Here is a 288,358-nt window from a genome sequence, read left to right on the forward strand (position 1 = left end):
AGATGCACCTTTGGGTTGAAGGACTCCCAGAGATTTGTGCCCTCAAACACAGGAATTCTGATAACTTCTATTTCACACGATTTCCTCCCCCAAAAGAAATGTGGTGCAGTTACAATAGCATACTGCATTCTGAGCTATCTTTCAAAGAGGAGAGAGCTTCCATGTTGACAAGGTGTTAATGACAACCGAATCCTCTGCTTACTGTTTTGTACATGTGAACATTGGAAGGGCTTCCACAGAGCAGCTTTTGGCTGTGTACATTTCAAACCTTATTTCTCCTCACACCGTGTGCATATTTCTGGTGTCAGTTCCCATAGGTCACATTCATACTGCCATTGGCCCTCTGGGCCTGCAGCTTCAGGCTCTGGTGCTGGGCGAGTCAGCACAGTGGGGACCAGGATTCCTAGGAGCTGCCTACACTAGGTGGCTGTCAGTAGCCTAGAACTTGCAAACAGCTGAGAGCTACATAAACATTTCCACTAACCTCAATCAGATATATCCCCAACTCAAGTTCTCTTTAGTTGAATCTCCCCAATAAGGAGACCCTCCAGTGCTGACCAACATGGGAGCTGGGTGGGAGGAAGAGTGAGAGGAAGGTGATGAAGGGAAAAATCAGAGCAGAAAGAGACAGTGGTCTTGACCAATTGCAGTGAAAATATCTCACTCTTGCCAATTTTACAAAAAAAATATGGCTATGAGAACAAATTGCTAGGCCCCCTCCCAGAGTTTGGAATGTACTCACACAGGTGAGGGTCCCAAAGTTTAATTTCATTAGCATCATGGAGCTCTGCCTCTGGTACAAAGAGATGGTTTTCTACAATAAGACCACCGCAGAAGGCTTGCCGGTCAAGATGGTGGACTTGCATAGGCTACTGGCTCCCCACCTCCAAACCAACCCCAGAGAGAGAGAAGCATGGATTAGAGGATCTAGCAAAAATAACAAGCTCTGCTTTTTCCTGCTTCCCAAGATGGTTTGGAATAATCATGGCCTGTCCATTTGCCACAGGAATTAGCAGCAACAATTCAGGCCATTGCACCAGTATCAGGGCAGGACAAAAGTCAGGACGGGAAGGGGAAGGAGGTGCAGGAAAACTGTGGAGGCTTCCAGGGTGCCCCTGGGCATCCACTCCTCCACCCCCTTCAGTCTCCATGGGGAGACTGTCTTCTTTCCATGTTGCTTATTTAAGACTAGAGGAGAGGAAAGGAGTTGCATGGTGGAATGGCGCACCCACGAGTGGTCAACCAGCGGTTCTGTGGTGACCGTGACTCTCTGCCTGGGGGCTCATCCTCCCCACTCCTTAGCTTCCCAGGAGGTGCCCAGACTAGGACCTGGCTTTCAATCCTAATTGGTGTTCCTAAACAGGGTGGCCAATACCCCAGGGGAACATGAGCTTAGGCTCTCCAGGAGCACAATATCGTTGTCAACCAAAACCTCTGGAATACGAGAATTTAGTTACGAAAGCTTCATTGCTCATACAGCGCGCAACAGGGCAGACGTAGCCTACAGCAGCAAACCGAAAGTATGCTCTGCAAGAACAAAGAAAGGGGGCTGGTTTTGGTAGCAAAAGTTCCCGCCCAGGTTCCGGGAAGTCAGGTCTGCTTATGCAAATGAGGGATGCAAGTCTGCTTAGTCCTGATTGGTTGGTGCGGATGACAGTTTTATTGGTTACGTCCAGGCGGCTGTTGGGGACTTTTGTAAAATCAGGAAGGTTGGCAGAGTCAAAAGCTTAAGAGTGCATTCTGTGGTTACTCCGAGAACAGAGGACGTGACTGCGTCCCAGTCCTGTCATGGCCGCATGACTCCATTTTGATTTTAGGTCCCGGTTAGCCACAGAGCGTCCATCATGTTCTCAGGATCTTTTTTATTTCATTTTATTCCACATCATAAAAGAAACACCAAAAAGTGGAACAACATATACCGTCCAAAGCAGAACTATTAGAACCGATGAACTGTTTAAAATATTATTTATACTTATTTTAATAGAAAAGGAAACTGTTGGCAAATTGAAAAGAAATGTCATTAGTTTAAAAGACTAATTAAAATTATTAAGTATGAAAGCTTTTCTAGTTGAAGTAAAGAATGCAGTAGATTTGGCGGAAGTGTTTGGTATCAGACAGGGGGCAGTGGCGGAGCCATGAGGAGTTGTCCACAAACATGGAAAGCAGCAGCTGCTGGCAGCCACGGGGCAGTGGGCCCACTGCTATGGTAAAACCTTCTGAATCTTCAACAGAAGCCAGAATTTTTTTTTTTTTAATGTGCATTCTCCACAATTTTAAATATTGTCTCAATGAAAAAATAATACTGGGCAAACCAAACAAAGCCTGTCTCTAGACGCGTCTCTGTCTGTGGACTCCTGGTTTGCAGGGTCTCAGGCTTACAGCTGTGAAATTCTGACCGACCTAGTTGACTCATAATGTGTGAGCTGCTGATGGTGCATGATACTTCTTTTTCACATTGAGGATCAATTATAGCATGAATTAAACTGAAGGTGGTATCAGCTACACACCTAACATACAACAGACTACCATTGCGTGATGCCTAATTGTGACTGGTGCTTCACATACGTTATTTCATCGAATGCCTACGGCAACCCAGGAAGAGAGAATTATTATCTCCATGTTACTGTGAGCTGAGACTTAGGCTGCCTCAGAGCTGGAGCCGCCCAGTGGCCTGGAGGACTGGTGGGGGCTATTTCCTGAAAGCCCCAGTTTGCACCAGGATCAGTGCTCATAAACTTCTTAGTTGTTAGACCCTAAAGATCCTACTAAGTAGGTGGTTGCTCCTTCACGTCCTTGTGTGTAACTTCTTTGCATTGCAGCGCAGCAGGTGCCAGCCCAGCCAGACCAAGGGTCCTGGGGGAGAAGAGGACATCTTGGCGTTCTAAATCAAACTGAAGATTTTCTGCTACCTTCTGGTCAATTCCTGCCCGGCACCATGTGAAGCAGAAATGAGACAAGTGGCTTCCTTTGCACTGAGTTCCCACAGTGCTCAGAGAAAAGAGATGCTTGAAGAATTGTCTGAGGCAGGTGTGCAAGCATGAGTCAGAGATGAAGCGGCATTGCGAACAGCAGCCTGATGTTCTGACAGTGCGTCCCCTGGCCACGGCCACAGGGCTCCCTTGCTCCCAGGTTTCGGTGGTTTTCTTTCTAAAGAGATCCTGCATATCTACTTCTTATTTATTTATTTTTAATTTTTAAAGATTTTTAAATTTTTCCTTCTTCTCCCCAAAGCCCTCCAGTACATAGTTGTATATTTTAGTTGTGGCTCCTTCTAGTTGTACCATGTGGGACGCCACCTCAGCATGGCTCAATGAGTGATGCTAGGTCTGTGCCCAGGATCTGAACTGGTGAAAGCCTGGGCTGCCGAAGTGGAGCACTTGAACTTAACAACTCAGCCACAGGGCTGGCCCCTACATCTACTTTTTAAAAATATGCTTTGTAAATGATGAACTCGAGCAGTGATACAAAGAAAGGACCCAATAAACATTTAAATTAAACTTACTTCTTTTTAGGCTATCTGGTAACATTTAGGGAATACTTATGTACTTTAAAAAATAGAGTTACCCTCAGCCTGTGCATGCTGCTCTTTCACTTTATCATTGCTTAAATATCCAGATCTGAATGCACTGATGTGGTCCATGCACTTGTCATCGTTAAGGGCTGTGGAGTATTTCGTATCACTGCAGAAATTGCTTAGCCATTTCCCCTATTGTGTGTGTCTGGCTTGTTTCCAGTTTTATACTGTGTTAAATTGCAGCTGCTGCGTATGTATTTATACATATTAGGTTTTTTCCTTTGGAATTATTTTCTTGTGGCAGATTCCCAGAAGTGGAATGACTGGGTCAAACAGTTCTGTAGCTCCTGTTACATATTGTCCAATTTTTCTCAAGAAAGAGAAGAACCACTCTAAAGAGCCACCAGCAGTGTATGACTGCACTTATTTCCTTAAAGTCTTGCCAGCATTGTGCTTTATTCTTAAAAAAAAAAAATTGTGCTAGTTTAATAGATGGGAGATTGTGTTAAGCGACATTTCTGTCATGGCGGGGGGTTTGAAATCCATCAGCTTGGTATGGAGCCAGATGTCCACAGGTCTGTGCAGGGTCCCAGCATGAAGGAATGCAGCAAGCCACACCAAGGGGAGAATGAGGGGGTCAACCAAGTGGCAGCCCTGCCAGGCACAGTTGTTGTTTCTCTTCCACATAAGTGACGGGAAGGAGTCTGGTACCACACGTGTGTGGCACACAGCTGGTGCTCCATGAATGCAGACTCCGCGTATTCTGTCCCTGAGGGTAGACTCCAAGAATTCTTTATGTTAGTCCAGACCTGCGAAATCTCCCTTAAGAGACCCTCCTTACTCCCCTTTCCAGAAGATGGCTGGGGTTAGTGTGACAAGTTTGGTTTTCGTGAAAGCGTGCATTGTGGAGTCCTGTTGGTCGTGGACGGCTACTCTGGCAAACCACACAGGACTGGGAGCTCTGCTCTGTCCCTGCTTCTCCCCAACTGCAAAAGGAGAAATTCCACCCTATCTGCGTGCTGAGGCTGAGGCCCTACGACATCCAACAACATCTCCCCTCCAGCAAACGATAACTTTCCTCCCGACCTAGAGCCGGTCCAGCTGACTGAGCTGGACTAATCCACATGACACTCCTTTGGGTGGCCCCCCACAGGAGGCTGCTTCAGTTCTGGGGCACATTCTTGACTGTGGACATTCTCAGGGTCAGCCCAAGATGATCCCAACTGGAGAGCCATCGATACCCTAGGGGGTTTCTTGACTCCCAGGCTCCAGACCTGCTGTTTCCTCTGCCTGGATATCTGCCTGCATCTCATTGCACTTGCTAATACCTATCAGTTAGACATCATCTTTTCTAAGAAGCTCTTTCCTGACCTCCCGTTCTGAGTTAGGAGCTGTTCTTCTGTGTTCCCATGGCATCTTGCGCTTTCTTCTTCCTTACTCTTGTCACACTGGACCATGGTGACCAGAACTGTGTTTGACCCATCTCTGTATCTGCCCACAGATGATTCTCATCATGCCACTCCAACCTCCACCCCACAATCCCTTTCCAAAGTCTAAAATCCCTAGTGTGACATGACTCATTCATTCAACAAGCATTTACTACATGCAGAGCTTGCCTCGGACAGGCTCTGGAGGTACAGAGGTGAAAAGGCAGATGGACTCTGCCCGCAGGGAGCTCACCTTCTAGTAAGGAGAGAAGGACAATGAACATCAACAAATACGTATGAATCCGGAGTGGCTGGGGGAGGCGGGGCGTGAGGAGCAATTGAGCTGGGTCGGGTGTGTGTTCACTTGGAGTCCATGAACTCCAAGAGAGGGGTTCTTGGAAATGGGAAAAATGACATTTTCTACTAACATCTAACTGAAATTTAGCATTTCCTTTAATTATAAAGGTGAGCAACAAACCATGGTAGTCTAGTTGTAGCAGTAGTTGGACACCAATGGAACCACAGATATTTTCATGTGATATTGCCGTTGGCGCAGACATGCTGGACTCATTACACTTACCACCATTCGGAAACTATGGTACGTGTGGTCCCTCTGCTGGGTCTTCCTGTTTAATGTGTTAATAAAAAAGCACATCATTGTTATTTAAAAAAATATTTTGATTACTGTATTTCAGTGTAATTGGCTTCCTTTGTCAGCCTGTGTATTTTACCTTTTTATTTTGTTTTATGCATTTAAAATATTATTCTGAAAAGGAATCCATAGGCCTCATGCAACTACACAAAGGGTCAGTGGCTCAAAGATTTGGAAGCCCTGAGCCCAGCTCTCCCCTGGTGGCTGCCACCGGCCTCCTCAACCTGGGAATCAGGGGTGACCGCCAGCCTCTCTGGGCTTCACACATTCTGGTCCTTCTGCCTGGGCTGCCTCTTCCTCCCCTCTACCTGTTGGCTCCCACTGTGCTTTGCGTGGACCTGAAACATCATCGGCTCTGGGAAACCTCCTAACTGTGCAGCCCCAGCATACGGGACCCTTACCATTCACCTCTTTCTCTCTCTCTCATTCCCTTGCTCCACACTTACCACACGGCATTTAATCACTTCTTTGCTTGTCCTTCTCCCTGGATGGTCTGTGAGCTACCTGACAGTGAGGACCCCTCTTCTCCATCTCTGATCCCCTGTACCTCACATGCCTCACATGCTTATTATAGACACTCAACATGGGGATACTGGTGCAGGAAGGAATGGGTAGATGGGTGGATGGATGGGCAGATGGATGGGTAGATGAATGGATGATGGATGGATGAGTGGATAAAAATATTCAGGGCAGATGCAAAGCAGTTCACATTTACAATTTCTTTAGTCAACTTTTCTCCTCTTAGAAGGGAAGTTTTCCTTCCAGCTAAGGCTGACGGAAATCTTTGTGCCAATAATATCTAGAGCCCTTCTCCCAAAGCAGGATCCCAAGAAAACTTGGCAAGAAACGTTGACTCTGGATCCAGCCTCCCAGCCTCAGGCACAGGTCAAGCAGGTGGGCTGGCGACCACAGAAACCACAGTCCATCACTGGGGTATCTCATCCTTTTAATCTGAAGGCAAGTGAGACAGTCACACAAAACTGCCACGGATGGCACAGCGTGAGAGAGGAGTGGCCCTGTGAGAGAACCATTCACTCATGTCTGAGGAGAAAGAACAAGTTTCCTGGGCAGGCCAGCTCAGCCAACCCTGCCTGCCAAGCCTTTTCCGATGGCACAAACCCCAGTTTGAAAAGAATCCAGTTGTATAAAGACCTTGGAAAAGGGCATCTGTTTTGGCCAGTGTACAATAACATATAACCCGGCCACAGAAGAAATGCACGTTCCCATCAGTCTCTGCAGGTGGCTTTGAAAGACAAAACACAAGATAAAAACAGTAACTCATTTCCCTAGAGCCATCTTTGTGCCGTGAGATTTCCGTCATCGTCCCCACTCCTCACGGGCACCTCGGCAATGTTGGTGGATTGTTATGATGATCACTGTTTTTCAGATTAGCAGACTGGAGCTCAGAGGAGGGAAGTAAATTGTCTCAGGTCACACAGGTGTAAGAAGCAGATTAAAATTTGAACCCAGGTCTTTCCGATTCCAGAGTCCAAACTCTTCAATTTCCTTTAAATAAATCTTTGATTTATAGAAAAGTCTCTTGGGGGGAAAATCCACACCATAATTCTGAAATATAACCATTTTGGGGAGTGTTAGGTGGTGATTTTCAAAGGCCTTTTATATTGACTGGGTCGAAATAGTGTCTCCTTTGGGAACTGGCCAGGCCAGCTTTATTCTGCTGGGCTCCACACCCGGTGGAGTTGTGGCTGCTTTTGGTAGCAGCCTCTGAGGCAGAGCAGGTGTGTTAACAAATAACAAGGAGTTTATGAAAGAAAGGCCACGACAAGAAATATCCCTAGCATTCAAGGATTTCCTTTGCAAGGGGATTTATGAGAGAAATCTCTTTCAGTACCCCCTAGCACACTGTTTTCGGGAAACCGGAATGGAGCAACCTGTCGAGAGAACAAAGAGCCTTGTGTTTGGGGAGCCCTGTGTGGCTGGCAGCAGCAACGAGCTCTGATGGGAAGGCCCAGGTGCGGCCCCGCCCCCAGACCCTCGCTCCAGCCCAGACTCCGCCCTCTTGGGCTGGGCAGGATGTGCGTGGCTTTGGGTTGGAAGTACGTGTCCTCCAGCTCTCCTGGCGGGCTCTGGAGTCTCTGAGACACAGCCCGCTGCTAAGATGGGTCTCCAGGAAGGCTCACTGTTCTGGAAAGTTCTATAAGCATGTGACCTGAGTTCCTCCACTTTGCTCCATGCTCCTTGAGATTTGGGGGGTCAGGCACGATTGAAGCAGAGCTCTCCCTGCCCCAGCTGCCCAAGGCCCTCCTGAGCTGAGAAGGGCCTTCCTCCACCGCCGTCTCAGGGGCCGCCTGCCTTGTGGGGGCGATTTGCCGCCTTTCTCTTGCTCAGGTCTGAGTGTGGTAACCCTGCCAGGCTGGGGGGTCACAGTTTCCAGAAGCCCAGGACCAGACATGGATGCTTGTAGGTACTTAACTCATTTGATTGCTTTTCCATAGGGGGGTCTAGGTAGGCACTGAATATGTATTTCCAGCCAAAATTTATTGGACTCCAAGCACCACGAAGACACGGACCACAACTCCTTTTGTTCACCCCATCCACCCAGGGCCCTGGGGCTAGCAGTAGATGATCATTAAACAGCTGTTGAATGAGTGACCGATAACTCTTTCAGTTTTCTATAGTCTGTCTTTTGTTTAAAGAGAAGGAACAGAATTGACAGGCCTACTTGTCTTCCCAATTCTAGGGAGCGGCACTTCCATTGCATTCTATGTAAATTGAGCCCCCCACCCCACCCCTAGTTGTGCAACACGGTGGTGCAGATCTAACAGCCCCAGGCAAACTTGACACAGGCAGCGATGCAAATTCACATTTTATGTTTCCTTCCCAGAAATTCCTCAGTTTCCCAACTCCTGGCCGGGGCTGCCATGTTCCCAGAGTCCATAGGCTGATGTTTACTTCAAAGTCATTCTGGAACACAGGACCAGACCCACTCTGTTCATGACGTCCAGAGCTCCCTAAGGTTGGGGGACGCCGATCATGTGGAGCCCCAAACGTTGGTGAGCGAACCCAGGAACTTGTCAGCAGGAGTCCACACCCAGGTTTCCAGAAAGCCAGCCACACAATCCGAAAGGTCGTAAGTAGCTCTCAGAGGCACTGCTCTTAGTGATGGCAGCCCCAACAATCCTATAAATCTGTTTAGAAGCCTGAGGAGTCCTGTGTGTTGTGTCTATGGGGGTGGGGTGGGGGTGGGGGTTTCAGTGAGCCTCTGCTTTTCTTGTCTTTCATCTTCTCTGTGAGTAATCTTGTCCCAGCCCAGGGCTTCAACTACTGTTCTCTGATCTTTCTCGACACACCATCTCCAGCCACAGCTTCTCCCCCAGCACAAGACCCAGAAAGCTACAGGGATGTACCACAGACAGCTTGAACACAACACATCCAAGATGGAGCTCAGTTCCATCTGCCTCCACCCTCCCACCTGTCCCCTCCTGCTGCTCCTCAGGTGCCCATCTGGGTCAAGGATGTCACAGCCTGTATATTAGTATCGACATCTCTTCCTCTCCATCTTTCGGGTCACTGGTTCTAGAGGTTCTACCTTCGCTATTTCTTCCTCGCTCTCCATTTTCAATGGCTTTGCTTTCACTACCGAAGAGCCTTCTAACTGGTCTCTCTCCCTCCAGCTCATTCTCACTCAAACCTGATATAATGTCAATCTCTCGCTTCAAATCATTCTTAGCTCCTGCTTCCTTGCACGAAGGGGTGCACATTCCTTCACAGGAAATACAAGGTCAGGCCTGCCCTACAGAGGAGTCTCCTCTGTGCTTCTCTGACCACCTCTCAGCAGCGTTAGGCAAGCTGGTCCCGCCGCCAGGCTGGAAACATTCTCCTTTCCCGGCGGCTGCACCTCCACGTCTGATTTTCCGCCAGTGCTTCTCTCTCAGTCACCTTTGCTGGCTCATCCTCCTCTTGCTGGTGGTGCATCACCTCTTCTGACTCCTAGAGACGCCGCATGTAGTGGAGCTGAACCTTGCTCTGCTCTCCTTAGGAGTTTCATGGCCAATTTTTTTTTCAAAAGTGGGTGGCGAGGTCCTCCTTCCTAGTCTGTCTAGTCTAGAAACTCCACTGAAACTTGTCTGTCCACCACGGGTGACCCTGCCGGTGTTTGAAATACTGGTGGCACAGCTTTCAGCATGACAGCAACATGCAGCCGCCACTGTATGACAACTAACAGACCGGTAGTGTGGTTCCCTGACCAGGAAAGGAACCCGGGTTGTGGCTGTGAGAGCAAAGAATCTTAACCACTGGACCACGAGGGCTGGCTCATCTCCTCTACCCCTCTCCAAGATGTTGGCGCTCCTCAGAGCTTCCTTGTGAGTTCTCGTCTCCCCTCATAATCCCTTAGTGCTTGTGCTTGTCACTTGTCCATGCCTTTAAATACCATCTGAAGGCTCACGACTCCTAATTTAGTTTCCAGCTCAGGTCTCTGAGCACCAGATGCACTTATCCCACCATCTACTCAGCATCCCTATGCGATGACTACTAGGATCTCAAATGTAACGCATCCCAAGAGGTCTCTTGGTTCTTCTCTCCCTTCTCTTTTCAGTCTTTCCCATTTCAGCACGTTACCATCAGTCACCCAGAGGATAATGCAAATCCTGAGTGTCACTGTCTGTTCCTCGTCCCCCACAGCCACCAGCAGGTCCCGCCCACTCAACCTTCAGAGAATGCACCCAGAATTCTCCCATTTTTCGCCATCTCCACTAATCCCTGCTCAGACTGAGCAACATCATCTCCACTGCAAGAACCCCTGCCCTACCTATGCCTTCTAATAGCCAAAGAAATTGTTTAGAAATGCACAATGGATCATGTCAGTTCTCCAGGCTGCAGCAAAGGGAAACAATTACAGTGAAACAAACCCAACCACAACCTCCACAATCTCTGGGCCTCCCTGGGCTCCCCTGGGCCCCACTTCACCTTGCTCACAGGTCTCCTGCCACACTGCCTTTGCTTGGCTCCTGAAACACGTCAGGCATGTTCCCATCAGGCTTTGCGCTCACCTTCCCTCTGCCTAGAATGGCCCCTCCACGTCTCTGTTTGGTTGACTTTCTCATCTGTTAGTTCTTGGCTCCCATGTTATTTTCACGTTATCTTATCAGAATCTGCCATAATTCTGTTCCTTCCCTTTCACTGGCTTATTCTCTCCCTGTCCAAAGGGCAAGGACTGTATGTTTCTGGGTCACCTCTCTAACCCCAGGGCCCAGCACAGCGCCTCTCACACAGTAGCTGCTCAATGAAGATCTGTCGAATAACTGTGACCCCAGCCTATTTTTCCAGTGTCACCTCCTGTCAACCCCCTGTCCAGCTCATCCTCCCTCTGGCTGCTTGCCAGGCTTCACAGGGGCCACGGCGGTCCCAGATTGGGCACCACCTATGGCCCTGCCTTTGCTCCTGTCCCCTCTACCTGGAGTCATGCTCTCCCACCTCGCTTCTGCCCCTCCCCCAGCTCCTTGCCCAGTTTCCAGTGTGTGGCAGGTGCTCGGTGAATGTCGGCATGGAATCTGTTCTCTCTTCTGGAGAGAAGACAAATCAAATACTCTGATGGCCGGGGCACCAGCTGGGGCTGTGCATTCCTGCCAGCACCCAGCAGCATGGTAGAGGGGACAGAGCCCCGGAATCTGAGCCTGGGGGCCAGGTCTTAGCTTTGACCCTGGTCCTAACTAGGTGCATCCGTTCTTCAGGCCTCAGCTCCCGATGAAATGAAGGCGCTGTGATGTCCGAGGTGGCGGCTGCCTCTGGGGTCCCATGAGTCTCTAGACACTCGTCTCCTCAAGAGGACACAGCAAGGCTGTCGCTGGTTTGCAATGATTTCCCCATCTGTTAACTGGAAATTAGCCGCAAGGGTTGTGAGCTTAGATTAATATCTAGAAAGGATTTACAAAGAAAAGAACGCAGTTAATCCTGAGAGAGAGGGCTTTTCGTTTCTTTTTGTGGAGAGGGTGGAGACTGTGTCTCTGTGTCTAGTCCCGTGGTCCTCCCTGGAAAGCCCCTTTGCTGGTGCAGTTGCGAACTTTTCAGCCACAGAACCAGCGTAAGCCTCCTCCGCCTCAGCCTGCGCCTGCCCGGCGCCCTCAGCACCTGACTCTGGTCGGAGGAAGAGGCCCTGTGCTCAGTGAAGGCCGAGGGTCAGCAGGTGAAGCTTCTGGACAGAATGGAGAGGCGATTGTGACAATGGCCGAAGATCGCTTTTACAGCATAAAGTGATCAAGGGCTGGACTTTGGTGTTTGACGGGCTCAGGTATAATTCTCTGCTCTATGGAGGGCAAGCTAATTGGCTGATTTAAACCTCAGATGCCTTATCTGTTAAATGGAGGTAATAATGGTACCTACATCATGGGGTTCTTGAGAGGATAAGAGAAGATAACACAGATAAAGCCCTGATCCTAATGCCTAGCAAACAGTAAGTGCTCAATAAATACTGGTTATCATTATTACACTTTATTCTGTCTCTTGGTCCCATCACCACTGCACAAAAGGATGTCCCCTTCACTATCCAGACCTGAGATCTCACATTATTTTTTTAGCGTTAGTCCTTTTAAAGCTTGGAATACAATCTCAGCTAAGGCCTCAGAAGACACAAACATCAGATAAGTAATCTTTCAGAAACACTCCACCCACACACACCCAGCTATGAAAAGAGCTTTCAGACCCGCTGCTGGAAATCCACACAGTCCTCCGCGCCAGCACATGCAAGGAGGGATCAAGTTCACATTGTCTGGGGCTCCCCCACTTCCTCTCTTAAATGCCATCGCCTGAGCCTGAGCAAGGCCACCCTGGAGTCACTCAGAAACCAGAGTGATTATGTGTGGGCGATGCCTCTTGGGGTGCATATTCAGACACCCCCTCTCTGGGCTGGGAGATGGAGGACAGCAACATTGACAGCAAGATCCAAGATGCTCTGCTGGGCTGGACCCCTCCCCCCTCCTGCTTCAGTCCGTTCTCCCCCAGAAGGTCCCGAACAACACGTCAGGCCCACGGGAATAACTTTCTGATGCTGACTCCCCAAAGATCCTCTGATGCAGGAAATTTAGGATGGTGGATGCTGCAAGTATAAACACCCAGGTGCCATTTGTTAAGTTCGCAGAGCAGTGTTAGTTTATACTTGTTGATCTATTTTTCCTTATAGTCTCTTGAGCATCCCCCCCCAAGCTTTTTTTTTTTTCACTCCATGGGCAAGGATGGATCTTTTTCTTTTTGCTTCTCCCCAAAACCCTTTGAGGAAAGTCCCAGGGGCACTCAACTAATAGACTGCCTGGCAATTATAAAATCAAACCAATTCATTCAAGTAATTGAGAAGTGCTATGAATTTAAAAATTATATATATATATTGTGTATATATATATATATATATACACATATATATATATTTTTTTTAACTACCGATGTCCTAAATGTTTGGAGGCCTGAGAGGCACACAGGTGTTTGGGTGACTGGAACAGAATGGCATAAGGGACTACATCCATATTTTGGAGAAGTCACCTTGAGCAAAAGAGCGAAAATCAAGAGGTAGATGGAGTAGGAAGGGGCTGGCGAAACCCGGACCACTGTCCTCCGGCCTTCTCCACGGGCTGGGCTGCTGCAGTGGGGGTGGGATCAACCAAGGATTCTGACGGGTCAGCCCTGAGCTCCCTGCTACAAAGCCAAGGGGCCGCGTTTTCAAATGGTGAGCTTCAGCATGTCTGAGAATTCCTGCAGGAGCTCGTTAACTTGCAGGATGCTGCCCCCCAGCTCCCTTGAGAGACTCTGATTTGTAATATCTGGGCTGGTGACGTGCTGGAGCTGTCTCACGCTGACCCCAGAGAGCCAAGTGTTCATTTTTCAGGAATTTTGGGAGTTAGTTGTTAAACATAGCCATCACTAAAAATGGAATTACAGAAACTTACAATCAAATTATATTGAAAACAAAACTATTTATCAATACTCAAAACTTATCACTTCCTAATTATTTTAATTCATTTTATTATTATCTATGCTCTTGAGATTGTGTAAATCTATTGTATCCATACAGTAAAAATGCTATGTAAGGTGGGCTACACACATGTCTTCCTAACTCCACATTCAGTAACTTCACATTACTAACCTGAAATTGGTCATGGCAGGAGTATTTACACCATGGAAATTGGCAAAGGCTGTAAACCAGGGCTCCCACAACCCGACAGCCACTGTCAAACATTTTCTGGCACACCATGGGTGTGGAACCCAAAAGAAAAGCTGGAATAGGGGTCAGCCCAGTGGCGCAACAGTTAAGTGCGCACATTCCGCTTCAGTGGCTCAGGGTGCATGGGTTTGGATCCTGGGTGTGGACCTACACACCACTTGTCAAGCCATGCTGTGGCAGGCATCCCACATACAAAGTAGAGGAAGATGGGCACAGATATTAGCTCAGGGCCAGTCTTCCTTGACAAAAAAAAAGAGGAAGATGGTGGCAGATGTTAGCACAGGGCTAATCTTCCTCAAAAAAAAAAAAAAACGAAAAGCTGGAATAAGCCCCTCACGTGGTTCTGAATCAGACGCTCTTCTTGGAACAAGACTGCTAAGTGTAGACTCAGGGGACCTAGCCCCAGGCTACTTCTGGGCTCTAGGAAAAGAATCTAGGCACCTGTGTCTGAAGTTCTAGAAATGACCTTGTGACTGTGGGCAAGTTACTTGCCTCTGTGCTTTAGTGCTGTCTTCTCAAAATGGGGCTGCTGCCAGTGCCCACCCCACTGGGTGACCGTGAGGATTCAATGAGATGATATGTGTGCCAGTCCTCAGACCAGAGCCTGGTAAGTAGAAGGCATTTGATAATCGTTACCTGTTATTATGATCTGACAAAAGAAAAAAGCTTAGTCCAGCAGGGTATCTTTTATCTTTTATAACATTTACGTTTTCTTCTGATGAGAATCCTACCTAGTTTGTCGAAAATTTAGAAGATATAAATAATGAAAACAAGGAAAAGAAAAAGTATCCATCTCTGGCATCCTGTAAGATTTTGGTGTACTGGCAGCCTTCCTGTCTTTTCCCAAAACCTAGAATACGTCAGTCTTGACACCCTTCTGGCCTAGGACACTCTTGTCTGCTAACACATGATGCTTTGTCAATATTTCCTATCCCGCTATAGGTGGTTGATTGAGTTCACTTCTTTTCAAGTTCATTGGTCCTGCTCAGACACACAGCCCCATCATCATCAGGACAGCCCCGTCATCATCATCACGAAAGGTAACCGGCAAATGGGCACAGCACTTCCAGGATGGTATTCTATGTTGACATGCACTACCATTTCAAAGCCTCCACCTTATCCATTTACTAGACAAATATTTGTTGGACATGTAAGAGATTCAAGGCTTTGTGCTATGGGGGTTGTGAAGGCAACAGAGTGTCTTGTCCTGATTAGTGAGTTCATAGTATTTTTTTTATCCCCAAAGCCCCAGTACATAGTTGTACATCCTAGTTGTAGGTCATTCTAGTTCTTCTATGTGGGATGCCACCACAGCATGGCTTGATGAGTGGTGTGTAGGTCCGTTCCAGAATCCGAACTGGCAAACCTTGGGCTGCCCAAGCGGAGCACGTGAACTTAACCACTTGGCCAAGGGGCCGGTTCCCGAGAATTACCCCTTTTTAAACATCTTTGGGATGGAGAGCTCACTATCTCACAGAGCAGCCTATTCTCTTCCATTTTAAAGCAAAGTTTTGGGGGCTGGCCTGGTGGCGTAGCAGTTAAGTTTGTGCTCTCCACTTTGGCAGCCTGAGGCTTGCCGGTTCGGATCCCGGGTGCGGACCTATACACCGCCTATCAAGCTATGCTGTGGCAGGCGTCCCACATAAAATACAGGAAGATGGGCATGGATGTTAGCCCAGGGCTGAGATTCCTCAGCAAAAGGAGGAGGATTGGCGGCAGATGTTAGCTCAGGGTTTTCTCTTCTTCTTCAAAAAAGTTTCAATGCAATATTCAGAATCATCTCCCTGTAATTGTTAATGATTGCAACTGTAGGGGAGGAAGACATTTCCTTTACCCACTCTGGGTTCTTCTGGCCGGAGAATGAAATAAATTCACATGAGACAGAATAACAGGAGAAAATTAAACAAAGCTTTATAACATGTATACATGGGAGAGGCTCAGGCAAACTGAGCAACTCCCCAAAATGGCTGAAGCCACCACGTTAAATATCATCTTCAGCTAAAGACAAAGGAGGATGTTGGGGGTGGGGGGGGGTCAGTTACGGGAGATTACCAGACAAGTACAGTAAACAAGGGTCAGGTTATTATGCAGATTTAAGTCCTTGCCTTCTGCATTGATAAGAGTTCCTAGAGATAAGGTCATCCCCCCTTCTTCCTGCACAGAGAGGGAGACACATTTACAGATGGAGATTTCCTTTACAATGTAAATGTTTCTTAACAAAGGGTAAGTAAACTCTGCTTTTCAGAGTTTCTCTCCTGTCTGCAGTTTTTTAAAAAGTAACCAGCCCAAAATAATCTTCATGCCAAAGAGACATATCTTGGGGCGGCCAATTCCAGTTCCCACACTCCAGAGCACTTTCATCATCCTGCCTGCCTCCTGGTCAGCAAGCTGTAGCTCACCATTAGCCCATCTCCTAGTGATGAGGCCCTGGACCCGCATTCTTTGTGCAAACTGGAACTTCTTATTTTTGTACAGTGAGGACAGCAATATATCCTAAGGGATTCTGAGAATTTGTAAAAGTTAACAAAGAGTTCGTTTTCTTTTTTGCCATAAAATAATGGAAAATGCTGAAGAAAGCACCATTCATCTAACCTGACTCTTGTGCTTACTTTGGATACATCCGGATTGGGTTCTGTCTCTCCAATCTCCTGTTGAGCGACATCATAAAAGATCTCTGATCCTGGACTAGACTCAAAGGCTGAAATGTGATGGGCAGGGGTTCTGTTTCACCAGGTTGGTGTAGACAATGACAACAAAATGGAGTAACATACGTCAAGGCTTCTAAAACGGAGTTGGGAGGCCATTAGAGTGGTGGGGCTTATGCACATCTTTACCCAGATGGAATGTACCCTTTGAACTGCTGTCATCCTGACCTTCTTTCAAGAAATATGCTTACTCCCGTAGATAAGAACTTTCTGCCTTGGAGATGGCCTCAACAACTGATCACGCACAGCCAAGAATTAACAGTTGTTGCAGGCACCAATCACAGATCTTACAAAGCAACCTATATAATTTCTCTTTTTGCCTCTATAAACTCCTGTCTCCTTTGTCTTCCTTGGAGCACATTTGAGTTTCTACTCAAATCTGTGTATCCTGAAGTACAATTCTTGAGACCTCAAATAAATGCTTTGCTTCTCTTGCAGTTTACGCCTCTTATTCATGACGTTACATGGTGTCAGAGACATGGGATTCAGAGCGACTGACCTCTGATTCTGGGGTTACTGCGTGGACAAGAGCAAGGTAACTGCAAAGAGTGTTATGTGCATTATTGTCTCCTCCTGGTGGCTCCAGCTCCCAGTGGTAAGACCTCCTGGGCTGGAACCTTCCATTCTTTGGTTGAGGTTCAAACTCTTTATTCGGGTGTCCTTTGATACCAGTTCTGGCCATCCTGTCCTTTCGTTGTTGGCTTTGTTAAGGAACATCTATTTGTCTTCACTCCTTTGTTGGGCCTTTGTTTCTTTGGTGAGCACTTAGGAACGGGAAGTCCATCTTCTAAGGGGACCACTGAAGGGCAGCCCCCACTCTGGGCCTCCTGGTGGTTTTGTGTAAAGAATACGGACCTTCTACATGTAGATTTTTGTCCTGCCAGATTCGCATTACTTGGGATGATTTGAGGTCTCACTGGCCTAAATGGGGCCCCTTTGAAATTCCTAAATTGGTTTGCTTGTGTGCTCAATTGGAAAAAGTTATCAAACTAAACGAATCGAATGGGAAGCTTATTTTAATTGGTGTCTTGAGGCCTCTAAATGAAACAACGAAAAAGTTGCTTTCCTGCAAGCTGTTAATTCTTAACTCAGGCCAAGTCAGACCTCTCTCAAAGGCTTGCAAAGTAGGAAAGTCAGCCAACACTCCTTTCGCTACTGTCACTGTCTCTGCTCTTCCTTCACCCACATTCAATTCCTAAGACTGAAGGAATGTTTTAAATTACAATTACCCCAAAACTCCTATGACAAATTAAAAAACTTGCATTTTTCTCTCTGTCCTTTGAAGTTGTAAACTTTACCAGGTCTTTGAATGTAAACACCTAAGGAGATAACAGCCAACAATTGCCTAACTGGCTAACTCAATCAGGAAAGCCTGAAGTTTGAAAAAAACCCAAAAACAACCTCCAAAATACAACAAAAAATAAACTTTTAAACAGGTAACTTTAACTTTTTCCATTGGCCAGAAGCAAAAAATTTGGAGCCAACCATTCTTTCCCAAGTAGTGAGCTTTGTATTACTCTATCTGATTCGTGGCTGAAATTTGTAAAATAAAAGCTATAAAATCTCTGTGTCTGTTCACATATCTTTTTATGGTATATACGTGTGATAGTTTTCCACCTCTGGATGGTATTACCAAAATTCATTTCTAAAGAACTCTATTTAATTAACTTGAAGTAAGCGCTTATATAAATTATTTCTAAATATAATAAAAACTAACCCAAATGTTTTTCAAGTTCAAGTGATCTGAGATCATGTTTGATAAAAGATAATTTAAATTTGCTGGTTTAATCGAAACAGGCACATCTTCAGAGTTATCAATAGAGAATGTACTGAAAATATACAACTTTTTCTACCTGGGTTTATTGGTCTGCTGTTTCTGTTGCAAAATTTATCAGGAGGCAGAATGACTTGGATGATGGTTAACTATTTAATGTCTAATCCAAACATAACTTAAAAACGTGTTTAAATAATTGTAAAATAAGATAAAAGTTTATACTAAGTTAAACTAAATAATAGATATTCAGTGAATTTCTAAATCATTTCCAGATAGGATGGTATACTGGGACACTGCTAAACATAAGTTTGTCTAGTTTTGGCTTTCTACTTTTTTTTACAGAGAGACAAACAATATTTGGGTTATCAATAGATATGCTTTACGCCACAGTGAAAAGTTTGCTGTAAAGAGAAATATGCTTCTAGAAGTTATGAAATGTGTTTATGGATTTGCTAATCTACTACAGGATGCTACTTTATGAGAGAGTTGATGATTGCCTGCTTCCTAGTTTTCACTGGACAGCAAAGATTACAAACAGTTAAAAAAAGGAAAGTTGGAAGAAGAGCTGAGGATACCAAATGAACCAAAGAGAAAACATCAGAACACTTAGAGTAATAAGTGTAAATTAACTCTATGCGAACAGGTGCCTTGACGCTAAGAGTCCATGCAAAGCAGCAGGAGCCCATATGAAAGATGAGAAGCAATGGAATTCTCATGAGAGCATCTCCTACTATGGAAGGATTTACTGTAACTCCTTATTTTTCTTTTTTTTTGAGGAAGATTAGCCCTGAGCTAACATCTGCTGCCAATCCTCCTCTTTTTGCTGAGGAAGACTGGCCCTGAGCTAACATCCATGCCCATCTTACTCTACTTTATATGTGGGACGCCTGCCACAGCATGGCTTGCCAAGCGGTGCCATGTCTGCACCTGGGATCCGAACCGGTGAACCCTGGGCCTCCAAAGTGGAACGTGCGAACTTAACCACTGTGCCACTGGACCGGCCCCTGTAACTCCTTATTTTTCAAACTATGGTCACAGACCATTGATAAATTATGATTAACATTTATTTAAATAGAAAACGTACGTGGTATCTACACTTATCAAAATGTAAATGGATAATACATATCTTTAATGTTATCTAAAATACATATAAATTTATTATAAATTTATATACAAATAAAAGAAAAATTTCATAACATGCAAGATAGAATGAATATATGGCATATACTAAAAATAGAAAATACATGTCAGTTTATTAAATTTTTATTTCAGTTACATATATGGTTTTATATATGTAGGTATATGCTGGACCATAATATACACTATATTTCTTGCTGTGGAATGATCCAACATGTTTGAAAGCCACTCCTCTTACATCACAGTAAACTGAGCAACAGAAAGGTCCATGCAGCCAGATGGAGAGGCCAATACAAGAGCACCCACCCTTTCTGTCCTGCACACAGACAGTGCCAACTCCTCCAGGCCAGGCTGTAATCACTCTCTGACAGGCTCGCACTTTGTTGCCTAGTCTTTTCAGATTTACAACCAGGCAACAACCTTTATTTAAAAGACCTTCCCCCATTCCTTATTACTCGCAAGGCTGAGAATTCTGGTGGTGGCTTCCCAGATATTTATAGCTCTGCCATTAGTTTCGAAGTTGTTCTATCTTTCAAAATTTTATTCTGCCTACTTAACTTAGATCAACTCTCTTCAGCATTAATGTGGGGATCTTGTTCTGCCTGTCCTGTCACTCCTGGTCTAGCAGAGCCATGTCAGGATGAACCTGTAGACACCAATGAATCTCACACTGTAATTTCCTAAGAGTGTACAGTTTATTTTAACTATATTACATAACTATATTACATAGAAGAGTTTATATTCATTTAATGTAATGCATAGGCAATTATGCTAACCTCCAAGAGTAAAATCTGTAATTATTCTGTAACAACTGCCTTGCATCATTTCTCTTTTAGATAAACTTTGTAAGTTTTTAAAATTGAGAAGACAACTGTATATGAAAAGTAGATAAGGAAAATAGGATATATGTTTTCAGTAAGAGAAGGTATGAAGAATGAAGATGCATTTTTGTTAAAGTAAAACAAGAAGGTAATTTTGCCCTAAAATAAAATGATTGTTCCAAAATAAGAAACAAAGAGATAGGACAAAATCTAAAAAGATATAGAAAGTTGTAGAAGGTTTGTGAAAAAGGAATCTTTAAAAAAGAAATTTTGGCGGCTGGCCCTGTGGCTGAGTGGTTAAGTTCGCATGCTCCACTTTGGCGGCCTGGGGTTTCACTGGTTTGGATCCTGGGTGTGGACATGGCACCGCTTGTCGGGCCACGTTGAGGTGACGTCCCACATGCCACAACTAGAGGGACCCACAACTAGAATATACAGCTGTGTACTGGGGGGATTTGGGGAGAAAAAGCAGAAAAAAAAAAAGAAGATTGGCAACAGTTGTTAGCTCAGGTGCCAATCTTTAAAAAAAAAAAGAAATTTTGATGTGTGGTCAAGCTAGCTAAGATCAAAATGAATTTATTTAAAAATAAATTCTAATATCAAAAGTATACTGGCACAAAATTAGAATTTGGTTTTTCTATTAAAGGACAAAGGCTTCTCAGATTATTGGTCTGCTCTTAATAAGAAATTATAAACAAAGTTCCTTTACCTTTAATGTAATCTGCCTAGGAAACAAAGATTCTGTATTTTGTCTTTATCAAGTCTTTGATTACTCAGAAAAGCTAATGCCCTCACGATGGCAAAGAAACTGTTAGAACAATGTATTTCCCAGTTGGGATATACCGTCCACAGTTGCCTGTGAGCAAGGCACCCACTTCACTGCGCAGACACACAAACCTTACCAAAAACCTTTCACCTTCTTCAAATTGTCACTGTTCCTATCATCCTCAATCATCAGGCACAGTTCAGAACACTAATGGAAAAACTGGACTGAAGTAGAAGAAATATTAAATTACATGAGACTATGTGAGCTGAGAAAGATGGTGTAACTTTTTGCTTTTCCAGATTTAAAGAAATCCTTTAAGCTGTCAACAATTAGGTAAGATATACCTTTGTGAACAAAGATGAAACATTTACTTTTTCTCCCTACCTGATTCCTCCAGAATTCAGAAACTCTCAGTGAGTATTCTTTTTTTTTTTTTTTTTTTGCTGGGAAAGATTTGCTCTGAGCTAACATCTGTTGCCAATCTTCTCTCTCTTTTCTTTTTCCCCTTCCCAAAACCCTAATACATAGTTGTATATTCTAGTTGTAGGTCCTTCTAGTTCTTTTATGTGAGCCACCACCACAGCATGGCTACTGACAGACAAGTGGTATGGTTACACGCCCAGGAACTCAACCTGGGCCGCCAAAGCAGAGGGTGCTGAACTCTAACCACTAGGCCATCAGGGCTGGCTCTCAGTGAGTATTCTGATTTTCACTTGTATAAATAATCAGGCCAAGTTTTTAATATAAATAAATTAGTTTTACTGTGATTATTTTAGGTAAAAGAAATTAGGGTAATTGTGGAGAGAAAAATTATGTTTACACCTTTGTAGACATTTGATTCTAGTCCTGTTATTGTCTTTGAGGTTTTGTTATATACTGTAGACAGAACTCCCCTGGGCTAAAGTTTTGCCTTTGGTCCTGCTGACTGTTCACAGTTCCCTCTTTGGAAAACAGAAACTAACTCCAGACGAGATAATCACCAGCACATCAGTGTCTATTGGTACACAACCTTCTGCTGACCCCTTGTTGTCTTGTGCTAATGTGACCAGCTGTTGTAAGGTTATAATGTCTTAGCCTCAGCCTATCATCGACAGGTTAAAGAAGTTTTCCCAGGTTCCAGTTTAAAGGATCTTGTTGGTCACGGTCTAGAGCCCAGTGACTATATTCTGGAAGCATCAAGAGACGAGGACAGCCCTCAAATCCCATTGGAAAGGACCTTTCCAAGTGCTCCTGACCACTGACACTACTATGGAACTAGAAGGCGTTGCATATTAGATGCCCCTTTTGGGTACACCTTTGTGTGTGATTACTACGGGGAACCATGGGCTTATGAATGTCTAGACAGCTGGTGTATGGCAGGACAATGCCTTTTAGGATACCATATATCATTTAAAGTTCTTGTTAAAAAAAAAAAACCCGGGGCCGGCTCCATGGCCGAGTGGTTAAGTTCGTGCGCTCTGCTATGGCGGCCCAGGGTTCGGATCCTGGGTGCGGACATGGCACCGCTCATTAGGCCACGTTGAGGCGGCGTCCCACATCCCACAGCTAGAGGGACCTGCAACTAGGATATACAACTATGTACAGGGGGGTTTGGGGAGATAAAGCAGGAAAAAAAAAAAAAGAAGATTGGCAACAGTTGTTAGCTCAGGTGCCAATCTTTAAAAAAACAAAACAAAACAACTGCAATTTCATAGGTCTAGGGGAAAGCTGGCAACCCCTTTTTACACCTCAACTACTCTCCATTGATTACCAGTCCCAAAGACTTTGTTCCTTGGATTAATGTTGTCCATGATGACCTGTTGATAAAAATTTTATCCCTAACCATAGCCACCCTGGCAAAATCCACCACTCAAGCCTTGCTCAATAACAATGATCCCTGGATTCCATAGCAAGGGTTATATTAGATAATCAACAGGCACTCAATTATCTCCTTACAGAACAGGGCGGCATCTGTGCCACAGCCTACACCTGCTGCTGTACCTGGATCAACTCCCCTGGTGAAGTTGCATCAGAACTTGGAAAAATTATAAAAGCAGCATAGCATCTCTCTAGTCCAATGTCTTTTAATGACACCCTCTGGTTCCCTGTCTTCCTTCAGGTACGGGTGCTTGGAGCAGATCAGAACTTTAAATATTGTTTATGATTACTGGAATTTTGCTATGTGTACTTACATTTAAACTTATACTACTACTCACTTAGATCTGCTCCAAGTAATACTAATGATTATTGTCCTGGTTTGCATGATCTTTGTCACCTTAAGCGACTAATGGTTTGCATTTCTTGATGCTGTTTGTCTGTCTCTACCTCCAGAATAACGATTGCTCAGTGACTTGAGATGATCAACCAATCTTGCAACTCTGAACAAAGGACTTGATACTGTTTCCAGATAGACACTATGCCTATTGATGTGGGCTTGGCGAGCTGAGGAATCAAAAGAAAGATTTCTTGGACTCTCAAGGTCTGGTAGTAGTGCTCCTTTATTCAGAGAATAGCGTGGAGTATCACGGGGACGGAACTCACGGGCAGTGAAGAGCTACACTGGGTTGAGGGCAGGGCTAAATTTATAAGGCGTAGGTATGTGAGTTACTTCTTTACAAGACAAAGGAAAGATTATGTAAAAAAGTCGTTAAAATGGTATCAGTGCAGGTGGGGTCTGGTTATCAGATGGTCGTATAACTTTGGATATGAATCAGGTCAGGACGTCCTATACTTCCTGGAGGAGGACGATGTCGATCGGTATGTAAGGCAGGATGCCCTAGGGCAGCCTTGATCCTCATCACCTCAGACTCATTTCCTGACCACCTCCTTATTGCTCAGATGTGGCCAAAGCCATTGACTGCGTTACTCCTACTGATGATTGAGTACCTTGCTGTCCCCCTACATGGGACATGACTTCCCAGGAATGAGCCATCCTGGTGACGAGGGATATATATATGTCAATAAAACACTGATCCATGATGCTTTCTGCCAAAAGATCTTGACCAAAAGGGGAAAATGCTGCTGATGATAACAAAATGGAGTAACATATGTCAAGGCTTCTAAAATGGAGCTGGGAGGCCATTAGGGAAGTGGGGCTTATGTGTATCTCTACCCAGACAGAATGTAACCTTTGAACTGTGCTTCACTGCCATCATCTTGACCTTCCAAGAAACATGCTTACTCCCATAGATAAGAACTTTCTGCCTTAGAGATGGCCTTAGCAACCGATCATATAAAGCCAAGAAGTAACAGTTGTTGCTGGCATCAATCACAAATCTTACAAAACCACCTGTATAATTTATTTCTTTTCGCCTCTATAAAATCCTGTCTCCTTTGTCTTCTTTGGAGCACATCTGAGCTTCTACTCAATCTCCATTTTCCAAATTGCAATTCTTGAGACTCCAAATAATCTTTTTGCTTCTCTTGCAGTCGATGCCTCTTACCAGTCGACACTCGACTCTTCCAGGTCAGTGGCTCCACTTTAGGAACCTGCCTGTTCTATCTCATGCAGGCCTGTCAGACCCTGCCTTTTTGCCGTGGGTGCTGGACACCCAGGGGCCCTGTGGAGAGGAGCTGGACCATGCAGAACCTGGGGAGGAGCCCGGGGACTCTGGAGCAGGTGGCCTCTTGTCCTGGCCTGTGAGGGCCTGGATTCCCTGACGGATCATGCTCTCAACGCGTGGCCCAAATGAAAAAAAAAGCAAACAAGATCCAATCTCAGAGATCAGCTCCACTGTGGCTATTGTTTTCAAACCAGGGCCTTTTGTCTGGAAATGGCAGGAGTCTTCATGCTAGGTGCTGCTTTGTCTATGGCTTACACAACAGCAGACAGCTCAGCTCTGGACCAAAACACACCTCCCAGATACAAAGAAATCAAGCTGTACCCTAAGTCCTTAACAAGGATGGAGAAGATCTTAGCGTGAAACGGAGAGCTCCTGCGAAGCTCCCTTCCTCACTTACTACCTCTGGGCCTGGCCTCTGTCGTTCTCCTTTTAATTAACCCAGCAAACCAGCCTCTACCTTTCAAAGGAATCTGACGGAAACGTCTTTGCCAAGTCCCAGCCAAGTCCCTGTGACACTCAAGAACGTGGGCCAGGCTCTTGTGTAGGTTAAGGAAGTCCGAGAAGAATAAAGATTATAGGGAAACAGTCTACCTTTCTTTACAGGGTCTTGTTTTGCATCTCTGAAATCTCAGATTCAGGTATTACAATGAAGTCCTGTTGTAGAAAGAGCTGGCCTTTTATCACCACTTAAAATCTAATTAATCCATATTGAAGCACAAAGATTTCTGTTGTATTTTAGGGTGAGGGGTCATAGAGCCCTCTTTGTTCATCTTTAGACTTATAATCATCAAGCATTGGGGATATAATTTTACCAAGCAAATTGGAAGGTAACAGATCAAATCCTTATCAGAAAGCCTAACTCATAGTTTTAAGAGTTCTTCGTCCTTTACATGAAACATTATATTCAAGAAGAACAAAAACGCATTTCAGAGTGCCCAAAGAGTTAATGACCAAAGCTTATATTCCAGGCCGCATAGAACCAAGATCGTCACACTACTGTCAACCACAAAAGACAGCTGTCCTATAGGGGCGGCAGAAGTCCTCAGATTTGTTGCAATGGCTTTAGTCTTCAGAGTAGTGATGCAATTCGTTGGACTTTCATTATCTTTGCTGGGATGGGTTTTATCCATTATTACAACTTATTTGCCATACTGGAAAAACCTCAACCTGGACTTAAATGAAATGGAAAACTGGACCATGGGGCTCTGGCAAACGTGCATCATCCAGGAGGAAGTAGGGATGCAGTGCAAGGACTTTGATTCCTTCCTGGCTTTGCCTGCCGAACTCAGGGGCTCCAGGATTCTCATGTTCCTGTCAAACGGGCTGGGGCTCCTGGGCCTGCTGGTCTCGGGGTTTGGCCTGGACTGCTTGAGAATTGGAGAGAGACAGCCAGCTTGCAAGAAGCGACTGCTGATCCTGGGAGGACTTCTGTTCTGGACGGCGGGCATCACGACCGTCGTGCCGGTCTCCTGGGTGGCTCACCTGATCGTCCGGGAGTTCTGGGATGAGACTATCCCAGAGATTGTGCCCAGGTGGGAGTTTGGGGAAGCCCTCTTTCTCGGGTGGTTTGCTGGATTCTCTCTCCTCCTAGGAGGGTGTCTGCTCCACTGTGCAGCCTGCTCGACCCCAGCTCCTCCAGCCTCGGGCCACTATGCAGTGGCAAAAATGCATAGTCCATACCTGGAAAATGGAACTGCAGATCCTAAAGTGTAAGACTTGGACAAGACCAGAGAGCCGCATCTTTCTACATCAACTGCGATGTAGGCTCTACATGAAAATGGGGTCTTTGTTATGTAACTAAATCTGTGCTGGTCACATTTTCTCACCGAACCACTACTTTTCTATCCAAGATCACCCCCCCTTCCCCTCCAAATCTGGAGAAGAGGCAAATCTTGTACCTAAAAGAAACTTACTACGGTAAGCATTACATAGGTATGAGCAAAAATAATCCATTGATCTGGCTATTTAAATCAAAATGTGGTGATGGTTATCCAATATAGTTGGTACTAAGCTTTAATGTGTTAATTCTGTATCAGAATCTTTTTTTGTTTTTGTTGGTACCGGGACATGATAATGAGTTTGTTTCCTAAAGAAAAAAATGAACAATCTGAAATCTTTTAAGCATTCTACACTAGCAAAACCACATGTTAAGCCTATCCCAGAGTGTTATTGCCACAACAATGACTTTGGTTTTCTTTGAACAGAGGTGGTTTGTGTTCAGAAAATTACTAGGCACCCTATGTGACAGGATTTTATGAGGCTGAAAGTTTTTGGTACATCAAGATACTCTCAGATTAAAAATACTGGCCAATTTCCTCTTGTCTCTTCCTTCAAAAGCTTCATATTTAAAAAAGATAATTCCAAAAGTATTCTGCCTGGTATCCAGGTTCTGCAGTTCATGTGCCCCAAGAGAAATTCTCCCTTGTTCAATTAAAAATTATAAGCATGGGGATATATACTTTAGTGATGAACCAACAGAGAGGCTGGTTCTCACCCACAAAAGCCTATTGCCTAACTTTCCCACAGCACAGGAGGCATATCTAAGCAAAGAAAAAGTAAGTGTTTATGCATATGCATGAATTTGACAGAAAGGCACTAGGTAAACAGACTTGATGTTAGCTCAATATTGCTTCATGTGACGTGGTATACATAGCCTAAGAGGGATTAAGAAAAACAGGCCTGAGTTAAGGTCTAGAGAGATTTCTGCGAAGACCAATTTATTTGGTTTTATTTATTAAGTAACACTTTTCTTGAATGTATTTTTTAAAAAATGGTAACACTCAGTAGTACCAAAACATATGTATTGACATGTGAGAACTTTAACAGATGAAAATTTGACAGGTGCAATTAGTAAGACACAAAGCAGTAGGAGTGGAGCCAAAACTGTCAATTAAACATTTTGCATTTAGGCTTCTCAATTCTTTCACTCCTTAGGAAGGTTGGGAACAACATGAAAGCCATTTATACGTTAACAATGAAAGGAGGATTATTACGACTTAATGTTATTTCAGGGACAAACTGCTTCCTATAAAATTGCGCCCACAGGACACGAACATGATCTTGGCCACACCTTGGCGTTACTGGTTTGCAGCATTATTTCCCTGGCAAGAATCCTCCTATATACACAATGAAAAAATATTTCTGAGCTCCGCCGGTGATAAGACACTGTCACACTTCTTTTCACAGCAACCGAAAGGCAGGAGTTAGTTTGGCTAAAGCTCGCAGGACTTGACAATGGCTGTAGTAGTTAGAACCGTGGCACAATTAGCTGGACTTTCACTATCTTTGCTGGGATGGGTTTTATCCTGTCTTACAAACTACCTGCCACAATGGAAAAACCTCAACCTGGACTTAAATGAAATGGAAAACTGGACCATGGGGCTCTGGCAAACGTGCGTCATCCAGGAGGAAGTGGGGATGCAGTGCAAGGACTTTGATTCCTTCCTGGCTTTGCCTGCCGAACTCAGGGGCTCCAGGATTCTCATGTTCCTGTCAAACGGGCTGGGGCTCCTGGGCCTGCTGGTCTCGGGGTTTGGCCTGGACTGCTTGAGAATTGGAGAGAGACAGCCAGCTTGCAAGAAGCGACTGCTGATCCTGGGAGGACTTCTGTTCTGGACGGCGGGCATCACGACCGTCGTGCCGGTCTCCTGGGTGGCCCACCTGATCGTCCGGGAGTTCTGGGATGAGACTATCCCAGAGATTGTGCCCAGGTGGGAGTTTGGGGAAGCCCTCTTTCTCGGGTGGTTTGCTGGATTCTCTCTCCTCCTAGGAGGGTGTCTGCTCCACTGTGCAGCCTGCTCGACCCCAGCTCCTCCAGCCTCGGGCCACTATGCAGTGGCAGAAATGCAATATCCCCATCAACACCTGGAGATGAAAAATGCCCACCTGGAAATCTAAGCCAGCGGGATCAGAGGTGTCCACTCCTCAGGTGTCAACTCTGGATGTGGTAGGATTTCTTGCTACAAAGTCACCCATTCACTATGCTTTTCATTTCCTAAAATGTGTTTTTTCCTGTGGCCATTAGCTTCTTAAGCTATAATTTCTTTCTAAGATGGTAAGCCACTTTTCTACTCTGAGACCAAAGCCAATCAAGACTTAATAGTAATCATACTCATTACTGCGGATGAGTTTCCTCAGTTGTAAAAAAGATCCAGTGATTGTACAGAACTGGTAAATAAAACATTATATTAGTACTTACACATCTTTGAAGGTGTTATTCATAGAGATGAATCATTTTGGCAATTGGAAATGTTACTGCTAATCATTTACTTCTTCCAACTGTTCAAGATCGCCTATTACATGAAACCAAAGTCTTGCAGCATATTTATGTAAAATGCATGTCATCTGATTGTACTAAAAAAATTTGCTGGCTCTTTGAAAGCTTGAGAAGTGAGAGACATGGACACATCATCTTATTTCTAATTGGAGACTTCAGTGCCTCCATGGAACCTTTTCCAAAAGTCAGCCACATTCACCCACACCGCCTTTACTATGTCAGAGGCAGAGGAGGGCAATCCTGTGTTCTGGAAGATTCATGAAAAATCTACCATGCAGATGTGCTTTGGCTTCTGGGTCCTGTGCTCTCCAGCAGACGGCCAACGCCCCCTCCACCCCTGGCGGCCCCTGGCTCTGGGGAGCAGATGCAGGGGGCGCTGCGGGTCAGGACCTGGGTGTGTGGGAGAGAACCTGTGGGGACCTCTGCCCAGGGCCGCTGAGCACGCTGCTGGTCTGGGCAGTGGGATGACAGAACTCATATCCTGGAGCCTTTTGTTTTACTCGCACAACGACAATACTCCATCTTTTTTTTATCAGCAGTGCATAGCGTTCAACCAAGAACTATTCACAATAAACTGCGGGCTTGGGGAATTCTTCATGAAAGATTTTATATTTGCTCAGTACATGGTTCACATAAACTCTTGTGTTTGCGCCAATCAGGGGAATTGACTGAACAATAAATGACACTGAGGTAAAGTATTAGGCAATATGTGTCTTTGTTTAAAAAAAAAAAACCCACTGAATATTTTTCCACCCACAAACACATGAAAAGTGCAGAAACCAAAGTTAATCTATGTGATGTATTTGCATACTTTTACAAACAAGACAAATTAAAACAGAAACATATTCAGAATTTAACCTGATTAAATATTTAGTTCAGTCCTGAGCTTTTGATATTTAATACAATATAGATAAAGTAATAGCAAAAAAAAATTTTAAATTTATTTGATTTGCATGCTACAGAGATTCAGCTAAATGTTGTTCTTTTGGCTAGCAATATTCTTTTTGTACCTGTAACACTTAGATTCTGATATACAAAATTGTAATAACATACTGATAACTCAAACTTGAGAACTAAATATTACATTCTTTTTACCCTGTGCAGAATAAATTCTACCTTTAAAAAATAGTATTTATAATATTAAAATTCGTATTGTCCATATGGTTTTGTGATCAAGTTATTAAAATGTTTTGTCACTGTGAATCATTTGGGTTAGTACAAATATGACAGGATTGTTAAAAGCTGCCTATAAATACATAACACTATTGCTGATTTTTAAAGTGTGGAAAAGGATTACATTAAAATATGCTTGACTCTCATGTTAGAAATGAGCAAATTTTATAAAATAAAACCAAAAGCATCTTGGTCACAACTGCTGACTACCAGCCTGAGACAGATTTTATTCTTTTATACTTGTCTGAAACTTTCTGTATTACAAAAAGTTAACAGCTAATCTGATGAAGATTTATAAAGCTGTAAATATTCCAATATAGCCTCTTCTATGTCAAACATTTAAAATGGCCAGAACCGAACTATATATTAAACAGAACATAAATAAGACCGTAAATAAATAAATGAAGAAAATAAAATCGTACGGTACAACTACACATAATTCCATAAACATTTTCATGGTCAAACTAAGAAGCTGAAAACAGCTGACCTTCATTGAACTCCACATTAAATAAACTCCTTTCACATTTGACCTTGACCAGGATGAATGGTACTCCTCCTCTAGTTTGCCTTAGTCCTCTGATAGAATGAACTGGGCCGTCCTGAAGCACTGCGCTCAGTCACTTCATGAGGCTGGGTTTGTTCATAGTGTCACGTCCAGTTACAGCTTCAAAGACATTGGTATATAAGTGGTGGGACACTTAGGAAAAAATAATTAAGGTTCTAGGCTCAGAAATTGCTTAATGTGAATTTTGATTCTGATAAAAGGAACTTTCCAAAATATAATTACTTGGAAGAAAATAAAAATTCTTGCTAATGACGGTTCTAGCTTAGTCTTAGAACTCATGGGTGGGTGTGGGGGGTGTGTGTGTGTGTGTGTGTGTGTGTGTGTTTTTAAGGGGCCACTTCCTTTAAGATGATATTTGCATTTCTAAAAAAAAAGATTTAGTTTGCTATATAAGATGGCCAAACAAAAACGGCCTCTTTCAGTAAAACAGACTGAGTAATAAGTATGATTTAAATCGCATAAGTACTTCTTATTTTAGAAGCCTTTATGCTGGCAGAGCTACACTGGGGACCTGTTTCTTTAAGAAGTGCCTGGGCCGGGTAAGCTAAAATTCTACTGGAGGACACTTGAGTCTGTTTATGTCTCTAAACTTGTTCATCTAGAATGGTGTTTTTTAAACCAATGACTTAGCCTATACTTGAAACTAATAATCTCCCCAGGCATACTCCTTTCTTTGCCTCCCAATTCCTTACCATAAATTATAGCTGGGATCCCCCAAACATGAGAGCTGCAAAGTAATTTCCAGTAAATGTCAGAAATCTGTTTAATAAAGTATCTTTTAAAATTTTTGGCAACTTTGATTCAATCAAGATAGCCTTTCCTTTGTTCCTGGTTTCACCAAATAAGTGCTGATGCAAATCCCTCTGCATCTCCAGGAGTTTGTCCTCAGAGGCAGCCACCACATTCTTCTAGTTGGCACCATCCTCACACCTAGGACGAAACGGTATTGGTGCCACCCAGAAACTCACATGTGAACACCTGTGCAAAGTCAAGCTGAGTTAGAAGCAGCAGCTGCTCATCTGATGAGTGTTTTAGTGTATTTCAGGGTAACTGGCTTTCTCCTCGCATCTCCCTCCCCTCAGTGTCATAAATGACAAGAACTTCAGTGAGGCCAGGAGTACTGCTCCTTCGCATTCTTATATTCTTGCGCTCAGCATTTTGTTTCTGTTTTCTTTAGACAAATAGAAAAGGACAAAAAGGAAACTGTTTGACGGAAGCAAAGCGTTCCCACACAGGTGACAGAAATGAGCGCCGCACCTGTTTCAGGTGGGCCGGGAGCTCTGTACTGAAGCTCATGCTTCATGTTGAACTTCACACTGCACGAGCTGCTCTCGAGCACAAAACAGCACAGGGCGCCACTGCCATCTGCACAGTGTGCTCATGAGAACACACAGGAAAAGCGAGCACCACCTCCCGCTAAATCGAGCTTGCTCTCAACACTCGGTTCAATGGGATACACACTGGGGACCGCCTCTAGTCCATCTTCACTAAATAAAGCCCACTGGCCATACACACAGACTGTACAACACTTGCGTACAAGATTACCCCATTTTGGTTATCTGATTTTTTTTGTCTTTTTTAAACATATAAGAATTACATTCAAGGTGCTTTACAAATTGACATGTTGAAAATCTGATGTGAAAGAAAAGCTCTTTAAGAGTTGACATGTATATTACAAAAAAAAAAACACCAAAACCCCTAAAAACAAAACAAATGTTCAGTCTTTCGCCCTCCCTAAGAAATGAACGAGTGAAAAAATAATTTCTTCAGCAATGTAAATGTAATCATACGTCATCAGCCGGCAGGGACGGGATGCTGATCTTGGCCCTGGTGAAGTAGGCAATCTTCTCCCTAGAGTCAGGGGTGAGAAATAAACCCGCTGAAATACGATGGAGAAAGTACCTGTGACCGTAAAGACAGTCCCAAGAACGCCAGCGAAGCCTGTATGAGCCTGGCTCGGAGACCTTTTCCTTGGGTAGAACCCCGTGACACTAAAGGTCGCCTTCGCCTCTTTACTGTGGACAGACAGAACGGTAGCTCTGGCTGACGGGAACCCGCCTACAGGCCAAGGCAGTTAGTTCCCTTCCAGGATGCCCAATGGAAGGCAGTTTCAAACCACCGGGGGCCCGTTCGGGTGGGTTCTAAACCAGGCGGTAGAGGAGTCAAGAGGGCCAAGATCCCGCAAAACTTCTCAGGATAGTTTCTCACAGAAACTGTCTCACAGAAAAGTACACGGTACTGGGAAATTCTTTGAAATCAACACCACGCTAAGGTAAGGGTGACTGGACAGGTGATACCATGGCTCCAGTGAAGGGAAAGGAGGAACCTGTCATAAAGGTTAGTCCATCCTGCATCCTGAGGCGGGGATAAGGACACACGACCTGAAAGGGGGAGGCTCAGAAAGAAAGGGGCAGAATGGCTCTCAGAGGTAGGAGAGTGTTAAAAAAAATACGGTTTTAGGGTTATATGGCTACCAAAGGCAGGGTCGACATGTGTGTTTTTCTACGAAACCTTCATGTGGTTCAGTGTCCCGTCAGCACACATCTACTGAGGCGTGTTACCCACGCGGCGCACGTCGGTAGCCACAAGGGAGGATGCAGCATGGGCTCTGCTCTGAGAAACGGACAGTCTAGGTGAGGAGAAGTGTGGGGTAAGAAGCCAGAATGGAGGTGGAAGTGCTCCAAAGACCAAGGGAAGGAGAGAGAAGAAAAGGAAGTGTGAAAAAACTGTGGAAATTGGAATGAGTTATTTTTTGTGGTACAGCATCCTTTCGATTGGTTCAATTGCATAAAAGATAAAGATAGGAATTAGAAAAGGCAAGTGAGCATGGTCATGATGTCCTTGAAGGCCATAAGGCAGAGCTGAAAACTGGGGACCCGTGCCTGAACACTTCCTGGCAGTGAGTTTCTTTGGCTCCCATGGTGTTTTTGAAATACCTGAATTAGCTGCCAGTGTCTACATTTGAGATATTTCACATAAAATTCCTGATTTCCAACTTCCCTTGACAAATCAGAAGACCAGGAGACACCGGGCTGCTGATTCCAGGGGACACAAGCAGCCAGGGTGGACTCGCGCTGCGCTTCAGGCCGAGTACCCCCGGCCCCACCCCTCCCCGCTGCCTCACCCCCGAGGCCAGGGTCAGCGACCAAGGGCCTCCACACTTCCAGGACAGTCTGTCTTATACTGGTCCATCTCATTCAGTTTTACCACCTGCCTGGTCATATAAATGGGTTTGTATGTTAAGGCAAATCTTTATTTTGGGTTTTAGCAACTGCTGCGGGTTGTATGATTCCCACGCTGGAGAGCTGCTTGCTCTCAAAGAGACCACAGCATCGAAGGCGTGAAAAGATTCCTCTCCCCACACTGGAGTTCTGAAAACCCAAGGAGCAGCATTCTCCAACAGTTCCAAGAGTGATTCTGCAGCGGAAGGGAGGCAGGAAAAACTCGACTCTTTACTATAAACTGTCACATTAAAGAGTCGGAGGCCCAGGATGCCTTGGCGTCCCTTCCCTCCACTCTGGACTCATTCAGTACAGCGCTGCCCTCCCACTTCTTCCTCGGGCCACACCCTCTGCACCAGGGCCCATGACTGCTCCACCACGCAGCCCGCCATCCCCACACATCTCAACACTCTCCTCGGCTTCTCCTTCAGGCTAAAAACTGCCTACAGACTCCTCTACATACCACACACCCACACCCACACCCACCCCCATCCAAATACAAACCAAAACAAATGAAAAAACCAAGCAGAAAAACCTTTTCTGTGGCCCTACTCTCGTGTGACTAGAACCGTCCCTGGATGGTCGCCAATGCCTCCTGATCGCCCAGTCCAGAGGATATTTTTCATTCCTCTTCTTTCCTGGGTGTCCGGGTGCTTCTCCCTCCAGCTCCAGGATGCGCTCTCCTGGGTCTCCCTTACCCCTCCGGCCGCTCCCCAACACCTTTCTTGCTGTGAGCCCCTCAGTGGTCAGCGCCCACCGGGCCTCCTCTCCTGGTCATCTTTCCTGGGATGTCTGGCCCATTTCTGTTGATGGAACCAACACATGAAGGATGAAGACTTCCGTTTTTATCTCCCATCTGACCTCTAACCCTGGCTTTAGATTTTCCTTCTCCTTGTCTTCCGGCCACAGTTACCTGGGCTGTCCTACTGGAATTGTTAACCTGTTCTGGCCAAAAGCAGACCTCACCACAAACCCGCTCCTCTCTCCAGCGCCCGTCTCCATGCTGGCACCTCGCGCCGGCACTCCGCACTCCGCAGCTCCCACTGTCCCTCCGCCGACCCCTCCCATCACTCTATCACTTCATCGGCTCCCCCTCTCCAGTTTCTGCCCTGGCCCATCCTCCACAAGGCTTCTAATGTTGGCCCCACATAAAACGTATCTCCATCACTTGTTTTTGTGTTGGCTCCCTCACCATCTGAAACCACCGTCGAGAACCTTCAGCAGAGCAGGCCCGGCCTTGTGTGGTCTGAGCCCAGCTCACCTGCCAGCAGCTCTACCACATGCACGGAGCTCAGTGCTGACCGCTAAGGCTCTGCACCTCTGTCCGCTGGTCGCTCCTGCCTCGATGTCCTTCCCAAATCTACCGTCCCCAGCACCTGAAAACTCGCACCCATGCTTCCACCAAGGGTGCAAACGCTGCCTCTCTCACCACCTTCCCTGGCTAGCTTCTGCAGACCCGACGCCTGCCCTGCCGGGTCAAGGTCCCTCCTGCCTGCCCTCACAGGAGCCCTGACACCTTCAGTGGGCTGTCTCCACGTGGCAGGGTGATGTCTGCTCACCTGCCAGATCCCCGGGATGGAGCCTCTGGGAGAGAGGAGCACGTGCTCATGGGGGCCCAAGAGACGTCTGTCACACGAGTGGCTAACAAAACCTCGGAGATATGTGACTTTTCTGTAGGTCATCGAGCCTTAGTGAGATGTACTAATGCCGCTCAGAGCTGGGGGCCCCGGCTTCTTGGGGAGCCAGACTTGACGGGGCCAGGATGTGCCAGCGGGGTGTGCACCTCAGGAAGGAATGCATGGAGGCTCCTACGCTCAAACTGGGAGGAGGGATGCGATGCCTCACATCCTGATGTTAACTCCCAGCGCACTCCGCGGTGGACTCCTGCATAAGTCAGAGCACGTGAGCACACCCCGAGAGAGTCCCGGGGCGGGGCCCGTTACCTGAAGGACTGCACTTGCCGAGGCACCTTCCGGCTCTGTTCCCGGAGGCGGCACACGTCCTTGGAGACTTGCCTCATCAGTTTCTCCGCGTTCAAACCGTGCTTCTGCTCTTCTTTTGACTGCTCAGCCTGGCAAAGGGAACAAAAGCACAAAAATCCCACAAAACATTAATCACAAATTCCTCAAGACATGCTACACAGCTCCAAAGACCGTGGGCTAGAGACAGGAGGGCAACTGATGAAGTGGGCATCTTGTGTCACCATCAGGGACGACACACACATGCTGTATTTGTGCTGCTGTGGGGTGGTCATTGCTTCAGGGCCAAGTTTGTTCTACTGCATTTAAAAAATCTTATTACAGAGGCCAGCCCAGTGGTGCAACGGTTAAGTGCGCACATTCCGCTTTGGCGGCCCAGGGTTCGCCGGTTCAGATCCCAGGTGCGGACATGGCACTGCTTGGTAAGCCATGTTGTGGTAGGCGTCCCACATATAAAGTAGAGGAAGATGGGCACGGATGCTAGCTCAGGGCCAGGCTTCCTCAGCAAAAAAAGAGGAGGATTGGCAGCAGATGTTACCTCAGGGCTAATCCTCCTCCTCAAAAAAAAAAAAAATCTTATTACATAGAGAGTATGTGATCATTTTATCACATCTAGAAAACCTAAGAACCCTCAAAAAAGAAATTAAAAGCTACTTTTAGCACTGCGTCCAAGAAATATCTACTGTTCACATTTGGGCGAATACACTTTCAACCTCTTATTCATCTTTTCAACCGTTTTTTTTCTATCTGTCTTAGCCATTTAAAAATGTTTACTGAAGTAGAATTTTCATACCAAAAAGTGCACGTAAGAGTACAGCTCAAAGAACTTGCACAAACTGAGCACACCCATGTACCCAGTCCAGATGAAGAAACAGGACATCCCTAGTCCTGAGCCTCCTTAGCTGGTTCCAGGAACCACCGCCAAGCGTTACCAGCATTCTGACTTCCACCTTAGGGAGAAGGTAACTGTTGCCTGTTTTGTCCTTAATATAAACGGAAGAGTACAGGAGGGACTCTTAGGGTCTGACTTCTTTCACTCAGCTGTACATTTATGAGAATCACACACGCTACTGCATGCAGTTGTACTTGGTTTTACTCACTGCTGTATAACATTCCATGGTGGGACTGGACCACAATCTTTTATCTGTGCTATTGTTGATGGATATTTGGGTACCTTGCATCAACTTTTTTTTTTTTTTTTTGAGGAAGACTGGCCCTGAGCTAACACCTGTGCCCATCTTCCTCTACTTTATATGTGGGACGCCTGTCACAGCATGGCTTGCCAAGCAGTGCGTAGGTCCACACCTGGGATCCAAACCGAAGAAACTTGGGGTGCCAAAGCGGAACGTGTGCACTTAACCACTGTGAACTGGGCTGGTCCTGCATGAACATATTTTAAAAATAAAAATGGAATAATACATACTGTATTAAAGGTTCCTTTTTCATTTCATTCATTCATTAATCCAATCATCAAATGTTTGTCGATTGCCTTCTAAAGAAAGGTGGGTCAGTTTGTGGTGAAAAGCACAAACTCTGGAACCTTGCTGCCTGGGTTCAAATTCCACCTCTGACACTTACTAGCTGTGTGAATCTGGGCAAGTTGCTTGATCTCCCTGTGCCTTAGTTTCTTCATTTGTACACTGAGAATAAGTACTTATTTACATTTACTTACATTTAAAGGGTTGTGAAGTTTCAATGAGATAATACACCTACAGTATCGAGAGCAGTACCCCACACAGCATTAAATGGACTATTCCAGTGTTCAGCTATTGCTGCTGTTTACACTACATGCCAGGCACTGTACCAGGAGCTGGGGAGACAGTCGTGAACAGGACAGAGGAGGTCCAGGGGGAGAGAGAAACAACAGCAAAGACTAGAAATTGTTTAATAATTATTGAAAGTTAACACCATATTGTAAATATTTTCCTAGGTTAACAAATCTTCTTCCTCACCATTAACTTTTTTAAAAAATAGACTTTATTTTTAAGAGTAGTTTTAGGTTCACAGCAAACTGAGTAAAAGGTACAGAGATTTCCCATACGCCCCCTATCCTCACCCCGCACAGACTCCCCCAGTATCAACGTCACTCGCTGGAGTGGCACGTTTGTTACAAGTGATGAACCTACACGTCATCATCGCCCCAAGCCCACGGTTTACATTAGGCTTCATTCTTGGCGTTGGACCGTCTACGAGTTTGCACACACGCATACTGACATGCGCCACTATTCGAGTGCCCCGTAGAACCGTGTCACTGCCCTACAGTCCTCCGGGCTCCGCCTCTGTGGGGAGGGTGGGTTGGTTAGGGTCTCACAAAACCCCTCCAGGTTGGACTCCGGAGGGCAGGCCTTGTGAAGAACAGGGTGCTCTGGCTTATTTCGAACTGGTTACTTTCCTGCTCTCCTTGTGGGAGGCGCCAGGAGAGTTCTCGTCTGACATTCACTAAGAGGACCTGGCGGACCTCCAGGGAGCGGAACTCTCGAGTGTGGGGCTCACCAAGACTGCCGGGAGTTTCTCACCCTCCGACTTGTCCACACTGAGCGTCTAGTAATTCATCACTACTGCGTAGGTTTTCCTATCTGGGTGCCAGCCCCCAGAGTTTCAGCTCACGGGTTTCTGCTCTGCTGAGCTGTGACCCTCTGTCCCGTCTGGCTCTCCAGGCGTCGGGGCAACACTCTGCCCTGTGACCTCGCTTCCCCGGCAGGGCTACGAAGCATCGTTGATTTTTCAGTCTGTTCAGCTTTTTACTTGTTAGGGTGGAGTGACAACTGCCAAGCTCCTTACACACCAGAACAGGAACCGGAAGTCCGTAACTTTTTAATGATTTCATAACATTCTACTTAATAGTGGTAGCATAATTATTTAATTAACTCTCCAGAGTCACAAAGTTAAATTATTTCCATGCTGCAACGTTCATTCACGTGGGATTTAGCACTTAAAAATCTGGGGGAATGAACATGTGGTTAATTAGATTTGGAGGGGATAAAAGCAGGCTTGCGCCGTGTGCTGTAAAGCTCTCCACGATAGGTCTATGCCTGCACACACACAACTCTGCATTGCCATCACCCCACCACCAGAGAAAACAATAATCAAAATTTTAATTTGTACTTAGAGTTTAAAAACACGTAATCCTGTAAAATACTGAAGGCTTCCTTGAAGAGTTCCTTCCAAATCAATGTTTATTTATTAACAGCTATGACACAAAAGGACAATTCCTTAGCTACATAAACCAGCTGTGAAGTGGGAAATGAGGCTTAAGTACGAATGTGCTTATTATGTGACTTACGGCGAGAATGTCACTGTGGGGTGAAGGGGCCTGTGACTCTGTCCCCACCGCCACCCTCCTCGAACGTGCTGACTCCCACTTCAGTAAAGCTGAGAGGCCCCTTGGCTGTGAACGGTTCATCCCGGGGTCTGAGTGTTTACACGGGCCCGTGAGCTTCAGGAGGGCAGGGCTGCGTCTGTTTAACACGATTCACAGAGGTTCAAGCGGTGTTTCAAACCAGTGGTTTGTTTTTGACAAATGTCTAAAGTTGCTTGCAGTGTTGCCTTATAAAGTGAATTATATTAAATCAAACGGCTGGAGACTTAAGAATACATTACACATGTGCTTCATGAAGGGAAGCAGTGTCATCTAAAAGCAGTCTTGTCAATGCGTACTTAAAAATATGAGTTATCCCCATCTGACAGAAATAAAAAGCTAACTTAATTTACTTAGTATTTTGGGCATGGTGAGATCTTATAAATATGTGAGCTGGCTTTCAGCATTTGTGTGGAAAGCTGCTTTAAGAAAAGGAATTCTGAGCAAGAGTTCTGGTGCCGATACAGAGGAACTTTCCTCCTAACTCTCACTGGGGGTGCTGGGGACCCTGCGCCGAGTCGGCGGTGCACCGGCCCTGACATCCGCTTCTCTTTGATCCCTGCATCTCAGGGCCTTTCCGCCACATCTCCTGAGGAGCAGCCATTTGCACAAGGAGACCTGTGGATGGCACAGGAGCGAGAGGTGCTTTTTAAGGCCCCCTCACCCTGCCTTACTTTCTGGAGTGGCTCCAGGGCAGGGACTCGTCTGTGCCCCCTACGGCCCCCAGAGCCACAATCCCCAGGGCCTCCGCTGGCCCGCACACAGCAGGGGCTCAGCAAACACCGGATGAATGAAGGAAGGAATGAGTAGGTCTGTGGGAAAATCAGGTTTTTAGATGACAATCTTTTTAAAATTAATGTGCTTCAGTAACCCTCAAAAGGTTTAGAACTACCCAGGGTTTTTTCCAGTGATTACAACAAAGTAACCAACATTACAACAATGAGTATCAACAAAGTCTCTCCAGAAAGCCATAAAACAAAGACTGACAGAGTTAAACGCAAGCACACATCAGAACTTCTATAATCTGAAAGGCATTCACAAGACAAATGATAGAATGGACGAAATCCTTTGTAACTCAATAACAGGTAGGTGTACAAAGAGGACTCTCAGAGAGAAACACAAACGGTGCAACAGGACAAAGGGCCTGGGCGTGAGCAGACAACCCACAGAACAAACACAAATGGCAAAGAAACATGGGGGCCAGCTCTCATCCAAGGACACCACTCTCTCTACCCGACTGTGGATGTGTCAAAGGGCTGCGAGTCCTCGGAGAGGAGGTGTGTGTCCCAATGCACAGGTTCCCACAGAGGGGAGAGAATCGAGCCAGGCTTCTGGTCCCCCACGAGGGGTTACGTGTTGGGGGAGGGAACACTATTAATTTGAGTCAGAGGCTGGGAGACTCAGCTCATTTGGGAGGACCCCCCCAACAGCATTGTTAGCCTCTCTCCCTGTGGCCTCCCAAGTGGTGTGCTACGATAACAGAATATAAAATGTGGCCCTGCTTAGTGGTGGCCACTGGTCATGGCAGTGGCAGCTGAAGCTGTAATGGAAATAGTTCGGGAAATTTAGAATATTGGTGTTTGCAGCTGTTTACAGCTTACAGCAAAGTCTTAAGAGAGAGAGATCAACTCAGGCCGGAACTAAGCAGTCGGCACAAAGAGATGGAAGAAAAAACAGCTTTGCTAAGGCTGGCAGCCTGCAGCCTGCAATCTAGTTGATGGACAATCCCATAATTGGGATCCTTCTGGACTTGAAAAAGCCAACTACTTCTGTTCTTAAGCAGTTAAAACTTTACAAGGAGATAAGACTGGTGCTGGCAAAAAGGGAATTAAGGATCTTGTCTTCCCAGACGCACCCACTGTTTCAGGGACCTTCAAGGCCAGAAGTCAAAGAACCAGGTCTTCAGGCTTAAAGGTATGACAGAGACAAGATCTTTGACCGCAGTTCACAGCCAAACTGCTAAGACAGCAAGGCCACCACTGGGTATTCATGCTTCAGAAACACGACTGAAACCAGAAAGGTGCCCAAAGATGGACAGAAATGTTCATTTCCACATCGTCTATAACTGAAAATTGTCATTAGTAGAATAATGAAATAATTATATCTATACAGTGATGCCTTAAAAATAATGAATTACAGCAACATTTACTAACATGGAAGGCTGTTCATTGTGTATTACTAGAATTAAGCGGGGAAAAGAACAGGCTTCAGAACAATATGTCTTTATGACCCAGTGTTGGTCTAACTCTTCCAAAAAACTCACACACACATGGCACGAAAAAGAGCTGGAAGGACACATACCAGACTGTCAACAGTGGTCCCCCCTGGGGAATGGGACGCCGACGGGCACTTCTGCTTTTTACTTTATACATTTTTCTGCATTATTTGGATTTTTTAAAATAAGTATGTGTTAATTTTCCAACTTAAAAAAATCTTTTTAAATTTTAAAAAACTCTTAAAGCAGAAGTACACTAAACTCGCTTTAAATTTGGAAATAAAAATGCTGTGACACTTTTAGGAAAGACGACAGTTTACAAAAATTATTTATTCAGCAAGTACTTACGAAGAATCAATTATACTCATACCACTTTACGGAAAGTTAAACATCCTACAGCAGGGCGTGCCTAGTACTTTGCCAATGATAATCGACTGCAGGAGCTTCTGACTCTTTTCAGCCCAAAGGACCCCTTTCCAGTTATTTTCACTGCTCCCCTTTCCTCTCCCTGTCTTGAAAGATTTTGTTAGAAAAGTGGCCCGTGTTTGTGAGGTAACAATTCTCTCTTGATTATTTTGTAATTGATGAGATAGTTCAGCTGTCACTCAGAACGCATGAATTTATGTAATTCAAGTTCAAAAGGGGACAAATGTGAGATTTCAGTTATTTGGTGAAGTCTTATCTTCAGTGAATGGATGGGCATTCACTAAGTCCGAGGTGAGGAACCACTGACGTAGTCAACACCAAGGAATGCCTTCTCCCACGACCGGGTACAGCCAAGGAGCAAACGAGGAATCACACCAAAGTACTGCTGCTGTGCTAACTCTCGCCGACTCAGAACACGAGTAAATCTACCTGCAAATGGCCACCTGCTTGCTGACTTCACAACGGAAAGATCAAGAAAAGCGAGAGAGGGAAAGCACACACTGGGTACACCTTGGTAAGAAACTCTGACTCAGTTTCCCCAAGAAAATGTATGGCATCAGAGCAGAAATGCGACAGGCCCTGGGATTCTGTCCTGCCTCCTGCTGCGTTCCGTGAATGGAACTGGGAGGTCTGTTTTATCCGCTGTAGAGCACGGTCAAGTAGCCTAATGGCTGCTGCTATTTTCAAATACCAGCATTTTTGTGCTAACTGCAAAACTACTTTGAAACTTGGCTTTGTTTTGTGCAAAATATGACCATGGAGCACATAAAAATATTTCTTTCCCTGCTGAATAAGAACATACTTCACTGAAGGATACGCTGGTCTCTGTGTTTATATATTTATGTCTGTATCTATATTTATATCTTTCTCCAAAAGTCTGGGTGACAACGACAGCATAAAATTTTTGTCAGCTGTTAATAATCAACAGCAGCCCACTTTGCAGGCAGTTAAATCTCAATGCTGAATATTTCATTGAAATCATTAACATTTATTTTGTTGAGTGAGGTGTACTGATAATCTTTGACACATAATTTTCTTAGCAGATTCTAACTTTTAAAGATGTTAACATCTGTATCATTTTAAGCTTTTAAAAAGTCTACCATCAGGGCTGGCCCGGTGGCGTAGTAGTTGTTTGAGCACTCTGCTTTGGGAGCCCAGGGTTTGCTGGTTCAGATGCCGGGTGCAGACCTACATACCGCTCCTCAAGCCATGCTGTGGTAGGCATCCCACATATAAAATAGAGGAAGATGGGCATGGATGTTAGCTCAGGGCCAGTCTTCCTCAGCAAAAAGAGGAGGACTGGTGGTGGATGTTAGCTCAGGGCTAATCTTCCCCTCAAAAAAGAAAAAAATGTCTAGCATCACAGAACTTTGGCATTTTGACAGGGAAACACTCTGAGGAAGAAAAAGAAACTTCTGCCTTGTAAGCAACATGAGGCTCCTTTGGAAAAATACCCAATCCTTCCTGGGCACGCCTCTCCCCTTCTCACCCAACAAGTCATGATAAGCTGCCTGGCTCATGAGGATCGGAAGCCACTTTCATGCCCCAGATTCCAGAAGAGTGTGATTAACCTTCAGTTTACGCAGTGGAGCCTGACCTGCAGAAAGTCCAGCGATTTACTCACAGTCACATTAAGAAGCCTAATGGAGGAAGGAACACAATCCAGTCTTAATTCACAGTCCCAAGTTTCTTGCTCTGCTTCCTAAGAGAACTGCACACTGGATGAGGACACCAACTCTGATTCAGTTTTTATTCTGAGGTACCAAACAGCCTTTCAACCACAAAGGAGGAAGGTTATGGCCAGCGACGCTGAGACCTGACAGCTTTCTCTGACAAGGGAGGCAAATCCAGGATCTGCTGCTGGCCTCAATTAACTGCTTTTCTGGGAGCCATATTTTCCATGGCAATTGGCAGGCTCTTTGCTCATTGTTAGGTATTTTATGACGAAAGCTCACAAATCCCCACGACTATGGAGAGACGGTAGAGATGAAGGGGCAGCGCGTGATGTGTGTGCTGCTGTGTCTGCGTGTATATTAAGAAGTGGGTGTGGAAATGAAGAGCCAGTGGAGAGATATGTCCACGGTTGTTTCTAACTTCTGTTAATAATGAAGGCTGCACAGTCAAAACAGTCTATATTTCACAGAGCTGGTTCTTACAGACTTCAGGGCTGAGAAGAAAAGTATGTAACTCAAATAGTCTGTATTACAGAGTTGGTAAAAACATAACAGCATCCATACTCAGGGGAATCAGACTGTTCCTAAAATGGTACACACGCAGGTCGTCTTGTGAGCTCTTTCTTCACTGGTGCCCGTTGCAACAACTTCGCCGAGGCAGGAGCACAGACAGAGCACCAGAGGGTTAGCACGGTTCCTACGGTTCAGTCAAAGACCTGCTCTTCGGACCTGCATCAGACTGAGCTATGGGCACCCTGACACGGAAGAGCAGCAAGGAACCACGTCTCACGTGGACTTCAGAACCATCAAAGTGCCACATGCGCCCTGAAGGTTTGGTTCTTTTAGGCTGTGCAGCCTTCAAGGTCCACACATTTCTCTAAAGCTTCACTTATGTTGAAAGCATATTAGATTTATCTCAAATAGAGCACAGAATTTTGCAACTAGAAGGCATCCTGATGGCCATCCAATCCAATCCTCTTAGCTTACAGAGAAGGATACAGAATCCTACTCGAGCATGGAAAAAACAAAAGCCACAGATATGCACACTTTTTATGACATTTTATAAGGCTGATTTGTGGTTATTTATTTATTTTGTTGAGAAAGAGGGTGGCGCTGTGAAGGACAGGAATGGGGAAGGGTATTGAGAAAGCAAAACTATCAGGGAGGATCGGCTCTGATCCCTGGTCGCTCATGGTCTCCTGGCCTTGCTGTCACAGTTACTCTCTTCCTTGTCACTTAGACCCTAAACAAGGACCTCCAACATGCACTAGTGACTGTTTCCCCGGGTGTCATCAGGCTAGCTAGAGAGTTATGGCCTGTGTTGTGTACAAAAATATAGCACTTTGTATATTTAAGATTCAACACTTCTAGAAAAAGAGTTTTATACTGAACTGCTAACAGCATCTTCATATGATGTTCACAGTAACAATCTAGGAAAACAACAGCAGTGGTACAGAGAAAGCAGAATAGAAATTAAGACAACGATTTCAGCTCTCCCTGGCCCCTAGTTATTCAGACACATCTTCACGTTTAGTCACGCTGGAATTCTCTGGATGAGAAGTGGAAAATGTACATTCTCATTCTGAATCAGATACTTCTAACAGGTCAGCTCAGATGCTCTTGACCTTTCCTGCTGCCCTGTGGTCACCAGCTCCCTCTGGGCTCTGGCAGCCTTCACAAAGGCAGAGCTAGTGTCTCCCTTCATGCTCCCTCTCTGAGCCTCCAGTGCTGCCTTGGGTTTTCCTGCTGAAGCCAAAATGTGCCATCAGATTGCTTGGCACCCACACAAGCACACTGGTAGAACAATTCTTTCATTTCTCTTCTCTCTGAGGGACGACTAGAGATGCAGTTTGTATGGCTTCCAGGGGGCCGGACCTACGGGCACAAGAAGGCCACACAGTGGCCACCTCCTGCCTCGCCTCCCCTCTGCTCTCCGGGCTGCACCCCCTTCATGAAGCAGTGGACCAGGAGCGTTTATCTCAGGCTCTGCACCAGTACAGAGAAACCTCCGTGAGCTCTTCTTTCCCCTCAGTTTCTGGTGTGCAAACTGATTATGAAACCAGGTAAGTGCTGGTTCATCAGATAACACAGATCAGAAATCCTCTGTTAAGATATAATCAGGGGGCTGGCGCCGTGGCTGAGTGGTTAAGTTCACGTGCTCCGCTTTGGTCACCCAGGGTTTCGCTGGTTCGGATCCTGGGCATGGACATGGCACTGCTCATCAGGCCATGCTGAGGCGGCGTCCCACACAGCACAACCAGAAGCACTCACAACCAGAATATACAACTGTGTACTGGGGGGCTTTGGGGAGAAGAAGAAAAAAAAAAAAACAAAAAAAACCGACTGGCAACACTTGTTAGCTCAGGTCCCAATCTTTTTAAAAAAAAGCTATAATTATGTTTCTAAGGAAAATCATCACTCATGATTTTCATGTACGGATGATTACAATCAGCAGCAGAAGTTTAGGAGGCTGGAATCACGCATAAGCAGGTGTCACTTAACGACTGAGCAACTGCAAGTTAACATAAAAATAAAGCACTATTTCACAAAAAAGAATTCTGAAGTGCCACTCTTCTTAAGACACTTTGCAAAGCTGGAATAAAATCTGTTTACATCCTGTACTGGGCAAGACTCACGAGATGCCAGCCCTCAAATCTTTGCATTCTTGATGCAAACTGGAAAAGCCCACGGGCTCCGAAGCGGTCCTCCTGGGCAGTCCTGAGCCCAGGTGCTCAGAGTGGGCGTGGCTCCGGCGGGGAGAGCGGGCCTGCTCTGGGAGCAGAGAGCGGCCCTGTGCAGAAGCGGGCTGAGGGGCGTGGGCTTTCAGGAAGCAGCTCCCCAACGGCAGCAGCACTTGCAGGGAGACCTGGCTCTGAGGCAGTCCCAGGAAGGCACCACCCATATTGCAGCCGGCACCCACTCTTCAGAGGATGACTTGTCATAGGGATAATCAAAGTGCCAATAATTAGGAGATGAAAGGGGAAAATACTGCTCGTGTCACACAAATGGCTGCTGAATGACAGAGATGACCGTTTTCAAAGAGGTCACTTAGCAGGGAATTTAGTTCAACTTCACACGTGTCTGCACACTCTGCCTGACGTTCCTGTGATTACCTCTGTCACCAAGAACCATACGGCAGGTATGAAACCAATGGACAAGGGGTCCTCGCAGCCTGGATGTGTGATAGGCCCCTTTCTCCCTGTCACTGCCATTATTTTCCTAGATCAAGACTGTGAACATCCCATGGGATGCAGGGAACAGGACAGCGTAAGACTCCTGTTTCAGAACAGTCTGTGAGAAGAGTTGAGGCTCACATAAAAACTGTGTCTTATACAAGTCCCTAGGAAATACTGACTGATTTGATCTGATGATATTCCTAGACCCTGGGGATCCTGGATCTTGGTCCCAGAGCCACCAAGGCATAGCCTGGACCATGGGAGCCCACACCATGGCCATGCCTATCCCCACAAGGGGGCAAGGCACAGGCTCTGAGGTGTCCAAGTGCTCCTGGGGCCACCAGCAGTGCCCACCACTCAGTTTCTCGTGACTATTTATATGCTGTATTTATCTATTCACCAGTAAGTCAAGGGGAAATCCTTTACTCTAGTGGCAGGTAGCAGGCAAGCAAAACTCAAAAGAGGATAAAATCGGGCCTGGGAAGCAAGATCAGCAGCTTTACCGAGGCAGAGGAGACTTCCGCCCAGGCTGGCTGGGACATCTACCACAAGGCACTGGAATACAGAAGCAGCAAAATGTGGCCTCGTCACCTTCGGGAGTGTTTACATACTAGGCTGAAGGCATCCCAGGAGAGGGAGGGTTTGCATTAAGAGGCTGTTCTTTTTTATAGAGAACACTTCTGCTCAAGCTTCCCAAGAAATCCCTCCCAGAATTTCCTATAGCTGAAAACACACACATTCCTGACTGGTTCATTACAGGACAAATCATTAAAATAAACAGGTACACATCAAACATCAACTCTTGTTTGAGGGCAGGTTTTCAGAGACCGAGCAACGCGTAGAAGTCGGCCCTGACGATCTCCGTGGTTGTTGGGTTCTACCCTCCTTCCAGTTTCCATCTACTTGTACCAAGGATTTCTTTAATGTAGAAGGAAAAGAAGACACCCTAAAAACCTGCAAACCTCGAATTGTCCATCAACATCAGCAAAAATCTTAGCAGCATTCTATAATGAAAGATTTCTTTCAAGACCTCTTAGGACAACGGCATACTTACGACTCTTTTCCCTTTGAAAGGATGCCTTAATCTTGTTTCTTTCAATCAGCATTAGACATACTGCTTGGATTTTGCCTCAGCTCCTCTTGCTGTATTTTGGGGGAAATGTCTATCCCTGGGGACTTGGAAGGAGCCACCCACTCTAGCTGATGGCACACACACGTCACGACCTCACATGCCTCCCAAAGAGCTCCTCCTTAGAGACCTTCAGTGGCTCCCCATCGCTTAGGCATTTGAGGGTCTCACCAATTCTGCCCCAAGCCACTTTTTCTCCAGCTAGGTATGGAGAACACGTGCTAAAGATACATGAATCAAAACAGGAAAAGATACACCCCATATTGTTTACTATGAGTTTTCAATTTTTATTTTTGACATTTAAGTCCTTAATCTATCCAGAGCTGATTTTTGTATGTAAGGGAGGAGTCCAAAGTCATCTTTTCCATATGGATAATCTTTTTCCAGCTTCACTGATCCAACAGTCCCTCCTTTAGCCACTGGCTGCCAGGCTACCTCTATCACAGAGCAACGCCCTACACACACGTGCTCCCTATTTCAGGCCATTGATCTGTCTCTTGGGTCCTCCACCAATTCCATGCTATCTATGTACCTTAGCTGCTTAGCAAAACCTGATTCCTTGTAGGGAAAGTCTCCCTCCTTTCTTTCCTTCTCCAGAAGTATCTGGGCTATTCTTTGTCCTTTGTTCTTCCATTAATTGAATCAGTTTCCATGAAGAACCATGTAGACATTCTGAGGGGAATTACATCGAATCCGCGGTACATTTTAGGGAGAATCGACCATCTCGACAATATTCATTCTTCCTCTATAGTGGTGATTCGTTTCTGTAAAGTTTTATTAGAAAGCAGTCACACCATTTATTTACATCTTGTCTGTGGCTGTGCTTGTGCCACACGGTAGAGTTGAACGGTAGTGACTGAGACCCTATGGCCCACAAAGCCTAAAAATTTTCTATCAGGTCCTTTATGGGAAAAGTTTGCTGACCTCTGCTCTACACAAATGTGATATATTTCTCCACGAGTTTAGGTGTTTTTACATTTCTCCTCAAAAGGTTTTGTAATTTTTCCTATACTGTACTGCACATTTTTGTTAATTTTATTTCTTGATACTTGATATTGATACTGTTGTAAATAACATCTTAATAATTAAATTTTCTAGTTGTTTCTGGTTGGCATATAGCAATGCAAAAGACTTTACATGTTATTCTTCTATTTACCCATCTTGCTAACCTCTCTTATTATTAGTAATAATTTGCAGGGGTTTTTTTATGTATGCAATCATGTTATCTGCAAATGATGACAGTTTTATTTCCTCCTTTCCAATCTCTCTGCTTCCACTTTTTTCTCGTCCTCCATTGGTGAGAATTCCTAACACAATGTTGAACAGACAGTGCGGAATGGCTTGCGTCTGATCTTAAAGGGAATGGCTCCAATGTCTGTCTATTTAGGACCACATCTGCTTTCGGTTAAGGAGGTTCTGATCTCTTCCTAACTCACTAAGAGTTTTAAGCATGAATGAGTATTGATTTTTATCAATATTTTCCTGCTTTTACTGAGTTGATCACATGGTTTTTCTCCTTAATCTATTAAAGGGACTAATTCTATTAATAGATTTTTATAATATTAAAAAAATCCTTGCATAATTCAACATGGTCAAAATGTAATATTTTTTAAACATATTGGATTCTATTTACTAATATTTTAGTTGGAATTTTTGCATCTATATTCATAACTGAAACTGGCCTGTGATTTTCCTTTTTCATAATATGTCTGTCTATTTGGTGTTGGTCACATAGAATGAGTCGTGGAGTGAGCTCCCTTTTTCCAGTGCCTGGAAGAGTTTGTATAAAATTGAGATACTCTGTTGTGTGAAAGTTTGGTGGAACTTGCTTATAAAACATCTAGACCTTGGGGGCCGGCGCCATGGCCGAGCGGTTAAGTTTGCACACTCTGCTTTGGTGGCCCAGGGTTTCACCAGTTTGGATCCTGGGCGCAGACCTAGCACTGCTCATCAGGCCGTGCTGAGGTGGCGTCCCACAAGCACAACCAGAAGGACCCGCAACTAGAATATACAACTAGGTACTGGGGGGCTTTGTAGAGAAGAAGGAAAAAAAAAAAAAGATTGGCAACAGATGTTAGCTCAGGTGCCAATCTTAAAAAAAAATCTAGACCTTAATGTTTTCTATGTGGATAGACTTTTAAATCACTGCTTTCATTTCTTTAAGAGGTATTTTTAACCTTTTTTCCCCTCTTTCATCAGTTCTAATATATTTTCCTAGATATTTGTCTAAATTATGGGCATATATTTTTGACAGTATTCAATTATCCTTTAAATTTCAAATTTATCTGTACTCCTATCTCACTTTACTTTTATAATTTTCTTTATTTGTATCTTCTCTTCACTGATCTTGTCAGAGCTCTATTTTGTTTGTTTTTTCCAAAGAACCAACTTGTTGCTTTATTGAGCTTTTCTCTACACAATGGAGATTAGACAGCAGCCAAAGCAAACTACAGTAATAAGCAGCTTATGGATGAATCTTAGTAATATGATATTAAGTGAAAAAGTCCCAAAGTTTTTATAATTATTGACACCTAGGAACCCAGAATTTCCTATCAGAACAAACTAGAAACAACAAAACCCCCAAAGATACAAAGTTCTGCTTATACCTCTAGTTGTAAAACTCCACTCCAGCTTTGAAAGGCTTTGACCCACAGGGTTAAAAGACTGATGCTTCTCCATGATATTAGAGTTGGTTAATGTCAAGCAAGAGTTTGAAATTACTGCTAACGCTGAATTGAAAGATTCAAGAGTATGAAAATGATGATGATCATTATTCAGGTTACAGACATAAAAGCAGGTCATTTCAGTGTTTAACTTGATCTCTCATTTTGCAGAAGGTCAGCTGTGCTGCGGCCCTGCTATCGCGCAGGGCCCTTCACGGTCTGGAGCTCTCCTGGACCTTTACTGCTGCAGGCTCCCGTGCCTGCTGAGGCTCTCACCCCCTTGAGACGAAGTTCCACAACCTGCTTTCGAGACCAGTTTAAGTGTCACTTCCTCCACAAAGCCTCTCCTCATCTCACCAGGGAATGATTTCTCTTGAGGAGCTGGTGTATCTGCGTGCATCTCCTTTACTAAATCATAAGCTCTCTGGGAGCACAACAATGTCTCATTATCCCTGTATTCACTGTAGTGTCAGACATAAGGCCTACCACTCAACTGCCCACTGCACAGACATTTACTGAGGACCTGCTGTGTGCCAAGGTTTCTTTCTATCAGGTGGGACATAATACAGATATGTAATATGTTTTGCTGCTTAAATTTTCTTTAAAAATTGCTGGTAGAAGTTTGATCCCTGAAATTCATCCGTTAAGTTCTGAGTTCCATCTAGGATTAGCAGTGCTGGGGAGCTAAACGACTCCAGGTTTCCTTGCAGTACCATGTACCATATGACCAGAGTAACTCTGGGCCACAGAAAGAAGTTTATATTATGGACAAGATTTTTCTATTAATTTAAGGAACTGTGTAATTGACTTCACATTTCCATCCAAAAGGGCTGAAAGAAAATAACGTTTTGGCATTTGTAATATTTCAGCTATGTGGAAAATTCTATTTGGATATTACATATGGATGTGAACATATACTCCTGCACCAAAATATAAATCCTAATCTTGAGAGAATCAATTGATTTCATAAATATGCAGGCTCTTGGAAATTTTGGTCATATTTAGGTGGTGGAACAAGAGAAATATTCCCTTACAAATATCCTATTTTTTTTTTAAAGATTTTATTTTTTTCCTTTTTCTCCCCAAAGCCCCCGGGTACATAGTTGTATATTCTTCGTTGTGGGTCCTTCTAGTTGTGGCATGTGGGACGCTGCCTCAGCTTGGTTTGATGAGCAGTGCCATGTCTGCGCCCAGGATTCGAACTGATGAAACACTGGGCCACCTGCAGCGGAGCACGCGAACTTAACCACTCGGTCACGGGGCCAGCCCCACAAATATCCTATTTTTTAATCAGTGATTTTATCCTATTTTGCATAGTTGTTTGTATGGCAAAAGGCAAAGGAGAATGCCAATATGTGAAATGTGATCTTCCTTGAAGGTAGAAAAGAATGTGAAAATTTAGGGGCATTAAAATTAGCAATACATTTCCAATGGATGTGGTTAATGAATCTCAAAGAGCTACCTGTAGAAACAAAATTTATGACTTATGTTCAAAGTGATACTGTATTTATTTGCCAAGTCTCATGTTGAGACAAAGAAAAATGCTGAGCATCAATGAAGACGACCACGTCCCCCAGCTGCCATATCCCCTTGCTGGCAGGAGGCCGGCGGCTGCCAGAGCTGCAGCTGTGGGCTGGGGTGGATGCTGGGGGGACCTCTTTTCTGCACCTTGGTGGGTGGCAGCACCACTTTTTTTGGCAATATCCTAGGTAAAGAAAAGGCCTCTAACAAGGGAAAAAAACGTTCTAAGTGCTGGGAAAATGATTTGAAGACTTTAGCAAAACTGAGGTGTAAGTGGGGTATCTTCTACATGGCAGGCTTTAAAAAGATTAACCCTCTGTCAGCCCCTCAAAGAGAATGGACACACTGAAAACCTGACTTGAGCTTTCCCATCCACATTAATCTTAACCGTCTAAAGATATCTGTTTTTAAGCAAGTTACTAAAACCGTGTTATTCCTTTACCTGCTTCTCAGCTTCCTTCAGGAGCTTCTGGAACCTCTCATCTTCCAGCACACCCGGTGGAAGGTCAGTCTCTCCCTGAGCTTTCAGCTCCTCCAGCTTCTGCCTCAAGCCCCTCAGGGCCTGCAGCTCATCATTGAGGCGACTCTGCCGGGTTAGAGATGCCTGAAGATCCAGTTCTAAGTCTAGAGATGTACGGACTGGGCATTCTTGGGCTGTTCTCCGAAGGACTGGTTGGCAAACCGCCTGGATGGTTAGAAAACAAAACAAGACACTCATTAAATTGGTTGTCATCATTCTGCTTTTCCTCCTTCCTGGCAAACGAGAGGATGGCATTTCCTTGCTCCCTTGAAGGAGGACATAACCAGCCAAGTTACTTGCTTTGGCCAATGAAAGGTGAGTGGGAGTGATGTGTATCACTTCCAGGCAGGCGCCTCTCAAAGCCAGTGTGAGATGTGTACACTTCTGTCCCCTGCTAGAGGGTCAGCAAAGACCCAGAGACGGAGGCCCATCAGCTTGGGTCCTGAGTGAGGACAAGCAGCAGAGCGTCCGGTCAACCTGCAGAGGCCAAGCAGCTAAGCCAGAAGTAAAACTATATTGTTACCATAGCATACCTGGCTTAGCCTGACCACTTTACTATACAGAGCCCGGTCTCTGCGAGAAACAAACACGCTACCAGGTCCATCTCCTCGGCTTCGGGACATGTAACTGTACCCTCACAGCTTACACCTTTTGCTATCATTTCTCTAAGTGCCAGCCAAAAAGTAGTTAGTCAGTGGGGATAAAATTTCACTCCCTCCTCTAATCAACATGCTTAAATTCCAACTCCCTCCTCAATTTCCCATTGTCTAGTATCTACCTTCACCCCTGAACCAGTGGGGTTCTTCCTGGGGCCAATCATATCCATTTATCAAGAAATAATTATTGAACATGTATGAATAAATATCTGTTTGGGGTTTGTAGGCTAAATGCTAAGAAGAGGAGACAGACTTTCCGACCTTGAGGACCTGGATTAGAGGACGCTATGAGACAGTAAGCAACTGAGAACTGTGGAGGAGTACCCTCTGCAGCCCAGGAGGCCAGGGAGGGGAGGGATCGCTCAGGGCTGAGACGCGCTTGAGGAAGGAATCCGGAGAAGCCGGGGGAGATTGCACAAGCAGCGGGGAACAAGGACGGCATTTCTTGCCTAGATGGTTGGCCATGGGAATGGAAAATAAGAGATTACTAATAAAAACTGGTAGGGTTTGATATAAGAGAGAAGGGACTCAAACTTGACAAGTGTTCTAGCTTGAAGATCTGAAACAATTGTGGTGCCCATGAGAGGTGGAAGGGAGAGGGCCTGTCTGTCCCTCTTCTTATTTCAAAGCCTTGGCCAAAGTCTGAATAGCCTCACTGTCTCCTATTCCTCTCCATCCTTGTCCACCACATATCACTGCAACACTCTCTAACATTCTGTAACATTCTTATTGTTAGCTTCTCTTCATTCGCCTCTGCTTTCTCTAACAAACTTACTACACTGCAGAATCATTTAGAAACACACTTTCTTTGACTGCATTACTCATTCTTCACAATCAGAAATCCTTCCTAGCTGTCATGCAATGAAGCCTCTCTAGGAACCCCAGTGGCTTGCAAGTAAATGTTTAACATCTGGCTCATTGATTTGTAGGGATCGCCAATTTCTTTGGTGTAAATACTCCCACCGTAACTGCTTTCAAGCTGTCAATGTGACGTCACTGACTTGGAAGAGGTGTGCATGACCGGCTCTCATGAGCCAGCATGAGGCGGCTCTCGCACTCCCGTGCCCACAGGTACCCTCGAACCACATGCCTCATATGCCCGGGACATTGATTTTCCAGCCAGGTAAACCTTTCACTGATCTTCGCAGATGCTTCTGTTCACTTCATCTCCACATCTTTTTCATGCTGTAACTCCTAAATCAGCATACCGTTCCCCATTCACTTCGACCAAGCCGTATCTGTCTACTTTAAAGATCATCTAACAATCACCTCCTACACAATGGTTCAGAAGTAACCTATGTGGTTCAAATAGTTTTAATAACTAAGTTTATCAGCAACCCAACTGTTTTTCAGCTGCACTCAATTCATAAACAATTCTGGTTAAAATTTCTCTGAAGAGTGCTACCATCCGCTAAAAGCGTGTGCTGCTCAAAAATGCCGGTGACTGACAAAGGAGTTGAGAAACATTTTCATTCAAGATGATGAAAGTTTAAGTGCTTTTACAGCATAAAGTTTGCTAATCTGAAAGATCTACACCTGAAAATTTCCTGAAAATGCCAATACTAAACAAATGCAAGCATATTTGCCTTGAGAAAAGAGAAATACGCTTGTCACTTTTAAGTAACTAGGACGTTAAGCCGGGGGACTCAGAAGTTGCCTAGTGACACCCTCAGCACTTCTCGCAAGTGGCATTACACCAGAGTCCTTGGTGGAGCTAACGATTCATCTTTCTTTCCCGTCTTCACTCCAATCTTCCCATGCACGGGGCCTGAGTGTGATCACTGCTCATCCTCTGATTGTGCTTGCCTGTCCCCATGTCATTTCGTGCCACCTACCGACAGCACCTGGTATCCATCCCCCACAAAGCTGCCACTTTCTTTTGAGATTTTATCCAGATGTCAAGGCCGCAGATCTCCCCAGCGAGGCCCTGCAGACTCTCCTACCAGATGAGCCCGCTCCCCCATCACCAGCGACATGCTGACAGCCCCGCGCGCTCCTCGAAGGCCTCCTCCAGATGGGAACTCCTGCAGACGGTGCCACCGCGCCTACAGAGCTGAGCACACACTGCTTCGCACTGACTAAACGGCACATTTTAAGCTGAAATAACACAGTTTAGTAAATTACTACTAAACCAATAACTTCCCATTAGCATTCAGCTGTTGGTAAGTACACAGGAATCTCTGAACTACCTGAAGAGTCCACCTTTTAATTTACTTAAATATTCTCTCAGATTTATCCTTTAAAGCTCATCCAGGGACCTGGGGCCTCCGGAAAAACCTGACTTGAGCTTTCCCATCCACATTAATCTTAACCGTCTAAAGATATCTGTTTTTAAGCAAGTTACTAAAACCGTGTTATTCCTTTACCAGCTGTCTGCCCCTCGGAAAAGGTACCGGGTGTTATGTTCTTCCCACAACTGCTTAAGAGCCGCACACGGTGTGGAGACACAGCAGCCAGGAGTAGAAACGTGCTCAACCCATTCAGCAAGCCCCTTCTCCATTGATGCCGCAAACTAAACTTCCTGCCTTAATCATCACAGGATCCAGCCACGATGAATGAACGCTCTCAAGCACATCTCTCTCCATCTCTATAACTGACCTTTGTGATCACAGCGGTTTCACTCAACAGCCCAAGAGCGCGGAGCAACGACACTCAACAGTTCTGGTATTTACGTTTTGCAGTTCATGATTCTGGAGAGGTCCAGGACAGCGGGATCTTGTTGAGGGAATACGTACCCTTTTGACCCGCAAACTGCGCCGTTCAGTAGAGTTTCTCACAAACAGTGATTTTTTAGCCAGGGTTGAACTGTCACTGTCACTTCGATTTAACTGGCAACAAAGGATAAAAAAAAAAGGAGAATCACTACATAAGGGAGTGCTGGCAGAAGTTTAGAATTGATAAAGCAGGTAGTGGTAATATGAGTTTATTTCTTTAAGAAAATTTCCTCTAAACAAGCTTTTCCCTGTTCTAAGCTTTTCTTAGATAAATTAATTTTCTTTAAAAATGTCAACAGTTGTCTTGTGGTGGCAGTTATCACAAATCATGTGTTCAGATAATTGTACATACTTTGAAATAAAATTATCCTTCGTACTTTTAGCTAACAAGCAATATTCATTTTTTAAAGACAGTTTTGCAGCGTGTACAGAGCTCGGGATCAGAGCGTGGGCACAGCTCGCACAACCCATCACACTCTTGGACAGAGAGGCCGCCCTGACTCCTCACCTGCTTCAGGACTTTGCTGGAATGTCACCTTCTTTGTGAAGCCTACTCTGAGCCCTTCTTAATCTGTGACCCTCGTCCCCACCACGCCCAGCGCCCCATGACTTGCTCTATTGTTTTCCATAGCAGTGGTCTCCATCCAAGACACTTCATAACCTATTCATCACTTGTACTATTTACTGTTTGGCTCGACCCACAAGGGTATAAACCTGCAGGGTAGAGCTCGGGGTCTCTAGTTCATGGACGAATCCCAAGTCTCTAGAAACATGAGGTGCTTAATAAAAATGTTTGTTGAATTAAATGAAAAATTTAGAATTTCAGAAGTATTTTCTAACTCATTTTAGAATATTAAATCTATTTTACTATAAGTCATAAATACTTCCACAGGTAGAATTTGGTAAATTGATGCAAATCCCACAATATTCTCCACAGAACTATGAATCTGAATCAGTGTCTAGAGGCATTATTAAAAGATGATTTTTGTTCTAAAACCCAATTCATAATTTTTAGTTCAGCAAGACTAACATGGTTTGAAGCATGCATGATATACGGCAGAAATATACAAAATATTATAAATCTCAAGTTACTTTAAGCTTCCAAGTATAGACCGAAGTCTAAATATACTTAGCAGCCAGGTCCTTAATCTCACTTACTTGCCAAATAAATGGCATTAAAGGCAATGAGACATTAAATTTGGGAAAAGAAAAAAAAATTCCCAAACCCAAGCTAAAAGAACCACAAACTGTGATATTTTTGTATATTTTATGAAATCATTCCTAGCCAGTAAGTAGTCCTGGTAGTGAGAAGTGGAAGGTCCCAGCAAACAGTCTACTGTCATTGAGCGCCCCTCACTGGCAGGGGCGCAGGGCCGCGGCCCGCAGTGCGTGGGAGGTCTCCGGCGGAGGAGCACCCCCGACAGTGCAGCACTGGGCCCCTACCCTGCAGATGTACTGGCTCCGCTCTCCGGGGGAGAAGGTCTGCGAGCGCACGATCACGCTGCTCCTCACGAAGGGGCGCTGTCGAGCGCTCAGCCCGCCACGGTCCTTGGGGCGCACTGTCCTGCTGGCATTCCCTGCCTCGTCGGTATTCGTCTCTTTATCAACCTACGGGAAAAGTCAGTAATCTGTCAGGAGTGGACAGATGTGGATGCATTTACGCTCTTTCCTCTAAGTATGGAAGAAATATCTAATCTTACAACAGAGACCCATCTAGCACCAAGGCTACTTCTGGGAGAAAGGCTTTGTGCCACTCCTGATGGAAACCCGGGGAGATGGCTTTCTGCAGAGTTCTTAAGAAGTTCCCCTCCGTGGGCAGGATAATGGCTGCCCCACAGGGTTACCCATAAATGGAGGTGCCATCGCTGACAGATTAGACCTGAAAAATGAAGGTGTACACTTAGAGTGCAGATGTGGTTCTATAAAGAATCGTGTTTGGGAATGCTTCAGCACTAAACATTATTCAACTTTCTGATAAGTGTTTTTCAGAATAAATGATAAAAGTAATTAAATATAAGAACATGGAAATATACTACAAAGTTACAGGTTTATAGAGAACACGCGGTTAGACATACATGGTCTATAACAAGTGCTGTGAGGCTGAGTTTGGATTTTTACTGGCTCTTTAGAAACGTAATGAAAAAGAAGCCTTAAGTAAAAACAGAAGTTTCTCAAAATACAAACTCCATAGGCAGAGGCAGGTGTCCACGGTTGATCTTACAGGTATAACCTGATTCCAGACCAGCCTCGTGCTGGTGTGCTCCCTTATAGAAGGGAAGTCTTCAGTCAGGGCATAATATTATTTTTCTCAGGAATAAAGAATTGGAATTTCCTAAACTCTTTACCAACATCCCAAGTTCACCAGTATCCTCAAGGCTTGAAAATGACTTTCCCCCTCTGCAGATGGCAGTCTCAGTATGCCTCTCACTGAACTAGCAGTGTTACCTGCTTAATACCTTGGCTGGCACCTGTGCCCGAACCGAGTCCTCTGCCACCTTCCCAGAGGGGTTTCAATTGGAACGCCGTGTGACCAAAACGAACTTCAAATGTTTACTTCATGGGTGAAATTGAAATAAACTGACAATGTTTATGAAATTTAATACAATTAAGCAGTCATCCTGGTGTTATCCAGGAGATTCTGAAACGCTATTAATAATGGTCACAGAGCATTTCACAGAGATCTAAATAGCGCTATTACCTTTCTTTATAAACTTTAGGTGGAGAATGAATATTTTGAGTCCATTAAAAATTTTAAAGCACTTACAATTCTTCTTAGAGTCTGGTCCCACAAATGCCCGTCGTGATGAGCTCTGGCACAGAATCCTAAGGAATCCTCCCGAGCAGACAGTCAGCCGGCACGGCGCCCATGAGAGGGCTGTTTGAGCAGAGCTCAGTGAGGGCACTCACCAGGGTGGGGGTTCCTGTGGGGGGCTGGCTTCCAAGGTCTTTGGCACAGCTGTTCTCGTCCCTGCTCATGTCTTCATTCATCTCAGGCACACTCGGGCATGAACGCGAGTCCTCTGCACAGCTACTGCCCTCCGGCAATTTGACTTCAGCCTCTTCTTCAGCCCCAATTTCATCTGAGGCCTCTCTGAGCATTGCTAACCTAAAGTGAAGCGAAACACACACACTTCAGGTCAAGCAGGCGCGTTCTGCAAACAGTACAGCCCAGGCATGTTCACCGCTCTCTGGGCAAGGAACAGACTCACACATGACAAGTCAAGCCACTTCTTTAGCTGCAACTTTTACTAAAATGATTATGAAAAATAAAATTATCATCTTACTTGCTAGCAATCTACAGCAAAATCACCATAATTTGTCATTAAAAAGTTAAATTCATGAAATTTGACTTAATTCCCAGATATTAAAATAGAAATACTCTGAAAATCTCATATAAAGTTTAACTCCACCATTTAAAAATATTGACACTCAGTATAATGTAACTTGGTATTGGTTGTTCATTTATTGTAAAAGTAATCATCCAACAGAATGGGGTGACTCTCTGCTAAGAGTGAGTAAAAATATAAGCATTAGAAACATCCACTATCAATTGTGCCCACGGTCCAGCAGGGGTAGAACCCAGTGTAAACGGAATTTTACTACTGAAGTAACGGAAGACTCAATGGCATATGATCTTGTCTTTAACAAGTCAAGGCACAGGCTTGGGTGGCATTACAGGCGAGGGTCCAGAACATAAACACGGTTTGTATTCTGTATAAACTGTATTGAACAAGGATGGTTTAGAACATCTCATGCTTTGTGAGTTTCATGTTCTTTTTTTTTTCTTTTTCGAGGAAGATTAGCCCTGAGCTAACATCTACTGCCAATCCTCCTCTTTTTTGTTGCTGAGAAAGACTGGTCCTGACCTAACATCCGTGCCCATCTTCCTCTACTCTATATGTGGGATGCCTGCCACAACATGGCTTGACACGTGGTGCACAGGTCCGCACCCAGGATCCGAACTGGTGAACCCCGGGCTGCCGAAGCAGAGCGTGCGAACTTAACTGCTGTGCCACTGAGCAGGCCCCTGAGTTTCATGTTCTTAGAATGGAAACATTTTCTCCACTGATAACTAAAAGTGGAGTTTTACCAAGATTGGTGACATACTGACAAACTGACACAGACTAGTTATTAAATGTCTCGTCGTGAAATGAACACAGGGGGAACTAGCAATGAATACTGTAAATTATAAATTTACCTTATGTAGTGAGTGCATTTTTTTAATGTGTATGAAACAAATTGTACTTTACATACACAAGGAAGGCTGAGTATTTAAAGATATCATGATGAACCTTATAATCACACTCATGTTTATATATATTTTTTTCAGTACTCTGATTTTTATTCACTATAAAGGGCTTTTGATGAGGACAAAGTATATTGGTACCTTTTTACATCACTGTAGTTGCTGTTCCTTCCCAATGTCCAAGATTGTGTTATTTATGATATATCCTGTCACTCCAAGTTTGTAAAAATTTTAGATACACCCATAGACACACGTGCATGCTATATATGTATGCACTTATATGTGTTAACAGTAGTTCAAACATAACAGTATATGCAACTATATAAAGCTGATCTAAATGATTTTACATATATATTTTTAAAAACTGACACATTCACTGAAATTTGTTTTTAGAGAACATAGTGCAAACCAGGACAGTTCTTTACATATACGTGAATCTAGACAAAAGCTATAAAAACCATTTTTCTCTCTTTTTTTAAAGGACAGGGTATGGATAATGGGGAGGGAAGAGAAAAAGAGGGTGAAAGTGCTAACAAATAGAGAAATGACTACTCAGATGTTTTCTAAATATCTGCTTTGACTTACAGAGCCTAAATGGTACTTCTGGTAATTTAAAGGAAAAGAGTGTCAGTTCTAAAACTTATCTATGACTCTACAATAAACTACTATTCCTTTCCAAATAGATTAGACTTAAAATTTTAAAAAGCTCAGGAAACAGTGTCAAAACTACTGAAGCAAGAACGAAAAGTCTCACTCCTGTGTTAACTTGGCCGGCCAGCTCACCGTTATCTCCTTCAACTCTCTAATGACCAGAGCGTCCTTCCTCCAGGGGCAACTCCCTGCAGCCGCACTGCTTTCCATTAATTCCAGAATAAGATATGAACTCATAAAGGCTTCCCTGAAAGAGTCTTATGAGAGACTAAACACATCCTCTTGGAGTTCCCAGCAGCAAAAGGAAATAACTGTTTACCAATCTCCATCGGGACCCCTCTGCTCCTCGTCCTGCCCGGGTTCTTCTTCTTGCGCTAATTCTTGTTCCACAGCCAACAGCTCGGCTGACGTTCTTGCAAGTAAGGCTGACACTGCGTCCTGGAGGATATAAAACATACGGCAATCTACATCATATACTTTGAGAAATGATTTAAAACTCATCAGACGGGGACTTATGCTTCCACTTGTGAAAGAGAAGGTGGTACTAGATCCAATTCTCCTGCTGAGATCAAACACAAAAGCGGAATAAACTAAAACAAAAAGCAAACACACTCACTCCAGCCGCTTTAAAGCACTGAAGGACAAAAAGGCGATCAGACCTAGAGGGCCAAGATCCTGATGAGAAGGGACATGCACAGAGATGTGGCCATCACTGCCACGTGTCTCCCTCGGGGGGTGGGGGTGGGGTGGGGTGGGGCGTGTCAATTCTAGGGATGAGGCAGACAAGCTAACCAGACTGAATGCCCAGAACCATAGCAGTGTTGGTAAGACGCAAAGATGAAAACTGAGCTGAGGACTACACCAAGGCAGTCAGCGTGCGAGGGTGCAGACAAAATGAACTGTAAAGTGAGCCCAATATTCTGCGCAATATTCCTGTCGAGGCATTTGCCATTCTTAAGCTGAATATGTACAGAGCAAGAAGCTGAAAAACAAAGCAAAAACCAGCTGGTCAGAGGCTAAAACAAAACCGTAAGCAGATACTCCAGCTGCCTCATGGTCCTAGGGAGAGAAAAATTGGAATTCAGGTCCCACAAGTGATCCAGGCAATCTGCGCTACTGGCACCTGCCTTCCAGAAGAACATTAAGTCCTCTCTGGAGGAAGCTACCAGCCAGAACCTCTTCATACGTCACACCCAGCATCCCCTGGAAACGGGACCCAGTGAATGAAAGCCAGAAAAACAACAGAGCAAAGAGACAGATCCACAGGTGATCCAATATATGGCAGTGATTTAGAGAAGGAATTTAAAATTTTAAATTAACATGTTCAAGAAAATGGATGAAATGATGGAGAACATCACTAGACTAAACACAAAGGAAAACACCTTAGCACATCAGAGTGAAATTGCCAAAAATCACAGAAAAAGTAGAAATTTTACAAGCAGTCAAAGAAAATAAAGATGCAATGCCTTTTAAAGATCAACAATTACTATCCTCCAACAGCTCAACAGAACCAATGGAAACCAGTGGAAACCAATGGAAATAACTGGCTACCTAAAATTCTGAATATGCAGGAAAGAAAAAAAAAAGTCCTTCACAAATGAAGTTAAAATAAAGATACTAAAAGAAATACTAAAGGGAATTCTTTGGGCAGAAGGAAAATGATGCAAATGGAAGCACAAAAATGCAGAAATGAAAAGAATACATCAGAAAGGGTAAAGATGTGGGGAAATCTAAATGAATATTGATTGTTAATAAAATAATAATAATCATGTCTTGTGGGATTTAAAATATAGGTAACAAATATTATAGGACCAATAATTGCACAGAAGGAGGAAAGGGAATAAATGGAGTTAAAGTCTTTGAAAATCCTTGCACTGTCTGGGAAAAAGTAAAAGCACCAATTTAACATAGTTTCTAATAAGTCAAAGATGCATGCTGTAATCATCAGGGAAATGGCAAAAAATAAAAGACTGCATTCCTAGTGATCTAAAGAAGGGAAAATGAAACTGAAAAAATACTTGATTAATCCAAAAGAAGGAAAGAAAGGAACAAAGATAGCACTAAAAGAAAACAAATCGTAAGGTGATAGGTTCAAACCCAAATATACCACTAATAGTATTAAATGTAAATGAACTAAATATTTCAATCAAAAGATGAAGATTTTAAGATTGGATAATAAATCAAACCCAACCATGTAGTGCTTACAAGTGGAAAACTTTAAATACAAGGACTCAGGCTGAAAGTGATAGGATGGAAAAATTTAAACCATGCAACACTAACCAAAAAAAGACTGACATAGCTTTAATAATACCAGATAAAATAGATTTTAAAAACAGGTGGTATTATTAGAGATAAAGAGGAATATTTTATAATGATAAAAGGGTCAGTTGAACAGAAAGATACAATATAATGCTAAATTTACATTCACCTAATAACACACACAAAATACATAAAGCAAGGACTAATAGAATTAAAAGGAGAAAGGGACATCTATGATCACAAGTTGGAGATTTCATATACCTCTCAAACCGATAAAATAAGCAAACTGAAAAATCAGTAAATGTGGAAGATCTGAAAAACAAAATTAACAAACTTGACGTGCAGAAAATACATTCTTCAAGAGCACATGGAACTTTTACTAAAACTGACGATACGCTAAGACATAAAGCAAGTCTCAATTATTCTGTATGATTGAATACTATGTACTCTATTCTCTGAAAACAGTGAAATAAAACTAGAAATCAATAACAAGAAGATAACTAGAAAACCTCACTGTTTGGGAATTAAGTAAACATATTTCTAAAAAACCCCATGTATTAAACAAGAAATTACAATGGAAATTATAAAATATGTTTAATTCAATGATATTTTGATAATGTCACATTATCAAACTCGTGAAAATCAGTAAAAGCCATGCTCAAAGAGAATTTTTTAGCCTTAAATGCATATATTGGAAAAGAAGGTTACAAAGCAGTTATCTAAGTATCTATCTCAAGAAGTAGAAAAAGAAGAGCAAATTAAGCCCAAAGAAAGTAGAAGCAAGGAAATAATACAGAGCAGAATTAATAAAATAGAAAACACATGAAGGACAGAGAAAAATCAACAAGGCCAAGTTTTTCTTTGCATAAAATAAAGAATTTGACAAATTCTGGCAAGAATGAGGGGAAAAAAAGGAAGAAAAGGCATAAATAACCAACATCAGGAATGAAAATGAGTAAATAGTAAAGTCCCTGCATCTATGAAAAGATAATAAGAAGACATCGTGAAAAACTTTGTCAAAATTTTGATAATTTAATATAAAATGGACAAATCCTGTGAAAAATACAACATACTACAACCAATGTAAGTATAGAAAAGTCGGAATAGTCCTAAAACTAATAAAGAAATTGAATCTGTAATTAAAAAATAAGCCACCAGCCTTTTTCAACTGGAATTCCATGAGAATTAAGCCCTAATGCCCTCAGGCATTCATTATTTTAAAACAAAACAAAACAAAACATCTAGAAGGGTATAAGTTATGCACCCTCCTTGAGAGAAGTAAGAAAATAGTCATTGAAAACACTTTTTGTAGGGCTTACTTCTCTCACAGAAACCTGGCTGAGAAAGGCTGCTTCTCACAGAGAAAGGATGGAAGGGTGAATTCTCCCAAATATTGAAGGAAGATAACATTTATCTTACAAAAACTTCTGCAGAGAGTAAGAAAAGAAGGAATATTGGGGCTGGCCCCGTGGCCGAGTGGTTGGGTTCACGCGCTCTGCTGCAGGCGGCCCAGTGTTTCGTTGGTTCGAATCCTGGGCGCGGACATGGCACTGCTCATCAGACCACGCTGAGGCAGCGTCCCACATGCCACAACTAGAAGGACCCACAACGAAGAATATACAACTATGTATGGGGGGCTTTGGGGAGAAAAAGGAAAAAATAAAATCTTTAAAAAAAAAAAAAAAAAGAAGGAATATTTTCCAACTTGTATAATGAAGCCAGGAAAACCTTTACATCAAAAAATGACAAAGATCTTACAAGAAAAGAAAATTAAAGACTAATCTCTCTCATGAACGTAAATGAAAAAAACCCCAAACATAAAATCAAGAAATCAAGAAATCAAATCCAGCAACATATAGAAGAACACACATAAAATACACCATAATGAAGTCTATTTTATTCCAGGAATCCAATGGTGGTTTAACATTCAAAAGTCAATCAATGTATAATCCATCACATTAAGAGAATAAAAGAGAACAATCATGTAATCGTAAGAGACACAGTAAAAATGTTTGATAAAATTCAATATCCATGCATAATAAAAACTCAAACTAGAAAGAGAAGGAAACCTCCTTAATCTGGTAGCAATTATCTATGAATAGCCTCAGAAAAATCATTCTAAATGATGAACTATTGAAAAGCCTTCACTCTGAAAAACTATAGTATTGTCTACAGAGGTAGACCACTAAGCCAATGGAAGAGAATAGTAAATTCAGGAACAGACCCACATATGTAGAGGTCATCTGACTTAGGACAAAGGTGACACTGCAGTGCAGTTGCGAAAGAAAATCTTCAGCAGATGCCAGGTCAACCAGCTATCATATGGACAGAAAGGAATCTTAACTCCTACCACATACCTTTCACAACAATTAATTTCAGATGGATCAATTTCAGGTCATATCTAAATATGAGAGGTAAAACAAGAAAGCTTTTATAAAACAATACACGAAAACATCTTCATGACCTTCAGGTAGGCAAATAGTTCTTCAATAGGAAAGAAAAAGCATTAAACATAAAGGGAAAAATCGATAAATAAGACTACATTAAGAAAACGAAAGAGTAAGCTATAAAATGGGAAAAGATATTTGCAATAAATATATTTGACAAAACACTCAAATGTAAAATTAAGAACTCTGCCAACCTATAAAAAAAAAGAACCTAATAGAAAAATGGGCAAAAGCTTGAACACATATTTCACAAAAGATGACATCCATTTAGCCATTAAACATTATAATCCAGGGAAATGCAAAAAAAAACCACAAGAGAGTGCTATTTATCTACCAAAATAGCTAAAATGAAAGAAGATAAATAGTATTTTTACCAAACGACATGCACAAGAATGCTAATAGCACTACCCATAATAGCTTCTGAAGTAGAATCAACTCAAATGTCCATCCATAGCAAAATGGATAAACTGTGATATAATTACACAATGACATATCACAAAATGAGCATGAATGAACTACAATTACACAAAAAACATAGATGACTCTCACAATCATAAGGTTAAGTACAAGATGCCAGACATAAAAGAATATATACTGAACACTTCCATTATATAAAGTTCAAAGACAGGCAAAACTAATATATAGAGAGGAAGTGAGAATAGAGATTACCTTTAGGGCTCTGGTAATGACTATGATGAGGCACAGGGAGGAGTCTGGGGTGGTGCTAATGTACTATACCTTGATCTGGCTGGTAACTGCACAGATGTGTTCGCTTTGTGAAAATTCATCAGAAAATTCACATAAGATTTGTGCACTTTGTTATAAATCTCTCCATCACTCCTCTCCACAAAGGAAGTCAGAGAGTGAGATTAGAATAAGATAAAAAGTGTAACAAAAATGTATACACAACCACACTATAAAGCAACTAGACCTAACAAACACCTGTACAACACTCTACCCAACAACAGCAGAACACACGTTGTTCTCAAGTGCACATGGAAGATTCTCCAGGATAGACCGTATACCAGGCCATAAAACAAGCCTCAATACATTTAAAAGGACTGAAATCATGCAAAATATGTTCTTCGACCACACTGTAATGACATTAGAAATCAGTACCATAAGGAAATAAGAAATTAATGTATATGCGGAAATTAACACATTCCTAAGTAACCGAGTCAAACAAGAATTCACAAGGAAAATTACTAAATATTTTGAGATGAATAAAAATTAAAACACAGAATACCAAAATTTATGAGATGATGCAAGAGCAGTGCTCAGAGGGAAATTTATAGCTATAAGCACTTACATTAAAAAAGAGGAAACATCTCAAATAAATAACCTAAACCTTAAGAAAATGGAAAAAGAGCAAAATAAACCTAAAGTGATCAGAGGGAAAGAAGTAGTAAAGACTAGAGTAGAAATTCATGAAATACAGAAAAGAGAAATATTAGAGAAAATCAATGAAACCAAAAGTTGGTTCTTCGAAAAGATCAAGAGTTGACAAACTTTTAGCAAGTATGACCAAGAAAAATAGAGAGAAAGCTCAAACTACTAAAATCAGGAATGAAAGAGGAGACATCACTATCAACTTTACAGATATAAAATGGATTATAAGGGAATATTAAGAACAATTGTATGCTAATAAATTAGATAACCTAGATGAAATGGGCAAATTCCTAGAAAGACACAAACTCCTGAAACTGACACAAGAAGGAAATTCTGAGTAGACTTATAACAATTAAAGAGATTGAATTAGTAAACAAAAAACTTTCTACAAAGCAAAGTCCAGGCTCAGAAGGCTTCAGTGGTGAATTCTACCAAACATTTAAAGAAGAGTTCATATCAAATCTTCTCAAATTCTTCCAAAAGATCTAAGAGAAGGAAATACGTCCTAACTCCTTCCATGAGGCCAGAAGTGCTCAGATATCAAAACCAGACAAAGATATCACAAGAAAACTACGAATATAGACAAAAAAGTCCTCAAAAAAATACTAGAAAACTGAATCTAATAGCACATAAAACAGATTATACACCATGACCAGGTGGGATTTATCCTAGGAATGCAAGGTTGGTTTAACATCTGAAAATCAACAAACCACGTGAGAATAAAGGACAAAGACCACATGATCATCTCAACAGATGCTGAAAAGCATTTGTCAAATCCAACAGCCTTTAATGATATAAACACTTAACAACCTAGAAAAAGAGACTTTCTCAACCCGATAAAGGGCATCTACAAAAAACCCACAGCAAAAATCATACTTCATGGTGAAAGATGAAAGCTTCCTTGCTAAGATCAAGTACAAGACAAGGATGTCTGCTCACATCTGTTCTTTCAATATTGTATTGGAAGTTCTAGTCAGGGCAAATAGACAAGAAAAATAAATAGAAGGTGATTGGAAAGGAAGAAGTAAAATGAACCTTATTTGCAGAAGATATAAACTTATATGTAGAAAATCCTAAAGAATTCACTAAAAAACTATTAGAGCTATTAAATGAGTTAAGCAAGGTTTCAAGATACAAGATAGTAAAAAATCAATTGTGCAATGAATAATCTAAAAATGCAATTAAGAAAATAGTTCTATTTACAATAGCATCAAAAAGAATAAAATTAACAAAAGAAGTGCAAACTTGGACTCTGAAAACTACAAAGCATTGTTAAATGAAATGAAGGCAGATCTAAATAAATGAAAAGATATTTCGTATTCATGGATCAGACGACTTAAAACTGTTAAGATGACAACATGACCCAAATTGACCTACAGACTCAGTGCAATCTCTATCAAAATCCCAGCTGTCTTTTTTTGTAGAAATTGACAAACTGATACTAAAATTCACATGGAAATGCAAGGGATCCTGAACAGCCCGAACTATCTTGAAAAAGAAAAACAAAGTTAGATGACACACATGTTCTGATTTCAAAATAATTACAAAGCTACAGTAATCAAGGCAATGTGAGCTTGGCATAAGCACAGATAGAGAGATTAATGGAACAGAATTTAGAGTCCAGAAATATAAACATTCACATGTATGCTCAATTGATTTTTGGCAAAAGTGCCATAATAAGTCAAGGCAGAAAGAATAGTTTTTTCAATAAATGGTGTTGGGACAATTGCATACCCAGAAACAAAAGAATGTAATTGGACCCATTCCTCACATCACATATAAAAAACAATTCAATTGGATCAGAGACCTACAAATAAGACGGAACTTTAAAACTCTCAGAAGAAAACACTGGAGCAAACTTTTGTGATGTTAGGTTGGGCAAGGCCTTCTTAGATATGACACCAACAGCACAAGCAATAAAAGAAACAAATTGGCAACTGGACTTTTATCAAAATTTAAAACTTTTCTACTGCAGATGAAACCCTTAAGAAGTAAAAAGACAACCAACAAAATGAGAGAAAATATCTTCAAATCATTTATGGGATAAGAGACTTGTATCAAGAATATATGAGGACCTCTTAAAACGCAACGACAAAAAAAGATAAATCGCCCATTTAAAAAATAGACAAACGATCTGAACAGACAGTTCTCAAAAAAAATAGGTACACTAACTAATGGTCAATAAGTCCATGAAAGTATGCTCAAGATCGTTAGTCATTAGGAAAATGTGAATCAAAACCATAAGGAGATACTACTTCATACCCACTAGCAGGGCTGGAATCAAAAAGAAAGATTAATAACATGTGACAAGGGGGTGAGGAAGCTGGAACCTTCCTATACAGCTAGTGAGAACGTAAAATGGTGCAGCCACTGTGCAAAACATAGAGCTACTACATGACTCGGTAATTCCACTCCTAGGTAAATACCCAAGAGAAATAAAAACATACGTCCACACAAACTCTTGTATACAAATGTTCACAGCAGTATTGCTAATAGTGAAAAAGCAGAAACAGTCCAAATGCCCATCAGCTGACGAACAGATAAACAAAATGCTGTGTACCTATGCAACGGAATATTATTTGGGAATATAAAGGAATGAGGTACTAATACATGCTACAACACGGATGTACCTTGAAACATTATGCTAAGTGAAAGAAGCTAGTCTCAAAAGAACAAATATTGTATTATTCCATTTACATCAACTGTCCATAATAAGAAAAGTTATAGAGACAGAAAGACGATTAGAGGTTGCCTTGGGCGAACGGGCTGAGGGAGAACCAGGAGTTACTAAGGGGTGTCGGCCTTCTTGGGATGATGACAATGTTCTAGTACTGGACCGTGGTGACGGTTGCACAACTTTGTGAATGTACTAAAACCATTGAATTGTTTACTTCTAATGGGTAAAATGTATGCTTTAAATAGATTAATTGTATGGTATGTAAATTATATTGCATTAAGCTGTTTAAAAAAACCTTATACACAGTGTGACCATTATAAAAGCATTCTTAAAGGCAGAAACCATATTTCATCATCTCGTATGCTTTACTTAGTGTCTTCCACAAACCTGCACACGGAACACAAGCTCTACCAACACGCTCGTTTCCCTTTCCCCACCCACCATAACGTCCACGATACTTTCTTGCACATAGTAGATGAACAACAAAGCACTGTTGCTGAATTATGTGACTTTTGCTTAGTAAACCCTTTCCTCATAGATCATCCGAAATAAATGAACTCCGTAACGATACCCACAAATGCCAAATCAGAGAAGGACGGCCTCACAAGACGCCCCTTGGTAAATTTTTTGGAAGTATTGAAGCATGACTGCTGGTTAGAACAAACTTTTTAATAGAAAATATTTACAGATATCAATGCTACAAATGGAAAGTTTGCAAAAAACAAGAAATCCAAACGTATAATCTGACAGTGGAATCAAAAATGTGAACACCGTATATGAAGCGTAAATTTAAATCAAAAGGCTTTCCACGGTCACTTAAAACAGTGAAGCCTCCACATCAGTTTACTTTTATGGAAGGAAGTACGGGCAGAAACGAGCGATTCTCTTACAAACTGTACTTGAAGCAAAGCTTCAATTATTCTTTTTTTTTGGTTAGAAAGCCAGGAAAAAAGGGTAAGCTGTGAAAGAAAAAATAAGGATAGTGAAAGCGAATATTCCATACTATTTTATTAAATTGTAATGAATTTTATTCTCTAATTTTGACTCACCAAGTCTATAGAATCTACTAATGGCTGGCTTGGTTGAAATACAGAATCCTCATTTTCTTCTTCATTCTTTTTGCAAGGCATTTGCTTAGAAGGAAGCAAGTTATACCACAGAGTGAAAATCTCATTGGAAAATGGTAAATCTGCCAGGCTGATCTGAGTTCCAGCCTACAGGAAAAGAAAGGAAAAAAAAGAGAGAGAGAGAAGATAAAATGTTTAAATTCATATTTGCTCCCTCTGATACAATTAAGATTATTGGGTAAGCTTGTTTTAGGGAAAAAAAATACAATACTCATGATATAAAGCATTGGGGGATTTTTTAAAAGCCTGGAGATGTCTTATATTTTCAGGTGTGACTAAATAAGAAATAATCCCAATCTAAAAGCCAACCCTGGGGGCCGGCCCAGTGGTGCAGCGGTTAAGTTTGCACGTTCCACTTCTCAGCAGCCCAGGGTTCGCTGGTTCGGATCCTGGGTGCGGACATGGCACCGCTTGCCATGCTGTGGTAGGCGTCCCACATATAAAGTAGAGGAAGATGGGCATGGATGTTAGCTCAGGGCTAATCTTCCTCAAAAAAAAAAAAAAAAGCCAACCCTGGGGTTATTTTGTGAGATACTATTTTGCCAAAACCTAATGACTAAGCATGAAATTTTTAATAAGTGTGAAATTATTTTTAAATGAAAAGTTTTAAAAAAGAAAAAGAAAAAAAATAAATGACTAAGCATAGACCATAATATATCTTACAATATGCCATGAGTGCTTTATTACTCACAAAACCCACTATCCACTGAAAAATTTAAAAACAAACAAAAAGTCTACTGTGGATCTTAAATGAGAAATCAGATAGCAAAATTTTTCTCTCTGGATAAGTTAAGAGAATGTCAAAAAAAATTAAAGGTTAAAAGCTTTTATATTTCACCAAATCACACGTATCAGCCAGAATCTAAATTAAACTGCACCATTTTTTAAAAGGCTATCAATTAACACATTTATTAACTTTACGGAGCTTGTGACATATATATCTATTATACTAAGCCTTTCCAACAGCCTGACCAGTCTATTATCTTTGCTTCTAACTTTATTTACTGTCAAACAATATTATCAAATATATTTTTTCATATAAAGAAAAGGAAATACTAATAAGAAATCTATCACCTGTTTACATTTCATTCCTCGTGAACCGTGTGTTTCTGTGTTTCCGAGTGGACTGCAGACAAGAGTTAAGTGGAGACCCTGCTGTTTTGGGACATATGGGCACACCTCCACGCGCATGCACCTGAACACCTGTTGACCTCACTGGTACATGACGGTTTTCTGGTTATTACGCACAATGTGTGTTAAACTCACTATTGGTTAGTATGAAGTCTTCTGCTTTAGCGTTTAGACCTCACACTGCTCTAAACACCACTTAGGTCTTCCTAGAAGCTCTAATACCACACTTAGTCTTAGCCAAAAGGCTGAGAAGTGATGAGAAGTTCTAAAACCATGGCTGGGGAAAATGAGCTGAACAAAGGAACTATATACTCAGTGCCTTGCTTGATCTAAGTTTGTAACAGTGACTTATGTGTGGGATGTCTTTGATATCTGGCTCCATCATTCACTAGCTGTGTGGCCCTGATCACATTACTTCTCTAAGCAGTTCTTTATCTGAAAATAGAGGTAATCGTAACCCTTTTCCTAAGATTGTCATGAGGGTTAAAGGAGATAATGTATACAAAGCACCCAGCACAAGACTCGTCCTGGGAATAATAAACATACTCCATAGTGATTATCATAACACAGGCCAAAGTTCTTCTTTAGCCAGAGGGTAGAAAGTAGATTTTACAGAAAATCATAATTTCTAAGCATCTTTTAAAGGTCTGGAATAAGAGAAGGAAAACTAGAAATCACTACTTCAGATAAAAAATGAAACCACCGTTGGATGTGGCCTTGGGCAGATCTGCAGTGGTATGAGGGCTGGCGCAACAGCAACTAGGAAATTAATCTCAGAGCAGCCAGTCCTAAGCGTGGTTTCACATGGCAGCTATGAGGCCCTACCAGGCGCTCCTCCCTCCGGTGCCTGCTGACAGAGCACAGGTCTACTCGCAGCGTCTTCTGCTGCAAGGCAGCTTGGGAAATGGCCACTCTGAACATATCGTTGAATAAGATGGATTCCGTGGCTGGGTGGACTTTTGTTCGAAATAGACAGCTGACATCAGTTGAGGAGGGAAGTAGAGCAACCCTAAAATAGCTGCAAAGAACAAGAGTAAAATGGATTTCAGAGGCACTGCAAGGATACTGGATTCACAGCTATCGTTTGAAATTATCTGCAAAAGAGAGAAACGAGGGGGAAGATGGAGTCCATTATCACCCTTAAGCTTTGCTGCCATGTGGGTCCCTGCTCAGTGCAGAGGCTCTCTTCTTATCCCAGCCATGCCGACTGTGCCCCAGAGCATGCAACGGCCCAGCCTGCCGGTCACCACGTGGCTGCGGCAAAGGTGCACGGCAGGAAAGCAACAGGGAGGAAAGTCCGTGGGCAGCCGGATTTCATGTCCCTCCTGCCCAGGCACAGCCAGTTCCAAAGTCAGCTGTTTCTGAGCCTGGGAAGGCAGGCACATACTAAGCAGATACATGCAGAGAGCTAAAGGGGCTGCGCAGGACCGTTTCTCAGGAACGGAATACATTATTCTACTAGAGAAAAAGAAAAGCTAAGTAGCATATTGCTGAGAAAACTCAAAACAGATGAAATCCACAGTTCAAAAATACCACTGTCCGGCATCTCAGAAGTCTCAGATATGACGAACTCAAGAGTTTACGCTTTGTAAAATTCAGAGGAAGAGTTACCAAAAACAGTAACTTCTAATACTACTTTAAAGTGAATTTTCTGAGCACACATTATACGAGGACTCACAACCCTTGGAAACAGCATGAGGTTATTTCCTTTTAAATCCCAGAAAGAGCACACCCACTAAATGCCCACCTCCCCCTTCCAGGCTTGTCTAATTCATACTCCGAAGGGTGCCTTCCTCCAACTGTGAACACTGTAGGTCCACATGCAGAGCTGAGGAATGTCGTATTACTGCCGTGCTTGATGCCAACGTCAATTACGGAGCTGCAGCACTAAAATCTAGTGGACCTCGGGCCGCTGCTGCTAAGGCTGGAGAGTCAGAAGAAATCTTTTTTCTCCGCCTTCATGGAAAGGCAATAAAAGGAAGTATTTTAGAGAGGTGGAACGGAGAGAAGGAATGTTCTGTTTCTCCAGACTTCAGTTTTACTCTGAAACTGAGTAAACGAACCAGTTACATGACCCTAAAAGGTTTCCCCATGAAAAAAATCAGGTTTTACGTGGTTCAGAGCCCAAGGCAGAGGGGAAGGAGGCAGGGGCTCTTCTCTTATTGCCGTAGGAGGTCTGGGGAGTCAGGAACCTCTCAAGCAAACATCGCGGCTGCTGCCAACCAGTTGAAGCACAAACTCTGCTGGTCGTAATTAATAATCAAAAATAAGTTCCAAGTTAGGGGAGAAAAAGAACTGTTTTAAGGATATTTCATACTAGTTAGTTGCCATTTCTAACAGTGCCATTATGCAGGCCCAGGCTTTTGTGTATGGGCTTAAGAACACGTTGCTATCCATCTCAGGAAGGTTCAGACCAACTGGACAAGCAATTGCGTACCAGCTGCACAGCCAACAGCTGGCTGCCTTCCCCGGTTCAGCCTCCCATTGATCCTGAACTACACAGGCTACCGCCAAACCTCCCACAGGCACTGTTCTTGTGACTTCCTACGAGGTGAGCGAGAGTGACTGAGACAGCGTGTCACAGGAACATTTGGGTAGGACTGTCCTTACGATCTGAGTTTACAGAAAGTGTGTGTTCTCGGGGGCTCTGCAGTTTTCTCCTGGACTTGTGGGTTGGCTCTCACTGCTCAGAGACTCGATCCCTCGTGGACCTGTCTTCACCCTGACAGGCTATACTAACATGAAAAGGCTGCCAATGGCACACGCCAATATCTCAGAGTATTTATCAGTAGGGAGAAATCACAAATAGTATTATCAGCCTGTCTCCCCAAGATACTACTGATGGGTATTCCTAATCTCAGTCCTGGGAAGCAGGCTCTCCGGGGTGATCAAGCCACGCCTCCATTATGCCTTCCTCTTTACCACTCTCGCTAATAACGTGGATTCCCCACACCTTGATTTTGGGAGGCCCTCTGAGCCCACTCCCCTCCCAGCATCCTAGCCCCTCCAGCTTTGATGCTCATCAACACAGACATCCACTAGCTCCATTCTTCTATTGCCTACTGAATAACCTAGCTCTTCTTTTCTTAGATCCAGTTTCTTTTCTCTGACAATTCTTAAAATATTAGGATGTGAACTTAAAAGTAAACCCATAGGGAAAACATCCAGAACTCTTAACATTTACTCTACTAAACATCCTTCTCATTGAGGAACATATTCTATCATTAAGGAAATCCACCTGCCTGGGTATAGGGTCTTGGGAGGGGTCACTCTTACTCACTCTCTCTTATTTCCAGGCCTGTTCTGGCTTATTCAACGTATTAGTAAGTGTAGGGTGGACATAAAAATTCTGGATTCTAAGTCAGAGGTGCTATGTTGAAATCTGGCTTCTTTCTGGCACTCTCTAGCCATGGGCCCTTAAGAGAGTCACTGAAACATTGACTCTGGAAAGTGTGAGTGGTGGTGAAGGTCTCTAGAAATATCTGGCAAGAAACAAACAGTCCCTGAGCCACAGACTGGGTAGCAGTCCTTGGGATTCATGGTTTGATGAAGCGAAATAACTTAAAGTGAAGTAACTTTAAGAAATGACCGGTCATAGGGAAGTGAAAGCTTAATGATAAAAACACGGTACTCTTACATGTAGCATGATATGATGCTTGGCAAAGCTGTACTGATAAATAAAATTTAATTGCTACATTTTCATGTAAAAGATCAGAAAATTCCTCCAAACCAACAGTAGTCACAATTGGGCAACGATGAAAATTTTAGTTAAATTTCAAAAAATCAGGCTCCAACACATGACAATACAGAATTTCTGGTTGAAAAGGGAAATAAAGTCTTGGTTCCTATACTTAATAATGAGATGGTTGAATTAGGATCAAAACCCAGTTTACTTTTCTCACGTTCCCCTTTTCTCCCCATCTCTGTCTTCTGCTGATAGGACATGAGCAGCCCTGCTGTGCCTTTTCCTTCGTATCTCCACTCGGATGAATCGCATGATCACAATGTAAAACGATCCTACGTGGACAATTTTAAGTTTCTCACTGATTTTACTTACACTTTTGAAGTATGAGGTATCAAGAAGGCATGAAGATTTCGGAGTTGTGCTATAATCACCATGAAACTTGACCTTTTCGCATCATATCTGTCAAAAGAGAAGCTGATGGAGTAAGGAGAGAGCACAGGCCACTCGTCGCTGCAGAGAGTGCTGGAACTGCCCCTCCCCACGTGCAGCTCCCTGTACCTGAGTCCGATCTGCACCTGGGCAGTCTCCACAATGGCAACGTCCTCTTCGCTGTACGTAACATCTTCGACCTCACTAGGCCTAGGGACAGGGAAATTGCAGGCGTAGGAAGAGTTTAATACCGGGGAGACGGATCAGCATGGTCACTATTTGCTACTTAACGATGCTGAGTGAACCTGCAGCAACAGCACCCCTCAACCACCAGTGGGGCTGATCCAGCGAGGGCTCACTCTTAGATCCTTTTTCACCTTGTCAAGAGGCATCTGCCTCCAAGCCCTCAGGGGACTTTCTGATGCCTGACTTTCCTGAGCCTCCCTGGGTTTACCACACCCCCAGACACATTCCAGGCTCTCAGAAATAACACGAGAGGCTTCACGCGCCAAACAGGCACTGGCCAGCCTCTCCAACATTCTAAGTTTTAAGTCCTAAAGACGATCAGTCGTCTTTGAGTACACCAACCTGTTTATCGTTTATCATTTCCCTGCTGACGGGATGTTTCAGTACACTGAGATTTTCAGGCACACCACAGCCCTCACCGCAGCAGAGTGGCTAACGGCAGCACGCTCCCAGCCTCCCGCCCACAGGCACGGCTACGAGGAGACGTGGCCTCACGGAGAGGCACCCCTGCTCAATCCTTACTGTTTCACGAAAGCTTCGTAGACCCCGCTGTCTCCAGCCACAGACTCATCAGACACAGCAGCCGACACACAAGCGGTTTTCTCCCCAAGCAGGTGGATTACTCTTCTTTTTGGTAACGATTTTTCCACATCTAGGGAGGTGAAAGTGACAGCGCTAATTAAGATTCCTTATTAGGAAAAGGTAAACATAAAGTACACACCCAGTTAGGTTGTGAGAAATCCAAAATATAATTTCCATCTGAGAACCAACGATCTTACTATTTAAATCAACAAATGTGATGGTTGAAGGCACCATGACTCATAAGACTCCTGGGATGCCAGCTGTCGGTGACTATCTGAGAAAGGATACGGCTTTTCTCTGTCCTGAAATATTCTAAGGGCAGGGATGAGCTGCACACAGTCTCACTGGTCTGCTGCCCCCCTTAGGCAGTCCCTGCAGTTACCACACGCTCGGGCGCCTCCCTGGAGTATTAGAGATTTCTGCTACGGAGAGCTTCCAGTTACTCAGTGTCAGAGAGACTTCCACCTCTGCTGCTCTCCCCTTCTCTCCACAGGCCAAATGCGACATCCCTTCTGCTCCTCCTCCAACAGAAGTTAAAGAAAAAGCGTCTTTGACTTGCAGAATTCCTCACCAGCTACCACTTCACTTTTATCTCTAGTTCATATTCGTACACCAGCTTCCTGCGGTGAGCAAGGAGCATTCATTACAGCCGTGTTCCTCTGTCCTCGGCTGCCAGCCGGTGGACCTGTGGAATCCTTTCATCCTGAGCAGTGCGCAGGGAGCAGCTCTGGTATGCATTTCGCCCCCTTCTGATCCGTGACTTTACATCTTGTTAAGATGTTTAAGTTTTGAGGCTTCCGATTACAGGATTGATTGCTGCATTTTCCCTTTTATTCCTGGCAGTGGGAATGCTTTTTCATTGATGATGAAGAGCCTTCTCTCCGCCCACCCCCCTTTGTGAGGGGTGAAGGTGATGACATGATTTATTGATTACCCCCAGGAATAACCACAGCGGCCTGAAGTTGACTTTGACAATGACAGAGACTGACTGTGGAAGGACTTCGTAGTTATTCCAGCTTGGTTTCTGTCACCCAGCAGGGAATGGGGCTGGAGAGCAAGATGTGTATGAAAGGAACTTGCCTTTACCTGCATAAGGCTCTGGAGCGCTGAGGGAGATGAACGGTGTTCCCACCATGCGCCACCCGCCCCCACGTGACATCAGGTCAGACATCCCCTGAAGAGACCAAGCGTTGGTGACCTGACCTCAAGAGAATTAGCCTTTACAGTTATAAATGTTTTCACACATGAAACTGAACATTATTTGCAAACAAAGCTCTTAGATATATCTTCCCTTTGGGTGACTTTTTAAGAGCAGTTTTCTAATATAATACACATTTAAAAAGTTAAAAGCTATCTCATGGAAGCTTCAGAGGGACTGGTCTCTGGGCAGAGCTTCTCAGCAGACCCCACAGCAGGCCCAGGGGTCAGGAGCAGGTAACGGCCTGGCAGAGGCGCTGCAGGAAGGGACCTCAGTGGCTCAGGACCGCCAGGTGGGGACCGGCCTGGGCGACGTTCCCGCAGATCTCTCCCCCGCTCCAGCACTCGGCCTCATTTACCAGCCCCTCCAAAGTGACTGCATGTGGAGAAGTGGTCACCAGGGAACACTCCAAATACATGAAGAGCAAAAACAGCTTTGAAATGCTCAAGGAATGTAAGACCCTTCAAGTCCAAAGCACAGAAGAATGGCACAAAAGCCACTCCACTTTCTTCTCTCGTTTGTTCTTTCCACCTTGTATAACTTCAGTGGTTTGTGGTAGAAACTGTGTTTAGCAGAGCCTGTGTACTTACTGTCCTTAGGTAATAATAGTTACCGTGACCTGAGTGCTGAGCTCAGGCACGGTCAGTTGCCCTAGACGATTATGGCACTGAGCCTCCCAGGGCCCCACAAGGTGGATATTGTATCATCCCCACTTTGCAGATGAGGAACAACAAGCTCGAGATGGGTAACGTGTTTGCCAGAACACAGCCAGTTAATGGGGCAATCAAAATGGGAGTGCAGGCTTGGCTGGCTCCAGGGGTGGAGCACAGCACACCACATTCCTTCCTGCAGGCGGGGGTGTGGGGAGGGGGTCCCAGCAGGTTTCTGCTTTCTTGGAGCCATTCTGTAAACACCACTCTTGTGCTCACTTTCTTTGCAGATGACTACTGCAGTAACACGTTACTCATAGCTCTGACACCTGCCAGGCAGCAGCACACGAGCCACACAGATGTCTTCTGCACCCGCCTCTGCCTCTGCCTCAGGCCACTGGCAGGCAGGTGGGGCTTCAGTCTTTGGTATTTGAAACCATACAACCAACATGGATTCATCTATCTTTTTAAACATCTGAATTGGCCGATCAATTAATACTTAGAATTCCTAGGACCATAAATACAAAAGAAATATGCTTCTCAAAACAGCAGGAAAATACTCCCAAAGAGGCCTGTCCTGTGTGCTGTGGACTCACAGTAGCCCGTGCAGGTCTGAGCAGGGCTGCAGGCCCGGCACTGGAGCTTGTTTCCCACTTCGTCCTGGCTACCTCTCCACTAGATCATCTTCCTCGCACAAGAACTGTGATCATTTGCCAACAGAGTCCCTTCTGTTCTCTTTAAAGCCACATCTAGTATATTAAAAGCTTCTGCCTTGCAAAGGAAAACAATTACAAAAAGATTAAATTCTCCCTGTTTCTGTCTCTTTGAGCACAAACGCAGGAGTCTGAAGGCAATCCGCTGCCCTCTCTCTCGGGCTGTAACTAGTCCTGTGGCCAGAAGATGGCAGGGTAAGACCAGACATCAGAACCCGGAGGGAGGGTGGGTCTGGCATAAAACCAAAATTGTATTTATATAGAATTCCCTGAGCTACCTAAACACTGAACCCTGGTACTAATTAGCTGCTATGCTAATTGCCTTGGTTTTAATCTGTTTTAGGCCAACTTTTAAAAGAAGGCCCTCTTCTTTGCCTTGCTATTGCAGAAACAGAATCATTTTAGAAGCGTGGAGTGTGTTCACAAAACCCGTCCCTTCCCAGGCAGTTGGCATACACAGAAGGCCTTGGGACAAGGGAACAGAGTCTTAATAACTAAAGCTATTAAATAGGGAAGGTCATTTTTATTTGATAAAGAAAAAATGTCTAGGTATCTCAATAAAAACTCCTCAAATGAAGCCGAAATGAACAAGCATCAGACAGAGAAGGGGGACTAGGAGCATCTGTCTATGTGGAAAAAGTAGCCCTCCAACCACTCTCCTTAAAATAATCAAGAGGAAAACATGACAGCAAAGGTCTGCATTTACCTGCGGGTCCTTCATACAATGGCTCCCTCGCACATTCACTGAGGTCTTTGTCTTCCAAGAGAGACTGGGAAGCTCCGCCTGAATCAGAATCCAACAAGACCTGATTCTCACCAAGGCCAATGTCTGCAAAATGGCTACTCAACTCACAGTCTTCGAAGTCAGCAGTGAACTGATGGAGGGGGGCGTCAGGAGACGACATGGGGAATGTGCCTTCCAAAACCAAGGGAGAGCCAGGAGGGGACAAGGAGGAAAGGGATGACCTTGAGGACAGGGACGTCACAGACTTGGGGGCCTCAGTCAGTGGGGGGGTGTGGCCTGTCGCTGCAGCTGCCGCCCCACAGGGACCACCCTGGCCAGGCTGGCTAGGAGACTTGACCACTTCGTTTTCATGGATGGTGGTGATGGGTCCGGAAGGAATGTAACCACCCTTCTCCTGCAGAAGGAAGTCCAGTTTATACTGATAATCCGCATCTATCTGGTCACCCTGACTCGTGTAATAGAGCTCATTGGAACTGAGGGAATTGAGCGACCCTCTGCTGGAGGTGTTCAGAGACCCTCGACTGGAGGCCAGGGAACCCAGGCTGCTCCCAGAGGACATGGACAGGGTGCTGGCGGAGAGGCTGAGAGAAGAAAAACACATGTTGTAAAAACTGGTATGATACGGAAAACCCAAACACAACCCCTGCTTTGGACCCCAGAGGGTACGAACCCAGTGACCCCAAAGAACATACTCAACAACGGGGAAAAGGAACTTGCTGTTATCCCACACATCCCCATGTTTATTCACCAACACTTTCAACCTGGCTCTCTACATACTCTTGAAGCAGCAAGCCTACTCTTATTAAGAATCATTCCCCTTCTGCAAAAGCTAAAAAAAAGGGGGGGGGGGTACAAATACCTATTGATAAATCTACCTGCATAGATATTCAGAAGCAACTGTGCAATTAAAAAATAGAGAAGGGAGGGGTGTAAACAGCATAAAGTGTTAACACAGTTACTTTGCTTAAAGAATAAAACTTTTTATTTTGAGAGAAAAAAAGGTAAGCTCATAAAGACAGAGGTTACACAAAGACCGGGTGCTCACTCCTCTTTCCTCATCTCTGTGTGTATTTAAGGAGTAAATATGTGGCTATTTTAAGGCAAATCTCCCCACCCTCCCTTTTTAAAAGGACTGATGTGGGGGAACACACCACTTTCCTCAGTATGTAACGAGGGCTAAAACATACCTTCTTCTGACAACATATTTCAGACACAGTCCAAATATGACCCTGGGGTTCACAAAAATAATTTACATAACTTCAAATTTGTAACTTTACCTTTTAAGTTGTGAATGCAAATACGTAGTTAATTTAGTAGTTTCTTCAAGTTTCTGTAGCAGCTCTTTTCTTCGCTCTTCCAATTTCAATCTAGGGAAAAAAAAGAAATGGATACATTTTCATATGATTACAATAAAGAATGAAAACTGAAGGAAAAGAAAAGAAAGATTCTTATTACACAATATTCTGTACCCTGAGGGGAATCCGAATGAACTCAACAGAGGGAAAACAGAACTGCCAGCAAGCAGCCACATGGGCAGAACCATCCACAGCCAGGCTGAACAAAGGGGAGATCCATACCACATCTCCAGCATTACCGAGGGCGTTTTAAATTTTGGTATTCAAAAATTTTCTCAAATGGGTAAAAAACCCTCATGCTCTTATGAGTTAGGGAAAGAGTGAGGACAAAAACAACAAAAAACTAACAAAGATCACAGAATCTTCTAGAGGCCTGTGAATTGGGTTTACATTACGAAAATGTTTGACAGTAATAACAGAGAATTAGAAAAGATTGTCCTAAGTACTGAATTTGGTAAGGACTGTTCCCGAATAATATTTAGTGATAAAAATTCCAATCTCAATTTGATGAGAATTTTAGCGATTAAGAAACAAATTAGTCCATATTGCCAGTGTGAGCTAATTTGGGCTTAACTGTTTAAGCAAGAAAGAGTCATAAAAGTGATTTCCTTTCCTGTCTACAGCACATCTCATCACCTGCACCAGATTATCATGAAATTCATCCACTTCAATTCAACTGCACAAGTGTTTATGAGGTTTCTTAGAAATCTGAGTATTATGGAATTGTGTACCTGAAAAGTCACTTAAAAATAGATCCAGCAGCCAGAGGTTTCTGCAACACAGAGCCTGCATGAGAATCGCTTATGTCATCTCGAGGTCTTTAGACGACATTTAAATGAGCTCGTTTACAGTGGTCAACGGAAGGCGGAAAGAGACCCAGAGAACCACCTGGTCTCTGGTCTTGGATTTGCTGCTCACTCTGTATCCTTAGGCCAGTCCCTTAATCAAGGCTCTCAGCTTTCTCATCTGTAAAATGGTGGTTACGATCCTACGTGTCTGCCTGCTGAGGCTGTTGAAGGGATCAAACGGAGGAATGCACGAGAAAGTGCTCCACAGACATCAAAACGCACCTCCCTTGTTCAAAGCCTCAGCAGGCCCTGCAAGGTGGGGCTACAGAAATTAGCTACTTTCCTTCGGAGGAATAGAAAATGTTCCTAATTTCCAACCCCTTCGAAATGCTGTGTCCTCTAGGCCGTAAGGAAACATGCCCATATTTTATTTATAGGTATCTTTCCTTTGATGTGTCACCAACACAATTTCATTATATGTTAAAATAAAAAAAGGAATTCTTGTCATTTTGTTTGGTACTTCAAAGGGTGATAAATTCTTAATTCGTAGCTTTCAAAGGTGTATTTTGAAAAGGAGCACAGTCCCTATTTTTTTAATCTCTTAAATATAAACAAAAACTCAAAAAGGAAAAAATATTCATACAAAGCAGATTAACTGAATTAGAAGGCACATGAAGGTCTGGAGAAAGCCCAAAAATCAAGTAAAATCCATGTCTTCTGAAACAGGAGAAGCACTTTTGAAGTAAGTTTTCAAACTAAATATTGCACAAATGAAGGCTGTTCTGGTGTGGTGAGGCAGCTTCAGTCTGACATCAGGGCGCTTCGTGCTGGAATGTAAAATCCAGGCCCAGTCACAAGCAGTGGCCCTCTCCCTCCTGCAGCGGGCTGCTCAGGCCCTGCCCTGCCAGCCCTCATGGCCGCTCTGCGCCACTGAGCCTGCCTTTTGCGTTCCTGCTCGCATGTCCAGTCAGATCCGAAGCTCTGCGCCACTGAGCCCGCCTTTTGCGTTCCTGCTCGCATGTCCAGTCAGATCCGAAGCTCCCGGCAGGCACCCATCAGCTCTTCCTCCCTCTTCTACCCAGGCTGTCTGAAGAGCCCGGGCCCGGCCCCAGCATCCCCCTCGGCAGGTGTCTGGGTAACATCTTCATTGAGAGAAGCATAAAGAAGGCACTGGAGGGTCACAGAATCCCTTCTGGCCGGGTGGCTGTCACTGTCCTTGGTCAAGGGTTCCACTCCTGTCTCTGATGGAATCACCAAAGCCTCTCCTCGTGGGGGCTGAAGTCTTCCTCAGATTCCAGGTGTCCTTCGTGGGAAGCGACCTCCTCCGCGTCCTCGGGACCAGGGATTAGGAGAACTTGCTCAGACATCAGCCCCTCGAGAGGGAGCGTCCCTGTCTCTAAGCCCTTCTCAAGCTCTGTCCTTCTAGTCCTCCTGGGCGAGACAGGGTCTGTACAACTGGCCCCGAGAAGACTCCTCCCACCGGTCCTGCTGCCCCGCACCATTCCTTCAGCAGCAGGGTCTTCACACCCTCCTACCTCTGCGGTTGGTGCCCTCAGGAGAGAGGCACTGGCTGTTCTCTCCTGATTCACACCACTCAGAACTTCCCACTTGGGGAAAATTCCATGTCAGCTATGGAACTAAGAAGTCCCTTTCCCACTAAAAAATGACACTCATACCCTCACCCACTTGCTGTAAAAATCTTTTCAGAATCAGTGGAGAAAACATTCATATAATTAAGAAACAAATAAGACATCTTGGCAAGATTAAGACAAAACCCCTAAAATTTGTGAGGAAATAAGGAGCAGTGACAAGCGCTCATCAGCTGCAGACAGGCACAGAGTTGAGGCATTTCAATGAGTGCACTGAAAGCACATGAAAGATGTGTAGGAAGCCTACACTGCACGACTCTCATTTGAGAGCAATTTCTCTTCGCCAATGATCCCTCACAGGGAGCAGCTCTCTTCTCCCGGGCTCTGCGACCACTAGGTGGCGAGCTCAGTCACTGCTGCCGGGCGAGTTGGTGACACGGCGGACAGCGCTGGCAGGCACGTAGCTGCAGAGCTCTAGGATCACACTCAGTGGCTGAAAACTCATGTGAGCGTAGCTCTTCAGAGACCACAATTCAGTAACGACTCAGAATGTTGCCCGAGGCCACTCCTGAAACAATGGGAAACCCACGATATAAACAGAAAACAAGAAAACTTGGGGGAATTCGGCAAGCAGCTTCCTCAATGGTGGCACAGGTAGCAAGAAGAAACTGAGGGATTTGGCGTCGGTGAAGCACAACTGGTTCTGTGATGAAATCCAGTTTCCCAGGGTGAAAGCTGTTTCCCAGAAGCGTCTCCCCACCGCCAGCTTTTACACGAGAAAACGCACGGCTTGCAGAGGCACTGTCTTGCCTTCCACGACCCCCTGTTTCATTCAACAGCACCAATAAGTGGAGCAGAAACACATCCACGTAGTAGGAAGAAAGCGTGAAGGCTGAAGAGTAAGACAAGGTGAGAGAATGCAGGGGAGTAAAGTAAAAGCATTAACAACAAACCCTGAAGCCATATGGGGTTGTGTTTACCAGGGAAACAGAGGACCCAGAGCTCACCCGGCAGCTGGCTCGGCTCCTTGGACATGTGAAATACTGGGCCGTTTTGTGTCCAAGGAAAGCAGGCAGAAAAGCTGAAGTCACTAAAGCAGGAAAGTATAAGCCCCTCAACCTTACACAACAGCCTGATTCTGGGGATTTGCTTCTGCTTCTGGCCACGGACAAGGGAAAGGAAATCAGGGCTCACTTTTTGTAATGCTAATGACTTGACTTCCAAATGACTTGGAAAAGTCAGCATATTGCAAACATAAAACATACACATTTCCCTTCCTGCTAACATCCAGTGTGAGGGATGGGGCCATGCAGGAAGCACAAATCAGAGGGACATGAGACCACTCAGTCCCCAAATGGCCCAAACCCCATGGCCGCCTTCACTCGATAGCTAAGTATTTTACAGCTTGTCCTCCTGCTGAGTTCAAACCCACTGTTTCTGCTGGAATGATGACAGGGATTATGTGCGTGCCTAGAGAAGTATAAAGGCCGCAGTCTAGGCACTGAGGAACAAACGGTATTTTTCATCTTACTTCATTCGTCATTTTTGAAGCTTCTAGCCCTAATAAAAAAGACAAGACATCACGCCTGCAAAACTGATTCAAACAAACAAACGCACGCCTGTTTACTCCATCACAGAACAAATCTAAAGTCTGCTCATGGGCCCTTCCCAGAGTCGCATACCACAAAGCAGAAAGCTGAGATGGACGCAGCCTGGCAGACCCGTGTGATTATATGACATTTATTAAGTGCTACATAATACACAAAATATCACTGGTGTCTTCTTCATGGGCCACACGAAGCTACCCACTTCATCATATTTACTGATCACTGCCAAACTTTTATCCTAGAAATTTAAGATACGCAAACACAGACCCTGAGGACATCAAGGTCATTCCGGAAAACAACGAATGCGGCCTTCTCAGCCCACCTTTTTGCTCCTTTTGGTCTTTGTTGATGGATCCTGCCCTGGCCAGCCTTGCTCACACCTACCTTTAGGCTGAGCTTTCAGGCAGCAGCACCAGGCAAAGATGTGAGCGCAGCAGGGGAAGGAAAGTAGGGCAGGCGGGGCACTGTGAACTACCAAGGATGCTATACGAAGGTCACCTGCAGAGGCCTTCCCGGCTGATCCTTCCCAGGCTCCCTGGAGCTGGGATGGTGAAGCTACGCACCATCTCCATCAACGTTTTAACTCACAGAAGTGACCTCCCCCAGATGGTTAAACTCAGGGTAGGGAAGTCCACGGGCTACAACCAACCAGGAACGTCGAGGCTTTTTCCCTCCCCCTGCCCCCATCACACTTTTCAAAGATTTTGGTATTTTGTAGACACTCAACCTTAAACATTATAGAGGACAAGGAATTAGAAGACAAGAAGCCAAGAAGTTAAAAAAAATAAAAGCAATTGGGTTATGGCTGGGCATTTTAAACTTACTTCTAGGTCACTTGGAATTATACGAATGGAATTTCTGTTCCGTCATCCTGAGACAGGCACAGCCCCTGATACTCGCTGGCCTAAAGGATGGATGTGCCATGGTTCTAAAGGGCTACCTGGCCTATGGCTGAGAGAGGGGTCTGCCCGTACCAGTCAGCAAGGCCTGCACTCAGGGCTCCTATGCAGACGCGTGCATGCCAGACTGACAGACTAACCTTCCCCAGCACAATATTCCAGCTGCTCTGCTTACACAACTGGATATTCAGATTAGATAATCAATTTACACCTTCCCACGGAAAGATCAGGAATTGCTTAAAATATTTTTCTTTACATTTCACCTACGTCAGAGGAGGGTTTCAATTGACAAACAAAAACCCAAGTGAACATTTTGTGACCTGTTAAGATCTCAAAGGGAGCAAGCTGTCTTTTCCTTGTGAAATGGAAAGCAATAAACTTTTGCATTCTTGTGAGTAATAAAACCCTGGATAGGAAGCTTCAGTTGCTGCCACAGCCCAGATAATCCTTCTTATCAGAGCTTGGCAGTTGATAGCTATTGTTATCTGACTCCGTCAAGGATGCACTTCATTCCCGGCTTTAAGTCAACATTCCTTAGTTACTCAGCATCTGTCCCAGCATTTCCACGTTCCTCACACACACAGAGGAGCGGACACTGAGGGACACGAGGAGGGTCAGAGGAAGTCCTCTGTGCTGGTTCTCAGTCCGCTGAGATGCCACTGAGATCTCCACAGACCAGGGGAACTGGCCTCCAGGCACAGCTAAGCCACACCCGCAAGGTTTCACCAGTCGTGTCCCCAGGGCAGGAACGAACCTCTGGGCCAGAGCCCGGCTGGGCGCGCCCCTCACCAACAGCAGCTCCTCCTCCAGCCGCTGCCTCTCGGCTTCCAGGCGTTCCAGCTCATCCTGAGTGCGCTTCTGCGGAGTGACGAACTGAAGCTCCTTCAAAAGCTCCTCCTTCTCATTAATCAGCATCAGCTTCTCCTTCTCAACATCCAGCGCCCCAGGCCAGGCCTCACTGTCCAACTTCGACAATTCAATTTTTAAGTTGGCCATACTAAAATAGAGATAAAAGAGACGTGCACATACTTAGATCTCCCACGAGAGGGAAAACACAAACCGGGCTGGGTGTGGGGTGCACATGCTGACTTTCCCCTGCGAGCCTCCCCGGAGAGGGCTGACCACCTGGAACGAGGCCAAGGAGGAGCAGCAGCGCCACTCTCCCATCTGGGCCTGGCTCTACACTCAGCTGTCACTTGCTTCACTTTCCCCACCTTTATGGTAAGAAGAAGTACCCCCACCTGTCTGAAAAAAGGGTGACGGTCAAAGGACACAGAAGCCGAGACAGCACAGCGCTCTGCGAGCCACAGGCAGGTCAGCGTGATGTGTGACTGCCTGTGTGAGGGGACAGGAGAGGACGGGAGGGGACTTGGAGGGCTGCCCTTTGAAGAAAACCAAGGTGAGCAATGCCTGAAATGTTATCATTACAGATTCTGTTCCCCTGCATAACAACACTGTCCCTTAGTAACATGGCAGTCCCCAGGAGAGGCTGGGCAGCAGCTAGGGCATTAGCCAGTCAGGGAAGGAAGAGGGAGAAAGGAGAGCAGTGGCTGGGCTCACCAGGATTAAAACAGTCAGTCCATCAAGCTCCACCATGGCCCAGGACCAGGGCGTGGGGCTTGGCTTCCTCACCCCCGTTCCCCTTAAGCTGTGCACGGAGAAGTCTCGGCCTTGTCAGGGCCTGGATTGGTGTCTACACCGTTTACTGAGCTCATTGAGCCCGCACTGGGGACATTACTGCATTCGACCTGGTTCTCCTCTGCCTACAGTCATCTGGCTGCAGAGAAGCAGGCAGTGCTGGTGGACCTGCAGCAGCACAGGCAGCTGAAGTGGCCCCTCTAGAGTGACAGCACGTGCTGCAGTCAGGGGGCAGGGATGGGACGAGGGGCAGAAGGCAGCAAAGGGAAAGCTCCCAGGCGTCGTAACTTCACCCGACCCCAGCTTTCACTGCCTCCAGGGCTTCACACCAAACGGTAACGTTAACTCCCAATTCAGCTAGAATGTTCTGACCACTGAATCAAATAACTTGCTCTGTGGCACTGAGAGGACAATCAGAACTGTTCAAGAGGTACACGGCACGTGGCTGTTTTGACCATAAGCACAAGATCAAGGTAAGCTAAGAATACAACTGATGCTGGCACAAGGAATCCATATCCTTATAAAAAAATGTCAGCTGATTCCTTTGGATCTTGTTACAGCACACACAGGAACAGGAAAAAGAGAAAGGGGGGAATTTTTTTTTTCCTTTTGATGGAAGAAGTTGTAGAAGGGAGGAAAAAACATGAACAAAAACATTATCAGGACAAAGATGGAAGTAGTTCCACATTCGTGTGCCGTAAGTTTCTTGTTTTAGTTAAAAATAAAACTGCCGTCTTAAATGGCACTGCGTATACAACGCACTTCTGATTTTCACCTGCCGTCTGCACTTATGATAGATGTAACATCAGCCGTTCTTCAGCTTTAACCACAAAACCATAAACGACTGTCTCAACGTACTGGAAAATTAATCATCAAATTGCTAAATAAGCATGATATTATTAGCTTCATTAAACACAAAAAACAAAGGCTGGAGGAGCAAACAGGTTTCAGAGAAACAAAACCCGCCTCTTTACTTATTCAGAATTGAGCAAGAGAAAGCATCTTCAGCATATGCATAAACCCTTGAGATTTACCTGCTCATCTTTAAAACAAAACCCCAAACGGTAAAAGAACAGCAGTGCAACCAAATGGGAAAGAACCCGCATGTTGGATGTGACTGAGTTAACCAAGTGAACCGGGAGCAGCAAGGTAAGGAAAGAGAGAAAGGCACCTATTACTGGTGTGACCAAGCATTAGGTAGGTGTTCAGTCTTCCTTGGAAAGGGCACACCAATTCTGAGGAACAAAATGTAAAGGTTTCCGGGAACACTGAGGAAGAGAAATACCCTGTGAGCTCCCGATGGACTGAACTGTTAGTAGCCAAAGCAAAGCAAAAGCTCAAGCTGGGGCCAGCCCAGTGGCATAGTGGTTAAGTTCACATGCTCCGCTTCAGCGGCCTGGGGTTCAAGGGTTCGGATCCTGGGCATGGATCTACAAACTGCTCATCAAGCCATGCTCTGGGAGTGTCCCACATACAAAATAGAAGAAGACTGGCACAGATGTTAGCTCAGGGACAATATTCTTCAAGAAAAAAGTGGAAGACTGGCAGCAGATGTTAGCTCAGGGCCAATCTTCTTCACCAAAAAACAAAACAAAAAAACCCCTGCGCTCAAACTGATCCAGGGGAAGTGGTGTCAAGTCCCAAAGAACCTAGGGGCATGGGGCCTGGCTCTCCAAGATTCGTTCTGAGTGACTGCTGTTCTCCTTCAGAGAACCAGACACAAATCCTGGGCTTTTGTTTACAGCAGAACCCAGGAGTTCTGGCTGCTGAAGGGCTGGTGTACTCACAGCCAGAAGGGCCACAAACAGCATCCACTAGCGGCTTCCACGCCCCAGGTGACGAAACCACAAAGCAATCTCCAATCCTTATTGAGGGTAAGGCACTTGGCTGGGCACTGAGAAGCAGCCAATAAAGTATACAAAATTCTTCCTAACCTCAGGCAATTTACAATCTGCTTGGGAAAACTGATAGGCATTCAAATTAGCTGCGCAAAATGCTGTTCAGAGAGACTGAGGGACTTGCTCAAGCTCACACGGTTAATAATTCGTGGAACACAGCTTGGGGTTCTCTCAGTAAATCAAAGAACCAAGCAATATTAGTAAGACGCTACACAGAGGCAAATATTGTATTTAGGCAGACCAAGCAATTACTTTGTTAAAGCCAGATAACCTCTAAGAACTTTGGCCAATTACTTCGAAATTATCATCTCCACCAGTAATCACGGATATGCTTCGAGGCCTATCTGACGGTCTTCCTTATTGGCAGGAAACCGTAGCACTCTAGCAGGCGCTCAGCTGGGCTTTCCACGCTCCTGAGGAGGAGCAGGATAAACTTCTCCGGCCCCCACAGGAGGAGAATAGTTTTTTCCTCAGTGTCTTCTTAAATGATATAAGGAAAATAATGAAATCAAGTGTATCGGTATGACCTTCTCTCTCAAGATAAGCAAAGTGTCCTATATTATGAAAACAAGTCGAGTCTGCCTACCAGACAGGGTAGTGAAGCCTCCTACGCTTTACCCAAGCCGAGCCACAGGTAAGAAGACAGCACAGCGTTTACCAGGAGTCCATGAGGCAAAGGAGAGAAGTAAGACTCCCTCTGCCTTCTCCCTGTACTAAGTCACTGGCACAGACACCCCAGCATCCTCCAGGACATTAGCAGGCGGTCTTCCCTCCAAAGCGAAGGAACACGCTTAAAGCTATTTACCTTAGAGCTGCTCAACTGCTGTCAAGTCCTGTACCTGAGCCACTGCATCGTTTCTACCTGAGAAACCAACCTTCTCACTTTTGGTTGAAAGTCTTGTAGAAGCTCAAAGCTTCTTTCTTTCAGAAGAGAAGCGGACCATTTCATTGCCACACTTCTCATTAATTTTCCTTGTTCTTCAGCTTTGAGGGGAGGGGGAAAGGAAGAGACAGGGAGCAGAGAGGAGACTCTGAAAACCTTACATTCTAAAAAACAGAAGGGTAGCCTTGGTGAGAACTCGTGGGGAGTGCCCAGCAGATGTCACTCTAGGAGCAAAGATTAATTCTGGAAAAGAAAATCCTGTGTGAGCCCGCCGACCACTGGACAAACCGCACCCCTGTTGTTACCTTCTTTTGGCTTCTTCATACTGTAGGCTCAGCCTGACCTTTTCAGCTAAATTTGATCTGCTTCTCATTCCGACCTAGTAAAAAACAAAAGGGAAAAAGTCAATTAACTCTGCTAATGAATGAAGGTAAACTGCTTTTGTTTCTCGAAAGTACAAGTAATTGAAAAGCTGAAGAAGGTGGCACTGAAATTGGGAACACCAGCTCAAACAGGCACTTACTTTCCAGTCTCAGTAGGGGCAACGCATTTCTTCTTAATTCAAGCTTGTCTGCTTTTCAAAGACTTTAACACCATTTTCTCCACACATTAAATTCAAGATAAAAAATATCAGGTAAACGTTTCTGGTTTCTAAGAGTTTATGAGGGGTGTACAGGTCAATAAAATTTATGAACTGGAACTAATTTCCTTGTCTCTATGAGCCAAAGTTTCCATCATTTAGCTTTCAAATGCATAAAATATAAACTAAATAACTTCAAAAAATAATTTTTCAAATAGGTAAGACCTACTGTTGATCTCTACCTGTTTTAACTTTCAAGGCACAGAATTCAAGAAGCATAGGAGAATATGAAAAAAAAACTGGGAACTTACTGGAAAGTAAATAGCTGCTAATGGTCCCAAAACGGGAGAATGTAAAATAGTTAAGAATATTTAAGCCACATTAAATACTTTTGAATGCCAGGTATAAACCATACATTAAACATTTTAATAAACAACTTCAGATTTACAAAAACAAGTTTTTTTGTTAGTTTTTAAAGACATATATTTATGTTTCTGTTTAGCCTTAATGTTTATAGGAAAGGACCTAAATTTCCATGACTCTAAACTTTATGGGAAAAACTTAAATTCTCACGTGTCTCTAGCCTCTCAATAGTGTCTCTGAATAAATACAGCATGAGAATATTTGAACAAAGGTATTCCTATGGACAAATCTTGATATGCTTGGCACCTAGCCAGAAAAGATAAGGCTATGATTTTTAAAACCAATCGTATAAGCATGAAATACTGAATGCACACTGCTGGGATTCAAAGCACCTATCCACCTCCTGTTCCATTTGCCATCCATATTGTAATCGAGGCCCATCAAGGACGGCACTGGGGCCAGCCCTTCCACATGGATAACTTACATCTCCCGAAATGCTTGTTTGTGACCCGGCATCAAGGGTCTGTCTGGAAAGAGATAAATGAGAGTTCACAGGACTGGATCTCAGGTCGGGCTCAGATCTGCCAATGCTCTGATCCAAATGAAACCGCTCCTGCAGCTTAGCAAGACTCTGTTCAGGAAATACAAAGGGCTTCAGAAGGCTGAACGTGTAAGAGGGCAAAACTTCCCCACCGGGGAAAATTAAATGGAAAGAGCTAATCTCAATGGAAAAAACAATTATTTTAGTAGGTCCTTATCACTTTAAATTATTGAAAAAACAAGAGTAGAATATAATTTTGCACATACACACGACTTTTGGAAGTATGTGAGATCATACTAAACAGGGCATCTTACCTTTCCCAAGACAGCCTGGGAATTATTCAGTCTGTGAATAAGGGTATCTTCACATTTAATACATGTAATTCTTATTTTTAAAATTCCATTGAAAAGAAGTCTCTATTTGAAAAAGCACTACTCATTTTATGCAGTAGAAATTATGGAAACACGGAACACCTATAGTGCAATCTCCTTTTGGTTATGGCAAGAAAACTTCCTACTTAGAAGACTTCTACAATTATGCCACTGTACATCTGGATGGGACCCAAGAGATTCTTGGCTCACAACAATGTTAGAGATTAGGAAACCGAAGCCCAGAAGTTGCAGTCCCAGCAGTGAGTCCGAGCCCGTCTGTCCGTCGACTGCATGGCGCTGCCTATGGCGATCCGTGTGGTTTGTAAAGTGAATAATCAAGAGTGAATGTGCCCACTGTCTGCACCCAAGTCTAACAGACTGAATTTACTTTAGAGGGAGGATGTGAGCAGGCTACTATTCAAAAGGAAAAGATCTCATCTAAATTGCTACCCAAAAACCTCCTTAAAAAACACTAATAAAAATGGTAAGAAACTTACTATTATCAACTTTAAGAAGAGTCAGGATTTAATTCTGATGTTTACAATTCTCATGATAAGGAAGTAGAAATATCAAGAGATCTGATATTTGGTTTTTTACCTAACCTTCTTTATTTTCTTTCAAAGGGATATTGATACAAAAATGTATATACAAGAGGGATAAAACTTAAATGGCCACATTAAATAATATATTACAGAAAAGAAAACCATCAGTGACCTTAGGCAAGTATTTGCTACTTTTTCATCTGTGTAATGAAAAGATTAGTATTTTTCAAACCTATCTGTGATGACAATGCACTCAATCAATTTAGCAGGTCAGGACTAGTATGTTCTTTAATGAAATAGAAGAGACTATAAAATGAAATCAGAGTGCGTTACTAGTATTAAGAGCAGGCATATTTCTGTGAAATTTGTTTTGTGCGTTTGTGTGTGTGTATGTATCTACAGGTAAAGACATTTGTGTTTTACTGGGTTTTGATGTAAAATATACTTCTTACTGTGGGTCATGGTCAGAGGTTTGAAAGTCAAGAAGATATCTAATGTCTCTCTCAGCTCTATTGTTCATTTCTGTATCTAATAATTATTTTATATGCTTTTGTAATTGAAAAGGAACCTAATCTTTTAATTTAATCTGGCCTTTGTATAAATCTAAAATTTATAGGAAGTATCAAAGATGATCTAAAATTGGTGAATTATGAAGTTCCAATATAAATTTGTTCAAGTTCTATTAACTTTTTTCAAAGGAACTATTATGCACCTTTCAGGAATTACTGATTTAATCAGCAAGATCATCGTGGAACAAAATCAAAATATATCCAAGTTTTGTATATGTTAAAACCACACACAGTCATGTGCCACATGACGACGTTTCAGTCAAGAAGGGACCACGTATCCGACGGTGGTCCCATAAGATTAGTACCATATAGCCTAGGTGTGGAGTAGGCTGTGCCAGTGAGGTTTCTGTAAGGGCACCCTGTGCTGTTCGCACAGGGACAAAATCACCTAACGACGCCATTAAGTGACATACGACTGTATTCTGGAGCAAGAATGCCTGGGTTTGAACCCAGTCCTGCCACTTACCAGCTGTGTGACTTTAAGTTATTTAACTTTTCTGTATTGTAATTTCCTTGTCTGTAGGTTGAGGATAATAACAGTGCCTATCTTTAGGGTTCTTGGGAGAATTAAATAACTATTCCGATGCAAGGCAGGCAGAAGACTGCCTGGCAGTCAGTACTTATAAATATTTGCTATTATTACTGTTATCTTTTCAATTTGATCTCTTCTTGCAAGTTATTTAAAAATTCCTCCAATGCAAAATTATATGGGTTCAGGAATTTACCTATATTCAACTAGCATTTTGAAAACTGACATGAAATAGCTGAATATTGTACTTAAATGTAGAGGTTCTATTAAGAACGCAAACACCACTACTGGCTCTAACATTTTCCCAAAGACAGACTAAAACCTTACTCGGCTAAGTAAAGAACTTCAAATATCTGAAATACAAAGAATTCTCAGCACTTGTGATAATTATGGGCTGGAGGGAAGAGAGGAGGAGGAAGAGATACACTCTTGAAAAACTGACTGTATCCGCTAAATATAGATATTCAAAATGCAGAATACTGATCACTGAATGGTTGTTTTTTTCTGCACACAAGGCTGCGTCACTGGGAGCTAAGCCCCGTAAGCTGAGGACTGCACAGGTGTAATGAGGGGATCCACTGCCATTAGCAGCTTTCCTCAGGTGACTATACAGATAGCCCCTTGCTGGGTCAACACTCCCCACCCAACCCCTAGCTAGCACCTCCGAATCACCTGGGGTGGGGAAAAGCTTTTCTAAGCTCCTCACATACCCTCCCCACACTCCTCAAGGCATATCCTCTACTTACTGGTGACAGGTGACATACCCTTTATGTACCCGGGGCTGAGGACCACTGGTTTTGATAACCCTGCTGATCTGGCTTCCACATGAAGTTTTCAGTGAGTTGCAGGGTGCGCCAGGATGCTAATCTCCTTATATGGGCTCTGGGATCCACCACCCTGTGTCTTAAAGGCCATCTAAAGCCTGCCTTCAAATAAACATATCAGAACCCTGGAACCAATCTGTTTTCCTCCATGGCAGCCAACTGCCTTAGTGCCTGTAACAGTTTCCTACGGGACCAAATTCTCTATGAATTAGGTGGGTGTGACAAAGGGCCATCCAGACTCTGGTGGAGAACTTTGGCCTCAAGGAGAGTTTCCAGGGCCCCAGAAGGTAGCTGTCTGACTTAACAAAATGCTCCATAACATACGTGCATCAGATCTTGTTTCTCTTTCTCTCCGGAGCTGATGGCCTTTCTGATAGATTTCAGCTCAGTTAGAATGGCTTTGGCTTCACTGAGCTCATAGCCGCTCTGGCCTCCAGACATTTTTTTATCAATTCTGTTAAAAGAAAAAAAAAGAAAAAGAAGAAAAGAAAAGAAATTAAAGAATGACAGTACAAGTTAAAAAAACAAACCAGCAGGAATTGGTTTCTGGGCTGTCTTAGTCCTGATTGTTTTATTACTTGACTCACATGCCAGTATCATCCCTTCAAGCCGTTTCTCCTCCTTTCTCTTCTAATCACTTCTAGCTATGACTTTTCCCATCCCCCACCTCACATCCAGTCTGTTTCTAACCATTTTCAGGCTCAGCCTTTTGTCTTCAGTCTGCCTGGGTGATCCCACTGAACTCAAACCTCATCACATGCTGATCCTGAGCTCCACCCTGAGAAAGGTTAAGGACGCAGGGAGACGATTTAGCAGAAGGACAGAAATGCCAATCAACCAGACAACCACAGAACTACAGGACTCATCCATGCCGCCGAAGTTTACATGCCACGATGTCTGTGCAAACCCAGCACAGGGCCCAGGGCTTGGTAGGCCTTTCATAAATGGTAGTGATTATTACTTATACTAATGCATATCCTACAATATTGGATTGTGTGGTTAGTTTCTTATTTCTTTTTAAATATATGGAAAGTATTTATTCTATTTTTATGACAGTTGTGAGTCAAGATAAAATTGCTTGCCTTGCTGAATGAGTCCAAATCTAGGAACAAGGCAGACGGACAGATATGTTCATTTGTCTACCAACATTGAATAAAGAGCTTCTCTATGAGCTAATTTATTTCCTCTGCAGATCTGCTCACCAAATGTCCTTACAGTTCACATGGTCACCCTATGTCAGAGGATCTCATGTAACCAAATTCTTTGTGTTTGAAGGGCCTAACCAAATTACCTAATTCTTTCTAAAAAATAGTTCAACAATTTCTTCACATCCCTCTGCTGGTTCTTCCTAGCCACCTATGCCCAAGGTTCCTTACGAACGACTGGGGCTTCACTGGAGAACACATGACTCAGCCTCTGCCCGCCAGCCCACAACTCTCACTCTCAGACAGGTTCTTGGTCTCATCCACAGACAAATACACATTCTTGGACAGATTCTTGGTCTAATCCACAGACTCTCTAGAGAAATGGCACCTATTAAATCACAGAAAACTGGCTCTGAGCTCATTTGGTTTAAAACATTTAATAATTTATATTTATTCTAATGTGAAGGGTATAATCTGAAAAAAAGACCAAAACAATGCCATCTTTTTCACTCTTCCAAGCAAAATTTACTCAAACAAGTGCAGTTTGTAGATAACATATTACCCCAAGCACTATTTTACTAAATATTTTATGCTGCTGAACAAGCAATTAAAGCCTTAAAGAATCTAAGAAAATAAATTTCATCATAAGGTCATTCGATAATAAAGTACGACGAATGGAGTCACTGAATTAAACACACACACACCAAGTGTTCAGGGTGGGAAGGGACCCTGGAGATCTACGAGTCACACTTCCTCCAAATGAAGAAACCGAGGCCAATTCAGGGGCTAAATTTGCAGAAACACTCCGCTTGTAGGGCGACTAGCCTCATAGGCCAGGGCTTGGGGCTCTTACGACTATTAGATTTATAATATTTGATAAGAACACTGGAAGTACTTTGAATATGGGTTAATTCCATTTATTTGGGAAGGCATTTGTCAGTGAAATTGTTGGCCCCCTGAAGTATTATATCTACCAACTTAGTTGAGGCAAAAGGCTTATTTTAATTAAAAAAAATAAATTGGTGAGATTTTATGAAATAGCTAGTAATATAGGCATCTCAAACTCTGTCAAAATAAATCGCTGGAGCCCAAGTAATTTCTTCCTATTTGTGTAAAACCTGCAGAATTTAACAGTAAAACAAATGTTTAATTCAGAAATCAACCATAACATTTGAAAATAAAAGCAGGATTACTTCAGGCTGCTAATTTAAACTGCAGAGAGCTTTAAAAATAGACAAAAACTTCTTGGCTATCCAATGCTCAATCACAAGTTAAAAACGACAAGAACGAGCCATCCCGGCGCAGCGTGCGCCACGGAACCCTTTTTGGCCTTTTTTCCCTTTCTTTTGCCTCCTGTCAACCTCTCTACTTTTAAATGTTGCTTTTTTCCTTTTCCTCCGAGTTTCTCCTTTTTCTCCTCCACTTTTCATCTCCCAACTTTTCTCTCATTTGACCCTGACAATAAAATAAAATATTAGCATTACGTGCTGATTTTTAAAGCAAAGTACTGAGCTTTCTGTTCTTAATTTCAGAAATGCCATTTATATTTTTCCCTACAAATTTTTTAAAAAGTTTTGGTTTGTGCCCTATAATTAATTTTTCCCATATCTTAGCCTCTTCTGAAAGAGAAGAGATTATCATTTGCATGCTTTCCCTGGAAAATATGTGCCCCTAGAGCCAAACTTTCACAGACTCTGCATATACTTTTGGCTTGCTGGGTGTTTCATCACCTCCCATTTTCCAATTTTGAGTGAACACTGGAGGTGGCAAAGTAGAAATATGCTCCTTCCTGGTATCCATCTACACATAAGCAACACTCTCGCTTAGGCCAAAGTCAAATTTGGGAACCAGAGACTGAAATGAATAACATAGAGCATAAAACTACATTCATTCATCCAGCATAAACTATTACACCAGGTAAAATGAAGCCTGACTTTAAATTACATTATAATTCCAGATTCAACAAAAATATTCCATTCTATTGTGAATACGTGAAAAGTTGCAAAAGCCTGCAGTGGGATTCTATTTAAATCTTTTCCTGAAATATATTTCCTTTCATAACCCTAAGTAAACGTCCCTTTATAGTATCAGGAATGTGGTTTCTTGAAAAGTATGGTCTCGGGGTTCAATCAATCATTATTCAAGGTTCTACTAGTATGGTGGTTAACATCTGAATGCAAACAGCTTTATTTTGTCTATAGTTAACATCAACAAGAGATGTCTCTGATGGTAGATATCATATCCTCCTGCTCTTGGTTCAAGGGATTAGAATCATTGTAAGAGAAGGCCTAAATTTCCACAACAAATGTCCATTGTTTTCTTGTGGAATGTTATTGACAGATTCTTAAACATGCCTTAGATTCCTATAAAAATTGCTTGCAAGCAAACTGCTTTGAAACAATACAGCATTGTTACATCAATATAACAAAAACAGCAAGTTTGGCTAACCTTTAATCTCGGGTGGTGACATGAGTTATAATTTCACGTGCCTTAAAAATGTTTAACGTATGGCTAAACATTTTGTGGCGCTCTTCAGAGTTTGTTTTCTCCCTCCACTCCTACCAGAAAGCCCTCCTTTATGTTGATATACAATTACTAAATAACACATTTAGGTCATCCCAGGTCTGCCCAGTTTTTAGGCAAGCTCTGCAACCAGATGAACTTCTTAGAACACAGCTGTACTCAAGAACCACCTGGAGATCTCATAAAATCTACCTGGGGTGGAGACCAGAGACAGGTATTTTTTAAAGAGCTCCTCAGAGTATTCTAATAAGCAGTTGAGAACCACCAGGGCGGGAGGAGCATCTGACAGAATATCATGGTCAGGATTACATGAGGGGAATAGGCAAAAAGGAAGAGTGAGTCACAAAACCAAACATCTGAAACCAAAGTCACGTGACTGGTGGTCAGGCATCCTGGCTGGGTATCCCGAGATGGAGCTCATCATCCAACACGCAGAACCATCAGCTCATGTTTGCCTGGCCAGAGAACATACAGGATCTGTAAATGGGGAAACGCCCTGCTGCCTTGGCTTGCTGCTGAGGGAGAGGCAGGGAAGAGCAGGAACCTGCCTGGACATGAAACCCATCAGGGAGATCCCCATAAAGACTGCACACAACGGGTGGCACTGAGCCCTGCATCATGGAGAAGGAAGGTACAAAGCAGCTGCGTGCCTTTCAAGGGATAACGCCTTTGATCCTCTCTGTGGTCATGTGGCTGTGAAACCATCGGCTGCTTCTCTTGCATCAGAGACCCTGTGTTGGGAATTGTGAGAGCTAGAAAGTCTCAGTGTGCCTGTCAGGGCTTACTTAGGCCGGGCATCATCAGCAGTGAGAGCAGCGGCTTCTGGGGGCTGGCAATGCAGCAGGGATTTCCAGGCCCCGCTCCCCTCTGCCATCTACATTTCCATCTCACCTGGCCCAGCCCAGAGCTATGCCAATGGCCCATCAGACTTCAGTACATAACTGGAAAGGGCAGGAGGCACCCGGCAAATGAGGAACTCACCCAGCTCCTCTGCGCACGATCCTGACTTGCTCCCGAGCTCAGCCACGGTCCAGGCACGCCTGGGGCTGACGGAGGGCAGAGAGATGCCTCCACCAGGGCCCAGGGCAGTGGAGCTCAGAGTCTGGCCCCAGAGCAGAACGCGGAGCACGCTCCCTGCACCTACTGCCTTGGCTGCACGCCCCCATCTCAGACAGGCTGCCAGCACCCAGGAGACAAGTCAAGTTTCTCACTTTAGCTTCTTTGGATCTCTAATGATTACTAAAAACTTCAGACATTTTCAAAGTGTATAGATTTTCCCAAGTTTCTTGCTTGTCAGTTGACTGCTTTTTTGTTTTTTGGTGCAGAGCTTTGAGCTTTTTACTTTATGTTTCTTCGAGAAATCTCTTATGTAAAGTACTTTTATTTCCTTCGTCTTAGTTAGGGGGCTTTGAATTATTCTAAAGTCAATTTTAGGATTTTTATACTCACTGTTGCAACGTTTCAAAGCCTTGTTCTTTATAGAGCAATTCTTGCTTCATCTGTGAGAGCTCTCTCTTCAGCTTTTTAACCTTTTGTGAGAAATCAATGTAAATATGAATGTTTGTAAATAATTAGCAACACTGCTTTAAAAGATAATCCATTAGTAAACTATTAAACACATAATCAGTCATTAGTTTAACATTCACTCTACTAGTTTCTCCTTGACAGAAACTCTATGGAAGGTAGATTAATTATTTTTACATTACCAATCATGTACATTATCACTAATATTTACCTTCATCATCTTATTTAGCAATATTCCTCTGAGCTGGACATGACAATTGTCTCCATTTTGTGATAAACAGCCAGTAAGGAGAGAGTCAGAACTTCAAACCAAGGTGGCTCTGACTCTGTCCTCACCCTTCCTTCACTCTGCTCCAGGACCACTGGCCACCCCGTTTCTCAAACATGCCAGGCAGGAGCTGCCTCAGTGCTTCCGCACGTGCTGTTCCCTCTGCCTGGCAGGATTTCCTTCAGATACTCAATAGTTGACTCCTACTCACTCAGGTCTTGGCTCACGCACTGCCTTTTCAAAGAAGACCACTGTAACTGCCCTCTTCCTGCCATCTCTCTATGTATTTTACAGTACTTCTCAAGAGCGGAAGTCCTCTCTGTACCTGTTTCCTGTCTGTCCCCCAGGAGAAAGTAAGCCACGTCCCACCAGCGGTGCCCTGAACTTCTAGAACAGTACCAGGCAAACAGTAGGTGATGAATAAATATGTGTTGTCAAACTGATAAAAAATATTTTTTTCCTGTTGCCAAGTACATTCTTTGGTAATAACAACACTAAAATCTGATAGATCAGAAAAACAGCAGAAGCCTGGTTTAGTCACAAACAAAAGGTCTTCACATGTATCAGAAAGTTACTTCCATATATTAAGTGTTAAGCACATTCTGTTACACCGTATTTCAATGTGCTTTTGAACTTTTATTTCCTATTTATTCTACCAATTCCTCAAATATTTACTGACTCTCCACCATGTGTCAGGTCCTGGGTCTGAAGTGTGAACAAAACAGACACGATCTTTGCCCTTATAGGGTCTTATAGAACAACAGAATAGGTCTTACAGGTTCTCAATAGAACAATGGGGGAGCCATATATTGAGCAAATGATCATCAGATAAAATAAATCTTACCAATTACCACAAGTGATACAAAGGAAAAGTTCAGGATACTTCAAGATATAAAAGGTGAACAGGATCTAATTTAGTCTGAGGGGTTGGGTAAAGCCTTGCTAAGAAAATGATGTTTAAGCTGAGAGGGTTAGTGGGGCTTCACTTGGTAGAACGGAGTCCTCCAAAGGCTGAATTTGCCCAGGGATCTCAGCAACGTGGCAGCGTAAGTGCTCCCTTCATCTCTCCCGCTTTTGAGTTACAACAAAATGGACATTCACTGATCAGTGGAGGATACTCACACTGCACATCAGGATGCCTGAGAGACCTGTGCAGCGATACATCTGAAGGTGGAAGGACTACCCCCAGGGAGGTGGTGGAGATAGGGAGCAGCCCAGGCTTGGACCCAGTGGGGAGATCCTGCCCACAAAGCACAACAGCTGGTGCGATCCAGGAGGAGACAGCAGTGGATCTGCGCACCTGGGTTAGTTGTCAATCACATATCTGACAAGGGATTAACTTCCAAAATATATAAAGAACTCATACAACTCAACAACAAAAACACAAAGAGCCTGATCAAAAAATGGGCAGGGGATATGAACAGATGTTTTTCCAAGGAAGATATACAGATGGCCAAAAGGCATATGAAAAAATGTTCAACATCATTAATCATTAGGGAAATGCAAATCAAAACTACAATGAGCTTTCACCTTTCAACTGTTAGAATGGCTATAACTACCAAGACAAAAACAACATATGTTGGAGAGGATGTGGAGAAAATGGAACCCTTATGCACTGCTGGTGGGAATACAAACGGTGCAGCCACCATGGAAAACCATATGGAGATTTCTCAAAAAATTAAAAATAGAAATACCATATGACCCAGCTATCCCACTGTTGGGTATTCATCCAAAGAACTTGAAATCAACAATTCAAAGACACTTATGCACCCCTATGTTCACTGCAGCATTATTCACAATAGCCAAGATGTGGAAGCAACCCAAGTGCCCATCAACTGATGAATGGATAAAGAAGATGTTGTGTGTGTGTATATATATATATATATATATATATATATACACACACACACACAATGGAATACTACTCGGCCATAAAAAAAGACAAAATTATGTATTATGTATTATGTTAAGCAAAACAAGCCAGACAGAGAAAGACAAACACTGTATGATTTCACTCATATGTGGAAGATAAACAAACACATGGACAAAGAGAACAGATTAGTGGTTACCAGAGGGGAAGGGGGTTTGGGAGTGGGTATAAGGGGTAAAGAGGCAGATATATATGGCAGCTGACAAACAATAATGTACAACTGGAATTTCACAATGTTATAAAATATTATGACCTCAATAAAATAAAATAATTTTTTAAAAAGGCAGAGCTTGCAGACAAACCCTAAACTGTGGGAGGGGAAAACTCAGCAAATCTCTGGATTTAAGAATGCTAGCATTGCTGGATTACAGAGGTGGTGTGCGGCATGAGAAGGGATTGGAAAAGAAGGCCTGATTACATAGAGTCTTGAAGCCATGCTGAGGATTTCTAAAACCTATCCTACGAACAATGAGAATCAAGGAGGGATTTGAAAGCATGCTCTGCTTTATGATTTTAAAACATCACTGTGATGACTCTGTGGTCATTAGACCAGAGGGGCCAAAAGGGGCCATTCCACCAGCACTGTGGGTACGGGTGCAGGCAGCACTATGGAGAGTAGAGCCCAGAGGAAGAATGTATTTTGGGGTAGAATCAACAGGACTTGGTGACGGACTCAAAGTGGAGAATGAAGGAGAAGATGTGCCTAAGACCACCTCCAGGATTTTGGCTTGCCAGTAGGGTGCATGAAGGTGCTTTCCTAAAGAGTGGGACAAGATTTGGGGGAAAGACCAGGGTTTTCTTTCAGATATTTATTTTTCTGATACCCACGAGACTTCAAATGCAATTGGAATACGTGGCCTTGATGTTCAGAAGTGGTGCCTGGACTAGAGACATAAACGGAGTCACTGACATAAAGACGATATTTTAAATGCATAAGAATAAATGAGATCACCTGGAGAGAAGACTGAAAAGAGAAGAGAGTGAGGAACACAGCCTGGGCATCTTCATCATTCAGAAGTCTACCAGAGGAAAACACAAAACACGCCACGAAGTAGTGGTAAGAGTAACTGGAGGAAAAAAAAAAAGAGCATCACGGAATAAAAGAGAGAGAAAGTCAAGAGGGAGACTGGGTACTACAAGGAATAAAATGACAAGGACAGGAGCTGAGTAATACCCATGTTAACACCCATACTTAAGGGCACAATTTGGATATAGTAGATATTCAATAATTTATCTGTTAAGTTTATCTGAATGTTTCACAGTCTGTATCCTAAGGCACTTATATTTTATTAGGGAAAAGGAAATACAAATAACTGTGTTGCAAGGCCTGATTTATAACTACTAACAGAGGTATAAACAATGCTTTTGGAATTCAAAAGAGGAAAGGATTCCTTACGGCTTGGGGATGAGGGCTGACCTCATGGAGGAGGAGATATCTGAACTGGATTTTGAAGGTGCTTTAATATTCATGAGGAGCAATGAGCTCATTCACACTGTGTCATAAAGACATTTCACCTTTAGCATTAGACCGTTATCGCGTCGAGAGAGCCATCAGCAATCAACAGCTCACTCGGCATGTACTTCTACTTCTGGCCGCACCCTCAAGAGCTTTTTACTAAAAAGACTGTAACATTTTTATTTTTAAAAAAACCAGTTAATCCAAAAATCAATAGCAACTCAAATAGCTGGGCCGAAACCTGTCTTTACTTTTGGAAACACAGTTGATAAAAACAATGGTGATATTGGGGCTGACCCGGTGGCGTAGTGGTTAAATTCCTGCACTCTGCTTTGGTGGCCCAGGGTTTGCCGGTTTGGATCCCGGGTGCAGACCTAGCACCACTCATCAAGCCATGTTGTGGCAGCATCCCACATATAACATAGAGGAAGATGGGCACAGATGTTAGCTCAGGGCCTGTCTTTCTCAACAAAAAGAGGAGGATTGGTGGCAGACGTTAGCTCAGGGCTAATTTTCCTCAAAACAAACAAACAAACAATGGTAATATTGAGCCCACTGAGAACAACCGAATTTAAACAATCAGTATATTTCATTGACAGAAAATAGCCTTCTACTTAAAGTCATTTGGACTGTGATGACACACTAATTTAATTTTTCCAAAAATTATCATTTAAAATCTAAGTTAACTTTTGGCAACTCAGATGCTCCTCTGTTTAAGTGATGGGAGTGAGAGTTTACTGTATGTTTGCTGACAATGATGGAGGAAGCTAATCCGTGCTTTCTTTTCCTCCACATTATTTACTTTACCTAAAGTTGGCTCTAAGCTCCTGTTCTTATTTTGGGAAGTCTGCTTAGTGGATGACCTGAATGAGTCTCAGCTCCTGAATATCAATGTTGCATTTTATTTTGTTAACTATGAAAAAGTGTGATTCTACTCCACTGACAAGCGAAAACACATTATTTCCAACCGGACATTACTTCCAATTGCTCTTAGTTTTAAGAGTAAGGTCTTAATTCGTTCAACCACCTTTCTTCTCGGAGAACCATTTGACAAGATTAGCTACTAAAGGATCACTGTTTCTATTCTTCCATTCTCCAACCTAGCCTCAAACGTAGGACACGGGATGTAAAAACAAGTGTCCTTGGACCACAGCTAAACGATGAGCTAATGCTCACCTGCAAATTTAGCACAATGTGGACTCTGCTAGGAGCAATAATGAGAGCTAAAATTCACGAGCACTATATGTATTCCAGGCATTGTGCTAAATATAAATACCTGTTTTCAATCCTTATAACTACTCTATTAGGTAGAGACAGTTTTAATTCTTATTTTGTAGCTGAGGAATCTCAGATCTAAAGAGAATAAGTAATCTGCTGAAGGTTACACCACTACTAAGCAGCAGAAAGCAGTCTAGAACCCAGGAGAATTTTTTTTAACTACAATTATAAAAGTTTTGGCTATTAATGGCATGACAGTACATGTAAGATCAAAGACAAACTAGAATTGTAGCACAATAACCTAAATAAAATCTATGGCTGTTATTCTTCCTTAGAAACTTCACTATTCCTTCATCCCATCCCCAACTGAAGATATGAACAGCCCAGACGCCCTAGAGCCTGGCTACTTTCTGCAGCTGTAGCCAACCATCTAATTTTACAGACCTATTTCTGTGGAATCAAATCTCACAACCCAGAGCACCAAATTGGAGGCAAGAGACCCAGGACTTTTGCACATTTCTTGCTTTCTAAACAGACTACACTAAAGCCACTGACATTTTCAATTGATTTTAAAGTCATTTCTGAAAACCAGGAAGATACTGTGATTAAATGTGATAAGTATGACTGGAAATCACAGAGCCTCCGACCATCTCTCACAATCCTAGTGTGTAATAAGCTTTATTTTAAAAGGGGGAGAAGGAAGGTGACAATGAAGGAAAAGTAAATTCCAGAACCTGTGGACCTTGGAAGGATCACAAGACAGGCAGGTTTCGTAAGTGTGCCCTGAAAGTGAAGCCAGCGACCTTAAAGCTGTAATGAGTGAAATGGCATTTTGCTAATGACCACTTTCCCTTTGCACCATTTTTTCCATTGTCTGGCCGGGAGCCCCTTAAGCAAGCCAACAAAGGGCAACTGTCACCTTGCTCCTTCTGGAAATCTTTCTCTTCACTACCGCCTCCACCTCACTGAAATCCTCACCACCCTCCTCCTCTCTAAAGACATCTTTAAAGAAAATGAGAAATCAGCTCCAGAAAGTCAAAGAATTAATAATGAAAACATTTTTGATTTTACTAAAGAATAGAGGAAAACAGAATCCCAGATGCCATTAGAGCCATGTGTGATGTCTAATAAATGGATTCAGTTATCAGAAACAAGATATTGAATACAATATTGTGTTTAAAAACCCAAAGTTTTGTTTAACAACAATATAAAGGGAATAACAAAACAAAAGCCACTGAGAAAAATTATATGAGACATTTATGAAAGACACTATCTTAAGATACAAATAATAGATACAAATATGGAAGGTCAATGCTACATCTGCACAAGAAGTTAAAATAAACCAATAAGTTGCCACACGACCCAGCAATTCCACTCCTTGGCATTCACCCAAGAAATATGAAAGTTTATGTCCACACTAACATTTGCGCAGGAATGTTCATCATGACACTGTTCAAAATGGCCAAAAAGGGAAAACAACTCAAACATCCACCAACTGGTGAATGGGTAAATGAAATGTACTCTATCTGTACGATGGAATATTATTCAGCAATAAAAAGGAATGAAATGACACATGCTACACATGGATGAATCTTGAAAGCATCATGCGAAGTGAAAGAAGCCAGACACAAAAGATCACATATTGTATGATTCCATTTATACAAATATCCAGAACAGGCAAATCAGAGAGACAGAAAATAAACTGGTGGTTGCTTGGGGCTTGAGGGTGGAGGAGAAGAGTGTGGGAAATGGGCAGTGACTGCTAATGGGTACGGGGCTTCTTTTAGGGGAGACAGAATGGTTCTAAAATTAGATTGTGATGACAGGTATACAACTAAATATAATAAATTACAACTGAATATACTAAAACCCATTGTACTGTACATTTTAAATAGGTGAATTGTACGGTATGTGAATTATTTCTCAATAAAGCTGTTAGATTTAAAAAAACGCAAACCAACAAATGGAAACAGAAAAGGTAGAACATCACCCACACACAAAACCAAATCATCTCCTAACAAAGACAAAACTGAAAACCAGGGTATCTCTATATGCCAATTAAACTGATAAAAAATAAACACACATCACAGAAACTTGGTCACGGCGTCCCATTTCAGATTAACACCCGAAGTCTTCACGGCGGTCACGAGGCCTACAAGCTGCGTCTCCCTTTCCTCGCCGAAGTTAACTCTCACCTTCCCTCCCTCTAACGTGGCCGCATTTGACTTCTCATTGTTCCTTGAAGATTCCAGACCTTCTCCAGCATCAGGACCTTTACCAACTCCTCCCCATCTAGATGACTTCTTCACCATCTCTGTTGAGCCTTTGCTCACTGTCGCCTTGTCAACGAGACCTACTCTGAAGACCCCATTCAAGCTGCAGCGAGACCTACTCTGAAGACCCCATTCAAGCTGCAGCGAGACCTACTCTGAAGACCCCATTCGAACTGCAGCCCCACGCCCTCTTCTACAGCACCTGTTCTTAGCTGCACTGATTTTGGAAACAAAAAAACCCATGATATTATTTTTAAATGTTCCTGTACTAGGTTTACCAATATTTTGTTTAGGATTTTGGCAGCTATGCCTATGAATAAGACTGGCCATTTTTTTCCCCTCATATTATCTTGTCAGAATTTGGTGCCAAGGTTATGCCAGCCTAATCTGCAGGGTGTCTCTGGAATTTCATTTATCGTAAAAGGGCTATTCAGATTTTTTCTTTCATATTGAGTCATTTTTGGTCAATGATATTTTAATAGAAATTTATTCTTTCCATCTTGAAATTCAAAAGTAATAGTATAAATTTGCTTATTTCTCTTATTTCTTAAGCATCTAGAGTTTTACCTCTTTTCATTCCTTACATATTTTTGTTTCTTTTTCCTCTCACTTTTGAGTCACTCCTGACAGTTATCTGTCAATTTTACTATTCTCTCAAAGAACTAAATTTTGCTTTCACTGATGCTCTTTATTACAGCCATGCTCACTATTTCAATAATATCTTCCCTTAACTTTATTTCCCGTCTTCCACTCTCTTCAGATTTACTCTGGTGTTCTTAGGTTGAATTCATTGCTCAGTAATTTTTAAGACTTTCTTATTTTCTAGTACATGCAATTAAGGCTTTAAGTTTTCCTTTAATTCTTTTCTGACACTATTAACTAAACTACAGATTTTTTTAGGATTCTCTACTTTTTCCACTACTGTCTTTCCTCTATTCCAGGATCCAACTCAGGACACCATGTTGTATTTACTTCTGTCTCCTCAAGCTCCTCCAATCTGTGACACGTCCTCAGCCTTTCCTTGTCTTTAAAGATCTATTCGTTCTTGAATAGGTCAGATGTTTTGCAGCGGGTACCGTCGGTTTGCTTGAGGCTTTCTCCTTAATAGACTGAGGTTCTAAATTTGGAAGAAGACCACCACAGAGGTGATGTGTCCTCAACAAATGCTATCCGGGTACATGCTATCAACTTGACTTATCGCTGGTGACAATAAGTCATTAACCTTAATCACTTGGTTATGGTAGTATTTGCCAGATTTCTTCACTGTGAGCTTACTCTTCTTCCCTTTCCATGTTCTATTCATTAGAAGTCCATACTCAAGGAGAGAGGAGTATCAAACATTAGTGGACATGTTAAAGCAATCCGAGTTAAGCGATGCGTATTAGGGGGGGAGATACTTTGAAGCTACACAAACATCCTGTTTCTCAAAGTTTTACTTACTAGTTTTAGCAAAGAATATTCATATATTTTTGACCCATTATTATTTAGAAGTGTATGGTTCTGGATATCCAAATTATGTAGCTTCTAAGTTTTTTAAACTTAGAAGTAAAACATGCACACAGAAAAGGAAAGAATCTTGAGTATACCACCCAATGAATGACCCCACCGTTAAAACACCCATGGAAAGGCCAAAAGTTCAAGAAATAATTCATTATCAGAATCCCAGAGCCATTCTTGTGCCCCTCCAAATTACTGAAGCTTCTCTTCTCCCCAAAGTAACCACTATCCTGACTTCTAACCCAATAAATAGACTTGTCTTTTTTGAACTTTATATAGATGGGATCATACAGTGTGTATTGTCTTACTTCTAGCTTCATCTGCTCAACACTGTGTGGCTGCAGGCAATTGTACTAACTTATTTTCACCGCTATACAATGTTCTAGTGAGTGACTACACATAATGAATTCAGCCATTCTGCGGCTGGTAGACATTTCAAGTTTCAGGCTATTACACTATGAGCATTTTATTCACAGGAGTGAAGCTGCGTGGTAACAGGTGTGCACACGGTCAATTTTATTAGGAAAGGCCAAACAGCTTTCCAAAGCGAATGTGTCACTTTATACTCCCACCAGCAGTAAGGAGTTCCAGCAGCTCCACACCTTGACAATTCTTTGTATTGTTGGTCTTTTTGATTTCAGCTCTTCTAAATGGTGTGAAGCAGTTATTTTTAAATTGAATACTAACAAATTCATTATAGTCACAGAGTGTGGTCTGATCAATACTTTGAAACTTATTGAAACTAACCTAATGGCCCAATATCTGGTTAGTTTTCATAAATGTACTGTGTTTAAAAAGAATTTTTATTCCCCACTTTTTTGGCGCAATGTTGTATATACATTAATTAGATTACATTGGTCAATCATGTTATTCACCTATTCTATACTATTTTTTTTATCTGTTTGACCTATCAATTATTGAATGTTACACTGGAATCTCCCACTGTGATTGTGGACTTGTCATTTTCTACTTGGATTTTCTGCCAATGCTTGCTATATATTTTGGGGCCTGTATTTTAACAGAGGCATTAGAGATTCATGGTCCTCTTTTTTTTTTCTTAGCAAAGCATTTTGCCTTATAATCTACCTTTTCCAAAATTAACAAAGCTATACCAGCTTTATTCAGATTAGAATTTGATTGTTGCATCTTTTTTCCATCCTTTTATTTTTAACTTTTCTATATCTTTATTTTAGGTGTCTCTTATAAGCATCACAAGACCTTTATTTCCAAAACCAGTCTGTCAATCTTTGTCTTTTTACTAGAGCATTTAATCCAATTACACTTAATTCTAATTACTGATACATTTAGACTTAGTTTTACCATCTTATATTAGATGCTTCCTTTGGTGTGCCTTTTTGATTCTCTTCTCTTCTTTCCTGCTTTCTTAAGTATTTCCAGTGGTGAAGAAATAGTGGTGCCATATGTTACTTTCTGATTTTGTCTGAAAATGGTTTTATCTCATCCATATGCATGAAAGATGTTTTGCTGTGTATAAAATTCTGGTTAATGGTTACTCTCTCTTAGAACACTCAAAGTATTACACTATCATTTTCCTTCCATCACAGTTATGGAATAGTCAGCTATTGTCGAATTGTTGATTTTATTACTCTGGTAGCTTTGAATTTTAATCATTACATGATTAATTTATAGAATTTCTCCTTGGTTCTTTTTCTTTTTTTTTTTGAGGAAGATTAGCCCTGAGCTAACTGCTGCCAATCCTCCTCTTTTTGCTGAGGAAGGCTGGCCCTAAGCTAACTTCCATGCCCATCTTCCTCTACTTTATATGTGGGATGCCTACCACAGCATGGCATGCCAAGTGGTGCCATGTCTGCACCCGGGATCTGAACCAGTGAACCCTGGGCCGCCAAAGAGGAACGTGCACACAACTGCTGCACCACTGGGCCGGCCCCTCCTTGGTTCTTTTTCATACATCCTTGATCATTTTCATCGTATCTTCCTTACTCATATTTTCAATTCCTTTTTTATTTCTTGAAACATACTAACCACCCATATTTTGTATTCTCTACCTAAAATCAACATAATTTGAAGCATCTGAAGACCTGATTTTATTGTCTGTTTTTCTGCTAGTTTTTATTGATGAGACCTTGTTTCTAATTAAATTTGTGATTTGGGGCTCTGAGTTCATGCAGGAGTCTTCTTCCAGAGAGGATACGCACCTGCAGGCAACTGGAGGCACAACTATCTGCCACTGCCTAAACCTGTCACAGCTTACACAGTGTTTAGCTTGCACTTTCTCAGACCATCCAGATAAGTGTGAACTCAGGCTACAAACCCATGTAAGGGGCATCAGATGGTGATAAGTTCAAAGATCCAAATTGTTTTTTTCTTTTTCAACATAGCGTTGTTTTTTCCAAATAGGCAAATTTCCTTCCTGCTTTCTAGAAGTGGTGGTGGTGGTGATGGCAGTGGCAGGTATGCTGGGGTGGCTGGGTTGGTTGAGCTTAAGTCTAGTATTCTCTTACTGAGGGTTTAATCTTTTGGGGTCCCACTTTTATGCAGTTGGGCTTTGTCTCCACGAGACCATGAAAGCAAGAATGTGGAAGGTGATGTTCACCCAGCTTGGCCAATTCCCTTGGGCTAAACCCAGCTTTCGTGCTCTGATTATTATCCCGGGTTCCATGTCTAGCTGACAGTCTCCGTGAATGCCTTTCTTGCCAGCTCATTCATGCTTTTACTTTTCTTCATTTATATCATATTCACGTCACCATTTTTAGTTACCCTCAGGAGACGTGCAGTGTGGGCATAGAGTTCACCATTCTGTTAACAGAAAAGCCCCCTAACGTTGGTTTTCTGTGCTTTCTCTTTCCTATTCTTGTGATATCACGACAAGGCTTGATTTGGTTTTCCACACCTGTAAAAATATTGAGCTGCTCTACTGAGTAGCTCTATTTTAGAGCTACTTTATAGTACCCCTGTTTTTTATTTCATTAATTATTGTTCCTATCTTCATTTCTTTCCATTTTCTTTCAGTTTAGTCTGCTCCTTCTCTAATCTTTTTAATATGTTTAGTTATTAATGCTAACATTTCTTTTTCATTTAAGACTATAAAAATTTCTTACTAAAAATTGCTTTAGTTGTAGCTCACAAATTTTTTATGTATTTTTATGACCATTCAATTCTAACTACTTTCTATATTTCCATTTGATTTTTTTAATCCATGAATACTGCTAAATTCTATTTAAAAATTGTTTAAAGTTCCATCTAAGAATTTTGTGATTTTCTTAAGTTTTATCTTTTTGTTACTGATTTCTAACTTAATTAGCAGCATGATCAGACAATGTGCTCAGTTTGACATCAATTCATTGTATTAAATTTTTTTTTTTTGAGGAAGATTAGCCCTGAGCTAACATCTGTGCCCATCCTCCTCCATTTTTTATGTGGGATGCCTGCCACAGCATGGCTTACCAAGCAGTGCCATGTCCGCACCTGGGATCTAAACCAGTGAACCCCGGGCCGCTGAAGCGGAACATGTACACTTAACTGCTGCCCCACCAGGTTGGCCCCCATTGTATTAATTTTTTCAGGGCAGTTTTATGGCTAGCATGTCGTTAATTTTTATAAGTGAGTGCTGGAAAGAAATCTGCATTCACTGTTTGGTGGGCTCCACATATAACGATTAGACTAAGTTTATTAACTTAGTTGTTTGAACTCCCCACCCTAAGACAACATAAGCTCCATAAGAGCAACCCTCTTGTTTTGTTTCAGCTATTCCTCATTGCCTCAAACAGTGCCTGACCTATGCTAAGTACTCCATTTGCTCTCTGCTACAGCAAATGTGTCAAACAGTACCTGGCATGTATGAAGCACTCAATAAATAATTGCTTAATCAATAAAAGACTGAAGACTTGCCATCCTGTCAGTTATTGCACTTGATTTATCAAAATGTCTCACTATGAGCATGGCTTTGTCTGTTACTTCCCATAGTTCTGCCACTCATCGCTTTAAATGTTTTGTCGTTAATTTAAGTAAATAAGTTCATGACTGAACTTTTCACACTTAAATCACTGATCCATCTGGAATTATTATATAAGGGATAAGGTACAGATCCACCTTAATTTCCTGTAAAATGGGCAAAGAGATGTCCCTAAGCATTCACTGAATAATCAATTTTTTCCCTAATGACACAGAATGCCACTTTTATCATATTTTAAATTCAATGAGGCATTTCTGCGTATTTCTGGATATTCAGTTCCACTGATCTTCCTATTTTTGTGTCAATATCACACTTTTATAATTACTGGAGATTTAAGTACTTTAAATATATTAACATAAATACCTATAGGCTATTGCCAACCCAACTGTAATAAACATTCATGCATATAGATTGTGGTCTCTAAATACCATTTCTCACTAAAAAGAATAAGAATTTCTTGGAAAAATGTCTGATTCCAGGTCTAGGGCAAAAAAAGTCAAGAACATCTTTTCAGACCAGGGAGAAAGAAACTATAAGAATACTGGGATCAGAGAATTCAGGAGCCAGTATAAAGAGGCTCCTTTATGCATAAGACAGGACAAGGTGAGTTCAATAAGAATGATAATTGTCAGGACATCGATAATGTTTATATGTGTGAGCACATACTGATACTTAAACAAATTCAACTCTGTTAGTCACCTCTGGCAGATGCAAAGCCACAGCTCATCATTTGAAAACAGGTTTTAAAAAAAGGAAAACAATCCAATATTTATCCATCTTTCCAATATGAGATGAGGGTAAGCAAATAGCAAATAGCAGTGGGGTGGGGGTGGGGTTCTTTAGAGAAGTATCCCAACAAATAAATAAATAAATAGGAATAACACAATTAGACTAAAATCATTTGCAACCCTTAATGAAATAACGAATCTAGACGATGACCATGAATGATTACTACTATAATAAAAGGGAAAAAATGAGATACTGTATACCTGAGATGGTATAATACTATGATGAATCCTAACCCCCCCAAAAAACTACATCTCATAATCTCTACATCTAATTAGCAATTTATAGGAAACAAAGGGGCCAAGAAATTTGTTCAAGTAGACTATGAGGATATGAAATACAAAAATCAGACGAGGACTTCTACAAGTGACCTGGGTTTTTTGAACAGCTTCACATAAAAGAAGAGAGAGTGATTAAAATAGACTTCAGAAATATATCTACCAACTGCAGGGTATAGACCATATTTGGACCCTGATTCAAACAAACCAACAGAAAAACAAATTATGACACAAATGGGAAACATAAACCTTGACTGGATATTTGAATGGTACCAAAGAATTCTAAGTTGACTTTTCAAAAAGTGATAATGGTATATACAGCAGTTATATTTTTGAAAACACTTCTTAGCTTTTAGGAATAGATGCTGAAATATATATAGAAGAAATTATCTACTATCTCAAATTATCAAAATAATTTACTATCTCAAATTATCAAAATAATTCAGTGGACTGGGGAGAGAATGAAAGATAAAATTATTGAGGCATGTGATGGAAATAGGGAGATAATTATACCATTCTCTCCACTCATGTACAGTGTTTAATATTTCCCATAATAAAGTATTTTTTAATCTAAAACAACCCCCCCCAGTTTAACTCCTTTTAAATTTTTCCTATTCCTGTTTAGTCATTTGTCCAGATGATATTCTGCAAAATTTTACCTTGTTTCCCCTCCTCCACTCCCAAATTAGGATTTTGATAATGTGTCCTTCCTTATAATATTTATTCTTTCTATTCAAGAAAAATGTATGACTCTTACCTATTAAAACCTTTTTTTAATATCCCTCAATAATGTTTTATAATTCTCTCTACATTTCTTGATAAAAGTTATTCCTTGGTATGATTTTTGTTTGCTATTATGAATATGATTTTTCACACTATATTTTCTAAGTAGCTATAAGTATGTAAAAAATATTTTGTATGTATAAAAAACACACATTCTATTTATTGCTTCTAATAATTATTCATTTAAATCTTTTCCCCCATGTAGAAAGTGATATTTTAATTATCTTTATTGCTGAATAAATGATTTATAATAAAATTCACCAACTGAAAATAGGAAATATGATGAATTTAGAAAAACATACATAATCACGTAACTACCAGGCAATCACCACATACTTCTTCAGGCCCCTCTGTCATCTATCCCCACCTAGCCCCTAGCAACCACTGTCCCACTTTCTGTCAGATGCACCTTTTCAAGAATTTCATATAGACGGAAGCACACTCTAAGTAGTCTTTTGTGACCGGCTTCTTTCACTTATCAATTGCTTTCAAAATTCATCCATGCTGTGAGTATCAGCAGCTTGCTCCTTTTTATTCCATTTTATGGATCTACCACAATGTACTTATCCATTCACCCACTGATGAACATTTAGGTTTGGGCTAGTAAGAATAACACTCCTGTGAATATTTACACTTAAGTCTGAGTGTGGGTATATACTTTCACTTCTTTTGTGTAAACACCTACAAGCGGGGCTGCTGAGTAACATTTTAGGTTTATGTTTAACCTTGTAAGAAATTGCTACACAGTCTTCCACAGTGGTTGTACTATTTTGCATTCCTGTAGTAATATATGAGAGTTCCATTTGCCAATGACCTCCATTTAAGCACTACTTTATTCCCATAAATTTTTAGAGTATATTTCCATTTTCATTTAGTTCAAAATATTTAAAAATGTTCCTTGTGTGCTTTCTTCTTTCATCAATAAGAAGTAAGCTAATAAAACCCAAGTATTTGGAAATCTTTCCAGATATGTACCGTTTTGACGTCTTGTGTAATCTCACTGTAGTCAGTTTGGTCTCAGTCCCCTTGAATACTGAGAATTCTTCTCACAGCCTAGTGTAAGGTCTCCTTTGTGAACGCTCCACGCACACTTGAAAACAGTATGTGTTTTGCTGTTTTCAGAGGGCGTGCTCTACAAATGTTCATTAGATCAGGTTGGTTGACAGTACTGTTCACATTGCCAACGACGATGCTGATTTTTTGTCAACATATTCCGTCAATTACTAAAAGAGGAGCAGTGATATATCAACTATTATTGTGAATCTGTCTTTCTCCTTTCAGTTCTATTGGTCTCTACTTCAGATATTTGAAGCTCTGTTATTATGTGCACACATCTTTAGGATTTTTATGTCCTTTGATGAACTGACTCATTTATTAGTATAAAATCTCTAGTTAATAATATCCTTGTTCTAAAGTTTACTTTGATCTAAATACAGCAACTGCAACTTTCTTTGCATTTGTGTTATCACATTATATATTTTTCATTAATTTTCAACCGACCTGGATTTTTACACTTAAAATAGGTCTGCTGTAGTCATCATAGAGTTGGGTCTTATTTTAACCATTCTGATAATCTCTGCCCTTTAATTGGAACATTTAGAACATTTACATTTAGTGTAATCATTGATATATTGACAGAGTTGGGTTTAAATCTATCTTTATATTTGTTTTCTAAATTGTCACATATGTTCTTTTATCCTTTCTACCTCTATTCCTGCCTCCTTTTAGATTAACTAAATTTTTTTATGATTCCATTTTATCTCCACTATTGGTAAGACCTCTATATTTTCCTAGTGGTTATTTTAGGGCAGGGATCAGCAAATGACAGCTTGTGGGGCAAACCCACCCTGTAGACTAATTATTTGATGTCTCATGAGTTAAGAATGGTTTTCACGTTTTTTATTATTTTCCCAGAAACAGTGAGGAAAAAGAAAAATCTACGACAGAGTCTGTACATGGCCTGCTATATCAAGTTTTCTGTTGCTGCAAATTACCACAAAATTAGTAGCTTAAAATTAGACTTATTTAATAGCTCACAAGGTCTGGCTGGGTTCTCTGTTCAAGTTTACAAAACTGAAACTGAGGTGTAAGCCAGGCTGAGTTGTCATGTGGAGGCTCCAGGGGAGAGTCCACTCTCAACCACACTCTTGCTGTTGGCAGAATTTAGCTCCCACAGCTCCAGGACTGAGGTTCAGATTCCTCAGTGGCTACAGCAGACATCACTCTTAGTTCCTTTCTATGAGTCCCTTCCTCTTTAATACAGAAATGGTGCTCTGAATGTCCCCTGTGCTTTGAACATCTGACTTCTCCTCTACCACCAGCCAGAGAAAAGGCTCAGTGACTACCTCCAGCCCGCCAGGTTGATCTCCTTATGTTAAAGTCAGCTGTGTCCTATAAAACAACCCAATCACAAGAGTGAAGTTCATGACAGACAGCCTAGAGACTGTGTAGGGTGTGTACAACACGGAAGGTCGGGGAGTGGGGACTCTTGGAGGATATCTTGCAATTCTGATTACCATATCTGCAAAACTGAAAGTATTTACTATTTGGCCCTTTATAGGAAAAGTTGGGCCACTCCTGCCCTAGTATATAAAATATACAGTCTATCTGAAAATGATATTATATTCCTTTATGTATACTCTAAGAGCCTTATGATTGGATCTTTCCATTTTCCCTTGTCCTTTGTGATATACTATATTTTGCTCCTTAATATTTTATAAGCCCCATAACATATTTATTATGTTTACATAAGCAATTATATTTAAAGAAACTTTAAATCATTAAAAAGTCTTCTATTCACATTCTTATTTACTATAGCCTACATTTTTCGTTATTTTATGTAGATTCAAATTTCCATGTAGTATCATTTTCCCTCTGCCTAAAGAATTCCCTTTAACATTAATATATTACAGTTCTGCAAGCAATCAATTCTCACAGCATTTGTCTGCCTGGAAAAATTATTTTGCCTTCACTTAAAAATTTTTGTGGTAAAAAATACATATAATAAAATTTACCATTTAACTATTTTTAAACGTACAATTTAGTGGCATTAAGTGCAACCATCATCACTAGGCATCTTCAGATCTATTTCACCACCCAAAACTGAAACTCTGTACTCAGTGAACAAAATTCCCCATTCTCCTCTCCCCCAACCCCAGTAACAACTATTCAACTTTCCGTCTCTATGAATTTACCTCATCTAGCACCTCACATAAGTGGAATCATACAATATTTGTCCTTTTGAGTTTGGCTTATTTCATTTAGCATAAAGTTTTCAAAATTTATCCATGTTGTAACATGTATCAGAATTTCACTCCTTTTTAAGGCTGAATAATATTCCATTGTATGTATAGACCATATTTTATCCATTCATCTGTTGATGGACATATAGATTGTATAATAACCAATTTTATGTGTCAACTTGGAGGGTGTTTTTGGATGAGATTAACATTTAAATCCGTGAACTCTAAGTATGTAGCCTTACCTCCATAAGGTGGGTGGGCCTCATTAAATAAGCTGAAGGTCTGATTAGAACAAAAAGACCAGCCTCCCCAAGTAAGAGGGAATTCTCTAGGAGATTGCCCTCAGCTTTCATATGCACCATTGCTCTCCTGGGTCTCTGCCTGCCAGCCTTTGCTCAGGAACTGCACCATCAGCCAGCTCACACTGCAGATTTGGACTTCCCAGTCTCCATAATCGTGTGAGTCAACTGTTATAATAAATCTCTTTCTATATATATACACATCCTATTGTTTTTGTTTCCTAAGAGAACCCTGTCTAATACAGGTTGTTTCCACCTTTTGGCTATTGCAAATAATGCTGCTATGGACATTGGTGTACAAGAATCTGTTTGAGTCCCTGCTTTCAATTCTTTTGGGTATACCTAGAGCAGAATTGCTACATCATGGTAATTCTATGTTTAACTTTCTGAGCAACTGCCATACGGTTTTCCACAACGGTTGTACTATTTTACATTCCTACCAGTATTGCACAGGGGTTCCAATTTCTCCACATCCTCACCAACACTTGTCATTTTCCACTTTTTTTTATAACAGCCTTCCTAATGAGTGTAATGGGTGTCTCGCTGTGGTTTTGATTTGCATTTTCCTAATGACTAATGATGTTTACCATCTTTTCATATGCTTATTGGTCACTTGCATATCTTCTTGGAGAAATGTCTATTGCCCATTTTTGAGCTGGTTGTTTATTTTTGCCTTCAATTTTGAAAGATATTTTCACCAGGTATAGAAATCTAGGTTGACATTTTTTTTCTTTTAGTACTCTGAAGATTTCACTCCATTGTCTAGCAGCTTGCATAGTTTCTGATGAGAAGTCTGTTGCAATTACCATCTTTGTTCCACTGTATGTAATGTGTCTAATTTCTATGGCTGCTTTTAAGATTTCCTCTGTATCACTTATTTTCAGTAATTTACTTACGATGTACTTTGATATGATCTTCTTTGTTTTTACTCCCCTTTGGAATACCTTCATCTATGAATTTAAAGTTTTAATTTCTTCAAATGTTCTTTGTGATTTTCTCCTCTTTGTTCTTTTTTTTTGAGGATTCTAATTACAAATACATTAGACCATTCAATATTGTACCACAGGACACTGATGTGCTGTGACATTTTTCTCAGGCTCTTTTTCCTCTACGTAATTCATCTTGGATAGTTTCTATTCCTATGTCTTCAAATTCACTCATCTTTTATTTGGCATCCACGTTATTCTCATATGGTGTATTTTTCATTTCTGACATTGTATTTTTAAATAGTACAAGCTCCATTTTGATCCTTTTTATATCTTTATTTTCTCTCCTCATCAGGTTTTCCTCTACATTCTTGAGCATATGTATGATATGCTTTAACATGTTGGTCTGCTAATTAAATCGTATCTTTATTTCTTCCTTTTGTTGCAGGTCATATTTTCTTGCTTCCTTAAATGCCTGGTAATTTTTAACAGCTTTATTGATGTATAAATGGCATACAATAAAGTGACTATGTTTAAGCCTTATACTTTAATAAATGTTGACATATGTATATACCCATGAAACCACCAACACAATCAAGATAAGGAATATATCTATCATTCCCCTAAAAGCTTCCTTATGCCCCTGGGTAATTCCTTCCTTCCGCCCCTCCCCACTATGCTCATTCCCAACATGCACGGAAGTTTTTGACTAGACGTTGGCCATTGTGAATTTTACATTATTGGTGCTAGATTTCAGTTGTATCCTCTTAAAGAATGGTGGACTTTCTTCTAGCACACAGTTAAATTATTTTAAATTAATTTGTTCCATTCAAGGTTTGCTTTTAATTTTTGTTAGGGTAGGCCCAAAGCAGCCTTTAGTCTTAGACTAATTTGGTCCCACTACTGAGGTTTCTATCTAACGCCCCATGTCTTAAGGTCTCTCCATTCCGGCTGGTGGAAACACAAACCATTCCCAGCCCCATGTGAGCTCCAACAATGGTCCGTCCTACTGCTTTCTTTCCTCAGCCTAGTCCTATCTCATACCATGTTTACTTAGCTGATATTCAAAATTTGAGGAGATCCCATTAGAAATCTCCAGAGCTGGCTCTTGTTCTCTTTCTCTCTCTAGCTCCCTCCTCTCCAGTACTCCCCACAAATTCGAGACACTTCCACTTCACTGAACTTTGTTCTTTAGTCTCTTCAACTCAGGCCTACCACTAGAATATGTGTGAGTCCTTCCCCACACTGCAGACAGGACGATCTCGGGGCTCGCCTCCTCTGCCTCCCCTCATTAGGGAGCACAGTCCTCTAGTGCCTGTTACCCAAAGTCTGAAAACAGCTGTCTTACAGAGTCTGTCCAGTTCTCTAATTGTCTGTTGTTAGAGGGCAATTCCTATAGCAGTTATTCCTCCCCGGGCAAAAACAGAAGTCAACTGGATCTTTTAAAAGATATTCATGTGATTCCAACAGACCGAATTTTAGGCAGAATATCTCCCTGTTGGACCTGTTTCATCAATCTCTCTCTCTCTCTCTCTCTCTCTCTCTCTCAACGCACAAAATCTAAATCTTGGATCCAATTGGCTAATCTCATACAAATCTATTCCACTCTATTTTGAAGGAACTCTGTCAGATTCTGGTTCTTTGATTAAACAGAAGCTGAGAGTACTATGTCTACCACCCTCAACTCTAGATATAAATATGCACATGAAAGTGTTGAAGATCTCAAAATGTATGCAGTATAATAGCTATTTTTTCTCTCACTACTTCATTGTCATGGCCTCAGGAGAGTGATTCTCTCAAAATTTAAGTGAACACATCAGGTCGATGTATTTATCATGCATATGCCAAGGAAAAGTGTCAAAATCTAGGGAAGTGTTGGTTTGAATGTATTCAGTATAATATCTTTATCTCACACAGCTCCACAAAGCTTAAGTCCCATAGCCCTTCAAAAAATGAGAATGAGCTTTATAGAATTTATAATATACGCATATATATGTATAGAACAAATGCAGGATTTATAGAATCATTTAAAAATCATCATTTATGAGTCATTATTTTCCTGTTCCTATCTGCTTAGATTGTTTATTCTCTCATAGGAAATGTTAACTGCATTTAATTTTGCAAAATGCCATGAGCATCATGGATATAAGGGAGTTTATGAATTAAAATGGACAAGTCTGGAAGTCATGGCCAAAGAGATTGATATGGTAGTTTATCCAGGTGAGAAAAAAGTAAATATCTCCTCCCCCACAACAGAGAATCAAGGAAGGACTTCTTTTGAAGTATATATTATTTAGCTGCAGTATGGTACCATTCAAAGCTAGAAAAGAAGACCAAAATCACCAGAGAGGAACAAAACATTATGAAATCAATAAATGTGATTAAGTCCTACAATTTCACTCTACTCAAGGGCTGAGTATGCCTTTTGAAAAAAGCACTACTTTGCTATGAATTTTAATTACTTTAAGTTACTAGCAAGTCATAATAGAGACAACACCAGTTCTTGCATTAAAAAGATTATCTCTCTTATTTTCTCTTTCAATCTTGCTCTCTTTTTCTTTAGTGAATGTGAATCAAATTGTATCATTTTTCATTTCATTCAAAATTCACAAAGACTGTTCTACTATTTTCTAACCCAACACCAACTACAACACAAATTCCTCCCCGAACATCCTAAAAGAATAACCATATCTAACGCACAGCATGGTGTTGCAAATTTGTATCATTCCATCTCCTTCAATATCCTGAAAGTGGCCAAGTCACAGCTGAAAGAAGTAATGAAAGGGATGTAAGCTAAGTTTTAAATGTAGTACAAGAATAAAGACATCTCTCATGTCTAGTCAAGAGATAATCCTTATTTGTAGCAATATACATTCTCAGAAGGCATATTTCTTTCCATCTGAAGCACAATGCTATGATTTTTGGAGATTAGTTAGATCACTGGTTAACGTGGCATAAATTGATGAGCACATTAGTTAACTCTACTCATAATTACAAACAAATCTTAAATTCAACTGCTATCCTTTTAAATCTATGCCCAAGATTACATATACATGAGATTGTAGACGAGTTTTCTAAGTCCATCACCATTCCCCAAAACAATTCAAGGTGAACTTATATTAACAACGTGTGAGTAAATACTTTTGAGAGCAAAAGATAGTACATAGTTATAAACAGCAGTGTCCAGTAACCAGCCATGTGTTTGGAGTGGAATATAAATAATTTAACCAAAGGGGCCTTTGTATTCTTTTTTTACAAAATTAAAAGTTGTTTCAGAGCATATGCTTTGGTGCTCAATAAATTTCTCAAATGCATTTACACCTCCAATGTTTTATTTCAGTTTAATAAACAACAGTAAAAATTTAATCAAAATTCACCAAAAGTTTTCTCCACCAAATTTTCACCAAATCTCACCTATCTGTAATTTGAGGTATAAATTTTTTAAAATATCAGATGAATTTAAGGTTTTGTTTGTATGAGATATTCCATTTTCTACCCCAAGAAGGCTATGGTCTAAGTATCCATTGTGAATAAATGAAGTAATAAATTTTGCAATAAAAATTTTTACGTTCCTCTTCCTAAAAAATAGATTTTCTTAAGCAATTAAACATCATCTTTAAAAGTTATCAGAGTATATTACTAAAAGAGCACTAATTTATTCATTTCACTATTTCAACAACTAGAAATAAGATGCCAAGAAGTACTATTATCCCATTCGACCAAAGAGGAAACTGAAGCGCAATGATCACCAATACCCATGACCATAATACAAAATAATACAAAACACATGTTTTAGACAGATATCCCTAAATGCCTCCTTCCCAAATACTTGACTCACTCGCTCTAATTCAGTAAAACAGAGGGAGCACCCTGCCAATATTGCTGCATCAAAAGAATGAAGCATGAAACCACTGTTTGGCTATACCTGAAAAATTGTCACTGTGACCAAAAACACAGGCAGGTCTTCCGAGACACCAAAGCAACAAAGAGCTAGTTGATTCACGAGTTACTATTTCTGTGGCACTCACCTGTGAAAGGGACTAGTCTACACTAGAATTTCTACAGGGTAGGCAAGCCAGGAAAAGCCAGGTTATCAAAAGCCGTCAGACTCTGCCAAGTTACACACCCCGTCTGAACGGCTGGGGCATCTCAAAGGGTACCCCGCCAAAAAGTGCAAACAGCAGACAGACCGCACCGGCTGCTCCACAGTGTTCAACCACGACACAGCTCAAAACATCCCAACAGCAGCACAGACCACAAGGGCCAATTTGCTAAGGGAATGTTTCTATAAAAAGGCATTTACACCGATAGGAAGTGTCAAACAGGCACCTATTCACTAATGAAAGAGAAGAAGAGAGTGTCCCTTCTGATCTTTCATTACAGTTACGTATGAATGGCTTAAATCCTCTTCTTGAGGGAAGCTCCCTGAGGAGGGCTCCTGTCTGACTCATCTTTGTGGTCTCACAGTGATGAAACATATATATGAAATACAGGGTTCTGATACGAAGGGCACATTAAGGCTGGCATAAAATAAGCTTTATCTAAGGGATTCTGCTGCATTAGGAGACAGGTCTAGGAAATGTGACCACTTGGGATTTCCCTGATTGAGATGGGGCTGCATTTCCTTCTAAACGGTTGCTTGTATGAGATATCCTATAAGTTTTTGTTTTTAAATCCCTTAGTTTGCATCTTTCCTAAAAGGGGATTTAAATGGACAGACTCTAATAGCCTGTTGTGGTTATCCTATTCAGGTGTCTTACAAAGATAAGAACTGTGAAAAATGGTTAAAATCTCAAAGAGCAGTAATAATAAGTGATAACTTCCTCAGAGGCACACAGCACAAGTGAGAGTTGAAGTTTATACCTTAATTTCCCTCTTTTAGATAAGATATCTAGTCTAGTAGGTCACAGAGATGTATAGACACAGTACAGGGTTACAGCAACACGGCGTTTGGCAAACCATCGCATGATATTCTTGAGATATGTAGAGAGAAATATGGACAGGTTGACAGAGTAAAGGGTCTATGATACATCGGAGGGATGTTTATGGCAGAATGACACAGAACACTTCTAGCAAAGACTTCATCAATTAAACTCAGAAATCCAAACTGAAGAGAGGTTTGGCTTTCAGAAAGTGTAGACAATTTTTTTTCATACTCTTCTTCTGAGAACAAATAGAAAAGTTGTGAGGAAAAACCAAACCAAACCAAACACCTAGTTGAAGACTCTGGAGAATTACCAAGGCAGCAAGCACTGGCGTTAAAGATCCAAAAGATAGGGGAAGCCCATAATCTGGATCCAAACTTGGCACTGTTTTCCTTTTGAGACATTTGTATGCTCAATAGAGAAACTGAAAAGTCGGAAGAGCGCAGAGACTGTGAGCCTGGGCTACAGAGCGCTCCTGGCAGCCCCACGGAGCTGAGGGGCTCGGGGAGAGGGCGGGAGCTCGCCCCAATCAAGCAGAGGGCTCCTGGCAGCCCCACGGAGCTGAGGGGCTCGGGGAGAGGGCGGGAGCTCGCCCCAATCAAGCAGAGGCAGCCCTCACAAACATCCCAGGAGTTCAACCGGGATTCTGAAGAGCTTTGCCCCAAGAGAAAGGGTAAACTGGAAATAAAGACAGGATCACCTAAAACCTCAAATTATCTTTAGAATATTTCATACACAACATATGGCTCTTAATAAAAAGTAAGCAGCTGTAAGAAGTCAAATATTGACCAAAAATCAAGAGAACAGACCAGACCAGAGAATCTAACATTTAGAAATTTTAGATATTGTGTTAATCAAGACATGGAATTTAAAAATAACTGTGATTACTTTGTTCAACAAATTATACATCAATGTGCAGAATTTGGGCAAGCAACTAGAAACAATAAATAATAATCAAATAGAAACTTTAGAACTGAAAAACAAACAATGGACTTAAAGTGAAATCAATAGTAAAAGAAAATCCCCAACTGTTTAAAAATTAAGCAATACACTCATACGAAAAATCATAAAGAAGTTAAAAATATTTTGAACTGATTAATAATAAAAATACAAAATTTAAAACCTGTGGGATATAGGCAAAGCCATGTGCAGAACGTAATTTCGAGCTTTAAGGGCAGATATTAGAACGGAAGAAGGCCTGAAACTGCCTGTCGGTGTCTGCTGAAGCTGAGGGTGTGTGTATTTTTTGACACAGCGATTCCTCTTCTAGTTGTACAACCAACAAAAATGTGTACATATATGCACTAAAAGACATGTACAATAGACACGGACATTAAGGCATAATTTCTAATTCTCAGAAATTGGAATAAACTCTAATGTACATCAATAGTAGAAGAGATGAAGAATTTATAGCATGCATAGAAAAGGGGAATGCTTTAGAGTAATAAAAGCAAATGTGGATATATCATGAACGGTTGTCGAACAAAAGAAGCCATCAAATAATACACATGGTAACATTTCAGTTTTCAAAGTTCAAGGCAGGCAAAAAATTAACCTACAGTGCTGATGAGGCAAGTGTTACCGTGAGGGAGAAGGATAATGATGACGAGGGGATGTAATGAGGAGGCTTCTGGGACCAGGGTATAATCTCTTGCATGACCTAGATATGGGTGTATGACTTTGTTTACCTGCTTAGCAGTCTGTAAGATTCCAAAAATCAAGGATAAAAAAGCTCTGACCTTAACAGCAGTTTGGTCAAAAAGATTTAGGGTAAAGATCAGGAAACAACCCATGAGGAAGTGTGAGAACTAGCAAAGCTGGACCTACGAAAGGGATGACTTGGTGACGTGAACTGTGGGCATCTCTAAATATTGGGTTGTCTGGTGAAAGACCAGGTGGCCTCAACTCTGGTAGACGTACTTCAGCATCATAAGGGAAAGGAAGTTATCGAAACTCAAATTTTGATTCAATATACTAACCACAAATAACAAAAGTGCCCGGTAATGGAACATACTCTGTTTTAATCTCAATCATTGAACATGTTCTAACACAAGTAGAGAGACCACCCATCAGGGTAAGCAGAGCAGGTTCCTCCCTGGAATGGAGACGGCCACGAAAGTCCCTCCCACCACCTTCCTACTCTGTGCACATGTTCAACACAGAACCACAAGAAGAAAATCTTACCCTTAATCGTGTGGTGGAGATCTCAGCTTTTAAAATATCGGGATCATATTTAGTACTGGATGAAGATCCTGAGAATACTTTTCAGAGAGAAAAAAGGAAAAAAAGAGTAACTTCTACTAGTTCTCAGCTTAGAATTTACAAACTCTAAAAACAACAAGATTTACACAATTCTGTGGCTAACTACTTTATAATTCCTTTATTTCATTCATCAGACACCTAAACATAAGAAGTTGTCTTCAAACCTTTTTAGTTTTTTAATAACTAAAGAAACAGGAATGTCCTAAAGACCCTGGTGCTTAATTTTCTCCTGGATTTTACACCTATAGAGGACCTCACTGCAGACAGTTTATCAGAGCTTTGCAGTATCCAGAAACTTATAATTTAACTTCTGAGCCCATCATAGCTGCTTCTTTAATCACGGCCAGCTCCAGATTACAAATTTTTGAGATGAGAGAGAGGTAGGTGGCCAACAGAAACTTCATTCTAGCTAATAGTTCCAGTTCCTCTGAGCTAAAAATATTGTACAAGAACAGCAAAAAGGGCCAAAGTATTTGCCTTGATCTGAAAAGGTAAAAATTAACTCATAAATAAATAAAAGGCAATCAGACAGAGGGAGGAGCCAAAACAGAAGGGATACATAGTCCCCAAATGAGGAGACTTCTATCTGGAACGGGGTGGAAGGGTTTTACTGAGAAATCTGCGGTGTGTCCTCACCCTCTCTCAGGGCTCTGAAGGACTCTTTCTCGCCTGGGAAGGAACAGGACTCAAAAGGAAACTCCACAGAAACCCAAGTGGTCTTTTGTTATCTACAATTTGTGCCCCCTTTCTAAAGTCTGAGCAGACACAGGTACTCACAGCTTGTGCGAGAACTTGACTTCTCCTTATAGGCATCATTTAACCGTACATATTCATCTAGGGCCAAAGCCAGCCTCTGCTCCTTCACGTGGTACAGCTCCTTCTGTGTCCTGAGGGCATCCTGGGCCACGGAGAGATAGTCCTTGAGCATTTTCTCCTGTTCCCCCCTCCATTGTTTTCTTGGATCTTCAATCTGTGTGGTTTCTGAAAGTACATTAAGTGGGTTATTTTTTAGAATTTAATTACTTTTTTTGGACTATTTAAGCTTTAAAAAAAGTAGCTAGCATTAATTCTTAGACAGTTTATTAGTATTTGTGAAGTGGCTTCTCCAGAAAGTTGATACAGTTTTGTTTTATTTTACCCTGTTCCTCCTCACCCCCACTCCCTTTCAGGTCCTTGTCAACAATTTATTCTCGCTGTGAATCCATCATACACAATGCTGCCAAAGTGAGCTTCCATGGCTGTGATCAGGGCATTCCTTTCAGGAATTCTTTGGTTCTGTAACACTTCAGAATAAAAGCCAAGCAATTTATGGCAGCACTTAAGGCCCTTACGACGGGAACCTGATCTACTTCGCATGGCACACGCTTCCGTTCACTTACTCCAGGATTCTTGCCGTGCTGCCCTCTAAACCAGCGCTACTCAAAGTCCGGGGCGCAGACCAGCACTGTCCATGAACTCAGTTACATGTCCACACAACAAGTACAGAATCAAGAGTAAACATTCTGAAAGGTTTATAGCAATGTTATACAATTGTTGGACATCTGTTGACTCTAACAATATTGGGACTTGCATTTTATATTTTTTTCCTCATTTTTCCAATAATTCATTTTTATTGTATTTTACAACACTCAGTCAGTCCACAGTGGGTTAGAAATTTAAAAACAGACAAACCCTGGTCCTGGTTTGAGGAGAATATTCTAAGGCCTGGCTCTCGGTTCTGTGCTTCTGCACCCCAGAATCACCTAGAAAGCTCTAAAAACACTCCCAGACCAGTGAGTCTCTGCGCGTGGAAGCCAGGCAGCGGCGAGCCCGAAAGCTCCTCGTGTGGTTCCAGTGAGCAGCGAGACCGAGAACAAGCTCCGCAAACGCTCACTCGCTGCCTTCTCCCTGAAACCACCGAAACCGGCCAATCCCACACTTGCTCACCTTGCCTACCACGCCGTGCACATCCCTCCCCAGGAAACCACAACAAAGTCTCCGGCCCAAGCCTTCTCCTCCCTCCTTCTGCCTCCTGGCTGACCCAGGTGCTTCCCACGTGGCCCTGCGTGGGGTGGCGCTCCCCGTTCTCTTGGGAACTGAGAGTAATGCAACTTCTGACAATGGCACTGACTTCTCTGTGCCGTCACTCAGTCACCTCTATAAACTAAATCCCAGGTACAATCAAAACAGATGGGTCATATGGGCTCCCGCTGTTCCTGACAAATCAGGATAGGAAAATTAATTTATCAGTTTGCTGGAATGTCCAGTGGCATGTACTGTCTTCAAAATGCGTGGCATGTGCAGCTCAATCTTAACGTACCCCAACTCAGTATTTCTGGTTGGCCCCAAGGGCTGCAGTAAGTCAAAACCCAGAGAATGATATGAAGTGATCCGACGTGGACCAAAGTGGCTCTAGAGGCCAGGCTGGTTCTGGAAATGTTTAACCTGGTCTCTGGGGATAATGGAAAACACTAAACTAAAGTGGTTCAGGTTGTGAAGGCTGGGTCCCCTTAGGGCCTAGAGATGCCCTGGGTGATTAACAAAATGGCCTGGGTCAGCCGGACTCACTGCAACCACTGCCTCAGACCCAGAGGCCTCGCGCCACAGTCACTGGTTAATAAAGTTGAGCTTTCTCTAAAGTAGTAAGTATTCTGAACACCAATTTTTAAAGATGTAAATATTTCAATATGCAAAAGAGGCATATCTCATGTAATTGTGGGGAAAGTATTTCGAATACCAATTTTTAAAGATGTAAGTATTTCAATATGCAAAAGAGGCATATCTCACATAACTGTGGGAGAATATACGCTAGAGTCAATGTCTAAAGAAGAGATGTTTAGGGGAACAGTCCTACATGGACAGCCCCTCCAGCCAAGAATCTTCAAGGACGTCATCACCAGAGGGCAGCCGGGCCATCTGGAGAACATGGAGAACGGGCAGAAGTCAGTCAATAAGAGCCTAAATTTCTCAATTTTAAATATTCAGTCTAACTCAGGTCTCTGGTTATCCAAACTCATAATATTTATATTCATTTCCAATATTTACAGATATGAATGCAACCTGACCCAAAGTACAGAAATCATCCTGTAACAAATAGAAATTTATAGTCTTAAAGTTTTCATAACTGTGGATGACCTGCATCAGTCCTCAGCTCCGAGGGTCCAGGCCCCTTGAATATGGACTAGACCTAGTGACTCGCTTCTCGTGAAACCACACAGACTAACCGATGTGATCTCACTTGAAACTAGGTAAAAGGCTGTGAACACCATCTTGCTCTCTCTTTCTCTCTCTCCCTGGCTCTTCTTGGCTTTTTTGCTCTAATGAAGCCAACTGCCATGTTGTAAGCCATCCTATGGAGAGCCCATGAGGCAAGGAATGAGGGGGCCGCTGGCCAGCAGCCAACAAGGAACAGAATCCTGCCAACAACCACATGAGTGAGCTTGGAAGCAGATCCTTCTCCAGTCATGCCTGGAGATGACGCAGCCTGGCTAACATCTTGAGGACAGCCTGTGAGACCCTGAGCCAGAGGATCCAGCTAAGCCTGGCCTGGATTCATGACCCACAGAAACCAGGAGATAATAAACGTATTTTAAGCCACTAAGTTTTGGGGTAATTTGTTATAGTGAGATATATAACTAATAAACTAAGCAAATACAGAGATAATATAAATTGAAAATGCATATGGAAAACTTGAAATGTTGATAAGTTATAATAGTTATAGCAAGATACGTATTCCCAGTTCTCTCTCAATATCTTTGGAGGTTTTATCTACTCATATTTCCCTACGTACTGGGGAACTGGCACTTTCATAAAATACCTGTCAACAGTTAAATCGCCACAAAACACTGAAAATAACACTGACTGACACTTCAATGAATAAAGTACAATAATAATAATATTAATAAAGTGTCAGCATCTGCTTTGGACAGATCAGCAGAAGCACTCCAACAGACCGGTTTAAATACTGTTCGCTACAAGAGCTTGCACAGGAAACATTTACATTTCTGAAATACTGCACAATTCAAATATAAACTACAAAAAGGGGTTCCCAAAGGCCCCTCAGAAGAAGCCTTCATAAAGTAGGATTGTGCTTCATCTCCATCAGTTATATTTGCTGAATAGATTTGTGAAGAATATTTATTAAATGTAAATACTCACAAAAAGTACATTACACAAATGTGATATTTTTTTATTAAGACCTGGTAACCTTGGGAGATCGCAGTATTATAATGCAATATAATTTGCATGTCGTCTACTATATGAAAGAAGTGATACATTACATACTGTTAAAACATCACATACCTCAAGGGAATTCACATTCCATCAGTTTGATAGAGGTGGAACTTTACAGATACAGAACACATTGTAACTTCTAAGAGTTTATCGTGGAAGATAACAGACTCTTCAAAGGAACATTATTTCTGTCTATCATGCATAGTTTTATGCTTTCTGCTGTGCTCAGGAAAAATGGATGAAATGAATATGAGTAACTTTGCTTAGCCTCCTTTTTAGAAACTATCTGCTACGTTTATTTATTATCTGTTTGTTACTTTACAGACAACTATTGACCATCTAATACATGCAATAGGGAAACAAGATGTTCAGGCACCATCCCTCCTTCCACGGAACTTACAGAACAGAGAAGAAACTATGACACACGAATTTTAAACAACAACAACTATTTACAAAGTAGAAAGTGACAGAAGCCTTGAGAGGAGAATGGTCAAGTGCCGTGGCAGTTGAGAGACAGAGGGGTTTCCTCCGGCTGAAAAAGTAAGGTCCCATGGAACACACAGTGATCAAATGGGGCTCTGGAAGTTTCCAGACAAGAGGCCCTTCGGGACCCAGCCTCTGTTCACTTTCCAGCCATCTTCCCCCACCCCCACTCACGCCAGCCTTCACTGCATGAATTTCTTTCCTTCCTTTATGCTATCAGGCCCTGCTTTCTTTTCTGTGGACCCTCTCGACTTTTGGCTTTATTGTGGTCCTCCTTATTCCAGGAAGCTACTCCTTCTCCCAACCCCCTAACCCTACCCACTCCCCTTGTTCCCCAGGCCTGGTTAACTCAGTCATTCTTCAGGTATCAGCTTAAAGCATCTTCTCTAAGTAGCCACAGCTACACCCTTCAGAATGAACAGGGTGCTTCTCTGCGTTCTCCTGGTGTGATGGTGCGTCTTTCCACGTTCGATTATGCTTTCTCTTTTCTTCCCCAGTACTTGGCGAGGGACTAGCCTCTGCTTTCTTGAACATCAGATGAAGAAATATGAAACTCATTTTGTAAGCAATGGTGTGCCACAGAACGGTTCTAAGCAAGGGCAGGAAAGGACCTTAGCTATATTTGAGGAGGATCACCTGACAGAAATGTGAGGTTCTACTATCAAAAGAGTTGACATCATTGTGCAGAAATTTTCTTTGATGGAAGATTATACATTAAGTGAAAAAAGCAGTTTCTAAAACCATGTGTATGATATAATCCTACTTGAGGTATAAAATATATTGAAAACTGTGTGTGTCTATATTAATATGAAAAAGTCTGGAAGGACACACACTAAAAGGCTCAGAATACTTAGTTATCCCTGGGTTGTGTGAATACAGATAATCTTTTTCTTCCTTTTATTTACCTACATTTTCTACTTTTCTCCTATGCACGTCTATTATTTTTCTAAAATAAATTTTTTTTAAAAAAAGGGAAAGGAACAAAAGGCACAAGGTAATGAGGGTCTGAATTAGGAAAATGGCAGTGGAAAAGGGGCTAAAGGAGCAAATTTGAGATTACATTATAGAGAAAAAAATCAGCAAAAATTGACAAGATGATTCTGAGTTTTTCAATTTAGTAACCATGAGAACCTTAATGTTTTGAAAAATAATAAAGTCAAAGGGAAAACTGAAGAATCCCATTTTGTGCTTATTTGAAGTTTTGATGGCAAAAATAGGTAGCAGTGTCCTATAGCTGGAAATGTTTGACAAAATATTAGGACAATCAGAGTCAGAAACATAGACAGAAGAGTCATTCACATAGTAACAATAAAGGAAAATACCGTGGAGATAAAGGACAGCATGTGGGGTGAGGTCACATCTTTGGGGAATGACAAGCTATAGGGACTTGAGGAATGACTCAAATGAGGAGAGACAGAAGAACAGTCTAAAGAAAGGAAGATAACAGGGTCAAGAAGAAAGGCACAGTCATCTACACCAGCTCTACATCTAGGCGGAGGAAAAGGATACCACAATTGTTAGGCCCACTAACAATTAGCATCACTACCACCATCATATGTTTACTCGAATATTTTAAGTATTTTAAGATTTTTCTTTATGAAATATCTTAATAGATTAACCTCCTAGGAAAATATAAAGAATGAAATAAGACAGAAGTGAAACAGAAGGGTTCCAAAATTTACTTCCTTTGTTCTACAGGAAACAACTCCATATAAAATATCATATATACTTGAGGAATTTTCATCAAACCTGAACACACGTGTTGCTTCAAAGCTAATACAGAGGACCCGTTCACGGCAACGTGGAGTAAGCACACACCATCCAGTCTCTCCCACCAAGTGCAACTAAAAACCAAGGACGGCACACGTGAACAGTCAAAGGAAGGCTCTGACAAGTAAGCAGGAGCAAGGCGGACTGTGGAAGCAGTCAGAACTCACGGAACAACCACGGCGCTGAGTTCCACTGTTTCATCCCCCTCTATCTCCTGCATTTCCCACATCCTACGCAACTGCAAATGCGCGCAGACACGAAGGCTCCAAGACAAAACCTACTTTCCTGTTAGAGGACTGGCAGGGAGAGGGGGTGCCACCAGACTAAGCTCTTTGGAGTCTCCAGGGCCATCCCGGAACACCCCAGGGACAAACCTGCAGCCCCACGCAGGCAATGGTGGCCGCGGCCCCTCACAGGCTCACTTTCTGCAGACACACTCAGTCATGGGAAGCATCCAGTCATGAGGCGAGGCCTCAGCTGATTAGCCACAATACCAGAAAAAGAGGCTCCAGGGGAGCCAGAAAGTATGGGGAAAGATGAAGAGGCGGTTGAGGGAGTGCCTATTTTTAAATTGGTTTGTTTGTCTTTTTAACGTTGATTTTCAGGAGTTTTTTTATATGTTCTGGATATGGATTCTTTGTCAGATGTATGTACTATGAACACATCCATGATCTTGGATGTATCACTAGTATATTCCTTAAAACATGTTGAGTGAAAGATTCCATGCACAAAATCAAATACATCCCATTTATATAGAACAGGCAAAACTAAGTTGCGATGATGGAAATCAGAACAATTTGCAGCAGTGGGGAAGGGGTCCCCAGGAAGGAGCAGGAAAGAACTTACCGGAGGATGAGAATATTCTGTATCTTGATTGGAGTGGTAGTTACAAAGGATTACACATTTGTCAAAATTCACTGAAATATACACTTAAAATTGGCACATTTTCTTTCTTTCTTTTTCTTTTTTTGGGGTGAGGAAGATTGGCCCTGAGCCAACATCATTGCCAATCCTCCTCTTTTTGCTTGAGGAAGACTGTCCCTGAGCTAACATCTGTGACAGTCTTCCTCTATTTTGTATGTGGGATGCTGCCACAGCCTGGCTTGATGAGTGGTGTGTAGGTCTGTGCCCAGCATCCAAACCCATGAACCCCATGCCACTGAAGCGGAGCACGTGAACTTAACCATTATGCCACCAGGCTGCACCTGTGCATTCTTATATATAAATGAGACTTGTTACTAAAAGAAAGAAAAAAATTAAGGTATAACTCTGACCCTACTGCAAAGTGATTCACTTCTTGTTGTCGTGATAATACCAAAACTTTATCAACAGTACTTCATAACTAATTTCTAACTAGTTACAAACATCTCCCACCATGTGCACCTCAACTTCACACACACACCCACTAAAAGGAGAAGTTTAGTATAAAACACTTAAGGCCTAAAATAACTATCACTGTCAAGGTCAAATCTTTTACTTCTAGACATTTAATAGTGTTACAGAGAAATAGCATTAACACCAAACATTCTTTATTTCATTTTTTATTAAAATAAAGAGAAAATAATGCTGAAACTATACAATGTCAGGACACAACATACGCGTGGACCAGCTGTTATGAGAAGATAATGCCATTTGCTCCCTAAGCTACTTCACAGGAATGTCTTTAAGATTAATGAGATAATGGACCAGATCGTTCTTAGTGGGAAAACTACTGGCTGTGGGTAATTTGGGCACTTCAGGGCGCGGTAAATCCGTCGGGCCATGGGATCCACTACCGCACCAAAGCAAAACGGGAGGCTTACAAACGTGTATTCTGATAACCAAGTTTCAAATATTCACAAGGGTGCTTTCTGAAGCATAATTTATACTTGAAATGCACTTTAATTTCTTCAAAAACAAAACAAAGCTTTTAATCTGTGAGTTAAACAAAGGAGCTCTTCCTTCCTTCTAACATTTAAGAGTTTATCATTATACTAGGCACCCAAGGATCAAAAAATAAAGACACAGTCACTGTCCATTAGAAGCTCAGTCTAGTGAGGAAAATATCGGGCCCCAGAAGGATGTGGCCACTGGCCAAAAGGGAGGGCGTAGGGGCTAGGCAGAGTGCTGGGAGCTGGAACCAGCAAATGCAAAGAAAAGCAGAAAGCTGAGGAAGCACAGGGCACAGCTAGAGTCCTGCGGGGCCAGGAGAGAGCAGGAGATGAAAATGGAGGCAGACTGGAAGGAGCCTTACAGTAAGGAATCAAATACATGTATCTGGAACTGTGGACAAGACTTAGGAGACAAATTTGGCAGCCATCAGCTTCAAGAAAGCAACTGAAGTCATCACCCAAGGAGCTCTGCAGGGTGCAAACAGAAGACTGTTACAGAAATCCTGATACCAGGAACAGGGGAAGAAGGGACAGGGAAAAGAAAAGCAGGCAGGAGCAGCCAGGTACATAAAAACACTCCAACTGAGGGTGTCATGAAATGCAGAGCAGTAAAGAGCAAGCGGGAATAACCACGGTGAGAAGGGATGTGTGAGGTGAAGGAACAGAAGACTACGGTGTTGTTTGGATTTGCTCATTTGTGGGGTCTCAGGTGACCTCAGCAAGAGCAGTCTCTGTGAAACGACCGAGAACAGTGGAGGAAGTGAAGTTCATCCAGATTACGGATTTCAGTAAGTTTCGCAGTAACGGGAAAAAGAGAGGACCATAGCTAGGAAGGGATTTGGACTGAAAGACGGTTCTGAGTATGAGTGAAAGAGAGAGACTTTCTTTGGGTAGTTTTGGTTCGCTTTCATTTTGAGTTTCCAGTGTTTAAACACTAAAGACAAAAGAACCACTAGAAATAGAAACGGTGGGAGAAATTTTTAAAACTAGGAAATAACTTTTTAAGATACCAAACAGGAGCAAAGGATGGGATATACAAGTTATTTAAGAGGATGTCAGAGGTGGGGGGTCCCAGAATCCCTCCTCTGCTGAGATGGAGGAGGACGTCCTGACGGTGGGTTTGGAAACCTGCGAGTCCATGCAGCGGGTGAGGAGTTGAGGGGATTAATTTTCTCTCATTTTGGTGCCATGAGAGCTTATTTCTGTTGAACCATGATAGGCATGTTTGTTTCTGGTTCTCCAAATATTATTTAAGGAAAAAAAAGCTCAACTTCTACCCATATACAATAAGTATAAAAGTGAGATTTAAATCGTGATACATTTCAGATATTCCACTGAATTGTTTATTTACAATGACATAAGAATGAGTTATAGTTGTTTAACATAAACTTAATCTTACCAAAATTAGTCCCTTCCACCATAACAGTTAAGCATTTATCACTCACTGATAAGCAATAAAACCTAGTACAGTCATCTGCCACAAAATGACATTTCATCATCGACAGACCGCATATACGTTGGTGGTCCCAAGAGATTAGTACCATAGAGCCTAGGTGTGTGGTAGCTGTACCATCCAGGTTTGTGTAAGTACATTCTATGATGTTCGGACAATGACAAAAATCACTTAACAACACATTTCTCAGAACACATCCCTGTTGTTGTTAGTCCCTGGGAAAACGGAGTTCAATAAAGAAATTCACTTTGTAAAATGTTTGCTTTTTTTCTATGACTCTAGATTTGGGGGAATCACTTTTCTGATGTTTGCTTTCACCAAAAAGGAACACTTACTGTTGATGTGATCGATGTAGTAGACGCCAATCTGAGGGTCAAACCCTGCCTCCCAGCCCCACGGTAGCTCATCCCCAACACAGTCAGCAAACGACAAGGGCTTCGTCAACCTGTAAGAAACCAGAACAAACGCACAGGTGATTCTTCCCACCAAACCACACAGGTCAAAATGCAGCACCCTAACTACGAGCTTGCATTTCCTTCTCGCTCTGGGTTGTTTCTGAAGTTGGCACTACTGTGTTTGAACTCTTAAAGAGAAAAAAACAACAAGGATAAAATACAGAGATGAATATCCAAAAAAGCAGAAATAAGTGATAATACCCTTTTGAAAGTTCACAATTTAAGACTGGGAGATAAGTCCATACAATAAATAAATTGGCCGTCTTAAATCAGGGAGAAATCCAAGCTGAGAGTAAGGAGGCCTGGGGTCCAGCTCAAGCTCTACAGCTAAACAGTGATCCCAATGAAAAGAGCAGTGTGTCCCAGGGTTTGAATCCCGGCATCACGGGAATCACCAGATCAGCACCTCTGAGACAGCATACATACGTCAGATACACTAACTTCAGATTTGGATGCTCTTATATTAACTAACTAAGGACTCGATGGTGAGGTCCACTCGAGAGGAGGGACAAACATATCTTATTGTTATAAGTATCTTGTACGTAACAGTCACTCAACAGAATTTTTAATGGAACCAAACACATAAAGTATTTATAAATCAATGTGATCTCACCTTTTGAAACTGCCTTATACTTTCCCTTTAAGCTTTAAAACTAATAGGGAAACTACAGTTTCCTGAGCAGAGCACATGTTTCAGACTTAATTACGGGTCGACTCGCTCTCACTGCCTTAACTGTTGCTTCCGAGATCTTCCTTGGCTGTTGGAGCTGCCATGAGCAGGCTAAAACTACAGATCAGCGTGTGCCCTCTCATAGGGCGGCCCACATCAGCTGACAGAGCTCATTCAATGCACTGGCACCACCAGAACAGTTCCCACCTGTGAAATCACCTGGACTCTCTTTTATCCGTGCTAATGAATATCAACCCTCTCACAGCTCAACTGAAATACGGGTCGTTTCCAGAATCACATCATTCATCAGGATAACAGACTGCGTCATCCATCCTTCAGAAGGCTGGGAGGGCACTAGGAAAAGAAAAGGAAGGAAAGCCTTCCTCCCCAGGCCAAGCCTGCAAGAGCGCTCCTCCAAGGACACAGAATACCCATGGGTGAAAGGAAGAAGGCTCTCCTTTTCTCCCAACCTTCCCGTAGCACGAAATCTGCTTCTGGAGATGGCTGTGGGGATGGCGGCCATCAAAACCAGTTCAGCTACAGAAGTAACAATGAGAACAACCGGCTCTGCCGCCGACTCACTGTGAGACCACCTTACTGGGCGTCTCTCTCTAGCTCAGTGTGTAACAAGGGAGTAACTTAAAACAGCGTCTAGGACATGGGAAGTAACCAACCAATGTTAGTGATTATTAGTACAAGCACAACACGTGAATTCTCTCGTAGTCTCCAGGAAGCGGGTCAGGTAGCAGAGCAGACAGAGCAGTGGTTCTCCAAGTACAGTCCTCACGACCGACAGCATCAGCATCTCGGAACTGGTAGGAAATAGCAAGTTCTCGGGCCCTCTAGGAGGCCTACAGCATCAGAAACTCCAGGGCCCACCCAGCACTGTAGTGTTTAATCAAGCTCTTCAGGTAATTCTGGAGAATTTGGGAACCGCTGGCTCAGAAGTTAAGAGCTTGACATTTGGCATTAACTACCCAGGTTCAAACCCTTGTTCTGCCACTTACTTGTTAAACAATCAAGGGCAGGTTATTAACCTTAAAAGTCCCTGTTTCCCGATCTGTTTTTAAAAAGGTGGTGGGGGTGGGGTTGGGATTGTGAACTTTAAATGAGAACTGAACAGGATAATGCCTGACACTAAGCTTCACTATACATCAGATGAGTGAAATGAGTCTCAGATATAAGCGACATGCCCAAATAGGGCACCTTACCATATTTACTTTGTAAACCTGGAGTCAATTGGAACTCAATCTGAGTCAAAAAATTGTGCTCTTAGAATCGTGCTCAAATTCCACCTCATATCATAAAGTGCCCAGGAAAACTGAGTTTTCTTTTGACAAAGGAATTAGATACTGTATCAAAAAATGCCCGTATCATAGGAAGCGGCCTTGTCCTCCTGCACAGTCTGAGAGACTGATCTTTGACTACCTCAGCAAAGCTGAATAGGGCAAGACCCAGGGCCAGGATGCCTCCACATTATTCTCTTTCCCTACCTTCTTTATCAATGCCATCGAAAAGGCACATGCACCCTAAAGAAGTGAAGAGTGAGGAGACATGGAAATGCGAAGTTTACCAGACAAAAGAGAGTTATTACACAAGTTTTATCCTGGCACCAAATCAACATGGTTAAGCAGGAGTATGATACGAATACATTCATTACTCTTAGAATTAGAGTCACAAAGCTTCAGAACGTGTGCTATGATTACAAGTGACGGTAACCTGATTATACTTGGAAATAATCCAGTTTTTCTCATTAATTGTTCAACAGAAAAGAAGCATTTTATTAACTGTCACAATTCTAAGACTAGAAATATATCTATACGTATACATATAATTGTGAACTCAGTGAAAAATTTAGACGTTTCCACTCCTGAAAATTTTGACATAAAAGTTTCTTTGCAGTGTTACTTCAAAAATCAATTTAATATTCTATTTTCTGAATCTGGATAAATATATCTTTTTTCCACACTTTAAGTAAAACCATTAAATACAGACTTACAAATTTCAAAATTTTAGCATTTAATTCTTATCCAAACTACAAAATATAAATAGAATAACATTCTCAGGTCCAAACAAACAAAACTAAGCGCTCAATTATGCTGCTCTCCTGATAAAGGGAACATATTACTATGATATACTAAGAAGTAACACAAAACAAAAAGAAATAAGATGTATTCTAAAATTAGAAACAACATGACAAATACAGTGAGCAGAAATGTTGATTAGCCTCTAAACTTCTTCCTTTAGTTTTGCACAAGGAATCTCTGAAATAACCAATCTTACTTTGATGTTAAGGAAGTAAAAATGGATAGAGTGTTTTGTTGGTTCCCCACAACGGAACATATGAAAAAGCCTGAAATTAGCAAGAGGCTTTATGCTAAATTCCAAAGATTACTCTTTGCTTAAAAAACTGTCTTCCTTTGCGCCGTGACTAACATGAAGAAAAGGGCAATTTACCGCGGCACTTTGCCAAAGTTTACATACAAAATTGGAACTCCACATGGTATTTCCTCTCCTTGTGAGCATTCTATCATTGTTTTACACAATCTGTCATTTAGTATTTATCGTCAAGTTATGGATACCTGTCCTATGACATGAGATGCCACACACAGATATGTTTACTCTTTATAATTATATGATGGTGAATACTCCGTGAGCGCAAGCACAACCCCAGAAAAACTGAGTTTCTACTAATTGCACTAAATTAAAAAGCACTTGAGACAGAAAACCATTTTCAGGTTAATAAAACTCCTGCCACAGTCCAAGCCTCCCGAACACGCAGTGTAGCAGAATGTTAAAGGTCTGCAGTCATTTTTACTTTGCAGCATCTGCTGCTGTCACCGTTTGGCTAATCAGAGCAGAGCTGTACTGTCACCTGTCTACGAGGACTATAGAGGCAGTCCACACAGACACGACTGAATGGCGCTAAGAGAACAGAGAAGGGAGGATGTGGGTCACAATGTGAATTTTAAAGGGAGGGTAAAATACTAGAAATCTTTCTATAGTTCTAAAAGAATTTTAATTCGTAATGACGATGTTGATTAGTCCCCTTAAAACAACTTCTCTCTCTTTCTATCACTATTCTGGTTGGGAAACTAGTGACGCAAAGGAACAAAAAAAGGCAGAATAATAGGAAAGAGCGAACGGTGGGAGCAAGAAGAGACAGCTTTTAAGAGAAATTATACAAACCACTCCAGGGGAGGGTAACAAGGTTATTTCTGTGTCTTTGAGGAAATTAGCTTAAATTCTTCAAAAGGAGTCATATTATATTAGCAGAACTGCCAGCAGGGGAGGCCCCCAGCCGCTGCAATGCGTACAGAGGAGACTGCTGCTCCCAGATTCAAATGACTCGCCCGCTGACAAGCAGCTGGTCAGGAGCCTAACTGGGTAGCTGAACCCGGCTGACTGCCTCTGATTCAGTTCATGCCATCTTAGCACGTGCCAGGTTCTCAGACCATTCTCATCTATGTCGGCCCTCGGTCTGGTCTTCCTACGGCTTTTACTCACTGGTGCTACCTTTATCTCTTGATCCCAAAGAGAACGAGTTTAATCCCTCTTCCATGTGAAGTTGGGCTTTCGGACATTTGAACACAACGATCTTGTTTGCCAAGTCTGCTCTCCTAGAACCCAAACGCCCCATTCCTCTCACCGTTTCTCATATTCCTGCTCCACTCAAGAGCCCGCCTTACTCCCATCCGATTCTCTCTGCTCTGCAGTCTCACTCCATCAATTATTAAGTATTAATCTTCTCTCACTTAGTTAATTTTTTCTCCCTCAGCCTACAAATATCCTCACACCCCTCCCCCCACAAAAGCCTTTCCTCAAAGCTTCTGGCTCCTCTTTGACCTTCACCCATTCTAACCTAGAGATTTTAAATCAGGATGAATTTAGGAGGCCCTACCAAAATCGTCCTATGCCACCTGACCTAATTCTACAGTTGATTCATGAACATACTCCTGAGAGGCAACATGTGTGGGTGAGTCACCTTTCAAAGGGCACACTGCTTATGCTGTTGTTTTGGGGACCTAGATATATTACGTGCAAAAATGTCAATGTTCTCAATATTCTATATAAAAAAATAAAGTCAACTTTTACATATAGTAATTATACCAGCAATAAAGAACGTTTACTGAGTGCTTACTACGTACCATATATACTTTAATATATACAAATGTGTGAGTCAAATGCTCATGAAACTCTGTAAAGTAGATACAATTATTACCCCCATTTGAACAGCCTGTGCAGGAAAAAAAAATAAAACCTACTCATAATCAAATAAGCAAATGATTATGCAACACCCACCCCCCTCCCTGGACAACATGCGTAGCTTTCAGCCATTATGTTTACTACACAGGATGTGGCCATCACTATTGTCACCTAACGCATGGATTTAACTGTTCATACGCTACTTGGATTTGACTATCCACCAATTTCTGAAGAAGTAGCAAGAAAGAGGTCCCTTTAAAAAGTTCTGCAGGGAAAGGGGACCCGGACTTCACGACGCCCTGCCAAGTGGCCGCTGCCCCAGCAAGCGTGCTATGGAGCACTGATGTTGCACGCTTTGCTGCACAGGCCTTCACACTGTACATCTTCAGAGCAAAGGCTCTGAAAAAGCAAAAAGATGAAATCCAGTCACAGATAAAAGTAAAAATACATATCAAGGACACGCAACTCTTCAATTCTTTAGAGATCTGACTAAAGATCAAAAGTAGCTTCTAAAAAATATTTATCTCTTTTTGACATGATTTGTAGAGTGAATAGCAATTTCTAAGTAAAACTGTATGATTTATACATGTAATTCTTAAACAGGAGGTTACAAAATGATTCAACTTAATTGTTATACTGTCTGCCTATTTTAGCTATGAGAAAAGTTGGTGCTAACAAGGCCAAAGTTGTGGATTACATCTCCCACGAGGGCTCTTTAATGTAAGACTGGCCTGAAAATGTTAATTTAGAGTAGTGGTTCTTAAATCTCAGTGTACATTCGACTCATCTGAAAGGCTCATTAAAACAGACTTCTGGGCCCACCCTTAGAGTTTCCAACTCAATAAATCGGGAGTAGGGCTTGAGAATTTGCCTTTCTCACAAGTTCCCAAGTGTTGCCGATGCTGTGGGGTCCCTGGACCACACTTTGAGAACCACTGGTTAAAGGGCACAAATTACAGCACTAATACACCTGGGTGATGGAGAAAGTAAAAGAAACTCAACTTAAAAATGAAACTGGAGGCAGAAGCCTGTGCTTCAGAAATCTCTCTACTACGAAAACTACGAAACGTTTAGACAAAATTAATGGCTTAATAATTCTCAGATTTGGGCCACTTCATTTAGTCTTAAGGAAACATTTTCTTCGTTTGAATCAAAGGACATTTAAATAATTTTAAAATAAGTTCTTCCAAAGCAAGGTTTCATTTTCTCACTCATATATGAAATAGTAACAAGTATTCAAAATCACTAGTCATCAGGTAAATGCAAATCAAACCACAATGAGGGGCCAGCCCAGTGGCATAGCGGTTAAGTTCACGCACTCAGCTTTGGTGGCCTGGGGTTTGCTGGTTCGGATCCCAGAAGCCGACCTATGCACTGCTTATCAAGCCATGCTGCAGCAGATGTTCCACATATAAAGTAGAGGATGATGTGCACGGATGTTAGCTCAGGGCCAATCTTCCTCAGCAAAAAAAGGAGAGGATTGGCAGCGGACATTAGCTCAGAGCTAATCTTCCTCAAAAAAAAATAAATAAAAATAAAAACCCCACAATGAGGTACCAGTTCATACCTACTAGTATGCCTATAACTGAAAACAGAAAATAACAAGTGTTGACAAGGATTTGGAGAAATGGGAATCATGCACATGGGGAACCCTGTACATTGTTGGTAGGAATGTAAAATGGTGCGGTCTCTGTAGAAAACAGTTTGGCAATTCCTCAAAAAGTTAAACAGAGAATTACTATATGACCCTGCAATTCTGCTCCTAGGTACACACCTAAAAGAACAGAAAACAGAAACCCAAACAATTACATGTACACACACATTCACAGCAGTACTATTCACAATAGTCAAAAGGTAGAAACAGCTCAAATTTGCATCAATGGACGAATGGATAAGTAAAGTGTGGTATAGACATGCCATGGAATATTATTCTGCCATAAAGGGAGTTAAGTACTGATACATGCTACAATGTGGATGAATCTCCAAAACATTATGCTAAGTGAAAGAAGCCAGACACAAAAGGTCACATATGGTGTGCTTCCATGTATATGAAATATCCAGTATAAACAAATCCACACAGACAGTAGATCAAAGGGTGCCATGGGCTAGAGAGAGGGGCGAATCGAGAGAAACTGCTCACTGGGTCCTCTGGAGTGACAGAAATGTTCTGGAACAAGATAGAGGTGGTGGGTGACAACATTGTTAAGGTACTAAATGCCACAGAATTGTTCACTTTAAAGTAGTTAATTCTGCGTTATGTGAATTTCACCTCAATAAGTTGTTCTTTACAAATAGTAACAAGTTATAACAATGCCAAGACTCCAAGTGAATAAAATATTTTCACAAGAGGAAGTAAAATAATAAAAATATGGGATAATGTACAACTTCACTAATACTAAGAAAAAGAAATGCCAAACAAAACAATAATGAGGCTTAATTTTAAGCCTATTGGAGTATCGAGTTTTTGTTTTGTTTTGCTTTGTCTTAATGATGAAACTCAGTTCTACTGAGGATGCGGGGAATCATTTACTTTCATTTATTGCTGGTGATCTTGGAACTTGATACAATCCTTTTAAGAAACAATTTGGCAGTATTAAAAAACCATTAAAATGTTAATTCCATTTAAGCGAGGAATGCTATTCTTACACAGTGTTCCCTGAATCCTGTCCCACCTGACCACCCCCACAAAGACTCAAGAGCCCCCTGAGGCACCTTCCAACACAGCTGCCTCTCCCATCAGCCTAAGAGCTGGCACAGGCAGGGCCCTGCTCTGCTCGCTGGTCTCCAGCACAATGCCTACCTCGTAAATAGTTGGCGTATAATCAACGTTGACTGAACAGATGCAGATCAGAAAGGAGGACAGAACTGAAAACAATTATATCAGGGTATGATTGGCTTTTTTTTTTTGTAATTTTCACTTAATGGTATCAAGATGTAATGGTAAACGCATTTACTGAAAGAACAATATCAAGGTTGATATTAAGCCAATAGCTGATAAATATATTTCCTGACAGCGGGACAGGATAGGAGACAAATCTTTCAATACTGCAACAAAATATCTGGTCCTATAATGCATTTTAGTTTATTATAATTACAGTATGTATCATAAAGGAATAGCTAAATAGAAAACAGACGCTTAGTTACAAAAAGGTAAAAGAATTTCTCTCAGGTGCCTCAATCATTCAGCAAGTTAAAGAAAAGAAAGTATTTGATCCTACAGAAGAAAACAGAGCAGTCAGCAAACACTTTAACCCAAACCTCTTTTCTCTCCTAAGTGCCAAGAAATGTTTGCTTGTTGGATTATTTGGTTTTGGAAAATAGTTTGAGAATTTAAGTGGATATGCCAGCAAAGAAGGGAGGAATGTTTGAGAGAGGAAGAGAGCTTAAAGATTACTGTCCAAACAAACAAACAAACAAAAAACTCCCAAGACTGTCTCATCCTCATACCTACAGTTCAAACAACACACCACCCTTACCGATTTCAGCACAGAAATAACCACTGGTCAAGGACAGGACTGGATGAAGCTTGAGTTTTCACTCTGGAGAACACGCTCCAGTCAGAACAACGAAGAAGTGACTCAGAGCACACCTCTCTGGATGGACTGAACCTTGTTATTGCCAACTCCTCTCCTAAAAACGTTAATTAAATAGCTAAAATGAACCCGTATTACTTTTATCAGAACTTAAGGAACTGGGAAGATGTTTTTTAATCCCTATAATCTTATTATATAGGGGTAACCCCAGTTAACAATGTGTTTCATTCCAGGCTACGTTTTTCTTAAATAAATATATTCATATGTGTACCAATGCACATATAATATTATACATATTTTTACAAGAGTGGTATTAAACTAAATAAACTATACATATACTATAGTTTTGAGTCCTGCCTTAAAAAACACAAGCAATACATTCTCATTATGAAAAATACATAAAATAGGATAAACTATTAAAGTTCCTTCATTTCCCTATAGAATGATATACACTCCAACATTTTGGTATCTTTTCAGTCCATCTATAAGGTCACATGCTTTTACAAAACATACAAACAAGCTCATACCATGTGCACTTTCTATGACTTTAGTTTGCAACACAAGTTAGAAATTTTCCAATGAGTGCACATATAGGTCTACCTCAATCTTTTAATATTTACATACATTGAGTGGATTATAGTCCATTATTTAATCACCAATTAACAGACATTAGTTTCAAATTCCTTCAAAAGAAACTAATGCTTCAATGAACATGCTTGTAAATATTTTCAGCTGTGCAAGTATTTCTTAGAATAAACTCCTGGCAGTGAGTCAAAGAATATGCACACTTTTTAAATTTAAAAATGTCAATATGCATGAGAGAAATATTAAAGACATATTAGCATTTAAATGTTTTCACTCTGATAGATATTCTCCACATGGGCTCTACCAGTTTGCACTCTCATCCACAAGGTAAGTGAATGCTATTTACCCACATTCCACCACTCCTCAGTACTGTCATGGGGTGGGGGGGCAATCTAATAATTACTAGTAAGGTTTGTAACTTTCCTATGTTTATTTGCTTCTTTTGTGAACTGTCCTTTTTAAAAACTGTGTGTTTGTCTTTATTGATTTGTAGCAACTTTGAAGATATTTTACTATTAATCTTTTTTCAAGTTGCAAATATTTTTCCGAGGTTGTTACTTATCTGTGAACTTTGTTTATGACAAGCAAAACATTGATTATTTAAGCGTTGGGAAAACTGGATAGCCAGTTAGGGGATCAAAGCTAGGTCCTATCTCTTCCTTACAATAAAAGTAATTTCAGATAAATCAAAAGAATTACATGTGATCAACGAAACTAACTAAAGTATGCAACCCACCAGAAGAGAAGAGATACAGAATTCTTTAAGACTTCTGGGTTCCATTCCAACTCAGGGATTCAAACTGTCATCCTTTAACACTTGCCATTGAAAATAAATACAAGGAAAACAAAATCATACTATAAGATTTTAGCGAATTGCTGGCAGAGGCCTTGAGCTGATGGCTTGCTCTCTTTGTTAAAAAGGCAATTAATAAGCATTAGAAAGGTGATAAAGACGTATTGGCACCAACAGACTTTCTCCTGGATCTAATCGGAAGAGTTCAGAGAAAAGTAAAATAAGAAAAAAATATATAACTGAAAGTAACTTAACGTGATATCCCTGTTCCACTACACCCACCTTGGAAACACGGTCCTAGGCCAGTGGAAGACTCCAGCAAGGAGTGGCATAATTGGGACAAATTTTAATTTAGAAACGGGAATCTAACAGTGGTGCTCTGAACAGACTACAGCAGTGGTTCTCAAAGTGTGGTCCCCATACCAGCAGCATCAGCATCACCTGGTAACTTGTTAGAAATGCAAATTCTCAAGTTCCTTCCCTAAAACTGCTACCTCAGAAACTCTGAGGGTGAGGCCAAGCTCTCCACGTGATTCTGATGCCTGCTACGGCGTGAAGGCCACTGGATTGGAAAGAGGCTGAAATGGAACTCCACTTTCCACTTTACCATCAGGATGTAAGCAACTGCAACTGACAAGGAGGAAGGCAATCAACGTGGGGCAGTGCAGAGGGCTGCTGCAAAGGAAATAACAAGAGGATCTGAGGGGCCACGGAGGACCAAAGGCTCCTAGGAAATGCAGAGCTCCCAGCCACTGGATATTTGAAAGTGGAAGCCAGATGATGAAAAGTTGCGGGTGTTACTGAAACAATGCACTCATTAAACATGAAAGAGGTCATTGAGAAAGTCTACAAGTCTACGGTTTGGTAGTTTAAAAACAGCATGGGTAAGCAAATTTTTCAGGAATAATTAATTAACTTTAAAATACGCTGCGTGTGAGGTGCCAGAGGGACATGCAGGTAAAATATGGACTACAATTTCCACAGGGAGATTGGATAATGGATGAGATTAACGAGCCAGGCAAGGCCTTGGGATGTGCCCACATTTAATGTGAGAAAAGGAGATAACAGTAAAAATGCTTAGAAAACTGACTTTAACTAGAAGAGGAAAAAACCCACTTCAGTCTCTAATTTTTCATTCCTGCCCACAGGAAGTAATAATGAAATACCAACAAAGGAACATTGCATTCATGCATTCATCAGGTCATCAAGTACAGACTGAACGCCTCTTTCACGCGCTGGGATACACAGGATGGGTTAAGCACGGTTCTAGTCCTCCAGCAGTTTTTCCACAACCAGTGACTGTCCTCTAGGTGTGAAGGGTCTTGTGGTATAAAACGCTTCCTCAGTGGGAGCTCAATGTTTGCTTTGGAAACCAATGAACTCCTTGTTGTACCATCAGAATATGATTCAGCTAATACCATGAGGTACTCTGTAACAGTGGAAGTAGGTGGGAGTTCAGTGGAACACAAGGTAATCCTCATACCAACAACACAATGTTAGACTCCCTGAACTAAAGCGCCTCTTTTTCCGTCTCCCACCTCTAGAGACTCCATATCTGTTAGGAACAATCTCTGGAGGCCAGGAAACCCAGCTGGCACAGAGTCAACATTGGTGTCGTCTCCTTTCCACACACCACACACCAAGTCCAGTAACTACCTTCACTCTCCTGATCGCCCTGACCACAGGAAGCAGTGACTGGTCATGCTGGAATTTAAGCATCCCAAGCCTAGCCTTTTTTTTTTTTAATAGCGTTAATGAAGCTTAATTTATATATCGTAAAATTTGCCTATTGTAAATGTACAAATCAGAAATTTTTAGTAAATTTATAAAGTTAAAACCACCACACAATCTAAGTTTAGCACATTCCTACCACCCCAAAAAGATCCCTTGTGTCTATTTGCAGTCACCTCTGTCATCCTTACCCCGGGCCTCAGGCAACCACTAATTTACTTTCTGTCTATACAGATTTGCTTTTTCTGGAATTTCGTATAAATGGAATCATACAATTTGTGGTTTCTTGTGACTGGCTTCTCCCACTTAGCATAATGCTTTTGCAGTACATCCACGTCGTTGCATGTGTCAAGAATTCACTCCGTTTTATTGCTAAATAGTATTCTAGCGTATGGATTATCATATTGTGCTTATTGTTCACCAGTTTATAGACATTTGGATTGTTTCCGCTTCTAGATGTTATAAACAATTATGCTATGAACATTTGCATCCAAGCCTAGCGTTTGAGAGGGGAAAAAAATGATCAGACTTCAAGCCTGGTGGGAAGACCCAGGTTTCATGACATGGTTGGCACAAGTTATTGGCATGGTGGTCTACAAATGCTAAACATCAGAGAAGAAAGAAAAACCAGCTCAAACCAACAAGACACCCTCATTAACACCAGGAACTCACTAGACAAGCTGGCAAAGGGTGGAAATGTTATCCTGCTTCACAACTCAGAAGCAGGACATCTGCAGTTCAGATGCCTCCTCCACCAACTGCTGAAAACCTACCAAAAATGAGCCCAAGAGAGGTAAAAGGAAAAACCAGTCATTACAGGCAGGAAAAACCAGCTTTAAACGTGCAGTTCTCCTTAGCTGGAACACCTCCTCTCCCCTCCACTTTCCTTCCCTCCCACTCCTTCCTCAGTTTCACCTTACAGTTGTCCTTTAAGACTCAACATCCTTAAAAGTTAGTTCAAGCATCAGCTTCTCAAATAAGCCATCCTGCTCCCTAGGCTGTACTATTTAATGACATCATATGAGCTTTGGTTTTGGAAATATTCTCCTATTCAAATTGGTCACTTTTCACACTGTTTATATTTTTCAGCTTAGTTGTCTATTCAGTTCATGGAGTTCCTACTGGTCTCTCATCTCTGTATTCTAAGCACATAGCATGGTACTTGGTGCTCGACAGATGTTTGTTAGAGAAAACAATAAGCAAGTGATTTCTAGCTGGAGCTCTCTGTGGAGATCCAGGCATATGAAAGCCAACATCTACCCGATAATTCCATGGGGCATCTAACAGCCACATCAAATGTAACTGGTATAAAACACAACTTTTTTTTCTTATTACCTTTTTTTTTAAGGTATGCTTTTTGGTGAGGAAGATTGGCCTTGAGCTAACATCTGTTGCCCATCTTCCTCCCCCTCCACCCCTCCCCAAAGCCCCAGTATATAGTTGTATATCCTAGTTGCACGTCCTTCTAGTTCTTCTATGTGGGACGCCGCCTCAGCATGGCTTGACAAGTGGTACTAGGTCTGCGCCCAGGATCCAAACCTGTCAATCTTGTGCCAGTGAAGTGGAGCGAGTGAACTTAACCACTCCACCACTGGGCTATCCCCTAAAACACAACTCCTGATGTCCCCACCTCTTCCAACACCACTCCTTCCCCAGACGACCCCATCTTGGAAAATGAGACAATCATCAACCCAGATGCTCAAGTCACAACCTGGGAGGCAGTCATCCCTGATGGCTCCCTCTCCATCGCCCCTGCCCAGGTCAGTCCATCATACACCCTGCAGGCTCAACCTGCAGAACATAGCCTCCATCCACACAATCTTCCTTCTCCACTACCCCTCTCTATTCCTAGCTACCAGCATCTCTTGCCTGGAGTAGCACCATAACTTCCTAACTGGTTGCTGTGTTTCTACTCTTGTCTCTCTGCAGCCCATTCTCCACACAGTAGCTGACGACCTTTTGGAAACTGTTTTTTTTTAATCTCTCCTTTTATATAAAATTTTAGTTAGAAACTATATGAATATATCTTCCTTGTAAAACACTAAAATATTGCCAATACTGCTCAAGCTCCCTTTGACCACCCCTCCAGCTCTCACCACAGTTCCCACACTCTCTCCTCACAAGTATCCACTATCACCAGTGCAGTGGGGATCCTTCCAGACCTTTCCCTACATTTAGCTAGAAAACACATGGGGTTCTTTCAACATAAATAACATACTCCTTGTGCCATCCTGCAGTTTATTCATCCAACAATATAATGTAAGAGGCTTTTCATGTTGCTATCTCATTCTGTATAGTAGGTATATTCAGCCCTTCCAGGGCAGTCCAGTACCGATGGACGTTTTAACTGTATCTAAAACAACACTGTACTGACTATCCTTGAATGAGCCCTCGGGGAGATGCTGACAAGCAGTCTGCTCAGGCAGAGGTCTGCAAAGCTACCCTCAGAAAGCGCTGCCCGCTGTGCAGCTACATACACCACAATGGATGGCAGCACCCGGGGAAGGCGACTTCAGGCCGAGGCATCTGACTCGGGGGGTTGTCCAGTTCTGCAGCCCTGAAGCCTGCGGCCACTGAAGGGACTGCTCGGCTACACTGGGCTGGAGTCCCCTCGTCTCCCTACCAAGCAGCAGTGTCCGGGTTTAAAGGCCCCGCTGCTGTCAGTGCAGAGCTGGAAGAACTAAGCCTCGAGGACGTGTGGAAGTAGCCGGTGCTTCAGGTCTGTCCTCTGATTTTTACTTTTTTATAGTCTACAGATATTGTCACATCTAGAGACAAAGCAAACGAATTTCATAATGTGAATTTGTGTGTTGCTTCAGTGGTCCCAACTTTGTCAATCCTGCCTGGATAAGTGCTACAAGGAAGTATGCTGGTTTGGCCACATGAACACTGCATTCCTGCTAGATTTGACTGAACACATTTCCTGACACTACAGTGATGCTCTTAGCAGAGCCTGGTCCTGCATTAAGAGGTCTCTTCAAGACTGACTCAAATGGAGTTTGCTGGCATTGGACTGCCAGGAGTCTCCCAGGGGCCTGAAGCGGAGTAGAGACTCTCGGCTAAGCACAGGCCTTTCAGAATGTGAAGACCATGGAGACGTCTGACCAGATGCCCACACAATTACACCACGTCTGACTGCTCCCAAAGAAAGAAGGTACCTTTGAGAGGATAAATGAGTCACTCCTCCTCTGTGTTACCTGCAGCCTCTCATACAGGAGAAAATGCCCACCCTGGAAAGCTCGCTTAATGTTTCAAAGATGACTGTTTACAGACATGCAAAGAACATATGCCTGCTCCATAAATGTGTCTTGGAGGTTTTTTTTGTAACACTGGCTAAGGCTTTTTAAACCTGGATGTAAGTCTTGATTACAGTCAATTTCTACAGAATACCTATTCACATGTTTTATACTTAATGTCTTTATTAAGAGGAAGAAACAGTCCTCTATTCTTTAGCCTTTGGAGTGTAACAAATATTTAAAGTTTCTGACCAATGGTCCTACAATTTCCTTCTTCAAGTTTTTTGTATTAAATTGTTTTCTATTAAATTTACACAGGTTATAATTTCAAGTTATTAGCATCAGAATCTAATTTGGCTCTTCTGTATATGTGCATACTGGACTGCAACAAATTTGAAATCTTTTAAAACAAGCATCTTTAGTGACCAAACAATTCAACAGTTCATGTATAATCCCCATCCCTTAGATTTATAGTTTAGACGATTATTTTACTTATTTTATTCTTTTTGTTGTTGTATTTGAGGAAGATTCACCCTGAGCTAATATCTGTGCCAGTTTTCCTCTCTTTTGTATGTGGGTCACCACCAGAGCATGGCCGCTAACGAGTGGTGTAGGTCTGCGCCCACGAACCGAACCTGGGCTGCTGAAGTGAAGCATGCTGAACTTAATGACTAGGCCACGGGGCCAGCACCCTACTTATTTTATGCTTTAATTGACTTGACGCGATATGAGCAAGAAGTAGACATTTGCTGTAGAAGTCACTGAAATTTGCAGATTGCTTGTTAACTCAGCAGAGCTGACTAATGCATGAGTCTATCTAAAGAAGTCCCAGTCTACCATATCACCCAGTCAATTGTCTTAATGTTATTATCACGTCTGATTTATCTTGTTTATTGATAGAGTCTTTATTCCTACCTCCCCACGACCTCTCTTGTCCACCACTGTAGTCCTTGGCACCTGAACGATGGCAGATGCTCGCTCAGTCAACATCTGTTCAATGAAGGTACTTTCTGTTGACCACTGCATCTGTCCCAAAGACCCCGTCAACCACACACTAAGTCACTCTCAGGATATTAGGCTTTTGCATTAAAAGCACTTCATCCTGGCCCTGAGTACAACTAATACACAAACCAAAAGAATCACGGATTTTTTTTAAAGCTCCAGGGCTGGAATTTCAAGAATCAAATATCAGAAAACTAAGAAATATTCCTAAGTAGCCTAAGGAATGGCGCTAACATGCTACAAATCAGTTCCATACCCAGCATTTGTTTTGCTAGTTAAACACATGAGCGGACTTTTATAACTTACATGAAGACTTTCCTTGGTGGTATTTCCTTGTGCTCTCCAGCCTCTATTTTCCTCTGGCACAGCACCAGATCCAAGCACTAAAAATTAGCCATATGGAATGCGAGGAATGCCTGATAACTATACTAACTTCAGAGATCAGCCCTTAGTCATAAACAAAAATGCACGCCCTTTGAGCTTAGACTCAAATTCAATTCAAAGCAAACAAAAGTCATGAGGCTGAATGCTGGCAAAGTATGCAAGGTGAAGTGGGGTGGGCTGGGAAAACTCTAAATATAGCTCTTCATCACTGCAAAGATAAACACTGCTTCTTTATCTAAAATGCTAATGAACTGAATGTGCAAATCAATGCTTTATTAAGTTTTAGATTACTGGCACCTGAGTTAGAAAAACAAACCATTCAAATTACTTTACAAAATAAAATTCGTCCTATTCCTCTCTTCTTTCACTAGCATCTTCTCAGGGCCTCATACTTAGTTATTTATCCAGTTCCATAGGTGCTGGTACTGCCCAAGATTAATTAAAGGAAAAAGTACAAAAAACCTTGAAGAACTGTTCTAGTCCAAAAGAGAAATAACAACCAATTGTAGCACGTTTATCTCAATTAGATCCCAATTTATATTTTAAAAAGTTATAAAAGAATTCTTGGAACAACTGGGTAATTCAAATATACTAGATGTTAGATGATATTATGAGACTTTTTTTTAACTTCCACAGTTGTGATCATTGGTATTATGGTGTGTAAGAGAATATTTTTGTTCTTGGAAGATGTATGCTAAACTGTTTAGTCGTGAAGCGTCATACTATCTGTAACATACCTTCCAATCTTACAGCAAAAAAAGTAAATACAGATATAAATATAATACACATATATATGTAAAGAGAGAGGGAGGGGAAGATAAAACAAATATGGCAATAAGTTACTTGTCAGATCTAAGTGGAAGTTATATACAGGAGTTCATTCTATTGCTTTCATTCTTCTGTATGTTTGAAATTTTTCATAATAAAAAATTGGGAGGAAAAAAATCTCTCACTAAGGAAATTCCAGTAAACACAACAGATTTAATACATGTGTTGACCTACATTCCCTCTAGAAAATAGCAGAAAGGAGATTTAAAAAGGCATAAATACAGAGGGCAAAGGACGGGGCAGAGGACAAGAGCAACAAAATTTGGGGTGGTGGGAAGCAAATGGCTGAGTGGTAATTGACTTAGTAGGCTCGAGAATAGGGACCTAGGTCAGCAAGAGAGAAAAGCCACAAGCCCACCAATTCATACTGCAAACCGCTGACCTGGCTCTGGAATTCAGCCTTGAGGACTTCAGACAGCGTGGCGTGGCTGTGGAGGATGAGCTAGAAGTCTGTGAAGAAGGTGTCAGACCCTCAACCTGCCTTTGCCCACTGTGGGCAAAACTGAAGGTGTCTTCTCTAGAGAGACTCAGCCAGAGAGACTGTGGACTTCCAGGTAGCTGGTACCACTAAAGAAGGAGGACCTTATTAAAAACAGGAGGATTAAGGGATAGTCTACATACTGACCTGTGAGCCTCACAAGCCCCCTTTCTCTACTTAGCTTGCAAAGACCTGGTAGCTGGGCTTCCATTTGCTGGGACAGAGATTGGTGGAGTTTTCCCCGGGAAAACTAATAAGCCCAAGAGAAGAGATCTACTGACATTAACATCTGGGAGGGCCCTAACAGAAACACTGAGCCAGATTACTACACAACTAAGCCTCACCTACTAATACAGAGCTTCCAAACAGCTTTTTATGCCTCATTCTTAAGTATGACTGACAGCTTTACCAGTCAGGACAGGATAAGTAATGCTGCAAGAAAAAACAATACCAAAGTCTGACAGGCTAAACACAACAAACACTTATTTCCCACTCTAGCCAAGTTCAAAGTGGTTCTGGATAACTCCCCAGGGCAGCTGGCCTCCACAGCACGGCCCAACATTCCAGAATGCACCTTGAGTGACTGTGGCACCTCCATTACAGCATGAGAGTCCAATCACCAAGGCAAGGGAGACATGCACATCACTTCTGTTCACATTCCACTGGCCCAAACAAGTCACATGGAGGCAGCGAAGTTAATCCTTTCACGTGCCTATAAGGAGTGAAAAACCAGACTGACCAGTAGTACTTATGTCTAATGCAGAAGTTAAGAACACTAGCCCTCTAAAATAAAAGCCAAATCTAAAACAAACACACTGAAACAATGCAACAGGCAATTTAATAAACAGAAGAAAATTTCCATTTAATCAGAGAAATTGAAGAAATTTTCAATTAGCATCTTCAGAGAGATAGAACCTTAAAAAAGAAATATTTGGAGAAAGAATTTTAAAATTCTTGGAAATGAACAATATGATAACAGAAATGAACCTATTTACAGAAGTGTTAGAAGATCAAGCTAAAAAAATTCCCAGAGAATAAGATAAACAGCAGGGAAAAGATAGGAATATTGGAGGACAGTCCAGGAAGTCTAAGATCTGACTAGCAGGAGTTCCAGAGAGAGAGAACGAGGTACACATGAAGAGGAAGACATTAAAGATGAAGTGCAAGAAAATTTCTCTGAACCAAATGACACAGGTGTCCTGATTATATATGGCCCACCCAAAACAATGGTCAAAACATGACCTACATCAAAGCACAACATTGTGAAGTTTTAGAACATGGAGGCAACAAAAAGAGTCTAAATCTCAAAGCTTCTGAGAGGAACTAGGTCACCAAAACAAACAAATCAAGAATCAGAAAGACATCAGATTTCTCAAATACAAGATTGGAGGCTACAAGTCAGGAGAAAAATACCATCAGATCTTTGAGTGCAAATTATTTCCAACCTGGAATTATATCCCCAGCTAAAATATCCAACAGGTATGAGAGTAGAGCAATGTGGCGTTTTCGGAGATGCAAAGCGTCAACAAATTTCTCTCCTATGTCTGCTTTCTCAGGCAGCTACACCAAAATGAGAGAAGAGACCAAGAAAACTGTAAGACATAGAGTCCAAAAAATAAAGTCCAACACAGGAAAAGACAAATGAAATCTGCAAGATGACAGTAAGTGCAGACCGCATGCACATATGACACAAGCAGCAGTTCCACTTTCTGGTTAACCAGGTACAGCAGGTTGACCAGGCTGAACTGGAGACCACAAACAGAAGGAGCAGGAGGCTTGAAATGGACAGAATACCTGTTGTGTCTGAATGTACTAAAAGGAGATTTATATTGGCAACAGGGACATAGAAAATTAAACTAATGAGAAAAAGAGACAATTACTAACTATAGAGAAAACCAAAGTAAATTCAATTATAGTACACTAGAATCGTCATCCAGAAATAATATTTACACAGTCATAAAAAATGTAAACACTGAACACTGATTTCTTTACAAGGTGATATAATGTCCCAGAAGATGAGGGGAGGGGAAGCCTGTGTGCTGGCGGAGGCATCGGTAAGACAACTGCATCCTGAGGCACAGGGGGAAGTTGGTTCCCAACATCTATAACTGAAGCATCGAGACATATTAATATGTTATTTAAAAATACAGAGATAAATACCCAGAGAAACCATTAAAGATATAAACGGGGTCGGCTCCGGAGAGAGAATCAGGCGTGGGGAAGACCAGTGGGCCACACCTGTTTTGCCTTGAGAAACTATTTTGTCTTTATTAGTCATTTACAGATACAACTTTGATTAAAATAAAGTTGTAAAACCTCCCATAAGTTTCCAATTTTAATTTCAAAGGTCAGAAAACTTTCTCTACTGCCTCTATTTACAGATTTCAAATTTATCTCCAAAGAAATCTCACATAAATTTTTAAAGTTACATTTGCTTAGAGCTTACATAAAGCTCTTTTTTCTTTTTGGTACTCTAAAGCACATAACCTAAAAATTTGAAAATATTACCAATGTAGTCCTTTAGTATAAACTAAGTTCTAGTGAATCTTAAGTAACATAGGAAGTATAAATATTATACTTGTTCTTCTAGCTTTTATTTAGAAGCCCTTATTACATTCAATACACTTTTAAGACATACCAAACAGTATATATGAAAAGTATTCTGTAAAGTGTTAAAGCACAACATATATGCTTTTCTTTTCATCTTTGAACTTAGGACCCTGCCTTCAAAGAGGCTACAGTCTAACTGGAAAGATAAAGCATGTGCAGAAATATCTATAACAGAAGGAAGTTTGTGCGATGAGCCACAGGAACAGTACAAAGAAGAAATGATAGCAGTTGATTAGAAAAAGTTCCCATATGGTTGCTTCTGAAACGGTGGTTGTCATGCTAAATTCTCATCAGTTACCCTCTCTCCCCATTTTATAAAGCAGAAAAACAACTTAATTTGAAGAAATGTCATGATGTTAAATGTCATAATACAATGACCATTGCTCTGTCCTATTATCTCTACCATGTTCTCAACAAATAGTAAAAAAAATCCATGTAAGTGAAAAGCTCCACCAAAAAAGTGCATTTCAACATCCAGGGCACCACATGTTTGACCTTGAGGACTTTCTGTCAACTCCCTGTACCCGCCCCTTTGCAGTGTTCAACCAGTCCCCAAACCTCGCAAAGTGCCCTCCTCTTTACCCCCACCTGCTGGCACACACTCTTCCAACCGACTGAAACTCCAGGACTTCAGAGCTGAAGAGTTTGCCCACGGAAGCCTCTGCAACTGCTGTCAGACATCTCAAGATCATACTCATGGAAAGTTCTTCAGTGTTTGATTTCTGTACACTCTGGGCTCGTCCCCCATTGTGATGTCGAGTGTGTGCCTCCTGAATCTGATGTTTTAAGCCAGATGATGGGTCAAAGAGGACCCAGTATGTTCCAGAGTGGAAATCATTCTCTGGCCAAAGGCACAGTAACTGCTAATCTAATGTCTTTGTCCTTTTAGGTCAATCAGCATCTGGAATATGCATCTGAAATAATCCTCTCAGCACTATTTCTGCTGTGGTTTTATGTTTGTTTTGCCCAACAAACCTACTCTTCTCTAAGTAACTTGAAAACCTATTTTCCAAAGACAATAAAATCACCCTTTTGAAGTATGCTCTTCTTTTGAAGCTCAAATTGGTGTCCATGAGAAAGTATTGATTTCACAGCAACTTCTCTACTTAGGTAAACATCTACCCAATTGTTTATATTAAAGTAAGCTAGAATCAGGTTTCAAAGCATTCCTGGGATGAAAACATAATTTTTAAATGATACGTTTATTTGATGATACAACTATTAGATATTTAGTAATTCACTGGTTTCAGAGAGAAAGTTATAGCACTTCATTTAACACTCATTTCTTTACACCAGGTCTTGAATCTCCAAAATTACTTCCTTTAACATAAATACTATGTGATATAAACAAACTGTGTTTGTACATATAAAGACATTCACCCCATCGTTTGGGTATACTATGTTCATTCCAAAACTATTTTCTCAGGAATTCTCCAATAGACATCCCAAAATACAATGATAAAAAAATTTAAGTCAGGGGCTGGCCCCGTGGCCAAGTGGTTAAGTTCGCACGCTCCGCTGTAGGCGGCCCAGGGTTTCATTGGTTGGAGGCCCGGACACAGACATGGCACTGCTCATTGGACCACGCTGAGGCGGCGTCCCACATGCCACAACTAGAAGGACCCACAATGAAGAATATACAACTATGTACTGGGGGGCTTTGGGGAGAAAAAGGAAAAAAATAAAATCTTTAAAAAAAATTTAAGTAAGCTTTCCATAAAAGTGTAAAAAATATACATAAAACACTTTGCCTTTCCTCAAATGTTCACAGCTTTATAGTAACACATCTAATTTCAATGAATATCAATGATACTGTCCTTGTTTTTAATTTTTGCCCTTGACACTTTCTACTGTAGCTAGCATGCACTCAGACACTCAATGGCACACAGAGGAGAATGACTGGTTTAACAACCTCCCTTCTTAATGTTTGCTCTCTTCAAAGAATTTCTAGGCACTAGATATTTTAAAAAATAAGCTTCAACATCGTTAAAGTAAAGTAGATGTCTTCACTTTATCACAACTAAGCCAAGACAGGGAGACACTGATGTGACTGAGGTCCCCAAATACAACCCCACAGTGAAGTGAAATACCCACCCCACAAGGAACCAGAGGATCCAGGTTCTAACCCCACCTCTGCCAACAACTTGCTGCGAGAGCTTTAACATGTAACAATCTCTTTGACTGTTAGTTTTCTTCATCTATAAAACAACAGAGTTTGATTCAAAGATCCAAAGTCAATTTATGCTCTAAAGCATAATAATCTTTTTAGATACTGCAATACTTCACGGTAGATTGCAGCAATTCATATTTTATTTTACCACTGACTTAGACTGAAATCTACATGATCCTTAATTGGCAGTGGCCCCTAACAATTTTGTTTTAAACCCCTGTGCTGGAAAAGGGCCCTTCACTGTATGTGGCAGGAAATACAAGGGTCTTTTCAAATTATTAAAAAAAAAAAATTAGGGGCTGGCCCCGTGGCCGAGTGGTTAAGTTTGCGCTCTCTGCTTTGGCAGCCTGGGGTTTTGCCGGTTCAAATCCTGGGCGCAGACATGGCACCACTCGTCGGGCCATGCTGAGGCAGCATCCCCCATGCCACAACTGGAAGGACCCACAACTAAAGATACACAACTATGTACCAGGGGGCTTTGGGGGAAAAAATGAAAAATAAAATCTTTAAAAAAAAAAATTGTTCACTGACTTCCATTGCTAACTACATAAAATGCAAGGTATCTGGCCTGGCACTCAGGATACTCAAAATCTGACCTCAACTCTCCTTCCCAACTTTTATCTCCAATGATTCTCTTTCCCATTCCCAAAGCTACAGTCCAACTAAACATATTTTTCCTAAGCACATCAAAGTCTTCTTGCTGCCCATGGTTTTTGCTCATGGTTTGTCTTTACCTAGACTGTTCTCTATCTCCAGAGTCAAGTTTTGCCTAATTCTCAAAGCTAGGGGGACCACATAACTTATCACCCAAACTAGGACAATTCTGACCGTGAAAGAGGATGTTAATCGGATGGGACACTGGGACACCAGGAATAAACTGGGGCTCACCCAATCACAATGGGACACACGACTGCTCTACACAGAGCCTAATTCAAACGCACATCTACTGGAAATAATCTCCCCTTCCCCTAAACCTCCATTGTACTTTAAATGAGTACCTCTTTTCAGTGATCATTTCTGCTGTATATCTGAGCTATGTGTATAACAGGCTTTATCTCCCCAACCAGTCTGAATCAGGAAGCGATGCAGCATTATACTCCGCACAATGCCTGGCATATAGCAGGTTCTCTACAAATATTTGATTAATGACTGAGCTCCTAGGTATGTCTAACTCCAGCATATAACATTAGGTTCTGTCAAATCGGTACACGTTTTTTTAAAATCGGCACCGCAGCTGACACAGAGAAGAACCACACTTCTTCGCCTCACCAAAGAGCCATCTCCCTCAGAGAGGTCCCATGTTCACACACACTGATGGTTCATTCTGAGAGGAAACTTTCTTGGTGCATCTGCCAAATTCACATGTGACGTCACACATGCTGGGACAGAAACCATGTCACCCCGTCACTTGGTGCCTTGGAAACAGCTACATGTCTAATCTCTGATGGAAGATCTACAGAACTTTGTGCTTCCAATTTGTGAGGAGACATTTCATGAAAAAGACAGTTCCACCCTAGGAGAGCTTTGATCTTGGAACTGAGAACTGAGAGATTACTTATTATCCAACAGGGTTCCGACAGCCCTGAGTCCCAAAGTATTTTATCTGTTCCTTTCTTAAGATACTGACTACTTTCTACTTACACATTCAAGACATCTTGGGCACTAGATTTGTATTCCTTGATTTTGTATCCTCCACAGTACACAGAATAACACACATAGTACAAACTCAATGAATACTGATTGAATTAATTTTTAAAAATCGATGAGCAAAGAGTGACATCAGCATCATGGTGGAGCTAGCTATTCCCTTAGTCTCTGTGCCCTAGAACGAAGACAAAACGACATTCAACAAATGTCAACACGACGAAAACGTGTTGACAACAAAAGACACAATGAAAGCGACATTGCATTGCCTCCCAGCACATGGGAACACTCCACGCTGAGAGGGATAAGCAATTGCAGGGGTGTCCACACCAAGCCAAGCAGCCGGGGTGCAGACAGCGGGTGCAGATTGGGAGTGCGCGGGATCACACATGTGAAAGAAAGCACCCCACCTCACACTGCCTGGTGACCCAGCTTGGCTGGTCAGCCAGAGCAGGGGATCCCCTCCAGTCTGCCTGTGCCCACATGTGTAAAGCAGCAGCTTCCAGCAGGCAAACAGATAGGCCCGGTTGGCACAGCTTCCAATGAATAGGCACACCTACCAGGGGTTGCAGCGGGCTCACAAAACACAGTTCTGGCCCCTCATCTGGTGGTGGCAGGTGGAATCTGTGACCAGATACTACCACTACATGACAGCAAAGACGACTCCATCAAATAGCATGAAGAAGTATATTAACACCCCAGAGCAGAAGGAAAATTACAAGTGCCCAGAAATCAATCCTGAAGTCACAGAAATTTACAATCTAAATGACAGAGAATTCAAAATAGTTATCATAAAGAAACTCAATGAGTTATGAGAAAACTCAGAAAGACAGTTCAATGATCTCAGGAATAAAATTAATAAAAAGAGGGAATTCTTTGCAAAAGATATTGAAACTATAAAAAAAAATCAGAAACGTTGGAGATGAAAAACCCAATGAATTAGACAGAGAAAAATCTGAAATCCTTAAAAACAGAGCTGATATTATGGAGGACAGAATTAGTAATTTGGAGGACACAAATACAGACATGCTGCAGATGGAGAAGGAGACAGAACTAAGACTAAAAAGAAATGAAGAAATTCTCCAAAAAATATCTGACTCAATTAGGAAATGTAACATAAGGATTATAGGTATTCCAGAGCGAGAAGAGGGGGAGAAAGGAGCAGAGAGGTTATTCAAAGAAATAATAGCCGAGAACTTCCCAAAGCTGGGGAAGGAGCTGGAATTACATGTAAATGAAGTCAACAGAACTCCTAACTACATCAATGTAAAAAGCACCTTCTCCAAGTAATGTATTTGTAAAACTGACAAAATTCAATGACAAAGAAAAAATATTAAGGGCAGCAAGGCAGAAAAAAATAACCTACAAAGGAACCTCTATGAGGCTTTCAGTGGATTTCTCAGCAGAAACCTTACAGGCTAGGAGAGAGTGGAATAATATATTCAAAATTCTGAAAGACAAAAACTTTCAGCCAAGAATACTCCATCCATTGAAACTATCCTTCAGATACAATGGAGAAATAACACTTTCCCAGATAAACAAAAGCCGAGAGAGTTCATCACCACAAGATGCCCCTACAAGAAATGATCAAGAAGACCCTCATACTTGGAAAAAACAAAGTGTGGTGGGGGGGGGGTGGTTACAAAGCCTTGAACAAGGAGATAAACAGACAGATAAAATCAGAAAAATGCAGCTCTCTATCAGAACAGGTTACCAAACACTTAACTGTAACATTAAAGATAAGAGAAAGGAAAGCATCAAAAATAAGTATAATCACTTCATTTTAATCACAAACTCACAACACAAAACAGAATAAGTTGTGACAACAATAACTTAGGGAAGAAGACACGGATGGAACCTGCTTAGACTAAGGGAATAAGGGACTATGAGAAAATGGACTATCTCATCTACGAGATCTTTCATAGAAACCTCAAGGTAACCACTAAACAAAAACTCAAAACAGAAACACAAACGACAGAGAGAGAAAACTGAGAAAATCATCATAAACACCACACTAGAACTGGCACTCAAAAATACACGGGACGAGAAACAAGAGACACACAGAACCACCAGAAAACAAGTGAGAAAATGGCAGCATTAAGTCCTCACGTATCAACGATCACTCTAAATATAAATGGACTGATCTCCAATAAAAAGACAGAGTGGCTGGATGGGTTAAAACACAAGACCCAACAATATGCTGCCTCCAGGAACCACATCCCAGCTCTGAAGACAAACAAAGCCTCAGAGTAAAGGGATGGAAGATGATATTCCAAGCTAATGGCAAACAAAAGAAAGCAGGTGTTGCCATACCTCTATCAGACAAAGAAGACTTCAAGACAAAAAAGGCAATGAGAGACAAAGAGGGGCAGTATACAATGATAAAAGGGACACTCCACCAAGAGGACATAACACATAAATATATATGCACCTAACACAGGAGCACCAAAGTACATGAAAGCAACTATTAACAGACATAAAAGGAGAAATCAACAGCAACACAATAATAGTAGGGGACCTCAACACCCCACTTAAATCAATGGATAGATCATCCAGACAGAAAGTGAACAAGGAAAGAGTGGACTTAAACAAAAAACTAGATCAGAATGGACTTAATAGATATATAGAGAATTCTTCATCCAAAAACAGCAGAATACAGGGCCAGCCTGGTGGCATAGTGGTTAAGTTTGTGTGCTCTGCTTCGGTGGCTTGGGGTTCACTGGTTCGAATACTAGGAGTGGAGCTAGGCACTGCTTAGCAAGCCATGCTGTGCCAGGTGTCCCACATATAAAATAGAGGAAGATGGGCACAGATGTTAGCTCAGAGCCAATCTGCTTCAGCAAAATGAGGAGGATTGGCAGCAGATGTTAGCTGGGGGCTAATCTTTCTCAAACAAAAACCAACAAAACAGCAGAATACACATTCTTCTCAAGCACACACAGAACATTCTAAAAGATAAACCATATGTTGGGAAACAAGGCAAGCTTCAATAAATTTAAGAAGATGGAAAGCATATCAAGCATCTTTTCCAAGCACAATGCTATGAAACTAGAAATCAACCACAAGAAAAAAGCTGAGGAAGGGACAAACATATGGAGACTAAACAACATGATATTGATATTGTCTTCAATGGATCATTGAAGAATTAAAGGAGAAATAAACAAATATCTGGAGACAAATGAAAATGAAAATACACCATACCAACACATATGGGATGCACCAAAAGTGGTGTGAGGAACGAAATTCATAGTAATACAGGCCCATCTTAACAAACAATAACTAATCTTAAACAACACATGACAGAACTAGAAAAAGAAGAACAAACAAGCCCAAAGTCAGCAGAAGAAGGGAAATAACAAAAATTGGAGTAGAAATAAATGCAAGTGAAACAAAGAAACAGTAGAAGGGATCAATGAAACTAAGAGCTGGTTCTTTGAGGAGATAAACAAAACTGACAAACCCTTAGCCAGAATCACTAAGAAAAAAACAGAGAAGGCTCAAATAAATAAAATTAGAAATGAAAGAGGAGAAATTACAATGGATACTACAGAAATACAAAGGATTATAAGAGAATACTACGAAAAACTATATGCCAACAAATTTGACAATCTAAAAGAAATGGATAAATTCTTCGACTCATACAACCTCCCAAAACTGAACCAAGGAGAAAGACAGAATATGAATCACAAGTAAAGAGACTGAAACAGTACTCAAAAATCTCCCAAAAAACAGAAGTCCAGGACCAGATGGCTTCTTTGGAGAATTCTATCACACATTCAAAGAAGATTTAATACCTATCCTTCTCAACTATTCCAAAAAACTTAAGAAGACAGAACACTTTCTAACATATTCTAGGAGGCCAACATTACCCTGATTCCAAAGCCAAACAAGGACAACACAAAGAGAGAAAATTACTGGCCAATATTGCTGATGAGAACACACACAAAAATCCTCAACAAAATACTGGCAAGCCAAATACAGCAAGACATTAAAAGAATCATACACACGATCAAGTGGGATTTATACCAGGATGCAGGATGGTTCAACATCCTCAAATCAATCAATGTGATACACCACACTAACAAAATGAGGAATAAAAACCACATGATCTTCTCAGTAGATGCAGAGAAAGCATTTGACAAGCTCCAACATCCATTTATGATAAAAACTCAATAAAATGGGTATAGAAGGAAAGTACCTCAACACAATAAAGGCCAGATATGTCAAACCCACAGCCAACTTCATATTCAATGGGGAAAAACTGAAAGTCATTCCTCTGAGAACAGGAACAAAACATGAGTGCCCACCCTTATTCAACATAGTACTGGAGGTTTTGGCCAGAGCAGTTGGGCAAGAAAAAGAAATAAAAGGTATCCAAATTGGCAAGGAAGAAGTGAAACTCTTCACTGTTCACAGATGACATGGTTCTATAAATCAAAAACCCTAAAGAATCCACTGGAAAACTATTAATCAACAACTACAGCAAAGTTGGAGGGTACAAAATAAACTTACAAAAATCAGTTGCATTTCTATACTCTAATAACGAACCAATAGAAAGAGAACGAACCAACAGAAACAGAACTCAAGAATACAATCCCACTTACAATCGCAATGAAAAGAATAAAGAGTCTAGGAATAAATTTAAACAAGGAGGTGAAAGACTTATCCAGTGAAAACTATAACACATTAATGAAAGAAGTCAATGATGACATAAAGAAATGGAATAATATTCCATGCACATGGATTGGAGGAATAAACATAGGTAAAATGTGCATACTACCTAGAGCAATGTACAGATTCTATGCAATCTCAATCAGAATCCCAAGGACATTCTTCACAGAAATAGAACAAAGAATCCTAAAATTCATATGCGGCAATAAAAGACCCTGAATAGCAAAAGCAATTCTGAGAAAAAAGAACAAAGCTGGAGGCATCACAGTCTCTGACTTCAAAATATACTACAAAGCTACAGTAATCAAAACAGCACAGTAATGGTGCAAGAACAGACACACAGATCAATGGAACAGAATTGAAAGCCCAGAAATAAAACCACATCTTCAACAAAGGAGCAAAGAACATACAATAGAGAAAGGAAAGCCTCTTCAATAAATGGTATTGGGGAAACTGGACAGCCACGTGCAAAAGAATGAAGTTGACAATTATCTTTCTCCATACACAAAAACAGACTCAAAATGGACCAAAGACTTGAAGGTAAGACCTGAAACCATAAAACTTCTGGAAGAAAATATAGGCAGCACACTTGTTGACATCAGCCTTAAAAGGATCTTTTCAAATACCATGTCTACTCGGAAAAGGGAAAAAAAAGAAAAGTTGGACTTCATCAGACTAAAGAGCTTCTGGAAGGCAAAAGAAACCAGGATCAAAATGAAAAGGCAACCCACGAACTGGTAGAAAATATTTGCAAATCATATATCCAACAAAGGGTTCATCTCCATAATATGTAAAGAACTTATACAACTGAACTACAAAAAAACAAACAACCTGATCAAAAAACAGGCAGAGGATATGAGCAGACATTTTTCCAAAGATGATATACAGATGGCCAATAGGCACATGAAAAGATGCTCAACATCACTAATCATCAGGGAAATGCAAATCAAAACTACACTTAGATATCACCTTATGCCTGGTAGAATGGTCATAATCACCAAGACAAAAAATAACGAATGTTGGAGAGGTTGTGGAGATAAGGGGACCCTCATATACTGCTGGTGGGAATGCAAACTGGTGCAGCCACTATGGAAAACAGTATGGAGATTTCTCAAAAAATTAAAAATAGAAATACCATATGATCCAGTCATCCCACTACTGGACGTTTATCTAAAGAACTTGAAATCAAGACTTCAGAGAGACTCATGCACCCCTATCTTCACTGCAGTATTATTCACAATAGCCAAGATGTAGGAGCAACCCAAGCACCCATCGGCCAAGGACTGGATAAAGAAGATGTGGTGTATATATATATACACACAATGGAATACTACTCAGCCATAGAAAAAGAGAAAAATCCTCCCATTCGCAACCACCTGGATGGACCTTGAGGGTATTATGTTAAGTGAAATAAACCAGACAAAGACAAACACCATATGATTTCACTTATTTGTGGAACATAAACAAACTTACGGCCAAAGAGAACAGTTTAGTGGTTACCTTCTGCCCCTCCCCCTCCGCTAGGGCACAAGAGGTGAAGGGGCACACTTATATGGTGTCTGACAGATAATAATGTACAACTGAAATGTGACAATGTTACAAACTATCATGACCACAATAAAAAAATAAATTAAAAAAAAAAACAATTCAATACAAAAGGAAAGAAAACCTCCCCCTAAAATGAAAACAAACTGAAATAACTGAATTTAACTCTATATCAAGTTTTTGGTATAACAATACAGAAAGAATTATTTGAGGTGACTTTAAAACACAATATTTGGACTATACATCCTTCATAAGATACATCTTAAGGACAATGACAATAACCACCCACCCACAGAGAAATATTAAAATGTATTCATTTATCTTAATTTTTAGTAGCACTACTCATATAGTTATTTTAAAACTGCTATATGGATATTCTTGGACAAAGCAAATAAATAATTATATTAATGTCAAAACAAACCCCACACATCTACGGACAGTTAATCTTCGACAAAGGAGCCAAAAATACAATGGAGAAAGGAAAGTCTCTTCAATAAATGGTGTTGGGGAAACTGGACAGCCACACAAAAAAGAGTGAAAGTAGACCACTATCTTTTGCCATACAGAAAAATTAACTCAAAATGGATTAAAGACTTGAAGGTAAGAAATGAAACCGTAAAACACCTAGGAGAAAATAAAGGCAGTATACATTTTTTTTTTTTAAAGATTTTATTTTTTCCTTTTTCTCCCAAAGCCCCCCGGTACATAGCTGTGTATTCTTCGTTGTGGGTTCCTCTAGTTGTGGCATGTGGGACGCTGCCTCAGCGTGGTCTGACGAGCAGTGCCATGTCTGCGCCCAGGATTCAAACCGACGAAACACTGGGCCGCCTGCAGCGGAGCGCGCGAACGTAACCACTCGGCCATGGGGCCAGCCCCTACATTTTTTTTTTTTGAGGAAGATTAGCCCTGAGCTAACATCTGTGCCCATCTTCCTCTATTTATATGTGGGATGCCTGCCACAGCATGGCTTGATGAGTGACGCTTGGGTCCACGCACAGGATCCAAACCAGTGAACCCTGGGCCACCGAAGTGGAGGGCACGAACTTCACTGCTACACCACTGGGCCAGCCCCTAGGTGGTACACTCTTTGACATTGATCTTAGAAGGATCTTTTCAAATACCATATCTACTCAGGCAAGGGAAACAAAAGAAAAAATAAACAAATGGGACTTCATCAGACTAAAGAACTTCTGCAAGGCAAAGGAAACCAGGAACAAAATGAAAAGGCAACCCACCAACTGGTAGAAAATATTTGAAAATCATATACCCAACAAGGGGTTAATCTCCAAAATATATAAAGAACTTATACAACTCAACAACAACAAAAACAAATGACTCAATCAAAAAATGGGCAGAGGATACGAACAGACATTTTTCCAAGGAAGATACACAGATGGCCAACAGGCACATGAGAAGATGTTCAACATCACTAATCATTAGGGAAATGCAAATCAAAACTACAATGAGCTATCACCTCACACCTGTCAGAATGGCTATAATTAACAAGACAAGAAATAACAAGTGTTGGAGAGGACATGGAGAAGAGGGAACCCTCATATACTGCTGGTAGGAATGCAAACTGGTACGGCCACTATGGAAAACAGTACGGAGATTTCTCAAAAAATTAAAAATAGAAATATCATATAACCCAGCTGTGTCACTATTGGGTATCTATCCAAACAACTTGAAATCAACAATTCAAAGAGACATATGCACCCCCAGTTCATTGCAGCATTATTCAGAATAGCCAAGACATAGTAGCAACCCAAGTGCCAATCAACTGATGAATGGATAAAGAAGATGTGGTGTATATAGACAGTGGAATACTACTAAGCCATAAAAAAGACAAAATTGTGCCATTTGCAACATGGACAGAACCTGAGGATATTATGTTAAGTGCAATAAGCCAGACACAGACAAATACTGTTTGATTTTACTCGTATGTGGAAGACAAACAAACACATGGACAAAGAGAACAGATTAGTGGTTAACAGAGGGCAAGAGGGTTGGGGGGTGGGCATAAGGGGTAAAGGGGCACATATATTTGGTGACAGGCAAATAATAATGTACAACTGAAATTTCAGAATGTTACTATTACTACTTCAGTAAAATAAAAACATTGAAAAACAAATGTTATAGATCAGTTATTGACAACAGTGTACCTTGGGTGCCTGAACAGTAATACTAATAAAAGCTTTCTGGACAAAGGAAAAATAAAAACCAATGAGCAGATGACTTGAGGTTTTGCAGCAGGTGGAATAAGAACTCCCATGCCTGCCAAAGCACACCTCAAATGTACACTGATTCAGGCCTGCTTTCTTCTATTCCAGTCCTTAATTGGCAAAAAATCTTGTGAGGTAGACATTATTTTACAAACATGATGGTTCATGGAAACAAAGAGCACTGTCCAGAGTGAGCTGCTAAGTGACGCAGCCAGGCATTGAATCCAGACACTCTGAACACCAGGCCAGAACTGCAACGCACCTGACAGCCACAGCATTGCCATCACAAAATATCGACACATCCGCAGCTACGCTCATCCCTGAACGCCGCAGGCTGCGACAGACAACTGCCCAAACGTCCTTCGCAGCTCTAATAACCCTCTGAAAACAAGGCGGGGAACAAGCTTTCATTAGCTGCTTCTTTCAGCCACTAGTACAGATAGACCTGGCTATATCAGAGTGAGGAAAAAAAGAAAAAAGAAATACAAATGAGAGGAAAACAATGTGAGATACCATGAAACGAGAAGCAGAAAGCGTCAGGCGTCCTAACCCCAGTGGAGCTCTTTGTTCATCACGAGCACACACTACCACCTTGCTCCATAAATGTATCCAGTTATTTTGGGGGCACAATAAATGAGGGACTTCATCATCTGGAATGTCCACCTGGAAATGGACTCTTTTACTAAAACAGAAAGTCTCGTGAATTAAACAAAAGCATTTTTTAAAAACCAAATACATTTACTTTTTTGTCCCAGTAGATTTCATTTCACTAAATTCAAATGCCACATACAGGATTTGGATGAAAAACTAACACTTGCACTTTGTGCCAGTTTTTGAAGTTCCTTCATTATCTATACAGTTTCTACATTCTTTCTTTGTAACAGTAATTAAATTTAAGCCTCAATGGGCTTCATTCCCATTTGCTATGAGTCTGAAGGCATGAGAAGTATGTAGCATTTATATAACAGGAAATATCTAAAAGCATTCTGCTGAGATTTCCTTCCCCCACACCCCCTTCCACACCCATTCCTTTAACCACCTTCAAAGGGCCTGCTGTGTTCTTTAAAACTTCAACCCAAGTTCCTGACAGAAATCGGGTACCTACCCCTTAGTTTGTTTGGACACCACACCTCCACTGAAGTTGTATTTAGCCTGGCTTCAACAGCTCCTCACGCCGAGCACCTGACCCTTAATGCTCAAATATTTTAATGCCAGGCAGGTCAAATATGCTTTTCTGTTGTTATCAGGGTGGAATTTAGGAGGAAAAGAAGAAAGCTTACCAACTCGGCTTTCCATTCTCCACATACCAAACCATAATCAAGAGGCCCTTCCACCCTCTGACAGGAATGTAGCTCTGACTCTCCAAGGCAGGAGAGGCCCTCCACCCCTTTCCACCCCTCTAACCTCACTCCCTGACCCACCCTCGTATCAACTCTGCCCAACCGTGTTCGAGTTCCCATGGGCGTTCACCCCGTAAATGTAAGACCCTGAAACAAAGGGAATGTGAAATGCACAGGCTCGCAATGTCTGCTTCTGGTATATCCGAGGTGAAGATTATTAACACGATGCCTAAAGGAGTCTAACATTGATTCGTCATTAGTACCTGTGTAACACTATCTGGTAACAGTTATCAGTACTTCTGGTTTATTAAATGTCCAAAATGTGCCTTTTCTACATGATACCATGGGTCAAGAAAAATCATTACGGTAATGAGAATGTGGATGTCTCCATACTGGAGGCTGTCACACAGAACTGGCACACAGCCAGCCATAATTTGCCTGGTTTTTGAAAACATCTATCCATGTCCCCAGAAGCCGATTAACGTCAAGGAATACCCAGAAGGTCTGGCTCCACCGCGGAGCATCTTCTCAATGGGTGGGTCAAGCAGGCTTAAACCTGATCTCTTCCAGAACTCATACCCAAGAAAAGACTTCTCTGCCGGCTCCAAAGCGACACATATCACAAAGTTCTTCTCCAACGGTGTAGACCGGCTTAAGAGTTTCCCAACATATTCCTGACTTTAAAAAAAGCAGGAATCTCTAACTTAGTTCTAAATTTTGTCTTTTGAAGACCAACTTCCCATCTCTTCTTTCTGTTCCCGTTACTCCAAAAAAATAGTGTCAAAGTGTCAAATCACATAACCCAGAGGACACTGACCCGCATTGAGCCCTAACATTTTCCAGGTAAAGTAACAGGGGCTTTAAGATTATGAAGTCTTACTAAATGAAATTTAGAGCAGAATTTCTTATATGGACCTTCTTAATTGCTGCTCACAGAAATTATTTTGTCCAACCTGCAAGAGAGAATTTTAATTTCAGTTCCATTTTCTCATTACCCTTAAAAACTCCAAAAGTACCATTTTGTTAAATTGAGTCAGTCCCAACTGAATAGAATAATTCAGTAACTTGGCTCAACAGTCCATAAGAACACTAATTTCATTTCATCTAAAATTAATACAACCTAAAACATTAATGCAAACCATGCCCACTAATCCTGCCACTTTATTTGATGATTCAATTCTATGTATACTTATCTCACAAAATTATAAGGCATCCAATAGCTAGATCACAAATCACTTTTGTATTTTGACCTAGAAAATAATCCCTTCACAAAACTGAAAACATCTAAATTAATTTTAATAATTTTGAGCACCATCCACACACAATAACACAATCGAGACAAAGGGTACTTCCAAAGTAACTTGGCAATGCCTTATGACTTGGGTCAATGCTAACAATGAAAATGAAAAATAATAAAGGAAATGGAGACATCCTGATTTACACTGGAGTCAGGCTCCAAAAGCTCATTTGTAAGGCAGCTGTTTAGGGCTCAGGTTATTTATTCAGTTAGGCCCCCAAACCAGAACACAGAAGTCTCTTAACACTACAGTTTACCTAAATAGAGTTCTCTGCGTGCTCTCTATCATATGACGAGCTTTTTTACTGGAAGAAGGATTTGTCGTTCTGTTCTTACTACCCCTGTCAGCTGTGGGCTCTGGGCCTCTCTTTTGCTGGTAAGAGAACAGATTCCCAGCTCCAGTCCACGACTCCTGCAGCCCACAGTGAGCTGTGAGTGTTGTGGGGTGTGGACTAGGGTGAGTAAGGAACTATGGGAAGGCAATATAACCCTCGGCCCACTCGGTATGGCACATCTCCCAAGACATTTTCTAATCTCTCTGTGGCCACACGGAGGGATCTGCCTGCTTCCCTCTTTCCTGTTACCATTTTTCTTACTATCCAGAGCACTTCTCCGTGATGATTGACTGGGGAAACAGTCTTACAGCTTCACTTCTATCCTCTTTGGTCCCTAATGCAAATCACTGTGATATCCTAAGGCTTTTAACTGCCAGTCACTCAAGTAAGAGGGCTTCTCTTCCTTGAAGTCATCTCATCTCACCAAGGCACTACAAAGAAGGGCAAAAATTGAACACTGGAAATAATGAGGCCTCTTGGAACACAAAAGGAAGATGAATACGTTGGAAAAAGCAAAGGCCTTGATAAGACCTTGGGATTGAGGATGAGACTCCAAGCACATGCTCTAGAAACCAAAGATAACACTGAACTAAATTAGCTAGACAAGAGGAGGACCCAGCAGGGCTACTAGGGGGGAGGGGGCCTACGTGGGGCAGTCAGGGCACCAGGAGGAGAGCTGGGTGATGCAGTAATAACGTAGTTTCTCATGAGTCAGATAACCCAGAAGTCCCACAAAAGACAACCATGCCAACTCAGCAGACCAGAAACACAGGGAAAGCTGAGGCAATGTCAGGCAAGGGCAGCTGGAGAACAAGGTGTCATGTAGAGTAATGGGTAGCATGGAAATGTCAATAGCGAACACTATTAAGAGTCTAGGAATATAGCTAGATACAGACAATAAAATGATGATGGTTGCTGAAGGGAAGTGATGGCAATGGAAGGCACAGACCTTTTATGTTTAATACATGCAGTCCTCACTTTGCGTGGTAATGCAGGACCATAAAAATGAATGTGCAAACCGAAACTGTGCAAAGTGATCTTAATAATTAATGGAAAAGGCAACAACTGTCCCATGACCTTTGAAAATTTTCATCCAAATATCAGAAGCTCTCGGGGCTGGCCCCGTGGCCGAGTGGTTAAGTTCACGCGCTCCGCTGCAGGCGGCCCAGTGTTTCGTTGGTTCGACTCCTGGGCGCGGACATGGCATTGCTCATCAAACCACGCTGAGGCAGCGTCCCACATACCACAACTAGAAAGATCCACAACGAAGAATATACAACTATGTACCGAGGGGGCTTTGGGGAGAAAAAGGAAAAAATAAAATCTTTAAAAAAAAAAATATCAGAAGCTCTCTATTAATGTATAAGGAAATGAAAAAATAGCAAAAATAATATTTATTTAGTATACCATAATTTAAAACATTAGAAACTGAGAATTAAAGTGTTTATTTCTTTGTAAAAAACTTATCAAGAGTAGTTTGAACAGAGCTTGCCTTCTTCATACTGCGTAACATGATACGGAGCAAGAATCTTTTCTATACCTTGACAACTTGCCATACTCCTTTCTAAATCTGGATCAGCTGCCAACATTTTACCCTCTGTACTTTCAATGTCATCAATTATCTCCGAGAGTTCCTTTAATGTGAACATATTTGGTGGCATCCCTTCCCCTGGGACATCTTCATTCTTTTCGTCACACTTTCCTCATTTATGCCAAAAATTTGCCTTCACTAAGTTCCTACGGCTACATAGCTCCAGTCTTTCAAATGGTGGCAATGTCAACATTTATGGTCAACTGTTTCTTCTGTAACTCTATTTATATTAGATTCAAATCCTGCAAGGTTGTTTGCACAGTGTGGTAAAAATTTCTGCCATTTTGCACACATATTAAGCACTGTTCCTTCCTGCTATGATGTTTGGATATCTTCTAAGGCATGCTTTATGTCATATTTTTTCCAAAATTCAGCTACAAAAAATGCATGATCTCTAGTTGTACCAGCAGTAACCTGTCTGAAAGTCCATTTAAGAAAACAGGCTTTAAAAGCTGAAATAACTCCTTGGTTCATTGGCTCTATTAATGAAGTTGTGTTTGCTGGTAAAAAGCAAATTTTCACATTTTCATTCAAGTCCCCAAGAGAATCAGGGTGACCTGGAGCATGATCTAACAATAGGAGCTGTGCTTTAAAAGTTAAATTATTTTGCCTACCTCTGGACATAAACACAATTCACACAAGTCTTGAAACAAAGATAGTGTAACCCATGATCTTTTATTTGCATACCAAATGACTGATTGAGATGCTTTTCCATGATTTTTTAATGTTCTAGGATTCTCAAACTGATAGATAAGCATAAGTTTTCATTTATAGTCACCCTTTGCAATGCCTCCTAATAAAAGAATTACTCTCGTGTTTAACTCCTTTATAGCCACTTCAAGATCTCACATCTTTTGTGGCACAAGTTCCTAATGGGGCTGCTTTCCAATCTGTCTAATCAACATTAACTATTTGATGATAATCATCACCTGCTGGATGCAAATTTCTCAGCAGCGTCCACATCTGTGCTATAGCTTCCCCTGATGGCTTAACATTAATCAATTCATGCCCACTTCTGAAGGATGAATCCAGTCTTTATGGACAGTATTTCTTCTTCAATATCTATATAATTACCATTTTCTTTCAAAGAGGCAAATAACTTCAATACCTTGGCCTGAGTGATAGTCAAACTGACTGCAATTTTTAAAATTACAGTCTTCAACCCAAAGTAGAAGTAAACACTCCATTTTAACCATAAGCAACTTTCTGTTCCTAGTACAATTTAAACTAAAAGATGCTGAAGTGACTTAATCTTGTTTTCATATTCACAGACTTATTCAGTACGGCTCGTGCCACAGTTTCATGCAGGCCTGGGTCTTGTCCATCTGTGCTTTGCTGTCAACATTTTCAAATCTTCTCATCACTTCCAGTTTCACTCTAGCATTATCATTTTTCATTTCTTTGCTGCACCTTCATTTGTGTTGGCCAATTCCCTCTGTCAATTATTCATTCTTGTAAAATGACATGTGAGCTTATGACTGGGAGACAAAGAGGCAAAACAACTACACACTTTGCTGTCTGTGCATGACCTAACAGGTGCACAGTGACCAGTGCGCCTTGTCCCTGACCACGATGCATATTTGTTCTTTATGCAGTGATTCTGGACTGAAGGCGTCTGTGCTTTACACAGTTACTCACAGTTAATACAACACAGTAGCTGACATGTGAACCATGCTGCCGGGGGACTCGTGGTATATAAGAAAACCATAACTGATGTAAGCACACAGCATAACCACACAGAGAGAAGACTGCCTTATTTCATTCCAATCCCTGCTTCAAAATTACCCAGGACAATTAAGCTAAAGATTTAAGCATCTTATTGGAACAATTAAATTTCAAGGGAAAATAAAAAGAACCCTGAACTCTGACCAAGGAGGGAGAAATTAATTATATAGATAAGGAATATGGAAACAGAAGAAGAGAGGGAAAGGCAGGGTTACGAGTGAAGTATTTTTTAAAAAGAAATTCTGTCCATAAGAAGAGGCTCAGCAGCAGCTGTGTAAAGCCAATCTCCCAACTCGTTCTCCAAAACACAGGCAATTTTAAAAAGCAAGAACAAATAAAACTACATAAACCCATGCCCTCAGGGCAAACAGAAGACTAAGGTAATTTCAAATTACCTGTAAGCAAAAAAATCAATACCAAATTCCAGTGAGCTACTGTCAGTTTTGCCGTAACTTGTTTTTTTTGCTTTTTTTTTATTGCAGTAACATTGGTTTATAACATTACATAAGTTTCAGGGGTACATCATTGTATTTCGATTGCTGTGTAGATTACATCATGTTCACCACCCAAAGACTAATTACAATACATTCCCCCACACATGAGCCTAATCACCCCTTGCATCCTCCTCCCTCCCCGCTTCCTCTCTGGTAACAACCAATCCAGTCTCTGTCTCTCTATGATTGTTTGTTGTTGTTTTTATCTTCTATTTATGAGGGAGATCATATGGTATTTGACTTTCTCCCTCTGACATATTTTGCTTAGCCTAATACCCTCAAGGTCCATCCATGTTGTCACAAATGGCCAGATTTCATGGTTTCTAATGGCTGAGACATATTCCATCGTGTATATATACCACATCTTCTTTATCCATCCGTCCCTTGATGGGCACCTAGGAGGCTTCCAAGTCTTGGCTATCGTGAATAATGCTGCAATGAACACAGGGATGCATGTATCTTTACACATTCGTGTCTTTATGTTCTTTGGATAAATACCCAGCAGCGGAATGGCTGGACCATACAGTAGTTCTATTCTTAAATTTTTGAGGAATCTCCACACTGTTTTCCATAGCGCCTGCACCAGTTTGCACTCCCACCAGCAGCATATGAGAGTTCTCTTCTTTCCACATCCTCTCCAACACTTCTTGTTTCCCGTCTTGTTAATTACAGTCATTCTGACAGAAGTGAGGTGGTATCTCATTGTAGTTTTGATTTGCATTTCCCCGATAGTTAATGATGTTGAACATCCTTTCATGTGCCTGTTGGCCATCTGTATGTCTTCTTGGGAGAAATGTCTGTTCAGATCTTTAGCCCACTCTTTAATTGGGTTGTTAGGTTTTTTTTGTTGTTGAGCTGTATGAGTTCTTTATATATTTTAGATATTAACCCCTTATCAGATATATGGTTTGCAAATATCTTCTTCCAATTGTTAGGCTGTCTTTTCATTTTGTGGATGGTTTCCTTGGCTGTGCAGAAGACTTTTACTTTGTAGTTCCATTTGTTTATTTTTTCTATTGTTTCCCCTGCCCCGTCAGACATGGTACTTGAAAAGACGCTGCTAATAGTGAGGTCGGAGAGTGTACTACCTATGTTTTCTTCTAGAAGTTTTATGTTTTCAGGTCTTACATTCAAGTCTTTAATCCATTTTGAGTTATCTTTTGTGTATGGTGTAAAATAATGGTCTACTTTCATTCTTTTGCATGTGGCTGTCCAGTTTTCCTAACACCATTTATTGAAGACTTTCCTTTCTCCATTGTATGTTCTTGGCTCCCATGTCAAAACTTAGCTGTCCACAGATGTGTGGGTTTATTTCTGGGCTCTCAATTCTGTTCCACTGATCTGTGTGTCTGTTTTTGTGCCAGTACCATGCTGTTTTGGTTACTATATTTCTTTTTTTTTTGAAATCAGGAAGTGTGATACCTCCAGCTTTGTTCTTTTTTCTCAGGATTCCTTTGGCTATTCGGGGTCTTTTGTTCTTCCATGCAAATTTTAGGGTTCTCTGTTCTATTTCTGTGAAAAACTGTCGTCGCAACTTTGATAGGGGTTGCACTGAATCTGTAGACTACTTTAGGAAGTATGGACATTTTAACTATGTTAATTCTTCCAATCCAAGAGGACGCAATATCTTTCCATTTCTTTGTGTCTTCTATTTCTTTCAACAATGTTTTATACTTTTCAGCATACAGATCTTTCACCTCTTTGGTTGTGTCCTCTTAAGTATTTTACTCCTCTTATTGCAATTGTAAATCAGATTGTATTCTTACTTTCTCTTTCTGCTACTTCATTGTTAGTGTGTAGAAATACAACTGATTTTTGTATGTTGATTTTGTATCCTGCAACCTTACTGTATTCGTTTATTACTTCTAAAAGTTTTTATGGTGGATTCTTTACGGTTTTCTATATGTAAAATCATGTCATCTGCAAACAGTGACAGTTTCATGTCTTCCTTTCCAATCAGGATCCCTTTTTTTTCTTGTTCTTCCCCAATTGCTCTGGCTAGGACTTCCAAGACTATGTTAAATAAGAGTGGTGAAGTGGGCATCCTTGTCTGGTTCCTGTGCTTAGAGGGACAGCTTTCAGCTTTTCTCCATTGAGAATGATATTAGCTGTGGGTTTGTCATATATAGCCTTTATTACGTTGAAGTACTTTCCTTCTATACTTATTTTATTCAGAGTTTTTATAATAAATGGATGCTGTATCTTGTCAAATGCTTTCTCTGCATCTATTGAGATGATCATGTGATTTTTATTCTTCATTTTTGTTAATGTAGTGTATCACATTGATTGATTTGCAGATGTTGAATCATCCCTGTATCCCTGGAATAAATCCCACTTGATCATGATGTATGATTTTGTGTGTGTGTGTTTGTGCGTGTGAGGAAGACTGGCTCTGAGCTAACATCCATTTCTCTTTATGCTTGAGGAAGATTGTCACTGAGCTGGCATCTGTGCCAATCTTCCTCTATTTTATGTGGGATGCTGCCACAGCGTGGTTTGAGGAGCAGTGTGCAGGTCCACACCCAGGATCCGAACCTGCAAGCCCCAGGCCGCTGAAGTGGAGCACGCGAACTTACCCACTACACCACGGGGCAGGCCCCTGTATGATCTTGTTAATGTACTGTTGTATTTGATTTGCTAGTATTTTGTTGTGGATTTTTGCATCGACATTCATCAGTGATATTAGCCTGTAATTTTCCTTTTTTGTGTTGCCCTTGTTTGGTTTTGGTATCAGGGTAATGTTGGCTTCGGAGAATGAGTTAAGAAGTTTCCCCTCCTCTTCAATGTTTTGGAAGAGTTTGAGAGGGATGGGTATTAAGTCTTCTTTGAATGTTTGGTAGAATTCACCAGGGAAGCTGTCTGGGCCTGGACTCTCATTTTTTGGGAGGTTTCTGATTACTGTTTTGTTCTCCTTACTGGTGATTGGTCTACTCAAATTCTGTATTTCTTCTTGATTCAGTTTTGGAAGGTTGTGTATGATTCTAAGAATTTATCCATTTTTTTCTAGATTATCCAATTTGTTAGCATATAGCTTTTCATAGTATTCTCTTATAATGTTTTGTGTTTCTGAGGTGTCCATTGTAATTTCCCCTCTTTCACTTCTGATTTTATTTATTTGAGCCTTCCTTGGTGAGTCTAGCTACAGGTCTGTCAATCTGATTTATCTTTTCAAAGAACCAGCTCTTCGTTTCATTGATTTTTTTCTATTGGTTTCCTAGTCTCTACTTCGTTTATTTCTGCTCTGATTTTTATTATTTCCTTCCTTCTCCTGATTTCGGGCTTTGTTTGTTCTTCTTTTTCCAGTTCCTTTAGGTGCACTGTTAGATTGCTTATTTGAGATTTTTCTTGTTTGTTAAGGTAGGCCTGAACTGCTACAAACTTCCCTCTTAGAACCACTTTTGCTGTATCCCATAGATTTTGGCATGTCATATTTTCATTTTGTCTCCAGGTATTTTTTGATTCCTCCTTTGATTTCTGCATTGACCCAACCGTTGTTCAGTAGTATTTTATTTAATCTCCACATATTTGTGGCTTTTCTGATTTTCTTCCTGTAGCTGATTTCTAGTTTTATAAAGTTATGGTCAGAATAGATTCTTGGTATTATTTCAATCTTCTTAAATTTATTGAGACTTGTTTTGTAGCCTAATACGTGATCTATCCTGGAGAATGTTCTATGTACATTTGAAAAGAATGTGTATTCTGTGGTTTTTGGATGGAATGTTCTGTATATATCTACTAAGTCCATCTGTTCTCACGTGTCATTTAAGGCCAATGTTTCCTTATTGATCTTCTGTTTGGATGATCTGGCCATTGGTGTAAGTGGAGTGTTAAAGTCCCCTACCACTATTGTGTTACTGTCAAGTTCTCCTTTTACGTCAGTTAATAATTGCTTTATACATTGTTGGGTGCATAGATAATTATAAGTGTTATATCCTATTCTTGGATTGTTCCCTTTATCAATATGTAGTGCCCCTCTTTGTCTCTTGTTACAGTTTTTGTTTTAAAGTCTATTTTGTCTGATATAAGTATTGCTACCCCAGCTTTCTTTTCTTTGCCATTTACATGGAGTATCTTTTTCCATCCCTTCACTTTCAGTTTGTGAGTGTCTTTAGATCTGAAGTGTGTCTCTTGTATGCAGCATATATATGGGTCTTGATTTTTTTATCCAATTGGCCACCTTATGCCTTTTGATTAGAGCATTTAGTCCACTGACATTTAAAGTAGCTATTGATAAGTATATACATACTGTCATTTTGTGTAACACTTGTTTTGAAACTGCAAAATTTGGTGTTCAAATGTGATTGATACATTAAGGAACAATTAGAACATAATGAGAATTCTGAGTTTGCTTATGAGCATCTTGATCTGCAAGAAACACTAGGTGAAATGCAGAAAACTGCAGCACCCAGCTGAACCAAGCTGGTAGGAATACAAAATACACAAACACCCCTCAAAAATCTACCAGCTACCTCAGTTCACCACCACAGGAGTTATGAGCCACACCCATCTGGTGTTACAACCTTCCATCTGATTTCAGACAACCTCCCCTCCACCACTGGTTAATAACTCACAAGCTACAATCCTTCCTACGGCCACTCCCACAACCAAACTTCAGGTCTTTTTCAAGGTAAAGTGCCATACTTATTGGAGTATTAATGTATTTTTAATAACTTCACATGGGTAAACTGGCACTACAGTTTTTATTAGGTTCCTCTTGTTTTTTTAATGTGTCATCAATGTTTTCTTGGTGTTGTACCCTGTTATGGGCTGAATTGTGTCCTCCCTCCCCAGCAAAAAAATTCATACGTTGAAGTCCTAGCCTCAGAATGTAACTGCACTTGGAGATAGGGCCTTTAAAGAGGTAACTAAGGTAAAATTAGGTCACACAGGTGGGCGTCACTCCAACATGACTGGCATCCTTTAAGAAGGGATTAGGACACAGACACACATAGAAGAAAGACCACGTGAGGACGTATGGAGAAGGCGGCCATCTACAAGCCAAGGAGAGAGGCCTCAGAAGAAACCAACCCTGCTGACACCTTGATCTGGGACGTCTAGCCTCCAGAACTACGAGAAAATAAATTTCTGTTAAGTCCCCCAGCCTGTGGCACTTTGTGATGGCAGTTCTCGTAAACTAATACAGGCCCCCAAACCCATTTTTCCCACAAGCCCTGTGGTTTTTACTGTGTGACTGTGCAGAGCATGATGGTGTTTAAGAATGCACATGTTACATCACAGCAGAACTGCCTGTATCTCGTGTTCCTGCTGTAGGCCACCACAGGAACAAGGATATTCCAGGAAAAAGGGGCTGAAGGAAGACAGGGGTGGTAGTTAAGGTCCTAAGATTGGTCTAAAATCACTGCCTAACAGAGAAAGCCCACCCTAAATGTGAAAATACTGTGGGAGAAGGAACGTAAAAGTGTAGCCCAGACTCCAAGAGGCAGTCTTGGAACGGCAACTGTTTGGGGGGACAAACAAGGTAAAAAGGAAAGGAGAGGCATTCTTTGGAAATTGCATGGTAAAGAGTGAAAAAGCAAGGGGGGAATTTAGAAACTTGCAAGAGGAAAAAACTTTCCAACAAGTGAGGGGCACATAAATCATCCCCCACAAAAGCCTTCTAGTAAAGCCTCCTTACTAGATGACCCTGTCAGAACCCTGGCAGACACCCCCTTAAACAAGATACCAAAGTGAACATCACCAGCAACAGGACCAACAGACATCACGTACCCCTATGTGACGCACTGAGAAGGAGGCAAAATCGCTTCTAGGGAATTTCTAGCAAAAATGCATAACCTGAATCTAATCACGATTAACATCAAACTAACACAAATTATACCAAATAAATGGACTGTGTTCTTCAAAAATGCTACATTCATGGACAAAGAAACATTGAGAAGCTATTCCAGATTAAGGGAGAATAAAGAGACAACACAAATGAAAAGGACAGTTCTATGAATTTTTAGTGGACTGGAGGGAAGACGTCCTACAAAGGGCAGTAGTGGGGCAATTCAGCACAATGTGAATAAAGCACATGGAATAGACCATCGTACTGCGACACGCATACACACGCAGGCCCAGGGAGGGAGGGAGGAGGGGAGGAGAGAGAGAACGATAAAGCAAACACGGTAAAATGTTAACATCTGAGGAATCTGGATGAAGGGTATATGGGGATTCTTTGTACTCTTTTTGCAACTTGTCTGTAAGTGTGAAACGACTTCCAAATAAGTTAAAAAGAGGAAGGGACAAATTTTGCCTAGCCTCCCAATTTTTGCTTCCTGGCCAAGTCTTTAATCCGTTCACTGAGAACAAGGCCGCGGCAGAGGAGATGGGAGTATAATGAAAGAACAAAGAACAAGAGGGAATGGGAAATTTACAAATAATATTATCATTCATCTTAAAGTCTGAATTTAGAAATTAAAATAAGTAAACTTGTAAAGTAATCAGGCTGCATAATACAGGTTAAACCATCAACCTTGCCAGGTACCACAGGGAACAATTATTCCAGTCTCTCCTTGGGTGTTCTCGGGTCAATGACTCTATGGGTAGATTCTCTTAACAGGAGGCACTCATACAGAGAAGGACCAAGGAAAAGTGTGTATTACATGACGTTTTCTTACGTACACCTTATTACCTTCAAGTGCGTACAGTCCAACCAACAGCTGACAGAGGAAATCCTAAGGGAGTAACTCTTACAGAACTTCCTTCCAACACCAACGCTGGACCAGGTGCCCTCATCACCCCCATGTCATTGGAGTACTGTCCAAACCAGTGTCCCGCACTCCAATCACTCTCCTCTTCCATCTCTCCCGCCACACTGCTCTCAATTCTTCATTCTAAAACACACCTTCCAGGCCATCACTCCTTTATCAAAACCCTTTGAAAGATAATTATAAAGAATCAAGTTTAAACATCTCACCCTCAATAGCCAAGGTCTCCTACCGTCTAGTTTTTTGCTTCTTTTCCAAATTTCTTCTCTAATCTCCCTTCAGCCAAAACTAGCCTGCGTCTACACTGACCCTTAGCACTTTCTCTGTCAATCCTCAAAGCCCACCTCGGGGCACCAACTCCATGAAGCCTGTCCTCACCACCTGGACCATCTCCTTCTTAGAATATGTAGTAATTAGAACTTGCTGCGGGGGCCAGCTCCGTGGCCAAGTGGTTAGGTTTGCGCGCTCCGCTGCGACGGCCCAGGGTTCGGATCCTGGGCGCGGACATGGCACCTCTTGTCAGGCCATGTTGAGGCAGCGTCCCACATCCCACCACTAGAAGGACCTGCAACTAGGATATACAACTATGTACAGGGCGGGGTTTGGGGAGATAAAGCAGGAAAAAAAAGAACTTGCTGCGCATAAGTAAGAATAAATAAATAAAGTATACAGAAGCCCTACAAAATTCTGATTTATTTGAACATCAATTGTCTAATTCCTCCATCGATCCCCTGCCTTCCTTCTTTTTATTGCTCCAGCTTTGCAAGTATCTTAGCACATGCTTAATCTATGATACAATGGGATGGAGCAGCTAGAGATAGGGCAGCAAGAGCACAGAGATAGCAAAGGATTTGTAGTTCTCAAAGAAACATAAAACCAAAAACGGTGCAGGAAGAAGTTTATGGTCTGAGAGAAGAGGCCAGAGTGTAGGTAAGGCACCAGGGCAGTGTGAGCCACTGCTCACTGGCGGGCGTGGTGTTTCCAGCAGCCTGCCATTGGCAGTACAACATGTCCCAACTGAGGGGGTGTGGGGGGTGGGGAGGGCTGATAGTCAGCAAACAATGCCACCACGGGCAGAAGCGCGAACTCCATCCTAATGGAGTTCAAAGTATTAAAAATTATAATTAGATAAGCCTAAATCTATGAAATGTTGCCACAATTTTCAAAGTACGGCAGTAAGAAAGAGTAGATTTTCTATGGAAGATGTAACCATTTGGTTATGGAAATGGCGATCCTGCTGGTAAATGCAGAAATCCAGCACTGGGCAAAACTCAAGGCTGTATCTGACCCCCCTCTTTACTCAGGACAAGAGTTTCAAGGTCATCTCAAGATATCCCCAGGGGGTAACAGTGAGAGGTGATGGATGTTAACGAGACTTATTGTGGTGATCATTTCGCAAAATACACAAATACGGAATCATTATGTCGTACAGCTGAAAAGAATATAGTCACATATATCAATTATACCTAAATTTTAAAAATTAAATTGAAAAAAGGAAAAAAATGTTTGCAAATGCAGTCCAGTTCTACAAAACCAAGCACCCAGCTCAAATGAAGGAATTTTTAAAATGTGTTTCCTCTTTGAAAGGTCTTTAAAATAAAAAGAGCCAAAAAGCAGTTGAGTAATGACATTCTGCAACCCTCCAAGAGTCCCCAAGGATAAAATTCACCCTAAACCGAGAAGGTGGCTCCCTTGATTCCCCACAACAGGTTTCTGCATCTGAAAATCCTTCACTCCCTGGCCCACCTCCCCCAGTAGACTGAGCTCTTCGACAGCCAACCGCCCAGTATTTATCACTACATCTGCAGCTCCCAGCCCAATTCACGGGCTCAGTAAACGTCTGTGATGAGAAGAAATATTTAGCCAGAATGGTGAAAATACAGGAAAAGTAGCTGACCACATTTATTTAAAATGTTTCATCCAAAAAAAAAAAAACCCAAGATATTCCCTGGGGACCAGAATCTTCAGGAATGTCACATACCCAAATATACAGTCATCACAATTCAAGATAATCATAGTTAACAATTAACACATTTTGAGCAGGTATCTAATCACTTTATCTTCTTAACAAACCTCTGAGTTAGGTACTCCTATGACCTAACAGAGGAGGAAACTGAGGCCCAGAGAGGTTAAGTAACTTGCCCCAAATCACACAGCCAGCAAGGGGCAGAGCGAGGATTCAAACAAAGGCAGTTTCCAAGTCTGCAGTCTAAACCATTACATAAATACAAATGTATCAAAAAAGATCAAACACATGCATTCTAAACATTAACCAAAAGGTATAATATTTTAATTGCATACTTTTGGGTTAATTTTTAGAATGCAGTCTAATTTAAACAGTATTCAACAATTTGGATTGGTTTGGGTTTTTTTTTTTTTCGCTTTTAAAACCTACCTTATTAAGACACTGTTAATGGCGAGCCCATTAATCATAACTATTTGTAAGGCAAGAAGAATTCCTAAAAACTAACATTTCAATTATTAGTTTAATCAAAACAACATTAACATAGGTATGGATATTTTTCTTTAATAACAATAATCATTTTTTAAATAGGCACACATTTTAGATATTTAACTATTTTAGTTATAAATATGAATTATAGTGTCTTTTAAAGCCAAAATGAAATAAACACAAATAAAATAGAACACTTTAGCTGTGTTACCATGAAAAAATATCTGATACACGATTCACTCTTCATATTCCTTTTCCTGAGACGTGAGGAAGCACAGAGGACTACGTCCAGGCTTTGAAGCAATGCCTGAATACAGCTAGTCCATTCTCCAGCTCTGTGACCTTGGGGAAGGTATTTAACCTCTCTGAGCTCCGTAAACACCACCAACAGCCTAAAGATATTTTGAAGACAAAAATACATAATATATACAAAACAGCAGACCTAAAGAAAAATACATGTTAAATCCTTTTCTTTCGTATAAGTAAATTAAGAACAGATAAGTTTCATCTCTGAGCATCAGTAAGTCCAAACTGCACACATACTTTCCAGAGTCCAAGAGACGACAATGTTTCTCCAGCCCCGTTTTCAATTATGAAACTTTGAGGAAAACAACTGCATTAACAGATCCCAATTCTAGATCCCAATTCATATGAATGGCTTATATAAAAATAAAGCATTTATTTTAAAATTTGATTTTTGAAATTATTTTGTTTTAAAAATCTTTTTTAAAAATTAACAACTTTGGCATCTGTGATGAATTTAAACTCTGTGTAAGAGGGAGATCTCTTCACCTGCCCCACTGAAGGCACACGAAAGCACCAGATGGTATTCAGTGGTTTCATACAGCAAAGTAAGGTCTTATATCTGTCAACAAACAGGAACAGATCCAAAAACATGGGAAGCTCAAAAGAAAAGGTACAGAGTGCACTCTTCCCAGAATTCACAGGTAGCAACGAGGGTAACAACTGACAACTCACAGGCCTGGACCACAGATATATTATACATAATACAACATACTTATAATATTCAAAATATATAATAAAAATATATAATACATTTACATTATATAAGTATATTATAAAATATACATTTATATATAATATATAAAACATAATTTAAAATTATAATACATTTTATATATAATATATTGTATATCCTGAATTTGATCAACTCTCTAGATGTATCAATTTACAAGAAATACAGAATTGCACAATGTGGATGCCATCAGAAAATAAAGGATGAAGAGAGAAGTGGATTAAAAAATACTTAGAGTACTTTTTTTTTTTAAACCATCAGATAAAACCAATCCATTATTTTTTTTAAGATTTTATTTTTCCTTTTCCTCCCCAAAGCCCCCTGGTACATAGTTGTGTGTTTTTAGTTGTGGGTCCTCCTAGTTGTAGCATGTGGGACGCCGCCTCAGCGTGGCTTCCCATGTAGCACAACCAGAGGCACTCATAACTAGAATGCATACAACTATATACTGCAGGGGCTTTGGGGAGAAGAAGAAGGAAAAAAAAAGAATCAATCCATGGTGTCTGCAGTTTTATCAGGATAACTACTTTTAAGAGGAGGGGCCATAGAAGGCTTCTGGGGTGGCTGGCAAAGTTCTAGTCTCCTGGGTGGTGTGAAAAGGAAATCCTCTTTACGACAATTCGTATTAAGCTATACATTTGTTTTATGCGGCTTCTATACACATAATTTTTACAATAAAGAAGAGTTTTTAGGGGCCGGCCCAGTGGTGCAGCGGTTAAGTTCATACGTTCCCCTGCAGTGGCCTGCAGTTTACCAGTTCGGATCCCCTGCACGGACCTACGCACCATTCATCAAGCCATGCTGTGGCGAGCGTGCCACATATAAAGTAGAGGAAGATGGGCACAGATGTTAGCTCAGGGCCAGTCTTCCTCAGCAAAAAGAGGAGGATTGGCAGCAGATGTTAGCTCAGGGCTAATCTTCCTCAAAAAAAAAAAAGAGTTTTAAAAAAAGGAAGAGTGACATTGTAAAGGGAATTCCAGATGAGCCATCAGGCAGACTGAGTTTGTGCTGAGATGCTCAGAGCATCAGTAATAGAGTCCTCCTCTCCTGTCCCACCCCAGCTTTTTACAAGTAATTTTGGATTTAATACTTGAAAAAAAAAGGAACTGAAGAGTTCATAATGAGAAAAATCAGAACTCTGAGGTGGTCCTTACAATTCCTTTGCTATTTAGTACTCTCTATTTTGAGTTTCCTGGAGGGACACTATGTCATCTTTACAATGTCTGAGGCCCCTAAAGGTTCGCGTTTGCCCTGCCTTTTATTAACGACTGAATCTCTCACCTTACTGTGGGGGTGAGAAGGAGATGTGGTGGTCTATTCTTAATTGCTCATCTAGATGAAATGCTTTTCAGATCTTTTTTTCTAACTCATTCAAGACACCCTGGTTTGGGGGAGAGAGCACTTCTTCTACAGATTCCAACTTGAATAAGAAAGTCCTTGTGCAAGGAGTGGAGGCTTGGGGAAAGCAGGTGCGGAGGAACATGGATACCTCCTTTATGAGCCAAGAGCTACAGCCAGGCTGTACACAAAGGAGCAAAGATGTACATCATCCCCTGAAATCCGGAGCCTACCTACGTCATTTATCTAGTGCCGTCCTCGAAGAGGAAGACAGCCATATGAAATCCAAGCAGAGAAACGGAGCCGGAAGCGGGGACGTAACGCAGGGTCTGGTAAACATCACACTAGCTTAACAAGGAATCGGAGATGCATCTTAATGTCCACTATCTAATATTAAAACAGGGAAGAGGACACAGCAGCAGTACGATCATCTTAAACACAGTCACTTAGTTACGAACCTAAGATCTAGATCTAATTTAAATAAGGTTAAAGAGACTTCCTATTCCAAGTTTATTAAATTTCAATATTCTTTAGCAGCCATACAAATATGAGATACATCATTACCAGATTGATCCTTGAATCATATTGGGGTTGTTTTTTATTTTCTTTTACAGTATTCTTCGGTAGCACTTTATATCCAAAAAACCACTGTTTTCCCAAGACAGGCATTTTTACGTGAAGGGGAAAACGTGCACACCTACAGCACCCAGAGACAGCCACACTCTCACACACTGCTCTACCTTTTGTACTCAGGGAGGTAAACCAGAGTTTAAGGGCGGTTTTAGCAAGATCAGCTAACTGCAGAGCTATAATTTCACAGAGTTCTAAAATTTCTTATAACCTACTTTTATTTTTTTAACTATTCAAAACAAAAGGATTATTCAGTACAATAATTCTAAGTATTTATTTTATGAAGGCTGTTCCCATTCATATTGAACAATGAAACGGAATGAAATATATTAGCATGTGGAAATACATCCTTTACCAGAGAAAGGCATGTTTCACCTTACTGTTCTTATGTTTGCCTTGAGATGCCTTTATGTTTGTCTTTATGATGTTTCAGAAAACAGAAAGTAAAAGAAATAAATTATTTGGACAAGCCATTGTTTTAACATCACTCAAAATCTCTCACAAGAAGATTTGCCTGAAATCCTAATTAAAACATGTCAGAAATTTCTGTACCATTTTCAGCTTGATCCTAAACTTTTAAAATTTCACTATTTTAAAATATCATCTTTTTACAACATTTTTAGGCAAAAGTTGAAGAGGTTTTACCAGTTACAAAACTCTGAAATTCACTTGGTATAACTGCCACATTTCAGGTCCTGGCGAGTGTGGAAATCTACAATAACACCAGAGGAATCTGAGTGTTCCTTATCACAGGTGTGAAAACTTCACCCTCCTGTGCAGTTACTTGTAAGGAAAATAACAGGAGTTACAAGGAGGATTTGGCATTCACTCAGAAAACCAGTCGTAACACAGACTAGCTGTGTTGCTTTGGGCACATACTTAGTCTCTCTGAGCCTCCATGGCCCCAGAGAAAACAGAGATTATACCACTTTATGTTTGTGAGAATTAAATAATGCTATACATATATGTAAGCATCTGCGATAGAATAAAAACTCAAAAGTTCCTATTTCGTTGTCTAATCTCTTGAGAAATATTGAGACTGGAGGCATAAGAAAAGTCTGTGATCCACTGTAGATCCAGACTAGTGCTTCTTCGAGTGTGGTCCCAGGAAGACATCACCTGTGAGCCTGTTAGAAATGCAAATTCATGGCATGGGCCCTAGCTCAACCTAACAAATCAGAATCTCCGGGGTCGAGCCCAGGAAACTGTGTTCTAAAAGCTTCCAAGAACATTAAACGTTGGAGAACTACTGATCTAGAAACACAAAGTATTCATACGCAGCATCCTTTCGTGACTCCTTATCCCATTTTCTGATCCTCGCTGACTTCTCTCTCCTTCCCTGTTTGTCACTCCAGCTCCTTCAACTGCCCAGCTGTGTAGGTTCAACTTTCGACTTCAGTGGCTCACTTCCCAGACCACAGCTGGTTGCTACCCCTCCTGGCAGTTTTCTCCCGCTGACAATGTGGCACCTGTCACATCACCGCCCTGTTACACAGACATCTAGAAGGGCCTGCCATCCACCCAGGCTATGCAATGCCCTCTTCAGCAGGCTGGCCTATGCAAACTCAAACCCCAAGGGACTCTTCCCCATCCTGTCCCATAAAAAGCACCATTCTGCCAACCCACGGTACTTGGGCATGGAAGAACTCCCAAGCACTCTGAGTTCCCTACATCTCATTTTTAAGGCTTTTCTTGGAATGACAAGTCAACCGAGGAAGGTCTGAGAAAACTAGCTGTTCTGTTTCCCATGACTGAACCCACAGCCGCATCCCCTCTTCCTTGCCCCAGCTGCAGAAACTGCTCGTCCAGACCCCTTAAGTGAACAAACTGCCAGCATTTCAGTGGCAGCTCCTTACACTTTATATCTTTCCAACTACTCCATCTCAAGTCAAGATAAAGTGAGTAACACTCCTGCAAATAAATACTCTGAACAAGCATTATGAAGGACACTTGCCTGAGGTGTACAAACAAGTAGTTACTGGCCTGGACTGCGAGCATTAGCCAGTTAGGGAAGACATTCCATCGTCTATGATTCCCAGGTGCTGGACACCCATATTCCTACTTCCTTTTATTCTCTGGAATGGTGTCCTCTCAGAGTCCAGTTCTACCAATACCCAAGGCTGACAATCAGAATGAAATCGGGGTCCAATTTGTTTGGTTACAAGAGACGGGCCCTCTGGTAGCACATGCTCACCAGTTCTATCGGAACCCCACTCCGTGTGAGCCCCCAGACCCAGGGGGAACAGAAGATTGAGACCACCAGCCGGCCAATGAATTGCTCCAGCTGCCTCTGAAAGGTAAGTCGCTTCAACCTCTGCCATGGTGGACTCTAGGGTAGACACAAACAAAAGCTGGTGCCAAGACTTTCCCACTATCAATGAGACGACCAACTAAGGAGTTTATCCTACCTGTGTCATAACAAGTCCTTGAAGTTCTCAAACCAAAACTGCAAAACTTGGGGAACTCATGTAACTCTGACAGTGAAGTCAGAGTAATGCACTCAACAAGGATAAGGAATGAAAGCAGGTGAGTCTCATAAACTACACAGGAAAATTAAGAAGTTACAGAAAAATATTTAATGATATGGGAAAATGCCAATCTGAGGTTATATTTTTAGTTAAGTTCAGATCAGAAAACTGGTCTGTTTCCACACTATTCACTCCAGAAATCATCTATCAATTTACAGTCTCACTACATGCATTATGTGCAGCACGGGATGCAGTGATGTTTTTAAGGCTTTGCCAGTTTCAAAGGGGGTAAATTGTTTTTCTTCCTTACGTATTTGTGATTACTAAAGAAGTTACATATTTTTGCACTTTTTTTTCCCGAGGAAGATTAGCCCTGAGCTAACACCTGCTACCAATCCTCCTCTTTTTGCTGAGGAAGACTGGCCCTGAGCTAACATCTGTGCCCATCTTCCACTACTTTATATGTGGGACGCCTACCACAGCATGGCCTGCCAAGCAGTGCCACGTCTGCACCCGGGATCCAAACTGGCAAACTCTGGGCTGCCGAAGTGGAATATGCGCACTTAACCACTGTGCCTCTGAGCCAGGCCCTGGACATTTTTTTTTAAATTGGACACATGCATTTCTTCTTTTTAGAGATGATTTCTTTTTTTTTCTTTTTTTTCTTTTTTTTTTTGGTGAGGAAGATTATCACTGAGCTAACATCTGTGCCAATCTTCCCCTATTTTGTATGTGGGATGCCGCCATAGCGTGGCTTGATGAGCCATGTGTAGGTCTGCACCCAGGGTCCAAATCCGTGAACCTGGGCCGCCCAAGAGGAGCATGCAAACCCAACTACTATGCCACTGGGCTGGCCCATAGAGATCATTTCTATAAGCAAAACTACTGCAAGGCAACCTTAATAAACATGTCCTTTTTACTTAGTCTGTTCAGACACTGTCAAAAACTACTGGATGAGTGGGAAAGCAGCAAAACTTAAAAAATGTATCTAGATAGCCAATCTTAAATAAGCATTGCGGCCAAAAAAAATAGCAAAAAGCAGTTTCATGGCATAGGGCAGGATAAATTTAGGGGTGAAAAAAAGAATATCAACTAATCTGATGCTTTATTTTACCCCCAAGGAAACCAAGGCCTAGAGAGCTCGTCCAAGGCCACACAGCTCATACTCGTCTAGCAGACTCCACCTCCCTCGGCCCTTCAGTCTACCGCTGACCCCACCATATTATTATCTCAGCTCAAATCCCTGAAACACACTGAACTTTTGCAGCCCCAGCTAAACGGCTGTCATTACCACAGTGATTCTCCCTATTTAATAAACAAATATTTCTGAACAAGAAAGACCACTCCCACAGGATGAGAAAGTCCACAATGTCCTGTAGTGGGTTTCTGCTGCTTTAGCTGCTTAGCACCCCTTCTCTCCTTTTGTGGGAAGCCTGCCCTGCCCCTTCCCATGAGGCTATGGTTGACACCTCAGTGCCCATCCTACTCCCTAGGAAGCATGTGACCAGGACTAGACAATCATATTCAGTTGCCCACAGTGATTACTACATACATTATGATCAACAATGTAAAATATGCATGCAAATAAATTATAATTAGAAGATAATATGCAAACAAACGTTATTTTTAAGTATTAAGCATATGGATAATTATTTTTAAATTCTTCTTTAATACTGCTATCTATCATCTTTCCAACAACAATAAAAGAAAAAACGCCTGAGGTGCCAGGTATATTTCCAAATAGCCTTAAAACAAATATTGCCCAGAATTTTCTTTCTTTATTTATAAGTCATTTTCATATTCACTTACTATGAGGCAATTATGATCCTAAACATTTTGTAAATAACACACATTTAACCCTAAAACAAGCCCGTGAGGAAGCAGGCAGAGAAACTTGCCACAGGCCTGCCCAGTCCGTGATCCGCAGGGCCAGGATTAAAACCACAGTCTCATCCACCAGGCCATTTGCATTCTCAACCGCGGGGCTAAATTCATTAAACCTTCTCTCCATCAACGGAAGCACGGAGAATGCTACAAGTACGCTGTCTCGCCTATGGCCACGCTTCCTTGGGTTGTGATATTTGTCAGGTTTCCTCAGCTAAATAAAACCAAATCTCAGAAATACAGAAAAAGCACAGCAGCTTCAAGAAGCCCCCAGATGTTACTCAGGTGACACTTTTTTCCCATTACTTAAAAATAATAGTGTGTGTTTGCATATTATCTTCTAATTACAATGCAATACCTATTTACAATGAAGAGTGTTCCGTGTACAGGGAACATCATTAAACAAAGCCTGTCCTGTTATAAACAGTTAGTATGAAAACAAGTGAAACCAGAATAATCTCTTCTTAGTAAGAGGTTTCACGAATGAGTAATGACATCTGGGATCACACATTTTCTCTCTACAAAAATTTCAATTAGTCCTGGCAGCCACGGCCTTAATTACTACTTTCAAATATTAATTTTAACCTTCAAAAGAATGACTTAGCAATGCTCCAAGATTATGAAACTAATGCCAAGCAGTTTCGTTCGCCCTAGAACATTTGGGTTCTAATCTCATAGAAAAATACTCTACATTTATCAATTTTTTCAACTTGCAACTGAAATTCCAAAACAGGATACTAAACACTAAGGTTTCACAGTAAACAACTATTATTTATTCAAGTCAAAATGGCCCTATTTCAGCAAACTCTGACCTTACATTATGTCTGCAGCCACTTTAATGTACATGCCCAAACCAGAGGAAAAGCGTCCTGATTCAGACAAATGGCGCCCCCAAAACTAAAGCAATGAAATCAACTCAACCAACTTTTTATAAGAAAGTTAATTTTGCTACTTTGCAAACGCTAGGCAACTCAAACTAGGGAGACAAATAATTCTGGAGTTCTGAAGATGTGCAAATGGCGTATCAACTGTCCCTGTGGACATGGGATTCCGAAATACAGGTACCTGACGAAGATGCTTGAGAGCAGTTTACTGTAATTTCCTTCTTTATGTCTCTGTATCCATTACCTTAATTTCATATTCACTAGTAGTTTGGCCTGTGTGTTAAGAAAGAGTTCACGCTAGGAACATCAACCCCATACAAACTCATCACTTAACTCAAAGGATGGACCATTTTCAATTTTATTAAAAACTTTCAATATATTTCATTTAATATTCTAACATAATTCTCCCCTAAAAATGTTTATATATTATTAAAAACACATAAAACTAAAAGAGTGATAATCAGAGTCCACTACTTCATAGCTGGTTCCCAATTATCCCAAGAGGCTCATATATACTGAACACGACAGAGTTATTAGCAAATGAGTCTCATCTCCAGGGCAACTCTGATCAATTAGTACTGACTTTCTGGAGCACGTTGTTGAGAAGGATGCCATGACCAGGACGCCAGTGAAGAATGTGGTGGCATGGATGCCATGCTTGAGTCACCTACACCCACTATTAATAACTAACAAGTTAATGTTAACACTCATTTAATAAAACAGAACTTAAAAAGAAAATTTGCCTGCAAAAGTGAGTGTCACATTATGAATTCTAAAGCCAAATAAATGTGATTTGGGGAAAACGCTTGTTGCTACACTTTCTATCTGGTGATTTTCTTCTGACAGTGATAGGATAAATTTCAGTGTGCACTCTCGACAGGGATGGGGTTTTCTTATGCTTCACTTTATATTGCTCATTCTGGGAAGAAAACTGCATTTTCTTGGTTTTTACTTGATATATAATTTATGGAAGGAAGTTGAACATTCTTGTGTTTCGCTTTACAGGACACTAACAGCAAACCCACCCAGCCCACACCCTGCAACCCTTGGGTAACACGGGTCTGCTGCTGAACGACGGCCAGTGCACCCCCCACAGGGCTCTCTGCCAGCGCTTCCCACACTGCTGCAGGCAGGGAATGGGCCTCAGGGCAGGGGTGTTCCAACCCACAAACAGACACGGCGTTTAAAACGTTATTTCAATATTAAAATAGGCACAAATTTACTATTTAGAAGAACATAAAGTTGGCACGGATCTTTAGAAGAAAACAGGAGTTTACAAAGAAATGTTCCCTTTATGGAAAAACCTCTTGGGCTCAATGTTCCTTGCGTTAAGAATACTCTGGTGGAAAACTGAAGAGAAGCACGACGTGACTCAGTGCATGAACTGAGGACTGACTCAGAAAATGCAACGGCTGTCTTGATTGTAAAAGGGGAGAAGGGTGCCAGCTGATCCTTGCAACAACTTAGCATCCAACAAAAATGTACATTTGGGGCAGAAAAAGTTTTGTTTATTGCAGTTATATCTGTACCATAATCACATCGATAACAGCGACACTTAACATGTCTCGAGCATTTCCAGGCAATATGACCGCAGAACCTGGGGTGTCACCCTTACACTCCCTGCCAAGAATATTCCACTAGTGGGGCTTCGTATGTGGTATTACATCCTCTCTGTCTAGAATGTCCTCTCAGATACTTCCCAGGCTCACACTCTCACTTTCTGACCACTTTGCTAAAACAGCGCCCCACCCCACCAACACTGCCATCCTCAATCCCCTTACCTTTCTCCATTTTCCCTTCAGAGCACACAGACACTGGCTGCGGATTTCTCTGTTCACTTGTTAAGCACGTGGCGGGACCTTGTTCCGTTAGGCTTTTCACTACATTATCATAGCCTGCACACAGTGGCTGGCATACGGCAGGATAATTAAATATGTGTTAAGTGAATGACTACTAGACTGTATCTATTCATTCAGAAATGTATAACACGAGACAAGAAGAGGTCAGATTTGTACATCTACAGAATGACACACACCGCCCGGTACACAGAACGACACACTCCAGGGTCTCCACAGCAACACCGCGGTCCGCCTACTTTAGCAACACAGCACCACCTTGCTGCAAGGAAAGGCTGAAAACCTTGAAATCAGCCTGTTGGTGATCACTCTGGTGCTAACTATTTTTTAAAAAATGACACTCACTAGAAGGTAGTAGAGAATCTATTTAGGCATAGAGGATGCTGTATTTGTCCCCTGGGGGCTGGGGGGTGCTATGGACTGAATTGTGCCTCCCCAAAATCCATATGTTAAAGCCCTAACCCCTGTGGGACTATATTTGGAGATGGGGTTTTTAGGAGTTAATTAAGATTAAATGAGGTCTGAAACGTGCGGCCCTAATCCAAAAGGACTGGTGGCCTGATGAGAAAAGGAAGAGAGAGAGAGCTCTCTCCACACACACCCACTGAGAAAGCACAGGTGAGGACACGGTGAGAAGGCGTCATCTGTGAGCCGGGAAGAATCCTCACCAGAAATCAAACTGGCCAGCACCCTGATCTTGGACTTCTAACCTCCAGAACTAATAGGATTTTTTTATGGCAGCCCGAACTGACTAATAGAGGGCAGAAATCAGATGATCCTTAACAGACCTGAAGTCCTTCGGAAACCCGTTCCTCATCCTCTGTTGGTACTGTCCACGTGGTTCCCCACAAACCTGCCTCACCCTCCCGGAGAAGCTGCTCTGCCCCCATGTCAGCAACAGAAGTCGGCAGTTCTGGGAAAGGTGTGTTGTTACTCTCTCTGTCTTTCTAAGCCTCAGGAAATCTAAAAATGGGGATATCAACAATACACCTCACAGGGTTGCTGTGAGGATTAAATTAACCTTTGGTAAATGTTTGGAGCAGTGTATGGCATAGAGTAAATGATACATAATATCAGCTGCTATCATTAGGAGCACAATTATCCAATTTTACTTCCAAAATAACATTATGCAGTGGGTACAATCAGTACCTTTATTTCAGGAAACTGAGGTGCAGAAAGGTCACACAGTTTATTAAGTAGAGAAGCCAGATTCAAAATCAGGAAGTCTGACTCTCAGGTCTAGCCTCTTAACTCCAGCCCACAGGAAAAACTCTGTAAAGGTTGTCGCCTTTATTACTAAGGTCATACTATAATATTAGTAAAGAAAGCAAAAGTGGGCATAAGAAAACAATTTATGTTTCCTTTCCAATGCTGTTCTTATAAGGTCTCATCAATCATTTATCTAACAGTAAAACTACAATTCTATCTGCTTATTAAAAATAATGCCTATGTATGCTAAAAATAGGTGTTATCCCAACATATTCTTGAGAGCATTAGGAAGTTCTAAGTTCATAGTTCACGTTTATGACTCTTACGTGAGCCACCACCTTCCCCTAAGAACAGTGAAGCACAGCTGCTTGTCCTTCTCTACCGGCAGCACTGGCCAGTCTCTCCCCTTGAAGCAGCGGCCACAGGCCTCCCGTACACGATAACTGCCTGCGGAACACATGTGATCTCCAAGCTCATGTGTAACGCTCACTAACACGGCCATATAACAACACGCCAGAAAGCAGGCTCCCACAAAGCCAAAAGTCATCCACGTTCTCTGGCCCCAATTCAATTACATCACAATTCAAAACCAATTCGTTGTTTGGAAATCAGAATGCTTCTAAATAGTTATGAGTAAAAGAAAATAAAATAGCTGAAAATTATTAAATTTGTAAAACTAAACAATAAAGAAAACTCTGCATATAAAAATATATGAGCAAGTAAAGCACCATGTAGTTGGATTTGTTATCTAGTAAGTGCAATTGTTAAAGAGAACAGACCCAAATCTAAAGTGTTAAGCACTCCTTTTCAGCAGTTTAACAAAAAATCAGTAAAATCTAAAGTAGAAGTATAGAGATAATAGGTGCAGAAAGTAATGAAACAGAAAGCAAACTATAAAGAGAAGGAACAACGTTTATGTCAAAACTCATTTCTTTGAAAAGAATAAAATTGACTAACCGCTAACAAATACAGATAAAGAAAAAAAAGAATGAAAATGCAAATAGACAATAGCAGAAACAAAGAGGAGACAGAACTATAGATGCTACCTAGATTAAACATACATGAATTTATTATGAATCGCTTTATGCTAACAAATTTGGACATATGGATGAAATGAACAAATTCCTAAAAGGTGAAAGTCAAAAGAACTGAATCAAGAAGTAACAGAAAAGGGGGCTGGCCCCTGGCCAAGTGGTTAAGTTCGTGTGCTCCACTTTGGCAGCCCAGGGTTTTGCCAGTTTGGATCCTGGGCACAGACATGGCACTGCTCTTCAAGCCATGTTGACGTGGCATCCTACATAGCACAACCAAAAGGACTTACAACCATAATATACAACGATGTACTGAGGGACTTTGGGAAAAAGAAGAAGAAGGGGAAAAAAAAGAAGAAACAGAAAACCTGAATAGTTTCATAAGCATTAAAGAAACTATATTAGCAGTCAAAACGCTACACCCATATGATTTTATAGGCTTATTCAACAAACAATAAAGAAAGAAATAAGGCCAATATTACATCAACTATTCAACAGAAAAAGTGGGCACATTCCTCAACTCATTTTATCATGGTACATAACCTTAATATCAAAATTCGACAAGAAAAGAATGAGGAAGGACAATTGTAAGTCAAGTTCACTTAAGAACACAGATATAAAACACGAAACAATAGAACATTTAATTGGCATTAAGGCATACATTTAAAAATACCTAGTATCTCTGAAACCAGAATACATTTTACAGTCTATGACATCTTATAATCATTAGCCACTTTAAAAAAAGAAAATTTAACATCTCTAAAATAGAGCTGCATCTTACATAAATGGCATTTTCAATTTGAAAAAAAAAAGTATTGGCAAATCAAACTGGCAACAATAATAATTCATAAGTAACTTGAGTTTATCCCGGGAATGCAAGTTTGGCCTAACATTAAAATAGCAACTAATATATTTAATGTAACTTGTGCCATTCACAGAAGAAAATCATTTGATTCTTTCAAAAAGAACAGAAAACCTTTAACAAAATTCAACATCATTTAAAAAAGAACTCTTGGCATGCTAGGAACAGAAGAGAACTTCCTTAACCTGATGAAGGTGTCCACAAAATACCTATTTACATTGAAAGCATTTCCTGTAGGATTTAGAACAAAACAAAGATGCCCATTATACTACTTGAATTCAACACTGTATTCCAAGTCCAAGCTAGTGCTGTATGGCAGGAAAAAGAAATAAAAGGATTAAGGATAAGCAAGGAAGAACAATAGTATCATTATTTGCAAATATTATCATTGCCTTCACATAAATAATCCAAGAGGCCTTCTCTACCAAATATTGAGATTTGTTACAAAACTATAATATTTAAGGGGCCAGCCCGGTGGTTCAGCGGTTAAGTGCGCACATTCTGCTTCGGGTGGCCGTGGTTTGCCGGTTCGGATCCCAGGTGCAGACATGGCACTACTTGTCAAGCCATGCTGTGGTAGGAGTCCCACATATAAAGTAGAGGAAGATGGGCATGGATGTTAGCTCAGGGCCAGTCTTCCTCAGCAAAAAGAGGAGGATTGGCAGCAGTTAGCTCAGGGCTAATCTTCCTCAAAAAAAAAAACTATAATATTAAGACAATGTGATAATGACAAAAGGACTGAATAAATAGACTACAGGAACTAAACAACAAGAGAAAAACAGACCTATATAAAGATCGACACAAGATACAGAAATTGATGTGGAAAAGCTATCACTACTGATCAGTGGGAAGAGCAGGACTTTTCAATACACAGTGCTGTGGTGACAAAGTAGACATTTGGGGGAAAAACGAAACCGATCTCCTGCCACATCCCATACTCAAAAACCAAAGTCCTAGTGACTTAAAGATCCAAACGTGAAAGGCAGATCTCTAAAGCTTCACAAAGACAACACGGTAGAATCCTTTATGACTCTAGGATTCAGGGTACAGCTTTCCTGAACAAGAAACAAACACACGGTCATCAATGAGAAAATGGAGAGATACAACTATTTTAACTTAAGAACTGCCAATTCATCAAAAACTCCATGCGGAGAGTGAAAAAATAAGCCACAAACTGGAAGATCTCTGCAGCGCATATTACTCACAAGGACCTGTTTCTAAAATATACAAGGAACTCTTAAGATTCAATAAAAAACTAACAAACCAATAGGAAGAAGAGCAACCAAAAAAAAAAAAACCCCACCCAAAGAAAAGGGAAACAAACGGCCATTAAATACACGAAAATATCCCCGACCTCATTTATAATTAGGGAAATGAAGAATTAAAACCACAATGAGGTATGAGTTCAAACACACCCAAATGAAAAAAATGAGAAGTCAGACAACTTCAAGTTTTGCCAAAAATATACAGAACTGGAAAATCTCATTTATTGCTGGAGACTATAAACTGCTTTACAAAAAAATCTTCTTTCGAAAAGTTGGCTTCACCTAGCACCCACAACCACACAACCCAACAAAACCTACTCCTAGATAGACACTCTGGGGAATCTACTCTTGCACACGCGCCTGAGGGGATGTGTAAAAAATGCTTAGAGCAGCGCTGTTCATAACTGGGAAAAACTGGATACGAACCAAATGCCCACCTGCTCCTCCTGCATGATGTAAGCCTACAGAGCAGGGATCATCAATGAGCGACAGTCTGCAACATGCATAAACTCAAAATTTCAGTTGTGTGCTGACCTTAATATATTCTTTGTATTGTAAGCCATTTTTTTAATTGACATACAGTGAAACCACTATTTTGAAGAGAGCATAGTCTGTGAATTTTAACAAATATATAGATATGAGTTACCACCACTACAATCAGAACACACAACAACTCCATCACACAAAAAACTCCCTCATTCTGCCCCTTTGTAGTCACACACTCCTCCTAACCCCTCAAACCCTGGCAAACAGCATCTGTTCTCCATCACTATAAATGTATCTTTTTGAGAGTGCCATATAAATGCAATCAAACACTATGTAACCTTTTGAGACAGAAGTCTTTCACTCAGCATAATGCCTGGCAGATTCACCTAAGCTGTGCCTTCAATTTTTACTACTGAGCAGTGTTCAATTGTATACATGTGCCACAATCTGTTTATCCTTTCACCCACTAAAGGACATTTGGGGGTGTTTCCAGGCAGGGGGAATTATGACCAGAGTGGCTATAAACATTTGTGTATAGGTTTTTGTATGAATATAAGTTTTTACTTCTCCAGAAAAACATCAAGGAATTGGATTGTTGGGTTATATGGTAAGCGTGTATGAAACTTCACAAGAAACTGGCCAACTTTTTACAGAGTAGCTGTCCTATTTCACATTCCATCAGCAACATACGAGAGTTCCAGTTACTTCACATGCTCGTCAGCACTTAGTATTGGAACGATTTTTTCATTGTAGCTGTTTCAACAGGTAAGCAGTGGGATCTCACTGCAGTTTTAATTTGTGTTTCCCTGGGAGCTAATGATGTTGGACATCTTTTCATTTGCTTATCTACCATTTGTATATCCCCTTTAGTGACATGTCTATTCAAATCTTTTGGGCATTTTTTCATTAGATTTTGTTTCTAACTGTTGAATTTTGAGAATAATTTATAGAATATGTAGTCAGATATATGATTCGCAAATGTTTTCTTCCAGTCTGTACCTTCATTTTCCATTCTCTTAACATCATCTTTCACAAAAGTGTCTAATTTTGATGAAGTCTAAGTTACCATTTTTTTCTATGAACCATGCATTTAGGGTCACGTCTAAAAACTCTTTGCCTAACAGAAGGTCATGAAAATTTTCTCTGACGTTTTCTCTAACATTTTTATAGTTTTGCATTTACATCTATGATCCATTTTGAGTTTATTTCCGTACAGAACATGAAGTTTACACAGAGGTTTATTTTTTTTCACATGGATGTTCAATGTTTTCTACACCATTTGTTGAAAAAACATCCTTTCTTCCTTAAACTGCATTTGAGCCTTTTTCAAAAATCAATTGTCCATACTTGGGTGGGTCTACTTCTGGATTCTCTAGTACGTCCCATTGATCTATATGTCTAGCCTTCACAATACTATACTGTCAATTACTGGTGGTTAATTTCATGTGTCCATTTGGCTAGGCCACAGTACCCAGAAATTTAGTCAAACATGAGTCTAGATGTTGCTGTGAAGGTACTTTCTGGAAGGGATTAACATTTCAATCAGTAGATTTTGAGTAAAGAACATTACTCTCCAGAATGTGGGTGGGCCTCTTCCAATCAGTTGAAGGTCTTAAAAAAAAGACCATGTTCCCCAAGGAAAAGGGAATTCTGTCTGTATAAGGCCTTCAGACTCAAGCTGCAACTCTTCCCTGGGTCTCCAGCCTGCTGGCTACCGCAGACTGTGGACTTGCCAGCCTCCACAATCATGCAAGCCAGTTCCTTCAATTTATCTCCTATTGGTTCTATTTCTCCAGACAACCCTCACTAACACAATTACAACAGCTTCGCAGTGAGTCTTATGACTGGGTAGTGTGATTCCTCCAACTTCATCCTTCTTTTTCAAAATTCTTTTCTCTTTTCCAGCTCCTTTACCTCTCCATAATAAATTTCAGAGTCAGCTTGTGTGTATCTACAAAAAATCCTGCTGAGATTTTTATTGGAACTGAGTTAAACCAATTTGGGAGGAACTAACATCTTTACTACATTTAGCGTTCCAATCCATGAATACATCTCCCCATTCATTTAGGTATTCCTTGATTTCTTTCACCTGCATTTTAGGCTGCTTTAAAGATTATAGTTTTGTGTACATTAGGTTTACATATAAATATTCCATTTTTTGAAGCTATTATAATGGCATGTTTTAATTTTGGTTTCCAATTGTCCACTGCTAGCTTACAACAATACCGTCTCACTTTATGCACACACTGCACCCTCAAGGATGCTGAACATAACTCTCAGTCCTTAAGAGTGGGCTGTACACAGTGACTTCCTTCAGGAGGGCAATATGCGAAGGGGGAAGAAAAAGGTAACTTTCTAGTAAAAACCCTGAGACGCCACCTCAGCCAAATTAAGGTCAGCATGGACAGTGAAGTCTTCTAGAAGCACCTGTGGTAACGGTGGTAGATGACAGACTAGGGCGCCAGTGATCCATCAGGCCAGTTGAAGGTGTGGTTTAAGTGGAAGACTGCGTGCATCCAGTTTCATTTGTACTCTCTGTGTTCTCAGAAAAAGTGCTCTCTCGAATCCCAGAAGGCATGCTGAAAATATCAGCTCACAGGTATTGACAAGATGCCTCTCGCTGTAATCAATGAAGTCAGTAACACCTTCTTCATGACTTTCCCATACACTAAAAGACAGCCACAGGCGATGTCCTTAATATCTGCAGTAGTTTACAGCCTTTACTACAATCCCCATACCTATTACTGTAGGATAAAGATTACAAGAAGCACAAGTCTCCTTACACCACTATCTGGGAAACCTCCCAAAATGTATGACAATTCAGTAAGGGCTTTCAAAAGAAAAAAACAGCTCCTCTGTCACCAGAGCATTTAAAATATAACATTTTGGCTCAGAATCAGATGCATACAATGATTACACATAAAAATGTTAATGGAGGAGAAAATTCTATTTCTTGGCAACATTTACAAATTCAAATACCTTTGCTAAAGGTATTCCAAAAGCAAAACCTGTATTTCCACCACCCCTCCTTCTCCAGGCTCCTCTGGATACAGGATGATAACATACTTCAGATGGAGCCTGCAGTAGTGGAGAAGTCCCAGCTTTAACGACAAAACAGCAAACGTAGCATAAAACCTTTCTCCCCTGTTGGATGCCAGGGGAACTGGGGAACTTTTACCAAAAGTCAAACTGATAAACAATAAGCCAGCTGCCACTAACAGGCGGAAGGCAGCTTTTCTTCTGTTCTTTCTCTTTTGGCAAATTAAATCTCAACCAGGTTTTAGTAACTAACTCCCAAGGAAAAACTAGGACTTCTAACCTTGATTAATCTAGATTAGCCTCTGTCCTCAGGCAGCTGGACCACTAAACCCTCAATGACTCCCCAGACAATCTCCATTTATACCATCCTTTCATTGCCCCTTGTGTGTGTGCATGTGCGTGTTTCTAGAAAGCGTTATTTTTTTATTTATGATTTTATATGTGAATCTCTCAGCACACAGACCAAACTTTGTGATGATGGAAGACTCCAAAATGATCAGCCTTTGATGCTCCCTATCTTCTCACTCCCCCTAACCATTCTAGGTTTACTCTGGGAGACTATGTTTGGAAAAGTCAGGCTTATTAAGGTATAACTACCATAAAATTCATCCTTTTGGGGTACAATTCTAATAATTCTGACAAATTCATACTACAGCACAACACCATCACAATCAAGAAGTAGAACGTTTCCATCACTTCCACAAGTTCCCTCACACGCCTACATAGTCATGCCCCCTTCGACCTCTTGCAACCACAGATCCGTTCTCTGACCTGACAGTTTTTCCTTTTCAAGAATGTCACATAAATCGAATCATACAGTATGTAGCCACTTGAATTTGGCTTTCTTCACCTAGCCCATCCATTCTCAATGGGGGAGTGAGTGTGCTACTGTCCCCAAGAGGTGAAAATTGGCTCTTGGCAGGTGCAAAAACCTTAGACATTACAATGGTCTGGGTTCTCCACATGGCCACAGTACATAAACAGAGAGACAATATACCGATAGTATTAAAATGTCATGGGGGGAATGGGCCATCAGGGAAAAAAATATCTAAAAGGGCTAGAGGAAGTATAACAATGTTAAAAAGGTTGAGAAACACTGATTTAGCATAATACATCTGAGATTCATCCATGTAACAAACCAACAGTTTGTTACTTATTACTATTGAGTAGTATTTTGGTATAGAAATGCCAGTTTGTTCATCCATTCAGTCATTGATGGACACAGGGTTTCATTTCTCTGGAGTAAAAACCCAGCAGTAGAATTGGTGGACTGAGTGGTAAAGGTAGATTACATTGCTACCTAAGTGGCTCGACCACCCTGCATTTTCAACAGCAAAGTCTGAGAGCTCCGACCACTCCCCACCCTCGCCAGCACTTGGCATTACCAAGTTCTTTGCTTGTTTGTTTATTTAGCTCTTCCAACAGGTGTGCAGTGGTACCTCACTTTGGTTTTAATTTGCAGTTTCCTAATTACTGATGATACCGAGCATCTTTCATGCATTTATTTATTTATTTGTTTGTTTGTTTATTTTTAATCTCCCCAAACCCCCCCTGTACACAGTTGTATATCCTAGTTGCTGGTCCTTCTAGTTGTGGGATGTGGGACGCCGCCTCAACGTGGCCTGATGAGCGGTGCCATGTCCGCGCCCAGGATCCGAACCCTGGGCCGCCACAGCGGAGCGCGCGAACTCAACCACTCGGCCACGGAGCCTGCCCCCATGCATTTATTTTTACCAGTATATCTTCTTTGGTCAAGAGTCTGCCCAAATCTTTGGCCAATCTTTTATTAGGCTGTTTGTTTCCTTATTACTGAGTTGTGAGAGAGAGGTCAGTTTTACTGTGATTGAAATGAAGAGGTTTTTTAGAAAGTTAGGATTCTCAAAAGAGGGAATATACCAAATATGAAATTTTGCATCTACCACACTATTTTCCTTATACAATTATTACACTTTACCATAATATTCATAGTTCCTAAATAGTTATACAATGTTTTTATTTTCTATTTTGAAAGTGTTTTGGTTTTGTTTTGTTTCTTTCTAGGCTAAGGACAAAGCATGTATAACTTTTGTTAACACTTTGGTCACAGTTGACAGGCATTAAGCTAGGCCAACGGCTGTGACATTCCCTTGACTGTAGCCACCTTAAGGGAGCTAAATTCCTCACAAGCCACCTCCTCCACCTACCATTTCTACTCTTTTGTGGAAAAAGAACTCTGTACTAACAGGAACTTGAGGCTATATAAGAAAAGTCTGGGAGGACTACTACACACTTCCCTGTTTAGCAATAGGTGTATATATGGGATGTTTCAAATTTTAACCAGAACTCATACATGTCTCAAGGTTAGTAACTGGACAAGTATGGGCAAAAAATACCATTACTGTAAACATGCATCACTACATTGAGTTTAAACAACCCAGAGGACTAAATTGAAGATAACAACACTCAGCTAACCGAAATCATTAGAAAGCAAAACAAGCAACTGGAAACAATGCCCACCTCAAGACAACACTAAATAGGCACCTCCTTCCTGAAGACACCCTATCGAGGTAGGCACTCAGTATGTGTTAAATGAATCAATGAATGATTAGAAGAAAATTACAAAATCCCAACTATCCATTATGCATTTGTAATAAATAACCTTTTTGAAGTTGTGTGACAGAAAACTTCCTGGCAGAATACTGAATTAAATTCCTCAACAAATTCTGCTAATGGGTTAACTGTTGTTATCAAACAACAAAATTGTAATAATCTCGACAAACTCATTCAGTAGGCTTTAGTAACAACCCTACAGAATGATGTATCATTTTCTCAAACATTAAAAGGAAATGCCTTTTTTAAGCAGTGCTTCCACCACACCAATATTTTGAGCACATCACTGAACAGAGTGATCTCAACCATTCCCAAAATTTCCATTAGCATTGTTGCAAATGGAGATTACTATACAATAATATCTCCCAAATTTGTATCTTAAGACTAATACTCTCTCCTGAGCTCTAGACTCCAATAGTTAAAGGACCACTCACTCCACATCTCAGGTCTCACAAATGCCTTAAATTCAACAGATCCACAACTGAACTCAACCTTGCCCTTCCTTTGGAGTTAACCAACTGCTGAAAGGTTGAAGTCATCCCTCTGTTTCAGCCCAAATATCTTGTCCATCAGCAGATCCTCTTGTTGCTCGCTCACTCTCACGCTCTCTCTCCTCTCTCTCTCACACACACACACACACACACACAAACACACACACTTGGTTCCTTCTGAACCTCCGAAACATCGTTTCTCCTTGCTCAGACACTTTGCACATGCTCTTTCCTCTGTCCCCCGAAATGGTCTCATCCCACCTCTTCTCTAGCTAACTCCTGTTATCCTCCAGGCTTCCAGGTAAACATGACTTCCTCAGCTCCCCAGGAAAGCTTCCATGGCTCCTGGAGCAAGTCAAGGGCCACACAGCACACTGCCGTCACACACTGTGCTCCTCTTCTTAATACTCATGATACTTAAAACAAAACGACTTTCTGTCCTTTTTACTCATCTAGACTCCAAACAACATGGACACAGTGGCTGGGTCTGTCTTATTGATCCAGCAGGAAGATACATGGCACCCTGAAGGTACAGAAAAATGCCCAGTGTGATGAGAGCATGTATTTGCAGGGAGAGGGGAAGGTGACGCCTCCTGAATCTGGAGGAGACAGGGCCTGGCACGATGCTGGCACTCAGACATTGGCTGCGTGAATAAATATGTGGACAAATGAAGAGACCCAGGCACAGATCCAGCTTAGACAACTACTGGTTGGGTCACCTCCAGCAGATTATTTAACCTTTCTAAACTTCATTTCCTCACAAAATGGAAACAGTCACATCTGCCTCTTAGAGCTGTTGTGAAGAACTAAACAAAAGAATCAAGCACATAATGAGTGCCCTGCAGAAGCTGAGAAATGACCACGGCACCCACAGTAAGAAATGAACAGATCCAAAGCTTATATCTCGTAAAGTTTAGGAGATTGCTCTGCCATGAAGAAGAAAAGAGGCATCTTTCATTTAGTGTAAAAACCAAGACTCACAGAACTAGAAATAAAAAGCAGGGTATTCAGAGATAGAGAAGAAGGTGTAATGAACAAGACAAGGCAGCAGAGGCTGCAGCAGCATGTACTTAGACGCCCCCCGGCAAGAGAAGAGCAGATGCTCAAAGTGGAGGAGCAGGCCTGAGACCAAAGGCAGGGCAGCGCTGCCCGCTGGTGAAGGGGAGGCGGGGCTGTGCCCCAGTAGGGAATGGGCTGGCTCTGCAGCTAGGACAAGAGATCAGACCACTGCAGAGCTGGGTCTACCAAAAAAGCCATCGAAGATGTGGATCCTAACCTTCTCTAGTGAAGGGCACGGGGCCGGGAGGACACAAATGGTTAAGCTAAACATAATGAGAAAATGGACATCTGCATAGTCCTTGGAAAGAACAGGTACACAAATATTTGATGGACTGGAACAAACTGATTCATCTAACCTGTGTATTATCAAGACTTAGCAAGGACAGCTATATAAATTCTTGGCATCAGCAGTGATGAGAAACATACCACCTTGTAAGGCAGCCCATTCCATTCTTCAACAACTGAAAGAATCAGATCGTGGCTCATGAGAAGGAAAAAGAGGCACGTCTTCCTATAGTCCTGTCCCCTGGTCCAATCACTCCGACAGATGAAGTCTAATCTCTCTTTCACATGACAGCCCTTCAAATACTTGCAGATGAGTACAAACAGCTGACCACATGTTCCCATTTGCCCAGGACAGTCCTGCTTTATGCTCACCACTCCAGCATAATTATTAAGTGACCTCTCTCACTCTCAAAGAGTCCTGGGTATGGACAATAAGTTATATGATTACCCAGTTATGGGACACTCCCCTACCCCCTGAAACATTCTCTTCTTTAGGCTAAGCATTCTTACCACCCATTCCTCCTGTGACATAACTCCCAGTCCCTTCACCACCCCTAAGCTCTTAGCTCAGAATGGCCCCAGATGACTGACAGCCCAAGCCGAATACAACATTCGAGTATAATGTCACAGGAAAAATCGAATTTCTTCTTCTGATCATATAAGAACATCATAGCGTTTTAAGAATCAAGTCACACTCTTTACTTATGTTGAGCCCAAATTACCAATTAAAACTTTTCACTCATTTCCCCTTGTATTTCCACCAGGCAATATCGTACTATATATACAACAGGTTTTTAGGTCCTGGTGCAAAGCCTTGCATTGTGGCATTAGATTTCATTTAGCAGCTTACTCCACCCAAGTCTACAATACATCAGGATCCTGATTCTGTCACGTACTTTGTCTTTCTCCCACTTTATCCTATCTGCAAATCTGATAAACATATATTTTCCTCTAAGATATTAACCGAAAAGACTGAAGTCAGAGCGATTGTCAAAATCCTAGAACAAGCCCAAAGAAAGCCCTCACCAGGTTCCACTGACCCCTCGCAGACACCTTTGGGTGTGGTTACTCAGTCACTAAGATGCCTAACTAAAAGGTTACCAAGTCCATATTTCACCAGGATCTTCACCAGAAGGTTATGACATATCTTGTTTAGATATACTACGCCTACTACACGAGACTATATGGGGATGTGTCATTTTGGAGGTAACATCTGGATGTCAATGTGGAAATACCACAAAAATATTGAGAGAACAAGGACAGAACATTCACTCACCTACTCACCAAGTCATTCAATAAATACAGCTTCTCGGATATGCTGAGTCTTGTGGCTGGCCCTTGATACAAGGGTACCAAGGTACATGGCCCTACCTACTGATTTTGACAAACATTCATTTTTAAAGAGTTAAAAGAAGACTCAATTGGGGCCAGCCTGGTGGCATTGTGGTTAAGTTCACATGCTCTGCTTCAGCAGCCGGGGGTTCGCAGGTTCAGATCCTGGGCACGAACCTAGACATTGCTCCTCAGCCATGCTGTGTCAGCATTCCACACACAAAACAGAGGAAGTCTGGCACAGACATCAACTCAGGGACAATCTTCCTCAAGCAAAAAGAGGAAGATTGGCAACAGAAGTTAGCTCAGGGCCAATCTTCCTCACCAAAAAAAGACGACTCAAAAAAACTGAGTAGGGGGTCGAAATTAGGGTAGAGAACAGGAGGATGTCTTACAGCAAGAGCCAAAGGAAAGAGGCTTCTGATGAAGGAAGAGTCAGGGAAGATCCTGAGCCGTGATGGTGGCAATTACAGTGGTACGAACGTCCCTGGAAGGCAGAATTCGTTTGCAAAGGAAAGGTGATGCGTTTGGCCTTGAACACGTTAAATAATGATGGGAAAACAGATTCCTGATGATCTGAAGATTAAATGTATAAAATAATTCCTTTTAAAAAAAAACAGTAAAAGAAAAATAGATGAATACTTTTGTAATTTTCACACAGCCTTTCCAGGCATTTTACAAAACCCAGAAGCATAAAGGAAAAGACCAGGAAATTTGATTAAATAAAAATTCAAAACATTAAACACCATATAACTCCATAAAATCTAAATGGAAAATATATATGTAACACACTAACAAAGGACTAACACTGTTCTAATTATTTTTTTCGATTTTTTCTTTTCTTTTTGAGAAAGATTCACCCTGAGCTAACATCTGCCACCAGTCCTCCTCTTTTTGCTGAGGAAGACTGGCCCTGAGCTAACATCCATGCCCATCTTCCTCTACTTTATATGTGGGACGCCTACCACAGCATAGCTTGTCAAGCGGTGCCATGTCCGCACCCGGGATCTGAACTGGCAAACCCCGGGCCAGCCCCTCTAATTATTTAAATAAAAGCTTTCATAGATGATAAGAAAAAAGACAACCTAATTTAAATATGAGAAAAATATTTTCCAAGGAAGCTATTCATAGAATCCAATCTAACAATTAAAGAAATGCATAGTAAAACAATGCAGTTCCCATCCACCCCACTTGCATTGGATCAGGAAAGACAGGAAGATTGAAGATCCCAGAATCAGCACAGCTGTGAGGAAAGAAGCCTTCTCAAACACTGCTGGTGGGAACGAACACACTCTGTGAGGGCAAAACTGGCAACATCTATGAAAAGCATAAATGCACATGGATAGCAATTTCACATCCAGAAACTTACCCTACCCAAATCAGAAAGAATTTGAGCATCCACAGGACAGTAATAGGTTATCAACCACACTGGCAGTAAATGGATATATAAAAGAAGTGATAACAGAAGGCTCTTCCTTACACTATGATGAGTAATAAAAGTGAGGAGAAGGGTGAAGACAGAAAATCAACGTTTCACAACCTACGTGGTAAAGATTAGAACACAAAAATCATTGACGGATGCTGAATCTAAAGGGAATCTTGATGAGGAACAAGATTTTTTTTGCTCTCAAAGTGTTTCCCCACAGACTGCTTGCTAGTTGCAAGGTAAAGAATACTAACTATGCAGTGGAGAAACAAGACAGCGCCTTGACTAGGTGACCAGAAGTGCCATCAGAGGAGGATCAGACGGACATCACACGCCTCTGGATGGGACACACAGAAGGACACAACATATCTCACGTGATGCTGTACTCTGGCCAGGAGGTACAACCTAAAATCTAATCACAGAGGAGCATCAGAGAAACCCAAAGTGAAGAACACGCTACAAAACAACTGAGCCGTATTCTTCAGAAATGTCAGCGTCATGAGAGACTGATGCATACGTTCCAGACTAAAGGAAACTCTGAGACCTGACAACTAAATGCAGGGCTTAATTCTGAACTCCCATACTCAAGGAAGAAAAGGACATTACAGGGACAGCTGACAAACTGGCATATTGCCAGTAGATTAAAGTATTGCAATTTTCTGTATTTGAAGACTGTACCACGGCTAGATAAGAAAACAACTTTGTTCTTAGAACATATACACTGAAGTATTATGGGGTAAAAGGACAAAATGTATGCAAGTCTCAAATGGAAAATTTATATATAAGTTTTTAAGAGAGCAAAAGAAAAAATAAAGCAAATGTAGCAAAATGTTTAAAATAATTGGTGAATCTTGACGAAGGGTCAGCAGGAGTTCTCTGTACTATTCTTGCAATTTTTCTGTAAGACAGAAATTATTTCCACATCAAAAGTAAAAAGTGCACAAAGTTGTACATACAAGGACAGTCACTGCGGTATCATCTACAAGTGCAAAAAACTAGAAACAATCCCAACGTCTATCAATAGAAACATAAATAAATTACAGGATATACTACAAGAAAATTCTGTACACTGCTGCTAATTAAAAGCTTAGGCTAAAGCTATAGGAACTAATTAGGGAAAGATGTCTACAATACTAAGTGAAAAACTCAAGTTACAAAATACGCCTAAGTATGATCCCATCTTGTTTAAAAAAAGTAAACAATATGTCAGTACATGCATTTAAAAAGGGGACAAATATAGCATACTATTAACAATGTAACCTTTTTGAGCGGGAACTATGAGAGACTTTTGTTGTCTACACTGAGTAAAAGAGGAAGGTGCTAAAAGACAAGAATGATTGGAATTATGAGGGACTTCCATTGTCTACATAATATATTTAGTAAAGGAGGTCTTGCTAAAAGACAAGAATGATCGCTGGTATGAGAATAATGACAGTCCCTAAAGGAGGGAACACAGTGAAGAACAAAGACGGGAGGACAAAGCTCGAAGACACGTATGACAGAGAGCTTTAAGTCACAGGTGGGAGGAGGGCCACAAATGAAGGGAAAGAGGACAAAATCGGAGAGAAACTCTCATGGAAGCCAAGGCAGAAAAGCATCAAGAAGCAACAGTGTCACATACAAAAGAAAGACTGAGAAGAAGGGACTAGGTACAGGCCTCTTGTGCCAGACGGTCTGTGGTCACCCCACCCCTCTGCAATGCAATGTACAGAGGCCAGGAACAGTTTCTCAGAACCCCTGCCGGAGTGGTTCCTGGTGAGTTTGCCAATGAGAGGAGTTCCCATGAGATTTAAAAGATGGAAGTGAAGGCAGGGAGCAGAACCCGCAATGGAGCTTAACAGTGGCTTCCTCCCTGAGATCTTGAGAATCACCCACCTCACCACTGTAGACGGAGCAGCTGGCGCAGGCCAGGCACAACTGCAGCCACCTCCAGGCAAGCTCTGAGGACCTGCCACCTCGCAGTTCAGGCCCAGGTCTTCCAGACCAGCTTCTCCGGCCTTCAGCAGCAGCTTCTCCTCACTTCTCCCAACCGTGTGTAAGCAGCCAATGCTACATTAAACCCTTGACATCTCAGAATACAGAGCATAGCTTGTTTTCCTGAATGAACCCTGACTGATACACCACTGGATTTATTTTATTTTTATTTTTTTATTATGGTAACATTGGTTTATAACATTATATAAATTTCAGGTGCCCATCGTTATATTTTGATTTCTGTGTAGATTACATCATATTCACCACCTGACTAATTACCATCCATCACCACACACAGGTGCCTAATGACCCCTTTCAACCTCCTCCCTCCCTCCTTCCCCTCTGGTAACCACCAACCCAATCTCTGTTACTATGCACCACTGGATTTATTAAGAAGGCCACTGTTTTCTTTGAGAAGTCAGATTATAATAAAGCAATGAACAGGAAAATGACATCATAGGATATTTTTAAAAAAAAAAAAAGAGTCAGGTAGCGTTCACATCACTTATTGGGCTTATGCCCAATAAATAAATAAATAAATAAATAAAGATTGCTACAACAATAAAGCAATGGATTAAAACTGAGAAACTGAGTTTACTGGGCTGTTCCCACCATACGCATCTTAAACTAATCCTGCAAGGTCTCATTGCCCCTGTACCATGACCTTCTTATATAGAGGCAGACAGAATGGAATGTCCATTGTTCTCATGCGCTGTCATAAGAAGGAATACAGATTTATAGCTCTTGAGAGAAAGTCTGATGTGGTACATAAGAAAAGAATAAGCTAAGTGTCACAAATTCAGACCAGAATTCAGAGTAGGCTGTCTCTCAAGAAGTAAAATAACTTATGAACAAATTCATGACTTGGAGGCACTATAATTCTTTTCATGTCTTACCGAGAATCTGAGGAATAAAGGAAATGTTTATAAAGAATTTTTTTAGGTCTTCTGATATAAAGTGCTATGTAAGGCAAAGAGGAACTTCAAAAGTGATCCATAAAATAAATTCTCTTCAATCTATTAATCTGCCCCAAAAAACTGGTTTCTAAAAAAACTTCAGGGACTGGCCTGGTGGCACAGCAGTTAAGTGCACACATTCTGCTTCGGTGGCCTGGGGTTCACCGGTTCGGATCCCAGTTGCGGACATGGCATTGCTTGGCACACCATGCTGTGGTAGGCACCCCACATATAAAGTAGAGGAAGATGGGCACGGATGTTAGCTCAGGGCCAGTCTTCCTCAGCAAAAAGAGGAGGATTGGCAGCAGTTAGCTCAGGGCTAATCTTCCTCAAAATAAATAAATAAATAAATAAATAAATAAATATTAAAAAATAAAAAACTTCAAATGCCTACCACTGAACAAGGTGGTAAAGAGAATTAAAAAGGGTAAGATTTGCTCCCTAGCCTCAAGGAACATGAAATTAATGTCACTGGGGAGGCCAGAAATCTTAGCGAAGCAGTTAAACAGCATGCATAACAAAACACTATAGGTTTCAGCACTATAATTAACAGAACCAGAGAAATTTATTCATTGAATCGCTCATGATTCAGCAAATACTAATCAAAAGCCTAAAACATGCCAGATACCATACTAAGTGATGGGGACACCATGAGGAATAGTAACAGCGACAGCAATAATAATAAGAGCAGCTATTTCTTGAACAAAGTCTAGGTAACAGACCCTGTACTGAAACGCTCTAAATTATCTCATTTAATCCTCCCACCAACCCTATGAGGCTGGCAGCATACAGAATACCCCCAGTTTTCCCATTAAACAGTGAGGCTCTGAGAAGCTGGGTCAAACAGGTCTGATTTTATTCCAGGCCCTTCTCACTACAAGCTCAATGACTCTGAACCTCTGGTTCCTTAATCAGCGAAATGATGTTAACAAAAGGATTAAATGATACAATTATGTAGGCAACAAAACAAAGTCCTCCCTAAATAATAATTAATATTATCACTGCACGAGATCACAAAGCTGCCAAGTGAACAGAAGAACCAGACTGAAACTCCAGTTCATCCGTTTCCAAACCCAACTTCCAGAACAACTGTGCGGAGGGCCATGAGTGAGTTGACAAATGTTCTGCTGCAAATGAAAGCTTTTGGTCTGAGGCTGGTTTAACAGTAAGAAAATCTATTATCCCACCTAACACCTGGATAGCTGGGACTCCAGCGTCGATTATTCAATTGTTCAACAATGTCAAGGACACCACCTCTGTCCATCTCTACTCCACCATGTGCTAGCTCCACGCTCGGGCTGGCAGAAAGATGGAGGCCACAGTTCCACGCAAAAAACATCAAGAAGAACTGGACAAACTGTCTCCTCCATGTGTCTCCCTCAGTGGGCTTCCACTCACCTCTCACTGGCCAGAAGAGGTCACACACCCATTCCTGAACCAGCCCTCACAAAAGGGGAAGAATTTCCACAAATGGCACGCACTAAGTATCTGAGATAGAATGAAGAATTAAAAGGTGTATTTAAGGAGAGTGAAAACTTAAGCTAACTCCTAATGAATCCGCAGGACATGGACTATAAAGAAGAGGGACAGAAGAATTCCCAGTGGGGAGAGTGGAGAGCCTGAAACACAAATGAGTGTGTGTTCGACTGACACTGAAACCCACTCCGACTAGAGCACTGGGACATCGCCCTCTGAAGGAAAGCCAACGTGAAGTGAGCAGCGGAGTCACCAACTACTTGTGTCACCCAAGGAAGCACCCACTTAAGCCACTAAGCTTAGAGATAGATTGTTACACAGCAATGAACAACTGATGTACTAAATATATACACACAGTCAACCCTGCACCTAATTCAAAATGCAATTAATCTTAGAGTGTAGGAAATAATAGAGAATTTTGGCACAGCATTCTACTTTCTTCTTATAATTCTTTTCCCATTCTCATACCTATACGTAGAAATAAACTAGTGTGTGCATACATAGGCCATAGAAGACTTTCCAAATTACAGGAATTCTTCATATTCACTCAACTCGGTTTGATGTCAAAGCTAAACTATACTTTGACCTGAAAACATAGTAATATGTAAATCCTGGGAAGTTCTACGGAAACTGTTTCCGTTTCATCCACAACAGCTCCTCTGCTAGTTCTAAGGAACCTCTAGTTTTATTTGCCTTGAAAATGACAAGAGTGGGTAGAAAGAACATCAATATCCACCACCAAGTCATATTCTGAGGCAGGTACTGGAGATTTTGAGGAGCCCCAGGATGCCTGCTGGGTTGAGAACCACAAAGATTACTGCCTCTGACACCCTTCTCTGCCATAACAGGTTCCCAGAGGATTAAATTTAGGAACAAGCTCCCAGAGCAGGTCTTCGCTACTGAATATGTAACCCTGGAAGAGCAGCACTGATATCTTCTCTCAAAAACCCCGCATCAATAACTGGTTCTCATCCAGTTCTGGTCAGCAGTGGACAAAAGTTATCTGAAGACCCGAATGCACAAGATGATGGCTTCTCAATCACACTGAGGACAGACAGGCTCACAGAGACCAGCTCTGCAGAAGCAGGAAACAGTGCACAGGTGGAGGAACTGGACAGGGCCCGGACTGGGGTGAGGCAAGCCAGGGTCCTAGGTCACAAAATTTAAGGAGGTACTTGCTTTCAGGGTCACGCAATGCAATGCCAACCCTACACCCGCACAGCAGGAGAGAGCTCCTTAAATCTTGCGCCCTAGGCTTCCCCTTGTGAGGTGCCTGGCCTCACCGTAGTTCAGCTCTGGAAGTAAACAATGCCAACACTTCTCATGCCACCAACTGTATGCATTCATTAGACAGTCTTAAAGGCGTTCCAATTGAGTACAGCTGAGAATGTAGGGTGTTACTTCTCTCTTCCAATTCGGTGGGGGAAATATGAGAATAAGCATGAATTCTGCTGGAACACTGAAGATAAACACCTACAGACTGGAGTAAATTCACTGAAGTGTACGTTTTCTACTTTGATATTTAAAAAATTCCAAAAAAGGCATACAGAGCATGAAAGTTTTCAATAGGCTTGATGTTACGTGGAAGCAGAAGGGGGCAAGAAAACTAGACAATATTACAGAATTTTAGATCCAATATTATATAATGCAGTATCAACATTAATATCTTTAATTTTCATTTTTTTCCACAAGTGAAGACACAGACAACCGCCTTAAATCAAATAAGCATTTGACAGAAGGGGAGGATTCAACACATTTTTCACTAATATTAGTATGTTCATATTTTTTTAGTTTTCATTTTTATAAACTAACAACAGATTTATTTAAAATATTTCAATAATTATGAAAACAGTGTTTTATAGCCAATGATGGCTACAATACTGAAACAGAACAGTTGTCAGGGAGCACCCATATACAGCTGAAAATGTCAGATAATTCGAATTCAGCATCTGAAGGCAAATTTCTCTGAACTGTGAGTCATTTGAAAATAGAACTGGCAAAAATTGAGGATGCACCCACACCTTCATTAAGGGAAACATACCTTATTTCAGGTAAGAGCTTCCAGCCCTTGAGCCATCAGGGGCAAGAAGAGGACTGAAACGACAGATTGTAATTCTAGGCCGGCCTTACCTGCTCCCCAGTGCCCCACACACGTGAAAAGCAGCCCTAATAGCCCATGTCATCTCCAAACACCACGGCAGGGGGCCGGCACTGGGGACATTTCCAGCACTTGGGGTAATTCCTTGGCCACACACTCCATCAAAAAAGTCAGTGTGTCTAAATCATTTCTATGCTTCGTGGAGAAGTTTGAGTTCCCATAGATTCTAAACTCCGACAAAAAGAGGAATTCACAAGTGATCAGAGATCTAGAAGGAAGGAAAAAGTTTTCCTTAACCCTCTTAGCGCCCTTGGCTGGGTCTGAAAATTAAACTGACAAAGACAGATGAACAGGAGAAAACCACACAGATTAACAAGTTTTATGTGACACAGAAGCCTTCATAAGGAAATGAAGACCTAAAGAAAAAGTCAGACCTGAGTATCTTCATGCTGGTTCAAGCGTGGACATCATGGAGAGGAAGATGACAGGTTGAACAGTATGCCATGTCTTGGGGTAGCATGTCCTGAACCCCACCAGATCAAAAGAATATTGATAGCATTTAACTACTAATACAAATACATAAATAATAATGAAAATAAATTAAGCAATCTCAAGAAGTTACTAAAAAATGAAAAACAAAGCAGAAGGAAGTAACGAATAAAGATAAAAGCAAATAGTACTGAATTAGAAAAACAGTAGTTAACAACAATAAATTCAAGAGCTGGTTACTTTAAGAAGAAATACCCAAATAACTGAGCAGTTAGGTAACGTAAACTAGAAAGAGAAAAAATGAAAGAGCACAAACACACTAAGTAATAAATGAGAACAGGAAAACAACCACAGATACAGTAGAAAGGGGAAGAACATTAAGGGATTAACTTGTCCAATAAATCTGAAAACACTGATGATTTTCCAGGAAAATATAAATACCAAACTGATCCCTGAAGACAGGGAAAAATCTAATCAGCCGTATAGATACCAAACAGTTATCCAAGAACTAACCCCCCAGGGAAAGCACGAGATCAAGTAAGTTCTAAATGTGAGCTCTACCCAACGGCAAGGAACACACAATTCCAGGGATACTTGAACTGTCCCACGGAAAAGGAAAGCTTCCAAGGTCTTCTTAGGAAGGCAACATAACATTAAACCAAAATCTAATCATGGGAGCATGAAAGAGGGGAAGAAAAAAAGGATACTCTCATGACTATTAATGGAAAAGTCCTAAATAAATATTAGCAAACAGAATCAGCAATCCATTTTTTAAATGACCAAGTGGGCTTCATATCAAAATTCAAAATTAGGAAATCTATTAATAAAATACATTGTATTAATAGCTTAAAGCACAAACCATCTCTATATAGTGAAAAGGCATGTAGAAAAATTCAAAATGTATGTTTAATATATAGCAAAAAACACAAAGACAAATGAACAACTATGTCTACAACACCACAATTTAGGAGATGATATTTTGTCATTCTCGCCTTCAGATTTAAAAATATAAAGAATTATAGATGCCTTTTAGGACAGACTCCCTTACCCCCTTCCCTCCTCGGAGGCAATTACTATCCTGAGGTCAGGGTAGACAATTCCTATTTTTAAATCTTGACTACATATATATGTCTCCATAAATGCTATATACTCTAGTTTAGTGGGTTTTTAAAAAAATTTACATGCATGAAATACTATATAAATATACAGTGCATATATACACATATAGTGTATAGGTATACACATATATACACTTCTGAAACTTGCTTTGTTTCTCTAAACACTGTCATCAAGATTTATCTATGTTGATGGATGTACGAAGATTCTACTTCATTTATTTTAACTGCTGTATAGCATTCCGTTTTATAACTAAAGCACAAAAGTTGTTTAATACAATCCCCTGCTGATGGACATTTGGACCGTTGCCAATTTTCTGCTTTTACAAATTATGCTACAGTAAACTTGTTGGTACACACGTGCAAGAGTTTCTCTAGGATCCACGAGTAGAATCCGGGCCCTACAGGAACGCAAATGTGTAAAGTGATATACGTTGCCAACTGCTCTCCTTAGTGGTACCGTGGAGTCACATCTACCAGCAGTGATGAAAGCTCCTGTCTGCCCACATCCCCTCCACACATGATGTTCTCGGGCTCACTGATTTTAACAAATCTTACGTAAATGAGATGGTGTTTCTTCGGAGTTTTACTCTGCAATTCCCTTCTTACTAGTGAAACTGAGATCTTTCCATATATTCATTGACCATTCTGTTTTCTTCTGAGAATTGGCTGTTGTTTTTACCCCATTTTCCTCTGTGTTCTCATTTACTTATTGAATTACAGATCTTTATTCATTCAGGACACTAATTTTTTATTACTTATATGCTACACTGTCTCCCTTTTTTTGTCTTTTAATTTTATTTACGCCTTTTGTTACATCAGAGTTTTTCTTTACTGAAATGTATCAATCTTTTCCTAAACAGTCTCGACTTCTTAGTCTCTACTACCATGTCATACAGATACTCACCTACCTATAATTTTCTAATAGCTTAAAATCTGTTTGTCCATGTTGATTTTCCACATTAATCAATCTACAAAGTTTTGTGTATGGGGAAGCATAGTGATCTGATTTTTATTTTTTTAATACAGATGGCCTATTGTACCAGCACCATTTATTTAATAATCCATTCTTCCCCCACTGATTTTGTAATTTGCCTAATATATAAATAACATTTACAAATTGGGAATAAAAATAGCAACTATCCAATAACAAAAAAGCAAAGAATATAAAGACTTAGTTCACAGAAAAAAGTGGCTTTTAAATAAATGGAAAAAAGTTCCACCTCACTCATAATAGATGGAAAATGCTATTTCACTGCGGTTTTCATTTGCATTTCTCTTTCCAGTAAAAAATACCAAATGTTTTGAAACATAATGATTGGCAAAGGTAAGGGAGACAGGCCCTAATTCATAGGCTGCCAGGAGTGGAAATGCGTACAATAACCTCCACAAAGAGCAAGCTGAAGCAACCTATGGAAACTGTAAACGCACATACCTCTGACGCAGCCTTTTCACTTCCAGGAATTTATTTGCATTAAAGAGACATACACGTTAGTGTCAGTGAAACACTGTTTCTAACAGAAAAACAAAAACTGAGAGGAACTGAAATGTCCATCAAGGAGGAAATGGTTCAAAAAGGTTCAGTACACTCACAAAATAGAATACTAAGAGGCAGGTTATACACAACTGAACAATCTCTAAGAAAAGAATCACAGTGCAAAACAGTATTACAATTGTATCAAAAAACAAAAAGCTACCATTCATGTAGAAGGATATGTATGTATGCATACATAGGTCTGTATATGCAGAGAATATTTCCAGAAGAATATACAAGAAACTGGTGATAGATATCTCCCCTGGACACACAAAGGGTAGGAAGGAGATTTACTTTTCACCGAGTATCTTTTTGTTCTTGAATTTTCTAACATGTACATATATTACGTATAGAAAAATGAGAAGATTTTAAAAATAATTCCAGGGGGGAAAAAGTACTGATTGATCCTGTCCTTGTTAAAATAATGGGGCATCTTCCACCTGCTGGCAGGATGGGGAAAGGGGATTTCATTTTGACCCTAAAGACTAAGGACCACAATAACAGTAGAGCTGCAGAGCCCAGGAAAGACAGCAAAGATGGAGCAGGTAGCAGAATTTCTCATACAAACGAATAAACAAGCAAATGAAGTTAGGCGGCTAACACTAAAGAATATGAACATACCTACGGGGTATTACAAATTAAATGAAATAAGACATGTGGAGTGCCTAGAAGGGTGCCTGGCTCAAAGTAAACATGTGTAAATGCAAGATCATTATTATACAATCTAGGTCATACTCACACAGGTGTAGACCAACCCCTGGTTACCCATCAGGGGACATATGCCATTCTGGGAAACACCAAAAAATTTTCATTCCAACCTTTAATGAACTAATAATCCAGCAGGAGAGACAGGAAACATGTATACATACTTATACACACACACAGTCATTCACAAAAGTGAAAACAAATTCCACCTTCAGATATTTCTTGTATTGGGTAAGTACTAATGACTTTTAGATTTCAGAAAAGTAACAAACTAGCTCAGCATGGTGGACAAATTCAAAGCCTGGGGTCAAATTCTGGCTCCCTACCTCCTAGTTAAACCTCAGTTTTCTTGTCTGGAGGGATAACGTTACCTACCCTGGAAAAACTGCGATGACATAAAGACAGACATATAGACCAAAGGAACAAAAAAGAAAGCCCAGAAGTAAACCTTTGCGCATTTGGTTAAACGATCTTCAACAAGGGTACCATGGAGAAAGGGTAGACTACTCAACAACGGTGCTGGGAACACTGGATATCCACACGCAAAAGAATGAAGCTGGACCCTTGCCTTACACCTTATACAGAAATTAACTCAAAATGGAATAAAGGCATAAATGTAAGATCTGAAACTATAAAAGTCCTACAAGAAAAAATAGGAGAAAAGATTAATGATATCAGTTTTGGCAATGATTTATTGGATATGACATTAAAAGCACAGGCAACAAAGCAAAACTAAACACATGAGACTACATCAAACTTAAAAACTTTGCAGAGCAAAGGAAACAATTAACAGAATGAAAAGGCAGCCTATGAACTGGGAGAAAATAGTTACAAACCATATATCTGATAAGTAGTTAGTAACAGAAATAAATAAATAACTTTTTCAACTCAACAACAAAAACACAAATAATCCATTTTTAAAATGGGCAAAAGATTTGAATAGATATTTCTCCAAAGAAGATATACAAATGGCCAATAAGCATATGAAGAGATGTTCAACATCACTAATCATCAGGGAAATGCAAATGAAAACCACAATATCACCTCATATCCATTAGAATGGCCACTATAAATACAAAAACAGGGACTGGCTGGCAATGTAGTGGTTAAGTTCATGTGCTCCTCTTTGGCAGCCCACTGTTCACAGGTTTGGTCCCGGGTGCAGACCTAGCACCGCTCGTCAAGCCACACTGTGGCGGCACCCCACATAAAATAGAGGAAGACTGGCGACAGATCTTAGCTCAGAGCCAATCCTCCTCACAAAAAACAAACAAACAAATAAACTGAAAATAACAAGTGATGGTAAGGATGTGGAGAAAATGCAGCCCTTGGGTACTATTGGTGAGAATGTACAATGGTGCAGCCTCTCTGGAAAACAGTATGGAAGTTCCTCAAAAAATTAAAAATAGGGGGCTGGCCCAGTGGTGCAGTGGTTAAGTGTGCAGCTTCTGCTTGGGCGCCCCAGGGTTCACCAGTTCAGATCCCGGGTGCGGATACGGCACTGCTTGGCACGCAATGCTGTGGTAGGCTTCCCACATACAAAGTAGAGGATGATGGACATGGATGTTAGCTCAGGGCCAGTCTTCCTGAGGGAAAAGAGGAGGATTGGCAGCAGTTAGCTCAGGGCTAATCTTCCTCAAAAAAAAAAAAAAAAAAAATTAGAACTACCATATGATCCAGCAATCCCACTTCTGGGTATATATCCAAAAGACTTGGAAAAACAGGATCTCAAAGAGATATTTGCACACCTGTGTTCAAAGCAGCATTATTCATAATAGCCAAGAGGTGGAAGAAACCTAAGTGTCCATCAACAGACAAATGGAAAATGTGACATACGCATACAATGGAATATTATTCAGCCTTAAAAAATAAGGAAATCCTGTCACAGCCAACAACATAGATGAAACTTGAGGACATTATGCTAAGTGAAATACAAAAGTCACAAAAAGACAAATACTGCATGATTCCGCTTTTATAAGGTATCGAAGTCGAACCCTTAGAAACTGACAGTAGAGCAGGGACTGCCAGCAGCAGGGAGGGGAAAGTAGAGCTGTTCCATGGATATAATTCATTTTGCAAGATGAAAAAATTCCAGAGATCCGTAACACAGCAATGTGCATACTGTTAATACTACTGTACTGTACACTTAAAAATGGTTAAGATGCTAAATTTTATGTTATGTGTTTCTGACAACAATTTTAAAAAGGCTATGATAAAAGTATGGTAGCACACCTACCATACTTCTAGCACATACAAGGCTCTCAACAAATAACTGGGATACTATTATGATTCTCAATTCTGAGAGCGCAATCAATGGGGGCTTATGAAGATACTAAAGTAGCAAAATGAAATTTATATTAAATAAGAAAAAGTAAGCCAAGAGAAAGAGAAGAAAAGGAGGTAGGTTGGTTTACACACATAGAGCCAGAGACCCAATACACATGCTCCCGTAAGGCAAAGTTATTCGGTTAAACGATTTCTCAAGAAGGCTTAATGTAATCAACAGTTCCCCACAAAGAAACGCATTTCTACTCTCCTTTATATTACCTTATTTGAGAGGTGGGCAAACTTTCGGTAAAAACGGCCAGATGATAAATATTTTAGCCTTGGCGGGCCACACAGTCTCCCTCTCTCTATTCAACTCTGCCTCTACAGCATGAAAGCAGACGACACGGACATGGGGGAGCGCGGCTATGTTCCAACAAAACTGTATTATGGAAACTGAAATGTGAATTGTATATAATTTCCACATGTCATGAAATAAATATTTCCCTTTTGATTTTTTTCAATCACTTAAAAATATAAAACCCATGGTTCAGTCACAGGTCTTAATAACCTGGAGTGGGCACAACCCAGCACCCCGGCCACAGTTTGCCAACCACTGCCTTAGGCCAGTCCTCACTGAAACCAAAGAAAAAAGATATTTCACGTTTAGATAATGTTCACTGCATAAGATGTGTAATTTTTTAAACTAATTTTGTAACTGAGTCAGATAAGTACATAACACTTAAACTATTTTACCTGGAAAAACTAAAATATGTCGATATTGGAAATGTCCTCTCCACTGACAACCAACAGGTCACATTTTTCCACCTCTATCTTAGGGCAATGGCCATCACAACAAATTACCACGTCAACAACTGCACTGTTTTCCTCCACAACGTTAGTTTTTAAAATCTGTTTTATGTGTTCCATTCATCTTAAGCCAGAGGAATTTAGGAGAATTTCCCTAAAAATGCAGACAAGGTAAAATTAAACAATATTAAATAGGAATGAAAATTTAGGGATATCGTGATTTTTTAATACTCTTTAGTTATAAATATGAAATATCTGAACTTTTTCTTCTCTGTAAAGAGGGTTTTTATTTAAATAAACATTAAATTATGCACATAATAATAATTCAAGTGGCCCAAAAGGAATTACATAAAATGCACGTCTTTTTCCTCCTACCTGGAGTCTCACTCCCCAGAAGGAACCACTAATAGAGATTCCTTGTTCAAGACCATTCTAGCTGACAAACGTCAGCATATATGCGTACGTGAGCATGTGCACGCAGGGTTCAAATCAAACGGAATCAGGGCGGAGATCTTTCTATTTCAGCACCCGTACATCTTTTTTATCAACTGATAGTATTTCATGGTGCGTGCCACGATTATTTAGCATGAATAGTGGTATTTTTCAATAAAATTTATATATATACACACTCTTTCAGGCAGCTGACCTTGTGACCTTGAAAACTCTAAAACAACTGGCTCTCCAACAAACAGACTCTTCATTTTCTTCTTCGAGATCAGAAAAGGAAAATCAGCTTTTCTGTTTTTGAGTCCCCAAATTACTAATTAACTTAGACGGATTTAGTCTTAAAGTAGTAAAAACATCCTTTCTATACATGCAAAGGTCACTTTTCATCTCCAAAGATAGGACACCCCTTCTGCTATCTTGATGAAACCAGAGATTTAGATGACTTCTATTTCCATAGTGACTTTCTCTAAAATCCATTAACAAACAAATTCAAGTTATTTGGATGGATTGCTTAAGAATTACATAATTATTACTACGGATGAATATCAGAATAAAGAATTTGGGAGTTGAAGATGGACTTTGGAACAAGACTTGAGAATAGTGGAAAGGAAATGAACTTAGTATCCACAAGGCACGGCCTTCTATGATTTATACATTAAAAACTTTCTTTCATGGGTTAAGTCAATATCCATCTAAAATATTACACGCTCATTCTAAGTTCCCACTCTTATATTTTATATCACCAAAATATCTTTTAGAATTAACATCCCAATACTGTATCTGTGTTTTTAAAACCGGCATCTTGACAAAAAATACAAAAATCCAATTTAAATTTTCAAAATCAAAAAATAAGACTTTTGTTTAAAAAAAGAATTCACTGTTTTCCAACATACAAAGTGCATGGCTAAAACAGAGATGCAACTGTGAGGAGGGGTTGACACCCCTCCTGAAGGTGGAGGGCTCCGCAGGGTCTTGTGAAATCTTGAAGGAGAAAGTGGCGCTTCCTTCCCGTAGGCTGTGTAAAGGACTAGCACTCCGGGGTCCTGCTCAGGAGTGAGCTGGGGAAGAGGCGAGAACGCAGCAAGAGGACAAAAAGCGTCTCCTGGCAGAGTCCTGTATTCTCAGAGAGTGAATTAATGTCATTATCACTATAAACTCCTGAACCGACCATTCCCGGACCTCATGCCTCTAACTGAGGAGCTGGCTTCCTCATCCAGGCAAATTCCTAGCGCCCTTCTGGAGGGTGAATTCATGGAAACCCATCAAGCAGCCTCTACAGCAGGGCCAGGCCGATGCCCTCAATCCTCTTTCAATGGACCCACCTGTGTCCTTTACTACCACACTAATTCAGGTAAACACTGCTAGTTTAGACAGCACAAAGGAGCATAATCAAAATCACACAACAGAATCAAACAGCAAGTCTAAGCAATCACCGGGAGTCAGTAAAATCTAGGCTGAAGGAGGGCGGAAAGCAATGAAACAAATACCATCAGGACAAAAGAAGTCTTCAAGAATGAGATAAAGTGTTGTGTGGGGAGGATGGCAGACAAGGTTTAAAAAGAAAAAAAAAAAAGTTGGAAAGTTTCAGATAAGTCCTGGCCTTTCTATGCAAACCACTACACGCAGCTTCTTTCCGGCCACAATAGTAACCCAGGCAGACGACCAGCTAAAAGGACTCAACGCGGGCTACTAGCTGCAGCCCCATAAAGTCTTTCCTCATTTGAATAGTATTTTAGGAATGTTTTGTCAACGTGTCCAATGATTATTCACTTCTACTGCATTCTTCCCTTCCCCAGGATAATTATGGTCATAGTAACAATCTACTTTATAGGCAGAACACTCACAACACTAAATGGTGACTTTCTTTTTAACCTGTTAAAATTCATATATTTATTTGTCCACATTTCCTTAAAAAAGGAAGGTTAACGTTAACAACTGTTGCTCATAGCAACACAGGAACAAAAGATTTTTCACATGCATAATCTAAGCATTTATTTAAAACTCACAAACTTGAATCTCAAACCAAGTCAAAAGTAGAAATGTAAGAATATTAGATTCCCAAATAGAAGCAGATACACAATACACTGTTCAGCCATGACAAGACAAAAAAAAAAAGTGCAGCAACTTGTGTCCAGGACAAGGAATGTGCAAGTTGAAAGATTCCTGTATAAGCACCACTTTAGTGACTGCTTGTATTCTTCCAGGTGAGTTTCATGGCATAAGTAAAACAGACAAAAACACACCATGCTCCCTCTTACACTTCCCGTTGAGCAAGGCTAGAGCCTGAATCCAAATCTAAGCAGTGCAAAGCAAACTACAACACAACAATTTACAGGAAGAGATTATTTTTCCTCCAAGACTTAAGCTCAACTACAAGAGTCAAAGTAAAAAAGAATTCCAATCCAGGTCTGTAATTTACACATCTGTGGTGAAATCAAGGCATTCTCACACAATAGGTCACCCATCAGGGTTTAAATCAATGAAAAAGAGCGAGCTCTAGGAAAGAATCTGGAAGAGCTGGGACTCAGTGTTATCGCTCTGAAAATTCTCCATCCTTAATAATCAGTTCACCTGTCCTCAGTCGGGGGAGGGGACATGGGGGTGCAGGTGGCACATTTGGGAAAGAGATGGTTCCACAGAAGCCTGGATTGGGAGAAGGCTGTGGTACAAGGTCAAAGGGCTTTTAGAACCCAAAGACAAGGATAAAGAGGATTTACAGCATATCAGATCCCAGCCTATGAAGGAACTTGGAGCACTGGCATAAGGCAGAAGTGACAGAGTCAGATTAGGCTTTACTTTGGCACCTAATACACACAAGACGTTGTGCTGGGCGTCCTGCGAGGGGGCATAAAGAAATAAGAGCGTGCATGACTTGACCAAATGGAGCCTATCAACTAGCATGGAAAAATTTTTTTTAAATTCTGAAAAAGTAATATTTCAACTTGAAGAGTCAAAACACTACACATTTAGTTTTAATAAAGATGCTAAAAACAAGCACCGTAAGAATTGAGGCACTGGAAGAGTATGTGTGGCTAAGCTGTTAAGGGAAGCTTCAGGTGATGAAACTTCACTAAGTCCTCGAGGGTGGCTATACTTCCAACCCCAAAGAGGAGGCCAACGGACCTTCTGAGCCATAGTCAGAAGCCGCACATAGTCAAACGCACAGCTTTGAAATCAGACAGACGTGGGTGAGTTCTGCCACCACTGCTAAACAGCTTTGCAGCCTTAAGACAAGTAACTTAACCTGTTAAGTCTTATAAGTTTCCTAAAATGGGGGCAATAATGGTACCTATCCAAGGTTTCATTTATTCAATAAATATTTATTAAGAGCTTGCACACAACTAGACACTCAAATACAACAGTGAACAAGACAGACACACTACCTGTCCTCAGGGAGCCTGAGATGACATGCATGAAAGGCTCAACAGATGCTGCCTATATCATCACCATCATCAGCTTTGTCATCGTCACCTTTAACCCAGCGGTGGGATGTATAAGATATGTTCCAGTGAGAACAAACAAAGCATCTTAGCTGCAACAAGGTTTCATTAAAGTACACTGGCATGCTTCAGGGCTCAGCACCGGGACCTCTTCTTTTTCTTCTCTCCCAGGAATCTCATCCCATCCCACAAGTTTAAAATACTATCTGTGTATACCCAAATTTGGTATCTCCAACTCTGAGCTGTCTCCCAAACTCCAGACTCTATATCTAACTGCCTTTTAGGTGTCTCCCCACGTACGTCTTAATAGGCATCTCAGACCTATAAATCTGAGATTACTGATTCAACTGGATACCAACCAACCATATTCCTCCCTTGGTCTTTCCCATCGGTAAATCAGTAAATCCTTGATTCCTCTCTTTTCGTCATACCTCCCATATCCAAAGCATGAGCAAGTTCTTTCACTTTTACCTAAAAAACATATTCCCAATCCCCTGACTGCTCTCCTTTGCCAAAGCCATCATTCCAATTCAAGATCTGATTGTTTCCTACCTAGAATATCTCACTGCAATAGTTTCTATGATTCCTTCTCCACAGAGCAGTGATCTCTTTTTAAAAAATGGATAAAGGGGCTGGTCCTGTGGCCCAGTGGTTAGGTTCTCATGCTCTGCTTCAGGGGCCCGGGGTTCACTGGTTCAGATCCTGGGTAGAGACCTACACACTACTCATCAAGCCATGCTGTGGCAGCATCCCACACCGAAGAACTAGAATAACCTACAACTAGAATATACAACTATGTACTGGGGCTTTGGGGAGGGGGAAAAGAAAGGATAAGATCATATTACACACACACACACACACACAAACCCCATCATTCCTCCATTCAACTCAAAACTCTCCAACGGCTTGCAAAAGCCCTGAAAATGCTGATGGTCTCCGAGGCATACATGATCGGACCCCTTCTTACCCCTCTGCCTCATCTCGGAAGACCCTCCTCCCTCGGTCTCTGCACTGCAGTCACGCTGGCTGCCTTTCAGTTCCTTGAACACACCAACATCCCTAGCACTTCAGGACAGTGCAGTCCAACAGAACTTTCGCACTGATGGAAATGTTCTAATCTGTACATGCAACTACTGAGCACTTAACGTGGCTAGTGAGACTGAGGAACTAAATTTTTAACTTTATTTAATCTTGATTAAATAGCCACATACTCCTGAAGCTAACACATTGGACAGTGCAGCACTCGGACTCTCGCCTAGCCCTACCCTCTTGCTGGACTATTCTCCTCCCAGGTCCTCACACCAGAGGCTCCTTCTTTTCCTCAAGTCTCAGCTAAATGTCAGCTCCTCAGAATTGTCCTTCCTGACCCCCACCCCCCAACCCTGCCGGCAAAGGAGCTCCCATTGACACCCTTTAGCACTTCACCGTGTTTATTTTCATCGGAACACTTTCACAACTGCCTCTATAATTTGTCTCCCCAAACTACAATATAAAATCCATGAACGTAGGGCCTTTGCCTGTTTCATTCAATGCTATGTCCCCAAGACATCTGTGCTTCGCATACAGTGTTTTCAATACGTGTCTGACAAATGGTTGAATGAATAAATGAGTGAGTGAATGACTAGGGAGTTAAGTCAGTAAAAGCAGACTGGGGACAGATTATGGAGGCTGCTGGAAGAAAGCAAGGGTCCTTCAAGTACTTACATTTCATTTACATGGGTACTGGGCTCTGAATGTTCCTAAGGGCCCCGGGGGGACAGGCAGCCTAAGCAGAGAGCACAGAGGAACTGTGCACAGGCAAAGCAAGTCTCCATCCTCGGCTGACCTGAAACCAGTCTGATGAGAACATTAGTGATGCAGACACACAGATGCTCCCTAAGCAGGAGACGTTAGGAAATCTCTCAAGAATGTATCTGCACACACTCTACAGGCATACCTGCAGGGGAAAGGGGGCTGAAAGGGGCATCAGACAATCACGTTAGCTTTGTGTCTTTGGAGCTGCAATAGCAAAGCAGGGCATTAATGCTATGTTAAACCTTCAGCCAAGTCAAATACTGGTTTATAGACATGCTGTCCTCTGAGAAATGTCACGAGCTGTGTCGCTTAGAAAAGGGGGAGGGGAGGCAACAAGGGGAGAAAGTGAATGATCTGTTTCTAACAAGTTCAAACACCCTGACAATCAGCAGAAAGGGAAAGAATACATAGTGTGGACAGAATTACTGACCAGCCTAAAAAACCTAGACAAACCTAGACCTAAAAGCTGACAAACTGCTAACCCAGGGACACCACGTACAACACGGATTCCACACATCCTTCACCGTCACAATTTAAAAGGAAGAAGGCTGGCATTTTAATTTATCTCTATTATAAACCATAATCCTATGGAAAACTGCAGAGCAAAGTTTTGCACTATATGAAACTGTGTGCTCTTCAAATCTTTTGCAGTAAACGCGGTCTACCATTCTCTATACTTTACTGAGTATTGGTGGACTTAATTACCATCCTATAAAATGGAACAATGTCAGTAAAGTACACGACACATTTTCCGCGGTCTATCACTGTCAGGATATTAATCAGGAGTTTACAGCAACACATCTCTAAGTCAACCTTAACTGCCGTTGTCAGCACTCACATGCAGAGCTGGTGACCACTCCAACCCACGCCACCTTGAGAGAAAACAGCACGTTCAGAAGAAGCAACGATCACAGCAAGGGAAACTCGCTGCCGGCCAACCTCTCACACGCTCACTTGTACAGAAAAACCAGCGACACTTAATTAGCTAAAAGTAAGTCACTGTTTTAGTAATCAAAATAACGTCTACATTTCTTTAAAATTAAATTTCTTACCTCCACCCCCAGCAAGACCAAAGTACATTAAATGTAAACCTCCGTTCAAATACTCCACTGGGACCACTGCAACCCCTGCTATGTCACAGGAGTGAATGATGGTCCCAAAGCTTAACTCTGTTATTCCATGACTGCCCGCTTCCCGGCTGGCTCCATTTTCAACACTACTAATATCTTCTCAGAACCATGATCTCCTTACTGACAGCAGAGTTAACAGTATCAGAAAAATTATTTACAGAGCAAAACAATTTTAGCCCTTCACACATCTCTGGAATACCCTTAACTGTGACAGTCACCAGCTTTGTGAAGACAACACGTGGAACTATTTTCTACTTGATAATCATCACCAATTCTGTGATTTTATAAATACTATCAATATATCACAGGAAACTATTAAAATAGATTACTGTAATATTTATACTCCCAACAGTAAACTGTAAACAAAAAGCTATGGTTCCTCCAAAAGTTCACTTTTGCCAGTTTTTCTCATGTCCCTATATACAATTCCAGCTACTTCAGAGAAGAATGGGTTTGGAAAACTTTAAGTAACACGCTACATTTCATTAGAGGAAAAGTGGTTCACAAATCAAGGTAGCTCCTCAAATCCAGCATCCGTGTCTGATTCATGTTTATACTACACAGTGCCCAGAGTCCCAGGTATTTCTGAAATAAATGATCGATGATCACTGATAAACATGCTATTTACCATATAAGATTTTTTTATATTTCTTTTAAATGTTTACACAAAATATTTTAAAGACTTTATCATCTCACTTTATATCAGAGGTTGGCAAACATTTTCTGCAAAAGGCCAGAGAACAAATATTTTAGGATTTGTGGGCCACGTACAATTTCTGTCACCTGCTCTTCTTTGGTTTTGTTTGTTTACAACCCTTTAATGACATAAAACCCGTTCAGGGCTAGAGGGCCATAAGAAAAGAAGGCAGCAGGCTGGGACTGAGTTTGCCCATTCCTGCTTTTCACGTATACCAAAACACCATAATTACATAGTATGGCCACACGCTGACTAAAGAAAAACACTTCCAACGGTTCTGTCTTTTTTTGTAATTTTGTTTAAAAGACATCTTTTTAGAACAGTTTTAGATTTACAGAAAAAATGCAGTTACTACAGAGAGTTTCCATAGCCTCAGTTTCTTCTATAGAATGGTACATTTATTAAAATTAATAAACCAATATTGCTACATTATTAACTAAAACCCATACTTCCTCCAATTTCCTTAGCTTTGACCTAATGTGTTCTCTCTGGCCCAGAGTCCTACCCAGGATACCATACCACATGTACTCATCACGTCTCCTTAGGCTCCTCTCTGCTGTGACAGTCCCTCAGACCTTCCTTGTTTTTCGCTATAATGAAAGTGTTAAGGAGTACTGGTCAGATATCTTGTAGAATATCCTCTATTAAGATTTGGTGGGTGTTCTTCTCATGATTGACTGGGGTTATGATTTTTTTGGGGGGGAGAAAGACCACAAAGAAAAAGTGTCATTGTCATCACATCACATCAAGGGTACATCAACATGACCTATTACTGTTGACATTTTTCTTTTTCTTCCCCCCTCCCCAAAGCCCCAGTGCATGGCTGCATATTCTAGTTGAAGGTCCTTCTAGTTCTTCTATGTGAGCTGCCGCCACAGCATGGCTACTGATAGACAGGTGGTGTGGTTCCACGCCCAGGAACCGAACCCAGGCCACCAAAGCAGAGCACGCCAAACTTTAACCACCAGGCCATCTGGGCCGGCTTGATATTTATCTTGATCAACTGGCTGAGGCAATGTTTGTCAAGTTTGCTCCAAGTGTTCTTTTAAAAAATAATTAATAAAAATGAATTTAATTCTTACCATATATAACTAGCTAAAGGTTTTAAATGTCAAATCATTTTGAATAAGCTGGCCATATACATATGCACACACATTATGATTCATTATCTACGTGATTCACATCTATGCCTCATACAACATATCATATTAGAGATGAAGACAAAAATTAATATGTACTTTGCCAGTATATTCTAATTCCTCTCAAAGCTTCTTCCTCTGCCTATCAAGAAGGAGGAAGGTAACCATTAGGCTGAATTAAAGGGACAATGAAAAATGTAATGGACAATACTCAAATACTCCATTTTTTCTTTTTATTATTGACGCGTAACTGACATACAATATTATATTAGTTTCAGGCGTGTAAGACAGCAATTCGACATTTATACGCATTACAAAATGACCACCAAGTAAGTCTAGTAACCATCTGTCACCATTCAAGGTTAACACAATATTCTCGTCTACATTCCCCGTGTGGTACAGCACATTCCCGCGACTTACTTGTTTTATGACTGCAAGTTTGTACTCCTTGATCCCCTTCACCCATTTCACCCACCAAGCCCCTTCTCCTCTGGCAACCATCAGTCTGTTCTCTATCTATGAGTCCGCTTTTGTTCTGGTTTGTTTGTTTTATTTTTTAGAGTCCACATTTCTCTCACTTTTTACATGGTGATTACACAAACTAGATGGTAAGCAACCTGACCTGGGACCAAATCTTATCCATCTTTACATCCCCTGGAGTCCAGGGCACCCAGCTGGCTGACACGATAAAAACTGCTGATTAATTTATATCTACAACTTCAGTATTAAAATAATTCAAAGCACTCAGATATAGGAGAAAGGGAAGAACAACATGAGACTAAAAAGTACTAACCTCTCTTCCCTGACTCTTTCTTGGTCAAGTAAGAAGCGAGAGGACACAAAAAGGTGGGGAGAGTGGGGAGGTCTGAAGGCAGGAATAACAGGGGAAGAGTGGGTCTAACCAAGGCAATGCATTCAAAACCACCCCCGAGAGGGGCCGGCCCGGTGGCACAGTGGTTAAGTGCACACGTTCCACTTCGGTGGCCCAGGGTTCACCAGTTTGGATGCCACGTGCGGACATGGCACCCCTCATCAAGCCATGCTGTAGTAGGCATCCCACATGTAAGGTAGAGGAAGATGGGCATGGATGTTAGCTCAGGGCTAGTCTTCCTCAGCGAAACGAGGAGGATTGGTAGCAGATGCTAGCTCAGGGCTAATCTTCCTCAAAAAAAACCCACGGCCAGAGACAACCTCGTGCCCACTAGACATGCTTATAAGAAAAACCCCAGAAATGAAAAAGCACTGGTGAGGACGTGGAGAAACCAGAACCCTCAGACATCTGGTGGGAATGTAAAATGGCGCAGCCGCTGTGAAAAGTACTTTGGCAATTTCTCATAGAATGACCATATGACCTAGCAATTCTACTATACCTAGAAGTAGAATTATATATCCAAGAGAAATGAAAACATATATTCATACAAAAATTAAACATGATTGTTCACAGCAGCCTTATTCATAATAACCAAAAGTGGAAACAACCCAAACGCCCATCAGTTGATGAAGGGATAAACTAAGTGTGGAATATTCATACAATGGAATATTATTCACAGTCATAAAAAGAAATGAAGTACTGATATATGCCACAACATGGATGAACCTTGAAAACATTATGCTAAGTGAAAGAAGCCAGACACAAAAAAGACACACATTGTATAATTCCACTTATATAAAATGTCCAGAATAAGCAAAACCATAGAGAAAGAAAGTAGATTAGTGATTGCCAAAGGCAGCAGGGGTGGAGAAACATGGAGAATGAGCTCTTAACGGGCACAGGGTTTCTTTCAGGGGCGATAAAAATGTTCAGGAATTACATAATAGTCACGGCTGCACACTGTGAATATACTAAAAATCACTGAATTGTACACTTTAAAATGGTTAAAGTGGTAAATTTTATGTTACGTGATTTTTTTATGTCAACAAAAAAATAAAACAAATAATTGGGGGAAAACCACTGAAGACACTGAAAACATTCTGAACCTATATATTTGGCAAATCATTATTAACCCACAACTTAAATATATACTGTGCCTTTAAAAATCCCTTTCCCAGACTACATACTTCTGTGGTAATTTCTCCAATAACAGGAACTTCAGAAATGGGTGAAGAAACTAGTCCAAAATTCTAACAAGAAATCAGTTCAACCAATTGCAATCAAGTTCACAGGACCGGAGCAGGCACAGACTCAGGCCCTGTCTCAAGGAATTTACACTGTCTTAGGGCTCACACTGTTTCCTACCATCTCGGTAACTCCCACATCAGCAAAATGAAGCTGGCCTCACCCTTCTATAGTGGTGGCATCATTTTCCTACAACATTCACTCAAAAAAAGTAAGAAAGCGCCACTTACAAGGCACCATCTCCCAGTCGCTCAGGCAGGCGGTGCCCGGCCTGGTCAGGCTGCGGGCAGCTTCCACACCTTTCCAGGCGCGCCTGGGCTTCCCCACGTGAGCTCTAAACACCGGCTTACCCGAAGGCCACACGCCACAATGGCTGACTATGTAACTCGACAACTTAGTGATCTGCAGCTCTAAAAAACATTACTTATTTATAAATAATAGCCTTCCTTGAAAAAGCAATTATTGTCCTGAGTCTTTCAACAAAATTAAACTGCAAACTATGGACTATTAAAGTCACTGAAGAAATCTTAGCTGTGTACCAAGCAACTACAGCTCATTCCAGCAAGCACTATAGCAAACTCTGTTGAAAACAAGAAATATTTCTTTGGGAATTTTTGGAAGACAGCATAGTTTAGTTTAAATTAGTGCTTCCCAGAGTGATTTTTTAAAAATCCTTCTTTTAACAACCTCTCCATATTTCAAATACTGTAATCACTCAAATAATTCACAGTAGCCACTTGGCACCCAGACTGGCAGCCTGCTGGAGAGGAACAATTTCCAGAGATCTATGACAATAGGAGCTGGCATTGAGACTATCAGGGCTGATTTTGTTTTCTTTCCTCTTATAAGTAATTCACACATTTATACTGTTAGTCAAAATGTAGCAGCTTAATTCTCTCATTATTTTTAATTTAATTGGAAAACCAATACTCTCTGGTTGTTGGTGGTTATGGGTATATTTTTTGAAAGCCCAACAATAAGAAACTGGAAATAAGAGAGCAGCTCAACTAGTATTCTTTCCTTAATTTAACAACTTTCTCCATCAATTGACCCAACCAACATTCAGTTAACATCCACCATATACCGAGGACAAAAAAGCAGGAATTAGCAATCCGGTCTCTTGAGGAGTTTACACTCTAGAGCAGGTTTAGCAAACTTCCTTGCTTTGACTTTGAAAGAAAGATCCTAAACACGTGCCACAAACTGGACGTGGAGAGCCAAAAGTTAACTTTGTCATCAATGACGCCCAGCTGACATCCTCTTCCTCCTCACTGTCACCCTCCCTATCCCCCAGGATTTCTTTCCTTAATAGAAAGTACAGGCTGCTCAACATCTGACCCCAGCCGTAAACCAAAGATTATGGTCTATCAGCAAGTTTTAATGTAAAGTTGCTTTGTTCTGGTGGTAAATCTTGTAAGTTGAACTAGACAAGTTACTGTATCTCTGGGTAACACTCGATCCAAGGACAGAAAAGGAGCAGAATGCTACCGTGAGTTTGTATAACCACTCAAACCGTCTCTGAGGCCAGCTCACCTTAGCCTCCCACCCCTCCAGAGACAAGGAATCTATCCCACCTTTTTCACCCATGTTGAACATAGTTTGTTTTTTTTAAAGCACCCAACCATTTGGCCATGATCAATGGCCCACCATAAACACCAACTGGTGAGTCAAAGGGTGTCCATGGTGAACAAAATAGAGATGAAAGAAGGAGTCGACCTGCAGAATATCACACTTCAGGAGGAACAGGCCCTTGTATGGTGGGGGGGGGGGGGCGGGGGGGGCGGGGGGGGGCGTGGAATGGCAGCAAGGAATCACAGATGGAGAGATCTCCTCCGGACTAGTGAGGGGGCAGGAAGAGGGCAGAATCAAAACTGCCATAGCAAAATTTTAATCTCTTCAGGGATGAGACAGAGCCCTTAACACTTCCGCCAAATAGAACTTATAATGTGCCCAAGAGTACACTGAATTTCCAAGTTCTACCAGGACCCGCACTGTGGTGCAAGAGGGTCAACTTGATGGGTCCCCACTCGCTCTCCCAAGGCATTCGTGAACCAGACCCTAAGTGCGGCCAACTCAGGGATAACAGAACATAACTGGCTGACAGGAAGCTTTGGAGATCAGAAAAGACTGGTCGATCAGCCTGAAAAATCAACACTGGGCAAGGAGGGTCTACTCCACCCAGAGACCCCCTGAGCACATCCAGGCGTCCAGGCAGTCTAGGGGAGCGATCAAGGACACCAGCTCTAGAGTCGGACTATCTGGCTTCAAGTCCTGGCTCCACATTTAATAGCAATGGCAATCACTCTGTGACTCAGTTTCCTCATCTGTAAGTGGAAGATGACAACAGCACCTGCCTCCTAGGACTAATGGGAGAACAACACGAGATCACAGCTCCAAAGCTCAGCACATGGGCTGTGACAGTAAACACAGAGGAAAAACGTGCTAGTATACCAACTACTGTCAGACATAACCTGAACTACCACCCAGTTCCTACACGGGAACGACAACACTACAACCACTACTATTTGGCCCTAATTATGGGCCCCCCAAAATCCCCGTGAGGTAGGCGGTATTCACTTTAGAGTTGAAAAATGGAGGTTGAGAGTGATTCAGAAGCTCATCTAAGCTTACTCAGTTCATAAGTGGTAGAGCAATAAAAACTCTGATCATGTCCTGGCAAAGTTTCATTATGTCATCTACCTCCAAAAGCTTAAAAGTATTGCAAAACAATACTTCAGTATTCTAAAATCACTACTTGGATGAAATTATGTTCTTGTAAAATCCCCCAGCCTTCCCCCACTAAATCTGTATAATTATCAATGCGATCAGACGTAACTGCACAAATTCTGATAGACTATCAAAAACACAAAACTCTTTTTCTTAACACAAATACAACTGGGTAAAATCATCAGGACCATTTTAATTAAATGGCTTTAAAAGTTCAAAAGTACTGCAAACCCACGGTTCACGAAGTCACTTTTCTTTCAGGATTTGTAATTTGATCCTGTAGAAGAATGGGCACACTCCAACGGGCCTGTGTAACATCTCTCTTTCCACAGGTTTGTTAAGTGTGTAACAAAACTGACAAGAGCTAACAGTTACTCCAAATATCCTCTCCCACCATCTCTTACACTATTTAGCAAGACTTAGAGACACTTCGTTGCCCTAAAAGAGCCTACAATCAAATTTAAATTAAATAGGGGCCGGCCCAGTGGTCGAGTGATTAGGTTCGCATGCTTCACTTCAGCGGCCCAGGGTTTCGCCAGTTCAAATCCTGGGCGCAGACATGGCACCGCTCGTCAGGCCATGCTGAAGTGACATCCCACATGCCACAACTAGAAGGACCTACAACTTCGAATATACAACTATGTACCCGGGTGCTTTGGCGAGAAAAAGGAAAAAGTGAAATCTTAATAAAAAAAAAAATTTAACTAAATATGTCAATGTTGACTCTGATCTCACAGAATACCTTTTAAAATTCTAACACTGAGTTTTATATAACTCTAACACTGAGTCTAAAACTCTACTACTGAGTCTTAGAATCAAATTTATAAATACCTAAAAATCCATCAGCTTCAGGAAAAAAGTAATAATGACAAATCATCTTAGTCAAAAATGTTTGCCCCCATCAAATGAACTGGTTACCCAGTTTCCTGAAAACAGAGTTCTCAATAATTGTTAATCCATTAACAGCTTAAAATAAAAGACATGCTTAACTTGTTTAAGAAGTAGTGATATGGATAAGCTAAGCCATATAGTTTTATTTCACTTTCTATTTGCTTTACGCAGGCATTACATATTCTTGTAATCCTTGTTGGTAAACACAAGTGAGGCAATATAACAAGACATGTAAACTGAAGCTGAAGAGAACCTAAAATGCCTAAATATTTCAAGAATTCATTGCAATTTCAACAACTTGAATCTCTAAGTATCAGAAAGCAGAAAGATTACCACACAACTATAAAAGTCAAATATTTATACAGGTGCCTTAAAAGCGAGCGGTGAGGGCACACCATCCTCACTGACATTTACTATCTGTTAAGTAGTTTCAAAGTGCACTAATGGCTTGGAGCGTGAAGTTTATGACAACTAATACGTCTGGAGAGACTGTGAAGGTGTGATGTTTGTCATAACTTTCATCAGGCCAGCAACAGGCAGCCTGGCTGAGGCAAGATGGACCCTCAGCACAGGTGGCCTTTCTCATTTCAGGAGCGAAACCTAAACCGATAGCTTCATGGATAATTTAATAAGGACCGTCCCATAAATTTATAATGTCATTTATGACTTTCTTATAATTGCTCTTTAACAGCTTTCAAAAACAATATAGTTAGAATAAAAGTAACTGAGAATATAAAGCATGACACTATTTCACCTTCAAACTGAGAAAAGGGGAATGCTTAATAGAAGCACCTGAAAGGGTTATAAAATCCTAAGGCCATGTTCCATAAAAAGCTGGGAAGAAGTTTCAGAAACGATAAAAGTCCAAATGTTGGAATTATCCCTAGTGATATATTATTTAAATTTACAACTAGGAATACCTCCTTAATGGACAATTTACACATTTACAATTAGGAAGATCTCCTATTATTCCCATAGTAATTCTAAACACTGTTTAAGAGATTTTCCTTTGAAGGGTCAAAAGAGACGAGATAGAAGTACATTTGTGAACACTCGGCTCAGCTCGAGCTCCTGAACTTCTCAGACCATGGTTTTGTTACCTTCTCCTCCGCGCGGGAATAAAAAGTGTGTTGAAAACTACAAGAAATCACGCTAAGCTCAAGTCAGAGTTCCTCAACAACCAAGGTTCAGTTTCAACGTTCATTTCACTACCTCTTACTTCAAAACAGAATCTGCCCTTTCATGATCCGGGAGTCAGTTCAAGTTTCCAGGTGAAGACTAACGCTAGGCAGTGAAATCCCAAACTAGCGTTTCTAAAGTCTAAGGGGCAAAACCAACTACACCCACCACCAGGGCCCAGCGAGGAAGGGACCTCCATGCCCAGGACCTCCGGCCTGACTGGTGGCGCGCCCCGTCAAGAGCCGGCAGTCAAGGCGGGGAGCCAAGGATGGCCAGAGAGATGCCACAGGTGGCCTGGCCGGCTGGCTCCCCACCTTGCACCCAGGCCTCCTCCGGGAGACCCGGGGCCGTCCCGCCTCCCAGGCCGACTGTGCCCTCCAACCTCAATCTGGACAACTTTAGGCGCAGGCGACCTCGGAACAGGGCTCAGGTGGCCCCTCTGGGTCCGTTAACTGGACACGCAGTGCCAGCCCAGACCGCCAATTCCACCTCCCCTCGGGGCCCGGAGCGTCTAAAGGTCCGGAGGTGGGGGGGGCATCGGGAAGGGGGTGGGCAAAGGGGCCCTGGAAGGGGCGGCTCCACCCGGCCCCCTCCGGGGCGCCGCGCCGGCTGACGCAGCCCGGCTCGGGCGGACCGTCCGCGCCTCCTCCCCGGGACCCCTCCCGCAGGCGCCCCGGGGCCGGCGACGCCCCACGCCCCACGCCCCCAGCGCCGCGGGCGCCGCCGCTCGGCCGGGTCTCCCGGACAACAACCGCCGCCGCGCTTCCGAGGCGGGTCCCCGCGCCCACCCGCGGCCCGGCCGCCCACCTGTCCCGGGGGTCGATCCAGCTGGTCCTCCTGGTGTTGTGGTCGATGTAGAAGACCTTGCCGTCGTAGTCCCTGGCCTCCTCCCAGCCCCGGGGTAGCGGTAGCTGCCCGCTCCCGGCCCTCCTAGGCATGGTCGGCGGCCTCGCCGGCGAGCGGCGCCTCCATAGGGACCGGGCGCGGGACGCGGCGGGAACGCGACTGCCGGCCCGGCCGCCGCACCCGACGCGGGCGCCGGCGCGGGGCTGCGGGGCGCGGGGCGCGGCGGGGCCACGCGCGGGGGGCGCCTCCGGAAACCCTGCTCTCCGCCCCGCCGGGGCTCAGTCCACCATGTCTGCGTCGGAGCGAGCGAGCGAAGCCTCCTCCTCCTCCTCCTCCTCGCGGCCGCCGCCGCTGCCTCCGCCTCTTCCTCCTCCTCCTCCTCCCCGGCCCCCTGTGGTCGCCGAGGGTCGCGGCGCCCAGGCTGCCCGAGCCGCCGCCGTCTGGGCTCGGATCCGGGAAGCTCGGCGGAGCGGCGGCCGCGGCGGCGACGGGCCTCCTCATTTGCATGCGATTAGCATGCGCCCCGCCCCGGGCCCGCCCGGCCGCCCCTCCCCTCGCCGGGCTCATCTGCATGCACATTCCTCGCCGCCACATTCCAGGGCTTAACCCTGCGGCTGCCGGCCGGCTGCGCGCGCCCGGGCGTCCGGCCCGCGCCAGGCGGGGGAGGGGAGCGCGAGGACCAGGTGGGAGGGCGGCGCGCGCAGGAATGCACGGCTCGCTCCCTCCCCTCGACCCGGACTGTCTCCCTCCGGCCAAACGCCTCGGGGTTTTAGAGTTTCGGGTCGGGAAAGATAGCTAAAGAGCAGTCTCCAGCACCTTCTCGACCTCTTTCCGTCTTCTAGGGAAACCACAAGACTTTGGAGAGGAAAGGGGTGGGGGAGGCTCTCCTCGGAGGAAAAAGTCCCAGCAAACAGCGAGGCCACAAAGGCTACCCACGCGGCGCCCTGAGCCCCTTCGGAAGCCCGGGGCGGTTCGGGGCGGTGGGAAAGTGTGAAAAGCACCGAAAACTCTTAAAAGCGTGTCCGGGGCGGCGTCGCCCCCGGGGCCTCTGCAGGGCGCCTGGCCCTCCGTGACCTCCGCCCAGAGGCCGCGGGCCTCGCGGCGGAAAGCGAAGGCGGGTCCCGCAGTCCGAGAGCGCCGCGACACGCCTGCCCCAGCGGCCCGCCGGGGGAACTCCAGCCCGACCCTGAGAGGCGACCGGGACAGTCCCCCGCCCCCCCCCGCCGCGGGCATCGTCGCCGCCCGCCGCGCGGGCCCGGGGCGCGGAGGCACCGGAGCCTCCCCGCCGGGTCGGGGCGCTGCACCCGCGGGGCCCGGCCGGCCACCGGGGCCCCTCTGCCGCTGGCCTCGGCTGCAGGGGCTCAGGACAGCTGGACGTGCACGCATCCTGTAACCGGTGTCTTCCGTCCAGCCCCCGCCTGGGAAGTCCCCCCGCCCGAGTCCCGCCGTGGCCTAGAGGGTGTGGGCGGGCAGGCTGGAGGGAGCCCGCGGTGGCCCGGAGGCCAGGCCTTCCTGGGCCCTGGATGCGCCTGGGATGGAACGGGATCTTCTCTAATTCCACAAGCATTTCTTTATTCAGCAGCTACTATGTAGTGGTCGGCACCGAGGAGCTGCCAGACCTCAGGCTCCGGGCAAGACAGTGCCAGGAGCTGCCGGACTGGCAAGGCCTGCACACAGAGTATTCAGTGTCTCTCCCAGTTTCCAAACTCCTCTCCAGCCAGGTCTACACCACCGTCCCGATTCATATTCTTCCGGGTTACTAAGCAGCTTCTTTTAAAGTAAAACACCCGAGGAAGGTCCCCGAGCTCAGTCATTCACCTCTTGGTGTGAATTCGCTTAATCCTGCCAGCTAAGGCTTAATGACTTCTCCACCTTGTGCAGGACACAGCGGGGGGCAGGGGCTTTCTGAGGGTTGAGGACATCCTCCGCCCCCCACGCCCACCCCTCGGATTCACAGACCCGTCAGGGAGTCAAGCGAATTGCGATTTACTACAGCGCGGAGCTGGCGCAGTGCGGTTTGGGTAGCAGCTGCCCGGAGAGGATGGGGACGGCCTTCGATGCCCAGGCCGTCGGGGCATCTGCGGTCTATCTTGAAGGTGGAGGAGAGTGGTCCTGGAGAGTGAGGATGGAGGGCCAGGCTTGGAGCAGCTTCCTGGCGGAGACTAGACCTGCCTTCTCCGGCGAGTGTCTCAGAACGGGTTGTATTTGCACTTGGAGCGGAAACTAAACCACTGGAAACTCCGGAGAGCTCACCGCTCCTGGATAGGAGCAACAGGAGGGACCAGGAGGTGGGGAAGGGAGTCACCCAAGACGAATTCACTCACTTCATCCTTCCAGGTCTTCGTCTTTACACCCTCAGCAAGGAGAAGCTCCCGTTCCCGTGTTCTGCCCCGCTCCATTCGCCAAAAGGTGGCCACACAAGGCAAGCTTCTCTAGTTCCCAATGAGATGTGACAGCCTGGTGGGTAATCTGAAGGTTGGACTCCTGAACGCCGTGAAAAAGATGAGACCTGTCTGAAATTAATCTTCCACACTGCTGAGTGAACCTGCTGTTGCTTAGACTGCTGTACCCTGGGCCACTTGCAAGGCCAGAATTTGTTGTGGAATACTGAGAACATCATTCAGCAACCCAGACAAACCATCCTTGTTTAAACCTTACTTCCTGGCCGTTTTTTCCCCCCAAAACAATTAGAAAATATGTATTATACTAAAATGTCTGCATCTTATTACTGAAAAAAAAAAAAAACAAGAAACACACTTTGCTGTTGCCATGATTTAATTTGTTTCACTGGGATGAACAATGGCACAGTACTTCTTGGCGTCATTTACAACTTGATAAGCTTTCAGATAAATATTTTTACCCAACTTCTAACACCGATGAGAAATCCAAAATAAGCACCCAGCGGTAAATGGCATTTATTGTTCCATAAATCTTGAGACTTCAAAAAGGGACGCTAAATAGACAAACAAAACTCCAAAGCAATTAAGAGACAAGCTCACTTCTTCTCTCCCGCTGGTTGGCACAGGAAACGTTTGGTCACACAAAAGTAGTTAAGATGACAGAAGGGAAAGTCACCGCTCTAAGACTTTTTGTCTTGATCCAGTTTGAACTGAGCTGTTCTGAGTTCACACAATTTACACAGCACCATCCCTTTGGAGAATTTCTAATGGTTAAGACAATGAAATTGCATTTCCTTTATATTCACATCTGTAAAAATAAAATAAATATAAAGATTGTCTGTATTTTATGGATGGATACATTTAGATTTCATTTGGCTCCAATTTATCATTGGCAAATAAAGATGCTGTGATCTGCTGTGCTGGGTCCCAGGCTCCCCCCGCCCCCATCTGTGGAACTATCTACACCAGCCACTGAAGAGTCTGTTTTCTGGTCTTCAGCTCCCTGTCTCCTGACTTTACATCTTCTGCAGGTCTCATAGTCTGTGGGGATGAGCTGCCCTTAACAAACCTCCCAATGTCAATGTCTAAATCCTGGATGGCAGGAAAATTAGTGATATCAAAAACAGGAGCAGAGAGTGAAAATTATGTCAAAAGAGAGTTAGTTATGTCTATCCAAATTTAAAATATATGTAATTTGAATCCAGCAGTTCCGGTGCTGTGATTTTACCTATGGATATTAAAGTTCCTTGAGTAATGCAAGGATGTTCATTGCAGCATGTTTGATAATAAGAAAACTGGGAAAACCACCAGTGTCCATCAGTCAGGGACTGATTCAATGAATTATGGTACATCCGTACTCAGCAGGCATTTAAAAAGCATCAGATAAACATATGTGTGCAGATAAGGAAACCGTCCAAGACATATTAAGTGAAAAAAGCAAAGGGCAGAAAAACGTTTGCTAAATTCACCGGAAGTGGCCCAATCATCAATTGTAAATAACAGTGCAGTCTCCTATACACTTCCTTAATGGCAAAGAAGTCAGACAGAGATGTAGGGGAGTTTTTAAAGAGAATGGAGGTTGTCAGGGAGGTCCTATCAAAGAAGTGTACATGAGGAAAATGATCCTTAAAGAAAAGAGACGGGGTGGAGATGAGCACAGACGTGATGCCAAAATGGACAGACATGGCAGGGCATGCTTGTGGAAAGAAATGGACGTGCCAAGCTCAAAGATGAATCTGGAGTGAAAGAGCCCAAGACTGGCTGGAGCCGTCTAGTTGGGAGGCTGGCGTGATAGTATAGGTATGAGAGAGATAAAGGTCTGGATTAGAAATAAGGCAACGGGGGATGAAAAGGAATGATCTGGCAAGAATTTGCTACTGATTAGATTAAGAAGGGAGAGGTGAAAAGACTAGAAGGAGGAATCTGGCATGATTCCAAGATTTTAGGCCCTCAAGAGAGACTCAAATAGCTGGAAAAAATGAGGAAGTCCCAAGGAGGATCTGATATGGGAGTTGATTTTAAAAATTAGAGATACCCAGCAGAAAGTTAAAGATCAGGACTCAAGCTTAAACAGAAGGTCATGACAGCAAATATGTGGTGGGATGTTACCCATCTGAGAACTGAGGATTCAGGACAGAATCTTGGAAAGGAAATGCCAGTCTAAGTCAAATGGAATTAAGTAGCCCAGTTATAATCCTATTTCTGGCCTATCACTCTTAAGTAATTTGATATGATTTAGTTTATTTCTTTGTAAAATGTGGTCTCCATTTTCAGTGATGTGTGTAAGAATTAGTTACTGGTGTGTAAACCATCTCTGAATGAATTATTGTTATAACCTTTGTCGTTATGCTATTGAATCAACTCTGTAGGACAAGATGAACTGGTTTTCAATATTTTTATAACCCCCGGTTCCTCAAGGAGATCAGGGACTATATAAACTAGAACTCCTAAAAAAAGGAACATTCCTTTTTTCTGAATCAAACTAGTGACTTTTTGGGTTTTGCTTTTGCTCTTCTGCAATCGAACTGGTTAAAACAAATAACATCTCTAATTATTGTGAATAGGTAACCCTAGTCCACAATTTCTAAATTTTATTGCCTAGACAGTCCTTAACAAGACAGGCATGTGATCTTTAAGAATTCCCAGTGCTGGGCCAAACCAGAAACCTCAATTACCGTAACCACTTCCCCTCCAGTTATTTATTATATCAACACCTTAGGCAACAACAATCATTTCAATTCAATAGTAAGCAACATCAAACAGATTAGGTTTTACCTTATTCATTACAGATAGCAGACTCACATGAGCAAACTCTATGGTTACTAAAAATATATTGAACATTTAAAAATCTGTCTTATTAGTATAAAGGAACAGAAGCCCAATGCCATGTTAAAAATGAGAGGCTCTGGTGCGGGCCGGTGGCACAGTGGTTAAATGTGCACGTTCTGCTTTGGTGGCCTGGGGTTCGCTGGTTTGGAACCCAGGGTTCAGACATGGCACTGCTTGGCAAGCCATGCTGTGGTAGGTGTCCCACATATGAAGTAGAGGAAGATGGGCACAGATGTTAGCTCAGGGCCAGTCTTCCTCAGCAAAAAGAGGAGGATTGGCAGCAGATGTTAGCTCAGGGCTAATCTTCCTCAAAAAAAAAACAAGTGAGGCTCTCTGGGGCCAGCCCCATGACCAAGTGGTTAAGTTCACGCTCTCCGCATCCGCAGCCCAGGATTTCGCCGGTTCAGATCCTGGGCGCGGACATGGCACCACTCATCAGGCCTTGTTGAGATGGCGTCCCACATGCCATAACTAGAAGGACCCACAACTGAAAATATGCAACTATGTACTGGGGGGATTTGGGGAGAAAAAAGCAGGGGAAAAAAAAGAAGATTGGCAACAGTGGTTAGCTCAGGTGCCAATTTTTAAAAAAAAAAAATAGCGAGGCTCTCAGAGGACATCTCTTGCATACTGTGTGGGGTGGACTCTTACAGTAAATATTTACCTACATTTTTTCTTATATAATGAAATAACATGAGGGGTTTTTTTCATTGTACCATCTTTAATTTGCTTTTTTTCCCCATTTCAACTTTAGAGTCTCTGAAAAACAGCTGCTTTAAAAGACGGGATTGTGTTCTCTCATTGCTATCTTTTAAAACAAGTATACATCTCCTTTCCTAACCCTCTGAATTTTCCACTGAAATTTTTATTTCTACTTATTATTTATCAGTGTTTCTCTCTTTCCCCACCTCATCCTCTCTCTTCCCCTCAGTTCTTGATTCCCTGATGTTCACTCAATGCTGTGAATTTGGCTTTAAGAAATTCAGCTACAATATAATCTCCCCAATTTGTCTGATTTGGGGATATTCAAATTGAAAAGGAAAAAAAAAGGTCTATGTAATAAAACATATTCAAAGAAATATATTTTGCCAATTAACATATGGAAAGGTGAGAAGGTGCTCAATGTCATTGGTAACCAGGGAAATGAAAACTAAAACCACAATGAGATTCATACAGACTCTATATTGGCAAAAATTGTAAAGTTTAATAATGTTAAGTGTTGACAAGAATGTGGAGCACCAGGAATTGTCATCAATAAGGGGTGGGAATATAAATTGGTTACAGCCACCATTTGGCCTTATCTAGGAAAGAGGAGGACATCCACATCCTACGACATGGTGATTCCACTCCTAGGTACATCCTTAGAGACACTCACACATGTAGGCATAAGATCACAGTCAAAAGTGTTTATAGCATTATTATATCCAGTAGCCCAAAATTGAAGCATGCAAATGTCCAATAAAGGGTGTAGTGGATAAATAAATTGTAGTATATTTCAACAATGGCATACAATATAGCAATGATAAAAGAATGAACTAGAGTTACACAAAACCACTTGGGTGAATCTTTATAAACATATGTTGGATAGAAGAAGCAAGAAACAAAGTAATTTGTAAAGTATGATTTCATTCCTATAAAGTTGACAAAAACAGGTGAAAACCAAACCATATTGGTTAGGGATGCAAACACAAGAGGTAAAAGCATAAAGGAAAGCAAGGAAATAATTATCACAAAGGTCAAGACGGTGCTTTCTTGTAAAGAGAGAGATGATGAACTTGGGGGAGAAACCATGGGAAGGGGAGTTCTGATAATGTTCTGTGTTTCCACCTGTCTGTTTTATACTTATTTGTTAAATTATGTGTGCATACGTTATACACTTTTCTATATGTGTCATATTCCTTCCTCTCACTCTTTCACACACGCACAGAAGTACCATACTGTTTTTTTTCTTTTTTTGAGGAAGATTAGCCCTGGACTAACATCTGCTGCCAATCCTCCTCTTTTTGCTGAGGAAGACTGGCCCTGAGCTAACATCCATACCCACCTTCTTCTACTTTATATGTGGGATGCCTGCCACAGCGTGGCTTGATAAGCGGTGCGTAGGTCTGCACCTGGGATCCCAACCAGTGAACCCCGGGCCGCCGAAGCAGAATGTGTGAACTTAACTGCTGGGCCACCAGGCTGGCCCCTAGAAATACTACAGTTTTATATTGAAGTGTGAGAAATACCCAACGCCTGTCTTAACACCTGCTTTACTGAAGAGATGGAAATTTTACTTATAATTAGCACTTTTAGTGTGTGACTGAAAATGCCGCACTGAAGGTTATTCTTTCTAAGAGTTCCCTTGTTTATTTACTCACAGATTTGGAGACTGTAAAATAAGATCCAATTAGAATAATTCTGGAAAACAAAGCTATATCCTTCAAATTGTTATCCTACATCAGAGATTTTGAAAACCATAATAAATTATGCACAACAATAATTCTACCCAACAGATGCTTTAGCTTGTTTCTAACCACTTTCAGTGTTAAAATGGCCTGAGTACTGTTGCCCTGGGGTCCTAGGTGGTGGCGGCAATGGTGGGTAGGCCAGAGGCGCCAGGTTCCCAGAATCGCACTGTGCATACCAGTTGTTGTAACTCTTACCCTTCAGCTCACCTCAGCTCTTTCTGCAGAAAACACCCAAATCACCTCTTCTAGTAGTTACCTAAACCATCAAATCACAAAATAAAACAAATTCCTCACTCATTCAGTCAACATTTATTGAGAACTGATTGTGAATGGCATTCTGAAGACTAAAAGGTGAGTGAGAACAAGGCCCCCGCTAGATTGCCATACTGATTCTCCTGATTTGCGTATTCCCATATAGCGTGCTGGTTTTATGTCTTTAAATATCTGTAATTTTGTTGGTGTAATACTGTCATTTTAATATTTTAAAAATAAGAAATCTGAACTGTTCACTTCTCGAGACACACCCAAGAGAGTTAGACTCTACTTTTCGTTTTGAAAAGTATGAAAACTACAGAAAAATTGAAAGGATAATAAAATGAGTACCTATGGATCTGTCTTCCAGATTCACCAGGAAATATTAACATTTTGTCACACTGCTTTTCTTTCTCTGTCTATAAATAGAGGCTTTTTTACGCAACTATTTGAAAGTAAATTACAGATATCATGACATTTGATTCCTAAATACTTCAATATGTGTCTCCTAAAAATAAGAACATTCTCCCACTTAACCATGTATTATTATCAAACCTAAAAAATTAAAATTGACATAAAATATTATCTAATATATAGTCCACATTCAAGTTGCCACAATTGCCCCAAGACATTCTCTATAGCTATTTGTTGTTTGTTTGATTAAAACAGGATGCTGTCAAGGACATCATATCACACTTAATTGTCCTGTTTCTTTAGTCTCATTTTAATCTAGAACATCCCCTGCTTTTTTGTTGTTGTTGTTAAACCTTTTGTGACAATGACATAGAGTCTAGGCCAGCAGTCTTGCAAAATATCCCACAATCTGGTTTTAGATGAGTTCCTCATCATTAGTTTCAGATTAAAACTCTTGTCAAGAAAACTCCATAGTTGGATTGTACACTTCTCACTTCATCACATCAGGAGGCACAAGATGTCAGTTTTGTCCCATCGTGAGTGATGCTCAATTTGACCCTCAGTGAAAGTGGTACCTGACAGGCACATCTGATACTATTTTAAAGGTATCTTTTCTCCTTTGTAACTGGTAACGCTCTGTGGGGTGATATTTTAAGACTGGATGAATATTCTTTTCCCCAACAAATCTTTCACCAACTAGATTTGGCATTTATTGAAGATCTGTGCCTACATACATCAATTATTACCTTAATGGTTCCCAAATGGCGTTTTTCCCTACATTTATCAGACAGCATTTGTATATGAAGAACTCCCCCTACCCCTTCCTGCCATTATTGTTACTGTTTTTAATCCTTAGGGACTGATGGATTATTTTTTATTTAGTGTGTTATAATCCATTACCATCACTTTTTATTGTGGTAAAATATATAACAAAATTTACCATTTTCACCATTTTTAAGTGTATAGTTCAGTGGCATTAAGTATGTTCCCATTGTTGTTCAACTGTCACCACCATCCATCTCCAGATAGAACTTCTTCATCTTCCCCAGCTGAACTCTGTACCCATTAAACACCCAGTCCCCATTCTTCCCTCCCCCCAGTTCCTGCCAACTACACCATCTTTTTCTTTTTTTTTTTTTAACGCTCAAATTGTCTCAGATTTGGCGGATGGGAGCTCCTTCAGTCTGGCTCCTGTGTCTTCTGATGTATCCCCATTATTCTTTGAGCATTTCCTTGTTTTCTGGCACAAGAATGTACTCCAGGCTCCTCTCCCGCTTTCCCTGTTCCAGAGCTTCCATCAGCCATGTCTCCAGGGACCTCAGTTCCTTTTAGTGGGGAATGGTATTTAGAAATTAACATCTGGGCCTCAGAACTCACTGCCGTTGGAGTGTCATCCAGGCCCTCTTAGTAGACACATTTACATGTATATCTATCTATCTATCAAAAACCATGAGTTCACATGAATTCCTTCAGTTCAATCCAACACCACAGCGGTCATCCCGGTTCTCTTTCCTTTCCATCTTTGTTATCTCCCTCCTCCAACAGGGAGAAAGCTGACTTTCTTTGTCCTTAATGTATTTCTGCATTTAATCAATCCCCTGAATGTAACCCTCCTCCCAAAGCTGCCGCTGAGCACTCTTCTTCGCCCCCGCTGGCCTCCGCGCCTCACACCTGGCCCACCTCCTCACAGAGGCCTTTGTTTCCCTCTGTGGGGTCCCACACCTGGTGCTGGGCCACACCGCTGTGAGTCCTTCTCACCCCACTCAAGCGCCAGTGCCCCATACCAGGGCCCCCTGCCCTCTGAAATAATGATCACTCGTCTGCTCCGGTACTGACACCCCGTGCTGGGCGGCGTCTCCATGGGGACGCCATTTTCATCCTGCTTGTTTACTCCCCACCCACACACACACTATTCTTGTCGGTCTTGGGCTCTGAGACCCTACACCATGCGGCCCCTCTGTTGGGGTGCCCTCCTCACTCTGATAGGGCTCTGACTCTCCGTGCTGGCTAGGGCACCATTTCTTAAACTGTAGTGAACACAAGTGTTTCTTGATGACCTTGCTAAAAATGAAGGTTGCCAGCTCCCCTCCCAGAGATTCTGATTCCATTGGCCAAAATGAGGCTTTGAAATCCACATCCTCAACAGGAACCCCAGGTACTTCTGATGCAAGTGGTCTGAAGGACAATTTAAGAAACTGCTTTCGTCTGACGTTACTGCAGCAAAGGATAAGCACATTTAATATTTTGACATGTATTGCAAAGTGTGTGAAAGGTTGAACCAATTTACAATCCCACCAGCAATGGTAGCAAGGCACCATCCCCAAACTTTCCATAGCTTCCCGTTGCTTTTATACGTATAAAAGCAGGTGCTTAATGAATGTTGGGTGGGTGGATGGAGGGGTGAATCCTCTTCCATGGGCCTCAGTTTCCTTCTATAAAAGCAGGATCTTGGATTACACCAGTGTTTCCAAACTTGCCTGATGATGAACATCACCTGGAACTCTTATTTAAAATTCCGATTTGCAGGCTCATGTCTATTGCATCAGACTCTCCAGGGGAAGGCAGTGGGAATCTGTGTGTTTAATAACAATCCCGAGCTGCTCTTGGATAAGTTCTGTGTTACTCCTTTGATTAAGTGAGTTTTGTAAATATCTCTCGACTCCAAATGTTCTCTCTGGTTCTATAATATTTTAATTTTCCCTAACTATACAAGACCATATTTAATTATGAACTAACAGCCATGAACTTTAAAGGAAAAAGTTCAGGCTGTATACAGAGCAGCTATAATGCTCAGATGAGATATGAACGAATGATAGATTCAGAACACATCTTTTATATCTTTGTCAAGGCTAAATATTTCAGATTTTTTACATTTTTAAAGACACTGCCACTGCAATGATTTAAAATATTACTAAAATGTCAAGGTTGCATATTGATACTTCTGTGCTGCTTTCTCACTGGAAATATTAAAGTGCTGGAATACTACGTAATAAAATAGAAACTTTAGACCCGAAGAAAGACCAGACTTTAAGAAAAAAATAAGCTTCTCAGTGAAAAGGAAATAAATCCAGTAGAAAACAATAATAATGATAAAAAAGGATTGAAAGTAGATCTTATGACACCACGCTAAAGGAATGATGTGTAGTTTGGAGAAGTTATGGTTAAAGGGTTTGCCACAGAGGAATGTATTGATTCTCATGGAGTGACTATTAAACTGCTGAAGATTTTCCATACTGAAATGATTTTTCTTTATGTATTCCATTGATGTATAAATCAGATTTACAAACTCTCTTAAAATTTAAAGTCATCAGGTCACTATTGGCTCTTGGATATTTTGGTCAAATAAATCTTCCGGTAAGGACTTTTTAAAAAGTTAACAGGGGCCGGCCTGGTGGTGCAGCGGGTAAGTTTGCACGTTTGGCTTCAGCGGCCTGGGGTTCGCCAGTTCAGATCCCGGGTGCGGACATGGCACTGCTTGGCAAGGCATGCTGTGGCAGGCGTCCCACATATAAAGTAGAGGAAGATGGTCACAGATGTTAGCTCAGGGCTAATCTTCCTCAAAATAAATAACTAATTAATTAAAAGTGAACAATTATTGAGCACTTACCATGGGCCAGGCATTGCTCTAAATGCTTTATTTATATAGACTCATTTACTCCTGCCATCAATCCTATGGAGTATGCACTATTAGGACTCCTTTCTGAGAAGTGAGGAAACTGAGGCACAGATCATTTACCTTGTTCACCCAAGGTCACACAGCTACTAAGTGACCAAGCTGAGACTCAAACCCAAGAAGACTGACTCCAGCGCCTGTGTCCTTGGCCGTATCACAGCAGAGTAGTGGTTAGTGTGGACAATTGTTTTGAGAAGCACATTGCCTCTTTACTTTCTGTTTTCATTCAAAATTGAGTCATTATTATTAGCAAAGGTTTAGGTAGACCTTAACCAGGTTTCCCACTGTCAAAAAAAAAAAAGTTACAAATAAGCAAGGGGGAAGTCTAGAATGAACTCTATGATGTTAGATTAGTGTTGGAGACGTCAGTATGAACTCATGTTTAGTTTAATATAGGCAGATAGGTAGATAGATGATAGACAGATAATTAGAAATATGGGTATATCCATAAGTTTGTATACACACACGTATTTCTTAGTTTGTCTTCTCAAAAGGCCTAGAAATGACACCTCAGTAGCAAGGACTATGCCCAGCATCCAGATCTTGGTTTCTATTACCATTCTCCAATAAAAGGAGCCAGAGCTCCTTGGAGAAATGGCTGATTCTAGGGTTAGAGCAGGGAAAATACAAGATGAGCCTGGAGGATCTTGTAGTACCAGAAAGCAAAGAAGTGCTCAGACAACAAAGGGGCACAAGAGCCAACTCTTCTATGTTTTCGTAGATTCTGTATTTGCCTGTTTGGCCTCCAGTAATCACGGGGCCAAACCAACAGCCTGGGTTGTTTACATCTTTCTTGTGATCCAGCTTTTGTGGGTGTGTGAAAATCATATTACAAACCCTCCAACCAATCCCAAATCTATATCCCCAACCACCTCCTTTATTGAACTCTCACACAGCAAGCCAATATTTCCCCAGCTCTATATCAACCCACAGCTAGATACCAGACAACCAGGGGCAGCTCCACCGCTCAAAGCCCATGGTGGAATTATTCAAACTAACCAATCCTCAACTGTTGGCCCTGCTCTGCCTTGCCTTTCCCATGGAAACCCCAGTGAAGGCTGTGGCCTGTGCCTCCCCTCCCTCCTTCCCCTGCCTCCTGGCCCAACCTGGTGCTTCCCCCTGTGGCCTCATGTGGCATAATGTGTTCCCTTCTTTCAGAAAACGTGAGTAATAAATTCTTTTTTCAATGGCATTAGCCTCTGCTTGTTGTCACTTAGTCACCTCCATAAGTTAAAATCCCACAGGTACGTTTTAACACAATTGGCAGGATGAGCAGGGCATGCCTCTAGACTGCACTTGACTTGCTACCTGGACTCACCACACAGCGAGGGCTGCCTGGGAAGCCATGCTGGCTGCTGGGCCACTTGTGCTTTAGCTGCCCCTGCTTTATGCTGTGTCTGCCCTACGCTGCCACCGTATTCCAACCTAAACTGTAAGAGGAGCTTGAAGGCATGTGCCTCTACAGCCAATGTCACTTAGTCTTAGGCCCTGAAGTTTAGATTGGCAGTGGCCATAATTCCCTAGTTGGCCCCTTACATTGGACAGCTTGGTCCACTGGGTCAAACCTGGTTTCCCTGGTTCATACACCTAGGTTCCAGGCAGTGACCCCAAGGGTGATTAAGATAATTGGCTTATAAAGCAAAGGCTCCCCCACAAAAGGTGCTAGGAGAGGCTTCCTCCAATGAGACTATGGAGGATGAGTCTGTTCAACGTGCCCAACAGCATTGAAGTCAGCAGTGGGCAATCGCGCTCTCTGTTGGAGTCTCTCCTCCCCTTAACCGCGTTGGCCTGCCCTTCTAGAGGGTGCCCTGGTGAAGAATCCGTGCATTGGCCCCTGGTTGTTTATAGGGATCTGCTGGCCCTGGCGAGAGGCATCCTCCTCTCAGAGAACCGCAGTACCAAGTAAACATAAATGTGGTTTCAAAGGTCAATCTCTTTGTTCTTACTTGCCTTACTGCTGGGGCGATTCTGATTCATTCCTGACCCAGTGGGATAGAAGGGATCCCATCTTTGGAGACAGGTGGCTCAATGTTTAATAAAATAGGAAAACGGGAAGGAACACTGTTCTGCTCCCCCAAGACCAATGGAGGTTGCTCAACTGATTTGAGACGGCATGTCTCCTGGTCGATGTGCTTGTGCCCTTTTTGAATACTGCTACCTATTGACAGGCTAAGAGTCTCTTCTTTAAAATCAAATCGTCAGAAAGCAAAGAATTAAAAAAATAAAAAGCAGAGGTCACTGTTGCTCTCCTGAATGTAGACCCTGGTTCCTCTGAGGTTGACTGGGACACCCTAGAAAGGGGGACCCACAGCTCATAACAAGGCCATGAAGGACAACCAGGAGCTTATCAGGTAAACACTCAAAGGGACAAAAGCGGGGAAACGGTTAGGGACGGACAGGAGCCAAAAAGGGGAAAAATTTTACCTGCCTAAAAGATTTTGTTTAAAAGGAAAAAAAGAGGGAGGAAAAGATTGATTCTGCTGTGGACAGGGACCTTCCCAGGGAGACCCTGCTGCTCAGAGGCATCCCCCCTCCCCGCCCCTTTTTGTCTTATCAGGCACAAACAGACACTAAAAACTGCGGCTTCAGGCAACTGAAAGCCTAAAACAGAAACAAAAGAAAAGAAAAGAGAAAGACAACAAACAAAAAAACCCCACCATGGTTATTTTGTTTTTTACCCATGGTTATTTTATTTTGATATGGGGGGAGAAAATAAAAGGTAATTAAATAAATTGTCTTTGCATACATATATAATATTTAATACAAATATATAATAAATAAATTACTTATGTATATATAATACATAACTAAATTAAAACAAAGGTCCATAATTTGACCTTATTGGATATCCAAAATTTATATAGTAAAATTTCATATAATAAATTATATGTAATAAATATATTAAAACATGTATATACTAAAAAGATTTGTATAGCAAAAAGATAAAAAAGATGGTGCTTGGGTTTTGTGCCTCTGCTGCATAAGTTCTCCATTAACTTTAGCATTTGCTAAAACGCACCGCTTGACAAAATTTCATGGACTTAATTGATACTGGGGCTCAAACCATAGTTGTACCTGGAGATCCCATAAAATGTAAATATTGTACTCCTATAATCTTAGGAAAATAGTTAAATAAAAAATAGAGAAAAAAATAGATATGCCTCATTTTAGCTACAGCCTTGCCAAAATTTCCCAAAGTCGTAGCTCCCATTCCCCTAAAATATTCTATATTGGGTATAGACCCTCTAACATAATAAATAATAAATTAAAAGTAAAGTAAGTATTTGGCACTTAAAAAAAAATTAGCTTGATAAAATGAGAGCCCATGGACTCCCAGCTGAAATAGTTAATAAGGCCCTGTGTAAGCTAAAACAGTCTTCAAGGACTAAAACTTATTATATAAAACCTAATTAATAACGGAGTGATTATTCCCACTTGACAGCCCAGTTTTGCCCATTCTTAAATCTGGAAAAAGTTAAGTGTAACTCATGGTGGATTACTACAACCTTAATGCTGTGGTCCCATCCATTAGGGCTCCCATACCCAATATCCAATGTTATTAAAATTACTGACACTGTTCAGTCAACAAAAGGTAAATATTTTACTCATAGATTTGGCTCACATGTTCTGTTCAGTGCCTATTTCAGCAACCTCTCAACTACAGTTCACCTCTACCTCCAAAGGGACGAAATACCTTTTCCAAACTACCTATGGGGTACCTCAACAGCCCTCCCATCAAGCACAATCTGGGCAAACAAAATCTTCACTGCATCCACCTTTCTCCAGAAGCACAGGTATGACGTTACATTAATGACTTCCTCCTTCAAGGAGAGTCATTTGACACACTCACTAAGGACATACAACCCAATAATTTTTGGTCCCTTTGGATTCTGGTGGCAATATATTCCTCATTTACAAATTTTACTTCCACATTGAGGTGAACATTCACTCCCAATAGTGCCTTCTGGGACTCTTATTAAACAGTCTTTGGCAACCTCTTCTCATGCCTACTGGAATCTCTAAACCATCTCTGATGGCCACTGGGTGCTCAAGAGCTTCTGATGCAAGAAACTGCCCCTCTCAGCCTCCTGCTGTACACTATTAAAACAACAGAAGGCTGGCTATGTCCTGGGCTCTCCCCAAAATAGAGGCTCTCACAGACTTTGAGCCTGTGACTCAGCTGCCCATCATGCACTGGGTCATGGAAACAGCATCCCACAAGCTTGGCATGGCTACCAAGGTCTCATTAAGACAGAATGGGACCAAACCTGGACCCTATGGCATATTCTACCTACAGAAGGGAGTGGCTTCCCCTGTTCTCACTTTCTTGCCAAATGTCATAGTGCTGGAAGAGGTCAACCCTCCCTCACATCCCCCACTCAAAGAGCCTCTTGGGGATTAACTGAGTGACAGCGATGGGAGTTCATGGACACTTTCAATGGCACTGCCGACCATTATGCGTGATGGAGCTCAGTGAAACACTGCTGCTTTCTGTCCCTTAGCCAGGATGTCCCTAATAAAGGACAGAACCCCAAATCAAAACTCTTGGCCAAACTTCAGTGAGTGATCTTAGCATTGGTTGCTCTGGCTAACAAATGGTTCCATCTTCACATTTATTATAAACTATCAGACCATTACCTAAAAATTGTTCTCTTTAAGGTAAAGGACTCTGCGAATCTCTCGCCTCACAGATATGCAATATATAAATCAAAATCATACATGTCTACTAAGGCCATGACACAAGCCCTTGCCAAAACACTCCTTATTCCTTTTGGAGTCACAGACATTATGGGCTCTTGGAAAGGAATTCAGTAGAACTTTTATGCCTCTGATTGGTCCCAAATAGCCAGTTTAACTGAGGGACAATAGTCTCCTCAAACCACTCCTTTAAAAATTCTAGTCCTGCAAATAAACCCTAAATGAGTCTCTATCTTGACCCAGGCCTTAACCTATCTTTATTAATGTTCAACCTTGCTCCCAAACCATAGGAGCTGGAGGAGAGAGAGAGCTTCATGCTCTCCTGGGATCCAATAACCATAGATTGTCCCACAGGCCAGACAGCTGCTCATCTGATATGGGGCCCATTTGACCTAAACCCCAAATCCATATCCCCAACCGCCTCCTTTATTCAGCTCTCACACAGCAAGCCAACATTCCCTCAGCTCTATATCAACCCCAGGCCAGGTGCCAGACAACTAGGGATAGTCCCTACAGCCCAAAGCCCTCCAGAATATTCAAACTAGCCAATCCTAAGCTGTTGGTCCTACTCTGCCTTGCCTTTCCTATGGAAACCCCAGTAAAGGCTATGGCCTATGCCTTCCATTCACTCTTGCCTCTGCTTCCTGACCAAAGCTGGTGCTTCCCCATGTGCCCTGCATGGTGTGGCATGCTGCCTTCTCTTGGGAACTGTAAGTAACAAATTCTTCTTTCAATGGCATTAGCCTCTCCATGTTGTCATTCAGTCACCTCCATAAATTAAAATCCCACAGGTACATTTTAACACACCAACCTAAAATAGTCTACAATGGCCAAAGCTGAAACCATTTGAGCCACAAAACAAATAACATAGTTTTGGATCATAACTCAAAATAAAATATATATGAGTCCAATAATAAGGAAATGATTGAATAAATAAATAAATGCAGAGAAGGGACAATCTCCCTTACAGAAGAATTCCAAAGAATCCATGTGGCGAGTTCTCCCTCCAGGACATGAAACCTAATCCCCTCCCCTTTGAGTATGGGCTGCAGTTAGTGACTCATTTTAAAAGACCAAGTAGTAAATAATAACTTTATAGTGGAAAAACCTGGGAACACTAAGTGATCCAGGTTAACATTACTAGTGATGCCACATCGATAGCATGTACCCCTGGTGTGATGCGATGAGAAGGGCATTTTATCCTCTGGTATGCTTTCCCCAAACCCCTAACTCCAGTCTGATCATGAAAAAAACATCAGACAAGCCCAGATTGAGGGACATTCTACAAACAGGTCATGAAAGACAAGGACAGACTGAGTCCAGAGACCAGACTAGACCAGAACAGACCGAGGAGATCTGATGACTAGGCGCTATCTGCTTGGATCCTGGAACAGAAAGGACATTGACGAAATCCAAATAGTTAGGAGTTTAGTGAACAGGGATGTACCAATGTTAATTTCTTAGTTTGACAAATGTACCATGGTTTTGTAAGATTTTCACATTAGGGGAGGTTGGGTGAAGTGTGTGTGTGAATGGTCTATACTACCACTTTTCCATAAATCTAAAATCATTCCAAAGTAAAGAGTTGACTAAAAGAAAAATAGCTTTGGTAGAACTAAGACAACCTCTTTTCTGAGAGGTGAAATATCTTACTGGAACAGGAAATCAGGTGATATGAAATCTGCCTTTCTGGAGGCACCCTTAAATCTGCAGACAGTCACTGTCCTTCACAGGAGGTAGGCTGGTCTGCCTCTAGGGGAGGGGGCTGCGCCATTGCTATCTTGAGATTTCTTCCAGATCTACTCTTCCAACTTCATAGGAATTCCATTTAATTCCATTCATGCAACGTTGGCTAGTAATCTATGAATGCCCAAGAAATAAACATCACTTGGGCTATTTTGAAATACTGTGTATTTCCTGTGTAACAACCTTTATTGTATTATACAATCAAACCTCGTGAAATAACATTTTTTGGTACAAACAAGAATAATTAGAATTTTTTAAAACACACACACAAATCTTTAAATAGTACTAATTCTAAATCATTTTTCTTGCTTTTCTAGTTTATGTGAACTGATAATGCCTTTAAAAATCCCATATTCTTGGGCTGGTCCAGTGGCATAGCGGTTAAGTTCCCAGGCTCAGTTTTGGCAACCTAGGGTTCGCTGGTTCCATCCCAGGCTTAGACATACACACCGCTCATCAAACCATGCTGTGGTGGTGTCCCACATACAAAATTGGGGAAGACTGGCACAGATGTTAGCTCAGGGTCAATCTTCCTCAAGCAAAAAGAGCAAGATTGGCAACAGATGTTAGCTCAGGGTCAATCTTCCTCACACACACACACACACACACACACAAATCCAATATTCCTGAATGGCTGTTTTGTGCAAGACATTGCAGTACTTTTGGTGAACTGGCAATAGTTACAGATTAAATGCTTAAAAAATACAATTCTAGGGCCGGCCCCGTGGCCGAGTGGTTAAGTTCATGTGCTCCATTTGGGCGGCCCAGGGTTTCACCGGTTCGGATCCTGGGCGTGGACATGGCACCACTCATCAGGCCATGCTGAGGGGGCATCCCACATCCCACAAGTAGAAGGACCCACAACTGAAATATACAACTATGTACCAGGGGGTTTCGGGGAGAAAAAAGGAAAAAATTAAAAAATCTTAAAAAAAAACGATTCTAAAGACCAACCACATTGAATTATTTAAGATATAAAAGTGAGGTGCATATAAAAACCTATTTGAATATGTAATGCAACACATCTGTGCACAATCCTTAGATAAAGCTTTTTTGTTTATCCTGAAAAGTTCAGTGTGATGTAGAGGAAATAAAGTCCAACTGTTCTGACAGCCAAATAGCAGATGAAACAGATGGACTCTGAACTGCCATAAGGGCCAGAAAATTCTCCTGACTCTTTTGGCTCTTGGATTGTAACTGGCATGAAAAGTCCATTTTTCTGCCACTGTGGTTGTAAGTTGCATAGCCGTATGCTTTTTTGTTCTTATATATTGGCCCATCAAAGTTTATATCATAGATAAGAGAATAATAATTTATAAAGCATTTGCTCGAAAATAAATACGGGAGATTGAACACCATAATACTGATTTGGGCTCAATGCCCAGAGAAATCGCATATTGAGATGTTCTTGACTTAGATATACTCACTAGAGCCACATATTAACTAAATCTCTTGGTGGATTTCCATCTAACTCCGTGAAGGCAGAGAAATGTATCACAGGGCCAGTATTGATTTACACTGAACTGTAGAGCGGTTGTCCATACTACAATGATTTCGTACACAAAAATACACAAGGCAATATACAGGTGTGTTTGCAAACACACAGTTTAAAGTCATAGTCGTCTGATCACTGTTGACTTCTAAACAATCGGGCTGGTCCTTGCTTTCTGAGTGAAACAGCTACAAAGTTCACTCCTATGTTTTGCTCTGGTTTCTCAATGGAAAAAAAAAAAAAAGGTGTGTTGACAAGTGACAACAAAAAGTGTGTTGACAACATCCAGAGGCTTTTCCTTTAAGCAGACAGCACTCTTGGCCTCTTTTCAAAAGTCCAAGGTGCAAACTGCAAGGTGTTCCCTACAAAGGGGTGAAGCGACCTCCTACCTATTGACCAAGTCCAGATGTTGGCTCTATTTAAGGTTTTCTGGGGGTGTGAATGCCTTTGATATCCTGGCTCCACTGAGAATCAGTAACTCCCCTGGCTGTTATGTCTCAGCAAGCGCCCAGGACCAGGACCCGGAACACACAAGTGCAGGTATAAAGAGCTGTGGAAGAATTACGCAGGACAGACTAGTCCTAAGAAGGAGTGATGCCCTGAATCCCACAACCCTGGGACGTGAAAAGATGCACCTAGAGAGCTTGACCATTGTTTCAGAATCTGCTGAGTTTCTTCCCTTCTTACTTCTTTCTCTTTCAATGAACATGGAGATCATAGACAAATGCACTATGGAGATATGCATGTGTGCATTCCTTTTTCTCATTCCTTTTCTGGCTGTATTTCTTTAGGTGTATGTATGCCCAGGAACTCTTTTTAGGAGCTCCAGATGCAGCTACAGTAGCCCAGAGGAAAAGCCTGGACTTTGGGGATCAGAAAGATCTTGGATGGATTCCTGGCTGCACCACATACTATTTGGGTGACCCCAACAGTCACTTTACTTTGAGCGCTGATGTTCTTTTTTCTTTTCTTTTCTTTTCTTTCTTTTTTTTTTTTTTTGAGGAAGATTAGCCCTGAGCTGACATCTGCTGCCAATCCTCCTATTTTTGCTGAGAAAGACTGGCCCTGAGCTAACATCTGTGCCCATCTTCCTCCACTTTCTGTATGTGGGACGCCTGCCACAGCATGGCTTGCCAAACGGTGCCATGTCTGCACCCGGGATCTGCAGCGGCGAACCTCGGGCAGCCAAAGTGGGATGCGCAAACTTAACGGTTGCACCACCGGGCGCGCCCGAGCTCTGATTTTCTTATTTCTTACGTGGGAACATAAGCACTTGCCTCGTGGAATTGCAGCGAGCATTGAGATAACGTGTCTACTTGCGTCCAACGTAAGACAGCACCACCGGAATTCGTGCACTTGCCCGTCTGCTTCTTCGCCCTCTTCCAGCCTCTAACGGTCTGTCTCTCTTTACCTTCCCTCTCTTTATCTCCTTACCCCAACAGGTAATTTGCATCACCTTGGGAAGAAAGTATGTTTTAAAATATTTTGTCTATACAAGTTTCTAATTTAGAAATCTGGTGAGGTCAACCTTTCCAGTATTTCTGACAATAAATGTTTTAAAATTGTAATGGACTTTCTTTTTTCCCAACACTTGAGCCCTCTTACCTAGGCTGGGGTACAACCCCGCGTGGGAGCCTTGATGGAAGGCAGGAATGCCCCCAGTTAGAGAAACCAGGGAGGGAGTACAGGCGGTACGTCAACGTAGCTCAGCCAATCAGATGCTCCCAATGTGATACTGACCTGGACTCAGCCAATCAGAAGCTCCCAATGGATGTGACCGTGGGATGCGTGATTCAAAAGAAGCAAGAAGGAGAAAGGCAGCCGCGTCGCCCAGGTCCAGCGCTGAGGGCACGTTGTGCATGTGATGGGCCAGGCATTCAACAGTAGCCGCTGCTCTCTGCTCAGTCTTTGCAGAAGAGGCCCCCTTCACCCTCAGGCGATTTCGTTCGGGCTCTCGTGGCTTCTCGTTCCAGGCAGCTCCTCTGGAGTGGGATCTAAGATGTGAAGCGTGTCTGAGACCTGTCTAGAGCCATTTCCGTCGTTTGTGCCATTGCCTTGGGAATCCCTCTCCTAGTTTAAAGGGACAGGCTCCCAAGCTTCTCTCAGGAACCCTTAGTGTCGTGTGCTGCTGGAAATTTAATTTTAGTAACCTGGTTTTATTTCTTTTCCTCTCCCTTCTTTATTTCCGTGTGTACATGTTTGTTCGCGCGTATATGTCTTAGTATGTTTCTTTCTTCTTAGTCTTCTCATGTTCAAGTCTAACCCAGAGTCCAAAGGGGTCACAAAGTTATCTCTGATGAAAAACCAATAGAGCCCAAATCAATAGAAAATCCAGGATTAAAAGATGCTTGTACGTACCATGAATTTTAAAAATCTTTATTTGAAGCATCTAAATGCAATGTCGGATATTTTCTCACTGCCTTTTACAATACCTTCTGGGACTACAACCCCAAAGGTAAAAGCACAATTTAAATAAATGTACAGTCATAATAGAAGTAATAAATTTGAAGGCCCAATAGGGTGGTTTTCCTTACATTTTCAACCTGAGGCATTTAAACTACCTATTTAGTTATTGTTTCTTTCCCTTTCTTCTCTAATTGCTGCACCTTGCTGCCCTAATTCACCTCACACCCCGAGAAAGCCTGCCATCAGTGTCAGCTGATGGGAAAATGCTTCTGTCCCACTTGGTACTTAGAACATCACTACTTCTTCCGGTCTCTGCTGCTGAGAGCAAACTAAGGAATCACTGACTGAAGTCCACTTTGCAGAAGCCAGGCTCACGGGATCTGCCAGCTCTCTGACCTCGGGCAGGTTCTCTCTCCGTGCCTCTGTTTCTCCATCTGGAAAAAGAAGTGATGGTTATAATAGCACCTACTTCACAGAGTTGTTGTGAGTATTAAAGGAGCTAATACATGTGAGGTGCTCATGACTTGGCCCAGTGTATAGTGTGTCCTCAGTGAGGGTTGGCTGTGGCCATTCTAATGCATATCCCTTAGTCCATCACTGAGGAATTTTCAGATCTCACAGCCTGTATGAGCTGAATTGTGAACCCCTCAAAATTCATATGTTGAAGTCCTAACCCCCAGGACCTCAGAATGTGACTGTATTTGGGGTCAGAGCCTTTAAAGAAGTAATCACGGTAAAATGAGGTTATCTGGTGGACTCTAATCCAATGTGGCTGGTGTCCTCATAAGAAGAGGAGGTTAGGACACAGGCACACACAGAGGAAGACCATGTGAAGACACAGGGAGAAGGTGGCCTTCGACAAGCCAAGGAAAGAGACCTTCGGAAGAAGCCAACCCTGCCAACATCTTCCACTTGGACTTCTAGACGTCAGAAGATAAATTTCTGTCATTTGAGCCACCCAGCCTGTAGTGTTCTAGTGCTTTGTCATGGCAGCCCTAGCAAACTACTACATGGCCCAGTCTAAGCTCTGTCCTTGAAACTGGCTCGGTCCTTGGAGCCCCTGTCCTTGAATCCTGTTGATTCTCCCCTCTCCCTGGATACTCCTCAGGCCTTCTCGGTTGGTTCCTCTGGCTCTTTCTCTGTCCCAGAAGGTAAATGTTCCCTAGATTCTTTCTCGGCATGCTTCTCTTTCTTTCTATGTTTTCTCTCAAGGGGATTAGCCACTTTCACGGCTCCAGCTGCGGCCTGTATGCTGAAGAATTCCAAATCTGGACCTCTCCTTTCACTCCCCCTGAGATCTAACAGACTTTCCAAATGCCTGTTAGACATCTTCACAGCTTTACTTACCAATAGTCCCCCTCACTTCACCCATTGTCTTTTCATCCATACGTTTCCCTCCCTCCCTTAATGACTTTGTCTTCTTAGTGACTCAAGCTATGAAATTGCTCAACCATCCATTATTTCCTTCCCTCATCACCCCCATGTCCTCTAGCCCCGTAACTCATTTTCCACAAAGTTTCTCTTACTTTTCGCCTTCTCTCCATTTCTAGTCACTACGCAGATCCAGGACTCATCATCACTCGCCTAATATTTTGCAATTCCTTCCTGATTATTTCCCCTACCTTCACTTTCAGATCGCCGTCCTTCAAGGAGTTATTTTAAACACAAATGACATTATTTTCCTCTTGAAATTTCTCAGTGGCTCTTTGTTGCTTAATTTAACAAATAAAGCCCAAATTGCTTCCATTGACATTCATGATTCATGATTTTCTATGATCTTTTAAACATTCTTCTTTTCCAACTTTAAGGGATATTTGAAAAAATTGTGGCTTTCAGAAAATCACTTTACATTGCTGCCATATCAGACTGTTTCAGAATCAGTGTAGGTTGTCGATCCTGCAAATAGCAATCATTTATATTCTGCAAATATATTGCCCTGGTCTTCCGTAGATTATTAGACTTACCTTCAAAGTAGATCTCATATGGGAAATGAAACAAAGGAGAATGCTGATTTTTTTTTAAGTAAATGCTATTTTTAACTTCCTGGACCCTCATCACGTTTTATCCACATTAATCTGTAGAGCAGAGGATAATAATTTAGGTGCATACATTCCTTATTCATATTAGGCCTATTGATAAAACTTTAGGAATGAGAACAGCCCTGCGCCCACTGTTTCAAATAGTCAGTGTCCATTGCCGCTCCTTGGAAAATATCAGGAGTGCAAGACCCAAGTCCATTGCAATCAAATACATTTCCAATGAGGCCAGCGACCTTTGCATAAATCTGAGCATTCTTGTGTGAAATCCTGCCTAGTAATGAAACGGCAATGGACCTCACTTCAATCTGATTCTTGGGGGCTCAAGATCCACAGGTTTCCAATGACAGACGTTCGTCAGAGAGAGTTGAACCTTGGTAGAGAAGGGAAGGGCTATGTGAGGAGTGTGATTTTGAAGTTTTCTGCACCTGGGAGACAAATAGAACTGCGCCAAGGATGCACCGTTAGCCACAGCGTGCACGAGAGGAGGGTCTGAGCCTTCAGTGTGTGCACAGAGAAAAGAGAATTCACAAGAAGTGATCTCAATCATTTGGAGCAAGTGCTTTAGCAATCAGCGCTGAGAAAAATGAGAGATTATAAAAAAAGGGCATATCTTTCACTTGTGTTTTCTGTCTTAAATTTGCCCAAATCTTTGTCAACACGTTCAAAGAACATTCTTTTTTACTTTCTACTTACTTGCTTTAAACTTTCAAAACTATTTTGGAATGATTCTCTAGCCTGGGCAGAGGGCAGGTTTTTTAAAAAAGGGCTTCTTTGGGGACCATTAAATATAGTTTTTAATCTGTTTCACTTGATTTTTATTTAAGTAATACCCAGAGGAATATTCATGCATGAATCAGCCTGAAACAATGAAGCTAGGAATAATTGTATTTTTGAGAAATAGGTCAGTTCACAGCTTTCTGAATGTCGGTCATCAAAGCTATTGCTATGTCACCCATTCCATGTGTTTTAAACTTGATAGTAATGGTCAGACTAGATAGTAATGTAGTTTTGGGGGACGATTTTTGAAGAACAATGACTTCAGGTTAAAATATGTGGAGAGTGTGGGGCCAAAATTTCATCGGTAAGATAACTTCACCTGGTTTGAGAAAGCCCACATAGGTTCTTCCCATATTCTGAACACTCGACTAATGTACAGCCATACATAAAAATCCTGTCTGTGTAGACTGCCTCCTACTCCTGCCCGCCGGGTTTTACCTGGGAAACCTGAGGGGGTCACGAGATGATGCTGCCACCTGGTGGTCAATATTGGTAACTAACATTTACCCCAAACTCTTTTCTGCCGGGCATCCTACGTCCAGCTCAGTTCAGTTCTGCTCCGTGCCATAACCATTTCATTGACCTTACATGACGGCCAGACATTGTGACACTTACTCAGAAGACAGACTTGTCTCTGGCTACTTTTCCTTTGCTTTTCACTATTTATAATTCAGTTTATTTAATCTCAAGCAACTGCTATCTTGGGAACAGACTCATTCTCGTTAATCCTCTCTGTCCTCTTTTTCTCTAAATTTTTGCTCAGTTTCCTCAGAAGTGGTTATTTCTCTTCTCCTTTTGTAGGTTCCATTTATGCACCAACAATGACACCATTCATGACAAAGCGAAAATGTTATGCTGTTAGACATTGTTCCATCAGGAAAAAGGAAATCATAAATTTTATGATTTTTCCACAAACTTCTAAAGGCCTCAAAAAGGCCCAGAGTTCCACAAGACTCTTATTGTCTTCTCATCTAATTGTGTCTACGTCATTTTTACGCTTTTCCTGAGGCAACAACGTTAAAGAAAAAGATTTATAATTTTCCCCATCCATTTCCAAATTTCTAGCAATAGTAAATGTTGCTTTTTACTAGTTTTTCATCATAAGTAGAGACCATTTCAGTTCATTATGGGTTAAGTCAGCTTCCTTGAGATTATTTGTAAACATAATCATCATTAATAAAACTGTTTTTAGATAAAGTTCATTTTGAGTTCCGAGAAGTAGCTAAAAGCTTTTGAAATGCAGTCCACCTCAACATGCAAATTTTTTATAATTAAAAAACAGATATTGGGGCCAGCTCCATGTCCTAGTGGTTAAGTTTGGCATGCTCTGCTTCAATAGCCCAGGTTTGGTTCCCACATGTGGACCTGTACAACTCATCAGTGGCCATGCTGTGGCAGTGACCCACATACAAATTAGAGGAAGACTGGCATAGATGTTGGCTCAGGGCGAATTTTCCACAGCAAAAAACAAAAACAAAAACAGATAAATGAGGAGCTGTTTTGTTTACAATATAAAAAGATTTGTTACTTTGTAGGTTAATTTATCATGGAATCTCTAAATAACATGGTCTTGCCAATGAGTTTAAATTGTGATTTGATTGTAAAACATTTAGAAATAGGGGTAGTTATAAATCCAGTGGGGGTGAACACAGAACCAGTAAGAACCAAAGAATTTGGGGAAGATTACACCATTTCTGAATTCTGTTAGATCCACTAAGTGCATACATATCTGAAATATCGTTATTTGCAATCAAAACAATTGGGAAGGTTAATCACAATAGGGAATAGGTAGCTTTCAAATAAATTCCTAGAATTCCTGGTGGAATTGTTAAATCAAAGGGTAAGTACGTTTGTATTTTTGATAGATATTGCCAAATTTCCCTCCGCAGAGATTAGACCAATTATGTTTCCATCATTTTTTTAAATCCCCAAAGACATCATTATTATTGGTTTATCCAGTCAGTGTTTATTAGATTTACCCAAACATTTACAATTTCCTTTGTTCTTTATTCCTTCCTCATCTCTGGCCCTCCAGATGGGATCATTTTCCTTTTTGAAAGTACGTCCTTTAGAACTTCCTGTACTGAGTTTCTGCTGGTGGTAAACTCTCTGTTTTGTTTGTTCTGAAAATGTCTTTATTTGCCCTCCTTCCTGCCATAATTCTAGGCTGATGGTTATTTTTTCTCAGCACATGGAAAATCTCATCCTCTGTCTTCTGGCTTCCTTTGTCGCTGTTAAGAAGTCATATCTCGGTCTGACTGTAACTCCCTCCAAGGTAATTAGTGCTTTTCCTCTGGCTGCTTTTAAGATTTTTCTCTTTGGATTTTTGAAGTAATTGTTATTGTTTTAAGATTTTCATTTGTTCTGTTGTAGTTTCATTTGCTGTGTCTAGATGTAGATTTTTGGTTCCTTGTTAGGATTTGATGAACCTCTTGAATCTGTAGATTTGTCTCTTTTATCAGTTATTAGTTACTATCATTTCAAATGTTGTCTTTTACTTATTCTTTTTATCTTCTCTTTTAAGATTCTCATTAAATGTATATTAGGCCTTCTTAGTCTATTTTCTATGTCTTTTATCTTCTTTTCTATATTTTTTGTCTTCTGTGCTGCATTCTAGATAATTTCTTCTGCCCAACATCTAGCTCAGTAATTTTCTCTTCAACTCCATCTAGTCTGCTGTTAAACCATATATGAGTAATTGATTTCTGTTTTTCCATTTTAGAAGTTCTGTTTCTTTGTTAATGTAATGTCTATTGTTTCTGGTTTCCTGGAGATATTTTCAAGCTAGCTTTTGACTTCTTAATACATAAAAGTAGTCGTTCCATAATGTGTGCCTGAGAATTCCAATATCTGAGGTGTCTGTGTGGCAGCCACGAAAATGCACCTCTCAGATCTCTGGCTGCAGGGAGCACAAATGGCTGATGGAGCCAGCAGCTGCGCTCTGATGTCCATTACCACATTCACACAGAGGACGTATCTCCCACAGGCTGCTCCTAGCCAGTGATTGAGCACAGCAAGGACCCTCAGGGATCCTTGTTTCTGTGAGACATGGGACTCCTCTGACAGGTGACTTTGGCTTAAGGTCTCCCCATCAGGCTTGACTTTCTTAGAGCTGCATTGAAGTTAAGACTCTTCCTTCTAACTTTCCTTCCTTCCCTCTCTCCTTCACAGAGGCCAGAACTGCATTGTGATATGATCCTCCCCCACCATTCCCTATACTGCCTCATTTTCCTTCACCGACATTTCCTTTAATAAATTCTTGTACGTCTAATCTTGTGTTGGTGTCTGCTTGCTGGAGAACCTAGATTAACACAAGTTGTACCAGGAATAATCCAAGACAATAGGTGAGAAATGTGGATTGGAGGTCGCTCCATGCACTGTCAAGTGGGCCAAGAGGATGCTATCCCGGTTAGTAGGTGGGGCGTGAATAGTCCCTGGCACAAAGTGGAGGCTTAACAACTAAAGAGTTCACCACTGGCGATCTGAAAAAATGCCCCAGTGAAGGGGTTGTGGTAGTGGTGCAGGCATTCAAGCACTATGAAGGGAGCCATGCCTACAAAAACAGCAATTTGGCTGGTTACTGCTAAATTGTACTGTTGCCCTGCAGAAGCATAATGAGAAACTGAGGGCCATTAACAAGTGGTTGATGGCTAAGCCTGAGAGCCTCAGTAGTACCTTACAAAGGGGCCCTTATTTCTTGCAACGGAAGAGCAGCAAGCTGAAGACAGAGCTGTCAGAAATGTTTGCATGCTTAGTCAAGGCAGGCCTGTCACACAACGGTCATGGCCCTGTTGGAGAGAACCTGAGACTCTGAAACATGAGATGGGGACACCTGAATGAATGCCCTATGGATGCTAGCTCTGTAACTCCATCCTCCAGGCTTACCAAGGTGGTCCACCCTTCCGCAGTAAGAGTTACCACTCCTGCTATATTGGAAGACACTGCAGAGACCTTTCTCCCATAAGGCAACAGTTGTCCCGCCTCGGGGGTGTGCTGCCTCCTCTCTTGGCTGCCAGGAAGATAACTAGGGTTAAATTCCAGTACAACCCAGCATGATAAGGAATGAAAGAGACCAAATACCAAAAGCACGACAAGAATTAGCCAGCATGCACTGGCAGGAGCCGGGGGAGGAGACCTGGAATTGAATTTTAAGAGTGCTCAATCAAGACTAGCGGAATGTAAGGCTGCATAAGCAATTTCTTAGGAGATAGGATTTAACATCCTGGCAAGGACTCTGGGGGATGGGGCAAACACCTTGTTGAGGTGGCTCTTAGAAGCCTGGAGAAAGGAAAGACCAATGTGAAACTAAGTGGAAATGCCTGAGTTGCCCTGGCAAATGGTAGAGTCTGAGGCAGGGGAGTGTGCTGGGATGGATAGATTTTGTGAGGCCAAAAGACCCACTAGTGGATTATGTTCTACAAGAGGGCCTGGAGGACACCCCCTTCACTGAGGCCATTGGAGGTGCACTCAAGAGAGGGGCTGGTGAGGGGTTCAGTGGCGGCTCTCCTCTGCAGGTCAGGGCCGACGGGAGGTGCTGGGTTCCTTAACAGCAGTGGAATGATGAGGACCCAAAGTAATGGAGGCTAGGTGGCAGCCCTTACACACCGGAAGCCCGGGGACTGCAGTTCCTGTGACCACCGCAAGATTAGAGGAGAGCCAAGGGGTAGCCTGCCCCACCAGGAGATAAAGAGATGGTAGAATATGTCATCCCTGGGGCAAAACAGGTGGGCAGACAACAGATTTTGCTTAATGGTTGTACCCCAGAAAAGAGGCAAGAATGGAGGAGCAAAAGGCTAAGGGTCGTCACCCCCATAAAAAGTCACAATCCCTTGCTCAGATCCCAGACCTGAGCCAAACTTCAGACCCGGAACCCATTGACTGAAGAGGGGTCAGGCCTCTAGGAGGAAGGACTCTGCAACACTATGTCAAGCATAAATGTCAGTTCTACGATTATTTCCCCAATCTTTCCCCAGAGGGACCTACAGCCATTTATTTTGGGGGACTGAATATACAAAGGGACAATGGCCAGACCATATCTAACAATGGAACTCAGACCCACAGCAATTGACCCAGAATGATCAGGACATGGTTGATGACAGCCAACTTTTCTGATTTGGGGTTCTGTTTCCAACTCAGGACCAAATAGAGAAAGCCACATATGCACCCCAGCTAATCCCATGGCAGTCCCGTTCAGTCAACCCACCTGCAGCCTCAGTCAGACACACCTGGAGACTCCCTTCTTTTCACTATAAAGCTTTTCTCCTCCTCTGCCTGCCTTTGGGTCTCTGCCAAACCAAGTGACGGTGGCTGACTCCCTTGCTCTGGTAAGCTCTGGGTAAAGAGCTTCTGTTTGTTCTCATTTGGGCAGTCTTCATTTCCTTCCACAGCTTGGATGTCTGTACACCAGAGGAAGGGGAATGATCAGACATTTCTAGGACTATTGGACACATGGTCTGAGTTGACATTGATAACCCAGAGACCAAAGGGTCATCATACCCCACTCCCCCCGTTAGAGTGAGGGTTTATAGGGCCCAGGTAATAAATGGAATTCTGGCTAAAGGCCATCCCACAGTAGTCTCGTTAGGGTGGCAGACCCACCCAGTGTCATTTACCCAGTCCCTGAGTATATGCTTGGCAGTTGGAGAAATGTCATTGGGTCTCTGGCTTGTGGAGTGAAAGCTATCAGAGTGGAGATGGCCAAGCGGAAGTCTCTGAAACTAGCCCCTCTCTCTGATCCATAGAAAAGAAAAGCATCCCACGTAAGACTACAATGATACGTTACATGGACCATATCATTTCAATGGGATAGGAGGAGAAAGAGGCCTTGGTGAGAAACACGTACTCCAGAGGTGTAAATAAAACCCGAAGGAGATACAGAAGCCTGCCATTTGAGAGAAGGTTTTAGAGTTCAGAGGTCAGGGACATACTGGGATATCTCATCTAAAGGAAAAGACAAATTGTCACATCCTGCCTGCCCTACCACAGAGAAGGCAGCACTCTCTCTGGTGGGCTTTGGGTTCTGGAGGCAACACATTCCACAACTAGGATTACTGCTGCTTCCATATATTGGATGGCATGAAGCCTGCCAGTGTCGAGTGGGCAGGAAAGGACCCTGTAGCAGGTTCAGGCTCTGGTGCAAGCATCCTTACTCGTGGCCCACATGATCCAGCTGACCCCATTGAGGTGTTGGAGCTCTCAGTGGTGGGACAAGATGCAGTACACGGCTTATGGCAAGCCGCAGTGGGAGAATCACAACGCAGGCCACCGGGATTCCAGAGTAGGGCCATGTCACCCACAGCAGAGAATTATATGGTGCTTGATAATGTCCTTCCTAGTATGTTACTGGGCCTTGGTGGAGATGCAATGCTCGATTGTGGGACACTAAGTGGCCATACATCTGGAATTGCCCATATGAGCTGAGTTCTGTAGGACCCACCAAGTGATAAAGTTCAATGTGCCCATCAGTCTTCTGTCATTGAATGGAAACACACATAAAGGATCAAGCCAAGAAGGACCAGAGGGCATGAGTAAGTTGCATTAGAATGGAAGTATCCCAGACCCCCTGTCACCACCTCAGCTGTACCAGTGCTCCTCCTCGGGCTGGCACCTATGGTCATTTGAGGAGTACCAGAGTCCAGATGAAAGAGGGGGAAAGGCCCAAGTGTGTTTATGGGTTAGCAGAGATGGTATGTGGATGCAAGCTGAAAATCGAGGGTGGCTGTGTTGCAGCCACATTGAGGGACGGTCCTGAAAGCCAGTGGGCAGGGAAAACCTTCCCGATGGACAGAGATACAAGCCAGGCACACAGTCAGCTACACTGTGTAGAAGGAAAAGTAGCCTGAGAATATACTGATTGCTGGGTAGTGGCCAGTGGCCTGAAAAGTAAAGGACAAGTGACAAGGAGATCTGGGGCAAAGGCATTTGGATGGACATATGAGAGTGGGCACAAATTGTGAATTTTTGTATCACATATTAATGCCTACTAGAAAGCATCTATCATGGAAGAGACAATGAACAATTAAGTAGAAAAAAATGGTCAACTGGTTGATACTAGCTGGCTTTCTCCATCATGCGTCCCAGCACTGGGACATGAATGGAGGGGCCATGGTGGCAGAAACTGAGGCTATGTCTGTCCACAGCATGAACTCCCACTTACTAAGGCTGGTCTAGCTACTGCTGCCTCTGGATGTCCAACCTGTTAGCAACAGGGACCCACACTGAGCCCCTACTATGGCATTGTTCCTCGAGGAGACCAGCCAACTCTTTGGTCTGACTCCATCAGACCTCTTCCATTCTGGAAGGGCCAGCAGTTTATCTTCATGGGATACACTTACTCTGAGTATGGGTTTGCCTCTCGTCTGCAGAGACTCAGTCAGCATCACTATCTGGGAGCTTACAGAATGCCTAATCTACCAGCATGGGATCCCACATGACAGTGCATCCCATCAGAGAATCTGCTTTTACGGTGATGGTGCAAGTGGGCCCAAGACTATAGGATCCATTGGTTGTATCCTATACAGCACCACCCAGAAGAAGCTGGCCTCATAGAACACTGGCTCAGCTTTCTAAAGCAGCACCTGAAGTGCCAGCTAGACTGCAACCTTCTGAAAGGATGGGGTGCCATCCTTCAGGATGTGGGGTATGCATCAAAATAGAGACCGCTATATGGTGCTGTGTCCCCAGTGGGAATAGTACGTGGGTCCAGGAACCAAGGGATAGAAGCAGGAGTGGTCACCCTTATCATCGCTCCCAGGGACCCACTGGGAAATAGTATGCTTTCCATTCCTGCAACTCTGGTTTCTTCAGGGCACTCTTGCCAGGAGACCCAGCTCATTGATCTATAAGTTACAGCTGTTGAAAGGGCACTTGGATTTCTTATTCCCATGGACCGCAAGGCAAGGTTATTGACAGGGGTAATTGACTCTGATCAGAAAATGAAGATATGGCTGTCTTTACATAGAGAGGGCAGAGAGAAATATGTGTGGACCCACACGATCCACTTGGGGGCATCCTGGCATTCTCTTGTCCTGTTGTAATTGTAAATGGGTCCATGCCAGAAGCTCAGCCTTAGAAGAGTGTCATTATCAAGGGCTCAGACCCCACAGGAATGAAGGTTTGGGTCACACCACCAGTTAAGCCACCAAGACCTGCTGAGATGATAGCTGAAGATGAGGCTAGTTCAGACTAGGGGAGATGAGGAGTAGCAGTTCCCTGATATCAACTGCAGTGATAAGGGTGTCGTGCTTTCCCTTCACTTCCTTCTTCTACGTTTCCTCTTAGAAATAAATGCCCATGGGAACCAAGGAGGAGCTACTTCTTGAACCTATATGGAGAAGTAGATTGGTCCAGTCCAAGGGTTGGTGGCTGAGAGAATACTTCTCAGAGATCTCCAGTTGTGGGGAATGTAACTGATGGACGGCCTCAGCGGCTGTGCTCTGAAATCCATCACACTGCCTGTTTGCTGCTCCCAGCTAATGACTGAGCAGGGCAGGGATACTAAGACAGGTCGATTCCTGGGAAACACAAAACTCTTCTTGATGGGCAGCTTTGGCTTGGGGATTCCTCATCAGCCTCGGCAAGCTTTCTTAGAACTGCACCTGCAGTCTAAGACTCATCCATCCAACCGTCCTTCCTTCCCTCTCATCTTCCCAGGACTCAGACCTGCATCACAGTCTGACGACTCTCCCAGCCTCCCCTGGCTTATGCTTATTCTCCCTCACAGGTGATTCCCCTATAAATCCCTTGCACATTTAATCCCGTCTTCGTGGCTGCTTCTTGGTGCAGACTAACAGACCTGTTGTTCTCACTCGTGGTGACTTACTTCCTAGTGTTCCTGGTTATCTTTGACTTAAGTTGGTCACTGTCATTAAAACGTTATTTGTGGGGTTTCCCCAGGGTCCAAGATGAAAGTTTCCTGCAAAAAGGATTTTCGTTAGCTTCTTTAGCTGGGAACACCACTGGTCCAGAAGCACCTTAGATCACATTCTTGGCTTCAGGTTCCCAGGACCTTTCAGGGCTGTTTATCTGAGGTGGGGGGCGTCGTTTACTTGATTTTTACTCCTTCCCTGAAAATACAGCTGTACATTTATCCTCCCACCTTGCGCAGACCTCAGGGCTTCCATTTCTTTTCTCCTTGTTCCTTTCTACTTTCAAAATGAAAATGCACATTTGGTGGGATCAGCAGGTACTCTCTGGGCAAAAGCGTCCTTCATACTCCACATACCCTGCTGGGTTTCTACTTTTTCCTCCAATAATTGCATGGTGATTCCTTATTATCATGTCCTAATTAAAAAAAAATTTATTTAGCACTTTTAGTTGCCTTCAACTGGAGGGTTGGTGCAAATGACCTAGCCCACCATTACCAGACAACAAAGGTCTGATGTGATTGTTTTTCCACGGAAATTTAAGAATTGACTTGTCCGATTGTCAGAAAATTTCCTATTGGGTTTTATTGTTTTCTTTTTTAACTAAAAAATGTTAATTATTTATAGTTAATTAATTGCATTTATTGACATATTTTATCAAATTTTGTGTTCACTGCTGTTTCTGGTAACTTGTGCTTTTCCTTTGGGATCAGATTTCTTTGCTGAAGTTCACCTTTCAATACTTCTTTTTTTTTTTCCCCAGTAATTTCATTGAGATCATAATGGTTTATAACTGTGTAATTTTGGATGTACATTATTATTTATCAATTTCTGAACAGACTTCATTGCTTACCCCCAGTAGTCTAATTTTTATCCATCACCATATAGATGTGCCCCTTTACCCCTTTTGCCTACTCCCCAACTCCCTTCCCCTCTGGTAACCACTGATCTGTTCTCTTTATCCATGTATTTGTTATCTTCCACATATGAGTGAAATCATGCAGTGTTTGTCTTTCTCTGTCAGGCTTATTTCACTTAACATCGTATCCTCAAGGTCCATCCATGCTGTTAACACTTCTTTTAATACATGCCTGAAAATGTCCTTAATTCACTCTCATAGTTGAGAGAAAGTTTAGCTGGGCATAAAATTGTAGCTTGATCATTCTTTTCCTTCAACCCCTTAAAGATAATCCTTTATTTTATTCCGATGTCTACCTATTCTTGCTGCCAATTTAATTATTGATCTTTTTAAAAATAATTTATCTTTCATCATTGATATCTTTTTTTTAAATGTGAATTTATTATTTTTTTTTGAAGTATGCTTTTTTGATGAGGAAGATTGGCCCTGAGCTAACATCTGTTGCCAATCTTCCTCTTCTTTTTTTTTCCTTTTCTCCCCAAAGCCCCAGGACATAGTTGTATATGTTAGTTGTAGGCCATTCTAGTTCTTCTATGTGGGACGCTGCCTCAGCATGGCTTGATGAGCAATGTGTAGATCTGTGCCCAGGATCCAAACTGGCAAACCCTGGGCTGCCAAAGCAGAGCACACGAACTTAACCACTTTGCCACAGGGCCAGCCCCCACTGGTAGCTATTGACACTTGCTCATTATCTTCATGTTCTCTAATTTCATTTCAGTGTGTCTTAGTGTGAATTGACACTTATCTTGCTTGTTACTCAAAGCTCACTTTTAATGTCGGGTCCCCTCACATCTTCAGTTCTGTTTTTGGCTCTTCAGATGTGTTTTCCTACTGTTCTTTCCATGTTCTTCTTCTGGAAGGTATGTTGGAGCTTCTCAGCTATCTTCTACAATTCTTAACTGCTCTTTCTCTGTTTATCTTATCATGTATATTTTTGCAGAAGCCCCCACTTGGCTCCCCAGGCCTTCCATCCCCAACCCAAAGGTGTTTCTGGTCTTATTTTGCAGATCTTGTCTTGCAGGGATGTTGAGTTGCACATTGTATTAGTTTCCTGGGCTGCCATAACAAAACGCACAGACTGGGTGACTTAACGGAAAATAGCTTTTTTTTTTTTTTCAACAATTCTGGAGGCTAAAAGTCCAGGATCAAGGTGTTGGCAGGGTTGATTTCTTCTGAGGTCTCCCTCTTTGACTTTCAGACAGTCATCGTTTCCCTATGTCTTCACGTAGTCTTCCCTTGTGTCTGTCTGTGTCCAAACTTCCTCTTTTCAAAAGGACATCAGTCATATTGGATTAAAGCCCATCTTAATGACCTCATTTTACCTTAATTACCTCTTTAAAGACACTATCTCCAAATATAGTCACATTCTGAGGTACTAGGGGTTAAGACTTCAACATATGAATTTTGTGGGGAACACAACTCAGCCCGCTACAAATATTTAACCCTTCTGCTTAGTCCATATTTGATGTGTTAGTCTCCTAGAGCTGCTGTAACAAATTACTTCAAACTGGGTGCCTCAAAACAACAAAAATTTATTCTCTCACAATTCTGGGGGCCAGAAGTCTGAAATCAAGGTGTCAGCAAGGCCATGCTCTCTCTCTGAAGGTTCTAGGGGAAGATGCTTCCTTGCCTTTCCAGCTTCTGGTATCTCCAGGCTTCCCTTGGTTTGCAGCAGCATCACTCCAGTCTCCATCTCCATCTTCACACGGACTTCCTCAGTGTGCCTCTGTCTCTGCTCTTCTTCTTAGAAGGGCACCAGTCATACTGGATTAGGGCCTACACTAATGACCTCATCTTAACTTGATTACATCCGCAAAGACTCTTTCCAAATAGGGTCGCATTCACAGGTATTGGGGTTAAGACTTCAATGTATCTTCATAGAGGACATGGTTTAACCAATAACACCTGGTCATTAGGGTTTCCATGACCATCTACCTCCTTAGGTCTCCAGTTTTCCCTAGGCTTGCTCCTTTCAGAAACCACAGGTGTCTCAGCCTGGCCCCAGCTTCAGCCCTGAGCCTGGCTTAGCTGCTTTACCACTCTGGAACCAACCTTCTACCTCATTGCCCTCGTCTGGGTCTGGAGCCCAACTAGCGTATTGCTTTGCAGTTCTGTTCTCTTTTTGGTCCACCAAGGCGTTTTCTTGTTTTTGAGTCCAGTTTGCATTTTTGGTTTCCATTTTTATGTTTTCTCTCTCACTACTGTAAGATTTGAGAAGAGGGGTGCGTCAAAGCATGAACTCAATGTACCGTCTTGACCGGGTGTGTGGTTTATGGTTTGGATGTTGATTTGTTTGTTTGCTATGGTGGGAGCCACCAGAGCTTGACCATATGCTTCCGGGAAAGGCTGAATCAAGAAAGAGAAGCTGAAGGAGAAAGGAGATTGTTGGCGTACTGAGCTTCCTGAGAGAGCGGGAAGAGACGGGGTTGAGGGCATGCGGGAGGACTGCTCTCTGTGTGGAAAGGAGGAGGGGAGGGCAGCAGACCTGCACAGCTTTTAGTCTGGGTGACAGGAAGGTGAGGTGGTCCCAACATGGCGGTTATTGCTTGCCTTTATGAAGCAGACACGAGGCTCTCAGCTGAGAGGAGGAGGCGATGGGGTGAGAGGGAACAGACATTTGCAGAGAGAGGTTCTAAAATAGGAGTTGACTCTTTCAATTTCTAAAAACCACTTGAATGCTGAAGTTGATTGACAAAGCATAAATGTGTAACGCTTTGAGTACTCTACAAACAAAAAGGGTTTTGAATGGCTCTGTGTTATTCATGAGAAGCAAAGATATTTCCAGCATTATTTTGACTTTTAGTTACTCTTCCAGTGACCTAACACTGGTTGTGTCTCAGAAGAGTGGCCATGGGGAGAGATTTGTATTTCTTTCTATGAGCTTTGGTTGGAAGAAATTCACAAAATTGCATATAAAGGTTAGATAGCTTGAAGACTAAAATGATTTGTTTATTTCTGGTTTCTTGATTACTTTTATTTGGTTTTTAAATTTGACTTTAAATGATTTAATAATTGCTACAGAGTCAGCTTGCCTGGGAGTGAATTCTGGCTCCTCTATTTATCAGCTGTGTGAAATTGGGCAAGCAATTTGATATCTTTGTCCCTCAATTTCGTCACTTGTAACATGGGCCGACTAATAATATTTACCTCTTGGAGTTATCGTAAGGATTAAATGAGGTGATATATGCAAGGCACTTAGAACGGTGCCTGGTACCCAGCTCAGTAAAGGTTAGCTGTTTTTGTCATTTCTTTTCTTTTTTTTTTTTAAAGATTGGCCCTGAGCTAACATCTTTTGCCAATCTTCCTCTTTTTTTTCTCTTCTCCCCAAAGCTTGCCAGTACGTAGTTGTATATTCTAGTTGTAGGTCCTTCTATTTGAGCTATGTGAATGCCACCTCAGCATGGCTTGATGAGTGGTGCCATGTCCGCTCCCAGGATCCGAACTGGTGAAACCCTGGGCCGCTGAAGCGGAGTGGGTGAACTTAACCACTTGGCCACGGGGCCGGCCTTGTCCTTGTCATTTCTAATGGTTGAAAAATATTTCACTGTATGGCAGTGTCATAATTTATTTAGCCAACTGCCTGTTGATAGATATTTAGGTTGCTTCTAATTTTTTTAACAAAATTTGGAAAATACATGAACATGTGAAGCAATGGGTTTTCTTATGTACTGTTAGTGGGAGCATAAATAGGTATAAATCCTTTGGAAAATAGTTGGACACCAGCCCATAAAGTTGAAGACAAACACACCATGTAACTTGCTAGTTCCACAACTAGGCATATTTCCTAGAGAAGCCGTTATGCGTCTGTGCCAGGAGATATGTATAAGAATGTGTATAGCAGCATTGTTCTTAGTAGCCCCAATGGATAGGACCCAAATGTCCAACAACAGTAGACTGGATAAATGTGGCCGCGGAAACAAATGAACTACCACTAACGCAACCTGGGAGAAACTCATAAGCAAAAGTTTGAGCAAAAGAAGTAAATCATATCCTAAAATTCATACGGAATCTCAAGAGACCCTGAATAGCCAAAATAATCTTGAAAAAGAAGAACAACGTTGGAGCTTTCACACCTCCTAATTTCAAAACTCACTACAAAGCTATAGTAATCAAAACAGTGTGATACTGGAATAGAAAGAGACATACAGACCAATGGAATAGAATTAAAAACCCAGAAATAAACTCTTACATATACGGTCAAATAATTTTTGATGAGGGTGCCAAGATCATTCATCGAGAAAATGTTAGTATCTTAAGCAAACGGTCTTGAGAAAACTGGATATTCACACGCAAAAGAATGAAGGTGGACCCTTACCTTACGCCATATACAAAAATTGACTAGAAATGGATCAAAGACCCAAACGTAACACCTTAAGACTACAAAAATCTTGGAAGAAAACATAGGGGAAAAGCTTCTTGACATTCAATTTAGAGTTGATTTCTTGGATATGACACCAAAAACACAAATAAAAAAATAAAAATTAGCTAAACTAGATTACATCAAATTTAAAATGATGTGTGTCAAAGGACACAAGTAACAGAGTGAAAAGGCAACTACAAAATGGGAGAAATATTTACAAATTGTATCTCTGATAAGGGGTTAATATACAGAATACATAAAAACTCCTACTACACAACTACAGAAAAGCAAGTAAGCCAATTAAAAATGGGAAAAGGACTCGAACAGATATTTCTCCAAAGAAGATATGCAAATGGCCAATAGACACATGAAAAGATGCTCAACATCATTAATCACTAGGGAAATGCAAATCAAAACCATAGTGAGCTACTGCCTCACAGCCATCAGGATGGCTACTTTTAATAAGAAAACAGATAATAACGTGTTGCAAAGGTGTGGAGAGATGAGAACCCGTGCGCACTGTTGGTGGAAATGTAAAATAGTGCAGCTGCTGTGGAAACAGTATGGCAGTTCCTCCAAAGATTGAAACTAAAACTACCAAACGATCCAGTAATTCCACTTCTAGGTATATACCCCAAAGAATTGAAAGCAGGGACTTGAAGAGATATTTGTACATTCATGTGTATGTCAGCATTATTCACAATAGTTAAGAGGTGGGAGCAATCCAAGTGTCCATCAATGGATGAGCAGGAAAACAGAATGTGGTATGTACACACAGTGGAATATTATTCGGCCTTAAAAAGTAATGAAATTCTGACACACGCTACAACATGGGTGAACCTCGAGGACTTTATACCAAGTGAAATAAGCCAGTCACTGAAGGATAAATACTGTAGGATTCCACTTATTAGAGGTACCTAGAGTAGTCAAATTCAGAGACAGGGGCCAGCCCGGTGGCACAGTGGTTAAATGTGCACATTCTGCTTCAGCAGCCCAGGGTTGGCTGGTTCAGATCCCAGGTGCAGACATGGCATCAAGCCATGCTGTGGCAGGCATCCCACACACAAAGTAGAGGAAGATGGGCACAGATGTTAGCTCAGTGCCAGTCTTCCTCAGCAAAAAGAGGAGGATTGGAGGGAGAGGTTAGCTCAAGGCTAGTCTTCCTCAAAAAAAAAAATTCACAGAGTCGAAAGTAGAATGGTGGTTCCAGGGGCTGGGAGAGTGGGGAATGAGGAATTCTCATGTAAGAGGTACAGTTGAAGTTTTGTAAGATGAAAAGAGCTCTGTGGATGGATGGTGGTGATGACAGCATGATAATGTGATGTACTAAATGCCACTGCATGGTATGCTTAAAAATGGTTAAGAAGGTAAATTTTATGTTATGTGTTTGTTTTTACCACAATTTTAAGAAATCATAAACTAATACATACAATAAAATTCTGCTTATATGAAATCTAAAAACAGGAAAACCATGCTTTCATGGATGGTAAGACGGTAAAGAAAAGCAGGGAAGCGATTCTTAGAAAAGTCGAGGTAAACGGTTATTGTCTTTACTGGGGACAGAAAGGGACGAGGGAGGGACTTTTGGGGTGCTGCCTGTGTTCTGTTTCTTGGTCTGAGTTGTTATGCGGGTGTTTGCTTTATTACTCTAACTGTACGTATATTTTAGGTATTCTTTGTATTTGATATATTTCACAGTTAAAAAGGAAAAGAAAAAGTTTAAGGCATGTTACCACTAAAGGTTATTCAATCAGACAATACTGTGGAGAAAGCAAGTAATGGTTTGCTGGCAACCTCACAGCCTCCCGCTGAAGCAGCTCTAGGGTTTCTCCTTTCCATTCTCCCGGATGGGTTTCGAATTGGCAGCTCTCCAGCAGCCAGCATGGCACAAGCCTAGCCAGGCACATGGGAGGAGGTAGAGGAAGCTGCAGGGACCACCAGCAGACAAGTCTTTGAACTGGATCTGGGGCCTGATTTTTATTTCATGCCTCTTCGTGACACCTCTACATTCACAATTTTTCACTTGTTAAGAAGCATCAGGCAGGGGCCAGCCCCGTGGCTTAATGGTTGGGTTCACTGCGCTCGGCTTTGGCAGCCTGGGTTTGTAGCTTTGGATCCCAGGTGTGGACCTACACCACTTGTCAGCCATGCTGTGGCAGTGACCCACATACAAAACAGGGGAAGATTGGCACAGATGTTAGCTCAGGGTGAATCTTCCTCATCAAAAAAATAAAAGCCTCAGGCAAAAAATTTTTTTAACTTTAATAATTCATTTCAGTGTTGAAAAGAAAGATGTGCTTTAAAAATATCTAACTCTAAACTCTGCTTTTGGGGCTGGCCCCATGGCTGAGTGGTTAAATTTGCGCCCTCTGCTTTGGCGGCCTGGGGTTTCACTGGTTCAGATCCTGGGAGTGGACATGGCACTGCTCATCAGGCCATGCTGAGGTGGCATCCCACATAGCACAACCAGAAGGACCTACAACTACAATATTCAACTATATACTGGGGGGTTTCGGAGAGAAGAAGGAAAAAAAAAAAGATTGGCAATAGATGTTAGCTCAGGTACCAATCTAAAAACAAAAAAACAAAAAACCTCCCAAAAAACCAACTCTGCTTTCAAATGTTTCTGGTGGCCAGCCAGGCCTCATCTGTTATCACCCACAGGAATTTGCTGACCACTCACTATGTGCCTTATCTGAGATGAGTGTGTGATCACTGTGCGTGAAAAAAAAATGATGTTTAAAATATTATTCATTAGTGACCAAACAACTCTGCATTGCAAGAACTTCAAGTAAAGTATAAACAACTTCAGATTCTCTTGAGTGTGAAAGACAAGTAATATACCATATGTGTAAAGTATTTAAAGAGCTGGATTGCACCCGAGGGGTTCAGGGGGTTGGGAAGCACAATGAAAATGTCGAGAATTTGGAGATTATTGTCATAAGACATGGGGGAACAATAGAAAAAGTAAATAAGTCATGCTGTACTCATACGGTGATTACTATAGAGCAGAGCTAATGAATGAATTACAGCTACACATAGCAAACAGATGAAGCAATTCAAAGGGGAAAACAAGTCGCAAAAGAATATAGACATCCTGATTTACTTAGAAGTCCACATAAAGTTCATAAATAGGCAAAACTCTTCTGTATTGTTTAGAATGCATACATGGGGAAAGTATGAGAGCAGTGACCTGGATGGGGTGGGGGGACAAGGAAAGGCACACGGCACAGAGCTGCTCTGTGACACCCATCAGTGACTATTTCTTGACTTGGGTCCTGGTTATACCTGTTATTGTTTTATAACTGTTCATTAGATTCTATGTTTATATCTGTAATATTGCTCAAAGCAAGACTAAAAAGCACAGTGGAACAGCTCTGCATATGGCTGTTTCACTCACTGTGGGAAACATCAAGATGGCTCCCACAACAGTTTGCTAGGGTGGCTTTCCACAGAGTGGAGCGGACACACCTGAGACGCTGAGTTCCATGAACTAGAGAAGCGTTTTCTTTATCTTGGTCGTAGCAAGGGCACATCAATAAGGCCGTTGGAGAATGCTCCTATACATATCTTATTGCTAAAGAAGAGATCTTCTGGAAAGCAATTTATATCTTCAGTGTGGTCAGGAGTTTGTAATATATTCCACACAAGGGATGCTTGGTTCTTGGGAAAGGCATTTGCCAGGACCTATGCCTGTAAACTGTTGGCAGTCTGCCTATCTAGTACAGAGACATTTCTGTGAACTGTGCTGTAGTTTAAATGTTCATAGTGAATCGATATTTCACAAGAGTGGCAACAAAACTCTCTCTGAAGTTGTGTCCATGTAATAAAAGGAAAAGCATAATAGAACCTCATCAATGAAAACAATGACCTCCTTACCATTTTTGAAGGAATGAGACATCTCGCTCAGTGTAAAAGTTGTTATTAATAGTTATTTTTAAAGACTTTAATATAATTTATTTCAGTATTTATTTAAGTCTTTTTGGCGAGAAAAGAGGTGCTTTTGATGGTATCATAGAGAGAAGCTTGATTTAAATATGATCCTGGTCAAGAAAGGAAATTTTGTGTGTGTGTGTGTGTGTGTGAGGAAGATTGTCCCTGAGCTAACATCTGTGCCAGTCTTCCCCTACTTTGTACATGGGACACTGCCACAGCATGGCTGATGAGTGGTGTGTAGGTCCAGGATCCAAACCTGTGAACCCTGAGCTGCCAAAGTGGAGTATGCGAACTTAACCCCTACACCACGAGGCTGGCCTCAGAAATTTTTGGTTTTTTTGCTGAGCAAGTTTTGCCCTGAGATAACATCTGTGCCACTCTTCCTCTATTTTGTATGTGGGTTGTCGCCACAGCATGGCCACCGACAAGTGGTGTATGTCCGTGCCTGGGAACTGAACTCAAAGTGCAGCAAGCCAGTCTTCACCACTAGGCCATGGGGCCGGATCTGAGAAAGGAAAATTTTATAAAGTTAGCTGTAGATTTAAGACTTGTGTCTTGGCAGTATGGTGGACTTAATCTATTGAAAACCCAAGTCCAAAGACCCACAAATATTGGTAAAAATAGAACAAATATTCTCCAAAATGTGGAGCTAAGTGCTCAAGAAAGCAATACCCAGAACTCAAAACCAGAGCTGTGAGCACATGGTCTGAAGTGGCAACAGACAAGTGCCCCTTCGACTACAGGGCTTGGGCTTGACTTTTGTGTAAGCACAAGAGATGGGGCCTTGAGCCTGCTGTGGACAGAGGTAGGAACTGAGATCCCCACATAAATCTGGAACATTTGAAAGGTAATAACCTCAAACAAAAGAGGAGATTAGGAAAAAGCCCCCGGTCCAAGCCCAAGGACACCAGTTTGTTTTCATTTCCTGGTGTGAGGCTTCCTGGACCACAATGATGTATTTACTTTAACAGACTCTTGCTGAAAGAACCACTCAATTTTCATCTTCGGGAAGAAGAAAACTGCACTCAGAAGGAAAGACCAAATTACAAGAACAAATAGAAAGGAAACAATTGTATAAACTTTTGGCTAAATCTGAAAAGCACTAACTACGTAAACTAATAACTGCAATAATAATGACGATTTTGAGGCTATGTAAACAGTGTTGTCACTAAACTACAGGAAAAGCTAACATATAAGGTGACAGCCATTTAAAGATGTATTTTGAAATCTTAGTGATGTTTGAGGAAAGAGTAAGGATATAGATTAACTTTGGCTTTAAGTCAAATATACATCATGAAAATTTAAACGTAACTCCTAAAAGAATAAAAGTAGAACACACAACTCACAAACGAATTGAAAATAAAAGAGAGGGATGATGAAAATGATTAATTCACTAGCAGGTGGGAAAGGAGAAATAAGAAGCAAAGAGTGGAAAGTAGCATGAAAATAAGATCGAAGCAATAAATCCAATATATCGGCAGTCCTAAAAACATAATGGATACGGTATCAGTTAAAAATTGTATTTTAAAAATTCATGCTATATTCTGTTTACAAGGGATGTACCTAAAACATAATGGCACAGAGAGGTTGAAAGAATGAAACCAAACATATACTTTCCCAAACCAAAATAGAACAAAAAAGAATAAAAGTTGTGAGCTTTAATAGTATTCGGCATCAAAGAGTTGAAGGCAAAAACCATTATTGGCGATAATAAAAATAGTTAAATCATGAATAAGGAGCAATTCTAAAAATATCGTTCTGAAATTGTATGCACCTAATAACACAGCCTCAAATAGAAAGTGTGCATATTGACATATGAGTGTGAGAAATATACAAAAGCACCACTATAATGAGAGATTTTTAACACATCACTCTCTGTAATTGACAGATCAAGCAAATAAAAATTTAGAAAAGACACATAAGGTTTTAATAACACAACAAGGATGATCTAATGATTATATAAAAATCCCTATGCCCCACAGAGAATAGATATAATTTTTAGGCATACATGCAACATATTTTAGGGTTGCAAAGGAAATACCAACAATTACCAAAACATTTTTATCATATTGGCCACATTCTCTTACCTCAATACAATTAATTTGAAATTAATAACAAATAGACAACAAAGTTTCATATTTGAGGAAATTAAAAAAAAGACTTCTGAAACATACATGTTTCTGCCCAAGAAGGGGGCCGTCTGCCTGCCACAAGACATGCCAATAGTTGACAGGCAAGGAAGTAAGAGAGAAAGGGTTTTATTACAGCTTACTAGCAAGGGGAAGATGGCTGACTAATGTCCAAAAGAACCATCTTACTGAACAAAGACTATGGGGCCAGTTATATAGGGGGCTGGTCTCCTGGTGGAGGAGGCATCTGGTCTTAGTGCCTGATAGTCTTTTGTTTTACTGGATATGCATCAGAGACTGGAGCAACACCCTATACTCTGATCTTTCAATTGTCATTGATCATGGCTATCGGCATTGACTCTCTGCCCAAGGGTCATCACATTCCTAAGGAACTCAAAAGAACAAAGTTGTCATCTTAACGCAGCTGGGAGGGGCCAGAAAATCTGCAGAGCATGTCTGGGTTAGTTAATTAGAGGTCATTCAAAGTTACAATATGATTGCTTTTCTACAATATGGCTTCCCTTATGTCAACCTTGTGTTGAGCTGGTATCATAAGGAATAAAAAAATCATAATGGAATGATAATTGCTAACAGTCATTGAACAATTACTATGTGCCAGGCACTCTTCTATGCATTTTATGCGGATTAGCCAATTTAGTTCTCGTAACAACCCCATGATATAAGAACCATCAACATCTCCACTTTACAGAGAATGAAATTGAGGCACAGAGGGATTCAATAACTTGTCCAAGAAGCAGAATCATCCTCTTTATCACAACCCCAAATTGCGTCTTCACTTAGAAAATAAGTAAGTAGGGCCAGCCCAGTGGCACAGAGGTTAAGTTCACAGACACTGCTTTGGTGGCCCGGGGTTCACCGGTTCAGATCCCAGGTGTGGACATACACATCGCTTGGCACACCGTGCTGTGGTAGGCGTCCCACTTATAAAGTAGAGGAAGATGGGCACGGATGTTAGCTCAGGGCCAGTCCTCCTCAGCAAAAAGAGGAGGATTGCCAGCAGATGTTAGCTCAGGCTAATTTTCCTCAAATAAGAAAAGAAAAGAAAAGAATAGAAAAGAAGTAGCTAGATGAATGATCATGAAAATAAAACATAAAAATGCGTGAGGTACATCAAAAGTGGTAGTGAGTGGGAAAATTTACAAATTCTTATATCTTAGTAAAAAAAAGACAAAAATAATGAGATAAATACTTAGAGTAAACCTCAAAATAGTAGATGCAAGGAATTAAGAAAAAGCAGAAATTGATGAAATAGAAAACAGAGGAACCATAGAAAAGATGATAACATCCAAAGCGGTTTCACTGCAAAAACTAGTAAAATGGAAAGGCCTGAAGCAAGAGTGAGCAGGAAAAATTGAGATAAAGCCTACACACAAAACACACTAGGATGAAAATGAGAGATATTGCCAAAGAGGAAGCAGAGATTTTGAAAACCAGAACAGAATACCATTCACAAGTTAGTGCCAATAAATAGGAAAACAGACGAAATGGACAGTTTCCCCAAATAAACGTAACTTATCAAAAGGGACTCGAAAAGGAACAGAAAACCTGAACATATCATTAATCATGGAAGAATTTTATCAGTAGTTAAAAGTCAGCTCATCAATAAACTCAACCCCAGAAGTGCTAGGTGTGTGGGCCAGCCCTGTGGCTGAGTGGTTAGGTTCACACACTCTGGTTCAGCTGCCCAAGGTTTCACTGATTTGGCTCCTAGGCGTGGACATGGTACCACTCATGCAGCCTTGCTGCGGCGGTGTCCCACATAGCACAACCAGAGGCACTCACAACTAGAATCATACAACTATGTACTGGGGGGATTTGGGGAGAAGAAAAAGGGAAAAAGAAGACTGGCGACAGATGTTAGCTCAGGTGCCAATCTTAAAAAAAAAAAAAAAAGAAGTGCTAGATGTGAAACAAATGGTTATCTGAATGACATAAAAATTCTTTTTAAATAGAAAAAGAGGAAATGCTTCCCAACTCATTTTGTGAACTAACACAGTCTTGACCAGAACAGTAGAAGAAAAGAAATTTACAGGGGCCAAACCCGTGGCTGAGTGGTTAAGTTCATGTGCTCTGCTTTGGCGGCCCAGGGTTTCACTGGTTTGGATCCTGGGCACAGACATGGCACCACTCGTCAGGCCATGCTGAGGTGGCATCCCACACGCCACAAGTAGAAGGACCCACAACTAAAATATACAACTGTGTACTGGGGGGATTTAGGGAAAAAAAGCAGAAAAAAAAAAAAGAAGAAGATTGGCAACAGTTGTTAGCTCCAGTGCTAATCTTTAAAAAGAAAAAAAAAGAAAAGAAATTTACAAAGGAATCTCATTTGCGAACATAGTTACAAAAATTCTGAATAAAATTTGGCACTCTGAGCTTCAGCAATATGTAAACAAAAGAATATATCATGAACAAGTTGGATTTATTGCAGATGCAAAGATAGTTTAAAGTTAGAAAATTGTGTTTATGTTATTTGTCACATTAACAGATTAAAAGAGAAAAAATGAGAGCATCTTGGAAAGCACAGAAATAGCATTTGATAAAATTCAACATTAGTTCATGATAACATTATATTTTTACTGAAACAGGAATAGAAAAGAACTTCCTTAGCCTATTTTTTGTTTACCAGGAAAATAAAAATCCAAAGCAAATTTGGCAAAATGTCGAGTAAAGCTGAGCAGTGGGCCCACAGGTGTTTGTAGTGTAATTCCCTGGAACTTGGTCTTTGTTTGTTTTGTTTTTGGATCATTTGGATGCTAAATGGAAAAAATAATTTAGATAATAGAGGAAGTAATTATGTAGAAAATTCATAAAATTGAGACACTGATGAAAGGACACAAGATGAATGATCCCCCGAAAAAAATTAAATGAAAGAGAATAGGATGACTATTGTTGATACCACATTTTAGATGACGTCTTAGTCTGTTGGGCTGCTGTAACAGTACCACAGACTGGGTGGCTTACAAACAACAGAAATTTATTGTTCACCGTTCTAGAGGCTGGGAGGTCCAAGATGAAGATGCTGGCACATTTGATATCTGGTGAGGGCCCACTTCCCGGTTCCCAGACAGCTGTCTTTTCACTGTGTCCTCACATGGTGGAAGGGCAGAAGGGGCCTTCCTGGGGTCTCTTTTATAAGGGCACTAATTCCATTCATGAGGGCTCTGCATCTCCTAAGGGCCTCTCCTCCTGATACTATGACATTGGGCATTAGGTTTCAACTTATGAATTTTAGAGGAACAGAGACATTCAATTTGTTGCAAATGGTTAGAC

General features: G+C 41.8%; 3 protein-coding genes and 1 long non-coding RNA gene across 5 annotated transcripts; 3 read left to right on the forward strand and 1 right to left on the reverse strand.

The window, feature by feature from the left end:
- Positions 1-24,362: 24,362 nt before the first annotated feature.
- On the forward strand, positions 24,363-27,539 carry CLDN24 (claudin 24). The gene has a single exon (XM_070598580.1). The coding sequence runs from the start codon at positions 25,565-25,567 to the stop codon at positions 26,219-26,221; it is 657 nt and encodes a 218-aa protein (XP_070454681.1). The 5' UTR covers positions 24,363-25,564; the 3' UTR covers positions 26,222-27,539.
- Positions 27,540-27,605: 66 nt separating this feature from the next.
- On the forward strand, positions 27,606-29,568 carry LOC103558775 (claudin-22). The gene has a single exon (XM_008531969.2). It carries the CDS (start codon positions 27,743-27,745, stop codon positions 28,403-28,405), a length of 663 nt encoding a protein of 220 aa, XP_008530191.2. The 5' UTR covers positions 27,606-27,742; the 3' UTR covers positions 28,406-29,568.
- Positions 29,569-29,700: 132 nt separating this feature from the next.
- Positions 29,701-240,170, reverse strand: WWC2 (WW and C2 domain containing 2). The gene is made up of 23 exons (XM_070598578.1): positions 239,646-240,170; positions 136,318-136,427; positions 126,971-127,174; positions 126,116-126,192; positions 100,042-100,121; positions 95,249-95,378; positions 92,033-92,179; positions 90,911-90,984; positions 86,941-87,183; positions 81,226-81,315; positions 79,910-80,529; positions 76,583-76,712; positions 75,944-76,024; positions 75,758-75,844; positions 72,526-72,718; positions 70,492-70,656; positions 60,990-61,108; positions 58,681-58,879; positions 57,217-57,381; positions 55,795-55,887; positions 52,326-52,568; positions 35,687-35,814; positions 29,701-32,373 (listed from the first exon to the last, which is right to left on the reverse strand). Exons 1-23 carry the CDS (start codon positions 239,774-239,776, stop codon positions 32,307-32,309), a joined length of 3,576 nt encoding a protein of 1,191 aa, XP_070454679.1. The 5' UTR covers positions 239,777-240,170; the 3' UTR covers positions 29,701-32,306.
- On the forward strand, positions 52,337-56,598 carry LOC139080111 (uncharacterized). 2 transcript variants are annotated; one of them, XR_011534288.1, is made up of 4 exons: positions 52,566-52,718; positions 53,286-53,354; positions 53,989-55,723; positions 56,184-56,598. It is a non-coding gene; the product is annotated as an uncharacterized lncRNA (long non-coding RNA). The 2 variants fall into 2 exon arrangements; XR_011534287.1 differs by lacking the exon at positions 56,184-56,598 and having other exon boundaries at positions 52,337-52,718; positions 53,989-56,156.
- Positions 240,171-288,358: the final 48,188 nt, after the last annotated feature.

This window comes from Equus przewalskii, chromosome 28 (genome assembly GCF_037783145.1).
Source record: "Equus przewalskii isolate Varuska chromosome 28, EquPr2, whole genome shotgun sequence".
NCBI classification, from domain to species: domain Eukaryota; kingdom Metazoa; phylum Chordata; class Mammalia; order Perissodactyla; family Equidae; genus Equus; species Equus przewalskii.

Bases quoted from the DNA above. Each gene is read 5' to 3' on its own strand.
- CLDN24 (XM_070598580.1), top strand. From the start codon at position 25,565: ATGGCTTTAGTCTTCAGAGTAGTGATGCAATTCGTTGGACTTTCATTA.
- LOC103558775 (XM_008531969.2), top strand. From the start codon at position 27,743: ATGGCTGTAGTAGTTAGAACCGTGGCACAATTAGCTGGACTTTCACTA.
- WWC2 (XM_070598578.1), bottom strand. From the start codon at position 239,776: ATGCCTAGGAGGGCCGGGAGCGGGCAGCTACCGCTACCCCGGGGCTGG. The intron at 76,025-76,582 runs GTAAGGATTGAG...CCCTGTCCCTAG, and splicing joins TACGAAGCTTTCGTGAAACA to GCCTAGTGAGGTCGAAGATG. The intron at 70,657-72,525 runs GTAGGGCCTCAT...CTTTTCCTGTAG, and splicing joins ACCGGAGGGAGGAGCGCCTG to GCTGGAACTCAGATCAGCCT.